The sequence below is a fragment of the Cricetulus griseus genome, assembly GCF_003668045.3.
Source record: "Cricetulus griseus strain 17A/GY chromosome 1 unlocalized genomic scaffold, alternate assembly CriGri-PICRH-1.0 chr1_0, whole genome shotgun sequence".
NCBI lineage: Eukaryota > Metazoa > Chordata > Mammalia > Rodentia > Cricetidae > Cricetulus > Cricetulus griseus.
The window spans coordinates 14,510,083-14,798,440 of NW_023276806.1; the positions used below are offsets into that span (position 1 = coordinate 14,510,083).

The 288,358-nt window shown below is 42.7% G+C and overlaps 2 protein-coding genes and 1 long non-coding RNA gene across 6 annotated transcripts; 2 read left to right on the plus strand and 1 right to left on the minus strand.

Annotated features, from left to right (window-relative positions):
* Window positions 1-11,544: 11,544 nt before the first annotated feature.
* On the minus strand, window positions 11,545-44,892 carry Selenof (selenoprotein F). Its single transcript, NM_001256866.1, is given in 5 exon segments — window positions 11,545-12,314; window positions 13,932-13,981; window positions 17,739-17,802; window positions 36,162-36,329; window positions 44,794-44,892. Coding segments are annotated over 5 exon segments (489 nt in total). The 5' UTR covers window positions 44,869-44,892; the 3' UTR covers window positions 11,545-12,182.
* An 859-nt stretch (window positions 44,893-45,751) lies between these two features.
* Window positions 45,752-187,843, plus strand: LOC100760748 (heparan sulfate 2-O-sulfotransferase 1). 4 transcript variants are annotated; one of them, XM_035450349.1, is made up of 8 exons: window positions 45,777-45,875; window positions 154,472-154,516; window positions 160,047-160,285; window positions 170,835-170,920; window positions 175,741-175,879; window positions 182,310-182,407; window positions 184,217-184,374; window positions 184,733-187,843. In XM_035450349.1, exons 3-8 carry the CDS (start codon window positions 160,097-160,099, stop codon window positions 184,960-184,962), a joined length of 900 nt encoding a protein of 299 aa, XP_035306240.1. In that variant the 5' UTR covers window positions 45,777-45,875; window positions 154,472-154,516; window positions 160,047-160,096; the 3' UTR covers window positions 184,963-187,843. The 4 variants fall into 4 exon arrangements, with proteins under 4 accessions (XP_027251688.1, XP_027251689.1, XP_035306240.1 ...); XM_027395887.2 differs by lacking the exon at window positions 154,472-154,516 and having other exon boundaries at window positions 45,752-45,875; XM_027395888.1 differs by lacking the exon at window positions 154,472-154,516 and having other exon boundaries at window positions 45,752-45,875; window positions 184,736-184,962.
* Window positions 187,844-217,480: 29,637 nt separating this feature from the next.
* Window positions 217,481-223,683, plus strand: LOC118237992. Its single transcript, XR_004772145.1, has 2 exons — window positions 217,481-217,838; window positions 218,720-223,683. It is a non-coding gene; the product is annotated as an uncharacterized LOC118237992 (long non-coding RNA).
* Window positions 223,684-288,358: the final 64,675 nt, after the last annotated feature.

Sequence of the window (288,358 nt, forward strand, 5' to 3'; positions counted from 1 at the left end):
GTTGGGATCACACTTGGGACTTTCTTGGGTATGTGAAGGGAGGGACTGTCACCTGCCTTTCTGTGCTCCTCCCTGGGTGTCTTCATATCCCTTCTTTCTCACTGGTCCCTTCTGTGCTTTTCCTCTCAGACACTGACTGTGTTTTGGATACAGAGCTGTACTACTCCTCCCAGCATGGCACACCCTTTCAGGGTGACCTCATCTCTCTTTATGGTTTTCATACACTGAGATCACACAGACGGAGCCTCTCCAATCTGTGTGTTAGCTGAGCAGTAATGTAAGAACAGACCAAAGTAATAACTATATAATGGAAATCAGTCGACATGTAAGACAAAGCACTGTGCATAGTTTATCTTGGAAAATGCCCCGGAAAAGCACCTGGAATTAGACACGGTCAAAGAAGATGCTCATTAGTGATGTGGGGACTGACACAAAATGATGAGGGACATTTCCGTCTCACCCTCTTTGGGTGGAGGAATAAGTCTACGTAACACTGGCACCCTCTCTATTGTGCCAAATGCGCTTGACTGGGTTTAGACAATTAAATGTATGGTATTTATCCAGGGGGTTCTGATGTTGCAGGACTTCTAACCCTTTACTTTTCAGCTTCAAACATATGCAGCCCATTCCATCTGGACATCTCTCCCATTTTGGTTAAGATTCATTTATTTAATGTGTGTGTGTGAGTGCCTGCACGTACGTGTGAATGTGCACCACCTATGTGCCTGGTGCCAGTGGAGGCCAGGTATCAGATTCCCTGGAACTGGAGGTACCAAAGGTTGTGAGTCTCCAGTGTGAGTGTTGGAAACCAAAGCAGGTCCTCTGCAAAAGCAGCCAGTGCTCTTAATCTTAGCCACAGCTGTTTCTTTAGGTGCCCCCTCCCGGAAACTCAAAATCAAGTGTTTCTGATTTCCCTTTAACTGGCTAGTTGTCCTGCATTGTTTCAGCATCTATGACTTGGTCAAATATTCCTCGCACCTCATCCCTTTGCCTCCTCATCCAAAGATTTGGGGGCCGGGCATAGTGCTGCACACCTTTAACACCAGCATTGGGGGACAGAGGCATACGGCAGAGGGCAGAGGCAGGCAGATCTCTGTGGGTTCCAGGCCAGCTTGGTCTACACAGTAAGTTCCAGAACAGCCAGAGCTACATAAGGGACAGATGGGAGAGACTTTAGGGCAAACTGATTGATCTGTGGGCCTAATATTACATTTGGCCTCCACTGGGTTTAGAGAAGAGAAATAAATTTGTGGACACTGTTTGGAAAAATAAGGAAGTTTCACATTTAAAATTCCAGTGTCTGCCGAGTGGTGGTGGGGCACACCTTTAATCCCAGTACACAGGAGGCAGACACAGGTGGATCTCTGTGAGTTCCAGACCATCGTGGTCTACAAGAGCTAGTTCCAGAATAGCCTCCAAAACTGCAGAGAAACCCTGTCTCGAAAAACCAGTAAATAAATAAATAAATATATATAATTCCAATATCTCATTCTTTTGAGAACTAGCTATTTGGTAACATGGTATCTATGCCCAAGCTCAGGCATGAGCTGCAAGAGAGGCTGGCCTGCACCCGGCACACACGGCAGGCAGGCACTACTAGAGGCGGCTGTGTTATTACACCAGCTTCAGTAGCCATTGTAATTGTGAACTTCCAATAATCTTTATACATATATACAAATCACAACTATTACATTAATATTATTTATTAATACCTTCCTCTAAAGCCGTTACCACTTTTGGGGGCCATTACAATAGTCTCCAAAGTAGTATTTCTTCTTGCTCATCAGGAGTAGCACCTACCAAAGCACTCGTGCTTTGCTAAGTGAGCAAGCTGGGGACCCTGACAGCAGGAGTGACTTAAAATATGTGTACAACAATGAGAAAATGCCACACCTTTGCTCAAGACCCTGCATAGCTCTGGTCCTGCAGTTGTGGTTCCTTCGTATCCCTGTTGCCCGTGATTGGTAACACTGCAGTTACTGGGGCTGGAGGCAGCTCAGCTGTTTAGAGCACTGGCTGCTTTCCAGAGGACCCAGGTTTGATTTCCAGTACACACATGGTAGCTCCAAAATCCCAAGGAGGGCTGGTGTCCTCTTCTGGTCTCCACAGTCACAGCGGACAAATGGTACAGAGATACACACATGTACATGCAGACAAAACACCCAAACATATGATAGAAAAAAAAAGCAATTCCTGTCCTTACCCAGACTGACTGCACCATAAGCATGCCCTTCGCCCCTCTGTGTGTGTGTGTGTGTGTGTGTGTGTGTGTGTGTGTGTGTGTGTGTGTGTCTGTCTGTGTGTGGGGTCATTCTTATGCTCTACACGTTGTAGCAACTCCCACCAGCAATTCTAATAAGTTCTAAATCTGTAAGAGGTAAAGCTCGAGACTGCTATGGATTTATTAGTTCTTCTTCTTTTTTTTTTTTTTTTCCTTTGGTTTTTCGAGACAGGGTTTCTCTGTGGCTTTGGATGCTGTCCTGGAACTAGTTCTTGTAGACCAGGCTGGTCTCGAACTCACAGAGATCCACCTGCCTCTGCCTCCCAAGTGCTGGGATTAAAGGCGTGTACCACCAATGCCCGGCGATTTATTAGTTCTTAAGAAGTTGCTTGTTCAACTGAACTTTTTTGTAAATTCTGCTATAATTTAAATATGCCTTGGCTTGTACAGATGGGATGTCCTTCCATAAAGAGTTTTAAGAATGTAGTTGATTTCTAGCTTCTTTGTTTCGAAAGTGTGGGTGATGTTAATGTGCCAGTGACTAACACCAACAGAGTAGCATTCATGGGAAAGAACTGAATAGCTCCAAAGACATCTTTCAGCTCCAACTTAGGGACCTTCCAGTGTTTCCTCTGAGGGCACAGGGAGACAAAGGCCCAATGTTCTCTCGAAAACCAGCATGTGTAAGTTAGTAGACATGAAGGCAGAGGCAGGCCCTGTGTGGAAGTGTGGCAACACGTGTGAGCCCCAAGAGCAAATTTCTAGTCTGTTCCAGAACTGGCCGGGAGAGGAAGCAACACATTCAAGCAGAGGCTTGCTTGTGGGAGTGCCTGCCTTTAATCCTAGCACTTGGGAGGAAGCAGCAGGATCTCTCTGAGTTACAGACCAGCTAGCACTACACAGTGAGATCCTCTCAAATAAAAAATAGGAAGAAAACAGTGGCAGCAGCAGAAACACCAATGGTTTCTCTCAAGACGAGTAAGACAATTCATATTTGTTGACATCCTCATCTCTCCTCCAGGCTGACTCTTCTAACAACAGCCACGCATAAGGGAAGCCTGGAGGTGCCACTCACTTGGTTTATGTTGATAATGATCTAGTGAAAGTTATTCAGAACAAATTTTTCAGCATTCTCAAATGTGTCTACTGAAGAACAGAGGTGTTAGATAAAATTTTTTTCCAGTTTACCAACAATTCTGCAACGTCAGGCAGAATAAAATACCTAGCTAGACTGAAGACATTACATTTATTATTTCCTCCTGTTCTAACACAATGACTGTTGAAAAAAAAATCACATTAATTTGAAAAGACGTATTTCGTTCAGGGCTTGTTTAATCTCCAGTAACTTTCCCATTCTGTTTGCAAATCAATCACAAAACACATTTTATACATTATTGTTCTGGTTATAGAAACTTCTGAGCCAACTGACATTGTTTTCACACAAAAGATGACTTTAAAAAATCTGTTGTCTTTTCTTGCAAATGGTGTTAAGTGATTGTTTAATCAGCTGTCAGTATATCCTGTGTACAGCCCAACATAAACACAACCCCATGTGTTATTCCTAATGAGGAAAACACAACCATGGTGAAGGAGCCAAAGTCATAGGTGGCCAGGCTCAGAACATAGATTGTTCATGGAACCTGTAACAGTCTACATGTACAAGGTCCTTTTGTTTGTTAATCCTTGTAAGCACAGACTATCAACCACTAGTGCACACAATGCTGCAAGGAATGAGTCAGTATCCTCTGGAGAAGCAAACAATGGAACACATTATGTAAATTCTATGAACTCCTTTTTTCTATTTTAAGAAATTGACTGACAAAGTTGGAAGGGTTAGGAAGTCTGAAGTCTACCACAGGGCAGCCTAACAACAATATTGCTGTCTTAAGTCATGTATTCATAGAGAAGGCCAGCAGTAACAGAATTCTGTGTAAGAAAATCTTATCTTTGAGGTTACCAACTTTTTTTTTTTGGTTTTTCTAAACAGGGTTTCCCTGTGTACTTTGGAGCCAACCCTGGCACTTGCTCTGTAGACCAGGCTGGCCTCAAACTCAGAGATCCACCTGCCTCTGCCTCCCGAGTGCTGGGATTAAAGGTGTGTACCACCATGCCTGGCTATTCTTAAAATCACTGCCTTCATTACAGAGGTCATTTTATACACGCTAATCACAGCCAGAAAGTGTCTTTATAGCCACTTCTGATGTCTGAAGAGACTAGGTACTGTGGCCTAACCAAGTTGATACATCAGAAGACATGTTAAATTATTAAACATAGATAGTATCCCAGAATACAAGGTCCATTTATCCAAATTACAGATAAGGTGACCAGATATCCACAGTTATTTATTGACTTGTGCAGAGAAACTGGGTGAATGTAAGGCTGAAGGCCTTGCACTGAGCTTGGAGATATTCATGTCACACTGCAAGGTTCCTTAGCAGTTCAAAGGTGATTAAGTTGCTTTGCTTACATTAGATATCGCAACAGTGAGTCACCAGATGACAGATGGACTGATCTGGAGTTGCAGGTTAGGAGATTCAGGTTTCTCAAAGTCCCACATGGAAGAAAAATCCTGAGAGCAAATGAAAAAACAATACCCCCACCCCTAACCCCGCCCCCAATGTAGTACTGGCTGGAGATGGGTAGTTCGCACGTGTTAAAATGCGCCTGCAGGGGCCAGGGATAGACAGCTTGTCAGTGGCATGCTTGCTGCTCTTGCAGAGGACCTGCGTTCAGTTCCTAGCACCTATATGGGGCAGTTCCGGGCCACCTGTAACCCCACTGTGAGAATCGGACATTCTCATTTGGCCTCCCTGAGCTGTACATACTGCCAAGCAGACTTATACCTGCATACATACAGAAAACTAAACCTTGCAGGTGGAGGGATGGTTCAGCCGTTGAGAGGGCTCACTTGTCTTGCAGAGGACCGGAGTTAGGTTCTTTGTGCCCACACAACCAGCTCATAATTACCTGTAACCCCAGTTCCAGGGGATCCAGTGTCCTCTTCTGCCCACATATATACACAATTAAAAGCGTATTTAAAACAGACCTGAGAAACTCAACACCTGCAGGACAGTCTGGATCTTGAGTACCTTCAAAAGTCCAAGTGTTGAAGGCTAGTTCTTAGCCCGTGGTGCTCTCGGGAGGTGGTGGAGCCTCTAAGTGTGGCCAGGTAGTGCTATTAGGTTGTTGGCAGCACGCCTGGAAGGGAATGTTGGAATTCCAGGCTTCTTTTTTCCTTCATCTCCCAGCCTCCATGAGATGAGCAGCATCCTTCGTCAGGTGTTTCCTGCCGTGAAGTACTTCTGTCATGGCTCCAAAGCAACAGGCCAAGCATTGTGGATCACAGTATGTGAAACCATGAGTCAAAATACCCTTCCTCCTAGAAGCTGGTATCTCAGGTGTTTCGTTACAGTGACAGATGCTAATAATCTCATTCCTTCAACGAGTGCCTATTTCCCTCAAGCTTGTGTAGATGTAGCAATTCTGGACCATGTATTGAAGAAAGGCAGTGACCTCTAAGGATGCTTATTTTTGGAGCCTGCTTACCATCCTGGGAGGAAATCCAGGCTACCTAAGGGAAAGAGTGTCATGAGCCAGCTGGGTTAAGGAAGAGGAGCCTCACAAACAGATGATCTGCTCCCATGGAGCCCTACTTACAGATCTGTGAGGAAGACAATCATTTTGATTAGGTTTCGGGGTGTCACTGCTTTGAAAGAAACTCAGCTATAGGGAGTTTGGTGAGGGTGTTCAAGCCACTGTTAATAGGATCATGCTAGGCAGGATAAGGTCAAAAGTGTATCAGAGTCTGGCATCTAGGTCCTTATCCTGATGCACAAGCTAGGAAGAGCGGAACCAGAATGCAGTTAAGCAGAGTAGTGCTGTAGACCTGGAGTGATTTAGATCAGATAAGCCCTGGCATCTTGGCTGTATGGGGGATGTGATGGCTCACACATGCTTGGAATCCCAGCACCCAGGAGGCTGGGGCAGCAAGATTCCAAGCTTCCAGTCAGCCTGGCTACATAGCCAGACACCTCAGTACATTTCTTTCCGGTTCTATAAAGAGCTAGATTTGATTCATGTTGGTCTGGAGTGATGCAGGAGGCTGCAGCAGGACGATCACTTCACCCAGGAATTCAAGACCAGCCTGGACAACAAAGGGAGACCTATCAACAGAGACAAGACAGGAGGAGGGCCCTCAGAGAATGGGAAAATACAAAATTCCCTTTGTTTCACAAAGCTAGTGAATACTCTAAGGGTGGACTAATGCAAATGAAGACTGGAAACTCAATTTAACATTTATGCTTAGGTTTGTATTTTCCCTCAAAGGAAGTTGAGTAGTTTTAAAAAGCAAATTGGAAAAAAGAGCATATTGTGCATTTGAGACTCCTAAAGAGATTACCTTCAGTGAAAGCATGAGACAGGCATAAGTATTTGCTCTTTGTCCATGACCGTCACCGTTGAACTTAGTCATTCATTTACTTAAGGCTTTTTCTCGTTCTGAGAATTTGGAATACAGCTAAATTCTTAAGATGGCACGCACTGTGTTGCCTTTGCCTCCTTCCCAAGGTCATTCCCTATTACTTTTCACCCAACTCCCTGGGCTCTGTCAGACGTGTTGAGCATCTTTTTGGTGTGTGAAATGCTAGACTTGGGGCTGGGGAGATTGCTTAGTCCGTAAGGTAATTGCGAGAACAAAGACCTGAATTTGATCCCCAGTAACCTTGCTTCTATTGTTTTTTTTTTTTTTTTTTTAAAGGGCGTTGGTGGCAATGTTGTAAGCCAAGGCTGGGGAGGCAGAGCCGGGAGGATCCCTGGGGCTCACAGGCAGTCTAGGGGCTGGGGGGAGAGGCGACCTCTGGGCTCTACCTGCTTACCTCACATTCTCCAAGATGCCTAGCATGTCTGTCTTGTACGTGATTTTTTCCTAGTAATGTTCTTTCTTCATTATTTTAACTGTAATTGTGTGCTTTGTTGTGAGAGGTTTAAAGGTTGCCTCGGACACAGAGAGAGACCACACTCCTATGTGAAGAGTTCTGGTCTCTGGATGGAAGCTGGAAGAGGAAAACGAGTAAAGCAACAGAAGGCAGAACAGATCAGCTTAAAAGAGAATCCCCAAAGATCATTTAGTGGACAATGACGTTCTTAATGCACCTAAATTATGTGACTTTTATACCCACGTTCTGTAGCGTCAGTGAATACGGAACCCGCGTTCTGCGGCGTCAGTGAATACGGAACCCCTGTTCTGTAACGTCAGTGAATACGGAAGCTGCGTTCTGTAACGTCAGTGAATACGGAAGCTGTGTTCTGTAGCGTCAGTGAATACGGAAGCTGTGTTCTGTAACGTCAGTGAATACGGAAGCTGTGTTCTGTAACGTCAGTGAATACGGAACCTGCGTTCTGTAGCGTCAGTGAATACGGAAGCTGTGTTCTGTAGCGTCAGTGAATACGGAAGCTGTGTTCTGTAACGTCAGTGAATACGGAACCTGCGTTCTGTAGCGTCAGTGAATACGGAAGCTGTGTTCTGTAGCGTCAGTGAATACGGAATCCGCGTTCTGCGGTGTCAGTGAATACGGAACCCGCGGTCTGTAGCGTCAGTGAATGCGGAAGCCGCGTTCTGCGGCGTCAGTGAATACGGAAGCTGTGTTCTGTAGCATCAGTGAATACGGAAGCTGTGTAGCGTCAGTGAATACGGAACCCGCGTTCTGCGGCGTCAGTGAATACGGAAGCTGTGTTCTGTAACGTCAGTGAATACGGAAGCTGTGTTCTGCGGCGTCAGTGAATACGGAAGCCGTGTTCTGTAGCGTCAGTGAATACGGAAGCTGTGTTCTGTGGCGTCAGTGAATACGGAAGCTGTGTAGCGTCAGTGAATACGGAACCCGCGTTCTGTGGCGTCAGTGAATACGGAATCCGCGTTCTGCGGCGTCAGTGAATACGGAAGCTGTGTTCTGTAACGTCAGTGAATACGGAAGCTGTGTTCTGTGGCGTCAGTGAATACGGAAGCTGTGTTCTGCGGCGTCAGTGAATACGGAAGCTGTGTTCTGTAGCGTCAGTGAATACGGAAGCTGTGTTCTGTGGCGTCAGTGAATACGGAAGCTGTGTAGCGTCAGTGAATACGGAAGCTGTGTTCTGTAACGTCAGTGAATACGGAAGCTGTGTTCTGTGGCGTCAGTGAATACGGAAGCTGTGTTCTGTAGCGTCAGTGAATACGGAAGCTGTGTTCTGCGGCGTCAGTGAATACGGAAGCTGTGTTCTGTAACGTCAGTGAATACGGAAGCTGTGTTCTGCGGCGTCAGTGAATACGGAAGCTGTGTTCTGTAACGTCAGTGAATACGGAAGCTGTGTTCTGTGGCGTCAGTGAATACGGAAGCTGTGTTCTGCGGCGTCAGTGAATACGGAAGCTGTGTTCTGTAGCGTCAGTGAATACGGAAGCTGTGTTCTGTGGCGTCAGTGAATACGGAAGCTGTGTAGCGTCAGTGAATACGGAAGCTGTGTTCTGTAACGTCAGTGAATACGGAAGCTGTGTTCTGTGGCGTCAGTGAATACGGAAGCTGTGTTCTGTAGCGTCAGTGAATACGGAAGCTGTGTTCTGCGGCGTCAGTGAATACGGAAGCTGTGTTCTGTAACGTCAGTGAATACGGAAGCTGTGTTCTGTGGCGTCAGTGAATACGGAAGCTGTGTTCTGTAGCGTCAGTGAATACGGAAGCTGTGTTCTGCGGCGTCAGTGAATACGGAAGCTGTGTTCTGTAACGTCAGTGAATACGGAAGCTGTGTTCTGCGGCGTCAGTGAATACGGAAGCTGTGTTCTGTAACGTCAGTGAATACGGAACCTGCGTTCTGTAGCGTCAGTGAATACGGAAGCTGTGTTCTGTAGCGTCAGTGAATACGGAAGCTGTGTTCTGTAACGTCAGTGAATACGGAAGCTGTGTTCTGTGGCGTCAGTGAATACGGAAGCTGTGTTCTGCGGCGTCAGTGAATACGGAAGCTGTGTTCTGTAGCGTCAGTGAATACGGAAGCTGTGTTCTGTGGCGTCAGTGAATACGGAAGCTGTGTAGCGTCAGTGAATACGGAAGCTGTGTTCTGTAACGTCAGTGAATACGGAAGCTGTGTTCTGTGGCGTCAGTGAATACGGAAGCTGTGTTCTGTAGCGTCAGTGAATACGGAAGCTGTGTTCTGCGGCGTCAGTGAATACGGAAGCTGTGTTCTGTAACGTCAGTGAATACGGAAGCTGTGTTCTGCGGCGTCAGTGAATACGGAAGCTGTGTTCTGTAACGTCAGTGAATACGGAAGCTGTGTTCTGTGGCGTCAGTGAATACGGAAGCTGTGTTCTGCGGCGTCAGTGAATACGGAAGCTGTGTTCTGTAGCGTCAGTGAATACGGAAGCTGTGTTCTGTGGCGTCAGTGAATACGGAAGCTGTGTAGCGTCAGTGAATACGGAAGCTGTGTTCTGTAACGTCAGTGAATACGGAAGCTGTGTTCTGTGGCGTCAGTGAATACGGAAGCTGTGTTCTGTAGCGTCAGTGAATACGGAAGCTGTGTTCTGCGGCGTCAGTGAATACGGAAGCTGTGTTCTGTAACGTCAGTGAATACGGAAGCTGTGTTCTGCGGCGTCAGTGAATACGGAAGCTGTGTTCTGTAACGTCAGTGAATACGGAAGCTGTGTTCTGCGGCGTCAGTGAATACGGAAGCCGTGTTCTGTAACGTCAGTGAATACGGAAGCTGTGTTCTGTAGCGTCAGTGAATACGGAAGCTGTGTTCTGCGGCGTCAGTGAATACGGAAGCTGTGTTCTGTAACGTCAGTGAATACGGAAGCTGTGTAGCGTCAGTGAATACGGAAGCTGTGTTCTGTAACGTCAGTGAATACGGAAGCTCTGTGGCGTCAGTGAATACGGAAGCTGTGTTCTGTAACGTCAGTGAATATGGAAGCTGTGTAGCGTCAGTGAATACGGAAGCTGTGTTCTGTGGCGTCAGTGAATACGGAAGCTGTGTTCTGTAACGTCAGTGAATACGGAAGCTGTGTTCTGTAACGTAGTGAATATGGAAGCTGTGTAGCGTCAGTGAATACGGAAGCTGTGTTCTGTGGCGTCAGTGAATACGGAAGCTGTGTTCTGTAACGTCAGTGAATACGGAAGCTGTGTAGCGTCAGTGAATACGGAAGCTGTGTTCTGCGGCGTCAGTGAATACGGAAGCTGTGTAGCGTCAGTGAATACGGAACCCGCGTTCTGCGGCGTCAGTGAATACTGAAGCTGTGTTCCAGGAGCCTCGAGCAAGATCTCTGTCAGCCTATGCACATACATGTCACATGCTCCTGTTTACAGTACTCTACTTTGGATTTTAGAATCATGTTTAAGCTTCAATCATGTTAACAGGAGAAGGCAGTTCTTGCTCACAGGCCCTTATTTAAAAACCTCTGCAAAATTTAGAGGGAACTTAAAACAGTTGAAATTATTAGTAACACAATTCTGAAAGTGGAGAAAAGTCACAACGGTTTATGAATTTGAACGAGCTCAATCAAGCACCAGGAACTGGGTACAAAGACGGTGCTTTTTAAATCACAATGTACACCCCTTTCTGGGTAATCAGTAGTTTTGTTTCTTTAAAAAGCTGTTCTTGGATTTCAAACGGCAAGACCACTTTGAATTGGCTGATGGACTAGAAACTCTCAATTAAGATGTAGGCTGCAGCAGACACTCTGTCAGGCTCTGCTCTGGATGCTGCGGCTTCGGCTTCTCTGATCTCTCCTCACTAGAAGACAATAGACTTTTCAGGCCTCCTTTTAAACATCTCACTCCCCTCCCCAAGCAGATACTCATTTAACTGGCTCTTCCTGCCCGGAAGCCAGCCCAATTTATTTTCTATGTCAATGCCAGAAGTTCTTTTTTGAAGTTTCATCCTTCAATACCTCTATTCTTCTGTCTGTGGTGGCAACTTCTCTGTCCACAACCGGCTTAATCTCCCTCTTGTTCTAAAATAGCAATAACCACCGAGGATCACTGGCACATTCACCAAGACCTGGGCTGTCAAATCGCAGGCCCCTGCATCACTGCAGATGATCACAAGCAGAGCACCCTTTGCCAGGGTCTCTTACATTACTTGGTGAGCCAAGTCATACAGGTTCGTATTCATTGTCTTACTGACTCTAAAAAGACTTAATTTTAGAAGTTACATGACAAAAGAGGGCGGATAGATTAATAATCACTTCACATTGTTTGCAATTAAAAGCTATTAAGTTCCAAATAATAGTCATTTTTTGTATTTTTGGCTTCAAAAGGAGCTTATATGAAAAAGGAATGCATTGAGAAACAGGACAGGACAAACCAGAATAATTTTAAATTCCATTTTTGAAAGTTTTTATTTGTATTTTGGTCCTACAAGTGAACATTCTTAAATGGAACTTTTCTGTAAGAATATTTAAAAACATAAAAATCTGCCAATTATCAGATCTACACAAATCCTTAACAAAGGTTTTCTGTGTAATCCTCATTAATGCAAACCTTTATGAGTTTACATTCTTACTGTATATTTTCAATCTGTCCCATAATAATAAGGCTACAAAAATTTCATGTGGCACAAATACTTCTACTAAAAAGAAAGCTGGGCAATACAAAAGATGTGAGGGTCTCCAAGGAGCAGGCTCGTTGCTGAGGTCCAATCATCTTACTGTTTTGTGGTTTTCTGTTGCTTTCAAAGGAGCACACAGCAAAGGAGGTGTCTCCTTTATTAACTTCTCTTATTGAAGATTCTGTTGTTTATAAAACTGGGCCAATTATCAGAAGCTATTATTTGCATAATTAGCCAGAAGCCGATTACAAAGCAATGTCATTAGTGGTATCAACAAGTGCAGAACAGAAATTTCTAAGAAATGGGTGTGCTCAGAACATTAGTGACATACATGAAATGACTGACCATTCTCTATCTCTGTGATAGCCCGTCTGACAGTAAGAGAAGAACAAGGAGGCAAGCTTTATATGCGTTGCAGCTTCTCGCTGAGAAACTCTTCCACGCTGTCTGTGTTCCACTTGAGGATGCTCAGCTCTTCTGCAATGTTCCCGTTGTCGTCCAAAAGCTTTAGGACAGGGTCTGAACCTCGAACATACTACAAAGACAGAGATATCATCATTTCCTGTTTACAAGGAGGCTTTTTACTCTCAACTAACACCAAAATGGCTCAACTGTACTAACAATTTTAACAGCTTTTAATAATACATTACAATCATCAGGAAGTGTTTTCCAGAAAAGACTTGAATGTGATTTCAAAAACTCTTAAGAATTAAGAAAACTACATGTTACTTCCCAGGAGAGAATTATCTGCTGGATAATTTAATTGGGATTTTAAAGCCTATTACTGAATACGGCAAGTTTTATTATAGATAAGGCTCTCCCAAATCCAGTGAACTTAACACTTAATGGTAGTGACAGACAAATGCAGAACAATTTATGACAATTATCTTTTTCCAAATTATGTGGAACTACAACTAAAATGTAGCGGTGGTAAGCAAGGTACTTATTTCCTGCTACTATGCTTGTGTTTATAGGGATTTACTCCTTCATTTTTGTGTGGCTGTGTATGCAGTGTTTTCAGAGGCCAGAAGAGGACACTGAATTGTGGAGGTGAGTGGCCACGCTCGTGTTGTGAACTGAACTTGGGTCCTCTGTGAGAGCAGCTAGTGTCCCTAACTGCTGAGCCACTACTCTCCTACCTATAAGCTTCAGTGTTTAAAGGGTTAACTCTAGCCATGGGGGGAGGGGTTCCCACTCGCCATCTTTTTATTTTCTGTGGTGCTAGAGCCTGCACATTAAGCACTTAGCTTACTCCCAAGTACCAGTGGGCATTTAGACTAAAGTCAATGCTAATGACACTGAGAACAATACCTACACACTTCTGACGAGGCTACTACATAAACTGTTTCTAAGATTTTTAAATGTTTATTTCAAGTTATTCATTGTCCAACAAAAATCCAGATAGGTTAGACAGACTAATTCAGTTATGAAATTTCTCAACAAAATCATTAGTGACTCACACCAATAATGTGTACGAGAGGCTAGGACTGCAGAATGCTTAGCATTTGCAAGGCTGGTATAACATCTGAAAATTAATTAATACAACCTCTTACTATAAACAGATAGTAAAACCATAGCAACAGATACACAAAAAGTATTTGACAAAAACAACCAAAACACCAAAAACAAAACAAAACAGCCCACCAAGCAAACCATAAATCCCACCCCAAACTCCCAAACAAATGGCAGAGACATTAACCACAAAATGGCTTCTGGGGCCAGGGACGAACGAGCACTGACTGCTGGTGCAAGCGCAGGTGCCTGCTCGGCTTCCTCAGAACACAGCCATACAATTGTAACTACAGACTCCAAGCCCAGTTCCAAGTGAGGGCAAACAGTTTACTGAGGCTCACGTTTGTATTTATTGTCTTACTGGCTTTAAAAACAGATTTAATTGTAAATATTACATGACAATAACTGTGGGTAAGATTAATGGCCAATCTCTATTGCCAACAGTAAGAATAAGACAGTCAAGCCATATTTTATATGAACTATGAAAACCTGCACCACAAAACAGCATTTTTTAGAAGAACCCAAACCAGGGAGAACAGGGTCAAAGTCTATTAAACATCTGACTCAGCATTTTTGGTAAATCACAAACTAGTCTCTAAAAATTTCTAGTAAGTTAATCCGTCCCACCATGTCCCCTTACCTTGATCTGTAGACCCCTGAACAGTTTGGGCTTATCGCTTCTGACAAAAGCTTAAAGGAAAAAAAAAAGAAGAAGATTCAAATGGGTCACCAAGCTAGCTATCAAGATTAAATACAATATGTTGAATGAAACCAAGTACGTTCTAGGTGAGAACTAAGGAAATTTAAGGAGATGATGAACAAATGTAGAGCTATCCCTATCTAAATGCTTAAGACATTGTTTCAAATTGAACAGTAGCCCAGACTCCAACAGTAGTTTTGTGGGCTTGACAGAATGATAGCACAGTTCAGCTGTCACCAGCTGTGGCAGTACAAAAGAAATACGAGGAGAAATCAGTTTACCTACACGTGATCCCCAATCCCAGAACAGAAACACCTGTAAGAATCTTCCAGCGACGGAGTTACAAAGAGAATCAGGATGGTGGTAGTGGTGGGGATATGCACACTTGAGGGTTGTGCTTATGTGGATTAGTTGATGGGACAGTGTCAAATACTAAGAAAAAAACCAGGAACCTACATCACCTTATATTACAGATGGAGTAAGAATTTAAATTTGCAAAGATATTTACTGGATTTACTATGTTCCAGGCAGCAAAGGTATATAAAATATATATAATCCTTACCCTTAGTAAATTTATAATCTGGTAAAGAAGACATTAAACAAATAACCCCCCTAAACTGTGATTAAGTAACTATAAAGGAGGGGCTTGGAACATTATCAAATGTATAATATAAAGAACTTAATGAATATGAAATATAAAACTCTTCTCTTATGCATGGCCCTAAAGGAAACGTTTTTACAGATGTGTTTACATAAACACAGGAATTTCAGGGCAGCAGGACATTGCCATTAACAAAACTCGAGTAAAAATGAAAAAAAAATAGGTAAAAACTGTTAACACACAAAAAGAGATCTTATTAATAAAGAAATAAAAACCCATATAGATGGAAAATAAAAATGAATGAAGCCAATAAACACCATATTGTAGATTACCTGATTGGCTCATCCTATATGCATGCCTGGCAAAACACCACCTTACACTTAACACACTTCCAGCTATTCAGGCCACTTTTTCAGCTATGTAAGAAACTACTATGGGAAAAAGACTATTTAAAATCTTTCCTACACACCAAGCAGAGCTGTCAGCACACTTAATAATTTCCATTCATTCAAATGCCTTTTAATGGGCTGGACTGAGTGAACAGACTTAAAAGGAATGCCATGGTGAATCACTAATGATCAATCCCAGTAGGGTTTCTGCTAAACATAGACCCAGAAGCATAATTCTGAAAGAGGCGAATATTGTAGCAGCAAGCCACGCTGTACAGGCAGTAAATGATGCTTTTAACAGTTATTTGAGATATATATACACATTGTATTGCACAGACTACACAACATCATGGGTTCTTTAATGCCATGAAGGCTACAATTTTCTTAGACCACCAAGAAATAAAGATAAAGGAAAGGGACCCATAAAAAGTGTCACATTAAGTGAACTGAGTCAGCCTCAGGACAAACAACATCGTTGGCTTTCTCTTTCATTTTGTAGGAAATATACAACTGAGTCTGGGAGTGGGGAGACATATGGGGATGGAGACATGCTCAAAGTATGTCATATACATGTATGAAAATGTTACCCAGCCCAGTGCTGCGTGCAATGAAAATGGAAACAAAACAAAACCGTGTAGCTGGGTTGAGATTCAATTGCCAGCACCAAGGCAATTGTTCAATGCAAAGGATCAAAGCCAGCAAGACCTCAGGCTAGTGCTCTACCTCAGGGTAGCCACTCTACCACTAAGATATACCTCAGCCCAAATGCTATTATTACATTAACAATAGGTAATAAGCACTTTGAGTTGAAAGATTTCATTATGTTGGAGTGACAAAGATATGGCAATAAAAATGAAAGAAAGAACTGAAAATTTAAAAATCAACTTGAAGATAAAACGGTGCCTTTCTTTAACATAAATAAAGATGCCAAAAGGACTTTTTCCTATTCTCATGTAAAACAATTTATTACTAAATCTGACATTTTGTAACAGATAAAACAGTCCCACATGCTTTGATGGAGAAAGTAAACTGGAAAAGTACATTAAAATGCGTGCTCAGAGGCCTAGGGACACAGCTCAGCAGTAGAATGTTGGCGTAGTAGCGTGTGGAAGGTCCTGGGCCCCATTGTTAGCACAGACCCCCGATGGGGAATGCGCTTCTGTGTAGATGATTGTCTTACTGGTTGATAAATAAAGTACTGTTGGCCAATAGGAAAACAAGATAGGGGGGACTAGGAGTCAAGGAGGATTCTGGGAAAAGTAGGAGAAAGCACAGAGTCACCATGTGAGCCCGGGAAGACAAGACGCTTACCGCTGGCGTCCGGTAAGTCTAATAAAATACACAGATTTATGATAATTAAGACTGAGCTAACAGATGAGAATTCTAGTCATTGGCCAAGCAGCATTTGTACTTAATATAAGTCTCTGTCTGTTACTTGGGACCTTAACGCGGCAGTGGGCGGAACTTGGACGGCCTGGTGGAAAGCGCCCACATGGCAAAAGGGCTCGGGCAGCTTGGTGGAAAGACTTATTGTTATAGACCCCCCCCCCAAAGACAGCTAAAAAACTTAACTTTTAAAATATAAGGGATATACTAGTTGCCTCATTTCTGATTCCTACCTGGGGTCAGCAAGCCCAGTTTGTAATTTATAATAAAATTTACAAAGTAATGGAGGGCAACTGAAAAACTCTATAGGAATTTAAATATGGGTGTGTGCAGCTATAAGCGTGATGCTGGGAGGGGGTGCAAGAGAACCTTGAGTTCAACTCGGGGTGTGCATAGCTGTAAGCACAGTATTTAGGAGGCTGAGTCTGTGCCAAAAATCCAAACAGATTTTAGGGACACAAAAAGAACCGTCTGTACTTCAACTTACAAGAAAGCTAGCCGTGGTGGCACACGCTTGTGACTCTAGCTCCACAGGCTCACACAGGCTCCCTCACTTGAGCATGCAGCCTGCTGATACTGTGAGACCTGAGCCAAAGCACCAACCAAAACCAAGAAGGAACTGCTTTGATAAGGAGTCCGTTTCAGAAAGCTCATTTTCTTTTTTCTCTTTCCTTTCTGGTGACTTTGAGACAGGGTCCCACTGTGTACCCCTGGCTGTCCTGAAACTCATTTTGTAGATCAGGCTGGCTCTATTTCCCAAGTGGTGGGATTAAAATCGTGTGTCACCGTGCCCTGACTGCTCATAAAGCTGATTTTCAAGGTAAACATGCAAGGCTTCCGGAGATGCGAGGCTCATCAGTTTGATGTTAATGGCAAGAACAGACTTGGACAATTATTTCTTAACATATTTGTCACTAAAATGCCCTGTGATGACACACACAGAATGATTCTCTAATGCATCCCTAAGTCCTGTGGTCATTAATTCTCCTCTTGCTGGTTTGTGACACTGTACAGGCCTACTTAATGCAATGTTCTGTAACTTCCTCTAAAAAACATACTAGAATGTGTTACTGAAAAGAATTCTATTTCTATCTGCTGAAAGAAAATCTACCCTAAATTTACACCTGACAAGAGTATCTTTCTAAAGAAAGACTCACTTCAGGCTCTGTTTTAAATCTAACTTTCATGTTGTGTTTGTTTATAGTAAATAACCTGGTCGGCATAGTTTTCTATTAAAACTCCCCCTCTGGAAAAAAGAATGCAGAACATTCCTATACTGCTACAGGGTGTACTCCTGAACATCCACAGTCCTGGGAATGTTGAGTGAAATGAATTGTTCTTGCAAATGAATTTTCAATGGTTGCTACATACCTTGGACTTGAGGGAACCGCCCCAATTTTCATCCACAGACTTCAAGGATAGCGCCTGCATACAGCTGTGAAATGAAAACCAGGAAACTTACAAATTGGAACAGATTTATGGAACCGGGGTGATCCTCAGGGGAGAGAGCACTGCCAAGCTCGTGTGTGACTCTGGGTTTTGACTCAGGCAGGATTGTGAAGTAGCACCATAGTGCAAGCTTTAGAGTAAAGCAGGCATACAGAACTCCTACAAAACACGCCAGCGCACGGGAAAAACGGTACAGTTCCAGGCCAAGGAGGGGCCAAGCTAGAGCTGAGGGGCCCGATAACCAACGGTTTCAGTTACCCATGCCAACTGCAAATTCCAGAAATAAATGCTTGAAATTGAAATGTTTGGGCGGCATGCTGAAATACTACTCTGTCCTACACAGAACATGAAATGGCTTTTTTGGTGTATCCATGCTATATATGCTACCTGTCCACAAGCCTGGTTAAAAAATATTACTGAGCTAGGTGGTGGTACATGCCTTTAATGCCAGCATTTGGGAGGCAGAGATAGGTAAATCTCTGAGTTCGAGGCCAGCCTGGTCTACAGAGAAACTCTGTCTCAAAAAAACAAAACAAAACCCCAAAACCAAAAAAAAAAAACAACCCAAAACCAAACAACAACAACAACAACAACAACAACAACAACAACAACAACAACAACAGCAAAACCAAAGACTACTATTACTGGTAGTTCAGACTTGCCTGTGCATTTCTACATTAGTGACTCTCAGACTGTGTCCCTCATAGGAAGACCAGGTGCCAATACCGTATTCAGAACGGCAGAGGAGCTTCAGCTGTGCTGGCAACGGACAGAGGCATTGAGGGAGCGTGATGATGAAATTCAACAAGCTGCTTCGGGGAGGTCTTTAGATTGTTTTCAATATCACGTAACCAATAGTGGCTTAATATTAAGCAAAATTCAGCATTCAAGTTTTCAGACATGTTTATTTATGTGTATCTGTCTGAGTGTCTGTCACATATATGTAGGGGGCCGTGGAGACCAGAAAAGAACATCAGAGCCCCAGGATGTGGGAGCTGGGAATCAAACTCAGATCCTCTGACGAGCAGCCAGTGCTCTTACCTCTCCAGCCTTCCACCATCTCTGAAAAGTAATTATTATAAGAAGTACTGTGTAAAATCAGAAAAACTAGTAAAAATCTCCTTACAAAAGACTTACACAAATAATTTTCTTGATGAAACTCAACTGAAACACTCAGCAGTCAACTGTTTTTATAGCTACAGAAGTTGCCCCTTCTCTTTGGAGTAAAAACTCATATGCAAATCAGTGCTGTGAATTCAGATGAGACACAGCCAATGGCAAAGATCACTTTTTTTGTAGCAGCCAAAGCCTAACCATTCTTTTCAAAGATTTATTTTGTGTACATAAGTGTTCTGTCTAGTTTTGTGTCAACTTGACACAAGCTAGATTCATTCCGGAAGAACCCTATTTGCGGAAATGTCCCCATCAGACTGTCCTGTGGGCAAGCCTGTGGTGCATTTACTTGATGACAGATGTAGGAAGGCCAGTGCACTAAGGGCAATGCCACTCTTGGACTGGTGATTTTGGTACTCTAGGAAGGCAGGCAGAGCAAGCCACCAGGAGCAAGTCAGTCAGCAGCACCATCCCATGACCTCTGCATCAGTTCTTGCTTGCAGGTTCCGACCTTAACTTTCTTCAGTGATGGACTTCGGTATGGAAGTATAAGCAAAATAAATCCATTCCTCCACAAGTTGCTTTTAATTATGGTGTTTTACCACAACAACAGAAAGTCTAAAACAGTTGGCAGGGATGTATGTATGCTATGTATGTCCCTAGTGTTCTCAGAGATCAGATTCCCAGAACTGAAGTCATGGATGGTTATGAGCCACCATGTAGGTGCTGGGGATCGAACCTGGGACCTCTGCAAGAGCAGTAAGCGCTCTTAACCACTGAGCCATCTCTCCACCCCCCTGACTATTCTCTTCATAGGCAAGGATACTCTTAGGAATATGAAGGCCCTAAAAAACAGACAGCAAATTTAAGAATATAATACATCTATTTTATTTCTTCTTAGCTTGTAGATTTATTTTTATGGCTGACTAAGAATCAAACATGGATTTTACTTTTAAGGTTCTAAACCAGTATTTCTTATTTTTTAAAAAAGAAATTAGGTACAAAGTAGAAATATGGCAACCACCTTTGTTTGATACAACAAAAGATAACTAACCTTTTGGTGATGCTGGGCAATATTAAAAGTTTTTATGGGGGCTGGAGAGATGGCTCAGTGATTAAGAGCACTGGCTACTCATTCAGAGTTCCTGAGTTCAATTCCCAGCAATTTCACAGTGGCAAACAACCATCTATAATAGGATCTGATGCCCCCTTATGGCATACAGGTATACATGCAAAGCACCCATACATAAAATATAAATAAATAAAAATTTATAAAAGGTTCTTGTGTTTTGGGTTATTTCAGGCTCTTGAGACTCTGAGGGCCTCTGTATAAGCTATTTGAGGATTCTGAAAGCACTGATGCATTTTGGGTGGAGAATTCTGATGATCTCTGGTTCTTTCAAGCAATAAAAACATTAGAGATTAATGTTTTTATTAACACTGATTAACTTTATAAAATGTATTAAAAAACCCACAAAGATTTGCCTAATGCTGGTTAGAAATCTAGGCCATATTACCAGCAAGACAGTCAGGAAAGGAGCATCAAAGCCCTGGGGAGACAGCACTCTACACTGTCAGCATATCTGTTGTCAAGGGGTGGTTAAGATGGAGGAGCAGCTAAAGCAACTGCACCTGTATAGCTGCTATGGGAAACACAACATGATCACCATGACTTGAGACTTTACTTCTGAGCGTTTAATCAAAGGTGAATGGTTATTTGTACATTGATTATAGCAGCTCTACTTACAAGAACCAAATGAGGGAGGTGGCTCAAGTATCTGTGGACGGATAGGACATGAGGGAAATGTGAGTACATACAGTAGACTATTACTCAGCTTTCAAAAGAAACTCTAATATAGTTGACAACAAGAATAAGCCTTGAAAACATTTTTTTTGAAGGCAGGCACAAAAGAAAAATACCACACGAATTATGAAAAACAGTGAAATTCAGAGATGCAAGGCTGACCAGCATCCCGGCTACAGGTGGGGATGTCACCGTTTGACAGGTATTGTTTGTGGGGGGTCCTGAGTCTCGGGGGATGAGAACAGGAGACGATCTTCACCAGCGTCACATCTGACAGAGGGCTGATCTCCAAAATGTACAAAGAACTCAAGAAACTAAACCTCAAACTACCAAACAATCCAATTAAAAAATGGGGTACAGATCTAAACAGAATTATCAGCAGAACAATCTCAAATGTCAGAAAGACACATAAGGAAATGTTCAACATCCTTAGTCATCAGGGAAATGCAAATCAAAACCACTCTGAGATTCCATCTTACACTGATCAGAATGGCTAATTCAAAAACACCAATGACAGCTTATGCTGGAGAGGATGTGGAGAAAGGCAACACTCTTCCATTGTTGGTGGGAGTGCAAACTTGAACAGCTGCTGTGGAAATCAGCATAGCTTTAAAGCATTGTAAATGTATTATTGTCTGAACTGCACACTTAAAAACGGCGACCTTACATATACTTTACTCCAATTAAAAAAAAAAAGATTGTATTAAAATTCAACCACTACAACAGTTTTTTTCTTTTTTTGTGACCCTTCAGCAGTTTTTGGTGGAGATTACATTAGCTTATTTAAGACATTTCTCCACACTGATGCTTCCCAGTATATGCCATATCATGGTATGAGTGGAAGCTGTCAGTGTATGGAATGCATGAGGAAAGTACTTATAAAAGACAAGTGTGTGTGTGTGTGTGTGTGTGTGTGGGGGGGGGGTTAGCTCATTCCCAGCCCACTGTGCTGTCACAAGGGCAGAAGGACTCAGTACCCAGCACACCAGGAATTGATTCACAGAAAGCATTCTAGGACACAAAACATTGGCCCTCTCACAATTTTAGAAAATTATTTAATGAACACAGGATGTGATGTTTTCAAGGAAAACCTCCAGTGTTTCCTAGACATGTGTCCACAGAGATCCACTCTTAACAAAATGTACTACAAACACCCCACTACCTCGAGTGGGTTGAAAATGCCCCATGTTGACTTCCTCCAGAACCACACATATACTTGTGTGGTAAAGGTAGTAAAAGGTCATTGAACATAGTTAAATACTTATTTCACCATCTAACTAAAATACTTCCAGGGAAACAAAAGAAAATGCAACTCAAAATTGTACCCACTAAGATCAAATTCTTGAGCTGAGAGGTGGTGGCTCATGACTTTAATCACAGCACACAGGAGGCAGAGGCAGGTGGATCTCTGAGTTCCAGGTCAGTCAAGAATAGCTAAGGATACACAGAGAAACACCTTGTCTCAAAACAACCAAAGAAACTGACCAGGTGGTGGCAGCACACGCCTTTAATCCCAGCACTTGGGAGGCAGAGGCAGGCGGATCTCTTTGAGTTTGAGACCAGCCTGGTCTACAAGAGCTAGTTCCAGGACAGCCTCCTAAGCCACAGAGAAACCCTGTCTTGAATCCCCCCCCCCCAAAAAAAAATTCTAAAGGCATCAGTTTCTATCACTAGTTGGCATTTTATTTATGAATCTATAATGTTTATGGAAAGATTTTTATTCAATGGCAAATAATTTACTATAGTTTATAGTAAATGTTAAATGTTGTATAAGCATCTTTAGCATCATACAAATTCACACACAATGAAATATAAGCTGCATGACGATGATAGGCATTCTTGCAGAAAGACAACTAAGAAAAAAAATGCAATTATCCTTCCTATGCTCACTTGACCCATCTCACGTTACAATTTTTTTGACATGTTTCATAGTATAAAATATTAGGAAAAGCCTCACATATAGTAAAAGGCCGTAATCTTTATTTTGTATTGAAGTAAGGGAGGAGTGATAATATGAACAAAGGAGTCAAGACCATGCTGCGGAATCCCATGGAATTAGCTGACACGAGCTAGTGAGAGATCACTGACTTAGGTCTGACAAATGGGGAAACTGCTTAAGACTGAACTAGACTCCCTTAATATAGGTGAAAATAGTGTGACTGGGACAATATATGTCTGGGGCCACTTGCAGTGGATCTATCTCTAATGCACAAACTGACTCAGTGGAGCCCATTGACTATATGGAGAGATACCATGCTCAGCCTAGACACAGGGTGTGGGGTGGAGAGGTGCCTTGGTCCTGCCTCAAGGAGATGATGGGACAGACTTAGTAGACTTCCTACCCTCTCTGGGGAGCACATGGGAGGTGGGGGGGTGGAGGAGTGGGAGAGAGAAGGGAGAACTGGGATTGGAATGTAAAAATAAATTAATGAAAAATTTTTAAAAAAATATGTAAACTATATCTGTTGATACACACCAAGGGAGAGAAGCTGGGTTATCATCTTAGTAAACTAAGTAGGCAAAGAGACTTCCTTCCACACCTTTAAATAACTATGTACATCTGAATTATCTGCAGGTCCTTCCTCTTTAAGGAAGCTCGTGGGTTTAAAGCACTCCATACCAAGCAGACCCTGTCTTTCCCTTTCCATGTCTTCAGCCATGCAAGGAGATTGAGAAGCTAACATTTACCTTAAGTCAGCTCCAAAGGAGGGGTTGTCAAAAATGAGAAAATCAATATTCCACTAAAATGCTCAATAAAAATAACACAAAATGTTTCCTCATCATTGCATTTTAACTGTGAAAGCGATGGAGGAAGGGGCTAGTTTCCTTCAATACTGTGATGAGTAGGACTTGTGGAAACAAAGAACAGAAACTGCCTGTAAATGTACAAGAGTATGTAATGGGCTAATTTTGATTATATGAACTCAACAGAAGCCAGAGCCACCACTGCCTCAGGCATGTCTTTGGGAGGAATGGATTTGGTTAACTGAGGGGGGAAAAGACAGCTTACAATGTGGGTGAGATTGGTTCATAGCTGGGGTCTTGCGCTGCATGAAAAGACTAGCTGAGCACTGTCATTGCGTCTATCTGCTTCCTAATGTAGGTGCTGAGCAGCTGCCTCTTCAGTTCTGTGAGCATGACTTCACCATGAAGACTACGTTCAAACTACAAGCCCTTCGTCCTAACTGGCCTTTGTAGGTATTTGGTCACAGCATATGACAAGATCACTGTCACAACGAGGCGTTCAGGTGGAACTTGGTTTAACAGACATTCCTCCTATACAACTGAGCAAGTACAAGTGCTCTAATATTGTGACCTACAACAGTGTGCTCAATTCTCCTGACATTAGGAAATATCACCCCAGGAACAGAAGTACCTTGAGAAAATGAGAATATGGTCACCCCATTTACTGATCTCAAAACTCCAGAAACATTAGTGTATATGACTTGGATCTTGAAAAATTTAAGTAGTTTTTCAGTGACAACAATTAGCTCTTGGCAATAAGTTAAAATATTTTAGAAAATGGTAAATCGTTCTTCATATTACTCGTAATATAAAGAAAAATGACTTTTGCCTCTTAAATTTTTAAAAATACAATCCATTTCCCATTAGCTTGAAGAATTGAAAAATCAGCGAAGAGAACCTGAAGTAAGGAAGCTGCAGTCTATGGCAGCAGAGGGGCCTGAAAAAAGCCCACTTGCGTGTTGTGCTGTCACCTTCTCCATAGTTAACACTGCTGCATCCAAAGTGACAATCGATCACAAAGATTACCTGCACCTAAAACAACGCAAATATCCAGGAGATGTGTTGTGCTTACAGCACCCATCTCACCAAGTTTATTTATTTATTTTTTTTAAGAAACCAATGCACCTGGAATAATATTCTAAAAAAAAAAAAGTCCAAAAAAAAAAAATAAGAAACCAAAATCTGACTGCATCACATTCTCCACAAGACACATTTAAACAGTTTGCTGTTGGTTCTCCCACTGGCTACTTCCACATGGCTGCATCCAAATACAGGAAAAAATATTTAACACAATTTCACTATATGATCCAACCATTGGGCTTAAAGCTGGTACTTGAGGCTCTTCAGTAGTTGGTATTCCTTGTCATGCGCTTCTATGGTAGGTTAATCCAACACTGAGAGACCTATCAAGTTCCTTCTTCTAGTTTTTCTTTTTAGTTTTTTTTTTTTTTTCTATTTAGTTGTTACCTCCCTAACTCCAGAAACTATGTTTTCGCCCAGTTATGCAAGTCCATTTTCCACTATTTCTTATTCTTCGAGGGGTTTATTTTGGCACCCAGAGCCCTCTCCAAGAAGAAACATTTAGCATGTAAATGCAAAGGTAATTAGGTAAGAGTCTAAGGTAGCTGTGCTTGGGAAAGGCAGATTCAATTACTTCAAGGCAGCAAGTGGCTCTCAATCTATGTGTGGCCTGACCTCTTTGCGGGTTGACCAACCCTTTCAAAAGAGTGACATATCCCATACCCTACATATCAGATGTTTATATTACGATTCATAACTAGTAAAATTACAGTTATGAAGTAGCAACTCAAACAATTTTACGGTTGGGGGTCACCACAACATTAAAGGGTCACAACATGAGGTTGAGAACACTGCTCTAAGGGTTTCCTTTTCTTAACCGGTACAAGCTCAACTATGATACTTTGAATAGTATGCTTAGAGAACTAACCTTAATTTATTAAGCTCTTAAAAGACTGCATCTACTTCCCATATTAAAGACATGTGTAAAAACAAATATTTCAGTTCAAATAAACAGCTATAAAATAAACGTCAAAACTTTGTTGAACATATATATGTAAATGAACCTGTTCACTCGTTAGTTCTGTGATCTTAGGACAGGATGATATTATAGAAACCAAGTTACTTAAAGTAGTTCGAGATGAGGTCTCAGTACACAGCCCTGGCTGGGTTTGAACTCAAAGTCCATGTCTCTCTGCAGGTACTGCCTACATCTTAAAGTTCCTGGAAGAGTGCTTTCATATAGTAACAAGTTAACAAATACAAGTGGCCATTATTGTAAGTATCTATTTGCACCACTAGTTAGTCCTGTGCTAGACAAGTAGAGGTTTTAGGAATGGTTACACTGGATCTGAACTGTTGCCAAGAACTGCTTGTATTTAAAAACTCCTTTGACAAGAACACTTTTGTGTTACACTTAGAATCATCTGCTGAAGATATTTACATTCTGTTTCCTTTGAAGACATCAGTTTTGTAGAGGCTCTGGATGCCAGAAAAGTGAGAAGGCTATTTTAAGCAGCATGAAATGTCTTTAGTGATTGCAATGTCATGCACAGTTAGCTTGGCTTCCTCTTCAGCATTCTGTGTTACACAGTAGCAGCATTGTGTCTCTGACAGCTTAGTGCTTAAGCTTGTCACCTAGACAATGCCGTTCAAATGGACTTCTGAATCATGCTGAAATTGGCTACAGTTGATATTTCCTTATAAATTTAAAAGAAGTATTGGGGGGAACGGCTAGAGGAGAAACTGGTTGGGAGGTAATATATAAGAGAAGAATAAAAACTATTATTTTCATGCCCCCTTTTCCAATTCCAATTAATAAAAATTATGTCTTTTATTTAAAACCTTTTGTTTGGACTTTAGCTAAAAGTTAAAAACAGGTAATATATTTTTCAAAACCACTGAATTAATGGGAGTCATAGTCTGTGGTAAACGGAAAGATAAATGTTTGATAATTTTAAATAAAAACTAGTAATGGAATTCTATTAGCTGGTCTTGTTAACTGAAGGACCAAGGAGACCTTAAGAAGCTCATTCTGGCCTTTCATGTTTAAGTCATTTGATGTTTTACAGAGACTGTGCATCAGGAATTACTGTTGACAGTTTCAAGATGACATCAAACTATTGTGGTTTAGAACTTTGGGTTCAGTAGTCAAACTGAGATGGATCAGAGCCTGGCACCAGAAAACCCCAGAACTTTGGGCAGGTGAGCTCTAATTGCTTTGTTTGTTAAAACAAAAGTACATTACAGGCTTCTTCTGAGGGTTAAACCAACAGTGCAGAGAAATACACAAGACACAACTAGTATAAACACTCAAGTGGGATTACAACAAGACTGAAGAACCTAGCCCAGTCAGTCAGCCAGGAAAGAGAAAGGGGCTGGGGGAGGGGAGACAAAACTTCAGTTCTCCCAAAAGACTATCATAAATGCAGAAGGGGATTTATATTTTATATTGACTGTGGCCTGTTTGAGATGCATGTAAATCTCAAGGTAGACTATGTACATAACTGGTGAATTGGTATTAGTCCAATCACAAAAGCATAGCAAAGCAGAAAGAACAGGGCATTCTACTACATTTGTAAACATTTACTGTACAAAATATTAAAGTACAATGCAATAAAAATAGCAGAAGAGAAACATTTTAATTGCTGTTCTATCATTTGCAGAGTTATCAAAGTGAAAATAAAGCCCTTTATCAAACCTGAGTTGCTGAGCTATACTCCAGATAAAGTAATGGGTAGGCTTCAGGGCTCTGGACATGAGGGGTCACTGGAGCTGTGAACCACAGCAAGAGATTCTGAATTCACACAAAAGGAATCTCATGGCAACCTGTACAGCTTTCTTTCACATAAATGAACAAACAGCAAGTAACGCAGGTTTAAACTACTCTATGGTATTGTTGAGGCTGGGAAAGTAACACAGGTTTTAATTCTGCTCTATCACCTTGTAGAGGTTGGGGAAGTGACACAGGTTTAAACTACACTCTACCATCTTGTTGAGGTGGGGATTTAGATCAGAAGAACTTAACGTTTAGACAAAGATTCGGGTCTGGTCCCCTGCACAGGGAAGGGAAAGGAGACAGAAGGAAAAGGAGAAGGAAAAAAAGGAAAGAAAAAGAACCAGAAAAGGACAAAAGACAAAACAAAAGCAACACCACCCCCCTAAAAAACCTCAAAAGAGGTATCCAAATTATTACTATTATTATTTTACTGTGTATCCCTGGCTGTCTTGGAATTTACTATGTAGACCAGGCTGGACTTGAACTCAGATATCTATCTATCTATCTATCTATCTATCTATCTATCTATCTATCTATCTATCTCTGCCTCCTAAGTGCTGGGACTAAAGGCATACACTAGCATCTTTTTTTTTTTCTATATTATTCTTTTTTTTTAAGATTTTATTTATTTATTATGCATACAACATTCTGCTTCCATATATATCTGCACACCAGAAGAGGGCACCAGATCTCATAACGGATGGTTGTGAGCCACCATGTGGTTGCTGGGAATTGAACTCAAGACCTCTGGAAGAGCAGTTGGTGCTCTTAACCTGTGAGCCATCTCTCCAGTCCGCCAAATTATTCTTAAACCACTAACATCTGTTACCAAGTAGATTAAAATAAGTAGCAAGGAAAATTAGATGCTGTGGTTAGTTTGGTTGTTTTTTTTTTTTTTAATTTTGGTAAACCAATTATTTTTGCATTGTGATCATATACTTTAAGTTTATTTTGCTAAAATGTCATTGTGGTTTAAAAAAAATGGTTTTCACCTGATTTGTCATTTGAAAGAGCTTGAAAACAGTATTTACTTTAAACTGACTTCTATTTCAATTTTCAAAATATGTGAGCTTTGTGTTGAGGATGTAGCTCATTGGTGAACCACACTTGCCTAGTGAGCCTGGCCACTCATCTGAGTCCCAGTCTTTTTGTTTTTGCTTGTTTTTGTTTTTCTTTCTTTTTCTTTAAATCAGAATGGGTGGTGGTGGGCACACACTTTTAATCCCAGCACTCAAGAGGCAGAGACAGGGGAATCTCTGTGAGTTCAAGGCCAGCCTGGCCTACAGAGTGAGTTCCAGGACAGCCAGGCCTACACAGAGAAACCCTGGAAAAACCAAAACCAAACAAAAATCAGAAAAGCCTAGGGCTAGATAGGAAGGTTGATGGTTAAGAACCAGAGGAGCCATGCTGGTGCTGCGCGGCTGCCAACCTCCTGTAGCTCTAGCTTCAGGGGACCCGACAACCTCTTCTCACCTCCTTGGACACTTGTATACATTTGTATATCCCCAGGGAGACACATACACAAAGAAAGATAACCCTTCACAACAGAAAAATAAAAAAGCAATAGTGTCTCCCATTCCCAAACTCCCATAGTCTTTCATACTGGATCTTAAGTGATCAAAATGAGCAAAGCTCAAACTTACACTATATGCCTCACTAAAATCCAATCATTGGCAGCAATGAAAACACCGAATTCCAGCATCTGGTCTGGTGTCACTCACACACATCCTGTTCCACACTGTAAGAGGTACTGAGGTCGTTGTACTCACAGATAAGCACCAAGGGAACCCAGACAGTTAGACATAAAAGGCTGTTCCTTCAAAGAAATAATCTGCTATCCACCCAGAAGCCTAGGGGTGGACATAGTTAAAAGCCTGCTGATCCTGGTGTGCTTATCTGTGTGGTGGAGACCACACAGATCCCCCCTTGACCCTTATCTCAAATTTATCAGCTAATCTCTAGAACCTATCTTTATGAATGTGTCACATGTATCAATCTACAGAACCCATCTTTATGGAAGGTGTTATACGTACTTTACACAAAGTTGTAATGTAATCATGTGTGATCCTTATTTAGCTTACTTTGTTCCTCACAGAGATTTACGTGTGCTTTATTGTATACACAAGAATGACTTAATTATCATCAAGAAAGTTTTCACTGAATTGTGTTGTGTTTAAATATGCCTAAAATAAACTACTCAGAGCCAGATTCCCAAAGTTTGAACTAACATGGGGTACTTGACCTCCTGCGGATTGTGACTCTGGTGGCTGTGGTGGTCACAGAAACCCCTTGACACCATACCAAGTAGCTGCAAATGCTAAGTTTTCATATCACTGTTTTGCTATCACAATATATTCCTTCCTGCACCAACTGAGAACACTTTGTTACAAATTCTTATCACTGGAAAATCTAACGATTCAGTACAGCTATTTCCTATACTCTGCCAACAGCAATCAGTACTGTGATATTTCCAGGGTCCTTTAAATTTCTACTTTTCCCTTGTTTGCTTAAACACCAAACACATACCTTCCAGAATGACTGCCAGGAGCAACGCTTTCTGGCAAGCACCTGCAGGTCAAGCACAGCTCTCAGCACTGTGTGAATGAACATTCATCCGTTTTCTCCTCACAGCAATCACAGGACAGGAAGGAGTCCATGGAGAGAAGGGGGCAGGCAACAAGATCAGATCCTCCAAGATGCCAGCAAAACAGCAGAGGGCTGAACCCAGCAATCCAGTGCCAGAACCAGGGTCTTGACCACTTGCCTAAACTCTGTCTAGAGTCAATCAAGACAGAATAGCCTGTAGATGACGTGTGCTGTTTTATGAGTAATTTAGCTAAGCATATTCTAGCTACTAGAAGGCTCTCTGACTTGCTGACAAGTGTGGTTTTGAGAATAACAAGATGGAATGTAGGTGTGAACTGAAAGCAGTGAAGGTGCTAACACTGGGGAACCAAAGAAGAAAAGCAACCAAGCAAACAAACCATGTTTTAAAAACCCAGGAAACCTCTGTTCTAAAGATATGGGCAGGCCACGAAGGAGAAGCACCATTCCACAACAGCAGCACAGGCAAGAAGCTGGAGCAGCTGTTAAAGCACCGAATCGGGAATGAAGATGACAGGTCACAAGAGTAGAAAGACTGGATACTGATAAAAATGGCTTAAATTTATAAATCTTAGAAAATAGGAATTGAGATTAAAAAGGAACACTTGATTTGTGTTTATCCTCAGGAAAAATCCAAAAACATTAAAAATAACTTTAACTAAGTCATTTAATTAAAAATAAAATTAAGATAAAATATAATTATTTTTAATCTGATGCTCATGTTCACTTTCAAAACAATCTCGGCTGGCGTGGCAGTGCCTGTCTGAATCCTGGTGCTCAGGAGGCTGAGGTGATGGGGCCTGAGCTTAAGGATAGCCGGGGTCAGAGTGATACCCTCTCAACAAATAGACACTATTAATTAAGGTTGATGGCCAGCACACTAAATAATCAACACATCTATTTTTGAAACATCTGTAAAATGTAGAAATGAAAGATTTGTAATTGTAGCTAATAGCAACTACCAAAAGTTGGCTAGTGGGCAGCTGCCAACCTGGAAATAAGTTTGTTTCTTTTGAAGCTTTTACTATTTTTCAGGATATGTAAATGAAACATATAAAGTAGTTGGAAGGTAAGGCTCTATTGTATTTTTAACAAGTATTCTTAAAGGCAGGGAACGACTATGCAGTTTAGGTTGGTCTCAAACTCAGCCCTCCTGTCTGACTCTTAAAATAACAGGAAATAAACCCAAAACCCACCGAGTCCAATTAATTGTCAGTGAAAGTGGCCTCATCCCAGTATAAAGACTTGTGACTCAGAGTTCTAAAGGTCAGGGGCTTAGAAATCATGATAAAATTAAGCCTGTACAAAGCTCAACTTATTGGCAGAATAATGGTCAAGTATTTGCCAAGCCCTCTGGGAACAGGGCGGAGCAGCTAATCTGACTTGGGGATGGCGATGAGAGTGGACACGGAAGGAGATGAGCTAAATCCTTGTGAAGGACAGCTCTGGAAAGCGGTTTACTGTAAAAAACAGGACAAAAACTCACCACTGGGACTTCTTAATTAGTATCTTATTCTACTCTCTTCAGTCTCTGAAAAAGGCTGTACTTGTATCCCTGGTTGGCCTCAACTCAAAGCAGTCCTCCTGCCTCAGCCCCCAAACTCAAAGCAATCCTCCTGCCTCAGCCCGAGCACTACAATTACAGCCCGAGCACACCATCACATCCAGCTACCTCTGTTCTTTACCAGACACAGCTCTATCTTTTGGTTTCAACCACTGTCCCTGTCAGCCATGGTGGCAGCTAGCAGCTTCTTTTTGTTATTTCACAACTCTAGCTAATACCTTAGAGTGTGTGGCGCTGGAGAGACGGCTCAATGGATAAGAGCACTTCCAGGGAGGCCAAGGTTTGATTTCCAGCATCCACATGATGAGGAACGACTGACCCTAAGGAACTTCAGTTCCAGACCATCTGATACCTGTTTTGGTCTTCTCAGGTCATACACGTGGTACACAGACACACATGAACTTAGTAAGTCTTCATCTTAAATAGCCCAGTGCTATGAACACAGAAGAATTGTTTCTAGTGGAAGGAGTTGTAGGTACCAAACTCAGGAGCAGACAGTTACTGTCAAGGAAAAGTTACTCGTGAAAATAAAACCAACAGAGCTAACATGTAAAGGTGAAATCAAAAGAGAGCAACTCCATATGATTTCTAGCTGACATCCCCCAACCCAAGCTACTCCTCAACTGTAGAGTTCATGACTAAAAAACCTCACTCCACTCTTAGCAAGCAGGTTCCAATAAAACATAATGGGAAGTCAGTTGCAAAGCTGTATTTTCAATACCTTCCCTTTCATCTTAAGATTCTCTATGTAAAGCTGAAGTCATTTGTGCTGCTTAGTAAATGCTAATTTTGTGTACTAATTGCACAAAACTCCATGGAAATGCAACTTACTTTTCTTTAGTAGTTTACACTTTCTCTTTAAGCTACAAATTAGTATGCTTTCCCCAGTTAAGTTAAATCTCTTGACTAGTGTTTAAAAGCCATAATTGTAAGTCTTTAAAGCTACTTAAAACAGTAATACAACAGCTTAACAAAATACTCATTCTAAGTAATATCTGAAAAAATTAGTAGGTCCTTTATGACCAAAATACATTGGGCAGACCAGAGAGAAAAAAATGCAGTCATTACTAACAAAATAAATTTCAAGGGATTTCAAGATATTTTATGTTTTCATGTTTTAAACAAAATATTTGACCATTACTAAAAACAATTGGCCTCATCTTTGGATAGATCTACAACACATGGGACTAAAAGAGCCAAAAAGAATGTTTTAGTAGCATTTTAAACTATATTATAGAAGAAAGACTAAATAGCTAGACATGGTGCACATCACCCTAGCAATTGGGAGGAACAAAAGGAGGATTGCTAAGGGTTAAAGGCCAGCCAGATCTATATAGGGAGGGTGATGGTCAACGCTGCCCGTCAGCTTAGCGGGATCTAGAACCACTAGGAGAGAGGCTTTGGGCATGCCTGTGGGAGACAGAGACAGTCTTGACGAGGGAGGTTACGTGAGGTGAGAAGATACGTTCTGTGAGCAGGCAGCATCATTCCATGGATTGAGTGCAGCATGGACTGAAGAAAAGGAAGTAAGCTGAGCACGTGATCCATTGTTCTCTTCCTCCTGTTGCCTTAACTCCCTTACCATGACTGAGTGTGATCAGAATGTGAGCCAGCACCAACCCTTTCTTCCTGAAGGTATTTTGCCACGACCAGAGGAAAACAGTACAGGTATTTTCATGCCAGCCAGCACTATACAAGCCAGAGTCTGCCTCAAAGCAAACAAGAACTAAAAAAATTTTACTAATAGACAAGCTTCTAATGGAGCTAATTTTATATGGAAATTTAACTTTTATTAGATGCATATCAAATTTAACAGTAACTACTTGCAGGCTGGAGCTGAATGAGATGGAGGAGCACACATTACAGTGAGTCACTGGCTTGTGGCTGCACTCTCTGGTTGCTGGATTGCGGGGTGAGTCTAGCGGCGTTACTCCACACACTACTTTCATGTCTCCAGTCATATTCTAAGTACTTTCTTCTGGTTTGCTTCCATTACACCTATAAAAACTATTCCTTCGTTTAGTATGAAAGTGCTAGAAAATGCCTAATGGGAAATTAGCTTAGAGATTAGGGCTGGCAGCAAAGAAAGCAAGCACCAGACTCAGTACAAAAGGTTCTGAGGATGCAGACTCACTTGTACTTAGCTATATTAAACATTTTAGCCACGATTAGCTAGTATTAACAGGCAGACTACTTGTCTGCTATTGTTAAGCTGTAGAAGCTGAAACTGTCTGGATACAACATACAGTTCAACTAGTAACAAAAACTGTATTAAAAAGTGGGTATTTTCCAGACCCAGAAAGACAAATATAGTATGTACTCATTCATAAGTGGATATTAGACATAAAGCAAGGGACCACGACTCCAGAGAGCCTAGGTAACAAAGAGGACCCTAAGAAAAGGGGGAAAAAGACAAGATCTCCTGAGTAAATTGGGAGCATTGGGGGCAAGGGAGAGGATGGAAGGAGAGAGGGGAGGTGGGAAGGGGAGTAGGGAAAAGATGTATAGCTCAATAAAAAAAAAAATGGCAAAAAATAAAACAAAATACAAAAACAAAAACAAGACAAAAATGGGTATTTTGAAGCAGCACTGACAAAAAGCAACAGGCAGAAATAGATCTTCTATGCACTGTTTATATTTTAGGCATATTTGTATCAATGAAAGGGCAGAATCTCTCTTATGCCTTAATGACAAAGGGCTCGTGAGATAGTCTTATCTTACCCACATTTTAAAGTTTGGGGTATTAGTAAATGATCTTGTTTTCTGGTTGGTAATGGCACAGCCATGGAACAATGAAGAGATGACTCACACTGAGTCCTTCAGCAGTCTGTCCAGGTGACTATCTCCCTATAAAGGCAGAGGGCAGTCACAGCCGACAAGCTATCTGGTCTTAAACGTCCTTAAATCAAATCAAGCTTTTAAAACTTGATGCTTAGCTTTTTACATATATAAGGGCTACCTTACATGTATGAAATCGAAACACAAAACACATGTGGGTTTAATACAGCCAAGAAAGCAAAGAGCATGTTGGACTCTGTAAGCTCACCCAGAACACTGGAACCTCAAGTCATCAATTGAGGGAATCAAGTGTTAAATCTGGCTACCACAAACCTTAGTATTTTAATAATATGCTGTTTTGTTTTTCCTCCAAAACTATAAATATATACTTGTTAGAAATAAACTTTATCTAGTCACAAGAAAGCATTACTATTTAAAAGCTTTACAAGTAGAAACACCTTAAACATGGGCAAGTGAAAGACTAACAAAAGGGAACTCAACAAGGAAATGGGAAACTGTGCTTTGAAATCCCACTAAGTCACTTTTATACAATCTGCTTTGTGTTGACAGTGAGCACTGAAGACAGAACCTTGTAAATACAGGTGAGTGCTCTGTTACCGAGCCACACTTCAGCCCCCAGGCACTTTTGTTTGGATATACAAACACTCTTCTCAGTTACTTCACAGTGTGGAAGACTAACAGTTTTACTGAACACAAAGACTGAGTGATGAACCAGGCATAGTGATGAACACCTGTAATCTCAGTACCAAGGAGGCCGAGGCAACAGGGCAGTGAGTTCAAGTCCATCTTGGGCTACCAGGCATCACGGCAAGTTCTAGAATGAGACTGTCTTCCAACAGCCAACACAGCCACACATCCAAACAGAACACCCTGAGCACTTGAAACTTCAACAGTGGGTTCAAAATGACACATTTTCTGGGGGCAGTGCTATTTCTCCTTGACTGACTTCTCAGAGAGGAAAGATAAGGTTACTAGTATCGCAATTTCTAGTAACAGGTATGAAAGTCAACAGTTCGGTTAACCACATTTGTGCCCAAAATTATGCACCATGCTACTATGTCAGTATACAACTGGCTCATTTTCACAAATAAACTGAAATACCTCCAGAAGCTCAGGCCTCCAGGATCTCAACCCAGGACCGAGGTCACCCCAATCACCAGGCAGAGTCGAAAGCTTGATGCAAACTGTACGAGGCTTTATTATAGTTAAAAAGCTAACCCCATGTTAGCTCAGGTCTTTCATCCACCCGCCATGGCGGATGGCTAGGAAAAGACAGCTCAAAGCGTCTGCATAGAGATCTTATAGGGCAGCATAAGGGGAGTGTCTAGGGGCACGCACAGGCTCAGGACTGGTGTGCCTCCAGGTTTGGAGGGTTTGTCCTGTGTTGATTGGTCAACTGGTTGTTATGGCCCACAGGCCCTTCCAGGGTGGTTGCTATGCTCTGCATGTCACTGCTGTGCACTTGTCCTTAAAGCACACCCAGAGCCATAAAGCATAGCACCACCAGCTAACTTCTGATTGGTTCCTTGCCATGAGGCAGGCATCTGACCTCTTAGTGACCAAGGCAAGGTCATGGCAAGCACGTGTTCGGCTGTTATGGCTGCTGAAATGGGGAGCTGGTCCCTTCAAAACCAAAGTGTAATCAATTGCTCCTTGCCCCCATTTGCCTAGAGATGAGGAAGACTAGCTCATGGTGGGACACAGGCGTGCTATGGTGATTCTGTGGTGTATGTCCTGCCCTCCCTTGCCCTTGCTGGACAACCACAGTGACATGGATCCTGGTATGTAAACATACTTTTCCTGAGTGATCTAGTAGACCAGGCAAGCTACTGACTGAATTTTACCTGTAAAGCAAAAGACAACTGCTTAAATTGATTAAGCAATCTGTATTTTATCTAAAGAGATGACAGAAAACAGTACCTTTCTGGTTTCAAACTGTGCTTCTTCCTGACAGCACCCTCTGCAAACGGGGTCCAGCTGAAGCAGGTTAAACTGTCCGAGGAGATCACAAGAGCTGCAGAGCAAGTTGCTGGAGAAGCCCAACTCTCTGCATGCCTCTGATGAGAACTCAGCCCCAAGAGCAGACACCTGAAAATGAAAACAAGGACTAAAACCCAGGCCCAGGTTTACATGAAACTTCCTAAAAAGAGAACCAGGGTTGTCAACACTGAGCACAAGGGAGACAAGGTGTTGTTATGTTTCTCTGGAGACAAATTATGGAGTATGTATGAACTCCACAGCTGTGTATGTTTGGTTTGTTGTTGTTTGTTTCTAGAGTCTCATATAGTTCAGGCTGGCCTTGAACTAGATATATGCTGACGATGACCTTCTCCTTGACCCTCCTGTCCATTTAAGGGCTGGGCTTACAGGCATGCACCACAAGCCTGGACCTGACATCCACTTCAGTGAAAATGTGGATTTACACAAAATACAAAATATATGCATATCACACATCTCTTATTAACATCCAGTAGCTCATTAAAAAAGGAATTTTCTTATGAGGAAAAATTCTGACTTCCTTTTCAGGACTTAGTACCTATTTATATGGATTGATGGAAAAAGCATTAACTTACCTGCAAACACATCCCCATGGTGTTGGTGGGTAGTGGGAGGAAAGGGACCAGGGAAGCAGAGAAGGACCACCATTTCCCAGATGTGTGACCTTGGGGAAGCTATCCTTAAGCTTTAATGCCTGCACTATATTCTAGACAAAAGACTGCTTTAGAAATTCTAGGTCCAAGTTCAATCCTGAGCATCACAAAAATATTATATTCAACTAAATTGTTTTAGGACTCGTTTTTCTGTGTATGCATTTGTGTCTTCGTGTGTATATGTAGCTACAAAATGTAGCTATGTATATGTGACTACAAAACTGCTGAGCTGTCAGATATGGGTGCTGAGAACCGTACTTTGGTCACCTGGGTCCTCTGGAAGAGTAGCATGTGGTCTTGACCATTGGTGTGGTTGGAATGAGAAATGTCCCCTATAAGGCTTGGGTATTTGAAATTTACCTAGTTGGTGGTACTGTTTAGGGGACTTACTGGAGGAAGTATGGGGCAGGCTCCAAGAGACCATAGCCTCGCCCTACTTCCAAGTTTGCTCTCTCAGCTTTTGCTCTATCTTCCTGCTGTCATTACGGATCCCTGGAACCAAAATTCAAACTACCCCTCTTCTGTAAGCTGCTTTTGTTATAGTATTTTGGCACAGGAACAGAAAGTAATGAAGCCAACCGCTGAGTCACCTCTCTAGTCCCCTCTTTACTTTTTGAGACAGGTCCTCATTAAGTTGTCCATACTGGTCTTGAACTCAGTCTGTAGCCCAGACATGCTTTAAGCTTGCCATCCCACAGAGTGGTTGGTTTTACAGGCCTGGCCTATGTACTTAGATATTGTTCCCTGCTTTTTGGGAGGTTGCAATTTTATGCAGGATTTCAAATACCATTCTATTGGATGCTCCCTTTTCTTGAGTTCAGGCTTCCAAAGCCTCATTTGATTTTCATTAGATGCTGCAAATGCAAAATTTCCTATGATGAAATCTATCTTTGCTTCTGTAAGTCTAGCCCTCCAAATGTACTAGGCATCTTAGGAAAATGGCAGTGCTTCCCTGGTCAAAAATTTGCCAGGCCAAAGCCCTCTAGGTTCTTCAACCATTTCACAGCTAATAATAGTTTCACAGTTCTGTTTCCCGAGGAGCTCGAAAATCTTTTACAATTTTTAAGACATTTTAATTTTACAATTTTAAAAACACTTTAATTCTTCTTTTATGTATTCCGTGAGTGGGTATGTGCACACCAATTCAGATGCCTGTGGAGGTCAGAGGCTTCAGACTCCCCCAGAGCTGGAGTTCCTGATGGTTGTTCCCACTCAGACACTGGGTGTTGGGAACTGCACTGCTGTCCTCTGTGAGAGCAGCGCATGCTCTAACTGCTAAGCTATCCCTCGAGCCCTCTGGCTTTTAAGGCTTTTCCTGCCTCTGCAGCTTACATTATTAGTCAGTCCCATCTCTCTTCACTCTCTGGCTCTTTCCCACTTTCCAGCTATGAATCCCTGTGGTACTGAAGTGTAAAACTGATCTTCACAATGCTGTTCCTACTTTTCCCTAGTCTAAAATGACTTTTTGCCATTTTTTTTTTTACCCTGTAAATTCTGCCTATTTCCAAGAACCTAATCAGTGCTGGTTTTGTAGGTGCTCTCTCTGTAAAATCTATCACTTACTTACCTTTAGCAACTATAGTTTCCTTCACTGAGAAATGTATGACCAGTTCTAAAACAAAACTACTCAACAACACTGTGCTATGTAAACCTAGGTTTTCTATTCACTATCAACATGTGAGTGATTCTTAGACAGGCATTAAGTTGTTTCTATTCCTAGCACCCATGCTTGCTCTTGTTGTTAAACAAATGATCCAGTAAAAGCCACAGTTTCCTATAGGGGAAATGTCAGGCTGACTGTATCTGGTCATTCTTCTACAACAAGAAAGGGTCTGAAAGCTTCTAAGGGCCAGAGGGCAATTTTGCTTTGGTAGCAAAATGGTTTCTCTCATAGATACTCAAGTCAGCCATTGCCACACAAAAGCAAGCACAGACAATACAGACATGAGTGTTCCAATAAATGACAGGGTTGGCTGAATTCAGCACACCAGCTGTAGTCTGTCAGCTTTCCTTTAAACCAATCGGCAAGGCTGAAATCCACTGGCATTGTTCAGTGAAAATACTGCTAGTACATTCCCACAAAATGCTATCTCATCCATCTGTTATCAGCCAATATTCTAGTCGGACATCTCATCTGTATTTTACCCCACCTCTATAAATAGAGAATGTACATAATCTTCACAACTAATCAACTACCCCAACTAAGTAGGAGCTTACTAGTCAGTTTTCTGTGGTCGATTCTCTAGTTTAGATACAGACACTTGCAACTTCCCACCAGTAAAGTCATCTCTAAGACCTACTGTACAGGGGAACTTGAAAATCAGGGACAGCAAAATGGCAGACTGGAGACAGCTTCATTAATATGCACATATAACTCACATGTTCTTATAATGTGACTGGTAGTCCTTCAACATAGAATGTGTGTGTGCGCACAGGCACACACCTGAGCACCCGAGTTGAGTTGTCTGCCTGCCTGCACCCACCCCCAAGCATCAACTTTGGAACTTAAGTCACGAAGCTGCAAAAAAGCCTCAACTAGAGACCCAGCATGGACAGAAACATGCAGAGATCAACCAAGACTTCCAGCTGACATTGTTATCAACTACTAAACATTCAAGTGAAGAGCCTTCAGATTTCAGACTCCAGCCTTTCCACTGAGTTCTGAGGGACCATGGAGCAGACGAGCCCTTGCTGTGCCAGTCTGAAAACTGATAACCCACCGAATCGGAAAGCAAAATAAACTGTTTTACACCACTGGATTCTCGAAAATTTGTTTTGCAGTCAGTCAGTAATTGAAACATGTAATAAAAGCAAATTCACTTTGAAAACTGCAAATTGCTTAAGAACTTGCAGAAACTAGGGCTGGGGAGACAAATGGCTTAATGGGTAAAGTGCTTTCAAACAAGCGTGAGACTTAAGTTTGGATGGTCAGCATCCACCTAAAAAGCTAGGAGCTGCAATGTCCATCTATAACTCAGCACTGGATGGAGAGTGCAAAGCCAGCTGGTCCCCAGAACCTCACGGGGGTCTAGGGTAAAGAGGAGGAGCTCTAGATTCATCGAGAAAACCATTTTCAAAACACACGGTGAAGAAATGATAGAAGACCTTCAACAGACATCAACTTTGGCTTCACATGTATACAAGTGCATGGAGGAGTGTATGCCATCTCACTAATCACTCACACACACACACACACTCGCACGCACACGCACGCACGCACGCTGTCCTTTCATCAACCTTTATTCTCATATAATTCTGAACAGATTTCAAATTTGAAGAATTTGAAACAAATGGATGGGGTCAGAGAGTGAACAGTAACATAATGAATGCCAGAAGCATGGCCATTACTGGAAGTTCTGACAAACCACCAGATATTGTACCAATAAATACATTATCATTCCATTTACTATTAACTACACTTAGGAAAGAAACAGACACAGGATAGTAAGAAAATTTGTTTAAGACTACAAAGGGAAAAAGATTTTAATCCTGGGAATGGACAGATGGCTTGGTTGGTAAAGGCACTGAGGGATGGATGGTCCCTGGAGCTTGCTGGTGATCTCATCTAGCCACATACCTGGCTCTTGGCTCAGTAAAAGACCCTGTCTCAAAAAGGGGGCAAGTACCAGATAACACCTGATTATTCATCTCTGGTCTCTACCAAGCACATGTAGCTGCGCGCGCGCGCACACACACACACACACACACACACACACACACACACACACACACACACACACAGTCTAATCCTAGCCTGCTTCTAAAACTTCTGTGATGGTATGCACGTCCTCACCAAAACCCATGTGGTCTACACCTAATTTCTCAGTACAGTGTAGGGAGGTGGGGCCTAGTTACAAGTATGGAGGTTCTTTGGAGTTGATTCATGCAGTTTTTGCATGGGCAGACTGCTACCTGCAGTTTTCTCTTTCTCCACTAGGAGCACAGTCAGGGCACTCATCAGATGTGGCTGTCCACTCTTGTTCTGTGCAGCCTCAAGAATTGTGCACCAAAATACAGTTCTTCATAAATTAGTTGGCCTCAGACATTGTTAACAGATTAACAGACTAGGACAACCCCTGGCCTAGCTTACTGAATGGAACTCATTAGGCATCATTGCTAGACAGATCAGTAACAAGTAACACTGATAACTGTTAATTGGCCATCCACGGTTCACAAGATTCAAGAAGAGATGCGGAACTGTGGCCAGATGGGTGGTGAGTGTTTTGGACTCAAGGATGCACATCTCATTCTATTCTGTTTTTGACTAAAGATGACTGTGAATATGGAGATGGTTATGATCTGAACAAAGGACTACATACCAGTTCCGAGTAGCTTTATTAAAAGTGCTCCCTTAGGCCACACTAAAATGCACTGTTCGAAATGCACTTTATACATGCTCAAAATATATTCACAGGTTAAGTCATCTGCTGTGAGCCCAGCTGCGCTAAGTATGCACTGACACTAACTTGTTTGCAGACACTAAACAATTCTCAAACTTGTCTACATAAGGCTCATCTGTAAGTTGAAATATGAGCTAAGTCTCTACTTCAAGGTGTCAAGAAGTTCAAGTTTTACAGCTTCTGCCTTTGATTTTCACCATGGCAAGTGCCCACTTTGCTTAGTCTTTTCCCCTTTTGCAAAATCCAAGAATTTGTCTAACTTCTTTCTATATTCCCATAATCCTACACACCCTTTTCATTGCCAAGGTTTTTGTTTCTTATAAACACTAGTCATTATGAAAAGCAAGTATCACTACAGGGAGTCATGACGTCTGAGTTTTGCAAGGGTTGACCTGTCTATGTCTTAACCAGGATTCTGGGCAGGCATTTCTTTTCTTTGGGGACTGATTATGGTTCTTCACCACCCTGTAGAAGCTGTGGTTACATTAATATCAATGGGAAGAAGCAGGGAGGAACTGACGACCATTTGCACTTCTGAGGCTGGAAGTCAATAAACATGAGATACAGTGAAAACTAAAAGGAAAATGATCCCTGTGTACCTTCTGGCGAATACTCTGGCAGGAGAAATGGAGGGAGAAACACACATGGCTATGATCTGTTAGAGCCACAGGATAAGGACAACATGGTGTATAAGCTACTATGAGAGGGAGAAATTATTTATGATTCTGTAACTTTGCCTTTTGGTTCTTCTTTTGAGACAGTCTTGCTTTGTAGCCTAGGCTGGCCTGAACTTGCTATATGTAGCCCAGGCTAGTTTCAAATGTCCGATCCTCTCATTTCAGCCTCCTGAATGCTGTGATTACAAGTAGGAGCTCAGACTTGTAGATCCCCCAGTTCACTCATGAAATGTTACTTAGATCTCAAGGTATAGCATCCCTCTCTATGTATGTCAGTAGAGATAATAGACAATCAGGAACTGGCCCTTCTTTAAGGCGGGATCCAGCCAGCTCAGTGGGAAAGTGACAAATGTTAAGAAACTATGATAGATTAAAAAAGGTACCTAAGACATTAAGTAGAAATCGCCACTGACACACGGAATGGCTCCCAGCCTAGTTTGGGTGCAGAGAGATTGATTTCCTAGAGGAAGTGATTTCTTGGCTGAAAATGGCTCAGTGGGTACAGTTGCTTGTTGCCAAGCCCAAGCCCAAGGACCTGAATTTGATTCCTAAATCAAACTTTTGACCCACACCATAGAAGGAGGGTTAGATAGTAAGTAGAAGACAGTCATGTTTTTATGGGCACAGGGGAGAGAGCTTCTGAGGAAGAACCAACTACATGAAATTTGCTGGAGCACGTATCCTCAACTCTTCACATCCTTTTCTTCGCCAAGTGGAAGAAGCAAATGCTGGGAAATAAGCCTGGTAGCTATCTGACCGACTTGCTAAGGGGCACTTAAAGACAAACTATCTTAAAAGCAAGTGGGAGTTTTAAGTACAACAGGTTTAATTTTGGAAATGTTACTCTAGATCAGTGGTTCTCAACCCTTTTGAGGCCGAATGACCCCTGTGAAAGATATTTATATTACAGTTCATAACAGCAACAAAAATAATTTTATGGCTAGGGGTCACCACTGTATTAAAGGGTTGCATCATTAAGAAGATTAAGAACTGCCGCTGTAGATGTACTGGGTAGAATTAGAAAGAAATTAGATGTGGAAACCAGTTAATGAAGCTCTTATGGTAATTACAGGTATATGGATATACTGTCCTGGTTCACCTGAGGCAACAAAATTAAGTGACTGGCTTGGAAATTTTTATGGTCTTAATGACTAATTCAAATCAAAGAGTGAAAATACAGAGAATTTAAAGGGACACATTTTTGGCTTGGGCAATTAGGGAACTGGTAAAGGTGATTTTTATTTAAATTCTCAATATAGAAATAGGCTATTCAAACAAAAATTAGGAGGCTATTATTTCTTAGGAGGTCTCAGGGTAACTGAAAAATTAACAACTGGTTTTCAGGCATATTTAGGAAGTACAAGGCTTGGTAATTAATTACCAGTATGTGAGGTGCATAAAGTAAGGAAGGAGTCAGAATTGCCATCTGAGTTTTGAGTTAGATTTGGAAGGTGGCCACTGTGGCACACACATAGACGTAAACTCTTCCTATTCTGGTTCTGGTATGAACACTTCTTTGCCACGCAATTCTGTCACTGCCCTCCTATGGCTGTGGCTATTTACCCGAGGCTTTCTCTTGAGACTTTCTTTGACAAGTATAATGTGATGGAGTTTGGATCTGTTTAGACAGTGGGAAGATCTTGCTTTCTACTTTTAGCCTTTGTCTCCCAGGAGGGAGATGTGATTTCCATGGCAAGGTCTTATGAGGCACTGTAAGCTTTTGCTCTTCTGGGGTGTTGTCCTGAGACTGTTGTGAAAAATAAGTCTAGGCTAGTGGGAGATGAGAGGTTAGGAGCAGAATAACTAAGTGGCCCCAGCTAATGACACTGATTATGAATTATGGTAGCTTTAGATTTTCAATTAAATTAACCAAATAGCTCAAATCAGTGCTTCACCAACCTAAAGGATGGTTACATTGTTTAAAACATTGACTTGGGTTTTCTTTCTTTTTTGGGGGGGTGTATACCTACAAAGCCATCATTTATTGAAATTTAGACGGGAGTATGAAACATTATTTCTTTGTAACTTGTGGTAGTTCTAAGAAATTAAAATGACCTAAGATGGGAGGGGAAACAAACAAACCATTAATCTCTACAAAGTGTAGTAGGATGTTTCCCGAAGACCTGGGTCTTAAGTAATTTCTTAAGTACCAGGTGCTTGAGTAACAACATTGTATTGCAATGTGAGAAGTCGAGAGTCCACCCTTTGGACAAAGTAACGAAAGCAGAGACAATGTTTGCAAACTACCTTTTTTTTTTTCTTGGTATGAAAAAAAATCTAAGTATTTACAGACCTATGGTATAATCTTAACTTTTCAAATCATGAACAAAACACTTAAATACCCTAAGTAGAAGACGCGTAAATACGGATTGCAGACCTCCATAAAGGAGTTTAACAACAGAGTTGTTTCATAAGTAGCTAAGTAAGTCAAAATCAGGTTTTCTACCTTAAGAGATTCAGAATCAAGGCACTTTTGTTAAAGGAGGAAAACGCCCGTCTGGGCCCAAACCACGAACATGTCTGTCCCTTTAAGGTTTGGGCGTGCTGCGGGAAGCAATGGAAGTGTCATTCAGTGCTGTCCCACTGAAGAGAGAGACTCCCCTCCTGGCCAAGCATTACGGACTTTGTGGACCCCCTGCGTCTGGAAAGCTCGACTTGGGCTGCGGCCCCGGAGCCCGGCGGGAGCCCGGCTGGAATCCGCTGCCTGCCACGTTTCATTCCGGATGGAGCGGTCCCCAGGGCGGCCCCTGCGTGGCCGCGCGCCGGCCCTCCTCCTCCGAGCCCTCCGCCCGGCCCGAGGCAGCCACCAGGCGGTCGCACTCACCGCTTGAAACGCAGTCGCCAGCAGCAAGCGCAGCCCGAGAGCGGGCCGCAGCCAGCCTCCCTGCCCGGCCGCCATCCCTGCCGTCCCCGTCAATCTTCCGGCGCCCGAGGACCCCTGCCGCGGGGGCGCCCACCGCAGTGCCTGACGCGAGACCTGCCGCCAGAGGCCACCGCCTCCAGACTACCGTCCCACAGAGGCGACGGTCGCTCAGGCGACCATAGGAGCGTCAGAGCGGTCGGGTATTAAAAAGCCGTCGGGTTCTTTCGGAGATTCAAATCAGGCATTTCCTTAACCCCCCCACACCGGGGCCTCTCATTCACGACACTCTGTCTGCGGATACCTACGGAGCCCCGGCGCCTCCGCTACCAGCCCCGCCTCCGTCTCCGAATCGACCCAATCAGATACCGCCTTGCTTGAGTCCCGCGTCAAGGAACCCAACCGTCAATCGAACCAAAAGGGCGCTCAGCGGCCGCCCTCCGGACCAATGAACGCCGCTGTAGGGGACGGTGGGGGGCGGAGCCTCTGGTTGCCCGGCAGCGTGCGTCAAGGCGTGCGCGTGGTGGCCGAGGGGGCGGGGCGGGGCGGGGCGAGGGCGGCGCAGCCGCAGCCGCAGCGCTGCTAGAGGGGCGCGCGGCCGCGGACGGGCGGGCGGGCGAGCGGCCGAGGGAGGGACGGGAGGCAGCGAGGGACGAGGGCGTGCGTGCGGCCGCGGGGTCCCGAAGCCGGGCGGCAGGGCGCCAGGGCCGTCGGGCGGGCCGAGGAGAGAAGCGTGCACCGGGCGGCCGGCGCTGGCTCCCCGCGCGGGCGGGCGGGAGAGCGGAGCGGAGGAGGGGTCGCTGCGGCGCGGCGGTCCGCGCAGCTCGCGGGTCGGGGTCTCCTCCCGGCCGGCGCCTCGGTCGCCCGCGGGGCCCGGCTCCCCGCCCCCCGCGGTATGTCTTGATCTCCAGCCGCGGGTTTCATGGGGCTCCTCAGGATCATGATGCCGCCCAAGTTGCAGCTGCTGGCGGTGGTGGCCTTCGCCGTGGCGATGCTCTTCTTGGAGAACCAGATCCAGAAGCTGGAGGAGTCCCGGGCGAAGCTAGGTGAGCCGCCGGCCGGCCGGGCGGTGCGCCGGGGCCGGGCTGGCGGGTGGGCAGCGCCGGCCACACCGCAGGTGGGCGTCCCGGGGGCCGGGACCCAGGCACGGCGACCTCCCGCCGCCAGCGAGGGGAGCTGGGGGTGACGACGGGCTGCTCGCGCGCGCGCCGTCTCCGGCCACGGGGCTGCCCCGCCGGCCCTCCGCGGGGACCGGGGCCGCCGCGGGAGGACGCGGACGCTCTTCCTCTCGTCTCTCCGGCTGCGGGCGGCGATGGGATCCGGGCACGGGCCGGGTCTCGTGGGGAGGTTCGTCGAGGGAGGCGGGCAGAAGTGGACGGCGGGCCCGGTGACGCCGGGGAGCGAGCGCAAGCCGCCCCGTGCAAGAGGGAGCGAGTGGCGTGCCTGAGCTGAGGGCAGCGAGCGGCCTCAGAACTGGCCGCGAGCACCGGCAGGCTGGCCGAGCGGGACACGAGCCCGTGGAAAGCGCCGACGGTCCCGACGCGTCACCCGAGTCCCCCCCCGGGTGACGCGGGCTTCAGAGTGGGGTCGAGAGTGTGGGCTGCTGGCAGGGGCAGGAGGAGCGCGATGAAGGTTCGCGGTCACCGGGCTTCCCTGTGGCAGGATAGAGTGCGGAATGGAGCTGACTGACCCTGGGGGTGCCCTGAGTGAGGGACGCGTTCCTGTCGGCGCCGGCCTGGGTAAAGGTGCCTGAAACTCTCCTCTGGAGTGTGAAGTTGGGCGGCAGCCCACGCGAGCGCGGACGGTCGGCGCTTCCGACAGTGGAGAACTTGGGTGTTTGGCCGTGCTCTGGAAGCCGGGAGACTTAATCACTGACGCGTTTTGATTTAAAAATGTTCGTGCCACTTAGAAATCAGCTCAGGGAATGTGGGTTTTGCCTACATGTTCACCTAGCCAGCTTCTTAAATACGAATTAAAGTTACCTCGAGGAACAGCTGTGTGTAATTGGGGGTGTGTGTGTGAATTAACTTTTAAGAAAAGCACCCCAAAAAATTTAAATTTTATACATAGTCGCTATTTCCAAATTTTGGTAGATTTTACAAAAGCCTTGAACACATTTTAAAGCATAGTGTTATCAAGAACGTTAAATACATTTGATACACAGCTGAGTTTGAAAGAGGAGTCAAAGCTTCTGGAGTGAATTGTGAAGAACTATTGAATTTATTTACAGTAATTTAAAAAGGTTTTATATGCTAAAAAATCATTCACTTTAAATATTGAAGGCTAAACTATATACCTTTGCTTTTCATATGGCTCTGTTCCCACAACATTTACAGTCATAGTCTGGCCTCATTCATGATTCAATTTTACAGGAAGAAAGTGACTCATCTTGCAATAAGTTAAAAAAGTTAGTTAAAATCACAATTTGTATTTATTCTTTTGTGTTGTTCTTTGAAATTCTCTAGATGTAATTTCTAAGAAACACTGCAGATTTTCCTCCTTGCCTAACATTTTTTTTTCTGCAGTGCTTGGAAGTTGTTTGTATACACCACCTGAATGATTTTAAAAGCAAACTTACCTGACAATGTAGAATGCCACAGGTAGAATAATGCACTTCTTCATGATTTTATTTGAGAAAAAAATCCTCTGCCAGGAATAATAAGTGTGCATCAAAATAAATAGCCCTACGGGAAACAGCAAATATGTACCAGAATAAGTAATTCTGAGAAATAATCCAGGGTTGACCATGGGGTCAGGCCTGTAATTCCAGCACTCTAAAACCTGATGCCAGAGGATGGTAGGTTCAAGACCAGGGTGTGCTGCTACATAGCACTACTCTATCTTTAAAAAAAGGGGGTGGGGGCTGGAGAGATGGCTCAGCGGTTAAGAGCACTGACTGCTCTTCCAGAGGACCTGGGTTCAATTCCCAGCACCCACATGGCAGCTCACAACTTCTGTAACTCCAAGATCTGACCCCTCACACAGACATTCATGCAGGGAGAACACCAATGTACATAAAATAAGAATAAATACTTTAAAAATAAAAAAGGATAGCTCTCAAATGTAAAAACACCTGAGTATCTGGAGATGCAGACATGACAGAGAAAATGTGTACCTTTATGTCAGCTCATTAATGTTCTGATTAGATGTTTTTCTAAATATTTTTATTTTTAAAAGACACAGGTGTCTGTGGGTTGCCCAGGTTGGACCTGAACTCCTGACCTTAAGTGTTCTTCCTTCCTCAGCCTTGAAGAGTTACTGTAGATGCACTCCACCTTGTCTCCTTCCCACTCCCTTCCACCCTTTAAAAAACAAGTCTTACTTAAAAGGCAGTACTCAAAGAGACTGTGCCCATTATTCTGACTCCTTAGGAAAGAAAGACTAAAGGACCTGGCTGTCACTAGATACCTTTCCTCTGTGATATTCTTGGTCTTCCAAGAACACCAGAGAGATCAATTTTTCAGATATACAATAATCCTAAAATTAAATAATTTGCCTAAGACTGTATCTCTAGTAAGTGGGAGAGTCAGAATTGGAACTCAGGTATGTTTGATTCCTAATTGAGGACTCCTGTAATTACACCAAGCAATTTTCAGACTCATTGGACATTATACTACAATTGAGCTGTTAGAATAGCATTTATAAATTGTATTATCAATGCATGTATTGCTGAGAATGAATATCATTCTGACACAAAGGAATTGGTTTAATGTCCTGCCCCATGTTTATATCCATGTAATGAACGTAATTGTATTACTCAATGAAATGGACTGAAATAGCTTGTTTCTGCTATTGGAGAAGAAAATCTTTGGTTGTTTGCTGTAATTGTAAAACTGCAACATTAAAAAGCATTTTTACGTTGGCACAAGAAAGCTAATGAACATTTTGCCCTTAAAAGTAGCTTTTATTGTTTATTTTTGTTGTTGTTGTAGGAGATTCCAAAGGATTCTAATGTCTGTTAATGACTGTAATGTGACTTGGTTAAAGTCAACAATATCCTGTTGGTGCCATCTCTAATAAATCGAAAGGTGTATTCAAAAATATGGTATAGTCACTGGCCTCTTGGGAAATTATCTAAATAGAAATCCCTAAAGTTCTCAATATTACAGTTTTCTACTTTTAGGTTATTTTTTTCCTTAAAGCAGATATTCCTACACCTTATTGTTATATATTATCCTACAGCTGTTTTTTATTTAATATTTTAAACTCTTTCCATGTCAGCACATCTAAATCTGACGCATTCTAATGGCTATATAATACTCCAAATTATGCATATATCCTAAATCACTGTGTCAGTAGTAGACAGTCATTGTGTCTCCACAACCTCCCCCACTTTTAAGGCTTCTTGTTATTATAAACAGTGTTGGAAGCATCTTTATGTGCCTCTCTTTACCCTTTAATGCCATTTTTATACTAAGGGGGATGTCTGGGTCAAAGGACATGTGTTACTTGTCAACTTTTACTCCCAGAGGTCACAGTAATCTATAGTGCCAGAAACACAAGCATTAGAAGTGCTCGAGGCTGTGAAATGATATGTTGCTAACTCATATTTAATTTCTGTTAAAAATTTTTACATTCTTTATTGCTTTTTACTTGTTAGTTCTCCTTTATTGGGATAATTTGCTACTTTTTCATTATTTGTCTTTTTAAATAATTAAAGTAAATAATTTGTTGTTATATTGGCTTTTCTCTAAGTCTGCATTTGTCTCAGCTATGGTGTATTTTGCTTATATACATAGGTTAATTTTACACAAATTAGGTCAATTTAGGCAAGTAGTTTTCATTTTCACTTTACTGAATCAAGATGGTATACATTCTATTCTTAAGTGAATAGTTTATAGTTTTTATTTTTCATTTCCCCCTAAGCCATTTATTTGTGTGCATAGATTTATTATGTCTTTGTTGAAAAACTGTATGGCAAATACAGTAAAATAATTTGTTTTCCCATGTAAATCCTGTTATTCATATGCTACAGTTTTGTGTTCTCTTAGCTCAGTTGGTTTTATACTCCAGTATTTTTTTCACTAACTTGAAATACTTTAGACTTCAAGAACATACATACACACACACACACACACACACACACACACACACACACCAAGATGTCTGAATTTAGTAAACTGTCTGTGTAGCTTTATCAGATTTACAAAAGATGATACGGTTCCCTGAACTGGTTAAAAAATAAAGTCACAAATATTTGATACAGTTTGAGCAACCCTAGTCAGAATTTCTGAAAACCATGTGCTTCCAGGTCAAACTATTGAGAGCTTATATGCTGCTGCCAATAAACATTTACACAGTGTGTGTGGGTTACTGTTTCTTTACTGGAAACACCAAGTAACCACCCCTGAACTAAGGGATCTGTTGTTTAGACAAGACATTCAATGACCATACTTTAGGCCGAACATCCTCCAATAGCCACACCTTATGCCAGACATCCTGTCGTTTAACCTTGAAAGAGCAAGAATAGGTTTAAACTCTCTGACCTTAAGGTGAGATGGAATGGAGTCAATTCTGTGGGTTTCCACAGGTTGCTTTCCAAATGCAGGCATACTGGACAGTTAAGATCAGCTTCAGGCTGTGAGGCACATAGGAAACAGAAAAGAATTTTCTGTTGAGACTTGGGTTCCATCTCTAAGACACCTCTGCAAACATTCCCAAGACTGACAATAGCCCGACATTTAAAACAAGCAATCACTTCTTTCATCGTAGGCTTTGTTTATTGGGACCCAGGTTACAGCACTGTTAGTTGTGTGTTATCCTGCTACTTTACCAGTCATTTCTGTTTCTGGTTCTAGATGCCCCTTTTCTTCCTAACCACGGAGTTTTGTGAGCTTTTGTATTTTCTCTCACATGGCGATTTATATATTGACAACTTGTAACTACAGTATTTCTAGTTCAGACCCGTTTTCTAAACATTAGACTTAGATAATTCAGCTGTATTGACAATTTGGTGGAAGGTGGATTAGCAGACTTTTCAATTATTATCTCCAAAACAGATCATCTGATTTCTGTTCCTGTCTCACCCAAACCCAGCTTCTGTCCTCCTCATTTTAGATGACAACAGCCCCATCCTTTAAAATTCTATGGCTTCTTTTACTCTCAGTTTAATATATCAGGAATGTCTGATTAGCTTCACTTTAGGGATATTTGTAGCCTGTGCCTGTTACTCAGCACTTCTCTGTCCCAACCTGTTAAAGGTATTTTCATCTCTTCGTCAAATTGCTGCTCTGTTTTCACTACTGATTCTACATTTGGCTTTCCTGTCTCAGTATAGCAGAAACAAATGAGTCAGTTCTTTATTCTTTTGAGGCAGGGTCTCCTGATGCCCAGGCAGGCCAGCGTCAAACTCCTTATGTGTCCTAGTATAGCAATAGCCTTGGACCTCTGATCCTCTTCCTTCCACCAGGGATTTTGGAAAGTGGCTCTGAGCCCAGACTCTCATAGGAATCAAATAAACTTAGGGCTTCCTGTGATAAGGCAGGCTACCAACCTAGCACATCCCCAGCCAGAAATTTGAGTCAGATCTTGTCATATGGAGTAGGAGAAGATATCTGCAAAACATACCTCTGGTAAGAGGTTAATGTCTTAAGATGTTTAAGGAGCTCAACTCACTAGTAAGAAATAATCTGACTTAAGTGATCTGAAAAGACATTTCTCAAAAAGAAAATTGCCTATTCTTGTATATGCAAGAATGCTCAATATTACTTATTGCCAGGGAAATACAGAATGAGATGTTATATCCTATATAACTTAGAATGTCTGTTCGTGGAAAGTTGGAAAACAACAAGTGTTGGAAAAATGTCGAGAAAGGGAAACCCTTTACACTGGTAATAGGAATGTAGATTAATATAGTCAGCATAGAAAATGGGATAGAGGTTCATCAAAAACTAAAAATGAGAATTGCCCCATAATCCAGCAGTTCCGTTCCGGGTTCTAGGTTCCTAGAAAATGAAATCAGTATCTCAGAAAGATTTCTGCGACACCTGTTTGTTGTAGAATTATTTACAACAGCCAAAATATGCAGTCAGTCTTGGGGCCGTGTATGGAGGAATAAAGAAAATTTGTTACACATGCACAATTGAATGCTAATTAGCCATGAGAAGTACCTAGAAGAAATTATGTTAAGTGGGATAAGCCAAGCACAGGAAGCAAGCACTACGTGATATCACTTATGTGTGGAATCTAAGAAACTTGGACTTCAGAAAAGCAGAGGATGGATTGGTGGTTACCAGGGACTGGAATTTGAGGGGATATATTTAAAGAACATAAACTTTTACATCAACTGGAGGAAGTTTAGTTTCTATTTACAGTGTGGTAACTAGATCAGTTACTTTTTCTGTTGCTGTGAGAAAAGCAATTTAAGGGAGAATTTTTGTGTTGGCTCACAGTCTGAGGTGCAGTCAGTCACGGCGGGGAAGCTATGGCTGCAGGAGCTGGAGAGGCAGCTGGCCACATGGCATCCACAGCCAGGAAACAGTCATGGGTGCTGGTGCTCAGCTTGCTGTCTCCTTTTTATTCTGTCCAAGATTCCTCAAGGAATAGTAGTATTCACAGTTACAAACCTGATCTAGATAATCCCTTACAGGCAGCTCAGAAACTAACAATCTAGATAAAACCCAATCTCCCTCACCTGCATGCCTGGAGGCTTGTCTGCAAAGTGGTCCTCAATCCTGTCAAGCTGACAGTATTAACCATTCCAACAACTGTAGTGACTGGCAGTATATTCTTATAAACCATGTATGTCATAATAGAAAATAAGTTTGGAAAGTATGGTGTGTGGTTTGTTAGCTTGATTTAGCCATTAAACAGCACATACATATTTCTAGAACAACATGCTTTACACAATACATAGTTGCATTTGTTAATGAAAAAGATACTTAAACCCTAGTATGTTAGTACATATCTGTAGTCCCATTTACTCTGGATGCTACACTGGAGACTGCTTAACATGAGTTTAAGGCCAGCATGCACAACACAGTGAACCTCTGTCACAAAATACAGAAACGAGAGTCTGTTTTCAAAGAAAATGAATGATAAACTGTCTTGGTGTTCCAAGTGAGTGTGCAAAAATTGATTCTGTTGTTGTATGGTGATATGTGCTGTGCATATCTGGTTGGATGCTATTTCAGGCCTCTGTGTCTTGTGTGTTTCTTTCTGCTTAATTTGTCCTGTCACATTTTGAATTCTGGGGATTACTGTTTTTCCTTTCAGCATTTTTTTGCTTTATCTCTTCTGAGGTACTATGGTGAATTATGCAAATGTCTAAGGATCATGATGTCTTGGTAGTCAGCTTTGGGGATGAGATAGCTTACTTCATCCTTGTTAATATCCTTTGCTCTGAGACAAGTGTATGTATTGGACACTCAGTTCCCAGAGCAACGTCATTGGGAGGTGGTCTCCTCCTGCCACTTCCCTCACCATAGTGGCTCCTGGATTTTGAACTTTCTAGGCATCACAACTTTGTGGAAGTAAATTTCCCTTTATTTACTGTGGACGGAAGTTTCCGTCCCTCCCGGACCGGCTGCCATTCAGTCCTAAAATAAACACACAGAGGCTTATATTATAAACAGTTTGGCCTATGGCTCAGGCTTCTTATTGGCTAGCTCTCTCTTAATTATTAGCCCATTTCTATTAATCTGTGTATTTCCACATGGTATTGGCTTACCGGAGAATGCCAGAGCCTCTTGATTTCTCTGCAGCTAGGTGGCATCTCTCTCCCCACTCACTTTCTGTGTTGCTCTTCCCAGCCTTCTCCTAGTCTGGTAGCCCCACCTTTATTTCCTGCCTGGCTACATCCTGCCTGTCTATTGGCCAAAACAGCATTATCATCAATCAATAAGTGAAACATATTCACAGCATACAGAAAGACATCCCCATCAGTTTACTCTCAGGTGTTTTGTTATAGGAGCATAAAATGGTCTAAGCCAGATGCCTCCTTTGTGGGATTTAATGTAGATGCTTTTCTTTTGACATGTGTCTGCAGGTTTGGTTCCCTGTCTTGTTAATGGATGCCAGAGGGTGATGGTGGGATGTCTTTGTCATTTGCTTCTCAACAGTTTTTATTCTTTTCATATGTCTGATCATGTGGTGTGTGTGTTCATATTTGGATATGTGTGGGTGTACTTGTAGGTTCTGGGCATGTTCATGTGGGTGTCCATGGTTAATGTCAAGAATTTCCGATTGCCCTTCTACTGTCTATTGCTTCTTTGGAGGCAGGTTCTCTTCATTCTGGAGCTCACATATCCTGCTAGTTTCACCAGCCTACACTAAGACTACCCCATCTTTTCACCTATGAAGGCTGGAATTATAGGTGAGCCACTTTGTCTACCCAGGATTTCAGTGGGTTCTGGTGATGTGAACTCTAGTCTTGCTTGAACCATCTCCCTGTGCCTTCACCTTAGTTTTAGAGACAGGGTCTGTAGCAGTCAGGGTTCTCTAGAGGAACAGAACTGACAGAGTATGTGTGTGCATTTGTATATGTTTTATATGTAATAATACATATGTATGTATAACACATGTATATGTATGTTTTAAAGCCATTAGAGTGGCTTTCAGGCTGTGGTCTGCCTTGTCCAACAATGTCTGTCTCCTGATGGAAAAGACACGAATCCAAAAGTTGTTCAGTTCATGAGGCTGGATGTCTCAGCTGCTCTTCAGAATATGTTGGAATCCTAAACAAAAGTAGATTCTAATCCCATCGAAGGAATGCCTCAGCAGCAGGATAAATGAACTTGCCTGTAGAGTGAAGGTAAGCAGCCATGAAAAAGTAGAAGCTTTCTTCTTCATGTCCTTTCATGTGGGCTGCCACTAAAAGGTGTGGCCCAGATTTACGGTTGGTCTTTGGACCACAAATGAGCCAATCAAGAAAAACTCCTCAGTTGTCCTCAGCTGCTTAGGTTTTAGCTGAATCCAGATGCGGTCATGTTGAAAACCAGTGTCACACATCACGGGTTTAGTTTTGTGTTTCTGCTAGACTATCTAATCAGTGAGCCCTGGCCATCTGTGTCCCTTCCCAGCCAGTGCTGGGCAATTCAGATGTCTGTGGCTACACCCAGCTTTTATGTGGGTACTGGGATTCAGACTCAGGTATTCATGTCTTCTCAGTAAGCACTTTGCCCATTGAGACAATTCAGCTACTAAAGATTGCTTGTAGTCAGCATGGAGTTGAATCTTGCATCTAATTTTACAATCTCTGTAAATGGAATGTCTAAAGTGTTTACTTTTTGTGTAATTCTCAATGTCATTGGCTTTAAATCTCCGAGTTGCCTTTGGTTTCTTTGTTCCATCTGTTCTTTTACTTTTTCTGTTTTTTAGACTGAAAGCAGGTCTCTTTTTTTTTTCTTTGCCCTTTTTTTTTTCTCATTGGATGAGCCACCAGCAGCGCTTTGCACATGTGAATATGGTTTCTTTATGAATTATGGTATAATATGTACCATAAATTTTGTTATAATTGTTATACATCTGCAGTACATTATTATTTTTGCGTTAAGTAGCCAATTATCTTTTAAGGACATGCAAAACATTCTTTAAGCCTTTTATGTTTTACTTGTGTATTTTATTTACCATTTCAGTGTTCCTGATTCCTTTGTGTTCATGCAGATTTTCATTTTTCTTTCATCCTGTAAGATTTTTATATCATTACTTACACTAAAAAAATCTGGTGTGAATTCTTTTCATTTTTGAATGTCTGTAAAAGCATTTATTTGCCTTGATGTTTGAAATTTTTTTTTGCTGAATATAGAAGTCAACATTAATATTTTTTGTCAGAGCTTTGAAGATTTTGGCTCCACAGTCTCTGCTATGATTTGTGTCTTTGTTCCACTATATGTGATACATCTCTTTCTCTTGTTGGCTTTTATGGTTTTTCCATAGATCATAAGTGATTTGATTATAATGGCCCTTGCTGTTGCTTCTTGTGGGTCAGGTATGAAATGTTCTCCCAGAGCCCACGTGTTGAGCTTGGGCTGTGCTTAAAGGTACAGCTTCTGGGGAGTGATTAGCTCATGAGTTCATTGGATAGTCCATTGATGGTTTCAGATTTGATGGAGGTATTGGGAGGTGGTGAGAACTAGGACCTCAAGCTCATTGGAGTGAGGGTGGGGTTAGTGTGTGCCTCGAAGTGTTGACTGAGTTTCAAGGTAGTCCTTAACCAAGATAATCCTTTCTTTGAGTTTGTTTCTCTGATATATTTTCACAATGATGCAAAGTTGACTAAAACCCTTGGGGTTTGTTGGACTTTCTTGGACCTGTGTACTTATAGTTATTATTATGTATGAATATTGGACTATTTTTCTTCAAATTGTTTTCCTGTGTTATTTCCCCTCCTTCAGAAGCTCATTTGTATATTAGGCTGAATGGACTTGTCAGCGCTCAGTAATGTCTGTTCATTTCCCCAGACTTGTTCTTTTAAATACTTTTAACATTGTCTTCCATTCAGTAATTCCTATTTCTCTACTGTATATTGTCTTTAACCCCAGGTAGTGCGCGCTTGAGTGTGCTGGTGCGCATGCATGCACACACACACACACACACATACGTACACACACACACACACACACACACACACACACACACACACACACCCCTCTCTTCCAATTCTAAAAGTTCAGTTTGGATATTTAATAAGTTATTTGCTTTTAAGATGTGCTTGCTTTCCTGTAGTTTCTTGAACAAATGGAACTTTGTTGTATTTCTTTTGATACCCTTGTTTATTAAATCCTGTGATCCCTATCATTTCTGAGTTACTTTTTATTGATTTGCATTCCTATTTATTATGGCCAAGACTTTACTACCTCTGTACAAATTAGCCAGATGATTTTTTTCTTTGTTTTTTTATTATACATTTTTTTTTTTTTTTAGTTCAGATTAGGAACAAGCTTGCTTCACATGCCAATCCCTTCCCCCTTCCCTCCCTCCCAAGCCTCCTCCCCAGCCTCCCACCTCATCCACCCTCCACTCCCCAGGCAGGGTAGGTTCCTTGATGGGGCTCCCCAGAGTCCAGCCCATCATCGTGGGTCAGGCTAGGCCTTCCCCCATGTGTCCAGGCCAAGAGTGCAGGGGTGCATCCCTTCTCCCTTCACTCTTGGAAAGTGGGATGGGCCCTCAAAGTCCCCCCCCCCCATTTTGTTTGTTTGTTTGTTTTTTGAGACAGGGTTTCTCTGTGGCTTTGGAGCCTATCCTGGAACTAGCTCTTGTAGACCAGGCTGGTCTCGAACTCACAGAGATCCACCTGCCTCTGCCTCCTGAGTACTGGGATTAAAGTTATGCGCCACCAACGCCAGGCGTGGATTCAAAGTCCCTTCTTACCAGGGAAAAATACTAATCCACTACCAGGAGCCCCCTAGTGTGCGGAGGCCTCCTCATTGACATCCATGTTCAGGGGTCTGGATCAGTCCTGTCCTGGCCTCTTCGGTTCAGTGTATATCTGTGGGTGTCTGCATCTGCTTCCATCAGCCACTGGATGAGGGCTCTAGGATGGCATATAAAGTAGTCATCAGTCTCATTATAGGGGAAGGGCATTTAGGTTATCCTCTCCACCATTGCCTAGATTGTCAGTTCGTGTCATCCTTGTAGAACTCTGGAAATCTCCCTAGTGCCAGATCTGTCCTCAGACCTATAATTAGCCAGATGATTTTTAATTGGAAGCCAGATATTGTGAGTTGTGTTCTGTTACATATTGTATATTTCCATATTTTTATAAATATTCTTAAGCTGCATTTGGGACATGTTGAAGTTATCTAGAAACAGTTTGATCCTTTTGAGGTTGCTTTTGGTGTCCTGTGTGTTACAAGTTCTGAGTAAGGAACTGAAGCTAAGGTTCAGGAACTGAAGCTAAGGTTACACCTGTGTCTTGAATGCTCGTCTCATTCTCCATAGCCACACCATTGGCCTTCTGCTCCTCCTGCAGCTGTGTCTTCCCTACTCTTATTTCACACTAACTGCCATGGTTTCCTCCAATTCCCAACTCTGACTTTCCCCTCATCCCCCCCCTTTTTTTGACTAAATAATCTTTTATTTAGCATTCACAAATATTTATTTATGCAAAGTTCAAGTTCCATATGATACAGCCTTTTTTACACACTAGTTTAAACAGACTTGGAGTCTGAGAAACCCATCTGGGGCCAGTCTTCTCCAGATACAGACTAGAGGGATAGAGACCTGGTGAGGACAGCAGAAGACACAGGAAGTGGGAGCATTGTGACATTAGGGAAGGCAGCTGCTCTCATCCTGGAGCTGGGCCTCAGCCTCTGCTTGCTTCCAATGCTAACAAATGAGGGACTAGGTAAGCAGGCAGGAGGGTAGCTGTGACAGCTGCAGCAGCCACAGAAGGCCACCTGCACACCCAGGGACACCCAAAACACCTTAGAGATGTAGTTCTTCACAGGATGGTGACAGGTGAGGTCTCCCCCAGAAAAGGAGTAGCCTGGGAATAAGTGACACTTTGCAAAAAGGCCCTTTGGTCTGAGTCAAGTATTAGGATGATTGGCTTTCAGCAGTTGCCAGCCCTGGGAGAAAACTTTCAGCCTGAGTTTTGAAGGAAGGGGCAATGCTTGAGTAGCCTCAAAACAACTTCAGGTCAAACTATGTGAACAGGAGCAACTACATTGATATCAGAACAGAACTTTGCCACAGATGAGTCTCAGAGACCCTTGAACCTGAGTAGGCTTTGGTCCACAGGGGAGAGAGCCCTGGCCTGGGGATGCTAGGCCACTTCCCTTGGGCTATCAGTGGTGGTCTGGGGAGGAATGGTGGCAAAGTCTAAAGAGTCTGCACTTCGTGTTCTGGGCCATTGCAGCAGCTGCTAAGATGGCACAACCAGGGAGCTGCCGCCTTAGCTAGCATTGGCCCAGTGACAGTTGGCACCCAAAGGGTATCAGACCTGAAGAATCAGTGGACCTTGCAAAAGAAGAGCCCCTCCTCCCTTCTTTACTGGCTTTCCTCCCTTTATTCACTTTAATAGGAGTGATTGGCCTGAAAGCTTTTCATGCTTTTACCTAGATGGCAGAACAAAGAAGCTTTCCCTGTGTGTGCGCACAAGAAATGAGTGAAGCCATTGGGCTCCGGGAAGGTGGGACACTGGGGCAGGAGGTCACCTTTGGTACAGAGGTCAGACCCTGCTTGTGACCCCCGCACAGTAGGCAAGACGCTGTAGGTGTGATAAGTGGAGCCTTTGAACATGGTGTTTGGAAAGAGGGGGCACTCACAGAGCTTCTTTCTAGCAGACTCAAGAAAGGAGAGCTTCAGGATGGAACGATCAAAGGAAGGCACACCCTCCTCTCTTTCTATGTCATTAGGTGTCTTCTAAAGCGCTGCAGCCCCTCCCTGCCTGGTGGTGCAGCCCAGTGGCGAGTTGCACCGGACTCCTGTTGGCCTCCTTAATTAAACTGCCCGAGTTTAATTCTCCCTCCTGTGCTATGGCGTGGGAATTCTTTTCAGGCTTCTCATAGGATCTGCCTCATTTCCTTTTTCTGAGATTCCACCATCCTGCACTGATTTTCTGTCTAATATCTAGTGTCTGAAAACTGTCATTGTGTGTGTTACCTACTCTGCTTTACCTTGTTACTCTGTCTCAGTGAGATGTGAGAGCTGGGCACATCTTGATGCATTTCCAGGTTGCCTTAGGATAAAATAGTAAAGTAGGATAGTAAAGTGTCACAATTTACAACCAAAGCTAATACTTTAAATCCAAGGAAAGAACCATGCTTCAGACCTTTCTGTTTCTTCATGATCTAAGCCTGGTGTTGAGGTCAGTCAAGCCCCTTGTAAGTTGCTAACTCAAAAGCAGAGGCAAGACTTAACTCATAGCCCGACTTCACTTCCCAAGAGACTATCAACTGAACACACGCTAATTCATATAAATGCTATCAGTTTTAGTCTGTCTCAAGAACCAGCTTACTTGGATTCCTTAGGCACAGATGAGTCCAAGGTGTAGGCTTTCAGAGTAGCCGTGAAGCACTGGGGTCAGGAAGAGGTCTCTGCTTCTCCTGTGATAGTGGGCTAATTTGTATGGTGGTGGATGACTAGTTTTTGTCAGAGATTTCTGTGTTTCTTTGGTAAATAGTAGGGTAGGAAACCATAGGGGATGGTGGTGCTAACTATAGCCAATGTATATACTATATAATGGTAATTATGGCAAATATAGTGCATATATTTAAAATGCACATAGGTCACCTTAAGGAAAATACCATGATAGTGCTCATATGCCCAACTTTGTGACATGATTGTAGCCAAAGGTAGTTAGATTGTATCAAACATGTGATTCTCAATGTTAAGGACAGGGCTTTTTAACTGGTATGGTTGGATCCCTCTGTTAGAAGGTGGGGTTTGAAGCTGTATGTCAACCAACATTTATTTATTTATTTAATTTATGTATCAGTTTTAAGATTGAATTTCTGGGAAAGCTAAGAGTACTTTCCTAAATCCAAATATAGTATAGAATGTATCTCTTAGCATTATCCTGTTTTCCCCTAAATTTGTGACACAGCTAGAAATAATCACTCAGATGACTTTAGAGACTTATCAGATGTCTGTTAGAAAAGGGCACTTCTGATGGAAAACACTTTAGGGCTTGTTCCTTATGCCTGTGGATTTGTGATTGAGTTCATATGCAGTTTCAAACTAACTACCTTGGCACATATATTTCTAAGTATAAATTTAGAAATGTTATACTCTGGTATGCATTTTCAGTGCTTCAAAGGAAAACACTGTAAGAAATGATCAATCAAGTATTTTTGTGTTAAATAGATTAATAGGTTTTGGCATCAGAATCTCCATGGCTGGTTTTTACACTGTGAGCTCTGTGATAAGTACTCTTTTGCTGTTGTGCTTTCAAAACAGTACATGGTACAGCGTGCCTTTTAGTTAATAGTAACCTTAAGTTTTTTTAAAAAAACTGTTTAGTATAAACATAAGTAAAAATCTTACTGCATTAATGAGCTTTATTCAATATTCACTAAAGCCTAAATCACCCTGTTTTCATCCTAAGATCCATTAAGTCTCTCTGTTTTCCTTCCGGTTCTAAGGTATGATGCAAAAACATTTATGTCTTAAATACTCAGTGATGAGAAATATTGGCACGAGTTTTGGAACTTGGAGTAAAATTGAATTATTGGCTTAAAATATAAATCATAAAGCCTAGGTGACAGAAGGACTGTAATTAGTCCACATACTAGGAAGGTGAGCCAAGAGGACAGTAAGTTCAGATCCGAGTTACCTAGCAACACCCTGCCTTGGAAAAGTAAAAGAGAATGGGGGAAAGCCTTCCATGTTACTTATTGTTTTATCTGTGTGGACGGTAGTTCCGCACTAAGATTGTGGATCACATGATCTACCTTGTGGATATTCTGTGTTCAGATGCTAAGAAGCAACCTCCAGTTGCCAGCATTTTAAGTTGCAGCACAGTTTTAATGCTTTTTAATGAAACATACTCAGGTCTTTCATAAAATGTTGGATGTTCTTGGTGTACTCTATATTCTTGGCAGAGCACCAAGTTAGGCTAATCGTTTCTTCCATAGAAGAGCTAATTAGGAAGACTGACTTGACATGATCTTAGGTGTATTTTAATAGCTTCTTCATTTTATTAAATTGGCCCGAATAAAAACCGCTCACCATTGCACTCAAGGACATAAATTCTTATGCTCATGTTTTGAAGGTTGAAACAAATAGAAAAAGCAAATAGACTTGTGTGGTGATATTTTAGTGGCCTGGAATAGGTTTCATAGCATGGAAAATTAGAGGTGTGTGTGACCTTTGCTGCTGATGCTGGCACTTGGTACTGAGGATGTCTGTCAGGTTTAATGATCAGCCTGTCCGGGATGACTGTCCAGGATGACTGATAGGCTGGATGTACTGTATGCTGTTTTTCTTTTGTCCCCACTTGGAGCTTTGTGATTAGTCCTGTGACTGTTTATTATCTGGTCTTCCTCATGACTGCTCTGACTTTCTTTCCGTCTCTTTTTCCTTGTCATGACTCTTCGTTCTTTGGCACCACCTGACTCATTTTTCTCAAATGGTTTTCAGCTTTCCCCCTACTGTGACCTTTGAAGTTTATATGTAACACAATAATAGACAGTTAGTTGGTCACTATCATGTACCAGACGTGTACTGTATTTGTCATTTAATATACATAAGCATTACTCTTTGGGGTTGCCTTGAAGATAAATGATCTTCAGATTAGATAGTGAATGTGAAAGCATTTGAAAATATAAGACAATATAGTTGTAAGTCATTATTTATGTATTAGTGAGCTGGCACAGTGAGGGCACCTACTGTCAAGTCTAAGGACTCGAGGACCTAAGTGCAATCCTGGAGCCCACATGGTGGAAGGAGAGAACTCCCTCTGCTGTTTTCTAATCTCGAGATACTTGAAGGGGCACATGCTCTCTTCCCTCCCAAACAAACAAACAAACAAACAAACGGATAAATGTAGACATAATAACACATCAGCACTTTCTCTTTGCTGCTGTTGTCTCCTTGGGTCATTGTACTATATAGTTCTCGTTTCTTGCTAGTGTAGATTCTCCCTCTGCCCCACCCATAGAGGTCATGCAATTATCCAAGTGTTCAGATAAAAGAGATGATGCTGCATGGGTGCCTGATTTGACATTCATTAGCTTCTTCCTTTCTAAGGTAGAAATAATAGTCACTGGTAATTCATGTCCTTATTTGTTCCTAGTGATAGTAATGTTTTCACACATAATAGAAAAACCTTTTAAAAATATTGCTGGATTCTCACTACTATTTCCTGCTAACCCTTGCCAGCTTGACAGTTTCAGGGTAGATTTTTATAAATTAGAAATTAAGTTGTGGCAAGGGAATTGTTAGGTGTATGTGCGTGTATAATATACGATTCCTTGAATGATAGCTAGAGTTATTAAAGAAGAAAGAAACCCAAGCTGGCTTCTCCTTTGGAATGGTCCTGTGAGTTAGTCCTTCAGTTTGCTGTCGGTTCCCCTGTGACTCACTGTCACCATCTCATGGAAAGTCTGATTTTGATGTGTTTGGTGCCTTAGGTTGGAAGTTCAGCTTCTCACAAAAACATAGAATGTCATAGGTTATACCATTACGTTCATTGCCAAAATTATGAACGTACTTATAGAACAAACAAAATTCTTAAATCTAACAGTTTTAAAAGTTAACAACTCAGGGGAAGTGACTTACAAGCCTCCCATCCCTAGCTGAGGACATAGTATGACCTCATCTCTCTACAAAGGAAGAGGGAGAAAGAGATTGGGACAGTTAGAATGTTAGAGATTGTGAGAGGTAGACTGTGATCGCCTCTAATTTTGTTGCTGCCTTTTCAGTCTCTATAGTGTGATTCCAGGACAGGTCACCCTTAATGAAGATGCAGTATATGGCAGCAGGGCATAGTTCCAAGTAGGATCTTGTTTGATTTGATACATTTTATGTTTGTTACCCTGTAAGATTTTCCTAGTTAATAGTGGAAACTCTTTGAAAGAGATAGTTGATTTGTTCCATGTACTTGAATTTTAGCTGCATTTTAAGACTTTTTGGTGGTACTGGAGATTAAATCCCCTGAGGTGTATGTACATGCCAGCCCTAAAAGAAGAAACAAAAAATCATTTCTTAGTGACTCTACCAATCTATAATTAAGGATGACAGGATTTAAAAACAACACGAACCTTTACATTCCAGCTATCCTTCCTCTGCTTGTCTTCTTTTTTCTAGACTTAACTTATTTGTGTGTATTTGAGTTTTGTCTGCATGTATGAATATGCATCACAGGCATGCCTGGTGCCTATAGAGGTCAGAAGAGGGTATAGGATCCCATGGTAGAACTGGAGTTATGGATGGTTGTAAAGTAGATGGTGCTTGGAGCCCAACCCTGGTCCTCTGCACAGGCGCTTTTAACCACTGAGCTACATTTCCAGTTCCTCCTCCCCTGTGCCTATGAAATCTAGTACCTTTTTGTAACGAAGTCCTAATTAGTCTTATTAAATAAAAATCTGGAGTCAGATATTAGGGGGAGAAAGATGAAAGATCAGAGAAACAGAGCAGCCAGCAATTGGAGGTCTTACCTCTCCAAATGCTCAGACACAATATGATGGGGAATGTACTACTTTGTATGTTTATCTTATTGATTATTGAATGAAATACTGTTTGGCCAAAGAGACAGCAAGTTAGACAGGACTAGGAGTCAAAGAGGATTCTGGGAAATGTAGTAGAGAAGTGCTGATCCAGGCAGGAAGTGACATAGCAAGGAGACTCATATTTAAGCAAAGGAAACAGGAAGTGTCGTCCTCCCCCCTCGTGTCCCCCCCCCATTCTTCCTCTAGCGGCACAATGTTATCCACCGGCAAGGAGGAACGCCAATAAGGCATCCGATAAGGTAAGTCTTATAAAATATATAGATTTTTGATAATTGAGACTGAGATAGCAGATGAGAATCCTAGTCATTGGCCAAGCAGCATTTGAATCTAATACAAGTTTGTGTATTAATTTGGGCCCTAACTTGGGCGGGCGGCTGGTGTAAATCGCACATGTGGCGGTGGGGCTTGGCGGCTTTTGGTGGAAAGATTTATCGTAACACCAATAGGCAAGATCCTGTCTCTCCAAATCCTCAGAATGCCCTGAGCTCCTGTTCCCTCCCCCGTATATTCCTCTCTCTGCCTGGCCATATCACTCATGTCTCCACCTCCCTAGTGTATGGGATTTAAGGCTGGGATCTGTTTGTGTGAGGTCTGTTTCTCTTTTAGACAGATTCAAACTGGTGTAGCCCAGAGTGGCCTTGAACTCACAGAGATCCATCTGCCTCTGTCTCTCCTGAGTGCTGGGATTAAAGTTTTGTGTCACCACTGCCGGACCTCTTTGGATAACTAGTGGCTTAGCTCTACACTCTGATCTTCAGGAAAGCTTTATTAGAGCATAAACAATGTATCACCACACCTTCTGGTAGAAATTGGATCTTAATTTTCATTTCTGTTCTGAAAACTTAAGCATCTGTTAGTCTGGGCTTGGGCAGCAGTCTTCTCTAGAACAAAGAGGTCCTATCCTTTTCCAAGGAGATTTTCTTAAGTCTATGCATGTTGAAGGGCTAGAGGCTTACTTTGCCTGTTTTATTTAAAATGCCATAGGAAACCATTCTTCCCTGTTCCCGTATATTGAATCATCACTGTAATTTGAAAACTTTCCATCTTCCTACCTAACCAAGTGAGTCTGATTTTGTGTTCTTACATGAATTAGCAGTCTTTCAGAGGCCAAAAAAAAAAAGAGTATTTGTTCCATGTTCTATTCAGCTAGGTGATTGTGGTAGTACTGTGATTGGTAGACATGCAAAAGGCATAGCTGAAGAAGGCTTCCACTTTCTAGGTGAGATCAGAGTGTGACAGTATATTGAATAATACTTTGAAAAAGTCACTGGTTAGTGGGGAAAATAGTATTTCTGTCTCCATAAAGAACATTCTCTGAAATGAGAGGGAACCAAGAGACACTAAGTAAGAAGAATGGGTGAGTTTCTCATAAATGAAGCTGTATGTAGTATGAGGCACAGTTTTTATTTTTTGGTTGTTGTTGTTTTTGTTTTTGGGATAGGGTTTCTCTGTGTAACAGCCCTAGCTATCCTGGAACTTACTCTGTAGACCAGGCTGACCTCAAACTCACAGAGATCTCCCTACATAGCAAGTGTTAAGATTCTTTAACTTACCAGTGGTTTGCAACCTTCCAAATGCTGCGAACCTTTGATAGAGTTCCTCATGTAGTGGTGACTCCCAACCATAAAAGTATTTCACTGATACTTCATAATTGGAATCTTGCCACTGTTATGAACTGTAATGTAAATATCTGATATACGACCCTATGAAAGGGTCTCCAAAGGGCTTGTGACCCACAGGTTAAGAATCACTGACTTAGATGGTGTTGAGTGTAGTTTGGAAATATCAGCCACCTAATCATCAGGAGTAAGTGAGAATATTGTAGCAGCAATGACTTGTGATGTTGCTGCTCTTGCTGTCATGCTAAATGAAGACAGTGAGTCATTGTTAGTGTGGAATCCACCCATATAGAGTAATCTGTGTAATGATTATTGAGTACCTTTTGACAACAGGGTTAAGAGTGTGTTATTACTTAGAGAAATAACGATATATAAGTAATCTTATAGAGTACATTTAGCTTCTAAGATTAAAACAACAGTGCATTGCTTCTTAATTTATTTTTAATTTTAGGAACATCTTTAAATAGTTCATGACTTATTTATGTAGCCATGATTGCTAAGAAAACTATGGATTAAATTGGCTTTTCTAAGATACAGTTTTAAAATATTTAAAACACACGTTGCTGGATTAATACTAAAGATTAAAAATGGAATTGCTGAAGGATAAGTAAAAGACAGAAGTTTTTTAAAGGCTGTTGGTTTTTAACTGTTCCTCAGGTCATCCATAGTATACTCAACACAATTTTCATGTGTTTAATTATTTGAGACAGCGTCTCACTATGTAGCCCTGGCTAGCCTGGGATTCTCTGTAACTCAGGGATCCTCCTGAAGATGTGTGCTAGTGTGTCCAGCAGCAATTGCCATTGGCTCTACAGTGCGCACACTCGTGCTAGCAGCTGAATCTTTGCCTGATGTGGTGTGTCCCTTATGCACAGCATGGCCTAGGACGGTGGACAAGGAAGGTTCACTTTAGGTCATGGCCTCAGATGAAACTCCTTAGTCTGTGGCTATTGATTCTGGACCTGGCCCATGGCTGATGATGGAGAGCATGTAGATTAGGAGCTCTTCACTTCAGTCGAGTGGGAAGCAGAGACGAAGGAATAGGGCACAGATACAACTTTCAGGGGGTGGTTCTGGCGACCCACTTCTTCCTGCGAGGCTCAGCTTCTAGGCCAGCTTGTGAGCCTGGAGAGGATGGTTCTGTTTAGACCATAGCACCTGCTTGGGAAACGTTTCTAAGTAAAGCGGGTGTGTGTGTGTGTGTGTGTGTGTGTGTGTGTGTGTGTGTGTGTGTGTGTGTGTGTGTGTGTGTGTGTCTTTCTTTAAGGTAGGATCTCTTACTCATTTGAAACTTGCCTATTAGGCTACACTGGCTGGCCTGAGATCTTCCTGTCTCATTTCCCCAGTATTCCTATCACAAGAATGGACGGCTGCACCTGCGGTCCTCTCTTCCCAGTCCCATGGGTTTGGGGGGTTAAAGTCAGGTCTCATGCCAACCTAGCTGCTCCTCCAGCCTGCACCCACATTTTCATCCATTTTGTATTTATCCCTGCTTCATTCTAACTTGCGTGACAATAGAAAGGAGCAACTGAAGAGTAGTTCGCATAGATTGGTGTCTCAGGCATGCGTCTGTTCCATGGAAACTAGAGTTAAGTCAGGCTAAATACTGTGTGCGGACTAAAACTCCAGTATTCTAAGATGTGCCAAAATACATGCTTAACTGTGAGAGGTTGTAATGCTAGGCCTGCTCTCTCTGCCTTCTGGTCCTTTCTTCCTGCTCTTCCTCCTTCCTTTGACTCCTTCCTTTCTTTACTTGTTGAACTTTGAATCCTTCTGCCTCAGCTTCCTGGGTGGCTGTAGGACAAGGCTTTAACACCAGACCCTGCTTAAGTGTCTTTGTTTTTGTTTTTTGAGACAGTGTTTCTCTGTGTAGCCTCAGCTGTCTTGGAAATCACTCTGTAGACCAGGCTGGCCTCAAATACAAGATCCTCCTGCCTCTGCTTCCCAAGTACTGTTGTTAAAGGTGTGTGCCACCACTACTAGGCCTCTGTAACAGATAAAAACCACCACCCAGCCTCTTTAACAGATCCAAAAAAACCTAAAACCCACACATACTTGTGTTTCTGGAGCTTAACCTCAAAATAATCCCTATTAAATGTATTATATTTTTGTCACTAACAAAACTTGTTGTCATCAGTCGTATATGTACTCAGACAGTAGTCATTTCCTAGCACCTGACAGCCCTTGCTCACCTGTTGAGCTTGCAGACCTCACGCAGATCTTTGCAGTCCTCTGCATAAGGATGAGAACTCACGGTATTTCTTCTAACAGGGGAGACTCACTGGAGAACAGCATCTGTAAGCTGTTGGACTTCCGCGTCATGCTTGGAGATAGAGTGTATGTAGAAATACCTGTCATCTCAGTTGTGCTCTCAGCCATTGACACGTTGAGTGACTGAGCTTTTTTTCTTACAGAAGTCACCTGCTTGAAGCTTTGAAAGAGGCGTGCGGAAGCTTTTCTGTGAGGACTAAGGAACTTTGTAGACTCCCTTAGAGCCTCGTTGTCTCTTTTTGTGGTGGACTTCGTTCCATTATTTAAAATGCAATCACTTTCAATTAAATTGAGTTGCTGTGAATAATTCTTCATGTCTTCCCCCTCCCTTTATTCTCTTCCCAGTTAATTATTTATCCCTTCTCTCTTTTGGCAGCTTTGGTACTTTGCTTTCTTTCGGGAGGCAGAACTCCCTGCATGGCTTTTGTGATTCCCCTGTTATACAAAACAATGGGATAAATGTTCACATGCTATAGCTTTTATTTTTGGGGGGCTGTGATGGGAGGATTAGTGAAAAAAAAAATAAACCTGTGAACGTTGGCGAGTGTCCAGATATTTATTCTTTTGTGCACATGCAGTAACTTTTTACAAGTAAATTTTTCACACGGTCTCTTTGAAAACTAAAGGATTGGAGATAAAGTGTGAATAATTGATTAGCCTTCGCCCTACAGAGGTGTTGGATGCATTAATTAGTTGTTAGAAAGCTCAGGAAACATCACACTGTGAATGCAGACAACTGTCTGATAACTAGCTCTGAAAACTCACTATAAGAGAATGATTTTAAAGGAAATGGGGGAATCTGAATTTTTGCAAAGGCTTTTTATTCTGAATCTGGGTTCGTGCTTGAACATATGTAAAACTCAAGTGTTGTTTTTTAAAAATACAGTTGTGAAGTATTTATGCAAATAGATTCAATTTGAATTTCTTGACATATAAAATGTGTAGGAGGGTTCGTTGAAGGCTTGCTTGCCTTAACTTGTTGATAGGTTGAACCATTTTCATCATTACCATTTGGACTGTTTAAAATATCGATGAGTGTAAAATTTATTAAGATAAATGCACTTGTCTATCCAATTTGAAACAAGAAATCACGCTTATTTGTCTTTTCAAGTATTGGAGGCATTCATAATTTTCTCTCAAGGCCTTTTGGTTTTGGAGATAGTATTTTGCCGCGTTGCCCAGACTACCCTTGAATTCACAGTCCCCTTTCCTCAGCCTCCTGAGTGTTAAGGTGGGCCACCACGCCCAGACCCTTACATTTTCTAAAAGTTAGCTTTGAAAATTCCCCATAGAGGCCTGGTGGTGGTTCTCCCGCCTCTGCCTAGTTTACAGTTGTCCCACAAAGAATTTCCAGGACAGCTAGACCTACACAGAGAAAACCTGTCTGCAAAAACAAAAATAAACTAACGAACAAAACAAGAAAATTCCCCACAGAAATGATGTTCATAGTTTTTGTTGTTGTTTTTCCCTGTGTTGTTTCCTTGTGTTGGAGTTGTGTAAAAGCCTCATTTACTTCTGGGTAAATTTAAACCAGTTGCAGTTGGGTACAATAGTGAGTTTGGGAAAGGTGTTCAATTATTCCCTAATTCTTGAGGTTTACTGCTCTTTTCTGATCAGTTTACTCTGAGGTTCTTTCTGTGGAGGGAAGGTTGATTTGTTTTAGCTAAATTGTATAAGGATCACTCAGAAAAGTTAGTTTGTTGTCCCACAGAGAATTTGGGGTTAGTTAGTGTTTCTTTTTATACTCCCTATCATGGATTTATTTATATATTCTTTTTAGAATACTGAGTCAAGTTTACACTGTTAGTGTCTTAGAGCATTGTTTCTCAGCCTGGGATACACATTGGGTCACATCAGAACACACAGAAATGGCTGTTGCTTCCTGAATTCCCACTCTATAACAGTTAATCAGTTAGAGCATGGCCTCATTCTCACTTCCTTAGGTGTTCCAGTGTAAGGTTTGTCGATCAGTTCAGGAGACTTATTCTACTCTCTTCTCATACACTGTAATTTCTTCTTAGTAGTTCTTAAAAGTGTGTGTGGGGTGTGTGTTTGTGTGTGTGTGTGTGTGTGTGTGTGTGTGGTGTGTGTGTGTGTGTGTGTGTGTGTGTGTAGAGAGAGAGAGAGAGAGAGAGAGAGAGAGAGAGAGAGAGAGGGAGAGGGAGAGAGGGAGAGCAGGAGGGAGGGAGGGAGAGGGAGAGAAGCCCTTATAAAAACTACTTAAGGGGGAAAGGGCTTGTTTCCCAGTTCCAGGGTACAGTTCACTATGGAGAAGTCAGGGCATCAGGAGCTCAGCAGTCAAGAGCAATGAATGAATGCCTGCTTGGTTCCTTGTCTCTACTCATACAACCAGGGCTCCCCTGCAGGGAATGCTGCTGCCCACAGTTGGTGAGTGAAGACATGCCCACAGCTCATAGTCAAATCCTCCATTAAGATTCCCTTCTCAGGTGCTTCTGAATTTTTTCCAGTTGAAAATTAAAACTAACCATCATAAAGTCCTTGATATATGAGACCACTGTGCCTTGCATGCTTTGTATTCAGGTTATAGTCAAGGGTATGCATGTGTGTTCCCCACATGCACTAGTACGGTCTTTGCCTCCCATGTTGCTCTGCTGTTACCGGAGTTACAGATGTTCTAGTACAATTGGCATTATAGGTTTTGGGGTGTCTGGGGATTTGATCTGAGTGTGGCAAGCACTTCACTCTCTGCTGTCTTCCCAGCCTCTTCAGGTGATAGAGTCTTGTGAGCTTTGGGAGTAAGCAAGATAGTTCAGTGGGTAAAGCCTGGTGACTTGAGTTCTGGCCCTGAACCACACATAAAGGTGGAAGAAGAAAATCTACCTTGTGAAGTTGACCTCTGACTTCTACATACACAATATATTAGAAAGGCTTGTTTTAGTTTGTATCTATTTACTATTGTGTTGACCACCTACAACACTTTAATAAATAGATACAAATGAAAATGAAGCCTTTTAATGCTGTATTTATTTTGAAAATTTTTATCACGTTTGACCAAGGACGAAATGATAAAAGTTCAATGATTAACCTATATTTAATATTGAGCTGTCCTTTTCTTCCAAACATAAGGGGAAATAACAAGGTAGATAAAGAAATACCATTTTCTTGGCTCAGGAGATATTTTTAGAAGATGAATAAAATTCCAGTTAACTTGTTTCCTGCTAGCAGCATTTTTCATCTCTACCATATTCTTTGCAATACTTTTTCTCACATTCTCAAAACAGAAATGAAATTTTGAAGTTGCACGTGCATTTGTTACTAAAATAGATTCATTATTCTAATGATTACTATTTAGGTGACTTCATGTTACTTTTAAATTCATTGGGCTATAGTTGAAAATTCTGTTAGATTTAGCATGATATTTAATATTCTACCCAGAATAATTGATGCCAGTTGGGGAGAGTCTGATGGCTATCCTATCTAATCATGTTTAGATGTATAAAAATAAAGCCCAAATTCCCACATAGTTTGGGGAAAATCATGACTTTAAAACACCATGAAGTAGTAAAGCTATTTCCAAACAACCCAAGTAAAGGCATGTGGCCCTAATACCTGTAATATGTTGTAGACTGTAAAGGCATCAAGAACAGTTTTAGAGTAGTCATTTTTATAATTTCTGATCAAGAGAGCGATCACTGGTCATTTTATGTTTGCCTGACTTCAGGAGACCCACCTATTCTTTTCCTACTGTGGTGATTTTATACACCTTGCATAAAATTACCCAGATTTGCCTTTCTCTGAAATAATGAATATGCTCAAATTATTTCCTCCCCCTTGACTACATTCTTTTGTTAGCCATTGAGTTTCCATTTGGCAGAGAGGAGTTTGGAGTTGAGGGGTGGACAAGTGACATACAATTTTCTCCTCAATTTTATGGATACTATAAGCTCGTGTGCCTGCTCCATGGCTTTATTAAATATTAAAGTGTTTCTCCACATAGGAAATGTCCTGATAGTCAACACTGACCCTCTTCCTTCTCTTCCTCTCACAGGTAACCACTGTGTTTATCTCTCAGAAGAAATATTGTCCCCCAAATCAGTCTCTTTAGTAGTGAGTCAAAGTTAGTGAGAAGGATTTTGAGAGGGAAATTTTAGGGGCAGAAACTTAAGTCCCCACTCAAGGGTCTCAATAGTTGCTAAATAGTTTTGCATCTGAGTATTTTTTTTTTCTTCTGCATTTGTGTGTTGAGTACTGATTGAAGACTTTCCTGTTAAAACTGATAAATGTTTGCAAACCTAGACTATAGGGGTGAATTCTTGCTTTTTAAAATTTCGCTAATGTGTGTTGTGATGTGACTGGGGCTTGTTGATGAGGAACCCTTGGGTGGACAGATTTCAATGTTACAGAACGAGGTTGGCAGGCATAGTTAGCACTGCCAGCATCGCTTGTCCCAGCCAGCTCTTTTATCTGTGGCGAACTCTGTCAAACCAAACATCAGTCCCTTTAAGTTTTAGGTAATGGATGGAATTCATTTAGACTGTAATTTACAATGCACAATTTAAATATAGTCATTGATTAGATTATCTTGTTGCTTTATCCTGTTCTGTTTGTTTCAGATACGGAAGGGCTGAAGTAATACTGAAGGGTGTAAGAGATGTATAAACAGTTTTAGAAATTATTTTAGAAATAATGATTTTTATTAATTTTAAGAAAAGTCAACTTTGAGCGATATATGTGTTTTTCTTGAATACCGTTCAACTGTTTGTGGCAATTGAAAATGAATCCATATGCTGGGGTGGAGACGATTTTCCTAGTGCTGGTGGAGGTAGTGTCTAAAAACTTTTATCCCTCATCACCCTATGTGGTGATATATTATTTATGATTTAATAAAGCTTGCCTGAGGATTCAGAAAGCCTAAGTCAGCCTCAGACTTTAGAGATCAGGCGGTGGTACACACCTTTAATCCCAGGAGTCAGGATTAAGAAAGAGGTAGTTCAAGGCCACCATGGCCTACACAAAAGTGAAGAGTAACAGAGCTCATGCCTTTGATCCCAGCACCTGGGATCACAAGTCTTTAATCCCAGCATTAGGGATGTGTAGAAGACAGGAGCAAGGTCTCAGAGCTGCCATTCAGTCTCAAAATTTTCCAGCCACATTGAGGAGAGCAAGAGCATAGCAGTCTGGGATTGTAGTCTGAGGTTTGGTGGAGCCAGGATCGAATTTCAGTGTGAGGTAGAGGTAAAAGCTAGTGGCCAGCTGCTTTGCTGTTTTGATCTTCAGTTTGAAGCATGAACATCAGTATCTGTGTCTGGGTCGTTTATTTTTCGTGTTACAACTCTAAGAATAAATAAGCTTTTCTGTATAAGGTAAGTTAGTGTCATAGTTTATTTAAAAACAAGAAGACTGTAACTCTACTCCTTCTGCCCCCAAATGAGCATTCTGAGTTCTCCTTTACTCAGTGACTTCCTGATGTTTACATAAGTGTGTGTGTGTGTGTGTGTGTGTGTGTGTGTGTGTGTGTGTGTGTGAGAGAGAGAGAGAGAGAGAGAGAGAGAGAGAGAGAGAGAGAGAGAGAGAGAGAGAGAGAGATATGCAGGGCCCCAGGGTTTGGCTCCAGCACTGCCTCCCCACCCCCCAAAGGCAAATATTCTCAGCTGTCAGGCTTGAAAACTGAGGTCATCTCTGACTTGTTCTATTTGCTTATTTGGTACTGAACCTCTTTGTCTCTTCAAGATTGGCTTTAAAGTTTGTGTCTTAACCTGTAGGTGATTATATAACAAAAACGGCATTTGGGAAGTCTCCTTCCTTTTAAAAATAATGCTGACCTCTAAGCTCTAAAATTAAGTGTTAAGATGTACAATTAAAGACTTACTAAAGGACTGCTAATAATAAAATTGAAAATAAAATGCTAATTTTAGAATAGATTCCACTAATGAAAAGATGGTGAGGATTCAGAGAAAGATATAACTTGGTGCTTAGTGAGGAACTGTGTTATTTATTTACTTATAACAAATTACTAGATACTTATATTTTGAATGTCTCATTCTGAGCTCTGCATCTATTTATTTTAAAGAAGATTTTGATATTATATTCCAGATGACCTAGAATTCATCACTATGTATCCCGAGCTGGCTTCAAAATAATTATGCGCCAAGAATGATCTTGGACTTCCAATCTTTCTGCGTCCGTCTCTAGAGAGCATTGGGATTATAGACATGTGTTACCTCACCCTGCTTTAGAATAGGAAACCTTTCAGTATATGACATTTGAGGGTAGGATGGCTCGTACAATTTGAGTAGATTAATCAGAAAATGATAAGTGCTAGAATAAATTTGTTTTACTTAGTAATTAAAATGAAACACTAGCTGGGTGGTGGTGGTTTAGACCTTTAATCCCAGCACTCGGGAGGAAGAGGCAGGCAGATCTCTGTGAGTTCGAAAACAGCCTGGTTTACAGAGTGAGTTCCAGAACAGGCTCCAAAGCTAGAGCAAAAAAAAAGAAAAGCAAAAGAAAAGAAAACAAACAAAAAAGAAAAACTAATAAAAATTAACAATTTGCTCTAAATGCTATTTTGATACCCAAGAAACATTTGTTTGTCCTTATTTTTCGTCAGCAGTTTAACTGTAACCATTTTAATGATTTCATGCTCACATTTCAATACAGGCAAATGTCACCTGTTGGTCATGGATACCCTCCCCTTTCTTGCCTCTCCACCAGCCAGTTTGTAGTCCCTGACAGTCCCTTTTCTACTTTCAGGCTGTGGTTTTTCTTTTCTTCTTCTCCTTACTTTGTCCAATATGATGTCTTCTAATTCTATATATTTTCATTCTATACATTACAATATTATATGCAGGTGATAAGATTGCATTCTTATAGCCAAGTATATATATAATACATTCTTTGTCCACTTGTCCATTGATGGCATATAGGCTGGCTTGTATTGTGATGAATAGTATGACAGTAAGTATTTCATACAGCATTTCTGCTGATGTTATAGTTCCTTCTGTATAGAATTCCCACGAGTAGACATTACTTTCCAATGTGGCTATATTTATAACTTATGTTACACTAACAGTGTGTGAGTTACTTGTATTCACTTATTCTTGCTGGCATTGTTATTTTCTGGTAGATAGTTTGTTTTCTGTTTTTAATCCCTTTTGCGGGGGGTGTCTTTTTGGTTTTGGTTTTTGAGACAGGGTTTCTCTGTGTAGCCCTGGCTGTCTTACAGCTTGCTCTGTAGACTAGGCTGATCTCAAACTCAGAGATACACATGCCTTCTCCCAGTGCCAGGATTAAAGGCATGCACCACCACCGCCTGACTAGATAGTTTGTTTTCTTAATACTCATTCTGGGGCAAGTGAAGTGGCTCAGTGGGTCAAAGCACCTGCCACGAAGCCTGCTGACCTGAGTTCAGTCCCCAGGACCTGCATGCTGAAAGAGATAACCAACTGTTAGGGATTGTTCTGTAGCCTACACATGCATCTTGTAGTGCAAGTACACACACATGCACACATGTACACACACACACACACACACACACACACACACACACACAATACTTAGCCACACACACACATGTACACACACACACACACTACTTAGACACACACACCCACATACATGTACACACACACACATATACATAGACACCCCCCACACACACACATGTACACACACACACATACTACTTAGACACCCACACACACACATGTACACACACACACTTAGACACACACACACACACACACACACACTACTTAGACACCCACACCCACATGTACACACACAAACACACACACACACACACATGCTTAGACACCCACACCCACACACAAGTTAGCGCATTAAAAATTTAAAATAAAAAATTCACTGGGAGAAAATAACACCTCATTACAGTTTTCATTTGCACTTCACTGACGTTTGAAGTTGTTTGGCATTTATTTCATGCATTTGTCAACTATATTTTTAAGGTCATTTGATCGTGTATCTGATTGGATTTCTTGGCAGTTTTGTTGTCAGACTTTTTGAGTTCTATATATATATATTCTGTATATTAATAATCTCTTCATAGTAAAGACTGTCTCATGTTGCTGATGACATACTTACTTTTGAGGTAAGGTCTCACTATATAACTGGTGGGCTTGGAACTCTGTGTAGACTAGGCTATCCTGCAGTTAATGAGCCTTCTACCTGAGCCTCCCATGTACCAGGATTACAGATACGAGGCACTACACCCAGCTAAAAGATACTCTTTTGGTGATACTGGGGAGCCAGCATATATGCCAAGCCAGTCTCTACCACTGAACCACATCCCCAACTAACTTTTTTTAATGGTAGCAGAGATACCTGCCCGAAGGCTGTGCAGACTGTGGTGAGCCTTCAAAGCAACAACAACAAATGATCCCAGTTCCTGAATCTGTATACAACCATAAATCATGAAAGATAATACTTTTAACATCTCACATCTTTGTCTTTATTTTCATTAACTCGGATGTTTACTGGACATTGTTGTCTTTGCCCTGCTTTCATTACAAGTTTAGCTTCCAGCCAAAGGTTATTTCTTTGATGCATTTCTGGTATTCAAGCTGCTTCATTCTATTTTCTACAGAGCCAGTGCTTATTATCTTTTATAGCTCCTCAAAATATCCTTGTGAGGTTGTGTAGTGTGCTTCCCTTTGGAGTACCATCAGCAAGCAGCAGGCCTCTGAGAAGAGGGGCATTTGAAGTGCTCTTGAAGGAACGTGGAATTCGAGTAAGGATTTTAAGAATAGGTAGGAATTTGACAAGGAAAAGTAATAAGCTAGACAGGATGGTATGACCAAAGGAATGCAGATGGAGGCACACAGGGTGTTCCGTGTGAGAGTGATGGGATGCAGTAGAAGTAGGCTGTTGGCATGCTGTCCTGGTGGGTACTCTTGCAAAGATAGAGGAAGGAAGTAAGGGTCATGAACTTTATTCAGGTTACTTAGTAATGTGCTCTGTCATGTAGTTGAGGCAGCCATGCCCAACCTCATGAAGCCCTTCTTGACAAAGTCTCATTTAATTTTCACAGGTACAGTCTGTGTATCAAATGTTCCGAGCTGTGTGTATGGAGCCCCACACAGTTTTACACATTGATAAGAATGTGCTTTAAGAAGAACTTTAGATTTGACTTTTAGTAATTGTCTAGTGAAGTCTAGTACAAATCAGCCTAAGGCCAGGGATGACCAAGTGCAGCACTAAACTAGATGGAAGAGACTGCAGCTGTTTAGTTAATCTGTCAGAACTAGGCTAGAACTCTTTGTCATCAAACTATTGCTTCTGGCATTTTAACTACATTAATAGCACACAAGTCTTACAGGTTATAAGGCTGGCTTGCCTAAAGCTCTGGTCGTAGTTGGCTAGGATAGAGCAAATCACTTGGGACTCTTTTGCAAAATACACATGCCAACCCCTCATTGAAAGCCACTTAGTTGGAGAGGCCATCACATCAAGAGCATCTTTAATCAGTAAGCAGAGGCTCTGTGGTTGGAACAACATGTAAAATATTCCTCCATTTTAGAAACAGGTATCTGGAAAGCGTTGCCTGGCAACCTAGTGATAGTATCACCCATGTCTCTTCCAGTGTTTACCAGCAAAAAACATTTGATTTGAGTACCATATACATTCTTACCTATTACTAAAAGTTAAGCTTATGAAACCACATTCTTAATTCTTATTTTATAGATATAATTCCCCCTTTCAAAAACTGTGAAGGGTCTGAAATATTTTTGCAAACTGTTATTATTACCTCACTCTTCTTTTTATAAATAGTGGTAAAGAGATACAAATCAGCATTTTTGTACCAATTTTCTGAGCTCCAGCGATAGGGTGACAGAAAGTGGACTGGGCGGCATTGTACATATGTAACATGCATTGCTCAGGAAGCACTCTGAGTTTAGGGAGCCTGCCTTTTGGCTCTGCAGAGACACTGTAGTTTCCAATGTTGTTGCTGTCTGGCCAACTTGACAAGGCAGTCTGGAACAAAGAGCATTCAGTCACTGGCTTAGAGGGCATGTAGAAATAAGAGACTCGTACATGTTTGCTTCCCAGGAAGCATCTTACTATGGCAAATAAGCTAAATTATTTTTTTCTCTTTCTCTACATGAAATAATATAAAGAAATTCTTTTTCTTTTTTAAAAGCAGGGCCTTCTTTCTTAATCAGGTCGACTCAGAACTCATTATTTAGCCCAATAGCTTCCCGTGCACTGCTGCCTTCCTTCCTCATCCCCCAAGTGGTATATTTTAAAAAAGCTCTAAATAAGATGGCAAAGAGCTGAGCCTGGTGGTACAGGCCGATATCTGAGCTGTGTGGGGAAGGCCTAGGCAGGTGAATTGCAAGTTCCAGGCCAGCCTGTGCAACTGTGTGCGACATTGCCCCAAATTAAATTAGCAAAAAGAAGGCTGCGGATATAGCTTGATGGTAGAGCCTTTGCCCTGGGGTTCAGCTTCTAGTAAGCCCCTCCCCCAAGTGACCTCTGTGAACTTTTTTTTTAAGATTAATTTTATTTTCTGTGTATGATGTTTTGCTAGCATGTATGTCTGCGCTGTGTACAAGACTCGGGCTGGCAGAGGTCAGAAGAGGGCACCAGATGCCCTAGAACTAGAGTTGCTCATGGTTGGGAGCTGCCATGTGCTTGCTGGGAATTGAACCAGGGTCCTTTGGGAAGAGCAGCCACTACTCTTCACCATTTATTCATCTCTTCAGCCCTGCTGATGTGCTTTCTCGTTCATTCCAGAAAATTCTGTTTGTACGTTACCTATGTAGATAACATGAAAGCTAATTTTTTTCTATCCCGTGGAACTTACTGTAGACTAGACGAGTCTCAAACTTGTGGAGATTCTTTGCCTTCTTAGCGCTCGAATAATAGATTTGTGCTCCATGCCTGACTAACTTGTTTAGTTTTGGTTGACTAAATTAAATTCTGGTGACTGAATTTTCTTTTTGTAGATCCAGGACCTTGTTCTTAGTCAGAACACTTACCCTTGTATTGTTTTAATTTCAGCAAATACTTAGTATTGAGTTCCAGGTACTGAAGATACCATGTACTGTTTACATGGGTAGACAGAAAAGTTGCGTGTTCCAGAGACCATGTAATGTTTACGTGGGTAGATAGGAAAGTTTTGTGTTCCAGAGACTATGTACTGTTTACATGGGTAGACAGGAAAGTTGCATGTCCCTTTACTCTGGGTTATTATGTGCTAGGTAGTCTAACTTTTTAAGATGATTTCTTTAGTGTTGGAACAGGTGGGACTTCTAACATAAAATATGAGACAGATTACGGACAGAAAATGTTTTCTGTAGAAGTATTTGAGATATTATAAAGCAAACAAAAAGAAAGTATCAGTTAATTTGAATTATGTGTTTTTAGAGCCAGGTCTCGTGAAGAGCGTTACATAACAAAAGAGCATATACTCTCGTCACAGTGTAAGCACTTCGGTGATTAGATAAGAAAAACCCATCCTTTAAAGGGTGCTTATTGATGTGAATGCAATGTCAAGACTGAAAAGTAACTTCCAGATAGTTCAAACAAAAAGAATTACAGGTGCTAATGAGAGCCAGAAAATGTGACAGAGTGTCAACAGTTGGGGGGACATATTGTTCCTGTTGAGACTGTGTGATGGTGATGATTTACATGAAGGCTCTATTTTATTTTTTCTTCCCCCCAACTTTTGTTTTAGGTTTGAAATTTTTCAAAATAAAAAGTTGTGGGGAAGCGTGGCCTCTTGTTCTGTCCGGCGTTGTTGGATGTGCCCCCTTTCTCTGCTGTGTGTTTGCAATGGAAGCATCTGTGTGAATGTCTGTAGCTTTCAATAGACAAGGAGGGACTAAGTTGAGTGTCTGATGCTGTGAGTTGGTTCTAGTGTCTAGTGGGAAGACAGGCATAGACTGGGAAATGTCAGTTTAAGACTGTTACATATTATAAAGTGCAGTGTGTTTTCTGGACATGAGGTTTTGCTCTTTTAGAAACTAAAGGTTTGATTACAGAAAACAAAGTTAATGTTTTCTCTCATTATTTTCAGTATATGAGTATCAAATTAGTACATTATTACATTGAACTGTGTTTTGAATGCTACAGTTTTTTGGGGTGGTGATGGTGGTTCAAGACAGGGTTTCTCTGTGGCTTTGGAGGCTGTCGTGCAATTTGTTCTTGTAGACTAGGTTGGTCTTGAACTCAGAGATCTTCCTGCCTCTGCCTCCTGAGTACTAGGATTAAAGGCCCCTGCCACCCCCCTCCTTGCAAATGTTACAGTGTTTAATTGCTGTTTGTGTTGTTGACCTGCTTTTCATAAAACCGTTAAATACATTTTGGTTTAGGATTAGGACAGATTTTTCTGCAGTTTCTGAAATAGTCCTAAATTTATTTATGTCATTTTGTACTACATATTTATGTGAAGTGGTATTCTCAGCATTGAGACTTATAAATTCAAAATATTGATCAACTTGAAAAAACCTTGAAGGTCCTTCATATCTTGCAGCATCAAGTACTACCTAAGTTTTAATTCCTATTGCATAAATAAACATACCCATCTCATTAGAATGCAAGCTTACTTCCGTCTATGATAAATTGAAAAATGTATACTATCAAAATTGTTTTTAATTTTTAATCATTTATTATCTGTAGATGTTTGATTTTGTTTTATACTTTCAGATTGTGTAAAAGTTTTCCAAGCAAAATAGAGTTTAACAATTCCTAACAATGCAAATACCTTTAATCCTAGCACTGGGAAGCAGAGGCAGGGTGATCTCTGAGTTCAAGGCTAGCCTGGTCTACAGAGCAAGTAAACTCTGTCTCAAAAAGCAAAACAAACAAAAAGAAGCCTTATCAAGGACTTCCTTTGTTTAGGAACTTGATGATAATAACTAATTTTCCAGGACTCACTAAAGCAAAATTTCTAGGCTATAACTCAGGACCATTTCTGTTTTGTTTTGTTTTTTTTCAGTAACTCAGTGGATAAAAGTATCAGGTTAAAATCTATGTTATGTGATAAAGCAATAGAGTTAAGATTAGGAAGACTAACTCATTTACAAGTTGAATATTTTTATTTTTAAGTTGAATTATAATTTGTCTTAAGAAAAATGTACATATTTTAAGTGTACAGCTTGATTTTGGTTCTGAATTTCCATCTGTGTGAAGCTAAAAATAAACCTCACCAGTTTCTTGGAGGGATCCAGGGTTTTCTCAGTGCTAACTTCTTGAGTGGGACCATTAGTTATCACAAAGCTGTTTGCTTACACCATCTGAAGTGAAAGTTGAGGTCCTGTTGTAAGGTGCCATTTTTGTGATAGTGAAAGGTTATGGGGAGCTCAGTAATATGTATCCAGCAAGAAAACTTAGAGTTTGTGTCTTAGAGCTTCTGTTGCTGTGAAGAGACCCCATGATCGTAGCAAGTCCTAAGGAAAAACATTTAATTTGGGTGGCTCACTTAAAAGTTGAGAACGTTAGTCCATTATCATCATAGTGCAACGTGGTGGTGTGCAGGCAGAAGGTGCTGGAGAAATAGCTGAGAGTCCTGCATCTTAACTTGAAAGAATAGGAAGTGGTCTGAGACACTGGGCATAAGAGACCTCAAAGCCTACCTCTGTAGTGATACACTTCCTCCAACAAGACCACACCTGCTGCACAAGGCCGTACCTCCTAATAGTCTTACCCCCTTTGGGGGCCATTTTCTTCCAAACCACTGTAGAATGTCAATAAATTACCAGTGTGCACCTTCTGTGGTTAAAAAAAAAGTTCTCTTTCTATACGTATGCTTATGTGTCCATACTATTTTATCTAACAGTATATGGACACATGTAGTTTCTTTTAATGTAGTTGTTGTTTAAAATATTTGTCTGGACTCTTGAGTAGTATGTGCATGTAGTGGTCAGAAGACAGTTTGAGGGTGTGGTTCTTTTATACCTTGTGGGTCACAGATCCAACTCAGGTTAGGGGTTGAACTTAGTCTTTGCAGCCAGTGGCTTTATCCACTCCATCTCTTTGGCTCCTGAATGTATTCTTGATAAGAATTGATCAAGTAAAGGCCTCAAAGTAACAATTTTTTGGAGTTATTTACTAGAGTGGATCATTGCTTAAGAATCAAGCATTGACTCCTTGTTAGAAATTTTAAGACTTAAAAAGATTTCTGGTTTTTTTTTTGTTTTGTTTTGTTTTGTTTTTTGTGCCTTGAACCCTTCCTTCCAATTCCAGCCCTTGTAATAACCTAAGGCTGTACCCCTCCCTAGCCTAAGGCTGTATAATACTAGCCTCAGGCTGTACCTCTCCCTAGCCTAAGGCTGTATGCTAGCCTAGGGCTGTATAGTGCCTGCCTAAGACTATACCCCTCCATAGCCTAAGGCTGTATAATGCTAGCCTAAGGCTGTATAGTGCCCACCCACCTAAGACTATAACCCTCCATAGCCCAAGGCTGTATAATGCTAGCCTAAGGCTGTACCCCTCCATAGCCTAAGGCTATATGCTAGCCTAGGGCTGTATAGTGCCTGCCTAAGACTATACCCCTCCATAGCCTAAGGCTGTATAATGCTAGCCTAAGGCTGTACCTCTGCATAACCTAAGGCTATATGCTAGCCTAGGGCTGTATAGTGCCTGCCTAAGATTATACCCCTCCATAGCCTAAGGTTGTATGATGCTAACCTAAGGCTATACTCCTCCCTAGCCTAAGGCTGTGTATACCCCTGCCTGGCCTACAGACTCTCTTTCTGTCCTCAGGCATGCTAACTGCACTCTCAATTGAGCTACCTCTCTGTCTCTTTCCTTCTTCCCTGCCTTCTTCCACCTTCCTTCTTTTCTACTTTTATTTTGGGTGATGGGTAGACAGGGTCTTACTTTATAGTTGGAACCTAAACTGACCTGAAACTCTCAGCAATCCTCCTGCCCCAGCCTCAGAGCTGGGATGGCAGGAGTGAGTACACCTACACTTGGCAAGATTGTTCCACATCCAGAGGACAGTGGGCTAGCTGAGAACCTAGTTAATCCAGTTTTCTTTAGGAACAACTTGTCTGAATCAGTGCCTGGAAAGGAATCAGTCGGTTCCTTAAAATTCTTCACAACATACTGAGGCCTCTGTACTTTAAGCTGCAAAGTTTAAAACAAATGTTCTCATGTGGCTACTATGGCTGTAGAAAACTATGTGTAATGAGAATCTGGTTTGAGCATTGTGAACCTGCACAGAAATGAGCCTGATGGAAGAGGAGCTTTCCCCTTCAGATTACTTTGTGTTTTTCTGCTACTTAGATCTGGTGTTCCTTAGAAAACGCGGTGTAACTGCTGCTCATCTTTTGATTCAGTTATATCCTGAAAAACTCTTTGTAAGTAAGATGTCTATGTAATTCGCCTAGTCTAGGTACCACAGCAAGAGCACACTGTTGAGTATGGGTCATTTACCCCTGAGGATCAGCTGTTGGGAGCTGCCTGTTGTCTTTACCATGTATTGGTATTCAAAACTTGAGATATGTTCTTTACTGAATGCACCATTGTAATACTTAGAAATAGTAATCAGCCTTTGTAAGTTGGAGAGCAGCCTTATTTGATGAAAAAGAATTGTTTTTGTTTGTTTTGTTTTGTCTCATGCTGCTCCCAGAAGCACTGTCACACCAGAAAAACAGAAAAAAGAAAAACAAACCCCTTATATTCTGGTGCTTACTGGATTTTATCATAATATATTCTGTCCTTGGAGAGGTTTTTGTTTTTTGTTTTGTTTTGTTTTGCTTTGCTTTTTTTTCCTCACTTGTGACTCTGGGCAACATTTTCTTGTTAGTTACCTACAGATCCTTGTAATTAAAGAATTTGGAGATGTATTCATATTCTATGAAATAGAATGAACCTCTTACCTATCTTTGAATCTCTGTGCCTAAGAATACCTTGAATTTGGCATTAAATATTGAAATCATTCCCAGTTTTGCCATTTGAAATTCCACATGGGGAGATATACTGAATGCTTGTCGGGCTTGCACAGACAGGGCTGGGCAAGCCAGGCCCAGTGCCCAGCAGAGCACCCACAGCCAACAATGGCAGTACACTAAAAACAGCAGGGTCACATGGAGGCCTGGTTAGCAGCTAGGCTGCCATGGACGAGGTGGCCAGCTAGATACCCGAGCAACTGACTGCTAGAGTTGGAATGTCTTCTGGTCCTCAGCTCTGGAGAAAAGGGGTGCTAGAGAAAGAGTTTATTGCCTTTTTTATTATTTCAACAACTAAAATTTGAGAAATCTGGAATATTTTCCAATTTTTTCCCTACCTCTGTCTTCCTTTTTTTTTTTTTTGTTTGTTTGTTTGTTTTTATTTGCCAGAAAGGGTAGCCTGGTGTTATGGCATGTGGCTGGTTCCTGCTAGTGCCAGAATGGCTGAGGTTCAGAGATGGGAAATTTAGTCTACCTTGTAAGACCCTGTCTCCAAAAGGGTTGGGAGAGGAGTAAAAAAAATATATACATAAAAGCTTAAGGCTAAATGCATTTCAGAATATCTATATTCCATCATTGTTTTCTCCCTCCCTCTCTCTCTCTCTCTCTCTCTCTCTCTCTCTCTCTCTCTCTCTCTCCACACACACACACACACACACACACACACACACACACACAATGAACAAGTTTAAATGGGTGTACTAGTCTCAATGTAAAGCTACAACTGGACAGTTCAGCTTTGTTTTGTTTTGGGGGGTGTTGGGGGGGTGGTTTGGGGGGAGTGGTGGTTTGGGGGGGTGGCTAGGAACAGTAATGGCGAGAGTAGAAATACTGTGTAAATTATGGGAAGAATGACAGTGTTGTTAATGTAGAGCTGGTTTGTGGATCCTTGTACTAATGGACTCCATTGAACATCACATCTCCGTAGCATTGTGGCTCATGCTTGCGAAGTACTAAATGATCCAATAGCAAGGATTAGAAAACTCTGCCTCATATTTTAAAGGTTTATTTTTGTTTTTAATTGTGTGTGTGTGTGTGTGTGTGTGTGTGTGTGTGTGTGTGTGTGTCTGTCTGTCTGTCTGTCTGTCTGTCTGTCTATGTACACATGAGTACAGTTGCCCTTGGAGACCATCATTGGATCCCCATGGAGCTGAAATTATAGACAACAGATAAGGTACCTGAAAATAATTCTGGGAAGTGATCTTGGATTCTCTTAACCCCTGAACCATCTTTTCAACCCATATTTTAATTGATTCGCTGAATCTCAGCCTTATTTCAAAGAGAATTGTATCTATCTTTTAATAACAGAGTAAGGTGTGTAACTAAGGAAGTCATGAATTACTGAAAAGAAGTGCAGGGGAAATAAGCAGGTTTACAAGTAGTATTAAGGGACACAGTGTGCCGTGACATTCACTCTTTAAAGAGTGAAGCTCTTTGACCATGCCATGTTACACATCATAGGTAAGTGCCTGTATTACAGCAGTCACCACACACCCAGTATTCTCTCGAGCACTGGTTCTCAACCTTCCTAATGCTGCGCCCCTTTAATATAGCTCCTTGTGCTGTGGTGATCCCCCAGCTCAAAATTATTTTTTTTGTTACTTCATAACTGTGAGTTTGCCACTGTTATTAGTTGTAATTTAAATATTTTTGGAGATAGGGTTTGCCAAACAGGTTATGACCCACACACAGGTTGAGAACTGCTGCTCTAGAATATTAAGGTTTGTTTCCATTGTTAACGTCATAGCGTTCCATGGTTTTATTTCAAAATGAGGACCTATTTTTTTTATTTAAAAACAGTCATTTTGCCTATCGCTCTCCCTGTTCACTCTGATATCAAACGTTGGTTGTTTGCTAATGCTGTTTCACTCTTTGAGGTCTGCAGACTCTTGCCTTTCATGTTCCAGCTGGGATTGTTATTGATGGGTGGATTTCAGGAATTGTTCTTTCTACCTGGCCTCTTTTGTAGTCACCTTCTGCCAGATAGTGGCTCTAATCTTGGACTCTCCAGAATCCACTGAGTAGCTGTCCTGCCAGACACTTCCCTGACATTTCCTGACCCTCTGGTTCCTGCAGCTAACTCAACTTGCTAGCACCACCCTGCCTGGTTTCCAACAGGTCCTTGATTACTTCTCACTCACTGGAAGCAAGGTGTTTCTCTGAGACTCCTACCTTTTGTTTATTTATGTATTTGCATATTTAGCTTTCTAGAATAGCTACTTGCTGCCCTCTTCTGGCTTCATATTAGGCTGCCCTTAAGCAAATTTTATTTATTAATCTCTAGCATTCCATCAGTGTCTTGGAGAGACCATTGGTTCCCAAGCCTGACTTGCTTGTGAGAATCATTTAGGTGAATTTTTCTTTTCAACTCCCAGTACATGGTTTTCCACTTTTAGAGATTGTTATTAATTAAATGCAGGAGAAGAAGAACAGTTATTGGTATATTTAAAAAACAAAAACAAACCACTTGGGCGATTAAAAATCTCCAGCCTGTGATTAAAATCTAAGCACAAGATAGGTAATCCTTAGACGTCTGGAGGACTTGTGCTGCTTAGCTATAGTCCTCACTCTTTAAAATACCATGGTGGGGGGGAGAAAGGATGAGGAGTGTGGGACTTTGCCTTCTTCAGGAAAAATCAATTTAGGCAGAAAGAAAGACCCGCAAGGTGTCTGCCAACTTGAACCATGGCATATACTCCTGCCTGTGCTGGTTTGGTAATTCTACTCCAGTGACATCCACTGGAACTCTCAATGGTTTTTATAGCAGTCAGGACTAAGGGAAGTTGACTCTATGTTTTCTGTTTTGAAATGCATAAAACACTCATGCTAACATCTTCCTTATTGGCTTGTAAAGGAGTTTGGGAGCAATGGTCCAGCAGCTCAGCCACTCTCCCAGTACCCCAGCCGAAAAGCAGAGAATCGAGATTCAACAAGTTGGGAAGATGAACAAGTAAAGTCCAGTGCCCATAATTGAGTCTTTGGGTACTGACATGACCTTGAGGTTTCAGTAGAAAAGGAATTTGGGGGCACATATGCATAATCTAGCAGTTGTCGTCTGAGCGTGGTCTGGTTGAGTATTAGTTCTGCAAGAGGGCCTGAAGAATTCTTTCATTGCCCTAACATGAAGGGATCAGTCTGGTTCCTACAAGGGGCTTGCCTCTGCTCCCTTGTCCTTGGGGATACTTGCCTCCGTGTGGGAGGGTCTGTCCTGTGAGTATATGGTCATCTTGGAATCCGGGCTGATTGTCTTGTGTTCCTTGTGTTGAGATGAGGATGGGATGAGATAGATTGGTAGACACTTCTTGTGTTTCTCTTGCCTGTCAAGCAGGAAGCTGACCTAGAGCCAAGGACACAGACTTGAGCAAGACTGACATGCCAGGCTGCACCTGGCCTTTTTAAAGTCACCTTGTGAACTCAAGTGAGAAGTCAACATTTTTTAACAAGAAACTTGATTAAAAAATACACAAACTTTAAAAAAAAAGTGTGTGGTGTGTGTGTGTGTGTGTGGTTTTAGAAGCTCTGGTTAAGACAATGGTGTTTATATGGTTTGGGATTATTTATTTCTTTGGATTACTTATTTTAGTTCTCCAATCTTTGAAGCAGATATGGTTCTTCTAATCTCATCTATGCCTGTTGACTGTTGAAATACCTGCTGTATGTCTCAAAATGAGTAAATTCACATACTGAATTGTGAACTTAAGATGTTGGCAATCATTTGGTTAGGGCTGATGAGGCAGCTTGATATAGAACGCTGCTGAACAGGCATGGCGCTCTGGGTTTCACTTCAGCACCACAAACACCAAGCGTCATATATTTGGGAATTTAATTTCAACCTTATTGGACTCATTTCATTCTCTTTATTTGCATAAAGGATATGAAGCAATTATCCAGTTGAATAATTTATAAACTAATGTTTTTAAACTGAAGGAATGTAATAAAAATATTTTCTTAAACTCTTTGCACTAATTGCATTTAAGGTTGTTCCAAATGTGTGATGTTTCGATGTATGCTTTCCTTAGGTTTCGATGTATGCTTTCCTTAGGTTTCAATGTATGCTTTCCTTAGGGCTCCTGCTTCTCTCTCGTCTAAGCCATTTTCTCCCTACTCTCTTCTTCCTCCTTCCCAGATGATGTCATTAATTCTATCAATACAAACATCTCTTTCTGTTACTTAGCCTGTCTTACTCCAAAGGCAGAGCAAATATCTGATTAGCTGTTTCTGGTGCAAATAAGGTTTGTGAGATAGTGTTTGAAATGTGAGCAAGTGGGGGTATTGGCATTTTCCTTTTCTTTTTGTGCCCTGTAGTGTTGGGCACAAAACCCAAGTCTTGGACATGCTATTCAGATGTTCTTCCCCTGAGCCAGTCCTCAGCCGCATGGAAGACACTGCATCTCTTTTACACTCCCTCCAGTATTCTTTGATTGCTGAGTTCCTCTTAGATGTGTAGTAGGACCTCATTGTTTATGTCTTAAGTATGATTTCAGTTCTCCCTTCCCCTTCCCTCTACTTCTTTTCTTGTAGTTTTTCTTCAGTAGATCTCTGCAGATATGTATTAATTCGACATCCAGGAGATCCAATTAAATTTTATTTTTCAAGACAAGGTCTCAACTATGACGCTCTGGCTGTCCTGGAACTCACTGTGTACATCAGGATGGCCTCAAACGCACAGATATGCATCTGCCTCTGCCTCTGCCTCCCAAGTGTTGGAATTAAAGGTGTATACCACTCCTCCTAGACCAATTCAACCTATTTTTAGTCATTTTATGTTTTCCTATTGTATGTCTGATTGTTCTTTCGCATCTACTATTTTCTTTTATTTCTGACACTATACTTCTCTTCAAATGTTTTCAATCTTTAAAAAACTTTGTTCATAAAAGCAGTATCTGGAGCCCTGGCAGACTGCTCTCGTACCTTCTCTGCACTGTGGTTCTGCTTAGGGAGTCTTGTCTCCTGTCCACTTGTCTTTGAATGTGACTGGGTGTTTCACTTATGAATTTACTTGCGACCGACTTCCCCCAAGGAATCTGTCTTGTGCCGGATATATAGTAGTCACATCACAGTTTTCCCATTCTCTTAGGCTTAGGGTGAGATATCTGACCATTTAATTTCTAAAGTGGAGCAAATAAAATTACTTTCCTCACAAAGTGGTGACTTAAACTTGTCTTACAACACTTAGTGCTTGCAACTTAGCAAGTGTTCAAAAGTCACTGGCTGATTTTGCGCATATGATGCTAGTGGTGTAAGCATAACGCTGTGATAAAGACTCACTTACATAAGTGCTTATGTGTCTCTATTACTAGGCATGGTACTAGTTATTCAGATGCGTTTGAAAGTTAGAATTGTCTGTTCTTGGGTTGTCTTATTAGGTTGGTGGTGTTCTCCAGGCATCAGGACTATTTGAGAAATGCCAAGGCAGTGTCTATGGACTGGGATAAAGAAAATAAGTCGATTTCCTTATCTACCAGTTAACAACTCTTAGTCTCTCAAATATAGCTACTAACCCCCCTGTGTGTCTTGATTCCAATATTTACAACCTAACAGGTTTCTACAGGTAGAACACAAATGCAGTGAACTTTAGTAGTGTTTCCTTACCTTGTCTGGCTAACCAAGGTGAGCCACCACCTCTGATGGGATTTGCTTTCTGAATTCCTGAGTACACAGTGGTTCTTTGGAACGTCCTGAGTTATGTATGTGCTGGTGCACTTACACAGGTGTCCCATGGCTTACCTCCTCAAAGTTCCTTCTTAAAAACCCGTTTTTAAATTTACACTGATGCTTATAAAATTGCCTTCCATATTTAAGTATGTTTTCTTAGTTCTATAAGCCATTGGCAATGTGTTCGGAATCTCAGTTAGTTAGGAAGTCTTTTAAGGAACTTTCTTGGCAAAGAAAAACATTCTGTGCATTTTTTTCTCCATTCTCTGAGATACATTCCTATGAAGTGTGGTGGGCTGTGGAGCAGCTTGGCCTTTCTCAGGGAGGGTCAGGGAATTCTTACCGTAGTGGTTTCTAAGGGCTAGACTTTTGTGGTAATATATGTTGTTAGCTATTATAAACATGTTTGCATAAGCATTTCTGAAATTTAGAATTATTATTTGAAGCGGAGTAGTTAACTTAAAAATTTATAAAGATAGCTGGATAAATTATTCTCTTCTAAATTGGCTTTTTTAATTTAACAGGTAATAATAAGATTAAACTTATTTTCTGACAATTCTTTTCATTAAAAGTGTTTTAAATTACAGGTAAAAAGACAGTTTTAACATTTCCTAACAGAATGATTAAATCTTGTTGAGGATTTTTTTTTTTTTTTTGCCAGTGCACATTTATAATTAATGTCTTAGTGTAAATAAGTATGATTGAAAGTTTCCCGTGTCAGCAGTTTCACGACACTGAGAAAAGCTGGAAAGAAAGCAGGTTGGTTGTAAACCAAAATGTTAAATAAACTCATCTGCACAATACACAAACAATTTTAAGGCTGATTTTTTTCATCTATGGGGATGGCATAAGCAAATGCCCACATTTTAAGGTTTTCAGTTCAAACTTGGCATTAGCCTGTTATTTATGGATAAAAAAGAAAATTGCACAAGTAAATTAAGCCATGTCACAACCACAAAGATTTAGAAGCCTTTGTAATGTTCATAAAACTCCTTTTTTGCACTAGAATAATTCTTCGATTAAATATTTTAATATTTACATACAAAATAGATGCCAGTTAACACTATTAACATTTTTTTTCAGAAAAACTTCCCCAAATATTGCCTGATGCTAGGTCAACTGATTAATCCTAGGTGTGAATATTTGAAATAAGCAGGACCAATGAGATCTTCCAGTCTGTACTTTATTAACTAATTTTAACAAGTCCATTTGGTCAGAAGTATGTATTAATGGTCAGTTGTACAGTGGATATCATTCTAGTTACTGTAGGGACACAGCGACTAGAAACAGGGTTAAATACCTACTCTCTCAAGCCAGCTATTTAGTAGTGAGATGTACAAATAATGACAACCCAAGGCATGAGGCCCATAGATGGATTTGGGCTGGTAAGTTCTTTAGAATGCAATTCACATATTTAAAATTAAAGTCTTTAGGCATGAAACAAATTTAAGAAGTTAAAAATTAACTGTTGGTGAGATGTGGCCAACTTTTCTGGACAAACTGGAAGGATATGAGAAGAGTTGATAGCAATGAAGAAAAACATCTGAACTGCAAAGCTGTGTGATTTGAGCCAGGAGTGGAGTTTTACCATGGGCTAGCTTATCTGAGTCTACTCCCACACCTAATTAAATGGCTGTAAAGATGCAGGGTTGGAGTACATGGGTTTCCTTTATAAGTCCAATCTTAGAGGAATGAGCATTCCATAGCAGAACATTTTTCTCTGACTTGACAAAATAGCAAAAATGAATCATGTAGAGTTTTGTGTTGAGATTATTGCAAGTTATAAATTATGTTTGAGAGTCAGAAAAATATTCAGACCACCATCCTCCTTTCTGAAGAAGAACCAGTATTATTTCTTAATCTTATTCCAAAATATAGATGAGGAGGAGATTCTTCCAATTTCATTCTACTAGGTCAGATATACTCATTACCAGTGAGGACACATACACACATAAAAAGGCCAGACTGTTAGAAAATCTCGGTAATTTCGTATCTGCTAAAGGCTTTTATCAACAGAATGGAAAGATCCATTAAGAATCAATGAGTGGCAGCACAGCAGCACATGCCTCTTATTCCAGCACTCAGAAGGAAGTCTGAGGTGGGAATACTGAGTTCAAATACAGTTGAATCGCAGAGTGAGACCTGATCTCCAAAAACCAACAAATAACCCTCAATGATAGACAACAGACAATCCCACATAAAATGGGCAAGCAATCCGAATAAGCAGCTCTCTAAAGAGGCCATACAGATGACAGGTACATACATGGTAAGATGACCAACGCATGTCATTAGAGAATGTCACATTAAAACCAGAGAGTTCACTCTGCACAGGTACGTGAAGTAGTAGGTATTCTTCATTGTTTTGTGATCTGAAGTCAGTATGTGGGGAGACAACCTGCACTTGTGTGTCTATTGCAGCACTAAGGAATGGGAACAGCCTGTGACCATCACTGATGAAATTGTGGTACATTCATGGTAAAGTACTGTCTAGCAGTGAAAATAAGATTCTGTCGTTTGCAGAAACGTGGACAGAACTGGAGATTGTTATACTTAGTGAAGTAAGCCAAACTCAGAAAGACAGTACTGTGTTTACGTGAAGAATCTGAAAGGTTGATTCTTATAAAAGTTGACAGTTGAATGGTAATCTAAAGCTGGGGAATATATATTAATGTTCTTGTTACTGTGGCAAAATGCTTGACTAGAAGCAGCTTAGAGAAAGGAGCTGTTTCCCTGAATTCATTTTGTCACGCCAATGTAAAATGAGTTAGACTCAGATTCTGCATCTGAATGAGAACCCACAGCACTTACTTTTCTGTGCTGGGCTGCTTTGATATAACCGAACAACAGCATCCAGAAAGGCCTGATTGTAAATCCTAAACTCAACCCCTCACCACTTTCAGCACTCAGAATAGGCCCTGTGCCTTGCCTGGGCAGCACAGTTGAGTTGACCCTATAGACTGGGATGTGGGTGAGCCAGTCCTGAGGACATGAGAGGGTCATACCTGGTACTGCTGCCTCCCTGGTCTGCAGTGTGGTTGTTGGGGGGGGGTGCCCTCTTCCCTTTCCCTACTGCCTCCAACAGCACTCCCCCCCCCCCCCCCCGCACCCATCACTGCCTGAGGTGTATGGGAGAACTGTCCCCATTACTCATCTGTCATGTGGTGGCATGGGCAGGGGGGGAGAAATATCTCCCAAGTCCCACCTCAGGAGGGAGAGTGGCCCCATAGGCCTCAACTGGGCTACACAGTAGAGCTGGCCCTGAAGGTATAGGAGAGGGAGAACTGACCCCACTGCTTGCTCATAACACTAAGGGGTGAACTAGCTAGGGCAGTGCTGGAGAACTCACCCTGGTGGTGAAGACAGGGGCGAGAGAGCTGGTGGGCTGACCAACCCTGCAACTACCCTGGCCCAGAACCAGGGTTAACTGTTGGCCAATTCCAATATCCACCTCATCTGTGGTCTGCTATAGCACAGGGGGAAGAGGCAGGGTTGGTTTTGCAGACCCAAAGCTACAGGATCTCCACAACACAGGGCACAGTGACATAGGGCAGCAACAGGATGTCCAGGAAAAGTCCCAGTGAGGGCCTAGTGTCTATATTGTAGCAGAGACCAGGGGTCTAGAACCAAACAAGAGGTGCTGTGTGATGAACACCACATGTAAAGATGTATAGCTAAAGGGGTTTACTGTGTGACTCACTGTGTCACACTGCAGCTTCCATAATGAGATTTTTCCCCCTCTTCCCTTTTTTTCCTTTATTTTTTTCCTTTTTTAATCTTAAATTTTTTTGGGGGGGGTTGCAGGGGCAGAGGTAGGATTTGAAGGGATGGGAGATGGGTGGGATCAGGATACACGATGTGAAAGACACAAAGAATAAACAAGAAATTTAAGAAAGAAATCCTAAACCTGGATCCTGCAGCTCCCTAGGTGTGTGTGTACATTGTTTAACTTCATTGAGCCCCAAATTACTATGAAGTTATAAATAAAGTCAACCTTCATGAAATTCAATAAAAGAAAAATCTAACCTGTAATGGCAGTGCATTGTTGGTTGTCTCCTATTGAGCAGGACCTTAAGGAACCTTTTTGAGACTAAGAAAATGCTGTATTTTAAGGCTGGAGAAAGGGCTCGATGAGTAATGCATTACCAGGCAGTAGAAGACCAGAGTTGAAATCCCCAGAACCCATGTAAAATCCAGGTGAACGTGGCAGCCTGCCTGAATCCTAGCAGATTGGGACCCATTCCCTAGAGCAAGAGTAGCCAGACTAATGAACAAGCCCAAATGAAGATGGGCTCCTGGTTCAAGGAGAGACCATGCCTCCATGTATAAGATAGAGTGATCTAGCCACATGCCTGCACACATACTTGCATGTGCGTACACACTGGAAAGAGACACATGTACCTCACATACATACACAGAAAAAACCCCCACATTTTAAATATTCTGTCAAACTCATCATACTATATACTTTTTCATGTATACATTATACCTCAACTTGGGTTAATTTTAAAACCAGCAAGCTTCTCCTTGAACCTTGTTTTCCATTTAATTTCCCAAAATGTAATATTTGGAACTGAGTGACTGGGGATTAGAGTTAAGATCTACCATGTTGGCTTACTCTTGAATTTATGTAAGTCCTCTGCTTAATTCATTTTCTTCTGAGTTTGTAAGGACGTTGGGGGCGACTCTCACTTGTGTATTCTAAGATCATCTTAATTTCCATGTGATTTGACAGTCACATTATGCTGCATGGAGATCGTGCTTTCAAATTTCAGCATTTCATATCTCGATGGTAGACAAAGAAGTATGGTTATAATTTGTAGTCTTCAAAATACTAACTGACCACATAAAAAGGCAACTTATTTTTTCCTACGATATAAAATTGACTGCTATCTGTTGCCCTAGAAAGATGAGAGGCTGAAGGGAGAAAGTAAAACAATGGCATATTGTTGCTTAAATCATAGAAATTCTGAACCTGACTGGTCTATGATGACACATGCTAATCAGGTTGAGGCAGGAGAAACACAGTTCAGGGGCATCCTGGTCTACACAGCAGGACCTCTCAAAGAGAATACATAATAATAATAATAATAATAATAATAATAATAATAATAATAATAATAATAATAAAAATCTGAGTCGTGGATATGGGTGTAAGTTAGATTCTTTAAAGCCAAGGACAGAGCTTTTGATGCACAGTAGTTCCTGTTTAATAAAACTTCGTTGATGATCTCAAGATGCTCTTCAACTGTACTGGATACATTGTGAATAGGTGCTTAACTTGAATCTGGGGGAATTTCTAGTTATGGGATTGTTTATTCTATAAGTACTCCAAATAATATGATATTCTTGTTTTAGATTTATGTGTTTCACCTGTATGCATGAACATGCACGTCTCATGCCCACAAAGGTCTGAATAGGGCATTGGATTTCCTGGAACTGGACATAGAGCTAGTTATGAACCACTTTGTGGATGGTGGGAACTGAACCCAGGTTTTCTGCAAGAGCAAAAATTGCTTTTAACTGGGATCCACTGTTCCAACCCTTTATGTTACTCTTGTAAATGTCTTAGAGGCAGGTGAATCGCAAGTTCCATGCCAGCCTGGGCTATGCAGCAGGTTAAAGATACCTGGGTTAAATAAATAGTGAGGCATAAGTAAGGAAGGGAAGGTAGGAGGAAGGGGTTACGGATAGAAAACCTTTATAAACTGTATTCTGAGGTTGTATTACTGTGAGGATCCTTTAGGGTGGAGTACAGGACTGTTGACTAAAGGTCACCGTCCTTGACTCTTCAGCCTCTAGACTGGAGATTTTAAAAGGTCTAATGACTACCAGTTCTACAGACTAAGACTAAAACTGTTATGATGAATGTGTCTTGAGGGTTGTTTGGGTCCTAATTCCCTTGACTAAACCAATATACATAATCCGTGGTGAGGTGCCTGGGTCTTTGTAGCTGAGACCATTGCATGTTGTATGTCTGAGGCTTCTGGAGCACATGTTGTTACACAGTTACACCCAGAGACCTTTCCTGGAGATAGATTCAATTGGGAACTCAACTGCCAGCCATTGCAGCAGCTGCTGTAGACCACATTTATATTTAAGAAGAACATGATCTGTTTAGAACTTTTAAAGTTGTTGCCATGGTGAAATAACTTGCTATCTCTTCTTTTTGTCATTGAAGTAATGTGTCTAGCTACTTACTCCCAGGAGGGAGGGTGGACCGCTCTGCTGGGAAGCTTTCCTTAGTTCGATGCTGAGTGCTTCCTAGTGGGCGGCAAGCTGGACCAGTTTTCTGAGCCCTCTGGCTTCAGCTAGGTGTGGTTAGAATCGGTTTCTCTCCAGTAAGAGCAGATGTGACAAGCTGGGAGACCTGTAAAGAAGAAAAGGGTGAGCCCAGTTGAGCAGCACTTTTAACGAACCAAATGAGACACATATCCAAATTACTCACTGTGAAAAGGACCTTATTTGAGTTAGTCCGTTACTTCTACAGGGTGAGGCTACCTGAGAATTGATCCTATTTTTATAAAATTGTATATTCGTGTTTTTTAAATAAAGTAACATGCTTAAGTGCTCCTTTACTGTTCGTTTTTTCATCACTTATTCTCTTGAAAACCATGTGGTAATACTGGTTGATATTCCTCCCTTGTTTTTCTAATTTAGGTTCCGATTGTGTAGCTCAGGATGGTCTCAAAATTTGCAGTCCCTCTGTCTTGGCCTTCACTGCTGGGATTGTGGGCATTTACCACTTTGCTAGAGATACAGGATTATTAAAAATCAGTTAATTCATATTTACTTTAAACTTTTATGTGTGTATTTATTGATTTTACTTTTATTTGTGTGTATGTATGTACCTATGGAGGCCAGACAGAGGGTTGGATCACCTTGGGTTGGGTTTATAGGTTATTGTATGCCACCTGATTTAGATGCTGGGAACTAAACTTGGGTCTTCAGCAAGAACATCAAGTGCTCTTAACAACTGAATTTTTTTTGAGACAAGCTGTCTTTGGATTTACTGTGTATCCGGGGTTGACCTTGAAGCCCTCATGCCCCTGCCTCTACCTCTCAAGTGCTGGAATTGTAAACATATCCAACACAGCCACTTTCATGGTTGCTTTAAAAAATCTGCATTAAATTTCTTTATAGCAAGAATTATTATTCTTGTGGTGTGGTGGCACACACCTTTAATCCTAGCACTTGGGAGTCAGAGAGAGGTTGATCTCTATGAGTCTGAGGTCAGCCTGGTCTACAAAGTGAGTTCTAGATCAGCCAGGACTGTTAGGAGAAACTGTGTCTTGGAAAACCAAATGAATAAATAAGTAATAAATAAATAAACAAACATAATTCATCACTTACCGAACTCTGGATACTAGCCCCAAACTAAAGGCTACTCTTTCCTCACTTGATTTTCCCATTAGACAATGTACAAATACTACTGTGAATAGCAGTCAGTATACTTTTGCTTTGGAGGCCTTTGTTGGAAAATAACGTTGACTGTTTGCCACACACCCTCGATTTGGATTTGCCACATACCCTCGATTTGAGTATCTTTAGCTATCAACGTATACCCTGAGCTGTGTGCACTGTATGGGTGTTTTGTAAGGCTTGACATGTCCTGTATTACTTTGAGATATTTTCATATCATATTGACTTGGCAGAGTTCAGGCATAGTACAGATTGACAGTGTCATAGCCTGGAATGATGCAGACGACATGGTGACATTTGCTGAGACAGAATTCCAAATCTGTGAGTATGTGAGCATGTAAAAAGCAGTATCAATGAAGTTTTGTTCTAGAAGATTCTGACTTGAGACTTCAACAGCCTTGCAATTAAGAAGGATCTTTTTAACCCCAGTCCCTTTCCAAGACAGCATCATAACACTTATTAAGCAGCATCCTGCTAGTTCACCAATTATTTTGTAATGTTTTTATGGTTGATTACCTTATAATTAAATGCTGTTTCACTTTGTCACCCTAGCACCTGTTATGTGACTTGAGGGGGTACAGAAGTCCAGAGAGGTGGCGAACATAAGAAATTGAAACAGAACTCACAGGAAGTGCAAGACTTTGATTTTTGCATCTCTAACACACATAGAAAAGCCAACAAGAAAATCTTACAGAACCAAAAATATGAGCATTTTAGAAAAATTTAAGAGTTTATCAATTCTTATGTTCTGTGGCTTTTGGCTCACTTAAATATCAGACAGTGCTATAAGGTAGAACATATTACGGTGTGTTTATCCTAACTACCATGTGATCCAGCAGCTCTACCCCTGAGTATTCATCCAAAGGAAATGGAATTGTGACAATAGCCAAAGTGTCCATCAACTGATGACTAGATTTTAAAAACATGTCATCTAACACAGCAAAATAATATTCAACTGTAAAAATGAAATTCTACAATTATGCTTACGTGAATGGAACTGCAAGACTTTATATTAAATTAAATAAGTCATACAGCAAATAACAAATACCATTTATTACTAGTCATTTGTATAGATGGAGAGCAGAGATCATTCTAGAATAGGACATATTGGGAGAGTGGACAGAGGAGGGAAGGGCTTAGAGAAGTAGCTCAAGCAGATATTGGGACTGCTTCTGGGTGGACAGTCCCCAGCTGTTCTGGTTACAGTTCAAACACAGAAAGAAGAGTACAGACCTTCTGAGTACATGGGAGTAGTAGAGTAGTCTGTTAACTACCCTCATTTGATCATCGTTATGTGTTGATCCTCTAGTTATATTTCATAAACATATAAAATTGTGTCAGTTAAAAATCAGGATAAAGAATGTAAATGATTTTTACTGAAGAAGTTTACTGCAGAAGGTGAGGGGCACTCCTGCCTTCTAGCTCTAAACTCCAGCTTTGACGTCAACTAGAACTGTTCTTTTCCAATCAACCATATAGCATCTGTGGCCATGAGTCAGATTGGCTGCATAAATAGAATTGCATCTAAATTATCAAATATGTTGTAGGCAGATTAAATGTTGAATAAATCCATGCCTATGTAATTTTGCATGTTGCAGGATATATACATGTTTAGAATGACTTACTGTAGTTACATGGAAACTACATAATTACAAATGCATATTAATACAGAATTGTTGTAACTGATATTGATAGTGATTAATAGCTATGAAATGTAGGAGTTTATTGTAGGATTAAGGTCTCTTTATTCCAGAAGACACCAAGGTAAAACACAGGCCAGAGCTAGGTTATAGAACCCAGCCAGCGTGGCGAGAACAAAAGGGGCCAGCGTCCCCACGTGCAGCCCCTTAAGAAGCTCCCTTACGTCACCCCGGCTTTCCTTCACCACGCCCCTCTGGGCGAGTCCCCGGGTCCACCTGGTACCTGCCCCAGGACTATTGGGCGGGGCTAGGGTGACTCCCTACAATTCCCCTTTTAGTCTGAGAGGATTAAAACTTAATAGTGTAAAATATCCAAAACTAACAATCATAAGGGTGAAATACAAGAAGATACAATAATCTGCTATGGTACATCCTATGTCTATTCTAGCTAAGTCTTAAAGTCATGTGGAAAAAGTGTCTAACTTGAACACCTTCTTATCACCTTTTAGTGCCATTTTTAAATGCTTTAAGTCATGTCCTTCCACACCAATAATCGTCTGTAATTGAGAAATTTCTCCCAGTAGCTTCTGGAGAGTGTTAAGAGTTTGATAACGGTCCCTTCTAATTTGTACCTTTTGAGGTCTGATTCTTTGTAAGTCTATCTTATATCCTAAATAGTTAATAGAATCTCCTCTTTGTATCTTTTCTGGGGCAATTTGTAAACCCCATCTAGGCAGAACCTCCTTCACCATTTTAAACATACATTCTAAAGTTTCCTCACTAGAATCTGCTAAAAGAATATCATCCATATAATGATAAACAAGAGATTGTGGAAATTTTTTTACGAATTATTTCCAAAGGTTGTTGTACAAATTGTTGACACAAGGTAGGGCTATTTAGCATCCCCTGAGGTAAAACCTTCCATTGGTATCTCCGAACTGGTTGTGAGTTATTAAGAGTTGGCACCGTAAATGCAAACTTTTCTCTATCACTTTCTTGTAATGGTATAGTGAAAAAGCAGTCTTTAAGGTCAATTACTATGATCGGCCATCCTTTAGGTATTAAGGAAGGCAATGGCATTCCAGGCTGCAGAGCGTCCATAGGCTGAATTACCTTATTTATGGCTCTCAGGTCTGTCAGCATTCTCCAGTTACCTGACTTCTTCTTGATGACATATACAGGAGAATTCCAAGGGCTGGTAGATTGCTCTATGTGACCAGCCTCTAGCTGTTCCTGTACTAACTTTTCTAGAGCCTCAAGCTTTTCAGAGGTCAAAGGCCATTACCCTATCCAGACTGGTTCGTCTGTAAGCCATTTTAATGGCAGGGCCTTTGGTTCCTCTGAAGGCCTGTCATTTGTATTTAGTGTCTGTACAGCCCGGATAGTTGGTAACCATTTTCCATGGCATCTTACCTGATCTTTTCTACTATCCCGCAATTGTTTAGAATTCGTACCTGACACTGGAGGGATGTTAATTTGAGTATTCCACTGCTGTAATAAATCACGACCCCATAAATTTATAGCAATACCTGCTACGTAAGGTTTCAATATTCCTTTTTGTACTTCCGGTCCAATACAAACCATCGAGTTAACACTCCGTCGAACTCTAGATAGAGTTCCAATTCCTAAAAATTGTACATTGGCCTCTTTAAGTGGCCAATTCTTAGGCCAACATTTCTGAGTGATAATAGTCACATCAGCTCCAGTGTCCACTAAACCAGAAATAACTTTATTGTGAATTTTAATTTTTAACTGAGGCCTTTTATCATTAATAGAAGCTTGCCAAAATACGCGTTTGTCATTTTCACCAGTCACATGTGATTCTTCATCACTATTTAAACTACCCTCTAGAGCAGTATCATTTTCCACCATAGGCAAGGAATTATCTATTCGTCCTGTGAGTGATTGTCTTCCATTGTTACTGGGAATGATCGAACTGTTCTCGGGGCAGGGGCCTGCACGAGACCCCTTTCCGAGTTTCCTGGCGCCAATAATTTTCCCTGAACATCCCTAGTTGATCTGCATTCATTAGTCCTGTGTTTGCCCTTACCACATCTCCTACATAATCCAGAGGGCAACGACCTGTTGCGTGAATTTCTCTGTCTACAATTTTTCCTTATATGTCCCATTTTACCACAGCTGAAACATCTATTCTCCTGACGCCTCCATGGACTTCTGGAGCGTGCTCTTCCTATGCGAGGCTCTGAGTCAAGTTGGCGATGAGCACTGGCCTCACGGTACCTGTGTGAGCCCCTTTAAGGTGCTCTTCCTTCCCAAGTCCTTCTGTTACTATCTCTTCTAATCTCCTTTTGTTTGTTGAAACCTCTTGGGACAGCTTCTTCTGCCCAGATTCCAGTATCTTGTATGTTACAGTCAATATGGGCAGTATGCAAAACCCATTCTTCTAGTGGAGCTGATCTGATCTTTAGAGGCAAAAGTATTCTTTTGCACATTGGGTTTGCACTGTGATAAGCTAAACTATACACAATTGGATGTCTTATTGTTGGATCTGTTACCTGTTTGTCTACTGCTCTGGTCAATCTGTCTAAGAAGTCTTTAAATGGTTCTGTTTGTCCCTGTTCTATTTTTGTAAAAGCTTCTAGCTGTTCTCCTGATTCACGAACCTTGTCCCATGCATTTAGTGCTGCTGTTCTGCATAGGGACAGCGTATGGTCGTCATATTCAGCCTGAATCTGTGGGTCAGAATAAATACCTTCTCCTAGGATTTTTTGGAGGGGTGCATCAACCCCGTCCCTGGCGGCTTGCCGTTCTAGGATCCCCCCTTCCTCCCTGAACAATGCTCTCCATTCAATTAAGCAGGAATTATCGAGGACAGCTGAGGCCAACCCTATCCAATCTGCGGGCGTCACCCTGTTAAAGGTGGCCCATGAATGCAATAGCTGTTTTACATATGGGCTATGAAGACCATACAAGACAACCGATTCCTTAATATGCCTGAGATCCTTTAATTGGGTTGGCTGCCATGTATATGCTGTCTGCCCCTGGGAGTGTTTTTTAGATGGTTGCCTGTCCACCACCATGGCCGGGTATACTAAAGGTGTGTGTGTAACTGCTTTAGGGTGATTGAAATACCTTCTCGAATTGTGCATCTCGGATCGGAGTGAGTCAGTGTCTTCTTGTTCAAGATATGTCAGTCGGGTCAGAATTTCCTCACGAGAGGCTTTAATCTCATCCACCATAAAGGATTCAAGGCATGATGCGGAATCCCCGATTTGCTTCGACAATTCTCCTGTAAGATTTTCTAGACGAGTAATACGTTCATCCCTAGCTAGCATTTGGGTGGCCTGGAAATAGCCATCCAGAGATTGAAATTTAGAATCAAGGTTGCGATTAATCACTGCCATGAACTCGGTAGACATTTCCAGTTTGACAACCCTGGTCTGTAACTCCTCCTGTAATCTTTGAAGCTCAGTTCTAAGTTCATTATAGTCCCTCTCACATTTCCCAGCTATTGACTTAGTGGCATTATCTGATTGTTGAAGCCTATTCTGGGTCTCTTGTACCTTAGTGACAAAGGAATAGGAGAGAGAGCCTAGCTGAGTTTCTAAGCGGCTGCATGCCATCTCTAACGATTCACAGTCTGCTGCCTGCTTAGCCATTAAGGCATCATGGTCTGTAGCCTGTTTGATCTGTAAGGTCTGAATAAGTTCCTGAATCTCATCACAGTCCTTTGCTCGATCAGCTTGTAAAGACTCTAAGATGGAGCATCTGTCTATTTTTATGTTGTTATAAATGTGCTGCACTTCAGCTTGAGTATTAGACAGATCTGCCTGTATCGTATAGAACATTGAACGAAGCCTATCATCCAGTTTTTGTTCTACCAGCTCAAGAAGCAATGAATAGGTAAGTTTTGATTCATTTTGAGCCTGGCTACGTAAGGCTTGTATATCCTGCAAGTGGGTAGAGAGATCAAACTTCCTTCTGTTCTTGAGGAACAACGACACGTGAATCAAGAAAGTCACAGCTAACAAAACATACAAGCCAATATTTTGCAAGTCAGCCTGCTCCTCCAGCAGTGAATGCACATAAGCATAAGATATGTTATACATGTCTAACTGCAAAGGAAATGCAGCCATATTTATTGGTAATTTCATTTCTGGTTGTAGTAACCACGTGTCGGCCAGCAGGTGGCGCAGCGTCTATCTAGGGTAAGATCTGACTCACAGAAATCTGCTTTTGCCACTAAGGAAATCTTTAGAACTCACCTGACTCAGGCAGGTGGCTGTGCCCACGGCTAGAGTTGAAAGGCTTACCCTGCCAGGGTCTGGTCGCAGACAGAGGCAGCAGGTGTAGACAGGCAAGCGGGAACCGAGGGGTGCTTTCCCTGTGAATGAAAGCTGAAAACCCTGCCTGTGTGCGCAGGGGCTCCGCGTTCAGGCCCTAAGCGCACACAGGTAGCTATCTAAAGAGAGTGCCCGGGAGAATTCTCCCAGGTACCCGGAGGGCCAGACAAAGCCAGGCCGGGTCTCCTGCAGGCGGGCAGCTCTCACGCGGCGCGTCAGAAGTCCCAGTGGCGCGATTAGGCAAGAGCCCTACTGTTCGCCGCTGAGCCGCGGCGTGCACTGGTGCTCCGCGGGAAGCGGAGGAATCTGCGGACCCCGCGGCGGGAGTCAGAGCTGCACCGGGGCCCTGGGAGGAGAGGGCGGGGGAGGGGATACGCCCCGCACGCGCCGGTGAAACTCACTGGATTATCTGGGTGCCCGTTGGCTCTTCAGGGTCGTGAGATTCCGTTGAGTGCCAGGTGTAGGATTAAGGTCTCGTTATTCCAGAAGACACCAAGGTAAAACACAGGCCAGAGCTAGGTTATAGAACCCAGCCAGCGCGGCCAGAACAAAAGGGGGCCAGCGTCCCCACGTGCAGCCCCTTAAGAAGCTCCCTTATGTCACCCCGGCTTTCCTTCACCACGCCCCTCTGGGCGAGTCCCTGGGTCCACCTGGTACCTGCCCCAGGACTATTGGGCGGGGCTAGGGTGACTCCCTACAGTTTATCTCCTTTTTCTTTTGTCTAAGACACAAAATGTTTTCTTTGAAAAATACTAATTCTTAGAATTTCTTGCTTTAAAATTTTAGCCATATTTATCTTTTAAAAATTGTGCTAGAAGATGCATAACAAAATTTACTTTTTTTCAACCAATTTTTAAGGTAATGGTTATTAGTTTCAGTAAAGAAAAGAAAATGTGTCTTTTAGTTCTTGGTTCCTGTTCCCTTCATAGTACATGTATTTGGGGAATAATTCATACTCTTGGGGTCTCTTAATAGAGAGTGAAGCATTTCCCATCCATTCTTAAAGAATTTCCTGTCTACAGCTCTGTTCTCACACTTTTCTCTCTGATGTTGTTTACATGGTAACACAGTAATAATTTTTAGTGTTTATGAATTGCTTTCCATCTAGGTCACAAAGTCATTCAAGTATTTCGTCCTAAAGATAGTGTTTTTATTGATATATATTCATTGTATATGGTACTGTATTACATAAGACATTTTCATGTAAGTATGTAATGTATTCCTCTTCATACCATTCTCTCCTTCCCTTCCTCTCCCCTCACCCTCCATTTAGTCCCCTTTATCCTCCTAGTTTGGCTTCTACTTTTATGTCATATATACATACATTATTTTATGTATCTTTCTAAAGTCCTTTGGGTAAATGTCCAAAGTGATACAGCTGAGTCATATGGTACATCTAATTTTGGTTTTTTGAGGAAATTTATACTGATTTCCATATGGCTGGATTAATTTATATTTCCGCTGGCAATATAATAAGGGTTTCCTTTGCTCCGCATCCTCTCCAGCATTTGTTATTTGTTTTTATGATGGAATCTCAACATAGTTTTAATTTGCGTTTCTCTGATAGCATCTTTTTTATTATCAAAAGAGATGAAGAAGGTCATTTCATATTCATCACAGGAAAAATCCATCAAGATGAAGTCTCAATTCTGAACATCTATGCCCCAATACAAAGGCATCCACATTCGTAAAAGAAGCGTTACTAAAACTCAAATCACACATAAAACCTCACATACTTGTAGTGGGAGACTTCAACACCCCACTCTCACCACTAGACAGGACCACCAGACAGAAACTTAACAAAGGAACTAACAGAAGTTATGACCCAGTTGGGTTTAACGGACATCTATAGAACATTCCATCCAAACACAAAAGAATATACCTTCTTCTCAGTGCCACATGGAACCTTCTCTAAAATCAACCACATACTCGGCAACATAGCAAACCTCGACAGGTACAAAAAAGTTGGAATAACCCCCTGTATCTTTTCAGACCACCATGCTTTAAAATTAGGATTCAATAACAACACAAATTGCAGAAACCCTACAAACTCATGGAAATTGAACAGTGTGCAATTGCACCATTCCTGGGACAAAGGGAGAAATTAAAAAAAAAAAAAAGAATTCAATGAGAATGGAAGACACAACATACGCAGACTTATGGGACACTTTGAAAGCAGTGCTAAGAGGAAAGTTCGTAGCACTAAATGCTCACATGAAGAAACTGGAGAATAGTCCCACTAGAGAATTAACAACACACCTGAAAGCTCTAGAACAAAAAGAAACAAACTCACCCAGGAGGAGTAGATGCCAGGAAATAATCAAATTGAGGGCTGGTTGGTGGCACATGCCTTTAATCCCAGCACTCGGGAGGCAGAGGCAGGTGGATCTCTGTGAGTTCGAGACCAGCCTGGTCTACAAGAGCTAGTTCCAGGACAGCCTCCAAAGCCACAGAGAAACCCTGTCTCGAAAAACAAACAAACAAACAAACAAATAAATAAATAGAAAACAATACAAAAAATCAATGTAACAAAGAGCTGGTTCTTCCAGAAAATCAACAAGATGGGCAAACCTTTATCCAAAGTAACCAAAAGGCAGAAAGGGAACATGCAAATTAATAAAATCAGAAATGAAGGGGGAAATAACAATGGACACTGAGGAAATCAGATCATACTTTGAACACCTGTACTCCAAAATTTGAAAATTTAAAGGAAATGGACAGTTTTCTGGATAGATATCACTTGCCAAAATTAAATCAAGAACAGAAAGCAATTTAAATAGACCTGTTACCCCTAATGAAATAGAAGCAATCATCAATAGTCTCCCAACCAAAAAAAGCCCAGGGCCAGATCGTTTCAGTGCAGAATTCTACCAGAAATTCAAAGAACAGCTAATACCAATACTCCTCAAAGTGTTCCACACAATAGAAGCAAAGAGTCATTGCCAAACTCTCTTTACTTTTTTTACGGGGCTACAGTTACCTTGGTACCCAAGCCACACAAAGACACAATTAAGAAAGAGAACTACAGACCAATATCCCTCATGAATGTTGATGCAAATATACTCAACAAAATATTGGCAAATCGAATTCAAGAACACATCAGAAAAATCATCCACCATGATCAAGTAGGCTTCATCCCAGGGATGCAGGTATGGTTCAACAAACAAAAATCTATCATGTGATCTACCATATAAACAAATTGAAAAAGAAAAACCACGTGATATCTCAACTAGATGCTGAAGAAGACTTTGGCAAGGTCCAATATCCCTTCATGATAAAGGTCTTGAGATCAGGGATGACAGGAACATACCTAAACATAATAAAACATCACACAGAATATTTTTCATCTTTATTGGTCATTTGTTCTTCATCTTTTGAGAACTGTGTTCAATTCATTATTTTGCTTCTCTGACATCAGGTACTTTGACGTAGCAACCATCATCACTTTGTATCCTCAGGAGTTTTTGTTGTGCTTTATAAGAACTCTACTCACTGAGCAATAACTCCCTAGTTTTCTTCCACTGCTCCTGGTAAATACTATTGTTCTGTCTCTTTGGATATGAGGTTTCCAGGTACCTCTGTGGGGTGGAATAGTGCAGCATATGTTCTTTTCACTTGGCATGCTGTTTTTAAGGTCCATATTTATTTTAGCGTGTATCACAATTTCATTGTTTTGAAGCTTGGGAATTTTGAGACAGCATGTCGCTCAGTAGCCCAGCTTGTCATGGAACTCATGAAATCTTCCAGCCTCAGCTGGCATTACAGCCACCATGCCTAGTGGGATTTTGTCTCTATTTAAAGTGAACACTGTTGGATTGGGTGTTCATATTACATTTTGTTTACCATTGATCCAGCAGCATTCATTTCTAATTTTGTAAAGTGGATACTGATACAGACAAGAAACAGCTCCAGAAGTCACTTTATAGTTCCAATCACCTCATGTACATGAGGTTAGATGATTATTACAAAAGGAGCGTGATTGCTAGGAAGGCCTGGGGACAGATGTTTATATAGAATTTTAATTTCTGCTTTATAATTAATAGCTATAATTGACCTAATTGCCTTTTTTACAGTTTGCTGGTCCTTGAATTCATCTTGTCACTCACCATACTCAAGGAAGAAACTTCCCCCAGCCAGCATTCCCTGGTGCAGAGAAAAGAGGGTGAAGGGGAGATTTTATGGGTTTAGTTGTGTAAGCATTCAATAAAAGGAAGGGAAGTGGGGTGGAAGACATATTCAACCTAATTCTATTTTCTTAGGGGATTTAAGAAGCTTCCCATGAACTAAATGTTTTGAAGAAATAAGTTATATCCTGCCATTTCTTACACGAGTGGCCTATCTAATTGAATAAAACTATATGTAAGTATCTTATATATTTTACAGGAGATTAAAAGATGCGGGAATCCTCCCTAGTGCTGTAAATACTGACATCCTTTCATCGTTTTTTTACTCTTTAATATTAGGACTCATGAATTACAAGTTGAATGCAGTGTAGCTATGAGGGGTGTACTTAGGTGCTCATTGAAGCAGTCTTTGAAGGGAAGGGATGGAGCTAACGTGTCAAGAAACTTCCTGGCTTTAGCCTTTGGTATCTTCTCCCTACACATAAAACCCCTTCTGCTGCTTGCTTCTCCTTACTTCTGTCTCCAGTACTTCACAGCAGGTACAGTTGGGGTCTGTGACGACCATAGGGAGGAAACCAGCCACATGGAACTGACACCTGCTTCTGTTTGATTGTTTGTTCATCTGTTTGTTTTAGAGAAAGTCGCACGAGTTATTGCTTTCTGAACAACAAACCTAATTCCTCAGAATAAAAGATCCTTTTCTCTGGTATGTTTGGTAAGTTTTGTTTAGCTTTAGAAAATCATTCCTAAAGTGGTTTTGCTCTGGATGGCCATGCTTCTTCAGCCCCCTGCGTGCTGATGAAGCAGGCAGGCATCACTGTGGCTGCTTGAGAGAACAGTATAATAAATAGACTTTAATTTGCAGGACAAATGGCTTCTCCTGGACCCCATGTGCTGTACTCAGCTTGGTTTGTTAATTTCAGGCTGCTCACTTCTAGCGGTTGGTCTTATTGACACCTTGTTGTGTCCCCTGCTACCCAGGCAGTGTCTTGACCCTTATCCATACAATCATGGTCCCCCAAAGATGTCCAGGCTGTGATCCCTGGATTTGCAGATACCTTTTGTCACCTGACAAAAGGAATTAATAGCAGGTGAGATTAAAATTCTTAATCATGGTTTTGGTGATATCAAGTCTGTTTTCACGGGGCTGAGAGAAACTTTACAGATTTTATAGAAAAGAGAAACAGGCAAGGCTTGTGGTTTGCACAGGGTGATGGGCAGGTGCCCTGGGTCAGGCCATGGGCCTGATTGGTTATGTCTTCTCAGCTCTGGTTCTTCAAGGGCTTCTGGAGAGGCGGTTGGTGTTGTGCCACCTCTCTGGAGTGCTCAGTTGGGCGGACTCACATCGCACGGTGATGGCCTCATCTGGGAGGTGAGCTGTTCTTCCAGGCTTGCTCTTGCTTGGGAGTAGTTTTGGTTCCTTGTCATAAAGATCTTTACAGATCAGTCTTGTCTTCCCATATCCAATCTCTTCTCGAAGCAGCAAAAACATTTTAAAAAATGCAAAGGAGACTTTTGTATAGGAGGACTGTCTTTCAACTGATTCTAGACAGAGTCGGCATGCTCTTGCAACTGGCACTTGACTTGTTCAAGTATTTCTGGAACCTTTTCTCTGATGACTTGGAGGGTGTACTTCTTGCCGTCTATGCTTCAGTCACATGACACTCTTGACTGTCTTGTTTTATATTGCAGTACTAGCCATCAGAATACATTTAATTCTCTCAGCTTTATCATGCTTTCTACTGTTCTTCTCTGAATATAGTAAGCAGTTGGCTCACTTGGGATATTATTAACTCTCATTCTACTAGAGTGGTTATTTTTATTCCTTCACACAGTTTCAGATGCTTAGCACAATGTCAGGACCTTCTGTGCGTTCTGTGAAAATCTCGGGAAGGAATGAGCTCATATTCTTGAAGTGCTTTGGTTTTTAAGAATTGGAAATGCTAGGGTGACGCACCGTTTTTACACATCTAGAAAGACTCTTGATTGTAAACAAAACTTGCATCGAGTGTCACATTAATACGATCTTTACTTTCTTCATAAATGATTATTAATCTAAATGTAAATAGCTCACCAGGATGTTATTTGTGTGTGCATACTAAAGGTCCTTCTTTGAATTTTACTCCACAGCTACATTTCACATACTCTCTGCAGTGAAATCTTTCTGCTGAACAGAATGGGGTCACTTCTCAGTCTCCCCACATAGTGATGCACTATGTAAATTTTCTCTTCATTAGTGGAAAATAGTAATGTTTCTTATTTACTACAAATTGTCCAAAAATAAGATAGAGCAGTTGATATATTTCAACAGTTTTTTAAAGTACATTATTAGATGCAGATATCCTTTAAAATTTGTTTGCTTACTCTGAAGTAAAATTAAACAAATCAACTCATTCCATAGACAAATTAAGAAGAGTGTTGTTCATTTGAAGACTGCCTTCCGAATTGGAGTCTTTTAAAAATAGAAACTCTTACTTGTGTTATCTGCCGAATGCATACTGGTTCAGAGTTTCAGAACGGATGATATAGGAAGACAGTGTCAGCCTTACAACTTGTTAGCAGTTTTGATGGAATGTTTCAGTGCTGCAGTAGACAGACGGCATTGGTCAGAGGGTTTCTTTGATGTCATTTTAGAATTCTGTTGTACCTTACCCTGGACAGTTGAGCTGGTTGCAGGAAACATTTGTCTCTCTTTCTACCTCAGTTTCCTTTTGCCCATTTTATATTCTATAGTTGAAGGAACACTTTGCCTTATCTTGTTTATTTTCTTAAAATATGCTTGCCCTGTAAGCAGTGCTATCTGTATGAGCCAGAGTATTAATGATTGGAACCAGGTTTCATTCCAAATCTCCCCGAAGTACCACACGTACCAAATAACTAAGCATCTGATGCCGACAGGTATTTATGTCACATGCTACTCAAAGGAGGAGCACCAACCGTTCTTTCTTCCTCACCATTTTCAATGTTAGGTACTATTAGCCTCGGTATTAGTTTCCTCGGAAAAGTGCTTGATGCTGAATGCATTGTTAAGAAAGTCTGGCCACATTTTGCCTTCACCAAGTCAGCTATTAAGACTCCTATAAGGAGTCACAGTGAGTCTCATGCAGTACGAATTTCAAAATTAATAGTCCCGCTTTATATTCTTGAAGTCCATAAAAAAATCTTTTAATCTTTCTAGACACGTTTTCAAGAAGAACTGCAGTGTGTTCCACAGAACGGATGTTGCTCACACTTCAGCCAAGCGTGCCTGTTTGTGTTGTTGGTCTCTCCTTTGTCCTGCTCTTCTGAGCCCTGGCTTGTCTTTCTCCCTGGGAGGTACCCATGTTGCCCCTGGTGCTTCTCTGCTGAGACTTGACAGGTTGGTTGTTCTCAGGGATCCATCCCTGGAGCTGTCAGAGCAGGAGATGCATTGACTCAGCTTCTGACTATGTGATCACCCAGATGAGCATTGACAGCCACTCCCTTCCTACCCTTGCCACTTCCACGTTGGCCTTTCTAATCCTGTGGGGCCAAGGCTTCCTCTCCGTCATCCAGATTGCTAGGAAGACAGTCACTTCCCATATTACCAATTTCTGTCACCCCCAGCTCCATGTGCTGTGGAGGTCAGAAGATTGAATACTTTCTTTCTACATTATTTCATTCTCTCTCTCCCCTTCCCTCCTTCCCTCCCCCCCTCCGCCTCCCTCCCTTCTTCTCTCTGTGTATGTGCATACATGCATGGATGCATGCCATAGCACACACATGGACATTACAGAATAGTTTACCATGTGGGTCCTGGGGGATCAAACTTAAGTTGTCAGGCTTGAAAGCAAGTGGCTTTACCTGCTGAGCCATCTTAACAGCCCAGAAGATGGAATACTTTCCATTTAAGGTCACATCGAATAGAACTGAAGGTGTATAAAAGGCTTTCTAAATCTTTTGATGACTGTGACTTGGTAACTGTGTACTAATTACCTTTCTGTTAACTGCGATAAAACACCATGGCCAAAGCAATTATAGAAGAATTTATCTAGGCTTACAGTTATAGAGGGTTTGAGTCCATAATGGTGGCGACAGCATGGCAGCAGTGATGGTGGCAGAAGGAAGGAGCCCAGAGCTCACATCTTGAATCTCAAGCCCAAATCAAAGAGAGGAAAATAGAGGTGGCATGATGCCTTTACTCTCAAAGCCAACCACCAGTGACATACTTCCTTTAGCAAGATTATACTACCTAACGTTCCCCAAGCACACTCTGGGGACCGAGTGTTCAAATACCCAAGCCTCTTGGATATCTTATTTTTACCCCCACATGTGAGAAAAAATTAGAATAATAAAAAAGGTCTTCTTGGTCTTTTGATGGGTGAGATTCAAAACAAATGGATTAAGGGTGATGCCAAGTTGGTAACAGACATCCTTGTAATTGTTGGGAAGACTTCCTGCTTTACCTACTGTCAGAAGAGAAAACTGCAGAGCAGTTACAAGCAGCATCTCAGTAGTAGGCCAGAAAACCAGTGCTAGTAGGTATTGGTGAGTTACAGCCTCTGCTGCATGTAATCGTTTTGCCTGAAACGTGGGAGTCCTGATTTTCTCACCTAACAAATTCCTCTTACTGTTTTCCTGGCACTCAAGGAAAGAGCCTTCCAAAGAACAACTTAGTTTCTTTTGCCACTCCTCACTTCTGTCCCTACCTTCTCAGACCTTCCATGGCTGAATTATGGCTGCTTTGTTTTGTACTGTATTTCAGATAAGGGACTGATTACAGCTCTCTGGGATGCAGGTTGTTGAAGACAGCTGTAGTTTACATTTTCATATTACAAGCACTTTTTTAAATTATTTACTGTATGTCTTTGTATGTATGTATGTATGCATGTATGTGTACCATGTGCATGCTTAGTACTTGTGGAGGTATGAAGAAGACATTGGATCCTCTGGAACTGGCGCTAAAGATGGATTATGAGAGAGCTCAGAAATGAACCTGGGTCTTCTGAAAAAGCAGCAAGTGCTCTTGACTGCTAAGCCATCTTTCCTGCCCCTCTTAAGCACATTTAGCTCATGTTTGCATTGAGAAATATTAGAAATTACTGGCTGAATATACTGGTATAAAAACAGACACTGATCTGATCAATGGAATTTAACTGAAGACCCAGATGTAAATCCACACACCAATGGACACCAGGTCTTTTATATAGAGTCCAGAAATGCACATTGGACAAACAGACAACATCTTCAACAAATGGTTCTGGCCAAACTTGATGGCTACATGTAGAAGAATGCAATTAGACCCATACTTATCACCCTGAACAAAACTCCAAATGGATCAAAGACCCCAATGTAAGACCATATACACTGAACCTCATAGAAGAGAAAGTGGGGAATAATCTCAAACTCATTAGCACAGGAAAAAACTGAACAGAACAGTAAGAGCACAGACACTAAGAACAAAAATGAATGGATATCATGAAACTGATTTAAAAAGAAATATTGGAAGACAGTTTATCATGTATCTTTCTTCTAAACATTTTGACTCAGCATACAGTGGGTCTTCACTTTTGAATCTCTTTGTAAATGTGTGTCAGACAGAGGCCTTTAATGGGGGAGGGGGGACAATTTATTTGTCAAGTAAAGAACTTGTATGAATTTATAGTTAACCAAACTAGGTTTAAGCTTTAAGTGTGCTACTTCCTTTGTCAAGAACCATGAATTTTCAAGATTTTTCTCTTTTGCAAATGAGACAACACCTATCTAATCGAGTTGTTTTATGGTATGAATGAGAATCTATATTGAAATACTTAGTAGTTTAGTTCTTTAATAGTCATGTTAAACTGTCAATAGAAGAGGAAAAGTAAATCCAAAGTATTCTAAGACAGACTGTAAATCTTAGTAATCAAAATGATTAAGCATAGTTTGTAACTTAAAGATAGAGTTTTAACTATCTGAGAAAGTCTCCTGTCTTGAGTGACGCTTACCCAGAAAGTACAGGCTACTCAGTTTGTGATACTATCATTTTCTGTTACACACACACACACACACACACACACACACACACACACACACACACACACGAGAGAGAGAGAGAGAGAGAGAGAGAGAGAGAGAGAGAGAGAGAGAGAGAGAGAGAGAGAGAGAGAGAAGCATAGTTTTATGTGACATAGGAACTTCTTTTCAATTTCTTCTAAGAAGTAGCTGAAACTCAGTGTTTTTATGTTAGGGTTGACTAGGTAGATGATTATGGAAGAATGTCCTAGTGTAATTAGTGTCACAAACAAGCATTTGCATAGTCTCTTTAGATTATATTCCTCTTGACAATCATGTCTGTGGAGATAAGGCTAGTCTGTCCTTCCATGTGTAGGCGTCCCCCTTCAGCTGAGAAGGGTCCTTTACTGTGTGGGTAGAAAGCACGAATAGGTAAAGTGTACTTTCCAAGGAATGGCTAGCAGCTCAGCCTCAAACACTCATGGTAGCTCCTTGGCAGCAGGTGGTTGGTAACTTTTTAGAGGTCTCCCAGCAGCCAGAGCCTTTGACCAGCTACAGCTCCCTGCTTGATTGTGTTTGGGGCCTGCAGCCCCATTATTCTCTGATCCTCCTGCAGCCAGCTCAGCTCACTCTGCCTGATGTGGTTTAACTGAGGACCTGATGGGAGTGAGAGGAGGGCTCCTTCTCTGGACAGCCATGCCTAAGCTTTTTACTGCTCACTCCTATTCTCTTAGCTGTATTAGCATGTTGAAGGAATATTGGACTTGCTTGTCCACTGTCATAGCCTGGGGGACTCCTCCCCAACAGAGTAGTAACATATACAGTGAGGATGGATGAATCCAGGGTCACTGGGGGCTGGGTCCCCTGGAACATCTGTGGCTGGTTTTCAGAGTGGGGCCTCTAGAATAGAGATGGATGTTTTTGGTAGTTACGACAGCTGCAGTGGTTCCTGCGGGTGGAGTGAATGGTCTTCCCCAGGGCATCTTCAGCTACAGCCAAGTGTCTGTGAGCACCTGTGGGGCACTTAAAGGCCCCTCTTGGGATCACCAAAGGGACTGATTGATGGGCAGCACCCGTGGCTTGTGTAGAAGGAGCAGGACTGAAGTTGTAGTTAGCACCACCTCCAGTGGCACTAAAACAGTGTGGGCTGTGTTATACACCTTGCAGCCAAATCCAAGTCTGATGGTGCATACACACTGCTCCCCTGCATCTGACCTTGAACAGTGTTGTCTGGAAGAAGTCCCCAGCAGCTCTCAGTCGGGCAGCATGCTCACTTTCACCAAGTTTTGACAACCGTAATCATTCAAAGGGAAGACGTAAGCATCAAAAAGTGCTTATAACCAAGATTTAATATAAAACTTACATATTTGTCAGAAACATCAGGACTTAACCCCTAGCTAAATGCCCTTACAGAAAGGCAAACAGGAAGGCTATTTCTTCTGTGTGACAGGAGAATAGCTGTCAGATGAGTCTGATGAACTCTGTCAAAAGGAGGGTCAGGAAGTCTTTATGCACTGTTCTCAAATTCCTGTAGGTAAAGTACTCTTTGTGTCAGTTGTCATGGTTTCTCCTGGATTTCATCTCACACGCCTTTAACCTCTTTACTACGCTGTCCTGGTATCCTATGCAGGCTGTGCTGGTTGGTTGCTTTGTATTTGGTGGGGCTGAGGTGGGGGTGCAGATTGGTTGGTTTGACTTTCTGAGACAGTCTTCACTATGTGGGCCAGGGTGGCCCAGAACTCAGAGATCTCGCTTTCTTTGTCTCCTGATTACTGAGACTAAAGGCGTGCTCTACCATGTTTGGCTCTGGGTAGTTTTTTTTTGTCAACTTGGCACAAGCCACAGTCCTCTGGAAAGAGAAAAGAAACTTCTGCTGAGAAAATGCTTTCGTGAGATGGGTCAAGTCTGTGGCACATCTTGTAAAGTGATTGGTGTAGGACACTCCAGTCCACAGTGGGTGGAGCCACCTCTGAGTAAGTGCTAGGCTGTGTTAGAGAGCAGGTTGAGCAGGTCATGAGAGCGAGCCAGTAAGCAGTGTTCCTCCATGGTCTCTGCTTTAGTTCCTGCCTCCAGGTTCCTGTCTCCTGCTCCTGCCCTGACTTCCCTCACTGATGGACTGCAACTGTTAGCTGAAATAAACCATTTTCTCCTCCAGGTGGGTGATTTTGGTTGTGATGTTTTATCCCAGCAGTAGAAAGACTAGAATATAGGCATACTTAGAAATCTAAAACCCAAGTAGAATGCTCCTCCCTGGGCATTCTTGTCTAGTGCTAAATCAAAATTATTTCCCTTTGCAAAACTATAGCAATGATTTTTAAGGGACTCCATATCCCATGTCTACCAGAACATATAGTATAAGGTTTTTAATTATCTTTATTATCTTTAGGTAATTATAATTTTTATTAGAGTCTAACCACTTGGAGGATATAGATAGTTTTATCACTAAAATGAATGCTTATTCTGTGTAACCCATTTAGATTCTGTGTAGAAAATGCCACTATATCTTTTAAAAGAATTTTAAGTTTTTTTTTTAAAGATTGTACTATTTTATGAGTATGGGTGTTCTTCTTGTCTATATGTACATGTGGGTGCCTGGTACCTACAGAGTTCAAAAGAGGGCATTGGGTTCCCTGGAACTAGAGTTAAGAATGTCTGTGAGTGACCATGTGGGTGCTGGTAACAACAAAAACGAAAATAAACAAAACCCAAATCCACTGTGAGAGAAACAACTGCTGAGCTATGTCTTCGGTCTAAGAGCCAGGTAGATCATGGGGAGGCAATTGTCATTGAGTCTTAACAGTACTAAGGAAAATATGATATTGATACTTAGCAATGAATAAATGTGGTGTTCTAAGAAGTATGTTTTAAAAGTTCCTTCCATTTCTGTATTTGTATCTGTGAAGCATCATTACACATTTACATAAATTCACATTTGCCAAATTATACCAAGAGGGAAAACTTAATTGAATCATTTTACAATCATATAATCTATTCAGTATGACTGCATTTGCTCATGATGCAATTTGGTAAACTGGTGATTGTTGAGGTGAATGATAATGTTGCACAGATAATGCAGTTTTATATATTTTGGATTTTAATGTTCTTTAGTCAGCATATGTATGTGGTGTGTGTGGTTTCTCCTCTAGTGAATTACTATGGAGGACTGTATGTCTGCAGTTTTCTGGGGTATGCAAGAGCTACGTCCTCCAAGATGGTACTTGGAGTACCCACAGGAAGGGGCTCAGTCAATCAGACACTGTGTGGAGGGAAGGGCTTTATAGTACTTGACAAAATGAGTCACAAATGAGACAAGTTTTGTGGAAGGCCACCCCCAGGTGTAACTAGCAAGAGTTAAGTATAGCCCTTCTAGAGAATACCCAGAGTCCTGCTCTGTAGTAGTCAGTGGAAGAGGAGCTCAGGATCGGGTATATGATACTGTCTACGTTACTGTTCTACTGCAGTGAAGAGACCATGACCAAGGCAACTCTCACAAAAGAATGCATTTAATTGGGGCTTGCTTACAGTTTCAGAGGGTTAGTCTATTGTCATCATGGTGGGAAGCAGACATGCTGCTGGAGCAGTAGCTGAGAGCTTTACATCCTGATCCATAGACAGCTGGCAGAGCACCAGCCTTGGGGTAGACTTTTGAACCCTCAACGCCCATCCCCAGTCTCCAACAAAGCCATACCCTCTAATCCGCCCTAAACATCGGTCCTCATTCAAAACCAGGGCAGACATGAAGAATTGAAGCTTGGTACTTACACATCCAGTGCACTGTGGGACAGCCCCTCACCCCCTTTCTAGGCCTCTTATAATTGAAATCAGTGCAGACAGGTTTATTCTGTTGTTGTTTCTGTTTGTTTATTGTGGTGCTAAAGATCAACCCTGGGACTTGAATGTGCTGGACAAGCCCCAGAGCAGTTTGAATAGTGCTGCATATGTGACAGAGAATCACATTCTTGAGTCTGGTAGATCTCTTCCTAGGGTTCATCCGTTTCCCCGAGCCACTGTTCAGAAAGTTATAATAGCCAGCAGTTGTCATTTGTGTGGGGATGCAAAGGCTCCAGCTCATAGTGAGCCATGTCAACACCAGCTTTGGAAGCAGCTTCCTATAATCTAATGCCAGAACTGGACCTGGAAGGAGCTGGGCATTTGGTCATCATGGGGGTCTTGAAGCCCTTTGATCTACGCCTGCTGGGAAAGAGGTTGCTTTCTGAGAAAAAAGGGAAAAGCTATTTTTCCTCCCATTGACCATTAGTCGGGTATGGGCACTACAATAAAGGAAAAAAATATGAGCAAGAGAGAGAGACCTTAGGGACCCAGAGACGCCATTTGGCAGCAAATTGCAGACTCCATATTCCTCTCAATGCTGCCATTACTTGATCTTAAACTGCTGTTACTTAGTTCCCAAAGATGCTGACTGGAAACTAGCTACCCCTGAAATTCCCAGGTAGACATGGCATAATGTCCGCCTAGAATCCAAGGTCCAAGTTCTGCACTTAGTGGCAGATGTTATCCAGGATTGGCTGTGGCAGTTGTTGTTCAACTAAAGGGATTCATAGTCTAATGATCTAGGAGCTTTAAGTAGGGACACCAGAGCAGTATGCAGTCACCCCGCTCAGATAAACTAGCCCTGCACTGATGACCAAGGCCCTTGGACTGAAAACTGGCAAGAGAAACTACCTTTTTCTTTCATTTCCCAACCCAATGTAGTGTCTGGTATGTCACTCAGTAGATTCTAAGCATTTTTGGTGAATGAATGGCACCGGCTCATTGGTTTGAGATTTCACCCCAGCTTGTCCTGGACCCTTAGGAGGCCTGCAAGGGAAAGTACCGAGACAGCTGACCCAAACAGGGAATGGTTTAGCTAGCCCTCACTGAGCTGATGTTGAATCACAGTGGCCTGAAGATCCCTCCTATCAGGTGTTCAGCTGGGATTCCCAGCCTCCTGGGTAGAGAGAGGTGGCCCTGGAGGCTGGAAACACAGGGGGCAAGGGAAGCATTCAGGGTGGACAATAAATGCCGTCATTGAGAGGATGACCAAAAAGATGAGGAAAGCTGCACAGGCCTCTTGGGAGTGTGTGGCCTCCCTTGGCATTCCAGTCTTGCAGCTGATGCCAGCTCCAGAGCAAGTGTGGCATCAGACTCAGCTGAATGCTTGAGAGAATGGGGTGTGTGTTTTGTGGTACTGGGATGATGGAGACCCTGAAAGTCCAGTTCAGGTGGAGGTAGTGGTGTTGTGAGACCCCCTGCAAAGCAACAGCAACAACAAAAACAACAACAAAAGTAGTTGTAATCCATGAACCCTTTGATGACAGCTCCAGTTTCTACTTCTGGTAAAACGTGAGCCTGTTCCTTTGTTACCCAGTTCCCTCTGTGGGATAAGTGACCCTATTGCTACGTTTGTGTCACAAGAGGAGCTCCCAGACCCCTGGTACAGGACCCTCGTGGGGAATTTCTCATGGCTTCAGCAAATAAACAGTTAAAGGGAACATCCATTTGCCATATTATAGTCTGACCTGTGAGAGCCATTAGGAGCTAAAAGGAGAAGGTTGTAGGACATATAGAAGGCTGAAAGAGCAGAGAATCAGAAGTGCAGCTTGTTAAACCAAAAGGTTTGGGCTGAGTCTGTAGATACTGCCCAGTGGTGCGCAGCAGTCTCAGAGGACTCATGAGAGAATGCATTGGTGAGCTGGGATGCCTCCTGCGTGGTCCTCACTCCCCAGCAGTAGGGAGACTGATGCTATGAAATGGTTGACGTAGGGGACTCACCTCCAGCCCTGCCACTGCGTTCCTGGATGCCATACAGAAAGATTGACATTTTAATTTTCCTATTATATAGACGGCATGATGATGAAAAGACAGGGATTACATTTACTCACTTGGGAATAAGCTGCTATAGGGTTTGTCTAAGGAGAGAAAATTAGGTTAAAGGCTTTGGGGAAATTGTCAGATTTATAGTACTACAGATCTAGTATATTTTTAAGTATCTATTGAAATAATTAAATATGTCAGTAACAATGCTGGGTAGCTCCTCTGGGAAAATAACAGATATGAATACAGACATGCTTCTCGCTTCATTGGAGCTTAGCGGTGTGTTCAGGAGTAGTAATCAGAACCGAGGTCGAGCTCGTGGAGAAGTGGTGCTGAGAGGGAGTCACAGAGGTGATGCAGCCTGGCTGGGAGCTGCTTCAGATTCTACGCACAGGGATGGTCTGAAAAGGTGGCCATCAAGATGATGAGAAGGCATTGTGGTGTCATTTTCTTGAAATGCTAAGCTGAATTACATTAGCTTTTTCTCAGAAACTAATTAAACACACTGAATAAAATATTTTTAGTGTTTTAAAAACAAACTGAGAAGATAGCCGATGTTTGCACAAGAGAAACCTGAAAGATACTAAAAAGAGGAGACTCCCCTCCCCCCAGTTTTTCAGTGGTTTTCTACATGTGTGCAGCTCTCCATCATTTCCAACCCCTCTCCTCTTGTGCCGTCTCCTCTTTAGTTGTTACTGTTGCATGTCTACGTGTGTGCACAGGCCTGTGTGTAAAACCTACAGAGTGCATTTAGTGTTAATTGTATGTATATGTGTATAATGCTGACTGCTTGGGATTATATAAATTATGGGGGCCCATCCCTGAATAAGATTTATCATCTCTTCTTCCTCTCTCTCCCTCTCCCCTCTCTCTTTTCCTGTCTGTCTGTCGTCTGTCTGTCTGTCTGTCTGTCTGTCTGTCTGTCTCTGTCTCAATTTCCTGCTCTCTCACTCTTCGCTCTCTTCTAGAGGTGGGACCTTATGGGATTTTCCCCCTTGGCATGCCAACCAGTATTGTCATTATGCAGGATCTTATTGAAAGCAACCATAGTTTTGAGGTTTCGTGGGTGTAGCTTCCCTGTCAAAACTGGACACAGTACCTCACAGCAGACATTCTGGCTCTCTGGCTCTTAGAGTTATTTCTGCCCCATCTTCTTCGGTGCTCTCTGAGCCCTACGTGTACAGGTTGTATTGTAGATGTACCAACTGGAGTTGGGCACCCCGTGGTCACTTGTTCTCAGCATTTTGACCAGTTACAGATTTCTGTAATAGTCTCCATCTTCTGCAGAGACAAACCACTGTGATGAGGACAGGAAATGCACTCATCTGACTAGAATGCAGTTAGGAATTATGCCCATTTAGGAAAGTGTAGTAGCAGATTCTCTAGTGTCCATGACTCTCCTGGCCTTGGGTAGTTGGCTTGGTTTACGTTACTAGACATGAGTTCCCTCCCATTGAGCTTGCCCTAAGTCCAGTTAATTAGCTGTAGGTCACTCCCAGAGAAAAGTGCCTTTGTTGCAGCTTTGAGGGAGGGCTGCTCCTTGTTGTGGTCCGTAGGCTTTACAGCTGGATGGGAACGGATGCTTGTCCCTGGGCAGCTGGCATGGTACCTTCTGATGCTGTGAGAGCAGCACAGGAGGGTTAACTGGAAGTGGAATTTTAGACAAAGTAACAGAAGTGTGGCCACAGACTGCCTTTCACACACAGTTGCTTATAGGTGTGTCTGGCTCACCTTGGCCAGAGGGGATCCGGTCTGTAATATCCCCTAAAGCAAATGTAAGCCTCCACAGATGAGGCAGTGCCCTAACCACAGTGCACCTGTAAGAGCACATTTTAAACCAAGTCGTCAAAGGATAACAAGGCATGAGGACATAGACAAGTGATCAAGTACTGCAGAAACAGGTAACAGAGTCCATTCCAGGGACTTCAGGTGCTGTGTATTTGGTAGCCACACTGAGGAATTGTGACACACACAAAATATCAGCATAGATCATCAGCAAAGCTACAGGGTTAGTAACAGTTTTTAGAAATGAAAACCGTAATAAAACTGAATGAGCCTTCTGGTTCTGCCTGTGTTGGGTGTATACCAAATGAATATTCCTGCTTAGACACCATAACAACTAGCTGGCCCGTATTTGCAAAATAGTTCTGTAGAAGGCTTGGAAATCCACTGAGATAAGCTGGACTTGAGAAGCTTGGCTTCCTGAGAAAGAGAAGCTTCTAAAATGATTTCCGTATTCATTCATTTTGGCTTTCTCCTTGAGAGATTTTATAATTCCCAGTTTGGGGTGGAGCCTCAGCAAAACATACTTTTATGTAGTTCAGTCCAGAAGGCTAGGAACCAAAGCTCTGTGCCGGGAAGGGGATGGGGGAACTGTAGGATCTGAATATGTTACACATAATGTCTGCATATAAAGTCTTCCCCAACAAAGGTAGAACCTCAGGTCTAGAGCAAATTCCAGCAGCCTTGGGGGCTACACATTGGAGCTTGTGATGATTGGGTATTCAAAATGTTCTGTTATCTCTTTATTTTGTTGGAGGAAGGGCTGGAAAGCATGTGCTTGAAAGTCGGAGGACAATTTACAGAAATTTTCTCCTTCTGTGTGCTTCCCAATCTCCAGGCTTGGTGCAGAGGCCTTCACCCCCTGCTCCATTTGCCAGCCCCTGACCATCAGTGCAGTGAGGTAAATCATTAATCCAGTGGTCAAGTTCACAACTCATGAATGGGGCGGAGAGATGGTCCAATGGCTCACTTTCCAGCACCCACATGGCAGCTCACAAACTACCCAGAACTTCAGTTCCAAGGGATCTCATGCCCTCTTCTGGCCTCTGAGGGCATTAGACACATATATAGTACACATACAGATAGCCGACAACACACTTAGGCATATAAAATAGAAGTAAATAAATCTTAAAAACAAACAAAAAACAACCTACAAGCCCTTATCTAAATAGCACATATCTCAAAAAACAAAGCATACAACTTCATGATATGCTTATTTATACATGGTGACTAAGTTCCCAAGGGCTAAAGATAAAAGAGAATCTCTTCAAAGAAATACAGTAATAGGCCAGGGAATGGGCTCTTTTATAAATACATGGAAGAGTTTGGGTGTTACCTAAACACAAATAATGTCTAAGTATTAGAGATTATGTAAGTGAATATATCCTGCATCTAGTATCTGAACCAAGCAGTACCTAGTTCTTGCTGCTTTTCAGTAATTGTGCTGTTTTGTGCAGGGGGCTAGCATCTCTTGGAGGTGGGAAATATCCTTGTGCTGGCCTGCACATCTAAGTCATAGCTTTGTTTTTATCTTGCTAAAGGTTTCCAGTGTCTATGCTTTCATATGCATCTGACCTTTAAGTGGTCAGGGAAATCTGATGTAAGTACTGTAGTGTCTCCAGGATCGACCAGTGCACTTAGTGCATGGCCAGATGCATTTAGCATCCACAGGAACAGACAGAAGCCTGCAATATGCTTTACCCAGGTCACGGAATTTTCTTCAGAGCTGAGAATCACTTGTAACACACTTTCTCAATATGCCTGTCTACATCAGTAAGTACACTGCACTAGAGAACAACGAAGCAATCAAGGCAGAACTGAATGAATTGCTGTCTGTTTCTCTTGCTGTGCTTGGGAGTTTTACCAAGAAAGCACAAGTCATCTTTCTTTGTGAGAATGATTAATTCTAGATTTTTTTTTATGAGATGGGTGTTATTTAGTTTATTCTTACATTGCTGTTACCATTCACACATTCAGTGTGGCTTTTTGAAAACTATTGCCCTTTGGGGCCAGCAAGATGGCTCAGTGGATAAAAATGTTTGTTGCACAAACACAACAATCTGAGTTCTGCCTGGAACCTTATGGTGGGAGGAGAGATCAAGACTTGAAACCTACCTTCTAACCTGCATGTGTGCTGTGGCACATGTTGCCACACACACACATACACATACACACACACATACACACACACACACACACACACACACACACACACACACACACACACACACACATATACACACACACAAATTTATATATATAAAAGACTAATGCCCTTTAAACCAGAATTTATGCTTTTTTAGTGTTTAGAACATATCTGTTGAATTATTCATTGAAATTCACAAAAACTGGTATGTTGTTACTTCTTTACCTGGACTTGGCTGTCATCTGGAGAAGTATTAGAGATACAGACCTATTCATTCCTGCATTTCAATAAGCGCATGTGAGTCATTTATATATTAAAGTTTGAGAAGCATTGATCTGTACTCTGGTAGCCTGTTCCCTAGTGCTTGTACTCCTTTAGCCCTTAAAGGTTAAGGACCCACTGCTTTAGAAGTATGCAGCAAGTATGAAGCAGATGGAACTTGTTTACACTTCCAAGGAATCTCAAGGGCTCATGTGACCACGCTTCTTAGAAGATAGTATTACTAATTTTCCTCCTGGTGGCTCTACCACATCAGCATTTATGTTCTCATCTTTGTCTTACCTAATGTAGATTTACACCTTCTTCTGCAAACCTTAATAAATACCTCATGTGTAGCCTTAATGTCTCTCCTTGGGCTTTTACATTGATTGCACTCATCATGCCCAAACTGTGTTTCCTCCCATACCTCTTGGTAATCATACCATATCTATTAGGCCTACGATAGTCTCATTCTCCAAGAGTCTTCTAAAAACTCTTCCAGTATATAGTCATTTCATCTTTCTTTCATTTCTAATCTTATTTTAATCTTCTGTATGAGATGGCAGTGGGATTCATGTCTCCACTGTAACTCTGTTTCCACTATTTCTAGTAATGGTTTCTGAGAGTAAAATGGGTGGTTGGAATGCAACTTTAAAAGTAAAGTTTTGCCAGGTGGTGGTGGTGGTGGTGGTGGTGGTGGTGGTGGTGGTGGTGGTGGTGCACGCCTTTAATTCCAGCACTCGGGAGGCAGAGTTTGAGGACAGCCTGGTCTACAGAGGGAGTTCCAGGACAGTCAAGGATACATAGAGAGAAACCCTGTCTCAAAAAAGCCAAAATTAAAAAGAAAAAACAAATTAAAATGTTATTCTAAATCACTAAGTTGAAAATAGTTATGCCAATAAGCATACCATCTAATAGTTTGATTAAAACATCAGCTTTTATGTTAGTTTGTTTTACAGTTAATTTAACTATCATAATAATTAGCCTTTAACAAGTTTTAGTCCATTAAGAAACAAAAGCTAAATGAAAACTCCAACAATAGAAAAGTTGTTGTAAAGCAGCCAATATCTCTAATTTTAAGTGCATAAAATAGAATTGATGGAATTATGTTTAATGGCAAATATATAGTGGAGAGAGAGAGAGAGAGAGAGAGAGAGAGAGAGAGAGAGAGAGAGAAGAATTTGTAAGTATACAAGTTATGTTGGTGTCTAACTTAGAATGAGAGGTGAGCACTAGGATTAAGTTGCATTTGACATCCGAGCAGGTTGAGTAGCTTTTACAGAATTCAGATTTTTAAAAAATACCCAAAAAGTACAGTGTACTTGGTAGTTTGCTTTACTAGGTTGGTGGGGGCCTGTAGAATTGTGTACTTAAAAGCTGAGTGCATGCCAAGTGACTTGATGCAGCTCTGTAGCACAGTGGGGATGTACTCAGGTTTTTCACCTGGAGGAAAGTACTGCCCTGTTTGCTGTGGTAACTACACAACCATTTAAATAGATTTAACTAGAGTTTCTGTTGAAAGGAGCCATAGTCTTGTCTTTTTAAAGGTATTCCAAATACCAGTCACGCAGGATCTGAATTACTGAATTACCATTACAGTCTCCAACATTAGTTTCCAGGACTTTCTTCTTTGTTCAGCAGGTACCAGGAACCTCATCTTAGGCCCCAGTGTTGTAATTCAAAAAACACCTCAAAGAGAAGTCACATCATACAACAGGACGTACATAGGATGTTTATTGGAAGAGGAGAAAGAAGGGGCAGAGCAGAGACTGGTCTCTGGGGGCAAGAGTGGTGGAAGAGAAAGAAAGAAAGAGAGGGCGAGAGGCAGAGAAAGAGAGAAAGCTAGGGGGTGGGCAGGGCCCTTTTAAAAGGGAAGGTAGTGAATGTGCACAGGTGGTGCTCTTAGTGGCTGCAATTGAGGGCATATCCTGTCAGAATCACAAGGACAGGCCAGTACAGACTCCTGAATTCTAATATCTACCAAAAACTTACATTTATTCAGGTGCTTGATAATCTTACTGCACTACTGTGGAAAGTTTTAATTATTGGTGAAAAGTGAAAGCAAAAATACTTCAAAATGTCTTTATACCTTCCTGCTAACATAGTGAGGCAGTGAAAAGTGCCATGTGCAAACACTTGGGGCTTTACCACGTGCCCACATTTCTTGGAGTTCCTGACTCCAAATGCCCGTTCATCTCTGGACTAAACTTTTAGTATCATAAAAAGCATCCCTTTGAGAAGAAGTCAGTTTGAGAGGTGGTGCTTGGGACCAGTCTACTCTTGTGAACACAGGAGTGTGTGTGGCCAACCATTGGGTCCGTTTGTATTCCAGCCCAACCTGCAATGCTTTAGAAAGTGATGGGTCGGGCTGGAGAGATGGCTCAGTGGTTAAGAGCACTGACTGTTCTTCCAGAGGTCCTGAGTTCAATTCCTAGCAACCACATGGTGGCTCACAACCACCTTGAATGAGATCTGGTGCCCTCTGCTGTCATCCAGGCACAAGACTGTATACATATTAAATAAATAAAATCTTAAAAAAAAAAAAAAAAGAAAGTGATGGGTCAGGTGAAGGAAGAACCCTTGGATGGGGAAGGCATGGTGTTGTCTCAGTTGTTCTAAGGAGCCGTTGATTGACTAGACTTGATTTTCTAGAAATACCATCTTTAAGTCAAAAGCTGTTTGAGATGTATTGTGTAAGTTTTGTATTAGTCGGGGTAAGATTTAGGATAAAATTAATTTTATGTTCTCTTGATGATGGATAAAAACTTACATTAGCATTCACACAAGATGAGAATTTATATGCAGATAACAAATGTTAAGAAAATTTGAGAGGCTGTGGTGTGGATTGGTTTTAGAGTATTTGCATATCTTGCCCAAGGCCCTGGGTTCATCCCTAGCAAAACAATCAATAATAATGATGAAATTTTGATCTCGCAAAGTTCATAAACAAAAGCCATTGGGATTTCTTCTCTGTGTAATGGCAACTTTTGTTTTGAGATGTTTACTTGTAATTATATATTTGTACATACATGATAACATGTGTATGGCTATCCAGAAAGACAAGAGGAGGGCATAGGATTCCACCCAGAACTAGAGTTACAGGAGCTTGTGAGCTGCCTGATGTGTGTTGTGAGCTGCCTGATGTGTGTTGGGAAGCAAACTCCAGTCCTGGAGTCCAGTTGAGAGCAGCAAGTACAGCTCTCCAGCCTTGACATAGATTCCTAAAGGCAAGGTCCAAATGATCAGTGATGCATTTTTATCTAATGCATGTAGGAAGCATTCTGAGTTGCCCGTACAACAGAGATTCAGTTTGACAGCTTGTTTTTTTGTTTGTTTTTGTTTTGTTTTTTTGTTTTTTGAGACAGGGTTTCTCTGTGTAGCTTTGGAGCCTATCCTGGCACTCGCTCTGGAGACCAGGCTGGCCTCAAACTCAAAGAGATCCACCTGCCTCTGCCTCCCAAGTGCTGGGATTAAAGGCGTGTGCCACCGGCGCCCGGCTTGACAGCTTATATTTAAGTGATGGTGTTTTGAATTTTGTTTGCTGTTGTTACCTTTATAAGCATTGTTCAATTATGATTGTTTTTTAGTCAGTAACTAATCTTTTGTGGGTCTTAGCAGTGAACTTCTCTCAGTGTGTGGTTAAAGAGAGTGTTTATGTCACTAAGCATAAATCCTGTATTTTTGTTTTTCACTTACGAATTCAAAATATTCATTGAATACTCAACATACATTGTCACATTTAACATAAAGTACATGAAGTATGTCATGGTCTGCTGAGGAGATGGTTGGGGTGGAGGCTGAAGTCCTCCATAAATATTACTTATTACATCTGTGTTTGTTTTGGTGGGGGCATACTGTAGCACAGCTGTGGAGGTCCCCAGGAATCAGGGGTCCCGGGCTTTACCTTCTGCCATCTCACTGGCCCTAATATAGCTTGTAAGCTTCTACCAAATGAGTATTTACTTAATGTTGGTGTCACTTTCACCCCAAGAATGAAAAAATAAAATTAGGTGCCAGTGTGTACTCCCTGAACTAACTCAGTAGTGGGTCGGTAAGCTAACACAGCATCTAGCAACATCACCAGTGTGTTCGTAGTAAGCAGGGAAGCTACCTTCAAGCCTCAAGTGTTTCCAAGAATATTCAGAATCACATGTCTTCCTTTCAACTGTACAGGTGTCCATTTTATACTGGTTTAACAAACTTAACAGTAGTCCTCTAAGAGTTTAGAAGTGGGAATGTCAGTAAAGAACAGGCTGTTTCACTTTAAGTAACTCCTGAGAATAATCAGTTGAGCAACTGTGGCACTTTCTTCCCTAGTTTTGGGCCTGATTTTGAACTGTGGCCTAAATTTTCAGCCTAATCTAATCTGGCTTCCCGCAGGATGGCAGTTGCCATGTTTCAAGGGATCGCATCTCTCCAGTAAGCTTTGTGTTAACAGCTCTAAGTCAGTATCTTTGCTGTAAATCTCAAATTTAGAAGGATTTTTTAATTGTATGAATTCTTTTTGCCTGCTGAGAGTCAAAATCATTTTCTGTGTATATTGGTTTCTTTCGCTGTGATAAACACCATGGCCAAAAGCAATTTGGGGAAGAAAGGGTTCATTTCAGCTATATCTGTTAGGTCACACACTCCATCACTGAGGGAAGTCAGGATGGGAAGTGAAACAGAGACCACGGAAGGGTGCTGCTTTCGGGCTTGACCCTCATGGCTTGCACCGCTGCCTTCTATAGCACTCAGGACCACCCCAGGGGTGACACTACCCACAGTGAGCTGGGCCCTCTCATGGTAGTCATCAAATAAGAAAATGCCCTGCAGGCTGGCCCACAGGCCCTTGTGGTCATGACATTTTTCTCCATGGAGGTATCCTCTTCCCAAATGACTCTAGTTTGACTCGACATGAAACTAGCTAGCACAATTGGTTTTGTCATTTTACTTGAGCTTTTCTTGTTTGGTGTCTTGATAGCTCAAGAAATCCTAGAAGACCTAGTCCTGTGGATAACCTGATCCTGTAATTGTTTTTGAATGTTGAAACAGGTTAATCCTGGTGCCTTTTCAAAATTATAATCATTTATATTTGTTACATATGTACAGATTAATGTGTGGTAATGATATTTGCATACATATCTATACTATGCTATAAATGCACTCCATATCCCTGAGTTCCCTCCTTCTTCCATGTCTAGTTCAGGTTCTGTCTCTCAGCAAAATAGACAATTCTTAACCTTTCTGTGCCTATCAAGTTTTGTTTAACATGATCTCAGTTCCATATACATAAGATTACATTATTTTATTTTTTGTGATTAAGTAAAATTGTGTTGTATATACATAACACACATTTTTTAATCCAGTCATGACAAGCCTCTAGGCTGATTCCTTGTCATTGTGAATAGTATCAAAATAAATAAAGCTGCACAGGGCTCTAGCCATTGGAGAAAGTATCTACAGTAAAAGACCAAAGTTGAGTGATAGCAAATCTGAAGATTAAGTAGATGTCAGATGCACCTTTGACAAAACACTGACATTATAAAACGATAACTGTATTGCTGTGGTAGGTGCAGTAGAGATGAATTAAATTTTTTTTAAGCGTTTGTTAATAAACTGGAGGAAACTAGGGGCCAGGAGGAGTTCAGGGTGATGCATAGAAAATGAGGGAGGAATCTTAAAAACTGAGGAACAGTTGTACAGAAGCCTTAAGTTCCCTGCCTCTGGTGTTTTCCTGTCCTTTTCCTCAGACTGTGGGAGTCTAAGATATATGTCTCTAGCAGTGTTCATCCTTTATGAACAGCTGCCTTCTCCATGCTGCTGGGGCACCTTTGGGAGCAGTGTAACCCTTCCATGCTGGTTCTGACCTCCATCCACCCTACTGCAGGTTAGTGTGTTTAGATGGAGGCTTGAAGTAGCTCTGTACGGGGATGCCTTGGGGTGAGTGTAATTACAAGAAAGAGGGCATTTCTGCTAGCAGTTTGGAGGGCAGTGGTGATTGCCTTACCTTGTTTGTGTCTGTCTACTTTTTCAATAGAAAAAACATTCTAGTGTATACTTAATTAAATAAAGAGAAAATATATATTTTAGAACCTTAATACTTTTGTGTAAAAAAAAAAAAAGTAGAGCCTAATACTATTTAAATGTTAGCTGCAAGGTGTTACTCCTGTTAAATTCTGTTAGGAAGACACAGTTGTGTATGAACATTTTAATGAATTTCTTCAAACACAACTGGCAAGTGGTTCTGTAATAGGCTATTTAGTATCCCAGTGAGATTCAGGGAAATGTATTGGTTTGAGGGTTTTGTGTTTTTTTTTTTAAATAATGTTTTCCATTATGTTGAAGTGCATTACTGATGCCTCAAAAGAATAATGATTTTAAATAACAAAAACAAAAAAAATTTTAGCATTAGCCTGACCTACTCAGCTTTTTAATTTTTTTCCTTTTTGTCTGGCAAGAAACTCAGAAGCAGACATTGGGTGATCCTCCTGGCCATACCAGTTGCTGAGCTGGCTCACTGTCCACAGCACAAGCCAAATATGTGCAGGAAAAGCATCAATGTAAATAGTGCACAGGGCATTTAGCAGTCTAGGGGACCTGGTTTGCACATAGAGGCTGTGCTCACCTCCATTGACTGATGGGTCTGTTGTCATGAGCTGTTAAGGACAGGTGACTAAGGAAATGGTTAGACATTTTAGCAGCCTGTCACTGTGCCACTCGGTCACCTCATCCTTAGCTAAGTGAAAATTCTTAAGGAAATGAGTCAGATTTCATATTGATTATTAGATATGAAACTATTAAAGCTTAAGATTACTACTTAAATTATGCTGTGATTATTCCACCTAGAGATTAAATCATTTTAGATAACACTCAGTATTAGAATATTGTGATTGATAAAATTATCTTTGGGTTCACTAATGTAAGCTATTTTGCTTAATCCTTCTGTAGCAGTAACTTGTTCATTTCCGAGTTAAAGACAAGTTGTCTTTAACATTCCTATTTATAGCTCTTCTCATCTTTTAACTGTAATTGCCAGTACTTTTTTGTCTATAGTATAGGTATAGTATAAAAGAGAAGGCATTTTAACTAGTTGTAAAAATGTATTACTATTTTTTACGGGTATGAGTGTTTTGCCTGGGTGCATGTTTGTGTACCTCCTGTGTGCTTTGTAGAGGCTGAGCCAGAAGAAGGTGTTTCTAGTGCACTGTCATCACTGGCTCCTCACCCAGCCTCCTCTGGGATATCCTGTGGCTGTCTTCAGTCTCAGATCTTGAGGGTATTGTTCCACAGGATCAGTCCCTTCACTAGCTTCAGCAGATCCTAAATGGGTTAAATGCTAGGGTGGGTCAACCTGTGGGCCTGAAGGTGAGCAGAATTGGAGTCCATGGTGTGAAATTCCCTAAGAGTCAATAAAGACATTCAATTTTAAAAGAGTTATATTCTAGAATACCCTTTTGTGTGCATGCTATCTAACACACAGCCAAATAAGATGCTAAAAACAACATGTCTTTATGTATGTCGATATTTTCTAACTACCTTGAGTGTTTTTCCCAAGACAGTGCCTCACTTTGTGCCTTGGTTAGCTTGCAGCTCTCTATCCTTGCTGTCTTGTGCCTTCCCTACCTATATGCTGCATACTGGCATGTGCCATTGTGTCTGGTTTCTACCTTTACATTCTTTGGGCCTTGGCTTCTTTACACATACATAAAAATAGCTACCAGATACTCAGTTTGTGGGCCCTGCCACCATCCCGCTATGGTTGGGTTTGGCCTCTGGGTATCCTAGCAAATGCACAAAGGCACATAAAGTCAAGTGCTGCAATGCAGCTGTGCTGATACTCACGTCCTGCCAGTGTAACGGGGTTCAAATGTGATGGAAGTAACCGCACCCCCCCAACTTCATAACTCTTAGGTCCTATTCAGGTTTTCTTTTTCTCCACCGTAGCCTTACAGTTCATTTTCCTTACTAAGCTTCTTCATTAGTCATGGCTTTATAGTATTTAAACCACATGTTTTTGTGTGACATGGTTTATCACTTATTCACAATGCTAATGCGTTGCTCTCTCAGTGCTCATATCTCTTTCAGTTGAACATGCATTGAATTCTGTTCATTGTTTTTTCTATGTGGTCCTTTATATCCATTTTAAATCTATCAATATTCACAACTTTATCTTTGCTTTCAAAGGAATACAGTGGTATATACACCATTGTCTCTTCTAACCTTATTTACTAAATTTAAAAATTTGCAACTTTAAATTGTAATGTAACAGCTAAAGTGTATTAAGATTTCTGAATTATGGAGAAGAGAAACCAAATAGTAATAGAACATTACTTACATCAGGCATTTCAGATATTGCTTTAGCTATAGTCTTCCTGACAGATGACTTAAGTAGAATGTTTTCTGTCTTAGATATCAGAGAAAACAAGTTCAAGTTGCCTGAATATTCCCTAAATATATGTGTTGAAAGTCTTTTTAAAAGACAATTCTAGCAACTCTTATGCAGAATTCTGCCTTATTAATTTTCTTTTCACAAGTCATGATCTCAGAACAAAATAATATATGACATGTTAAAAGACATATCCTATTAGTTAATAGCTCATATTGGGAATTTCATAATTACATTTTGGCTAGCACTTCAAGAGAAATGAAGGGTGATTGTTGGTGCTATGTTTTGACAAAACATTTATATGTGGTGATATTCTGAAATATAATTGCTAGGCAAAGTGACATATAAAAGCTTTGTTTAGTTCATCTACTCCATTATCACTTCTAGAGGCTTCAGCCAGCTCTCAGCTGAACATGTCAGCAGCAGGTAACCTTTAGTGCAGTTTATAGTAATGTCTAACAAGCCCTTAAAGGGTGAGGAGGGCCAGAGCTCAGTGGTAGAGCACAAGGTCCTGGCTCCATCCCATGTGTCATATAGTAGTAACAGTTGTGTGGCAGGTAGGTAAGCTTATTGGGAAACAATGTTGATAGAATTTTATCTTTGAATGAGCATAATGACTGTATATTCTACCAGCTGTGTAGCTTAAGAAGGCTTGACAAGTCCTATGTAGGAAATGCCCTTTTCAGCTAACATGTAAAAACAAAACAAAACAAAAACCTTGTAAACTTGGGTAAGGATTCTCTAGATCCCTAAACACCACTACTGTCCTCGATGTGCATCTTGGGTACTCGTCCTCATCCCTGTCAAGCATACAGTGCAGCAGGTGTGGTCCTCAGGAAACAAAGATAAGTGGACTCAAATTAGCTGCAGTCTCAGACATGGGACATCTAAGAAAAGGGAATTAAGTGGCCCCAGTATTCTACTAGATTGCCATAAATTGCTCGGCACACGGGAACACAGAAAGGCACTTTATTTTCAGCAGTTGCCATGGATATATACGCACAGAGAGCTTTTGTGATGTCTGTTTTATTTGTAATACCAGTCTTTTCTCTTACTGTCCATAGTAATAGCAGAGAACTCAAATTTCAGTGCTTATTTATTTTCATATATTGTGTATAGTTCTCTGTGGAGTTGCTGTGGTCTCTTTATGCCCGCTACAGCATGTGAGAACAGGCCCAGAGAAAAATTATGGTAGCAGATAGTGAGAGTTCTTAAAGTTTCTGCTTGGAGCTAACACGAAGCAGTTGTGTATATGAAGGGTAGACGCAGGGGAGTGAAAGTAAGACATGCAGTCTTTCCAGAGGAATAGACCCAGTAAGGGAGGAGCAAAGGTTAGGATGCTAATACAGGCTGTCACATGGGCATAAACATCCCCATCTTCCCAAAGCACTGTCCACTGCACCTGCCTTTCCTGTCTGTGGCGGAGAAACAGTTCATTTTTGTTATTGTTTTTGTTTTTTTTTTATTCTATATGAATCTCAGTTTTCTTGTTATTACTATTTATTTAGGTCAGGAAGTAAGAGGAAAGATTCAAATTAATGATAGCCATTCATAGCCATACTGGTATCCTGTTGTAATTACTACAAAAATAGATTGACAAAAATATAGAAAACATATTTCTCTTTTTTTATAGAATGACTTTATGATGATTGAGGAACCAAAAGGGAAATTTTGAGTATCACATTTTTTATATCTCATGATCAGTATGTCACAAGAAGACTAAAATTAGGCCCTCTGTGTATTGGGGTCTCTATTGCTGTAATAAAACACCATGACCAAAAACAGTGTGGGAGGGAAGGGTTTCTTTCAGCTTAGTAGTTTCAATAATGTCCATCACTGGGGGAAGTCAGGGCAGGAACTTAAGCCAGAGTGTTCCCTTCCACAGTGACTCTGGCTTCTGTCAAGTTGGCATACAACTAGTTAGCATACTCTGTGTTCATCTGGCTGTGAATTTTAAGTACCTTGAAGCATTACTGTACCTCTCCTGCCCTAGACACGATCTCACTGTGTAAACTAGCCTTGAAGTAGCCTGGCCTTGAACTTGCACCAATTCTCTGGCCTTTGCTTCTCAAGTGTTGAGATTACAGGCATGGACCACCACACTGGCTTCAACACTTTTCAAGTAAGATGTGTTATGTATTTAGTAGTAGAAACAGAGAAATAAACCAGACCTAAGTGTTTTTGTTTTTTGATAAATATACAGTATGCATCTTATTTTTTTCCTGTTTTTGTTGTGCTTTTCAAAAGCTGATCTGCATTCTGTAGTCAGTGCATAATGTTGTAGAAATATTGAGCTGTGAACTATGTGCATATAGTAAGTAGCTTTATACTCACCCTCTTCCTGACGAGTATGGGAGTGTTGATGTAATGTTAATCAAACATTTGTTCTTACATTTGTAAAAAGATGATACCCTAAAGCCAGTGGGTACACAGGTCTGTCACCCAGATTTAGTGACTAGATGCTTAGAGTCCAAACCACTATTCCTTGGACATTATTAAGGATAACTGTAGAGACATTTTTCAAAGAGTGCACTTACACTGCATTTCAGCGTATTTAAGGATCTGCTCTCCTTATGGATTGTGGGTTTTAGCTCCAGCACTGGAATAGTTCTCTGCATTCTTTTCTTTTTTCTTTTTGGCTCATGTTTCCTTATCTAGTTTGTATATCCTGGGTTTATTTTTATTTGAAGAATTGTTGGGTTTTTTATTTTGTTTTGTTTTTAAATTTTGTGTGGTCTTCAATTTGGCTTAAAAGGAATTGATCTTTTTTTTTTTTTTTGAAGGTAGAATCTTCCAAAAGTTCTTTATATAAAACTGTTCATTCTGTGATGATAGACTCCGCTGTTTGTGATGTTTTGGTTCATAGATTGTTCCTACCTGTGAAGAATTGTGTCTCCTGAGAGTGTCAGATACTAAATACACATTCTAAGGGTTACAAAGGAGGTCTGTAGTGGTTTTATGTATTATTAATCCAGGTTCCATTTCACTTATAAACGTTTTGAATTTGATGACATTATTTATAGCCTCACACCTCTACATGAGCTGCTCAGAAGTGCCTCGTGAAGAGCCTGGCAGCTTGGGTCAGAGACAGTAATGCCACATACAAGTTTCCAGTACATTTGTCTCCCCACAGTAACAGGGAGGCGTACTTCTCTTGTCTGCACAGATGAGTGTGACTGTTGTGCTCCAGTGTCCAGGAGTCACTGCAGCAAGAGAGAGACAAGGGACTTGACATGGGCCAGGGTTCCTCACTCGCTGCTCCTATCTTTCAGTGAGACAAAATCCTGCCCATCCTTCTTGTCTTTCTGGTAATTTCCTCAGCTTAGAGGGGGGCAAAAAGATCTCAAAATAATTGGAGTGTGTGGAAGACAAAGTTGGGAGCATCAGAGATAAACCTAATAAACCACATTTTAAAGTATATAATTGTTGGAAATTTTTGTTGTCATTTCAGTTAAAATGATGCAAACGTATTCCAAATGTTACAATAAACTAATAAATTCCAGGTTACGTTCTAGGGTCATTGCCACAGGGTTGGTTTGTCTGATGCCATCCGTCAGTCTTCTCCCTACTCTGCAGCCCTCCGTTCCCGCCTGTTCTGCATCCGTACAGAACAGCATCCAATTACTACAAAATATTGGTGAAAATTAATTTATTCAGTTTATTGCAGGTGGATTTTTCTGTCTCTCTTGACAGCTTCCAAATCATGACAGAGAGACTTATTATTAATTATGAAAGCTCAGCCCATAGCTTTGGCTTGTTTCTAACAAGCTCGTAAAACTTAAATTAACCCAATACTTTTATGTGCTTTTCCATGGCTTGGTTACCTTTACTTTGTAATACCCATGCTGCTTCCTATATGTCTGAATGACAACTGTCCTCTTCTCCGTCCTTCTTCCAAACGTCCTCTCTGCCTCCAAAATCCTATGTAGCTATTGGCTGTTCAGCTTCTTATTAAACAGATTGCCATGGTGTATAAAAAGATTAGTCCACAACAATTTATTATAGTAAATGTTACTTTAGTATACAAAGAACAACTTGTAGGGGAAAGGAAGTCTAGATCACAAATATATACTACAGTAAGACAAAGGCGAAGAAGGGAAGAAATGAAGTATATGTACTACATAAAACAGTCATTGTAGATATCTTTCAGACAACAAAAAGGATGTCTAGAATTACTTAAGTAGCTTTTGTATTATTAAGTATTGAAACTTTATTTTTAACTATATCATTCATAAATATCTGTGATTAATAATTTTAGAGATTTTAGGTTCTAGTATCTGAAATTACAGAATGATTTGAGATGGTCTAAAGAATGACAGGATGATAATCATTGCTTGTTTGATCCTCTTCTGTATCCAGTATCCTTTTAACTATCCAGTATCCTTTTTTTTGTGGGAAGTTTGGTATTGAATATGTATCCATATCCTATGTGAAAAAATTAAATTTTAGATAAATTTTCATCATACTAGACTGGTAAGCTTCACGTTACTGTCCATGAAACAGAAAACTGTATGAAAAGTTGATGTGTGATACCAGGATGGTTGGGATTATCAGGGTCAAAATAATAGAGCTTAACATATTAGAAATTAGTGGAATATCAATATTATCAAAGTCTATCATAGAATTATAATCCTTTGTGAAAGCTTACTATCATGTGTGTGTGAGTATGCACACGTGTATATATGTGGTGTTCAGAGGACAACTCCTCACCACTCAGTGCTCTCCTTCCTCTTCAGGTCGTGGGATCAAACTCAGGTCACCAGGCTTGTGAGCACGTGCCCTTTCCTGTTGCACCAGCTAGCCAGCCCTAATTGTACTTCTTGATAAGTAACTGTGGCCTTATAGTTTATGTCGCACACTTGTATGTACCATCTCATCTAAGAAAATAAGTCCTAGTGCCCAGCACCACCCATACTGACAGATCTCTCACAGACTCTGCCTTTTCTAAGCATAAGCCATAGGAATTTCCCCAATGCATGATCAACACTAATTTTGTGTGTTTGTTGCTCTTTAAGCATGAGGTCTGCCGCTATACCAATTTTTTAGTGTGTTGGAACTCTATGCTGTGGAGAGCTAGAAATTTCTCACCTTGCATGACTGAATCACTGTCCTCATTGACTATAACAACTCCCCATTTCCTCTTTCCACCTGCTTCTGGAACCCACAATTCTATACCCTGCTTCTAAGAGCTGAGATGGCTATCTTAGATTGTCCATATAATGGGCATTATGCTGCATGTGTCTTTCTCTGTATATTTTATTTAATGTAATGTCCTCCAAATGCATCTGTGTTGTCTCAAATGATAAATTGTATTACACTGTATGGGTATAGCACATTGTTCTTTATTCATTTGCTGGTTGGTGGACATTTTAAAGGTTTCCATGTTTTGGCTACTGTCAGTAATGCTGTAGTGAACCTGAAAATACAGATACCTTTTTGAGATTGTGATTTCCTTTACTTTGAATGCCCAAATATCATATTGGAAGGCCATATGGGAATTGTATGTGCCAGTTTTTCAAAGGATATCCATAATGTTTTCTGTAGATTGCGGTTGCTGCGTGCGCTCAAAGATGATCCGTAAGGCTAAGATTTCTTTATTCAGATAAACACCAGCCCAAACGCAAGCCAGAGCGAGCCCACAGGTATCAAGCTAGCGTGGCCAGAGAGAGCTTTCCATGTGAGCCACGCTCTTTTTAAACCTCCTTCTACGTTATCTCAGACTTCCCCTCACCCTGCCCTCACGGGCGTGTCCCAGCACACCTGTCCGGGTTACCTGGGGCGGGGCTAGGGTGTCTCCCTACAGTTTTCTATAGTGGTATAGAGTGAAGTTGTTTTATTTTATCACAACAATCCTTGGCTTTATGCTCACCTGGGATACCATAGCATCTTATTTTGACTTGGGAATTCTAAAAAAGTTATTTTGTTACATATATTGATGTTCAAATTTGTGTTATGGGCAAGGACCACTCTCAGGCATTCCTGAACGGTAAACATTAACACACTACCTTCTATGTGCTAGACTCCATACTAGAAACTTGGGTTTTACAGATAACTAAACACATGCTATCCAGAGCGCCAACTATAGGGTATAAATAAGTCAATATGTGTAAGATAATCTTCTTTTACCATCTAAATGGGATACCATTGTTATTTAAATTCCTAGAGAAAGGGTGCCTTCAAAGAGGTGGGTTTGAAGTTTAGAGTCTGTTCAGAAAGAGGGATCATCACTTGTAGATGAGGAACTCTTGTAGTGTGTTTAACAAGAAATGGGAGAAATCTACCAAGGGTAAGAAAACAGGGACAGATAACTGAGAAGTATTCATGTAGGATTACCAAAACATTCACTTGGAGACAGAGGCACACTCATCTCTGGGTTTGAGCCAGCATGGTTGACAGAGCAAGTTCTGGGATAGCCAGGGCTGCACAGAGAAACCTGTCTCAAATAACAGAGATTTATGTGCTAAGCTAAGGAGTTTAGGGTTTGTCCTGTGGTGTTGGTGGGGGTGTAGTGGGGGATATAGTTTGATTTATTTTTAAATAGGATAGAGAAAAAAACACAGCTGTTTCTCTCCATATGTGTTTTAAAGGAATAATCTTAGCCCTCTTATAGAGAATGACTAACATTCACTGCTTCTTAGTGGACCGATTGCAAAATTCAAATCAAGGATGAAAAAAAAAGTGTCACTGTGGCAGCAACCTTCTATATGAAAAAATAGAATAGGGAATAAGCCAAGAACTGCTAACAAAAGTAGGGAATGGGAGAAGTTTGTAAGGTACCTTACAGACACTGCAGGGTAGAAACATGAGGGATTCAGACAGGCATCAAACGGGTGCGATGGAAACAGCAGTGACAAGCAGAGATCTTAAGACATCCAAGGTAGCAGCTTTACAAAAATACCACATTTCAACTGTTGGCTCTAATTTTCATTTTGTAAACCTTCAAAATGGAGGAAAGCAGAGAACAAATGAACTGAATTAGTGTTTGAACCAAGATTAATTGAATTATATGTTGCTAGCTCCAAAACTACTATGTATGTCACTATATGCTGCCATGCTTGGCTCTGCTCAGATCCCTACAAAACACCTAGTGCTTAATTCCCACATTAGCACATCCTAGATTGCTGATAAGACCACATGGGGAAAAGAGTCTCAGCAAAAAAATGTTTTGAAATGTCTGCTAGTCATTTATAACTTAAAATCTGTTTTACTTAAGTTACATTTAACTAAATCTATTACTTTTCCTAGAAAACTGCCATTGAAAACCGTGATACGGGATAATGGCAAAGAACAAGAAATGCTTATTTCTCTGCTCTGTTGCTACCAGGTGTGCCGTATTGAACAAAGTCCTAAACATGTCCATGGTACACTTCCTTAAGGGTGAAAATAGTGCCTGCCTTTTAAAGATGTTCAGGGTGTTTGTTTGTTTGTTTTTTAAGTTTAGGGTAGTCCTAGCGATAGCCAAGTGAAACTGATAAATCAATTGCCATGTCCAAAGCCATGTTTAGGATGTAGCAATAGTGGCTTTCTTCTGTTACTTACTTTTTAGCTTATTATTCTAGAGGAATAACGTCCACCATGGTGGGAAAGGCAAGGTAAGACATGACATGGTGGCATGAAGCTAGCTGATTACATTTTCACCACACACAAGAATCCACAGGAAGCAGGGAGAGCAAACAGGAAGTCAGGCCCTTCTTCAGTGACTACCCCTCCAGCTTTACCTCTTAAAGATTCCTTAACCTCCCCAGACAGCACCGCCAGCTGGTGGGATTGCTCATTCAAACCACCACACTTTGAAAACTTGTTCAGGGTTCCTCAGTTTCGTTGCCGAAAAATAGTCTTGTTAATAAATGTAATATCATTCTGAACACACAGTAGAGAGATCCTGATTGTCCTTCAGATTTCATTATCTTTTTGTTCAGTCATCATTTACTTTTTGTCAAAAATTTGGCCCCAGTATTCTTAATACTACTTGAAAGGCTTGGTTGTATAAACATATTACCTCTCCTTTTCATCCTTCAATATGCTCACCAATAATAAAATTAAGACATTGCATATTGCTCCCTCCTGAGACAACCATCTGTCTTATCTAACAGGATCAGCATAGTTTAAATCTTAATAGCATACTGAGCACCCTCTCAAGGTAGACCAGAATTCTCTTTGTTAGTAGGACTGCCATCCAAAACCAAGGTAGTTTGTCAAGATGACAGATTCAGGTCTAAGATATGTGCTTGGAGAAATTGATGCCCCAAGTTTCTTCTTTGTGTGTGATTTCAAAGAGGAAAGCATACCTAGAAGGAATTTGTCTTCGTGGTTGAGGAGGGTTAAACCTGACTCAGTCACTTTCAAATCTGCAGAGTAGCGTGATTGCAGTCATTGTGTGTGCAGTCATTCAGTCAGAACTAATTGATTCCTCCCACCCCAGTATTACCTTGTAATGCTCTGAGGTTAGAAGCTGCCAATAATGCTTCTCAGTGTGACACCCCCCCCAATTTTAGCTTATTTCCCCATCAGTATTTCACTTTTTAGTTTTCACTTGAATCTGAGGGCAGACTTTTCTGTCACTGTCAGTGTTCATTTTGTGAAATGACTGTTCAGAACATCTATATAATATGCCTTTATTCAACAGTGCATTTCTATGCTGTGTATCTCGTGGGGTGTTTTCTAGAAGGACATTAGAAGGAAATGAGTGATGCATCTTATCTGGAGTTACAGTAATTGGAAGCACTTTATTTACTGTAAACCTGTTGAAGACATTGCTTGTAATTGTACAGATGAGAAAGTTCTGAGCTTTCACTGGGAAAACCTTTATTGACATTAAGGGTGTATTTTCTCAATTTTGGTTATAAAGATACCTGGGTGTCTATGAAAATTGATTTTTTTCTTTTGCCTTAGGCACTTGCAAGCCTCATGTTTGATAGCAATATGTTGGCTTTTAAGATAGATAGTTACCTTCTTTTTTCCAGCTTACTTTTTTTTTCCTTTTTATTACTCCTATTGCAGGTGTTTTAGAAATAAGCTCTTTGGAGAGAGAGGGCATGTGGAAAAACTCTATGTGTCTGAAAGGAAAGGAGCTAGAAGCAGAGACTCATTAGTAGACTCTAGTGGTATAGGTGTGGATAGATGATAAGGCTTTCTCCTCGAGGGACAAAGGCATACTGGAGCACTGTGATCAGGAGGACATGAGAATGAATAACGTGTGCGCTCGCGTGTGTGTGTGGGGTGTGTGTGTGTGTGTGTGTGTGTGTGTGTGTGTGTGTGTGTCCGTGTGCGCTCGCTTGCTTGCGCATGTGTGTGTATCCTCTCAAGCTTGGATGAGGAACAAAACTGAAAATGACATTGCTAAATTTGGTTTCATACAGACTATAGTTTTGGTATTCATTGAACTGTTGTTTGTTTGGGGTTTTGTTTTCTCTTAACCTGCTAATGTAGTAAATTATACCAGAGGCTTTCCAATCAATAAATCATCCCTAGAGTAAACTCTCCAATGAGTAAATCATCCCTAGGGTATACATCATTCCTACATGGTAAGCTTTTTTTATTTTGGCATAATATGACATTGGGTTTAATTTACTAATATTTTACTAAGTATTTGTATACCTATATTCGTTGAGATATATCTGCATTTATAAGTCTTTCAATGTACTGTAGGAGTCCAGTTATTGATGTTGGAATATGGTTTTATTCCTCATGAAATACCTTTTCTCAAATGGTTGTTTTCTCACAGCCTTCTCCTTCTTTGAGGGGAATCGATTTATAGAACATTTCCCTAGGAATTTGGTCATTTTGTGTATTTATTATAGTTAAGATGTCTTCAGAGTCGGGGATTTAAGAGAGGTTAGCATTGAGATGAAGAATTGGTCATCAGCATGGGGAGAAGTTTGATCTCTAGGCCAAAGCTATAAAGTTGAGCACAAGACGAAGAACCAAATTTTTATGAAGTGTGGAAGCCCTCTCCCTCTGTTTACATTCATGTGCTGTTATATTTATCCAGAAGAACTGATGTGAATATTGGCTCAGTGTGCTTGGCAGGCATGGGAACAGAGAGAAGGTGCTCAGTAGCTCCTGTGTTTCAAGAAGCGCAGACATGTTGAAGGTGTTGGTTAAGAATACGTATAGTTACTTTTCTCATTGTTGTGAACAGATACCTCACAGAAGCAACTCAAGAGAAGGGGATTCAAGGGTGGCATAGCAGGGAAGTCGTGACAGCAGAGTGGCTTGCAGACATGATGGTTGATGCTCAAAGTGGGTGGGTCAGGAAGCAGGAAGAAGAGTGTTGAGCTGAGCTCCCTTCCCACTTTCTCCATCCCAGGACTAAGCCCAGAGGGTGGCCCTCCTCATGTGCAGGACAGGTCTTAACTATATCATCCTCTGGCAGTGGCCTACAGATGCCAAAGATGTACCCCACATTGACAGCTGGGGAACCACCACAACCACAAGGAGAGTGGCTTCTCACTTTTGTGACCACTGTGTTCTTGCACCTGGCTTAAAATTAGCATCAGAGAGGAAAACAGACTGCAGTCAGAAATCATTAATTTGGGGATTATTTATGGTCAGCAAAGGTGCCTTAAATATGATTTCTTTCATTATAAAGTTAGGCAAACAAAGGCCCAGGGAATAATTTTGACTAAGGTTTTCCCTGTGGTGATATCTTGCTTGTACAAATAAAGCTTGTCTGAAGATCAGAGAATGGAGCTGGCCAATAACTAACCATAGAGGTCTGGAGGTCTGTACAGGCATACAGGAAGTGAGATGGCTGGGCAGAGAGCAGATATAAGCAGGAAGAAACAGGAATTCGCTTTCTTTTCTGCTGGGAAGCTAATGAGGAAAAGGTGGCTTTGGCTTGCTCCTTCTTTTCTCTGATCTCTCGGCATTTTCCTCTGTTTCTGACTCTGGGCTTTTATTGTGTAGGCCAATTAAGAACTCCATTTATATTTTCCCATACTTGACTAAAGTCTTTATTTTCAATTTCTTGAGATAAAATGGTATTTTCACAATCTTAGTTGAGTTTGCCACTCATCTGTTCATTGTCACCTCCTCACTCATTTTTCCTTGTCGGCTTTACAATGGACCCCCTTAAATGTTGTTTCTCTACTGTCGGGAAAACTTCTTATCCATTAAGGATGCTAGAATAGTGTCACTGAAGGAGGGAGGAAGAGACCCTTCTTCTTGCTTCTAGGGCTTCTTCCTTTCCTGGCTTCCTGTGGTGCCCAGTGGTCACTAGCACTCAGCAGCCTACAATGGCCTCCTCTGCACCCAATGTTGTCCTGTCCAAACAGCAGGGTGTGTTGTAGCCGGCTGCCTCTACTACCTGTAGCATTTTTAACAGAGGTGTCTGCTTCCTATCGTTCATCAGGCTCACCAGCAGCTAACTGTTTCTAGATGGTTTACAGTGGGGTGGAGTGGTTCCTTGAACAGCTATATACCATAGGGCATAGATTTCTAGGAAATTTTGCCAGCACAGGGCCTCTGCCACTCTCGTGTCATACAGAAGGTCATATGTTACATAATACAATTCCTGGGGAGGTATGAATACATATTTGTCTACCCTAGGTAGGGGAGCAATGACAAATTAAAGGATCCCACCAAAGTCCAGCTTGATGAGTCTTATTGGTGTTACTTAGAAAAAAAGACCATGGTAAGGGGTTGTGTTCAAGAGCGTAAATTACATAGACAATTACATCATCAAAACCCACTCCAGCATGGGTGACAGCTCATGAAAGCTAGAAACCTGGAGCAGGCTGTAGTAGCCCTTGCAGGCTGCTGAACAGGGTAGTGAGGCAGCCCAGGTAGTCTGAGCCTCTCCCAGATAGACAGCTGATCTCTCCTTCTAGACAGCCTGCTGTGCTGAGCCACACTAGGCAGCTAGGCTTGCTTGAAACACTGTCTAGGCAGCTAGGCTTATCTAAGAGTAACTTGACTGTCAGCAGTCCTTACTGCTTTTATATGCTTGGGGAGGGGCAGGCCTAGTCAGTCAGGTTGGTTTCTGAGACCGGGTGAAGCCTTGAAGTTGTTTACCTCCTGAAACTCTTTCAAGAGTTTCCTGCAGGATGGGATGTTCCATCTTCCTTGGAACATTCAGTCCTTAAGGAGGGACTCAGAGCAAACTGCTTTACAACATTGAATGCAGCGGTGACCTTTCCAGCAGAATCTGGACCTGAGCCTGATAGGACCTCTTTCCCGCTAACTCTTGGTGCTCGAGTGGTTGTCTGCTTGTTCTCCACTGTTTCTTTATTGTTTTTCATCCTTCTCCTGTTTAGTAGCTAGTCTTTTTGTTACTTCAGTGATCTGTTCATCTTACAATCCTTTATCTTTACCTGTTTAAATTAACATATTGTGGCTTCAAAAATATATGAAGTTAAGCATGTAAATAACCAATTGGGTTTTTCTCTTAACAGGTTTGAGGTGGTGCAGTTTGTGCTTAACATATGTGAGGCCCTGTTGCTGGAAGTTCTGTCCTGCAAACAAGCTCCCAAGTAACCACTTGGCTTAATATTAGTTACAAATACTCAGGCTTGTTACTAGCTAACTCTTACATTTTTCAATTAACCCATATTTTTATCTATGCTTTGCCACAGGCTTGGTACATTTTCTCAGTACAACATGTCTGTTGTAGTTTAAAAAGCACTGAAGAGAAGGCAGACCATACAACAGGACTCACATAGGAGGTTTATTGGAAGAGGAGAGAGAAGGGGCAGAAAAAGAGGCGGGGGTGGAGAGACAGAGACTGGTCACTGGGATAAGAGTGGGGGGGAGGAGGAGGGGGGAATGGGAGGTGGGCAGGACCCTTTTAAAGGGGAACATAGTGAATGTGCACAGGTGGTGCTCCTAGTGGCTGCAGCTGAGAGTGTGTCCTGTCAGAACCCCAAAGACAGGCCAGCACAGATGCCTGAATACTAACAATGTCCATCTTGTTTCTCTCTGCATCTGCTGGTTACTTCTCTGACTCTGCCCTTCTTCCCAGCATTCTCTGTTAGGCTCGCCCTCCTGGTCGTATCCTGTCCAGCTATTGGCCAGTGGGCTTCTTTAGTAAACCAGTCACGGTGACATATATTCACAGACTGTAAAAGGATATTCCACAGGGCCCTGGTGCTGGTACCAGAACCAGAACTACACATGTATTGGTATTCTTGCACATGAGCCAGGGCACATCACGGGATAATGTTAGTTTGCTGAGTATTGCTTTTCCAAAGTGTAGGACCTTTGCTGTTATTTTATGGAACATGTTGCAAGTGTCCGTGCATTATCTGATTGCCTGACATGCATGAGGCCCTGGCTGCAGTCTGTGCAGTGACAGCCTGTGCCTGTTGTGGATGCCTTGCACATCACCCGTTTCCTCAGCCCTGCTCTGTCACGTCATGACCAGCCTTGTGAAGCTGCATCCTAATATTTCCTTTTCCTGCTGAAAGTCGTAGTGCATTAGAATGAAGGCATTTATATTCTGTGTCACATTGCCATCTCTTTGGCTCACTAGATAGTATTGTGTTTCTAGTTGGTTGCAAACGTTAATTTTTTTCCCTCTTCTTCAGTTTGCAAAACTGAGTGACAGAAAATCTGTAGCTAAATACCACTTTATGATTTCCATCTGTTGGAGTACAATGGTGTTTATGGCATAGTCCAGATTGCAGTGTCATAGAAATACCCTATTATAGCAGATAGAATTTAAAATGATCATTGTAGGTTCTAATGAGAAAACATTTTTAAACAAGTGCTTCACTTAATTTCAAAGTAGGATAACTGAACACTCAACTTGATGGCAGCATCTGTTCTTCAGAGTGTTTGTGCTGTCAACAGTAAAAACTTGCCTGACTTTAATAGAAATCCATCAGTTTGGTGCTTGAGTGGGAACCAACAGTGGACGTGGGTTAGGCAGAGCGAGTGTTGTACAGTCAATGTGAACAACCTTAACTTTTTATTAGCATAGATTACTTTCCATTCTTTCTGTAGGGGTAGGACTGGAGATGTTATTTTGACATATGACAGTGTAATTTTTGACAAATTTTGTTGTGGAAGAAGGTTCCCATCATCACAAAGAACTCTGATCATATCTAATTTTATTGGCTTGAAACTGAAGGGGTGGGGGAGAAGTCAGAAATCATGCTTCACAGTGCTGTATTGGAGATCACAGCAGCTGGCTTCAGGTATGCTTTCCTCTGTGACCAGTACAAGCATCTCATGCTTGTGTCTGCAGAGATGCTCTTGCCTTTGTGGGGAGGTGGGGTGGGGGAAGGCACCTGCCACCAGCACCAAGCCTGATAACTCAGGTTCCTCCAGACCTACATGGAGGAGACAAGCAGTTCTTGAAAGTTGTCCCCTATGTATATGTCTCTCAGAATGTGCATACAAAATAAGTAAATATGTAATTTAAAATAGAAGAAAGGGATGTCCTGCTTATCATGTTGTGTCCAAGATCCCGTGGTAATTAGAAAGTCATGCTGTGAGACAATTTATCAGAATGGTGGGATGAGCTAGTGGACACAGGCTCAGCACCATTCCTTTGAGAGACTACGAAAGGGAACAGTAGATTATTGTTGTACATTTGTTTGTGCTGGTGATTGAATTCAGATTCTCTGTCATATATTTGGTTGATTTGAACAAGTGGGAAATATAGATGCTTATATTTTTAGTTTTTAAATTTACATTTATTTCTGTGTATGAGTGCTTTGTCTGTGTGTATGTCTGTGTGCTACATGCCTGCGTACCTCATACCTGTGGCAGAAGAGGGTGTCTGGTCCCCTGGACCGGGAGTTACAGACAGTTGTGAGCTGCCGTGTGGGTGCTAGGAATTGAACCTGGGTCCTCAGGAAGAGCAGCCATTGCTTTTAACCAATGAGCCATGTCTCTAGCCAACTTGTGTTTTTTAAGATAAATTTTCCTTACATTAAAAACTTAAAATTGGAGCTGGAGAGATGGCTCAGTGGTTAAGAGCTCTGACAGCTCTTCCAGAGGTCCTGAGTTCAATTCCCAGCAACCACAATGGTGGCTCACAACCATCCATAATGAGATCTGGTGTCCTCTTCTGGCCTGCAGGGGTATACACAGGCAGAACACTGTATACATAATGAATAAATAAATCTTTAAAAATAAATAAATAAAAACTTACAATTAAAATGTATGTTGATCTTTTATCTCTTATACAGTGATTTTTAAAATTACCAACACAGTTTCTGTGGGTAGAGAAAACAGACATTCTCATTGTTTTGAAAGAGTGTAGTTTTTTGGAAGTAAGACTTTCAAATGTAACAATTCAAACTTGAAATATGACTTCATTTTTGCTGTTGTAAGTTTATCATTTGAGCAAAATTGTAAGTGTGGGTCTTAGTCTATTGAAGCTACAGCAGAGTGGATTTAAGTCTGTGGTTTAGAAGGCATGATTCTCCTTACTGCTCACCTACTTTAAACTTCTACTTTTAGTAATTTGTATTGTTTCCCTCCTCTTCTCATTGCATTGTACAGTATTCTTGCTGTGACTGTGTAGTCTAGGCTGACCTCAGACTGGCTGGATAGCCCATACTCACCTCAGACCTGAAATTCTTGTGCATCTGTGTCCCAGTGACAGGGTTGCATGATGCTCTCTTTTAACTGCTTTTGACAGATCTGTTGCTGGTATAGTGATGGTGGGCCCAGTAACACAAGAGAAGCAAAAACCTGAAATGTCCATGTGAAAAGCACATATAACTAAAAGTCAGTGCCCATAGATATTCTGGATGAACAGCTGGTTCCGTTTGACCATCTGTGATTACTGTCCTTTGTTAAAAAACAAAACAAAACAAAAAAATAGTTTCTTCCTTTCATCTGACTCATTCCCAGTCTTACTTTCTAATCTATTTTGTTTGTTATAACCTGTTTTATAATCATGATGGACCTCTAGAATGAAAAGTAATAATGGTAAATGCCATTTTTAATGTTGTAATAAATACTAGGATCTGAGTTTATCACATACTTAAGAATCATTACAGATACATTCAGGACATAAGTAGAATTATGAAATGGATCTCTGTGTATTTCTCACAAGCTGTGCCAATCAACAACTCATGCTTGGTCGTCCTTCACCTATACCTTTACTCATTTGCGGCATGCCTCACTCAGGCTTCATGCCATTTTGTTTGTAACTGTTTTTCAAGGGAATTAAGATAGCAGATGAAGTGCAAGAATCCTGTTGAATGCTCCCAAGCACAAAGTGATGGGGGGGCTTTGTAGTCAGGGACTATTCTTGTGGAGTGCAAAGACTGTCACATAGTAGCTTTTTATTCAAGATTCTGTGTAGCTTCTTCCCTGAGGACAAGCTTTGATGGTTCTAGAAAGCACCATGCAAGCTTCCCAGGGAAGGAAGCAATCAATAGTCCTAACCAGGTATGGTGCCTATTGTCCTAGTTGGTGTTCTATAGCTGTGAAGAGACAGCATGACCATGGCAACTCTTACAAAAGAAAGCATTTAGTTGGGGACCTTGCTTACTAACTCATAGGTTAGTTTATCATCATCATGGTGGGATATAGGCAGGTCTGGTGCTGGAGAAGTAGCTGAGAGCTACATCCTGATCTGCAGGCAGCAGGCAGAGAGCCACTGGGCCTGGTATGGTCTTTTGGAACTTAAAAGCCCATCCCCAGAAAGACATTTCCTCCAATAAGGCCATACTTCCTAATCCCTCTCAGAAAGCATGACCCAGCATGGCAAATATCTAAGCCTATGGGGACCATTTTCATTCAACCACCACACCTATGAGTGGTAACAATGACCAGCATGACACAGTATCTTAAGGGTACAATAGGGGCACAAATACCTTGGAGGCAACCAACAGGACCTAAGGACCTAAGGACCAATTGGACCTAAAGCCCACTCAACAACCAACAACAGGGAAATCATGCCTGGTATTGGAAACTTAGTTGATTACCCCTGCAGGGCTCCTGAGTCATGTCTTAGGTCTTGGAGGAGAACCTACAGCTACCAGCATAATTCCTAATTGCATTCTAAATATTTATACTTGTACCCACAGATAGCTCTCACCCCTCATCAAAGAAACTTTTCTTGCAACAGGTAGAAACCATTCCAGAAAACCACAACTGATCACAATGCAGAGAAGAAGTGGCCATGTGGTAGGTATCCAGCCCCAACTGATATCTACAACATGCATCCTGCATCTAAGTCCTTGGGAAGGTTATGGAAGAGGGGAGCGTCCTTGGGAAGGTTATGGAAGAGGGGAGAGTCCCTGGGAAGGTTATGGAAGAGGGGAGCAGAAAATAAAGATTTAAAGACCCATAGGAAGTTCGCTGCGAGGCTACATCTAGAAATACCAGAGAATCTACACACACACGTCTCACCAATGTGACTCCTAAACATGACTTGAACAAGGAGGACACCAGTGCACATGCTAAGATGGAAGGGAAATCTCACGATGCTTTAGTCCTGGACAAAGAACTGTAGGAATGCTGAGAGCCTGAGAAACAACCCTCCCTGGTGAAAAGACCTCCTCATTGGTTATCATCCGGTACCAAATGGCTTGCTCTGGAAATGTATATATAAGTAACATTGTACAGACCGAGCTGGTTATATATTTAGGATCCTATATATGTAGCAATAAATAAATAAATAAATCATGAATTTGAGGTATAAGAATGGTACTTGCTGGGAGGTCGTGGCATGTGCCTTTAATCCCAGCACTTGGGAGGCAGAGGCAGGTAGATCTCTGTGAGTTCGAGACCAGCCTGGTCTACAAGAGCTAGTTTCAGGACAGCCTCCAAAGCCATAGGGAAACCCTGTCTCGAAAGAACAAAAACAACAACAAAAAGAATGGTACATAAGGAGGGTTAGAGTGAGAAAAGGGAAGAGGAAATGATGTAACTATATTTTATTTTGATAAAAATAAAGATTCTTTGTAGTATAGGTGAAATCTCATGAACTTCTATTGAGACGTAGTTTCACTTGCAGCTTCAGCTGGCCTGGAACCTGTAGTCATCCTCTTGTCTTTGACTCTGTGACTCTGAGGGTGGGGGGATAGCAAAAACATAAGAATAGGTGAGAAGTTAGTTCCACTGGCCTGCTATTTGAGACACATAGTCACTGAGATTGTATTTCTGACATAGTAAGTAATATGCTTCAAATAGGCAAAAGTACTGTCTCTCCACAGCTGTTGTTCCTTTCTCATTAACATTCAGAAAATTCAAAATTAACAAAGCACTATGCAGTCTATTTCTGAGGTTCTCTATCATCCCTTTCTGTGTATTTAGCATATCCTGTCGAGTTCAGTTTGATCTTTCTATAACTGCCTGCCCAGTAGGATTGTGTGGTATACTTTTTGTAATATGCTTTATATTATAATAAACAAAAAACTGTTTTATTTTCTTAGAGACATATGCTGGAGCATTGTCTGTCTTTGTCTGTGTAGGTATACCCATGATGGCCATAACTTCTAGCAAATGTGTAATTACTAAGTCAGCCTTTTCTGAACTCAAAGCAGTTGCCCATTGAAAACCTGAAGAGGTATCAATGGTGTGTTGTATATATTTTAATTTTCCAAATTCTACAAAATGGAACATATCCATATGCCAGATTTCATTCCTTTGAGTACACTTTGGGTTACTTCCTGTAGGTAGTGGAGTTTGGTTGTATAAAGAACAAGTAGGATATTTCCTTATAATATCCTTGGCTTGTTGCCAAGTGATAGAACAGTATTTTTTTTCAAACCCATGCTATTGACATAGTGTTTTTTTTTTTATGAAATTCTGAGGCCTTTATCACGTTTCCTATCAATAGTTGATCAGTTTCATTATTACTTTGTGTTAGAGGGTCCTGCAGACCCATATGGGATTGGATGCGTATTTTATATATGGCATGACTCCTATTCCAGATTATGTCTCGTATCTGAATAAATAAATAAAGTCAATTCTGTATCATCTGGTATAAATCCAGCAATTTCAATATGTAAAACAACTCTTTCTGCATGTTGAGAATCAGTAACTATGTTGAGAAATTCTGTAAAAATCTATGAACACCATGAGAATAGCATATAATTCTGACTTAAATTTTGTGATTTCCCTTTTACGACAAATTTTTAACATTTAAATATTTCAAATTGACAACAATTCTTGAGTTCTAAATATGCTAACTCATGTGACTAAAGAACTACACTTTCTAAATTATCACTGTAGTGTCAGCCTGGTACAGTGACTCATATTTTCAAATAATGTCAAAGTTTAAGATTTTCATTTCTATCTGTTGGGAAACTGATGTAGTACTAGTGTGTGCATTAGGCTCTTTCCTTTAAAATAGTTAATAAAGGATCAAATAGTCAAAGGATCATAACTTTATAAAGGAGTTAATACGTCATCCGGAGCTAAGTAATTCGTTATCTTAACATTTATGCTAGAAAGACCTAAGTTACTTCCTTTTGCCTACGTATACATGAAATGATCTCTGAATGGGTAACTAATAGTGGTGGTTCTATATTGTAGAGCATGTTCACTGGAAAGATGGGACAAGACAAGGAAGAAATTTCATTGCATACTCTTGCAAAAAATAAAAATACTTCAACATCTCAGCACTAGGGACACTGGGGGCATTCTGAGCCATAGAGGAAACCACTGTCTCAAAAAATTATCGAAGATATGATGATGAAATCTCTTATATTTGTGAATTGCCCTCCCATGTATTTAATTCAGGTTTTTTTTCCTTTAAGGTGATTTTCTTGTAGCATTATATAAATGAATCTTTTATTATCCTATCTTGCAGCCTCTTCATTAGCATGTATGGATCTTTTACTTAAAAATTCTGTGTGTCAGTATGCATCATATAGAGGTCAGAAGACAACTTCCAGAAGCTCTTTCTGGTTCTCTCAGCTTTTACCTCTTCATGGGTTCCAGCGACCCAGCTCAGGTTCTCAGGCAGAAGTGCCCAGCACCTTTTCTCACAGGTCCTCTCAGCAGCCTGTACCTTTTACTTATAATTCGTAAATGTTGTTTAAGAATTAGAAATAAGATTTTTAAAAGGTTGAGTAATTTTTACCAAATAACCCTATCTCTAAAATTTAATTTTCATTAAGATTGCTTTGTTATATTTAGACTTATTCTAGGTTATCTTAGACCACCCACCCAAAATTAAGAAACTAAGACTACATTAAAAATAAAATGGGAACCAGAGAGATGGCTCAGCTCTTCCAGATAACCTGAGTTCATTCCCAAGGACCCACATCAGGCAGCCTAAGCACCCCTGTAACTCCAGTTCTAGATCTGATAACCTGGGGCCTCTTCAGCCACCTGCACACATGTGCATGTAAATTTATTCAGACATATAAACATAAAATAAATAAAAAACAGAATAGCTTCAAAATTTAGAGCTTTGTACTAAAAGATGGTGTCATGACCTCTCAACTAGCTGGGCAGCCTTTTCTAGATTGGCTTAAATGACCAAAATGTAGCACAGACAGACTCTGTTCCTGGGGATACCTGCTAGTTAGAGGAAAAAGAGAAAATGAGAGCCCATTGAGCCGTCCTACGGCTGACAAACACTCCCTAGAAACACTGATTCTTGGGTACTTATAGACTGTCATGCCTTCATCACCTGGCAACTTGATAGACCATTTCCTAGGTCCTGAAAGTGTAACTAGTGAAGGTGGCAAGGCAGGAGTGACCGCCACAGTCATTTTGGTTGACCCTGATTCAGGCTCACTTGGAGACCCTCTGCCCTGGAATATGGTGCGTTTCAAACTCTAGTGAAATATCAAGCTTTCAGCATGCTAGCTCTAATTTTGGAACAGCTGCGGCATTAAGTTTTGGATAATGAGCCCAAGCCCAGCTGGAACGGAGTCATAGTTACCCCTTATTCTTGTTATTTACTGGGGAATAGAGTGCCAGGTGCAGCGGCTACACTGTGGAAATAATGCAGCTCTGTAGACAGTCCTGGCATTTCTTTCTGGATTTTGAAAAGGCTTTCATCTTCCAGTGGTACTTATCTCAACAATCAAAGCACATATACTTAATGACAATTTGTACTTATGCTAAAAATTGACAAAAAAAAATCTGAATTTTTTGCCACTTTAATACCAAAATTAGTATTTTGGCTGGATTACAAAGCTTACATTTAATTGAATCCCCGGTGTTGCGTCTTTCCACCAGTGTTTGCATGGTAACAACTTTCTTTAAGTGTCATCCCAGTTTAGTGTATTTTATTCCTCTCAGAGCCTCTGCTTTTCCACGTCTTTATTTTCACTTGCGAGTGGAGTGGTCTACTACCCAAGTTTCACATTAGTTATAGGCAGTGTGTTGTAGTGACAGTTCCTGTGACCCCCAAGCAGTATCCTGAGACCTAAAACAGGCTCTGTGTTCTTCAGATGCTTATATGCCACCCTATGCCAAATATGGGTAATTCATGGTGGACCACGTAGTAAAAACTACTTACAATAATCATTAGCAATCTTGTGGTTGTTCCTGGGGACTTGTGTTTTGTTGTATTCCAGATATGGGGCAGTAGTGGTGAGTGAGGTAGGGGCCTTCATCTCAAAATCCTATGGTGTCAGAACCCTCCTTTGAGGCGTTCTGTTTGATCCCACCGTGATGAACTAATTCAGTCTTTGACATCAGCAGTGTTGTGACTTCTGCTTTTCTGCCTTTTGATCAGATGTATCCTGCGATGTGTATTTTCAGAAGCCGTACATTACCACCCAGACATTCCACTGCTATTCAAAAATGGCTCCATCTAAAACCCTGAGTTCTATTTCCCACTCACCCTGAGAGTGTATGCGGGGTGGAATTCACATTAAGACACTGTTTACATGAGGTCTTGAGTGCAGTTGTTTGCACTTCAGTGAGAAAGGCCTTCTCCAGTAAGGTGCCTTTCTAGTGGAATCTTCCAGAGATGTCTCAGGTGTGCTTTCAACAGTGAAGAGCCGAATTCCCTCTGCTCCTAGGCATCTGTTAAGTCACCTGTTGGCCACAAGCATCCATCTCTAGTCAGGCATGATCCCCCTGGCTGAGGCTCCAAGAGGAAAGGCAGTCAGTGCCACAGCTGTGCGTTGCCCGCACTGGTACTGTGCTTTCTGAAGAAACAGTCCTCTTCCTGGACCCCTTTCCGGAAGCGGCATGCTGTCACTTTGTACCTGCCTTGTGTGCCTCTGTGAAGATTCTGTGACTATATACTAAGTGTACATTACCTCTCATAGTGTGTGCTTATTATCAGAGGGGTTGTTGTAAGTTCAGGGTCAGCCTGAGCTACATAATGAGTTCCAAGCCAGCCTAGGCTACAGGTGTGAACTGTTTAAAAAAGAAAGAAAAACAAACTGAGAAAACAAAGCATATTCCCAGTATGGCTCTCACAACATTGTTCTGAACACTACCCAGCCATTAACCTCCTGCTCCGATTTGCTCTCACCACTTCCCCTGTGTCTCATCTTCCTGAGAGCCATTTCCAGAGCTTTGTGCATTTGTGCATGCTCTTTCTTTCCTTCCTTCCTTCCTTCTTTCTTTCTTTCTTTTTGGTTCAAATGCTGCTTGGCCAATGACTAGGATTCTCATCTGCTAGCTCAGTCTTAATTATCATAAATATATATATTTTATAAGACTTATTTTATAGAGGATGCCTTCTGCTGGCACCCTCTCTTGCTGGTGGATCACATTGCACCGCTGGAGGAAAAGCGGAAGGGAAAAGGGACACTTCCTGTTTCTCCTTGCTTAAATATAAGTCTCCTTGCTATGTCACTTCCGGCCTGGATCACCACTTCTCTACTACATTTCCCAGAATCCTCTTTGACTCCTAGTCCTGTTTAACTTGCTGTCTCATTGGCGAAACAGAACTTTATTTAACAATCAATAAGATAAACATACACAGAAGTACTTTCCCCATCATTTTGGTCTTGGTTTTTCCATACTTAAAAACATGATTCTGTCTTTCTCTCTCTCTCTCTCTCTCTCTCTCTCTCTCTCTCTCTCTCTCTCATCTTTTATCTCTCTCCTTCCTTCCCTCTCCTTTTCCCCCTCCATGCTTCCTTCCCTGTCTCCATTCTTTTGCTATGAAATCCATTTTAAGAAGCATTACTCATATATTTGGACAGATGCACTGTGTGGCCATACTTCTTCTAATACACTAGGCATTACATACTCTTGAATAGGGCTCAAATGGGTTAAAATTTGATCTCACCCTTTGAAATTTTTCCTTTTAAAGCTTGAGGAAATTAAAGCAGGGGGAGATTTTGAGAGTAAAGTGGGATTCTGAGTGAGCCAAGAAGATTCATAGTGAAGATTCATTTATTCTTGGAAACTCAAAAGTTGACTACACGAGAGATAGGCTATTTAGCTGTGGCATCTTTGTCTTACAGGAACACTATGATTTTTATACTGAGTCATTCTCCATTGTGGTTTAGGTAAGTGATCCTCCTGTGTTAAAGACTTGGTCTTTGGTGTGCTGCTACCAGAAGGTGGCCTTTAAGAGGTGGGGTCTGATGGGAAATCTTAGTTCACTGAGGTTTTACCAGTAAAGATTATTGGACACCCATCTTTTCTTCTTTACCATGGTTTCTGGCTGCCATAACCTGTTTTGTTACATGCTTCTATTGTGATATGCTGCTTCATCATAGGCCCTGCCAACAGCCAGGTACCATGAACCAAAACCTCTCAATCTATGAGTCAAAATAGATCTTTCCTCTTTCAAAGTTAATTGAGTGCATGTATTTGCCACAGAAATAGCAAACTGACCAACACATTTAGTTAGTTGGAGAATTGGTTGCCATGGTTTCTGGCTTGGAAAGGCCTCCTAGCAAAGTTTTGCCCAGGTACCCATAGAAGAACAAATATTTGCTTAACCCCAAATCCTCACATTTGTATTGATATGTGTACTTCGTATACTGTCCCTTTTAGCCCACCATTTCCTCTCTCTAGATACGATATAAAATTTGCAGCTGCAGTAAGTCTTCATTAGAAGGCCAGCTATGCTATGTACTCACTCATATGTGGACCTGCTTTATGATACATAGTAGTGACCATGCTTTATCAGAGCTGTTTTTAATGATGTTGCTCAGAATGGTTTCCTCCCAGATGATGACTGAGAAACTAATTTTTAAAAAAAATGGTGTCAAGTACCGAAAGAGTAACAGAACTGTGCTGTCTTCTGGGATTTTGTTTTTTTTTTTTTACTTTCTTTCTTTCTTTATAATGATTCATGTGCATTGGTGTTTTGCCTTCATGTATATCTATGTGAGGATGTCAGATCCCCTGGAACTAGAGTCACAGACAGCTACGAGCTGCCATGTGGGTGCTGGGAATTGAACCCAGGTCCTCTGGAAGAACAACCAGTGCTCTTAACCACTAAGCCATCTCTCCAGCCCTGCCCATGCTGTTTCTTGTGCCCACAGTGTTGGTCCAAACCTCCTCTGACCCAATCCACTCCTTTGTTTGTCCTCCACAGAAGGGATTTTCTTTCTTTTCTCAGCCTTCTCCTAGTAACCTTTTTGTAGCCTTCCTGGTTTTGCAGCTTCTGACACATGCTGTATAGACTTTTTCATAGATGGTACCTTGATATGTCTCCCAGGCTGACCTCAAACTCCCTGAGCCCTCCCTAGCACTGGGACTACGATTGTGTGCTGGCTCATTCAAATTTTAATTCTAACACTTCATCAGACTTGTCAAGCATAGATATTTCTCCAAAATCTGAAACAGTACTTCAGCGATAATAATTATTTAATAAATCTGGTGTGACAATGACTTGTATATGAACGGCCTCAGCATTCTTACTACTTAAAGCTGCACGGAAATATCGTGACTGCTCAGTTCATGGAATCAATTTGTTTCTTTGAATACAGCTAGATCTGAAGTGGCAAATTTGAAGTTTAAAATAATGACTTCTCATAGAAGTCAGCATGGGTGCTGGGGAAAAGAGAGAGGACATGGAACGCAGCTTCTCAAGCTGCATTTTCCCAACATGAGCTTGTCATCATATCACTGAATAAAATGTGGTTGTGTTAGGCGATTATGCACCCACTCCCTTCCTGCTTTGCTGTTTCCAGCCAACTTTTACTTCTGGTTTTGTTTCTCGTTGCTTGCTCAGTTTAGAAGAATATCCTAACTTGGTGGCATTTAGTGTTTATTTACCCCAGAGGGTCCCTAGTTTCAGCTCTGTTCTAGAGTCCTTTCTGTTTCATCATTTGGTCCTCACCCAGTGTCTGTTTGAACAAGGACCAACAGCTTTAAACCACCACAACATGGAAAGCATGCCTTTACTAATTAATTACCTTAAAAGCCTTCTTCTGCTGAGCCAGTCTATCCAGGGTACTAAACAGAGATGGGGCTTCTCTTTTCACGAGAACATTGCATTTGTCCTACTGTAGAGTTTCTAAGCAGGGCTCTGTGTGTGCAACTTGATAATCTAGTTCATGCACATTCTGATGTACTCTAGTCTTTAGTATGTGCCTGAAATGTCACATACTGTCTCTGTGCCATTGAATACAAATGTTTTAAGAACTGTCCCTTCTTGGGAGTTAAGAAAATAATTACTACATTTTAATAGGAATGTAGACACCAATGTCCGGTAAGGATCTGAATTCTGACAACTTTATAATTACTCTTGAGTCCAGCCTTATACATGTGCAGATTCTTTTAAAAAGTTAGATGAATTTGTATTCACTTAAAAATGTGGAATTGTTCCTGGCCAATAGAGAAGCCCCAATATAATGCAGTATTTTTTTTTCAGCTGCTTCCCATTACTGTTGTTATATAATTCCACAATCATTATAATAATGTGTATTATTTATTAACTGCTACTCATGGTTTATGCCTTCCCCCATTTGTTGTCACCAATTTGAAAGCAGTGCCATCCTTTCAAGGCTTCACTTACTCAGCGTGTTTTCTAGACTATTCCTCCCCCACTCCTAGATTTGGAAGCATTTTGTTTTCATAGCATCTGTTACGGTGACATTCATTCAATTCTATTCAAGATGGTAACTGAAATAGGGGCACTTAAGATATTTCTAAAATCTGAAAAATAATTTAATATGTAATACATTGTTAAGACTTATGAAAAAGAAGTAGAATAAGAGGGCTGGACTGCACTGTGCTTCCAAGTGTTCTAGTCATTGCAATGAGGAGGTACTGAAGTCAGCACTTAATTTCTTTGCGACATTTTTACCTTTCTAAAATATGTGTGTAGAATAATTACTGACTTGAAAAGAGACAAGGAAGGGTATGGAAGGCCATTTTCCCCATAAACCCTATCAGTCTTTACTGTCCTTGTAGTAGTGATCCACTGCCGATAAGAGAAAATAGTGACCTGTTTCATAAACACTCACAAATGGTACTTAGAGTATTGTACAGTTAGTGGATTGCTAAGTAGCAGGAATTTAAGAATTATGTTGCTTTGGCTTTGATTTTTTTTAACATTAAAAATTTTGAAATAATGATACACTAGCAAGAAATTCCAAAGATAATACAACATGTTTTGCTTTTTAGTTCCTAGAAAACAGTTGAGTACTGTCCATCTGTTTCACTAAAATAACCAAAAAAAAAAAAAAACCAAAAAAACAAAAAAATAGCTTTGAAGGTTCCAAAATAAAAAAACCAACATTTTCTGTAAGTAACTTAACAATTTTAAAGAGTTTTCCTCTGTACTATGTACTACAGGATTTGAGTATAAAGTTGTGTCCCTTCTAACTACAGTGAGAAAAATACTAAATTTGAGCCAATAATTTTTAGTGTAAAGCACAGACTCTGGCGTCAGATTGACCTGGAATTGTGTTCTTACATCAGTAATCGGCAAGTGGTGACTTCCTTGACATCAGTTTCATGATTAAGTGGAGATAATAATGGGCTTCTTGGAGTTCTCTCAATAATAACATATGAGGCAGTGTTGCAGAATATTTGTTTAGCTATGCAGAGATGTGTTGCATTTGGTTATGTTGCTGAATATTGTTTAACTATGTAAAGAAGTGTTTCTTTTGTTTAATTACGTGTGTTGCTGTTTACCTTGCATGCCTAAGAAACATGCCAATAGCGAGGGAGGAGACATAGGTCGAACTTCCAGGCAGGGAGAGTAAGTAGGAGGAGAATCCCGAGACTTCAGGGTCTTCTTTTCCTCCTCGATACTGAGCCTTGGTGTCTACAGTGTGGCTGGAGAATGAATGCCTCCTACTGAACACTGAAGGCCCTGCTTCCATCTTTAATACCCCTCTAGTGCTGGGATTAAAGGTGTGTGATCTGTTACTCTTTTAGAGTGATTCAATCTAGTGTATCCCTAGGTGGCCTTTAACTCAGAGAGATCCAGCCAACTCTTAATCCTGAGTCCTAGGATTAAAGGTTTGTGCCTGGCTTCTATAGCTTGTGGCTGACTTTGCTTTCTGAACTCAGACAAGCTTTAGTAAATCATAAGTAATATATTACCACAAAAATGTTTCCCATTGCAAATACACTTAGAGGCTTGCCAGCAAGAGCTTCCGCATGACCACTGTTTAATAGTAGCTGTCCCAGTGGGTCTTAGGTGGCACTTTATTGTACTTTTGATCTGTATTCCCCATAACTGCTTCAAGCATCTCTTTAGGTGTATCTCCGTTTGTATCATCTTTATTGATTAATGTTACTCTCATGTATGTGAATGTGCTATAGATTTCTCCTGTACTTTTGTTCTATGTATAGCATTTCTTTTGTATTCACTTTGAATGCAGTTGTAAAAGTTCTTTTGACATTTCGTTTTCTGTTCTGGGCTTTGTTTTCTGGAATCTTGTCCAGAAAAGTTGTGTATTTCTGTTTTCTGCATTCTTACGATTTTTTTATAGTTACCTTTTATTGTATTGTTGTATAGCTTCTTTCAAAGTTATGTCTTTCATTATGTAAATGCCATATTTCCCTTTATTGATGCCATTTTACAAATTCACAGAAGTATAGAAACCACTGTTCCATTTAGGCCTTCTTATTCTCTGTTTATATGCATGAATTTTGAACCAAATTTCATGCTTCAATTTTTGCTTTCATTGCTTAAATAAACTCTGAAAAACTCAAAAGGAGAAGGAAAGTTCATTATATCATCCATTTTGACAAGGTATTGTCCATATTTTTACTCTTCACTTTTTTGCTTTTTTTGAGGTGAGGTTTCTCTTTGTAATGCTCCTGGCTGTCCTGGAATTCACTTTGTAGACCAGGCTGGCCTCGAACTCAGGAAGCAGAGAGGAGACAGGAAGTGGGACCTGGTTGTAGAAATTCTGGAGACCCACACTCATCTACTTCAGCCAGGTTCCACATCCTAAACCTTCTATAATCTTCCTGAACAGTGCCACTGCCTGTTCAAACACATGAGCCTACGGGCAACATTTCACAGTCCAACCATAACACATGCTCTCAGTTGTGTGTGTGAGGATTACTTGAGGCAGTGGACATTCCGTTAGGACACATGGTGACATTGGAACTGTGGGCACTATTCTGTGCTGCATTTTAACTGTTTATTCTTTTGTTCTTGTTTTGCCTCTTCTTATCCTGCAGAAGTAGTTCTGAAGGTTTGGTCTTTTCACAACCATTCTTACTCAGTTCTGAGGAAGGAAAAGTGTGTGATGAGCTCAGGCTGTTGTAGAATCAACTAGATTATCCTCTCGAAAACTTGGCCTGCTTGTATTCCTTTCCCATATTCCTTGGTTCTTTTTGTCCTTCTTCACTGTTTTCTTTTATGTTTTTTCTCTCACCTTACAGCAGTCAAAAGCTAGATGTTTGTATTTGTGTAATGCTATTGAGAACTTAGTTTATTTAAAATGGTTATGAAATGTAAATAGACATTCATTTGGGATTTATATATAGACTTTGTGATTAATTTTGGTATGCATTTATTTTAACTTGTAAGTTTTTCATAGTGACATTTGTTTAAAAAAAAAAAGGAAAAGGAAAAGGTAAAGAACTTAGTTTGACTCTCCTTTTTCCTTACAGAAAGGGCAATCGCAAGACATGAAGTCCGGGAAATTGAACAGCGGCATACAATGGATGGCCCTCGGCAAGATGCGGCTGTAGATGAAGAAGAAGATATAGTCATCATTTATAACAGAGTTCCCAAAACTGCAAGCACCTCGTTTACCAATATCGCCTATGACTTGTGTGCAAAGAATAGATACCATGTTCTTCACATCAACACTACCAAAAACAACCCAGTGATGTCATTGCAAGATCAGGTACCTTCCACGTAGGGGTGTGAAAATGCTTTCTGTGTCTCTCCTAGTTTGCTATTGCAGATGATGAGGTGTTCTAAAGCGATGTGTGCACTCTTGTCAGTTTGGGGACAAGGAGGGGTGAACCAACTTTTTTTTTTCCAAATTTATAATCGTCCTAATACTTGACATATTTTCTTGCATATAATCTATATTGAAAAATTTGTGAAATAAGCAAACTGATAAATAGCTAGAAGTTTAGGACACAGTTTTGATGTTCTTCCATATGGAATCTCTTGGTTATTGTTTGGATTTTTTGAGATAAGCTTTCTCTGTATAGTCCTTGTTGTCTTGGAGCTCACTCTGTAGATTAGGCTGGTCTTGAACTCACAGAGATCCACATGCCTCTGCCTCCTAAGTGCTGGGAAAAAAGGCGTGCACTACCACCACCCAGCATGGAATCTTTTTTTTTTTTTTTAACTTGATAAGATGCCTGCAGCAAAAGTCATTTTATTGTCTCAGCTTACAATGAGGAAGTACTGACTCGATACCTATACCCACTTCTTTATAGCCTCCTGAATTTCACTTCAGTAACTCATGTACATATTAATCATGAATGAACCTCCTGGGGAAAGATTGTGGCTGATGTCTGTATCAAAATCTTACCTTTTCAATGTCAGCAATTTTAGATGATCAAATGGACAGGTAACTTCATAAAACAGCATTTTAAAATAGAAGAGATTATTAAATGAAATCTAGTTTATTCATCTTTTCCAAAAGTAGCTTACATTTTCCACATACCTGCAGTGATGACTATAGTTATAAAGTTCTCATTATAAATATTGAAGGTGATGGGAATTTGACCATCATAAAGAGAAACTGAAATCCTAGGTAATCCCAAATGCCATTGGAGTAGCTTCATTAGAAGGTATCCATTACGATCTTACTGCAGCTAGGACTTGAGCTGTTTGGAAGCAGTGGAACATATTTTGTTATGGAATTGAGCATTTTCCCACCTATCTATGACCCTTATACTATTCAGAGAATAAAACTGATAAGGATTTTGGCTCAGGAGTTGTTTTTGAAGGCTAGTGGTAGATGGCATATCATCTCCCCATCCTTTTTTTTTTTTTTTTCTGTCTGTAGGATAATTTATTTTTCATAGAACCAAAAATATATATCTCTTAGCCAGATAATTTTCTATAAATGAAAGGAAGCACAAGCTTTTTTTTACACTGTTGGTTACTTTTTTTTTTAATTCACAACACAATATTGTATATCTCAAGGGACAGCATACTAAATGTTGTTTTTGCATTCTGTGTAGTAGGTTTGCATTGTTGCATTGCACAGCATACCTTGATTTAAAAGGTATACCATCAAATTTCCTCAGCAGTATTTTTTTTAACTTGTTTGTTCGATTTTTACTTATTTTGTGTCCAACCTTCCAAAGCTCTGCAGCTACAAAGCATCTGACAGTGACATCCATGCTTCCTTTTTTTTTTTTTTCCATGAAATGTAAGTGTGGAGATGCTCACTACACATGACATTTATCGGCACCATAGCTACATTTCCAGTTGCATTTGGATAGGATGCATCGTCTGCTTTCCTTGCAGCAGCTTGGTGTTTATGTAGAAGGAGAAAGCAGCTCTGGCCTAGAGCAGTCGGCTTATATAACAAGCAGCACCGAGAGCTGGTTTTTGTAGAGCACTTTCGGGAAGTAGTCTTAAGCATTAAATGACATACTCCAGATGTCAGCCAGTAATTCAAAGCCTGGTCCTCATTAGGAGTGGCTTATACAGATGTGTCCTCTGATACTGTGTGTGTAAAGTTTTCTGATCTCCTGTGTAGAAGCCATTCTCTAAAACCAAACCACGTTGCGGCTCCCTTTCCTTAGCATGACATGTTTAGAGGGCTTTCACTTGTAACCCAAGAAGGTTCATCTGAATGGAAACTTAAAGCTATAATTTTGAAGTCAGTTTTCAAATAACCCATCCTCTATACTATCGTTCTGTTTTGATGTCATTTTGTTGTGCTAGTTTATAATATTTAGCAAATTAAGTAGGAATTAAGGATGGCTTTACTATTTTCTAAGCAAATAGCCTCAAATCGATGTCTGACTGTAGTGAATGTGCTGTTGTACAGACCTCCATTTAAAGCCCAGTTGGCTTATCAGAAAGCTGGGGTTGTATGTAATAGGAGACCCTGGTGTTCTTGGATCCTCATGCATCCAAATGGAGCTCTTCCAATCCAGTCCAGTCCTCATCCCGCCCAGCCCAGCTCTCCAGACCATGAATGTGCTACACTAGGCACCGTGTAAACTACGTGCTTAACTGCTCTCCTCAAAGTTTAGAAGCAGAGCACGAAACATGTTTAGTCTGATACAGAGCTGTTCAGAGAGATGACAACAATGGCCTCCTTAGCCATCCTGAAAAGCTGCCAGCTTTACTCTCAAGTGTCTCATTGACCTTACCGAGCATGTGATACATGCAAAGATGGCGCCACTTAATTGGGAGAAACACCAATGAAATCAAAATGTCTTTCAAAGAGGATAATTAAAACATCAGTGTACGACAATCTCACCAAGATGCTGTGTGTGGACGTAACTGAAGAAAGCAGACATTCATGTTACATAACAGCCTGTGAAACAACTCTCCTCCTTGTCTTTTCTAAAGCTTCAGTGTTGTGACAACTGAAAAAGGACAAGGATCTAGGGTGGAGGCTCAGACTGCAGGAGACTGAGAGGTGTGATCTCTAATTGATCTCGTTCATAAGTAATACACAATGTGGTATTTAAGAATGAAGTGTGCACAAGTGCTGCTCTCAGGTATTTGAGAACAGTCTGTCTGACTGAATACATAGAGACAGCACACTGCAAGTTGCAATATATTAACAGTTAAGGATGTAAGTAAGTAGTTTGTGGATGTTGTGGTACCATACCATTTTGACTTCCATAGTGTAGAGCTTGTTTGTTTTGGATGGGCACAAATATGCATGAATGTTCTACCTTAGTCTCCCGTCTGAAAAGAAGCAGTTGGGACTGTGGAAGAAGGAAGTTTTTAAAGAGGAGATTAATAGAATATAAAGCACAAGAAACTAAGTGATTAAAATGAAGTGACCCTTGTTAGAGTTTGTTTTTTGAGGTGGCCTTTAATTCAGATGTTTAAAAAGAATTAGCAAGGGCTGGAGAAGTGAGTCAATGGTTAAGAGTGTTGATTGCTTTTCCAGAGGGCCCAAGTTTGATTCCCAGCACACACATGGTACCTTGCAACCATAGGCAACTCCAGTTCCAAGGGACCCAAGTCCCTCTTCTTGGCCTCTGTGGGCACAAGGCATGCATGTGGTACACAGACACACATGCAGACAAAACACTCTATACACATAAAAAATAAAATACATTAAAAAGAGAAAGAATTGCTGAGAGAAACAACTCTTCTATTAAGAGCAGTAGGTGTGATTGGCAGCATCCTGTGTGGTCTTTCTTAAGCCCATTCTGTTCATATGCTTAAGTTGATTGTCTGTGGTCCCTCTTGACTTAAGCACTGCAAGTATCTAGCCCTGTAGGACAACATTGTAAAGTATTTCTGTTGTGTATGCATGTGTGCTTCCTTAACTCACTCTCAAGCTGCCTTGTGCTCATTTTCATTATAGCTTACAGTTTGCTATGTGCTGCAGATACTTCCCAGAGCAACATGCTAGCTAAGCATTTGCAACCTATTACGTGTAAGCTAATCATTGGTTAAAATGTGGTTCTTGCTCTAAAGAACCAAATGGAGCCTGGTGTTCTGAGTTTTTAAGAAGCTTCCACTTGATGCTACAATTTGAGAATTCGTGATTTAGAGCGGTCCAGTGGTATACACAGACACGCTGAGATCTTTCCAGAAAGTTTTATTTATCTTTAAATTCATGTTCCTAGTTTCCTGACAGCATTCAGGTGTCTCATCCAGTAGATACACTAGCTTTTTGGATCATTGACTAAACCAGGCCTTTCTTAATTCAAGATCTCTGCTCTTATCTATTTGTGGAATAAATTCCTCGTTCAGTTGTCTTCTTGTTATCCTTTTAGTGTTTCAAATTAAATAACAGGCCCTTGGACCTTGTTATATTAAATGTTCCTTTCAAAGTATTGAAACCACGTCACTCCTAGTACTACTCAACTTGTAAAGTTGTGTTACATATTGGTTTCATTTCTTTTTGTTTTCCTGGATTGTAGCGGAAGCCCCTTGAAGGCAGACTTCTTGCTTGTCCACTGTATGCCTCATGCCTTGTTTCTCAAATGGGTGACCAAGACATGGAAGATACTTGATGCACTTTTTGTGAAATGATGAATGTATAAGCAAATGAGCCAGTCTCGATTTTGATGGTAATCCTTAGCTGACTACCCTCTGATTGATGGAAGTTTGAGACTTAGGACTCTTGAGCGGCTCAGGTCTGAACCTCCACTGCAGATGAACTTACCTTTGTATCTATCCACTCACTAGCTTTCTCCTGAGTATAGAAAGCCTTCTCTCTGGTCTAGACTAAAAACATATGCCTGTGGCTATATGAGAAATGTTTATTTGAAGTAAATTTATCAGGAGTTGGTGAATAGTAATTACTCAAGTTAATAGTAGTCTTCGTCTCAATAGATAGCAATTACAAAATTGGAATTAGGCTAGGGCATTCAGGGATACTCCCCCTCCTTCAGGCAGTGGAAAGGGGTTCTTTTGTGATCATAGATGATCAGGATGTGAAGTCAAACCTGTCTCCAATATAAGCCTAGATACCATTAGTGCGAAGGTGCTTTCTTAGCTTTTTCTTTAGAATTGGTTCAGGTCTGATTCAACAAGCAAATAAATCATGTACCTCCACCTGCACTGTTGTGTTTTCCCTAAAGGTGTATTGTGATTACTTGCTAGCCTGACTCTGCTTGAGTTATAAAACCGACAGAAGTCATAGTTTAGAACCTGCTCCAGGCTAGCCATAAAAACATTATTTTCATGTACTGTATCTAACTACTCCTTCTGAGCCATCCTTCTTGATAGCATGCTTCAATCAGAGTGTGGGAGCTCTGTTTGAACTCTCCCTTCTCCCCTGCCAGTGTCCAGTGTTTTCAGCCTCCTAAATGTCATTTGATGCTGTTGCGTTTTATTGCCCTTCACCTGATAGGAAAGGAAGAATCTGTTGGCTCACCCGGGCCCTGTAGGCAACATGCCCTAGTGTAGAACACTAGAAGAAGACAAATGGGGAGAACAGGCATGCAGTGCAGGAGTGAGAGGGGGAATAGGTGGGACCTGGGACCAGGTTAGTGGAGACAGAAACAGGGAAACATTTGAGAACTAGAGGATATGTACTAAATATGGATAAAGGAAAAGTGGCTTAATGGGTACCTTTAAAAGGAAGCCTTTCAGAATTGTCCTTTCTTTTCTAACGGAATACTTATAGTATCTCCATGGAGAACAGCTTTGAAGAAGGGTGTGTGAAATGGTATGTGTGTAAATGGCACTCCTCGTGCCCGAGCTGCTTTCCACAGAAGTGTGAGGTAACACTTAGCCCTTGTAGTTAGGGTTTCTATTCCTGTGAAGAGACTCTGTGACCACAGCAACTCTTCTAAAGGAAAACATTTAACGCGGGAGGGGTGGCTTACAGTTTCAGAGGTTTAGCACCATTATCATCATGATAGGGAGCACGGTGGGAGTATGCGGTGAGCAGGCAAACATGGTACTGGAGAATTCCACATCTTAGTCCAAAAGCAACAGGAAGTGAACTGTCCTATTGGGCATGGTTTGCACATAGATGAGACCTCAACACTCTCCTCCATAGTGACACACTTCCTCCCACAAGACCACACCTACTCCAACAAGGCCACACCTCCCATTAGTGTACTCCCTCTGGGGGCATTTTCTTTTAAACTACTGCCTGGCCCCCAAAGGCTTGTAGCCATATCATAATGCAAAAATGCATTCAGTCCAACTTCTAAAGTTCTTATAGTCTATAACAGTCTTAAAGTTATTTAACAGTCTGTAAGTTCCTGTAAAATCCAAACGCATGTCACATACTTCCAGTATATAATGGCACAGGATATATATATATACATTACCACTCTATAATGTAGGGAAAGGAGCATAGTGAGGACCAAAGCAAGACTGAAAACCAGCTGGGCAAATTCCAAACTCTGCATGTCCATGTCTGATGTCAAAGCACTCTTCAGATCTCTAACTCTTTTCACCTCTGTTGACTGCAACACACTTCTTTCCTTGGGCTGGTTCTACTCCCTGTTAGCAGCTTTCCTCTTGTCTTCGGCATTTTTAACATCTTGGGTTCTGCAAGGCAATCCAGGCTTCAGCTTCACGCAATGGCTTCTCTGGGCCTCCATTCAGTGAAACCGCTGACAACATGCCTGGCCTCAGTGGTTTTCCTAAGTCACAGAGGCACATTCCATAGTCCCTTTGTCCTGTCCTTATCTTCAGAACCACGCGGTCAAGGCTACCAAGTTGTGCTGATTGCTGAGGCTGGAACATGGTCCCTTATTCAAGTACATATTCACCAACTTTCTGTTTTTGATGGTTTCCTTCACTGCCTAAACTTTGGCTGTTCTGAAACTTGACCTGTAGACCAAGCTAGCCTTGAACTCAGAGATTTTCAATTACATATTCAACTTTCTGTTTTTGAGTGTTGCCTTCACTGCCTAACTTGGCTATTGTGGACCGAGCTTCAAACTCTGAGATCTGCCAGCCTCTGCTTTCCCAGTGCAGAAGGCTTTTGTTTGTTCTGGGACTAAAGGTGTGTACCACCACGCCAGGCTCCAAGCTTTTCTTTAACTTCTTTTCTCGAGTTGGAAATTTAGCTGGGTAGGATCTTGCCCTGAGGTCACCATTCCTTTATTACATTTCCTTAATCTGTTTATCTCTTTGAACAGAGAATTTAGCTCTGTTCTACTTCCTGGTGCTCTTTTTCTCCACAGATTTTACGTTTTGTATTTTACCTTTCTCAGCTTGCTCCTTTTCATTATAAATCTTCATTAGAGTTACCACTAATAGCCAACATGGCAGGCTGTTTTGAGATTTCCTCTGCCAACAGAATTCATCCAAATCTCTTCTCTTTAGCCTCAGGCAGACTGTCTTTCTGACAAGGGCAAAATGCAGCCACTTTCTTCACCACGATATCACAGCAACAATCTCTAGGCAGCGTGCTAAAGTCCTTCTGATCTGAATCCACTTGAGCCAGCACCCCTCCCTCAACAGTTGAAGTCAATCTAAGCAAATGTGGTGTTTGGTGTCCTTTTGAAAGACTACAGGATTTCTTTGTTCTCCCCCACCTTTAAAATTCTGACTCTACTAATAAGTTCAAGATTGGTTATAGCATAATATTCATGCTTTTCTTCTGTCCCCTGCCTCTAACAAATCTTTCTCAGACCACCTGGAAGTACTTTAATCTTTGAGCTGTTGTTCGGAATGCTTGCTTCTAGTGTGCATCAGGCCTCGCTGAAGAGGTGGGAGTTAGAGAGAGTGAGGAAAAGTGGGCAGGGCTCACTGCTTCTGCCCTCCTCTGGTTTATGTACTGTAGCTGTAGTAGCAGATATGATTACCAGAAAACCTGCTGGACTTCAGGATTTTCCTGTAACAGGACAAGGATAACCTTGCCCAAGCGGTTTTTTTTTTTTTTTTTTTTTTTTTTTTTTTATTATAGCCCTCCAGCCTTCTTTGCTAACGCCACAAAACAAGCCTCACATTAATAAAGTTAAGAGCCAGCTCCTAAGCTCACACCTTCTGAAATGTTCTTTACTGTGGTCCAGGGATGACCAACACCAGTTCCTGAAGGTTTTTACAAATGCAGAATTCCAGGCGCTATTGCAGACCTGCTGCATCCAGATCTATCTCAACAGGAGTTCTGGGTGGTTTGTTTTGTTTCCATTTTCAAATTTGAGAAGCCCGGCAGCAGTCTAACCCAACCTCCTGGGATTCTCCATGTTAAAGGACACAGGTTGGATGAGCCATTCGTCCTCAGGATGCCTCAGGTTAATATTGACCATCCTTAGGGTTGCTCAAGGAGAGGATGCTTACAGTGTGTCTGACTCCTGTTTCTGAGAGTCTCTTACCACATTCTGCTCCATGTTTGTATGCTGTGGTCCTCTGGCATTTACCTTCTGCTGCAATTTCCTTAGAATTTAACCTAACACCTTTTTCATTCCCCTCCTAAACCACCACGTCCACATTAAATCTCAGCTTTTGGAAAACCTCTGAGTTTTTTAGCATGGCTTACACTGTGAAAACCAACTCTTTGCTGCCACCGCCACCTTCTCCTCCTTCACCTCCCCTACCCCTCCCACTTTTCCTTCTCTTCCTCCTCCTTCCCTCTTCCTTCTTCAGTCTTCTTCTAAATGAGTGTGTGGGTGTTTTGCCTTTGTGTATGTTTGTGCACTTGTGCCTGCCTGGTGACTGCAGATCAGATCTCCTGGAACTGGAAGTACAGGTGGTTGTGAGCTGCCATGTAGAGCTGGGAATCCAAGCAGGTTTCTCTTCCGCTGGAAGAGCAACAAGTATTCTTAACCACTGAGCCATCTCTCCAGCCCCTCTTTATTTTTGGTGGAAATACTGTAGTTGATTTTCATAGGACCCAACATAATTAACTATTACAAACACATCTCCTGTCATGCAGTTTTTATGGATTCAGATTTTATATAATCTAATACTTTATTTTTCATTTGCTGTTTTATTTATTTTTTATTCTGCTTGGTGCTTAATTTAAAGAATGAATAGGAAAGAGTGCAGAAACCTCATACACATACCTGAATATATGTGGCTCTTGATGTGACTATCATTTGCATCAGTGTATCAGTTAATAACGTGTCAACTGTCCCAGAACCTTGTTTTATCCAGTGGACATTTTCTGGCTGGTGACTACACCTGTCCTGTCCCTAACTTACCCACAGGCCTTCTGTAGACAGTAGTCACCGTCAGTCCCTGCTATAATGACAGAAGCCCAACGTCAAATGCTGCAGAATAGATAGGTCTGTGTAACTAAGAATCCCAAGGTCAAATGCTGCAGAATACATCCATGTAACTGAGTCCCAAGGTCAAATGCTGCAGAATACATCTGTGTAACTGAGAAGCCCAAGGTCAAATGCTGCAGAATAGGTCCATGTAGCTCAGGTCCAAAACATAGAGGAAAGACTGACACATTGTCGTAACATGGGCTCTATTCTTCTGGGACTGATGCTACAGTCTGCCTTCACTGCAGGGTACAGCAGTGGGCCTTGCTGTGTCTCTCTCTCCAGATCGGATCCTGACCAGTTCCTATTTCTCGTATAGAATAATTTCCTTTGAGAAATTGTGTAGCTGCTGGCACTCAGATTCTTTAAATTAACTAGTTGTTTTCATTTCCCTTTTTTTGTAAATTTTCTCTCAATTCTTTAAAAATAATGTGCACTTACAGAATTTTTCATGTTTTTTTTTATATACTTTTTCTATACTTCTAATTTCTGTAAATTAAGAAGTATTTAGGGGCTGGGGAGTTGCCTCAGCAGTTAAGAGTGCATATTGCTCTTGCATAGGCCCTGAGTTCAGTTCCCACTACCCACCTCAGGAAGCTCACAACAGTCAGTAACACCAGCTCCAACCCTTTCATGGATTCTGTGGACACCTGCTGTCACGCTTACATTGCACAAATTCTCACAGTGATACATGCACATACATACATAATTTTTTCATATTTGGATATGTTAAATGTTTTGATTTGAAGAAGCTTATATATCCAGTCTTTAAAATCTGTTTATAATTATCATTAATCATTTTGATAGTCTTATTTTAATTTGTTGAAGCATAAATGGAAATGTCTTTTATGATTACTTTTTGAATATGTATCAGAGAACAAAACTTTTAATATATGCAATGAGCAGGGTGTGGTGGATACAACAGTAACCCCTTGGGAGGTGGTGGCAGGAGGGTCAAGAATTCAAAGTCATCCTTGGATAGGTGATGAGCTTCAGGTTCAGCAGGGTTTCATGAGACCCTGTTTTTAATTTACTCATGGATGAACACACACACAACACACAATATGAATTCCTTACGTAGGAATGGAGCAACTCCTCTTCAGTCCAAGTTCGATGCCTATAGAATCTGGGTTCTGAAGTCTGCAAAAGAATGCAGCAGCTACAATAGCATCGGTACAGGCAGTTACCGTTGTGGAAGCGGGTCAGGCAGCTACAGGGTGAATGAACTTACAGGTGAGGTGCAGAGGCAGAGAGAGGCAAATAAGCCTTCTCCCCATGCTCCTCTCACTGCTGACAGTCTGATCAGGAAACCCCTTACAGCTGCGACTAGTGGCTTACCTCTTAGTTGATTCCAATTTAGTCAGTTGGCAACCATGATTTACCCTCAGGGAGGGGAAATACCCCCAGCCCTCCTACCACCTATGTTAATGCACTCCACTGTACAGGGTTGATGCAAATTAGTACGTGCAGATTACACTAACTGCCCTTTCTTCAAACGTGTTTTTGAAATGCTGGGACTGGATCCTCATCCTTGGTGGGGGTTGTTTGGTCAGTATCGTTTTCTTTAAATTGCAGTGAGGTAATGAGTATGTCCTCCTTTTTTAGGTACGCTTTGTAAAGAATATAACCACTTGGAACGAGATGAAACCAGGGTTTTATCATGGACACATTTCTTATCTGGATTTTGCAAAGTAAGTAGCATCCAAAATGGTGTACTAAGGAATATTTTGTATGTCATCAGCATAAAACAAAATCACTTCATTAAAGTGTTAGGATTTTGGATATATATATATATATATATATATTAGACCTGTAATTTAAATATTCCTTCCAGTGCTTTACTGCCCTCTAGTGTTCATAAATTGACACTTCTCAAGCTAATTACAGGAATTCATGTTCTGTTAAGTCAGGGACTATGGAACAGGTTTTCATACACAACTGGAAGCCCACTAACTACTCTTGGAGCATCCAGGTTTTAACCCAGTCAGTCACTGTGACTCACCAAATCACTGACTTAGAAAACAAAGAAACACTCAGTTTTTGGTACTACAATGTGCTTTTCCTTGAATTGCTGTGTTTCTGCTTTGAAATTATGAGTTATTAGGTGGAGACTTTTTAAAAACTAAAAATTTCCTTTTATGTTTGAACGCAGTTGTGTAAGTCAGGGTAATTTTGTCGTAGTTCTCCTAAAGAAAATTTCAAAAGACTGTGGACTACGAACAGTGTTGAAGCATTCTGTGATCCTCAATGGCCCTTACATCATGAAGGGCTAATCAGAAAATTGGCTAAAAGAAATAGTCCAAGTATAGCATCTGTTTGAATGTTCTCAATGGGACCCCTGGCGCTATTACTGTAGAAGCTCACATCCAAACGCTCGGCTGATACTTAACTGTATTAACGTCAGAAACAGCAGAGAATGTACCACTGACTCCAGGCATCTTCAAGTCAGTTTTTAAATTAGCAGTGTGTCTTACAAGAACACGTATATCAACTGTCAAACTAAAATGCATCCTGTGTGAATTTTGAAATGAAAGGGTGTCTCACTTCCATTTAACTTTTTAGGTTTGAAAAGGAAAAAGCAGAAAGGTGTGTCACTGGGTTAGACAGTGGCAACTCTTCACCTCTCTGGGAATCATATAATGAAAGAATTGTCCAAATATTACATGCTTAAAGTGATGTATCCCTGATTCCCCTCATAATTCCTAGGATCTTCCAACAAAATTGCAACTTTCAAGTTAAATGTACACTTTTCTATAAATAATTCATGTTGCAATATTGAAAGCATTTTATTGGCAGCTTTAAAATAAACTAAAATTTCTCTCTGTAGAGGCACTAAACCAGTTTCATAAACTTTATTCATATGCATATTTTCCCTGAGGGCTGCATTATCTTTCAATGAATGTTTGTTACCCTTTCACCTAAATTATTTGATTTTTTTTTTCCTCTACATGGCCTGGTTTCTAATACTTTAAGTTTTCATTATTAAAATTATATATTGAGTCTTTTTGCTTTGGACACAGTCTTGTCCGTAGAACAAAGCTGTGGTGTTTGCTGAGGTACTTGGACTTGAAATGTATAAGGCTTTTTTTAAAGAGTAGTCTTATTAAATATTGACAACAAAACTGGGTTTGAATATTTCCATATTGGCTCATGTTGTTGGAAATAAGTAATATATTGTGAAAATTTTAATCAACTAACAAAAATTTAAACAAATAGCTAAACAGAATCAATTAGAGGAAACTGATGTATTTTAATGTATATAGTCAAGAAATACTATAGCTTGATAGTCATAGACTCTGTGACTAAAAAGGAGGGGAGAAAGAAACATCATTTACCTATTTTAAAGTTCTTTATTCTTCAAAACACTGAGCTGAGAATGGTGGCTTACACCTGTAGTTTTAGTTGCCTAGGAGGCTGATACAGGAGGATTACATATTTGAAGACAACCCAGACAATTTCTCGAGATCCCATCTCACATTTTAAAATGAGGGTCTAGGAAGATGGCCCTGTAGGTAAAGTAACTGCATTACAATGGTGAGGACCCAAGTTTGAATCCCTAGAACTAAGAAACCAGGCTTGAAGCCCGAGTGTCTGTAACCCCCGTGCTCATACAGTTCCTGGGAGCTCGACAGCCACCTAGCCTGCTGGCAGCAGCAGGGAAGCCCTGGTGCACCAGAAATGGAAAGGGAGGATTGACACCCAAGGTTGTCCTCTGACTTCACCATACATTGTGACACAAGCACCCTGTGCTCACACACCACACATTTTACAGAACAAACAAACAATAATTTTTAATGTTAAAAAGGATATTTCTTGACATGTGGTTCTGTAGTAGAATGGCATCTAGTTATGGTGGAAGCCCTGGGTTTATTCAGTCCCTATTAACTACACACACACACACACACACACACACACACACACACACACACACACACACACACACACACACACAGGCACGCACGCACGCACGCACGCACACACACACACGGGTGGAATGGTGGTTTAAGTCAGTGGCTCTCAACCTTACTAAAGCTGCAACCTTTAATACAGTGTCTCATGTTGTTGTGCTGACCCCTAACAATAAAATTATTTTCATAATTGCAATCTTTCTGCTGATATTTATATTATGAGAGAACATAATATAAATATCTTTGTTTTCCTATGGCTTAAGCAACCCCTGTGATAGGCTCATTCAACTACTCCCCTCTTCCCCGTGGGGGGGGCGGTTGTTGAGTCCTACAGGTTGAAAACAGCTGGTTTAAGCTGTTAAGAGCATTGGCTGCTCTCTTCAGAGGACCTGGGTGTGACTCCCAGCATCCACATGGTGACTTAGAATCATCTGTAACTCCAGGTCCAAGGGATCTGATGCACAGGCGTGGTACACAGTCAGTCATACAGGCAACCACCGTACACATAAAATAAGTCTCAACACGGGACAGAGAAGCAATGGCCCTTTGGTTGGTAGAATTCCTTAAGTTACTTGCCGTTAGAGGAATAATGGTAAATTCATGGAGGAATCAGTGTTTAATTTTTCAGTTTTTTTTTTTTAACAGATAATAAAAGATTGAAACATAATTGAGTTTCCTAGAAACCAGGGGGGAGAAAGTCCTGGCTTTGTAGTTTTTCTACAGTTTTAGAACAGAAAAAAAGAAATGTCTTTTTATCTAGCAGTTTTGATTTCTTGTTCTATTTTGCACCCTTTGTTTTAACCCCTTTTGATTTTTTTAAAATCATTTTCCTACTTCTACTTTTCCTATAAGTGCTCCAGTTACCGTTTGTTTTCTTAATGATGAACAGTTTTCAAATAGTTTGGATATAACAAATTAATGCCATTTTGACTTTAATATTTCCTATTTTAAATTTATATAGGGTAGACATTTTCAAGATGCCAGGGTGAATATCAAATTGAATAAGTTGCAGTTCTTGATTAAGGAGTTCATTGAAACCCCCTTTCTTTCTAGAGTTAAGAGTTCATGCTTCCTGGAAATTGAAAATATTCATAACCATCCTACTTAAATTTACATTGTTCATTTTTCAGTAGCATTATTTAATAGGAGTCATCCTAACAGATGAATGATCTTGACACCACAGTGTCATCGGTGAGACCAGGTTTCACTTTTTTGAAACCAAGCAAAGGCAATCTGCTACTGGTATGAACCATTTATGGCTAAGAGTCCCACACAGATTTGTACAGTATGAGATTTGGTCATCCCTAGCCATAGTTAAAAAGACTTAATGGCTTTAGTTGGCATTTTCTTTGGCCACCAACCAGCTCCCAAATAAGACACAAAGACTTAATACTAGTTACGAATGCTCAGCCTTAACTTAGGCTTGTCCCACTAGTTCTTTTAACTTAATTTAACCTGTTTCTTTTCATCTGTGTTTAGCCTCAGGGCTTTTTACCTTATTTCATCCTGTATGCCCTACTTTCCTGCTTCCTCCGTGTCTGTCTGTCTGGCCCCTCTCATCTCCTTTCCTTTCTCCTTGAGCCTAAATTCTTCCTTCTACTTACTCTCGATGCCTACAAATTCTGCCTACATCTCCTCCCTCACCATTGGCCATTCAGCTCTTTATTAGACCAATCAGTTGCCAACAGGAGGCAAAGTTAAACAGCAACACATCTTTACATAATTAAACATATACAACACATCTTTACATAGTTAAACAAATGCAACACATCTTTGAATAGTTAAGCAAATATTCTGCAGCAGACTGGCAAGATTGCTCAGCAGGTAAAGGCACATGTCATCAAGCCTGATGACCTGAGTTTGACCCCTGGGACCCACCCATATGATAAAGGAGAGAAGCTTCTACCCACTATTCTCTAACCTCAACACATGGGCATAGGGACACACACACTCACACACACACACACACACACACTGCCAACAACCACAATAATGTGGTTTTAAATTGGTGCTTACATAGAGATGGGAAATACAGTACATTGCTGAAGTCTCAGAGTATAGTTTTTCCCAAAGGCTGTCTGCCCTTGTCACTCATGAGTTCTAAAGGCTGCATAGGGTTGGAGTTGTCTAGGTATGCCCAGTGATGGGCTGGAGCATGTGTGTGAGTGCCACACAGTGTCTAGATGAGATAGCTACTGAGGGTTACAGAAGGCAATTCATGCCTAGGATCTGGTGTCAGGGCCTCACTGCAGCTTTCTAAATACAGGCTGTGTGGCTGTTTAAACTCCTCAGTAAGCAGAGTGGGTAGACAGGGCCTGCCAGACACACACCTCCAGGGCCTCTGCTGGGTCTAGCCCCTCAGGACAGACTGCTTCCTCTTACTCCTTGAGGGCAGAGGTAGGTATTTGCCAGCATTCCTTGTTAGTTTTATTGCATCCTAAGTATGAAATATTCCCTAGTCTTCACACATACTCAATTTCATTTTAATTAATTCTTTTTATTGCTTCCCTATACCACCAATACTTCAGACTTCTGTATATAATTCCAGAGTATGCCTGAACTAGTGAAACTTTGACCTCATCACTGAAATTCTGCTGTTTCAGATTCGGTGTGAAGAAGAAGCCCATTTACATTAATGTCATCAGGGACCCTATCGAGAGGCTTGTTTCCTACTATTACTTTCTGAGGTTTGGGGATGATTACAGACCAGGATTAAGGAGACGGAAACAAGGAGACAAAAAGGTATTATGCTTACTGTTGATCATAAATGTACTCCTCCTTCAGTGTGGACATTTTGCAAGGAGCTCAGGACTGTAGAGAAGCAATGGTGAAGTGTAACACAACTGCTGTCCTCTAAGATAATTCTGTGGCTGGACTGTTGCAAGTGTACATATTGTATTATTACAACCCTGCTGTATTAGTTACTGTTCTTGCTGCTGCTATGTCAAAATACGTGGCTTATTTCAGTTCAGGGTTTGAAGCTATGCATCAGGGTGGGTAGGCATGGTGGCAGGAGGAAGAGGTGGCTGTATTCAGCAAGCGCACACACATACATGTTCCGGTATACTTCTCTGGAAATGCCTTCCACAAACAAAGCCAAACTTTGTCTCCATGGTGATTTGAAGTTGACAGTCTGTGTTAACCATTATGCCATTACACCAACAATTTTCTAGGGGATCATTATTGATGAATCTGGTTTTGTACATATTTTGGTTCTTAGTCTTAATGATGGTGTCTTAGTTGATTTTCTGCTGCTGTGAAGAGACACCATGACCACAGCAACTCATATAAAGAAAACATTTAATCGGGTGACAGCTTACAGTTCAGAGGTTCGGTCCATTATCATCATGACGGGGAGCATGGCTGTGTGTAGGCAGACATGGTGCTGAAACTGAGAATGCTGCGTCCTGCAGGCAATAGGAAGTTGACTGAGACACTGGGTGGTATCCTGAGCATAGGAAACCTCAAAGCCCACCTCCATGGTGACACACTTCCTCCAACAAGGCAACACCCACTCCAAAAAAACACACCTCCCAATAGTGCCACTCCCTGTGAGATTATGGGGTCCAGTTACATTCAGATGACCACAGATGGCAATCTACATTTACTTTAATCATTTTATGAAAACTGTTTTGCTACTGGCTTTAAGCAAGGAGAGAGCTATGACCGAAGGGCGTGTGTTGTAGCACTTCCTCTGGGGTATCATCAGAGTCAAGTTCTCAGAATCACACTGGATTTGTTCCTTCCAGTGTTAATACCTTCATAGGTTTCATGCTCAAACATTCCCCAAGGTAGGGCCAAGGAGATGACTTAGCCAGTGAAGGGATGGTGTTTGCTGCCATCCCTCACAACCTGAGTTCTGTTTCTGGTACCACAGAACTGTCCTCTCATTGTGGCACGCGCACACACAGACAACACCTCTCCTACCCCACAAGCAATAAATAAACGTAGTTATTTAACTAAGCCTTAAGAGATACAATCTAACATGATCTTATACCTACCTCTCCGTAGCTTAATTACCCCATGCACCCAGCCCAGTGTTTCAGCCACACGAATTACAAATGCCCTTAGAACTCATTATTGCTTTATACTTTTTTTGTGTACATGTTGTCCCTCATATTTAGAGTTTGCTTACATTTAATGTCAAACTTTATCATTCCCTCTGCCATGGGTTTGTCTCTGATGCTCCCAGACTGAGATAGTCGCGTTCCTTTAACGGTTCCCATGGCTCAGTGGTTAGGAACACTTCTGGGAGGGGTTCCCATGCTCAGTGGTTAGGAACACTTCTGGGAGGGGTTCCCATGCTCAGTGGTTAGGAACACTTATGGGAGGAGTTCCCATGGCTCAGTTGTTAGGAACACTTATGGGAGGTCCCAGTTGGGCTCTCAGAACATATGTTGTGTAACTCACAGCTGTGTGTAACTTCAACTCCAGGGGGCCTGATGCCTTCTTATGGACTCAGCAAACATGTGCATGTGTGTGCAATGGGCATGTGTGGGTTGTTGCACACACATGAATGCATAATTGCATGTATACATATACACAAATCTTAAAGAAAATTAAGGACCCCAGAGAACATTATGTAGCCATTTGTTAATAGTTACCAATGTAAGTACATTTCATAGTTTACACAGAAAATTATAGCTCGTTTTATTTTCCCAGTTTATTTGGGGGAGGGAGTGCCCCAGAGCACATGCCAGATGCCAGTGTGGACATTGATTCTCTCCTTTCACTTTGTGGGTTTCAGGGATTAAACCTTGGTCGTCAGTCTAAGGGTAAGCTCCTTTACCTGCTGAGCCATCTCACCAGCCAGGGAACTGTCTCATGTTAGCAAATAAAGTTTTGCTGTAAATAATCATCTTTCCTAAAAAAACAAAGAGTGGCATCATTTTACATTTCAGAAAATCTTTCAATATCTGATTTAATAAAGATAGCCTGATTTTCATATTTTTAATTCAGTCAGTCCAATCAGTTGTACTTTTTTTTTAAGTCTATAAAGAAAATCCAGCTTCATGCAAATATGTAATTGAAAAAGAGAGTTTTAATAGCCTTTCCCCAAATTTGAGGCTATTTTTAATATGACATTGAATTTGACAAGTGGAAAGTCCAAGATTCGAATGTGAAGCCACAGTAAGCTGTTTACAGATTAACACCAATTGATACCTTTGATGTTTTATGTGGAAGTTTTAGTCAGGAAGTTTTCAGACATCTGAATTGTTTCATACAGGGTTCTATTGGACTCCCAAGAGTTAATGCATTTTGATTGTACTGTATCAAAACTTCATATTCATTAACCTAACTACAGATGTTATCAACAAAAGCTTATAAGTGCTGGAAAACTGTAGGCTTATGATGTCAAATACACATTTCCAAAATGTTATTTCTCACTTGGAAGCTTAACTTTTACCACCGGCTACTGTAGGTTCCTCTACAGCAGTGCTGTGACTGTCTGGAGATGGTCATTTAGCCTGTGCACTCCTGTAGGTTCCTCTACAGCAGTACTGTGGCTGTCTGGAGATGGCCATTTAGCCTGTGCACCACTGTAGATTTGAGGCTGTTTAAAACGATTGTGGCCTCTACCTAGTAGCATCTTCCACACCTCAGATAAAGAGCTCAACCTGTCTCCAAGCATGGCTGATGCCTCCCTAGACCAGTTTGTGGCAGGCAAGAGCCACAAACTGACTGTCACTCAGTTATTTCCTTTCAAGTGACACAGTTGACTTGTTATAAGAAAATATCACCAAGTGTGGTAGTGCAACCTTTGCAGACAAAAGGGAAGGGAGAACAAGCCCTTTCCTTCTAAGCAAGTGACCCAGAAGTTGCCCACATTTGTTTTGCCTTTGGTCTACTAACAAGCCTGTGGCTGTATGGCCACACTGTCCCCTGAAAGAAAGGCTAACAGACCTTTAGGAGATAATGTTAGTCTATCTGAGTCAGGTAGCAGAATTAAAACTACTGCCTTAAAAAAGATCTTCTAAATTTTCTTTCCTGAAAGACTAAAATACATGAAGAACACAGGAACCAGGAGTTTGCTAATTAAAGAATTGAGTTAAAATAGCCATCCGGTATGATTATTCAGTTTTAATTCAAATAGTATGCATGAAATCCTCAGAGTTGCCTGCATATAGTCCACATTGCATACATAGTAAATTTATGGAAACTTTTAATAATGCAGTCTCCTAAGATGCTGCTTTGTTATATGTAAGCCAACCCTTTCAGTGTCTTTAAATTCACACACACACACACACACACACACACACACACACACACACACACACAATCATGTGCACTCATTGAATAGTAGTGGAGATGTTGAGTATGTTTAGTGACTTACTTGTCTTCTGGTTTGCACTCCAGATTGGCAGAGGCATGAAGAAGCAGAGTCCTTCTGTTGAACTATTGGGAGCATGCCATGAGCTAGGGCCTGTTAGAAATGGTCACGGAGTCAGAAGCTTTCTGGCCTGTTGTACATAGTTCCTTGAGCCATAGTCTTCATGAAAATTGGGGTATAACAGATAAGTGGAGACATAACATGTATTTGCTAGCTTCCCTGCCTCCCACCCCCAATAAAGCCACTTTTTAAAAGTAGGCTTCAGGCAGGAAATCTAAATCAGACTGTCTTAGTTTCTTGTCCTATTGCTGTGACGAAATACCCCGATGAAAGCGACTTAAGGAAGAAAGGATTTACTTGACTCACAGCTCCAGACCAGAGCCCCTCACTTCAGGGGAGTCAAGGTAGCAGAGACTGAAAGTATCACTCCAGTGTGTCTTTAGTCAACTGCAGAGAATAATTAACTAATGCATGCATACTTGCTTTCAGCTCACTTTCTCTATTTTCAGTAAATAGTATTTTCCCCTTCCCTTTCTTCTCTCGAGACCCTCCATGTACCTGTCCCCTCCTTTTCAGCATAGTCAACAGGCTTTCTTATGTCACTCATGCAACAGAGGGAATCTCCCCTAAGAATAGCCGCAGGCCAACCTGATTTAAACACACCTTTAATCACAGCACTTGGGAGGCAGAAGCAGGAAGATCTCTATGAATTCAAGGCAGCCTGATCTACATAGTGAGATCCTGTTTGTTTCTATTGCTGTAAAAAGATATCATGACCATGGAAACTCTTACAAAGAAAAACATTTAATTGGGGAAAAGGCAAAAAGCAGCCACATTCTTCACCAAAATATCATAATCTCTAGGCCACACATTAATATTCTTCTCTGAAACCTCTTGAGTCTGCCCCCAACCGTTCAAATCACTCTCAGCACCACTTGTCCTCTGCAGCTCTTACTAGAGTGGCCCATTAGGCAGCACTTAAAGCGTTCAACTGCTTTATCCAAAGTCCACATTCCTCCAAACAAAAGCATGGTCAGGCCTATCACAGCAATATCCCAGTACCTGATACCAGTTTCTGTCTTAGCATTTCTACTGCTGTGAAGAGACACCATGACCAAAGCAACTCTTACAAAGGAAAACATTTAGTTGAGGCTGGCTTACCTCTAAATTTCAGAGGTTTAGTCCATTATCATCCACACCCTTACACAGTCCGTCTAGCGAAATGCCTAAGTAATGGAATGGTCAAGGCCAAAGTTTTCCACTTATACAAATTAAACACACATAAGGAAATTTCTGGGAAATGCTGAAGTGCTATCTCACCTGTGTCATGAAATAAGTGACCTTGTCTCTATGTTCACCAGTGCTGTGTCTTTAGTACTTCTGTCAGCCCCAATCACAATCTTCAAAACAACACTACACACACACTAACTCTGCTAACAGTTTGTGTAGCACCATAGCGTGTTCTGAAATGCATTTGCACGTGGCATGACCTTTTCTAGCCCCCACCATAGTTGAGCAGGAATGGAATATAAAAACTACATGAAGCTTGTTATGGAACTGAACATGACACTTGCAGATGAGTGTGTCCCCTTCCTGAGAGCTGGTTATTAACAAGGCAGTGTATAGAACTCTGTTTCAGAAAGTTTCCAACCTGCCATGCTGGTCCCACAACCGCTTCAGCCCCAAATAAACATACAGACACTATATTAATTAAACTGTTGGCCGATGGCTAGGGCTTCTTATTGGCTAGCTCTGTCTTAATTATTAACCCATTTTTATTAATCTATGTATTTCCATGTGGTCTTATCTTACCTGAGAAGGGTCTGGACCTCTAACTCCTTTGGCAGCTCACATGGCAAGTGACTCTGCCTACCCTTCCCAGAATTCTCATCTCCTAGTCCCACCTATCTCCCTGCCTCTATTGGCCACAGTGTTTTATTCATCAACCAATAAGAGAAACATATACACAGAAGGACATTCTCCCATCAGAACTCAAAAGACAGGAAATGACTTTCAGCCCGAGGAGTAACTGGAAGGCTGGACCTCATGAAACCTTCACTGGTAGAATCAGTCTACCGAGGAAGAACATTCCAGTAAAGTTACAGAGATTTGGGGTACTGGGATATACTTAAGAGCCCATAGAACTGATGTGGCATGGGTGGATGCTCCTGGTCAAAAGCAAGCAGGACTAGTGTGTTGAGAGCCTACCAGGAAGCACTCCTGGAAGGTGGGACAGCGAGTGGGGCCATGTTGGTGTTTCTCACCAGACGTCATAAACAACAGCTGCAGAGGATGTATGGATGGTCGTCAGCTGCCATGTGGGTGATGGGAACTGAACAGGTCCTCTGCAAGAACAAGTGCTCTTAACCACTGATCCATCTGCCCCACCCCCATATATCCACAGGTCTCATCCCACCCACTTGTACTCATTTACTTGGTAACTTGTTACATTAAAAGTTTTGCCCTGGAGAGGTGAGTCAGTGGGTAAAGCTCTTGCCATGCCATGCAAGGACCTGAGTCCAGTTTCCTAGACCCCGTGTGAAGGTGGGCACAGTAGTGCACATCTGTGCTTGCAGTGTCCTGTGGCGAGATGGGAACTGAAGACAGAACATTACCGAAATCTCGTGACAGGTAGCCTAACACTCTCAGAGATGAGCAAAAGACCCTGTCTCCAACAAGACGTAAGGCAAGGACTGACAGCCAGGGTTGTTCTGACCTTCATACAGACACCATGGCATGTGCGCACCTACACTCACAAACAGGCATACAGAGATTAAAAATCTGTCTCTTACCCTGAGGCGTGGTTTATGGCTAATGGTGCTCTTTTTATCTTTGCTGCAGACCTTTGATGAATGTGTGGCTGAGGGCGGCTCAGACTGTGCTCCGGAGAAGCTCTGGCTCCAGATCCCATTTTTCTGTGGCCACAGCTCAGAATGCTGGTAGGAATACAAACTTCACTATGGTGGTAGTCTTCCATCTCTCTGCAATCCATATCTCACGGGCAGGAATGTGGTAGTCAGGACTAGGATTTTACTTCTAATAAAAAATTTCCCCAAGAACATTCTGTGTTCAAGTTTTTAAAATAATTTTACATTATTTATTTATTGTGGTCAGACATTTGCTTTAAGGCATTAAGGGACTCTGCACATGCTTGGCAAGGGCTGGGTCACTGGACTGCCTACCCAACTCTTCAGCCAGCCTGAACTTGAGATTCTCCTGCCTTGGGTTCTCTGGTACAGGTATGCACTGCCATATCTGGCTATTCATTCATTTTGATAGGAAATGCAGAAGCAGAAAATCCATTCAAAATTAGTATTTTTCTCAAAGTGAAATCCAAAGTCGTTCTTGATCATTTGAGCCATATAGGTTGACATAAAGTCGAGGACCTGCTTGTAGACTGCTGCAAAGCATCATGTAGAAAAACAATTGAGGAGAGAAGGAATGGGGGTGAAGGGACGGAGAGGGAGAGGGACTTACATGTGAAACAAGCCTGTTCCCTAACTTGAATTAATAATAATAATAATAATAATAATAATAATAATTTAAAAAGAATATCAAAAAAAGAAAAACAATTGAAAGCATTGGAAGATGTCTTTTCAGGTTTTAGCCATTTCCTCTGAAAAGGAACCCAGTCCTATGGCCCAAATTATGTTTGAGCACGTGTTCTTTGTAAATAAAGCTTGATTAGAACACAGCCACTATTGTGGGTGCATTTACTGTCTGCTGAGATAGCAGAGGGGAATTATTGTTATTTAAACCGTCTAGTCTACAAGGCCTATAATATTTACTCTTTGCCTCTTACAGAAGAAGTTTGCCAGGCCCTGCTTTTGAATAGTAAAAAATATTGCTTAGTTGAGTTTTAATTAGAGAGGGTAATCCATGTATTTCACACACAATGAAATATTTTGGGGAGACCTTAGAAACCAACCAATCCCCATCCTCCTCCCCTCCAAGGTTTTTTAGAGATAGAATTTCTTGTAGCGCAGGCTGACCTTGAACTCTTGACCCTCCTGTCTCCACCTCCAAGTGCCAAGACACTAGTTATGTACTGTCACACCCAGTTTCTTGGTCTGTGATTTTGCCTTTCCTTTAATAGTTGAGAAGACAAGAAGAAGTGAAGCCAACACAGGGTCACACTGGCACTTAAAATGCAGAGCTAGAGCAAAGCAGAAAGAATGTCAGTGCTAATTAGATCCCAGAGGTATAGTCTATTTAAGATCAGACCTGTTAATGCCTTAGCTGACACTGTAAACAGAAAGATTTCTAGTACAGCTATTTCTTACCTATTTTTTGTTTCTCCGCATGTCACGAAACACTAAAGCTTATGGAAAGAAAAGAAACAGAGCTTACAAATTAAGATAAACACTAAACAAAAATTGCTATGACTTTCCCATAGGGGCTCTCAGAATGAACAAAGTTTTGGAGTAGTTTTAAAACATGGATGCACACAGAAGTCAAAAAAGAGACTATATGATACAGATGTGTATATTTAAAGCTGTCCTTGAAGTCTGTTCTCATTGAGAACCTGTGGTAGCGTCTGAGTGGCTACATGTAGGGAGCAGAAGCTGGGGACGTGGAAGTAAGGAAGTTGGAAATGTTACGCCTTCGTAAGACGCCGCTGCAGGGGGGGTTGAAGCTGCGCTGAGCGCGTTCACCTCCCTGCTTCCTCCATAACACAGAGGGTCAGAAGCATGAGCACACTTAGCCTGTTTCACAGCCCGTGTTCAATTCCTTTTGTGTGGTTTCAGGAATGTGGGAAGCAGATGGGCTATGGATCAAGCTAAGTATAACCTAATTAACGAGTACTTTCTGGTGGGAGTTACTGAGGAGCTGGAAGACTTCATCATGCTACTCGAGGCAGCTTTGCCCCGGTTTTTCCGGGGTGCTACAGACCTCTATCGTACAGGTATGGACAGGATAGGTTTCTTTCTAAAGCGTTTGTTTGTTTGTTTGTTTGTTTGTTTACAAGTTGACTGAGTAATAAACTAGACTATACTTCTAGACTGGTTCGATGGGAGTGCTAAACACAGGAACAGCCGTCGTGTGCTAAGTCTGCTGTAGTTTATCTGAAAGTGTCCTTCCAGACCTTTGTGAGTCAGTCCAACCCTGATGGTGTTTCATTTGTTTAAAAGCATGCCATCACTCGACTCTCCCTGAAGTTTACATCTGCCCCAAGTCCTCCATGACTGCAGCACATACAGGAAAGAGGCAGTGTCTGTGTGCTCTGCAACAATTATTTACTTTTCTTATTTTCCCATTGTAAGTAGGAAAGAAATCCCACCTGAGGAAAACCACAGAGAAGAAACTTCCCACCAAGCAAACCATCGCGAAGCTGCAGCAGTCTGACATTTGGAAAATGGAAAATGAGTTCTACGAGTTTGCACTAGAGCAGTTCCAGTTCATCAGAGCCCACGCTGTCCGTGAGAAAGATGGAGACCTCTACATCCTGGCCCAGAACTTTTTCTATGAAAAGATTTACCCGAAGTCGAACTGAGTGAAAGTGTGACCAGAGCAGTCTTGAACCTGGACTTGGCTGTGTTGTCACCGTTGTTCTCAGCTTCTGCACCTGTTCTGCTAATCGAGTCCAAGCCGAGCCAGTTCTTGTTGGGCCGAGTTGGGGAACAGACAGGAGTGTCAAGAAATTAGATGCTGAATGGGATGTCAGTGTTCTAAGGAGTTCTTAAGTGTGATGAATTGTTATTTCTTTTGTTACTTTGTTTTCATTTTCATGATAGCTATAATCTCCCAGTGAGGAGAAATCTCATGTCACTTAAATTACACACATGGAGGTTTAATCAGAAGGCTGAATACCATTTCAGAAGAGGTTCTGTGATTCTCTTGCTTTTGATGAAGCATTTTTTTCACCTCTCTTTGGATGCAGATGAGTCTGTATGGCACTTGGAGTTTTGTGTTGCACACCCCTACTGGATAGTGCTAATAACTATTTGCCAGTAGCTGATTTGTTTATGTGGATCATGTCTCACAGAGTTTATTGGAATGTTTGATCATGTTTTCTCAGAACTGTTTTTGCTGTAGTTGAGTTTGCCCATATTTATGTAGGCTTTATTTTATTTTTTGGATGATCATTAGTGTTAAAGAAATCAACTGAAAACCATGAATAATACTGTAAAAAGACAAAACAGTTAAAAGCAGTATTCCTGATTTCTGTCTCCCCAGTATCTAATATTGGGGTGGTATTTCTAAGAATGTTGACAACATTATCTGAGGCTTTCTTAAGGATTTCCACACATTCATATAAAAAAAATGAGTTTAGTATTTGTTTCTCCATGGCTTCTCTATAACCCAGTACACTGAAGTATCGGTGACTGCATATGGCAACTCCATCAGTGAGCTGTGATGGTAGGATTTTCCTACCTCTGTACTTTTACCTGTAGACTATTTTTACTACGGTGCTTTATAATGTGTTTTAAAGCATTGCATTTACAAAAGAAAAATGCTGTAAATATTGCATATTTTATGTATTTGGACCAAAAAGTTACAAGTCAGTAGATAAAAAGTGGTTTTGCACCAATTTTATTATGTCGAGTAAATTCATCAGACTATTCTTGTATTTCTCATTTAACTTTGCTGTTATGATGTCTCTGACATGAACTAACCTAGCCTTTCAATTTTGAGAGAGAGCATTACTCAGCCTGAGGCAATAGTGATAATGGAAAGGGTACTAGACAGTCTAAACATTTGATCTCTGGTTTCAGCTCTCTACCTTCCAGTGGTGTGGCGTCAGGCAAGTCACTTAACCTCTCTTTGCCTCGGTTTCCTCATCTTGAGTTGAGGATACTAATGCCTACTGTGCCTACCTCACAGAGCTGTTGTGAGGACTACGGTGGCATGGTGAGAGCACTTTGGAATTGTCAAGTGGTGTTTAAATGGAAGTATCACTAACATAAGTTTCATACTGTCCATTCTTTTAACAACAAAAAGGGAAAATTCACTTTTAAGCTTTATGAGAAGAAAAAAACTTTATCTTGGCATAAATTTGTGTTTGATAAATATCCTCTTCATGTTTATCTTCTGTGTTTCAGCAACTATTGAAATGTGAAACACCTGTGAACTCTAGTGACTCGGGACCTTCTTTAGCTGTTGAGGAACAGAAAAACCTTTTGCAAACTTGAAAGATGTTCCTGTTTTCATATGATCTTGTCATTCAAAAATGGTGGCTATTTTACACCTATGGATTTTAAAAGTCCGTTTTGTAGAGTTTAATTTGCCTCTTAATTCTTCACCTTCTCCCTCTTCAGATTCAGAAATCAGATTTCTTTTAGACTTTTTTAAAGGAGTAATTATTTATATGTTTAGTTTAAATACTTCTGAACAGGACCTCATCAAACAAAGCATTTTTGACAGATGGCTACAAAGTCACTTATTGTGTAATGAGAGGAGCAAAGAACGCTGTGTATCAGAAAGCACTTAGAAAGACTAAAGGAATGACAGTGTCACCTGCTCCACCACTGTGAATGAAAATAGTAAGAGGACATAGCAGCATTTCCCCTTATCTCCCACCCCCCCTTTGCAATCAAGAGTTCTAAGTATCTGCTTAAAACAAGTAGGATTTTTTTGTTTGGTTGGTGTTTTTGGTTTGGGGGTTTTTTGTTTGTTTGTTTTTGGGGTTTTTTTTTGTTTTGTTTTTGCCCAAAACTAAAGAGCCACTTCCAGACAGGCAGGCATCTGGCTGTTGAGTAAATCTAAGGTTATTCTTGGGAGTTGGAGCAAAAATCTTTTAGGTAATTAGGGTAGCACTTAGTACACTAGCTGAGGCATTCCATAAACTGTTCTCATAAAAGACTGGAGTAAATATGTCAGATTCCTGTCCCAGCCACTCAGCTCGCATTGTTGTAGAGAGAAGCTTCACAGACAATGTAGAGACAGATGACCATGATTATAGCCCAGTTAAACCTTAATTTACAAGACAGACTACATGCTAGGTATGGACCATGAGCTGCAAGCCCCTGCACTATGAGGAGTCATCACAGAGAAGCCATGTCTGTGTCTGAACCAAGTTCCCCAATGCCTTTCTCTCCGACCCAGGGCTCCCAGATTACAACCCAAGAACTGCTTTCTGACTCCGTCTCTCCCGTGGAGCCTTCCGTTTTATGTACGTCACTTCCAGGAGACCATGTCCTAATTTAACAGTTCAAAATTGGGATATTTCTTATTTCTCTTTGGAATGAATGGGTTCAAAGTGTCCTTTCTAAGAACTGAGAAAAGGGTAGATTTGTTTCTGTTTGATTGAGTATAGTCCCAGGAGTCTGAATCCTTAGAATATAACTTTATAATCAAATAAACAGAACCACTGAGACAATGTGTATTTTTTAAACGTGGCAAATGTGCTTTTCTTTTCTTTCTTTTTTTTTTTTCTTAGCCTTTGTGCTTTTCCAGTAATTTGACCATAGGGAGGTTGTTTTTATATGATAGTAAAACAAATGAACAACTTTGAATTTTGAAGATAATGTATATGTGTACATGTATCTATATATCTATGTTTATTTCCTACAAGACAAGAGGTAGCTTTGTGTTCAGCTTGTACCAGTTTCCTTACTGCTGTCAAATGGCAATCGTTGTGTTTTAAAATGTAGTGGGGAGGATATATTTTGATTTTCACCCAGCTCTAATCTGTTAAATGCCACTTAAATATATCTGATAGCAACACTTGAAGTACTGCATGGGAGCTGCTTCTGTGTCCCCAGTACAGTCGTACAGTCTCCAACATCCTGCTGCTTCTAGACTTCTGGTGATTGGATTCAAATCACCAAAACCCACAAAACTGAAAGTTTCAGACTTTTTAAACAATTAGCTTTACTTTCTGTTCTGGAAAATGCAGCTAATGCCTGTAATCTGAACTCTGTTTGGTCTTCCTTGTTATAGGTCCTGTTGGAAAGCCCTAAAATTGTTAGTTCTGTCAGGGAATTTACCAAGAGTATTTTGATGTTGTATTTGCATAGTTAGATACAAAATAGTTTGTAGATGACAATTCTCTCTTTTTTAATAAAATAAAATTTTCTAAAAATCTAAAAGCACCAGAGATCGTAACTAAAGCCCAGTTCCCTAAGATGTAGCTGCTGTTCTAGTTGATGTTGTGCTCACAGACCATCTGTAGAATTTATCTTGACGGCTTTCCCAGCTGCCATTTTCAAACACTACTGTGGGCCCAGGAGCCTTTGTTGGTCTGAATGTCTGGTACCTAAGCCTTCTGTGAAACTTGTCTTTATGAGGTTCAAATGCTGTTGTATTAGTGCATTTGCAGTTAAGTCTCTGTATCCTTGTGATCCAGGCAGAGTTGCTGTGTGTGGTGAGGCAAACTGTTCTGCGGGCAGTGCCCTGAGTGAGCCTCCAGTTTCCAAATGAACTTCCACGTTGGTCCTCAGGAATAGTGCAGCTTTCTTTCTGATTTCCTGAAGCAGAAATTTGAGGAATTGGGTGATCATTTGATCAGATTCATCCTATACTTTAAGGTTATATAGCTTGGCAACCTTTGCAGTGCTGTTTATGAAGTAGACCCTGATGGTTACTATCCGTTAGAAATGAATTGTAGTACTCGTGTGACATGCTGCCGTAGCCTGTTGAGTGAAGTGTGTGAGCATCTCTCAATCAGTGTCCACTGTATTTTAATGAAAAAGACAAGGTCGATTTTGACTTTAGCTAACCAGTGCCTGCCCACCCCCAACTTTTGGAGAAATGTTCCTGTTCTCTCCCTCACTCTCCTCTGTCTCCCTCTTCCTGCCCTCTCTACCCACCAGTATCATTTTTGCTAGACTTTCCAACGTGAAACCCATTGTGTCTCATCTCATGGAGATTTAATCACCCCTTTCCTTGGCATCCTTGCAGCTTTCTGCTGTTGAAGTGTTTCAGTCCTACCCAGAGTAAGAGCTATGAAATGGACACTGCAGGAACGGAGAATGTGGCTTCTTGGTGTCCTGGCTTAGTATTTTTTTTTCTGCTGCATCGATGCTGAGAGACAGTTTCCAAGGTGACTTGGTGTTCAGTGTCACCTGAGATCACTGAAATTGTCACCAGAAAGTCCTGCATCATCACCAGTCTGCAATGCTTTCCTAGCCTAACCTTTGACAGATTTTTATGTGTATTTCTTCCATTGCCTTTGCATTAACTAGTCATTGGTGTTGACCTTTCAAATAGGAAATTTATAAGGTATACTGAGGTATGCAGTTAACAAGAGGAAAAAGTAAAATGGGACAGGGCTGTTCAGGTAAGAGGAGATGGGAGTGTGTGGATCTGGTCAGTACTTAGAACGCCGTCTTCAGGGCATGACATGGCCATCCCATCTTGAAAACGGCAGCAGTGCCACCACAAGAGACTCTGACAAGTTTAGGCACTTTTGTTTTTTAAGATTACTAGTTTTAGCAAGGCATGGTGGCACATACTGTTAATCTCAGCACTTGGGAGGTAGACACAGATGAATCCCTGAGTTCAAAGCCATCTTGGTCTGCAAAGTAAGTTCCAAGACAACTGGGACTGTACAGTGAGATCCTGTCTGGAAAAAATCAAAACCAAAAACGAAAATAAAGGTTTATTAATTTTGTCTGGTATGGTGGTGCCTGACTTTAATTCCCTTTAATTCCAGCACTTGGGAAATAGAGGCAGGTGGAGCTCTGTAAATTCAAGGTCACCCTGATCTACATGCTGTGAGTGCTATGACCAAGGAAGTCAGAAGAGAGCATCAGATTTCCTGGGACTGACGTTTATAGAGAGTTCTAAGCTGCCTTATGGGTGCAGGGAATTGAATTTGAGTCCTGTGCAAGAGCAGCAAGTCCTGTTAACCCTTCATCCATCTCTCCAGTCCCCAGATCACACTTTGAACATAATTCCTTAGAGGGAATAAGGAGAGGGTAACTAAGCCTCACCTGGGAGTCTAGTCACTCTCTTTCCTATCTCCCCACCCCAGCTGTATATGGTCTTGGGAGGTAGTAGGACACATAGGAGGTATAGTGTTATCTGCAGTCCCCTTCTCTCCCCACCCCCCACTATACAGCCTAGGAAAGGTCATCTATATTGGGATTGAACTTTTAGCTAGTACCACCTTTTGTTGGTCTCCCAGGTTCCTGTGAGTAAACTCGGTGAACTCATTGGTTCACCAAGCCCTCTCTTGGATTTGGAGTTTCAACTCCAACGTGATATAAGCAATAAAAACACAGATGAAGCAATACACCCAGACCTAATCTCACTGGTGAGCAGGGTTCTCACCTTGTTACCAAGTCAACTTAGAATATACATCTAATCAATGTTAAAATCTGGTTGTTAGAATCTGTGTAGAGCCAATGTGCAAGTGAGTCCAGTACCTAACAGTTCAAATGTTGATTTCACAAACATGAGTTGACCTGACGGGTTATTTCATGTAGCACCCCTAAGATTTAAAGTGTTTGTGGCAATGACAGTCAATTTGTATAGATTGTGTTGGATCTGAAGGTCCTCTTGATAATGTTGCCAGACTGGGCCATACAAAATGTAGAGTGCTTTCTGAGTTTTAGGTATTCTGTACTGTTGCGTGTTTTTAAGCTTCCCTTAAAGCTGACTAGCTGAAAAAAAAAAAATTTTTTTTCTGGGTAAGCAACCTCACCAGTAATTTCACTTGAAGTAGGCCAAACCTTCAGAAAATGGCTGAGGGGACAAATGGCATAGTGTTCAAATAAGAGTAACCAGGCAGTTATTTTTTTTCCCTTTTAAAGTAATTTGCAATTCTCCAGGGGATTGGTAAATTAGGTCTCTCGGCATAGCGTGGTAATCTGATCAGAATATGAAGACTATAAAAAGTGGAACTCAGGCTGTTGATCCATTCTGGGCCTGTTTAGAGGATGCTATGGATATTAAATTCACTCGTACTCACTCTGTTTCTGTCATCATTCGTCTTGGGGCCCTTTAAAGAATACCTCAGACAGGAACAGTTTAAAAGCCCGCCCGTTATATTTTGCTCATGTACCCCGATGGCTCCATGCATGGTCATTGAAAGGCAGATGCAAACCCAGATGGAATTAGACGGCCTCTCTGCTGCAATCCTGCAGTCAGACAGTCTGTATGGATCTTCTGAGTGGACAAGATGAGATTAGATTGGACTCTCTGGGAGCCAGCACTATTCATTTTGTAAGAAGGTTCTGTTGGAGGCCCGAGGACTGCCAGGAGCAAAGTGGAAACAGTCTCGCTCTCTCCTCTTATCAAGATCCACAGCTGGTTCCGCATGGAGCAGTGGAACAGACCATGGTAAAAGGATTTGAATAATGAATTGGGTCGGAAGCCAAGAAGGAGGTCCCTGCCACCCACAATTTCGATATGAACTTCTCTTATAACTTTATTTCCAGTTTTTGTTGTAATGTATGACAAAGGCTGTCATCCTCCAACATGGAGTGAACGGGTGGCTATCTTTAGTTACCGGTGGGGATTTGTGGAGTTTTTTTGTTTTGTTTTGTTTTAATGACCCTACTATGTGCTGGGCACTGCAGTAGAGACTCTGCACCGTGCCCCTTAATGTTTAAAATAATCCTCATATTTACTCCAGTATGATTGTCTGGAACTTTATAAGCTCACAGGGCACTTTCACATCCTTGCAATCCATTCTCATGGAAAGGGAAGTTTACAACTGCTATCAAGCAGGGGATTCTGCACTGCTTGTTAGGTCCAGCCCTTTGATAGTGCACACATCCCGGCCACATTAGCATCTCCTGAGAATTTATGCCCAGACATAAGAAGTCCCTGCCGGTCAGGTAGTTCTGACCTGGGCTGAAGTTCAAGAACTACTGGATCAGAACAGCAATTCCAGAATGAAAACTTGAAGTTTAGCAAGTTTAACCAACTGGTTAAATACCCAAGGCCAGTCACTCATAACAGACATAATGAGCTAAGGTGTGGACCCAGATCTGTCTGAGCCTAGTATCATCTGTTTCCAACTTGGGGCTGCTATACAAGCTACAGTCAGTCTTAATATTGTATTCTTGGCACTGACTTTCTAAAACACTAGTTAGGAAAGAAGAAGGCAAATAATTAGAATAAAAATGTCTCCATGTTCTTCCAGAGTGATTTGTAAGTTCCACCCCTTCTTATGAGTTGGGATAGACCCCAAAGTTTCCAGAACATCTATGGAAGACCAGGTTGGTAACAGGACACCGCGACCACCTGTTGTAAGCACATCATACCCATGCCTTCACCGTGGCAGGCGAGGCTCTGGTGCCCCTTGGCTGTACCTACGATTTGATTGTGATGGATTTTGTGGTCTGGCCTTGGTGATATCCGTGTTCTGTGTTGACAACATGGGATCTACAGCTGCTTGGAAATGCTGCTGTTCTAGCTGGTAGTAATTCTCAGCCGTGGTCACAGGAGAGACTTACAGCTGCATGGCTTACACAGAAGTACTCCCCCGGTTCTCACACAGATTTCATCTGCTTTTGTTTTGTTGTTGTTGTTTTGTAGTTGTTTGTTGCTGGCTGGTTGGTTTTTGTTTTGTTTTGTTTTTTGTTTCTTATATGAAAGCCTACAATCCGAGGCTGAGTCCATAGTTCAAGGAGCTGCCAGCCCCACTCCACCAGCAGGCTCCTTTCCTCTTGTTCTCAGGGGACATCACAGAGAGGCAAGCTGCCTCAAGAGCAGTGTATCATCTATGCACATTCCTGAAAGAGGAAAGTTGTTCGACCATGTGTGACCCTTCTCATGTGCTGGCACTGTACTAAGCTTTGCCTTAACATCTCTACGTTCATCTTCTGAGGCGAGTGCAGCACCTACCACAGTTGACAGGTAAAGAAAACTGGGATTGCACCAGGCCAGACACTTTATCAGTCACATTGCTAGGAAGTGGTGGAGGCAGGCTTCAAGCCCAGGATCCTACCACAGATCTGTAATTCTTCACCATTGTGCCATACAAGCTCTGGCAGCTGTGAGCGGCCGTGGGGACACTTTGTTTTGAAAGTCTTCCCATGTGTCTTTATTTGCCTCAACCCCACAGGGCTTGGCAACAGAAGGACTCTGCTGTGGTACTTAGCTGTATGGGTTCCAGCTGGGACTGTAGCTCAGCATTGTCCTCCACCTGGAAGGAATGGGGAGTCCGGAGGAGAACATGTAGGTCACTGTTTTCCTGTCATCTTCCTAGTCTGTTTCTCACTTCGCACATCTCCCCCAGGTGAGGTATGATAGCATTATGCTTGCTGCTGTCTGATGCGGAGATTCAGGGCAGGGAAATGGCTCTATGCCCTAATCTACTGGGGGCTGGGGCTGGGGGTCAAGTCCAAGCTCCTAATTCCCAGGGTCAGTTAAGAATTCTCTCTGAGTGCTCCACTTTATCCGGATCTCTACATTCAGAACTTACGTTTGCACCACAGTCATCATGGCATCTGCCTGTCATAAGAGCTGGGAGGTGCTGAGGACCTAGGCACTGTGTGAAGTACACTGGGCCCAGCTTCAGCGTGAGCATCCAGGAGAAAGTTGGTGGACCAGAGGCCTTCCTCAGTGCCTACTGTCTCCTGACTCCTTTGTAGCCCAGTCTCATCCCATGCCCAGGGGTCTTTAAAAAGAGAAGTCCTGAGAGGCCCCTGATACCTAACCTCCAGGTGTCAGGCATCTGCCTTTGTAGAATCCAAGAATCCTAGAGGAGAGAAGGGTGGCACAGTGGCCAGTAAGTAGGAGGGACTCCTGTCCCAGAAACCTTTATGGGTTTAATGGCAATTTCCCAGCTTCTCTCTGGCTACCAGATCTGATCCGTCTGAGTCACACAGAGCCTCCCATTTAGTCACTTAGGCCTCTGGAGTCTGGGTGGCCCAGGCTTCCTGCCAAACCCACTTCTGCTAATAGCAGTACTATTATAGTGGCTTTTGTACTTAAATTTCTTCTCTTCCAGCAGCCCTAAGGTCTTTAACGAATGCAAGAATGATGCTGCAGGCCCCAAATTAGAAACTGAAGGAAAATAGACACCTTGCTCCGAGTCCACTCTTTCAGAGGCTTGGCCTACTTGCTTTCAAGACTGGATCTTCAAAGATTTATAAACCTGGGTGGCGAGTGGGGTGGATAAAAGGAGACGAGAGGCTTTCTTGTTGCTTCATGCCCCTGCTTCAGCTTCTAGCATCCCTTTGTGTGATTCTGCAGCTGAACATCTCTGGTGTTGTATCTTGGTGAGCTAGTAACTGGATCTGAGAAGTCACATTCATCATGTGTGGTGAGGATGTACACACAGAAAAAAAGAGGAGGATGCCTACATCCTGCCCTGTTGTTCTCTGCCTTGTTCTCTCAAGACAGAGTCTCTCACAGAACCTGGAGGTAGGTTGGTGACCAGCAAGTCCCAGCAACACTTCTGTTTCTACCTTCTCACAGAGCAGGGTTTACAAGCATATATGGTGCCACACACAGATTTTTGTTTCGTTTTGTTTTTTAACACAGGTTCTGGGGATTTGATCCCAGGTCCTTGTGGCCTGCACAGTAAACCCCTTCTAAGCCATCTCCCCAACATGTATTAATTTTATAGAATTTGGTTTCTTTATGACTTTTCAAGCATTTTTGGTCATGTCCACCTCTTATTACCCTCTCTTGTCTCCCTTGGACTGAGAGTCTATACCTCTTCCCAAATAGCCCCTGCTTCTCCTTTCATTCCCACTTTGTGCCCTGTGCAGGGCCGTGCATTCGACAGTCATTTCTAGGCACGCTGGCAGGTTATGGGTCTCTGAAGTAATAGTCTCCCATTGTGAAAAGGAAGCATTTCTGAGTAAAGCTGGCAGTAGCACAGACCTTGGGTAGACACACAGATGTTTAGAAGGCAGTTTGATGAGCACATCACCAGCCTGCTCATGTGGAGGTCTACCAGATGCTCCTAAGCCCAGCTTGTCACATGGATCAAGACAGACAAGAATGGCAGATGCCTTAAAGGACAGTGTCAGTCCAAAAGGCAAGAGTGATGTTTGGGCTCCATGTTCTATTCTACATCTGTGAAGACCTCAGAGAGTGATACAGACCATTTCCCTTCCTGTGCCCAGTGGTGCGGGTTCAGAGGGAGAGAAGTGCAGGAGGTTCTTCAAGAAGGCTTGGCCAGGCAGGGCCTTCCAAGTTGTTCGGTGCTGGGGAAAAGATGTTTATGTCAGAGCCATAGTGCTTCCAGCTCTGTTTTCAGCAGTGCCCACAAGGCTTTGCTTTCTTTCTGTTGGGGGAAAGAGTGCCATTTACACCTTGAGCATCCCAATTGGAAAACCTGAACCTGAGCATACTTCATAGTTGAAATGTAAGCGCACATGCCATGGTACACACTATAAATTCTAAAGGAGTGCCTTACATGTCAGGGTTATTAAAAGAGACAGACTTGGATCAGTGTCCACATTCTCTCGCTCACCTGCGTGTCACGTTTGGAAAAGCACTAGTTTGTTTACTTGTCCTACAGAAAGTCATGACCAAACCTTACTTGACCTTAGAACAGACTGAATGTTGTCACACCTGGAAGATTCTCTAGAGAACGGTGAGAAAGCTGAAGGGCTTACAGGATTGGTGTCTCCTAATGCTGCCCCACCAAGGATATCCTTCCAGCCTTTTGATGCTGTGATGTGATGTCATCACCTACAGAGTCTGAGCTCAAGAACCACGAAATCAGCCTGGCATGGTGGCGCACGCCTTTAACCCCAGCACTTGAGAGGCAGAGGCAGGTCTTCTCTGTTCTGGGCCAGCCTGGGCTGCAGAGTGAGACCCTGGCTCAAAACAAGCAAACAAACAGAACCACACAATCCAATCACAAAACAAAAGTAACAACAACAACAACAACAAAAAGTACAATTATTTTTAGTTTTGTTTGTTTACTTTTGTTTTTTATTTATTATGTTTTTGTTTTGTTTGTTTGTTTTTTCTTTTTTGAGATAGGATCTCTCTGTAGCCGTCCTGGAACTTGCAAACTCAGATATCAGATATCAACCTACCTTAGCCTTCCAAGTGCCAGGACTAAAGACATGTGCCACCATGCCATGGCAAAAAAAACAAAAAACAAAAAACAAAAAAAAATCTTACTGTTTTAGGTAACTTTATAAATTCTGTACTCAGTCTCATTCATAGTGACCTGTGGCTGCAGGCCACACACTCCTGCTAGATCATGTCTGCCTGTCTTTCTCACTAATGACCAGCTCGGCAATGGATCATTTCCGGTCATGTTGACTAGCTCCTCAATCTATTATCAATATCATCTCTGTGTATAGGCAGCCACTCCCCAAACACATAAAGCATTGGAAGCACTAAATTTCTCAGTTCCTCAGTTTCTCTGTTTGGACAGTAATTTCAAAAGCAAGCAAAAAAGAACATTCTGGGCTCTCTCTGGAGAGAGCTCCTGGGACCGAACCTATTGCTAATTGGAAAATAAATAGCTCTCCCTGAGCTAAGGCCTCCTTTCAAGGACCCCCTGTGAGGTGGGCTGAGAGACAGTTGCACCTCCTTTGAGGATACTAGTGACTGCCCCTGGTGCTCTGAGGGAGATGAATGAGGCAATACCCCTGACAGCTTTGAAGCTCGCAGGAGAAAGATACCCTTGAAATCCAGGATCCAGGTGTGCCTCGCTTTGACTTGTGAATTGGGGGGACCTTATGAAAATGTGAACCTACCAAACAGGCAAATTAAGGGGTGAAAATTAGCATCACAAACAGCCTCTTGGCTTGACAAAAGGATTCACAGCAGGCTCCCTTTAAATAGCCAGCTCCCCTGGTGCATTTAAAATATGACTCCATTGACAAAGATTTTGATTTACATCTACCCAGCCAGGAGCAGTCTATTACAGAAGGAGAAGCACATATGTTTTCTATAATAAAGATCGATAACTGGGGGATTTTAGAAATACAAAACAATTATTCTCATCATCTCAGTCGTGCAGTTAACACTTTCCGGTGCTAGGAAGCATCCCTGAAAACTGCAGCTGTTGCTGAGGAGGCGGCAGGGCCTCCAGAGCTTAGCTTGGTGGTGTGGTGAGAGAAACTGGGCTGTCAGCTGTTGCCTGGCTGAAGCAAATACCTGGCTCAAGGCTGATTCTTAACACTATATGCTGCTCCTAATTAGACTAAGGTATTTCCAGGTTAGTGGAAGATGAAAAATCAGTACAATGGGATCTCTGATGTCTGTAGAAAAGCCTTATATAGAGAAGAGACAAATCCAGTGTCTACAGAAGGCATGAGAAATTAGTTGCTCACTGTCCCACTTCTGTGCCTAGGAGCATTGAGGGTGTGTAAGTGTGATATCAGTAGAGCCACACACGAGAAGCAAACAGTGTGAGCTTGACTGGATCAAGGGAAATGTGCTGATCAGAACAACTGCATTTCCCCAAAATATACGCTTAATACTTAATCTCTAGAATCTGCAAATATGCTATTGGTGAGGGCAATGAGGACTGTGGAGAAGATTAAATGTACTTAGCAGCTGACCCTAAAATATGGCCATTGCATTATCCAGCTGGGCCTGGATCACACAGTATAACCATGAGAGTCTTTAGAAGGTGAGAACTGGGGTAACGTCTCATTCAGCAAATAGAAGAACCTGGGATTGATCCCCCAATAAGCAAAAATGAATCCCTGTGAAGCGGAGACAGGAGGATTCCTGGGCTTCGTTGGCCAGCCAGTGTGTACTTTTGGTGAGCTCCAAGCCAGTGTGCAATCCTGTTTTAGAGGAGGTGGATTGCATTTCTCAAGGTAACACCCAAGGCTGTCCTCAGGTATCCACATGCGTGTGCATGCACATATATGTTTAAAACAAAACAAAAGAAACAAAGAAGCAGACGTAAAGAGTGGTCCAGGTGATGTCATGTGGACTGGGAGTTGACTGTGTAATGTTTTGGATATAAATTTCCCAAGGGTTGATTTGCTCCCAAGCCATTGCACAGTGTTAATTTAAGAACTTGGACCTAAAGTGTGGTGGCACACACCTTTAATCCCAGCAATCAAGAGGCAGGCAGATTTCTGTAGGTTCAAAGTCAGCCTGATCTACATAGGGAGTTTCAGGACATCCAGGGCTACATCAAGAGACCCTATCTCAAAAGGAGGAGGAAGAAGAGAAGGAGGGGAGGAGGAAAAGAAGAGGAAGAAGTAGTGGTGGGAACTAGCTGGAGGAACTGGAGGAAGTAAGTCACCGGGCAGAGACTTCTGGCCCCCTTCTCTTTGCTTTCTGGCCTTCTAAGAAGTGAGCAAGCAGTTACCATGCTTTCCCTAGCAAGAGCTGTCATGCAGGACTGTAGTCCCTCAACTGCCTTCATTCTTTAAGTGGCTTTTTTTTTTTTGGTTTTGGTTTTGATTTTTCAAGACAAGGTTTCTCTGTGGCTTTGGAGACTGTCCTGGAACTCACTCTGTAGACCAGGCTGGTCTCGAACTCACAGAGATCTTAAGTGGCTTCTTGTCAGGTATGTACTCATAGAGAGAGAAATGATAGAAGGGAAACCTGAGCCAAGGAATGTCCTAGAGGAATGTCCAAGGAGCAGTCCTAGAAGCTAGAAAAGATAGACAACAAAACTACCTCTCCTAGGCTTCCAGGAAGAAACACAGCTCTGGTGAGATTTGGTTTTAGCCTGTGGAAACCTTCTTCAATCTTCTGACTTTAGAGGCTGTAATATGATACATAGGCGTGATGGGGAATGTACTGTGTGTGTTTATCTTATCGATTGTTAAATAAAATACTGTTTGGCCAATGAGACAGCAGTTAGACGGAACTAGGCGTCAAAGAGGATTCTGGGAAATGTAGTAGAGAAGGGCTGATCCAGGCAGGAAGTGACATGGCAAGGAGACTCATATCTAAGCGAGGAAACAGGAAGTATGCTCTCTTTTTCCCTCCGCTCCTGCTCTAGCGGCACAAAGTGATCCACCGGCAAGAGAGATGCCAATAAGGCATCCGATAAAATAAGTCTTATAAAATATATAGGTTTATGATAGTTAAGGCTGAGCTAGCAGATGAGAATCCTAGTCATTGGCCAAGCAGCATTGAACCTAATACAAGTTTCTGTGTATTCATTTGGGCCTAACTTGGGCAGGCGGCTGGCGTAAAGCTCACATGTGGCAGTGGGGCTCAGCGGCTTTTGGCGGAAAGATTTATAACATAGGTGTGTATAGTTACATCATTAAATTTATAGTAGTTTTATGGGAGGCGTAGAAAATGGATAATGGAAAAGTGGCGTTATCGTAGTTTCCTTCACATACATCTTGGTGAGACCTAGAAAGAAGTTCTCTGGAGCCAGGCATGCCTTTCATCCCAGCACTGCGGAGGCAGAGGCCGAGGCAGGCAGATATCTGGCTTTAGGGCCAGCCTTGTCTACCTAGTGAGTTCCAGACCAGCCAAAGATACATAGTGAGTCCCTGTCTCAAAATGTGTGTCTGAACCTGGACACAACTTCACAAATGCTTCAGGCCCTACTTTCAACCCCAAAGCAAGAAGTGTTGTGGGCTGCCCTTTGAGCCTTCTTCTGAACCATGTAACCTAGGATTCTCATAACAATCACCATGCTCTTCCAGGCGACTTTCCACTTTTAGGAAAGACCCCTTCGGAGTCAATGGCACCCACCTGAAAGTCTGGATGCTTCTTAAGCTTCAACAGCTCCCTTTCCACTCTGGTTCTCACTGGTCAACCATTTCAGAACTCCAGTCTCTTGGCCTGCCTCTCTGTCCTTACCACAGGTAGATGCTGTAAGTTGACTGACCTGGAGCAGAATTTCAGTGATAGGCAACAGAACACTCTCCTGATCTGAGATATGCCTGCCGGATGCACCCTGGCCCCTTGCTTCCCTCCTGTATGCTACCCTGCTCAGTCAGTGCATTTGAGCTGTGTCTATCCTGTCAGTGGGTAGAGGTGTGGCAGGGTCCAGTCAACTCAGAGGGCAAAGGGCAGGAGCCATGGATTTGTCTACTTCATTTTCCAACCTAGCTTTGAAGAATACTTGTTGTTTTGGCCCTGGACTGGGTTTAAACCTACACTGTGGGATGATGTAACCAATTCTGTCCCTATAGTTATCATGAATGGCCACTCCAAACTTCAGTTGCATCTTTAGAATATAGATAAAACAGTATTACCTGGTGGGGGTTGTCCTAAGGACCAATTATTTTTTGCTATAGTAAGTTCCTTACATATTTGCTACATCAACAAAAGGGAGAGCAGCTCCCATTGTTTCTATGTTTGTTGTTTTAAAACACCAGTAAGATGGGCCCATGACTACACAGTTAGGATGTCATAGGAGGTCCTGAGGCAAAACATGCAACATTAGTCAAGAAGGCAGCTTCAGAGAAAGAGGGCGAGGCAGGCTGGAGAGTTGGCTCCCTGGGTTCAGAACAGGGCCTGGCAGGGTGTGGTAGTACCTTCCCTTAATCCCAGCCCTAGGAAGCCAGAATCAGGTGGGTCTCTGTGAGTTTGGGAACAGCCTGGTCTTTGGCATAACTCGCCTTTCTATGCAGTGTAAGCAAGGGTGCAGGGAGGCATTGAACGGCTGATCTCCATGTGGAAAGAAAGTTTTTATTATACATGTGAGAGACAGAATAGCTCAAGGCCTTTGGGGAAGTCCAAAGCAGCCATGGCTGCCTTTCCGGGCAAAGAGGTGGGAGAGGCAGATTGGCGAAGGCCAGGGCTGTGTCTCTTGGAAGCAGAGGGAAGAGTGAAGCAAGGGAGAAACCTTTGGGTTATAGAGAAACCAGAAACAAAGCCAGAAAACAGTAGCTGCAGGGTGCTGGAGCATCGTGGTAAGGAACTGAGCAGCTTGGAGGTTAGCGTTGGCTTTGACATACACCATAGGTATATCTCAATAGAAACCTCATCCTTCACAGGAGGGCAGATAGGGAAGTGGCTCTTCTGGCAGAGAGAAGTTCCACAGCTTCCTAAGGAGTGCTGAAAGCACTTACCAGCAATCCTTGTGTTTTTCCTGCCGGCTCCAGCCTGAGCTCAGCCAAGGTTGCCATCTTGGACACAGCCAGTGAACTTATCCTTTTAGGGTACTTGGGGCTTTCCTTCAGACCCAGCCTGTAGGGCAGTAGATGCCCTTATAGGACTGGGTGGGTGGCCCAGAATGAACCCGTGTGTCTGGGAACCTGTGGTGGTGGCTGTGTGACATCATCGAGTGAGGGGGAAGGAGGGGTGTGGGCAGCTGGGCTGAGGAGGAAGAGGGTCCCCACCAGAAGTTGCTCCAGGAAATGTTATGGTTCTGTAGGTGTGACTACTGTCTATGTCCCTTGGATTTATTGTTGTATGTTTTGTTCTGATATATTTATAAAGCATACTTTAACTTTCAAAACTGTCTGGGTTTAGACAATCTGCTTCTGTGGTGGCCAAGAGGCAGCTGTGTTGCCTGGCTGAATGTGCTGGCCTGGAGCTCATTTCCCACCCCAACCCCCTTTCTGCCTTCTCCCGCCCACATTCACTCCAGCTTTGGTGAGTGAGGGGAGGGGAGGACTAGAAAGGTGGGCCTAGTGTAGGAACCAGGAAAGCTCTGCAACCCCCCCCCCCGCCCGTCCCCATCTTTTGCCACTGAAGTTCCTCTCTGAGCACACCTTATGCAGGAGGAGCGGGAAGCAACTGGGCGTGTTGGTTAGCTTGATACGCACTCGAGTCGTAAGAAGCAAGTCAGTGGAGAGAAATGTAAGACTAGACTCAGTTTGACTCAAGCAGCAAGAAGAGGCAGATTTTATTACTGTAAGAGGTGGCAACTCCCCCCCCCCCCCCCCACACACACAAACCCTGTGGCAAGACATCTAAGGGTACAGAGGTCTGAGGATCAGTTCTGTATCAGAAACTAAAGAAGGGTAAGGGCCTGGCTAAGCAAGGCCCAGGAATTGCCTTTTGGGTAAACTGTTTTCTTGAACTGTGGGTGGGCATTAAGTCAGGTGCCTGTTTTTATGTGTTTGCTGCTTTCTGTAATTCGTAGGCAATAGATTTCTTAAAGCTTGGGCCTATTTTCTGGTGATGATTTGGGGAGGGGATGCCCTTTAAAAGTTATCTGGGGAAAGGGAACCTGAGAGAAGAACTGTGATGGCGAATGTACTGTGTATGTTTATCTTGTTGATTGTTAAATAAAATACTGTTTGGCCAATGAAATGGCAAGTTAGGCAGGACCAGGAGTCAAAGAGGATTCTGGGAAATGTAGTAGAGAAGTGATGATCCAGACAGGAAATGACATAGCAAGGAGACTCATATTTAAGTGAAGGAGAAACAGGAAGGGTCCCTTTTTCCCCTCTGCTCCTGCAGCACAATGTGATCCACCAGCAAGGAGGGATGCCAATAAGGCATCCGATAAGATAAGTCTTATAAAATATATAGATTTATGATAATTAAGACTGAGCTAACAGATGAGAATCCTAGTCATTGGCCAAGCAGCATTGTGCCTAATACAAGTTTCTGTGTATTCATTTGGGCCTAACTTGGGCAGGCGGCTGGCTTAAAGCACATATGTGGCAGCCGGGCTCAGTGGCTTTTGGCGGAAAGATTTATTGTAACAGAACTGCCTCCATCAGATTGGCCTGCATGTAAGTCTGCAGGGCATTTTCTTGACTGATGTGCAAGAGCCCCGCCTATGTGTGCTGCCAGTCCTGGGCTGCTGGTTCTGGGCTATGTAAGAAAGCAGGCTGAGCAGCCATGGGAGCAAGGCAGTGAGTGGCCTCCTTGACTTCCTGCCTCCAGGGACTTCCCTCAGCGGTGGATCACAGTACAGAACTACACACCAAATAAACTCTTTCCCTCCTCCAAGTTGATTTTGGTCAGTGGTTTTTCATTGCAACAGAAACCAAACTGGGACAGTTGGATTTTCTTCTTCTTCTTCTTCTTCTTCTTCTTCTTCTTCTTCTTCTTCTTCTTCTTCTTCTTCTTCTTCTTCTTCTTCTTCTCCTTCTCCTTCTCCTTCTCCTTCTCCTTCTCCTTCTCCTTCTTCTTCTTTCTAGACCGGGTTTCTCTATGTAGCCCTAGCTGTCCTGGGACTAGCTCTTGTAGACCAGGCTGGCCTGGAACTCACTGAGATCCACCTGCCTCTGCCGCCCAAGTGCTGGGATTAAAGGCTTGCACCACCACTGCCTGGCTTCTTTTTCTTTTTTAGAATTATTATTGTTACTTGATGTGCTAGCTCTTGGACTGTGTTTAGAAATGAAATGATCAAAAGTGAGCAAAATTTTCATTATCTGTCTGAAAGCCTGAGCTGATGGGACATGCTAGGCGACAGAATCAGTTTGAATGGCCAGTGAGAGCAGAACAAATAAAATCAGTCCATTTATTCTACTTCCTTCCTTCTTTCCTCCTTCCTTCCTTCCTTCCTTCCTTCCTTCCTTCCTTCCTTCCTTTCTTCCTTCCTTCCTTCCTCCCTCTCTTCTGTTTTTCTCCCTTCCTCCCTCCCTTCCGTTCCCACCCCTCTTTCCTTTCAGATAGTCTCATCATTGTGCTGCTTGGGCTGGCCTTGAGCTCCTGTGTTCAAGTGATTCTCCTGCCGCAGCCTGAGTAGCAAGGACTACAGTCACATACAGTCAGTCATTTATGATTACACCCTTCTTGTTTGCTAGTTAAAGACAGGGTTAATGCTGTTGCAGCATCTTCCTCAGTATTTTTAGCTATGTTCGAAGCAAGGAAATAAATGGACATGATTTCTCACAAGAATTTTGACCTCAAATTGTTGTTTCATCTTCTATTCCTCTGAGTTGCCATGGGCCTCATGAAAATATCTGAGAATTATTTGAACTGAGTGTAAGGTGTAGACTGAAGGCTAAAGATGCTGATATCCTCTTCAAAGATTAAGAATAGAGAGAGCCAAGTGGTGAGTGGTGGTGCACATCTTTAATACCAGCACTCGGAATGCAGAGGCAGCGAGTTTGAGGCCAACCTGGACTACAGAGTGAGTTCCAGGACAGCCAGAGCTACACAAAGAAATATTTCTCAAAACAAATAGGAAGAAAGAAAAGAAATAGAAACAAAATGAAACCAAACCAAAACAACAACAAAAAGAAGGCATGACACACATCTTTAATCAAAGTACTCGGGAGGCAGAGACAGGCAGATCTCTTTGAGTTCAGGGCGACATAGTGAGTTCTACAACAGCCAGGGCTATGTTGCCTCATAAAACCAAAAGAAAAAAGAGGAGGAGGACGAAGAAGATTAAGGAGGAGGGGGAGGAAGAAGAAAAGGAAGGAAGGAAAGAAAAAGAAAGAAAGAAAGAGAAAAGGGAAGGAAGGAAGAAAGAAAGGAAGGAAGAACATACTAGCTTAGCAGAGTTAAGTCTGGGCTGGTCATGACTCAAGGATCAGCCTTTGGGAGGTGTGAGTTCTTAGGAAGAAATCAGGATTAGTCAAAGGCATCTTAGAACACAGAGCAATTCTCTTTGAGGGATTCAGGGTACAAAGTACTTTTATAGCCAGAGAAAGGGCCAGGACAGGAGGAAGGCAGTACAGTCAGCAGTGTCTGCATCATTACACTGTGTCTCCAAACACCCAGGAAAAGGCAACCTGGGGGAGGAAGAATTTATTTTGGATCGTGATTTTATAGATTTCAGTCCGCCATCCTTGGCTCCTTTGGTTCTGGGCCATGATCAGGCAGAACATCACAGCCGTGGGACAATGTGGGGAGGAAGCAGTCCAAAGAGGATTTGGGGACCAGGAACATTATCTAAAGACAGACAGTCTACTGCTTTCCTTCCACCAGGCCCTACCTCCTAAAGTTCCTAGGACTTTCCAAAACGTCACCATTGTTCGGGCACCAAGCATTCAGCACATCTTGTACTTGAACCATGACATCTTACCAAGGACAACTCCAAAGGAGCACCCTGAGAAGATGAAAGGGAGAACAGTCAAGGATCAAAAGCTTCCTTTCCACATTCTTCCCCTGTCTTAATAAATGGAATGAGAGCGATTACCCAAATACTAATTATTCACATCCTCATAGTTCCAAGGCCCAGTAACAAAAGTCATAACTATGCAAAAAGACGTTGTGTGAGCCCCCACCCTTATCCATCACTCCCCTCTCACCTACCACACGAAGCCCCTTTTGGACCAGTCTCCTGTCTAATGAGTGTGGGGATATGGTAAACATCTGGCAGAGTGATGCAAACTATTTCAAAGTCTACTTTCAGATCTTCCAAAAATCTAATGGCAGGGCACTGAGGACAACTGGAGCTGGAGAATTGCTCATTCTGCTGAACGTAGTGGAAGCATGCCAGGTCACCATGGGAAAAACAAGAAATTAAAGTAGATAGTGACCCCAGGGAAGGGGAAACAATGAATGAACCAAACAAGAGACATTGTCAGGGAAATTTATAGAGCTCCTGAATACTTTGAGATGCTCCTTCAGGGCTGGAGAGAGGGTTTAGTCAGTAGAGAGCTTGCCATGTCAACATGAGGACCTGAGCTTAGCTGGGCAGGTGTAAAACGTGGGCAGGTGACATGTGTCTGTACCCCCAGCTCTAAGAAGGCAGAGACCGGTGAATTCCTGTCGTCCCAGGTTTAATGAGATAACCTGTTTCAAAAAATCAGATGGAAGCGTTGGAGAGATGCCTGAGAGGTTAAGAGTACTTGGTTTTGCAGAGGACACCTCATGGTGGCTCAAACCATCTATAAATCTGCTTCTAGAGGGTAAGATGCCCTCTTGTGACCTCCGTGGGCTCCTGGCATGCACAAGGTCCATACACCTATAGGCAAAATACTTACACACATTGAAAACATTTGAGAAAAATAAAATGAGAGTGACTGAAGCAGACACTTGAAGAGGACTTTTGGTTTCCATCTGCACATACATGTACACACACACACACATGCTCATCTGTATACACACCAACATACTATACATACAAAGTTAATTAGTTGAAAGAAAACAAAATGCCCTGTTTGCACTGTTGACTGGAAAAGTGAAGACTGTAATGCTGTTACACAGTCATTTGATTAAAAAATTTCCAAAGCAAATGATGTATTTCTTTGCTCAAACTAAGAATGAATGCATGTTTATAATTATAATTTTTAGATGACATTAAATATAAAACTTGAAGAGCTCAGTCTTATGATTTTTGCCTCATAGTTTTCAAGTTCAAACCTTTACCCCCTCCTATTTAGTATAAAATGGAGTCTTTCAAATATTTGTCTGTTAAGGGGCCTGTCCGAGGAATTAAATAATGAAGACTCTGCTGGAAACTTCAGGGTCTGGACTACGCTCTTTGCATATGGACACCTAGCCAGCTTCCCAAGGTCAGGACCAGGGTAGGACATTTAACATGCACCTGCATGACAGGAGAGTCACTGAAGGAAATCTCTAGAACAAAGAAAACCTCTTCTTCAGAGACAAGTGTACGTCCCTTGCATTTTTCATTGCCATTATTTGCATCTCTCTGCTTGGAAAGCAAACAGTACCCTGTCAGAGCGAAGTACTTGTCACTCCTGCTGCAGGCGGTTGCCTGCCCCCTCACGCTCTGTGCTATACAAAAGGGCCTCTTAGGCTTATGACAACAGATGCCGATGTCAAAAGGAGTAGAGGATGGGGAGTGGAGCCTGGAGGTGGGCGTGGGAGGGATGAGGGCGTACTGTGATACTGAGAAGGCTGTGTCCCACCTTGCCTGTGCACATGCCTCACTGTGAGCTTTCTCTGGAGCCGTCCTGCCTTCTCTAGGACAGGATGAAAAGCATTTGGTTGCCCCCATGTGTCTCCAGGCCGCTGTCATCAGTCATTCACAGGTGTAAGCTGTCCTACTCTCCCAATTCCAATGACCATCTTTTTGTTCTTCCCTCTTGAATTTGTACCAGTCCCCACCCCTTCTCTCTTGAATATAAGCCCACTCCTGATGACCCCAATTTAGGTCCCCTTTCCCCTTGGGATAGAATGAGATGGGGAAAGCTCTTTGCTTTGAAGCATGTCTAAAAGACTACCCACGTCTAACCAATGTTGAGACCCCCAGTCCCTGAAGAGAAGGCAAGGATTGCAGAGAGTGGCTGCTCATGCAAAGGACTTTGCACATTGTCTTAAGAGATGGGTGTGCTTTCTAGTCCTCTTTTACCTTGGCACCTGATAATCTTGCTACTAGATGGTATACTTATCTGGATGGCTTATTGTCATAGGTGAGGAAGGAGAGAAAGAAAGAAAGAAAGAAAGAAAGAAAGAAAGAAAGAAAGAAAGAAGGAAAGAAAGAAAGGAGGGGGCAGCAGCCTATGGGTCAGGTTGTTCTACACTAGCCTCCTGTTTTTACCAGGGGCATTCAGCCTGTTGGCATTGCAACCATGCATCTTGGGATGTATGTGGCCTATGGACACAGGTTGGAAATGTCTTACTGGCAAGTCCCATCATTGTTTACTGTTCCTAATGTCAAACACAGCTGATACTTTGTTCATTACTTCTGGGCCTCTTTGAAGACCTGGAGACCTCCTGCACTTCTTCAGTGTTGTGGGGACTTGGGGACTCTTTCAGGCTCCAGATCTGGAGCTACTGGGTGTCTCCTTGTCCCTGCCTGTGTAACACCTGAGGTAGGACAGAAGGGCCCTTGAATCTCTTTGGAGGCTTTCTCATTTCCCACTGTTTTCAAGGGGCACTAGCCACGGACTCAGGAAGGGCTAGCCTGATCTGCCGCCTCTTTCCCTATGGCTTCAGTCTGAGTATCTGATGACATCTCAGGGTGAAGTCATAGAAGCTTTTGCATCTTTAATTAGCAACCATTCCCCTCCCCCTTTTGAAACAAGGTCTCACTTGGCCTCCGTTTCCGTCACCACACCTGACTGACAGAATTTCACACCCAATGCTGTGTGTGTGTGTGTGTGTGTGTGTGTGTGTGTGTGCGTGCGTGCGCGCATGAGGTCAATGTTGAGTATCTTTCTCATTTGCTCTCCATCTTTTCTCCTCTTCCTACCCTCACCCCCCTTCTTGAGACAGGGTCTCATGCAGGCCAGGCTTGCCTCAAATTTGCTTGGTAATTATGGATGACCTTGAACTCCCTCCTGTATCGACCCCCTTGATGCTAGGAGCATAGGTGTGTCCCCTACCCAGTTTATGGTATAGTAGAGATCGAACCCAGGACTTCATGCATTCCCAGCAAGCAATCTACCATGGGGCTACATCCCCAGCCCTCCACCTTGATTTTTGAGACCGTTTCACTGGAGTTCACTTGAACTTGATCCAGCTAGAGTGGCTGGTCCAGGGACCCTCTTGTTTCTTCTTCCCTAGTGCTGGGGCTGCAGGTGTGCGCCACCAGGTCCACTTTCTATTGACTGAGCCATCTCCCCAGCCCAGGACTTCACTTTTGAATCTTAAAACATAGATACACAAATGCATCTTGGGTGCTTCAGTTCCTTCTGCACATCCTTCCTTGGGGATGGAAATAATCTATCTAGGCCAGTCACGAGTTAAATGGAGAGTCAGAATGCCAGATACCATTGACTGTGTCAGTGAATACATTGTCCCCACACAACAAGTGAATGCAAGATGCTACCTCCCACTAGTTCAAAGAGAGAGCCATGCTGGGAAGGCAAAGTCTGCCCTCCATGAACCCACACTGCAGGCATGGAACCTCAGTGTGCCCCATTCTGATCAAGTTTAAGCCTGTCTGCTCAGTCTGCTCAGCATGACTCAGGTAGACATCCTTGCCTTTTGTAAATACCAGTACTTGGTGGTTTCACCTTTCTGTGCACATTTATCTGGAAAGGCTTTGCCGTTTGTTGTGAGTAGTTAAGTTTATCCAACGTACAAATCTCTTAAACCCATGAGCTTAAATGTTTGTGGTCGTGTGGGCTGTGACCAGTGTCAGGGGTGGCACTGGGTCAGTCTGCTTTCTTTAAATCTTCTCCAAACACTTTAGGTTTGGCAAAATGAGGATTGTGCCTTGCCAAGGCCCTGTGCCTGCAATTTGTAAACCTCTGTGTATTTTCAGGGAAATGTAGTCCATATGTTTCTGATTGATTTACACTTAACTCATCTAAACGTTGCTTTGCTAGTGTTATTTGATGTCCAAAGGGCCTCAGAGCCTGTTTACATCTGTCTAAGCTGCTTTCTCCCCCTTTAAGACTCAGGAAGATATGTTTTGCCAAGAATAAACTAAGTTGAACCACCCTATTGCCCCTCCCCCCTATACCCCCCAAGTTTGGAACAGACTCAGGTTGCATCTGAAATAAAGACCTGAAGAAGCTGTGTTTGAAGTTGCCTGAACACTACTGCATACTTCATTAAGAGGAATTGGAGCCCAAGGCATCCCTGCTGGGAGAGGTACCATTGCTGACACCATCCCCCAGGGCAGCCAGCTTTCTGGGCCAGCCCTTTCCCTCTCAGTCCTGTTCTCAGCAGTGACTGGCCAGTGACCTACCTCTATTGTCTCTTCCCACAAGACCCTGTCACTCAGAAGAATGGAATAGATTTTCCACAATGAACAAAGAATCCAATTCTTGGATTCTCTCGCCAGATTGGTGATAACGGTCTTGTCAAGCAAGACTGTGGTTTTCAAACAAAACAAAAGCAATCTTCAGTGAGTGCTCTACACCACGGAGCCCTAATTTTAGGTAGTTTGCATTTGCCTTGCAAATGAGCCCCCAAATTACTAAGCCACAACCATTTAAAGCCTTCCTGCCCAGTGCCAGAAGGATTGAGTACACATGGGGAGTGAGCACACTGCTCCGCCATTGTGCAAGTGGATGGGCAGAGTGTTTGAATTCATACAGTGCCTGTAGTTCTGTAAACAGAAGGGAGAGGGGACAGGCTCACTGCAACTCTGTGGAGCACCATGGAGGGAAACAGGAGGGTTCATTTGGAGGAAGTACTTGGTTGAGGATTGAAGCATGTGCAAGCCAACCTTGTTTAGAATAGACATATTTGAGACAAAGAACTAAATGATGAACCATTGACTTCTCGATGCTCAGTTTCGTCTCTGACATTAATATCACTTGTGGGGGCGCAGTCTGAAATATGTCTATTGCTTTTTAGATGCCAGAAGGTATTGGGAAGCAAGTCCTGGGTGGGAGGGAATGCTGAAGCATTTAATGGGGGAGGGGGAAGGTGGTCCCTAATATATCACAGCAAATGGGGACAAGGACAAGAGACAGCCACGGTTCCTCATCACAGGCCTAAGGATTTTTGTTTCTGTATCTAATTCTTTCCTGTTCTCATTAAGTATAAAAAGGCTTTTCATTTATTTATTTATAATACATATATATATATATATATATAATTTTGTGTGTGTGTGTGTGTGTGTGTGTGTGTGAGTGTGTGTGTGTGTGTGTGTGTGTGTGTGTTGAACAGGTGCTCCATGGCATGCCTAAGGAGGTCAGAGGTCAAATTCCAAGAGGTGGCTCTCTTTTTCCCCCATGTTGGTCCTGGGGTTGAACATAAGTCATCAGGCTTTGTGTCAAGTACCATTACTCAATGAGTCCTCTTGCCAGCCACAGAAAAATCTTAGTCAGTGTTAATTAACACTTTGGTCTTGATTATTTTCTGGCAGACCAAGGGAGGGAGCTGTGTTTATTCTGTGGATCCCTCCAGCCATCTGGAGGAGTCAGAGACTTGAAGTGGAGTGGACGCTGGACCATTCAGGGCAATGGGACAAGTGGCTAACAAGCTCAATCCCTGCCATGTGGGTGAGCTCCTCAGGAGCCCTCAGAGGTATGTGGAAGCAGAGTTCACAGACTGGCTTCTCTCTCTGAGCATTAGGGGAGAGAGAGCCAGGCCTTGAAGCCTGGGTGGGGGCATGGGACTACTGGAATCATGTCTTTTTTTAGCTCTTGCATGGGACCTGAGTATACCGAGTTGAACCAAACTAAGGAATAGGTAGGCTGTTTCTAAACCCCATGAGAAGATGGCCCTGTCAGCAGCCACAAGTGAGCAGGGTGGTACCCAGCCTGTGTCACATCCCTTGCCCCAACAGTAGCACTCTGTGCACATGTTAGTGTGATCCGATCAGCTATGCTGAAGCCAAGGAGTGTGTGACCAGCAGTGAGAGCTGAGCTGTCATTCACCAGGTCAAACCTCCTTGGGGCTTAGAGGAGAAACTTTTCATCTTACAGTCACATGTCACCCAGTGGCTCCTGGGGTCCTATTTTGTTTTTTGTCTTTTTCACCTTTAAGTTATAGATTTTTGGGTGTTTTTTTTGGGGGGGGGAGTTGAGACAGGGTTTCCCTGTGCTTTGGAGCCTTGTCCTAGAAGTCGCTCTGTAGACCAGACTGGCCGTAAACTCACAGAGATCCATCTGCCTCTGCCTCCTGAGCACTGGGATTAAAGGTGTGCAGCACCACCTCCAGGCTGTAATTTTAAAAAAAGTTGTGGTAAAGTGTATATTTTGTCCAAGGTACTGTGTTAGACCCCTTTATATGTGGGGTTCAGTTGCATTAAATACAATGTGATTGTTGCTGCCACCCAACCTGTCTCCATCAGTTGCATTGAATACAATGCTATTATTGTTGACTGTCACCCACCTATCTCCAGCATGGTTCTCATCCCAAACGGGACATAGGTATCTGAAGCTTGTACCTATCAAGCAACACCTCCTTCCACCCCTTCACCCCGCCCCCGGCCCTGGCCTCCACAGCTGTCATTCTACTTTCTGTCCCTGAATTTGACTAGCTGCTTCATGTAGGTCGAATCACACAGTATTTGCCAGTTGGCTTATTTTGTGGCCCTGCCATGTTTTTATCAATGTCTGACGAATCAGACATTGCCCTCCCTGACATTTTCATTTGGAAACTGCAACTAGAAAACCAAACCAGATCGGTGACCTATCCAAAACAAACATGGGTGGCAGTTATTGTTGCAGCCTTGTTCTTTATTCTGTAGTCTGTTTAAAGCCTAGCATTTTCTTTTTAGCCTCTTACTACCAGCCACTCCTCATACAGGCCTTCACACTGCAGGCCTTTCTGTAAGGCAGCTCCCTTGGTAACACAGGAGGGTTTAACATTCTTAGGGATTGGACCTAGTGTTTGTGAATGTGAGTTTTCAGAGCCAGTGTCATGCTCACCTCTGTTTGGCTCATCCCAACCACTGGACCTCATTGTTGCTGGCTCAGGAAGCAGACACCTTCACTGCTAGTCTCTTCTTCTAGATGCTTCTCTCCCCTAGGAAGTAGCTGTCTTAGTTAGGGCTACTATTGCCATGAAGAGACACCATGACCAAGGTACCTTATATAAGAAAGCATTTAATTGAGGGCTTACAGTTTCAGAGGGTGAATCCATGGTCACCATGGCAGGGAGCATGGTTGCAGGTAAACATGGTGCTGTAGCTGTAGCTAAGAGCTTATATGCTGATCTACAAGTTGAAAGGAGAAAGATGTAGGGGTGTGTGTGTTGGCCTAGCATGGGCTTTTGGAGCCTCAAAGCCCACCTCTGGTGACACACCTCCTCCAACAAGGCCATACTCCTAATCCTCCACAAAATAGCTCACCAACTAGGTAGGGACCAAACATTCAAATTCATGAGCCTACGGGGCCATTCTCATTTCAAGCACAACAGTCTCTCTGCTCAGATCTTGGTGTGAAAACCCCTAGACTTTCCTTATCTAATGTGTACTGATCTAAACTCCTGAGTCTCTAAAACCATTCAGGCACATCTAGGTCCTTCAGGGATACCGCCAAAGCAACACCTGCTTGCACAATGGCTATTCATCTAGGCATGGGACACACAGAATTTGTGGGAACCTGCTGGGGTTGAGGAGAGGGTTATAGGTAGGAGGCATGGCTGGAGTGAGAAAATGCCCAAACATTTTAAAATCTAAAGCTAATGCCAGCCAGTCAGAATCTAAGTTATTTTTCTTGGGTCCATTCTTCCACGTGGGGAGTTTGACAGTGGTTTTAGGTCCTGAGGAGTCCATGCCTTTTGACCTATGCTGGCTGATTCATCTTCAGAACCCTGAACTGGTGGTGACTGGACCTACAGCAGAACTTTCTGGGGCTTCTCTTTCTTTCTTTCTTTCTTTCTTTCTTTCTTTCTTTCTTTCTTTCTTTCTTTCTTTCTCTCTCTCTCTCTCTCTCTCTCTCTCTTTCTTTCTTTCTTTCTCTTTCTTTTTTCTGAGACAGGGTTTCTCTGTGTAGCTTTGGAGCCTATCCTGGCACTCGCTCTGGAGACCAGGCTGTCCTCGAACTCACAGAGATCCGCCTGCCTCTGCATCCCGAGTGCTGGGATTAAAGGTGTGTGCCACCAACACTCGGCTGGGGCTTCTCCTCTTTCTAATCTCCAGTCTACCTGTCTAAGTCCTTGGTGAGGAAGGACAGGTCCATGGTAACTGTAAGAGTTTCTTTTGGCATTTGCAGTCAGGAGACCTGAAAACTGGTCCTGGGTGTCACCAGCAGCGTGCAGGCTGCCTCACCCTTCTCCTCACACTGCTAATAGCCTTCTCTCAGAGTTGGCAAGTCAAGTGGGATGGGGGTAACCACATACTTAATGACACGGTCTTATAGTGATTAAGACAGAGATTAACTGATTATTTTATCTTATCCCCCAAGAATGTGGATGGTGCCCAGTTCTACATCAACTCTGCGTTTCTCTCTTCACCTAATTTTTTTTTTTTTTAAGCCCAAAGAATTAGTTAGTGCTGAAGGATTCTAAAATGTGCTCAGGACCAGTGGCTGAAGGTTGGCTGCACTGAGTGTCATGTGAAGGACTTTGAATGGTGTTTATTTTTAATTGCTTTTGTGTTTTTGAGACAGGGTCATTCTATGTAACTCAGGCTGGCCTTGAATTCATCATCCTCCTACTTCAGTTTCCTGAGGGCTAGGATGGCAGGCATGAGCCACACCAGGCCTGGCATGAGAGACGTTTCCAGTGGGTGCTGAAGAGTCTGTTTTGGGTAGCTTTCCTAGTGGTTTGGCATTGCGCATGGTGGGTGTTTGGGTGAGCTCTGGTCTAGACATCGCTCTGCCATAGGCAAGAAGGTCTTTCTGGTGTTCCAAGGAGGTGTCAGCCATCTGTGTTTACAGACTTCAGCCAGGACTCCACCCAACTCTGAAGCCCTCCCCCGATGGAGTGTTATCTCCATTTACTGGTGTGTACTTCCCTCTGCAAAGATTATAAGTGGTTTGCCACCGTCTTCCCGCAACTTCTGGGTCTCCTACCTCCCTGGTTCCCATTGCCTACCTGTTCTTCTCATGGTGGGCTTGTCATCTGTTTCTTCTTGCTATTCTTTGAAGCTCATGTTTTCTGCAACTCCGACTCCAGCTCTTCATTCCTTCCCTACACTTTCTCCCGTCTGGAGTCTGGGTTTATTTTTCTTCCTGCCTAACTACTTCTAATATACTAAGTCAATAAACAGATTCTCTGTGGTTACATATGGCAAACAGCTGAGATTTACAGTCGAGAGTAAAATTTCCTCATTTGGGAAAAACCCATCATTTCACAGATTTTAAAAGTGGTCATTCTGGTCTCCAGGGCAAATAACAGTGTTTTATAACCTTTCACAAAAGCTTATGCCTTGATTAAATTTTTATTATGAATTATTAATTAAACCAAGGAAATGCAGAGGCCCAAAACTTTGCTTAAATTTGCTCCAGATTGAGACACAAACTAAAGGCGGCAAGAAACCCTGAAGGGGAGGTTTAATGATGAGCAACACACATAAAGCTATTCCAGCACTTTCATCTGCCAAAGGCTCCAAACCAGCCATGGAAATGAACCCACGTGCCCAGCCAGAACCCAGTTAGAAACAGGCCTGAAAGAAACAGGACCTTCGCAGCCTCAGCTGCCTTCCCTGGCCTGAGTGTCCTTGGTCTATGGAGCACTGGGCCTTTAGAAACTCAGATTGGGCTCTGTGTTCGGGTTCCATGAAGTGTTGGGCCTGTAGAGACGCTGAAGCTCTTCATTTTGAGAGTGGCTGTGACTCGGCAGAGGATACCTAGTAAGCAGCAGAAAAGAAAATCAGCCTGCCGCCTTGGAAGCTGGCCCACAAGCCAGGTGAAGTCGGGTACCACTCTCAGATCAAGTGATTGACTCAACCAGGCCCATCCAATGTGACTGCACAGGTTGCTGGTTGCCAAGTGCATTAACAGATGCAGACATCTAGCTCCTACATCCGTTACCATACCCTCCTTGAGCAAAGAAGTCTTGCCTGGGGGTCAATAGGACATACAGGGATGAGTAGGAGGGTGGGTCTGTATTCTCCCAATAAGGGCATCTTCTTTCTTGGAACAAAGAATAAAGGTTGGCCATCTAGACTTCAATCAAGAGATGCTGGCCATTAAAAAGCTCTCAAAGGCTGATGAGATGGCTTGATGGGTAAAGGTACTTGTGCAAACCTCTTGAACTGAGTCCAAACCCTGTATCCCATGCTGGAAGAAGAGAACCGACTCCTAAAAGTTACCCTCTGATTACCCATCACCACACAAACACACGCGTGTGCGCAGACACACACACACACACACACACACACACACACACGGGGGGGGGGTGTTTTGTGAGTTGTGGAACAGCCCCTGATTCAGGGCTACTTTTTCCCCCTCCCACGTCCTCTGGTCTCTTTGGCTCCAATAGGAACACAGGAATTAAAGATGCATACTGCACATCTTTCACGACATTAAAAAAAAAAAAAGGACTCCAAAACTGGGCATATTGGCCCATGCCTTATTCCTAGTGCTTGGGAAGCAAAGGCAGAAACATCAGAAGTTCAAAGTCAACCTTGTTTATATAGTGAGTCTGAGGCCAGCCTGGGGTAACACAACTCTATTATTGTATCATTATTACTATTACTATTACTATTATTATTATTTTAGAAAATGAGAGACAGCCATCCAACCCTTTGGCTGTGGACAGCCTCGCAGGACTTGATGTCTGCACTTCCGAGCTGCCTTCTCATTGGGCTGTGCCCATCAGGAAGCTTACTTCTCTGACCTCAGAGGACAAGAGGGTAAAGAACTTTCCATCTGCCCCAGGAAGGGAACACTACCCCACACCTCCCATTATCTTTAGGCGTTCCCTAGTTATGCCCAAGAGATACCTCACAGAGACTGGCATTTGTTTGGAGTTTTCCTAGACTGAAGCGAGTGCTTGAGGCAGATTGGCAACACCACTTCTGTGCGTGACATCACATAAATGAGTTGGAAGAACCCTGTAAAGATAAGAGCAATGGTAGAAAGAAAGAAGGGTGCCGTTTCCTTTCTAATATCTGCTATGAATCACAGCCCCAAAGGAAGACAGAAAACAGACAGTGGCGTAGGGCTGAGGAGCAGGGCTGCCATGGGGGAGGGGACCAGATCCCTGAATGGTGTCACCAGAGGCTGTGTAGAGTGGGAGGTAGAAGGCAGTCGGGCTGCCCTAAAGGGTGGGGTCGGGGGCTAGCCTTGACTGACATCTAGTTTTGTAACTGTAATTGCGTACACTGTATAAATCCATCAGCACTGGTACCCGCTCAGTGTGCCAGCACCTAATTAATACTTAATGTGAATCCAGAACAGCCAGGAGCCTGGGGGAGTGATGATAACCCTTCCACCCCCAATTTGGGGATTACTTCAACCCTGGAGGACTCCTTCCAGGAAAATCCTTCCCTTCCCTCTCCTCATCTACCCAAAGTGAACGTAAGGGCTGAGGTTCCTAGCTGGAGCTTCCTGGGGTAGGAAGGTCTCTTTGCAGAACCTGCTTGGAAAGGCCTGACTCTCCATGGGTGCAGCCGAGCTATGGGCCTCCATGGTTCTCCTGGGGGGCTTTTAAAGGGTGAGAACGTGGCAGCCAGGATTTGGAGTAATCACACTGTAACTCTAGTTTGCTATCATGTTGAATGGCTTTGCTAATGGGGACCATGGCTCCTAGGCTGGAGGATGAGAAAGTATGGAGCTGAGGCAGGGGATTGTTCAGTATTTCACACTCAGTGTTCTTGTTTGATGAAAGCCCCTACCATCCTCCATGAGGGCGTCTGAGCTGGAGAGTTTCTGGTGGAAGCTAGGAGCTGGGAGGGAGGGGGCCAGACATGGTGTGGTCACTTGTGCTCATTCTTCTAACAATGGTGGTGGCGGCTGGAACCCAGGATCCTGCATGCTACAATGAGCTACACCCCAAGCCTGGCCTCCCCTCTTTGTGACAGGTGAAAGATAGGTGTTCCATGAACCCAGGGGAACTCAGTGGTCCCTTCAGTAGGTAAGGGTCACATGTGTTCCTTAGCCAACCTGACAGCGGGAATGGGTGTGAGGATGGGGAGAAGTAGCTGGAGAATGAGAGGGCTGTTTGAGGAGGGACCAAGCAGACCTGAGCAAGAGGGACAAAGGAACTGGCTATTGGAGAACCCTCTGGCCTCTCGTGAGACTTGTAAGGGCTCATCTGGCTCAACTGAGTGCTTTGCAGGTTGTCCAGAAGGTCTTAGACACCGTTCAGCACAATCCACCATGCTGCTGAGGCCACATGTGGGTCCAGAAAGTTTTGACTTGCATTTCATCACCTGGTGAGTCTGTGGGCCCGCAGCGCCTGCTGAGCCATCGTGCAGCTCCTGGTTTTGCTGGTGAAGGTTTAACATCCCCTTTTCGTCAATGCAACGGAGCTGAGGAAGGAAGGATTCATGAGGTAAAATGACCTGTACTAGGTGACCTTGGCGTTGGGGTCCAGTTTCGCATTCCCTCGCTTTATTTATGGAACTGATCGATGCCTTGGGCAGACTACCTGTCCGGGTAAGCAGTGAGAGAAAGTTCTAGACTGGCAAGGCCCACCACCGTGCACCCTTTGCTTGCTGCCCCCACTTCCTTCTTTCAGAGGTGGCAGTTGCTGGGCAGCATGACCTCTGAAGGAGGAGATCAACGGCCTCAGATAGGAAAACTTTATCGCTGAGGTTATTGCGAGTGTGCCTTCCTCTACTTCTGTCCAGATCTGAACCGGTAGCCAGATAAACTGCTGTGTTTATCAAGTCTAAACAATTGTCAGAACGCAATTAGCCCTGGGAGCCCAGCGGCTCCAGAGAAGCAATGACTACAGCTGGCTTTTGCCGAGGATCCGTGCTTCTGGGCACACCCTCATCACTACTCCCTAACATGCTCAGAACCTCCTTTCCCCCCTGCCCTAAATTTTAAAGGGATTTGATGTCCTAACACATTTGTTTTGGTGTTCTTTGCCCATAGTGGGAAATAAAACCCGATGGCTTTTATAGGTGGATAAATCCTTTTAAAAGGCCCCTTTGTTATCACCGTGGCGTTTTGTGCACTAAAACCGAGTTTTAAGGGACCAGTGAAACCCTAGAATCACAGTTTGCTATTTCTGGAAGGGCCCTGAGTGCTTGGTCCTCAGCCCCTTCCTGGTGTAGACAGGGAATCACAATGCAGAGGACCTGGGACTTGTCAAAGCAGCATGTTTGTGAACTCTGGGCAGATGTGGGTTGGAAGCTTGGTGTGGCCGCTGACCTGGGCCTGACCTTGGATAAACCCCTGGAGCCACTGTTTCCTCATCTGTTGCAGGGAAATCCACAATCTGGACCTCACAGCATTGTTGGGAGAGAGGAACACTGTTTCCCTTGGTCAAGGTCACACAGATAACCAAGCAGGGCCAAAGCCAGAACTGTGGAATCGCATCCTGGATCCCAGGTTTTCATTCTTTCCACTTCGGGGTCTCGCCTCGTCTTCTATTTACCATCAAATAAAAGCGGATTTGCCTTTGTCCCTCCCGAAGTTCACCATGTTGCACCTCCAGATGGTCTGAGGCGCAGTTCTGCTCGGGGACTCGTGTTTGTACGATGACAGCATCTATATTTTTTCTGGATGAATTAATAATCGACTTGCCATTGTATTGAGGAAAAACCAGACATCACCTCATGGTCTCAGAAAGGGAGCGTCATTTTCCCCGTTCCTTCTGGCAAATGTGCTACTTAGATTTAGTGGTAGCAGGAGAGGTCTACGTGAGTATTTGCCCAGCTGAAGGGTGTCACTGGGCTACAGCCAGGAAATAGCCCACTCCTACCCCATCCTGTCTCGTGGCTTTAGAGATTGGGGTTCTGACTCATGACTAATCTCAGTTTGAGCCCTTTTTCCGGGAGTCGTCTGGGCCTTGGACACTAGGTGGCGCCACAGGAACGTCCTGGCTGTTTGAGGCTCGGCGGCCGCTGGCTAGGACGCCTGGCCCTGGGAAATCCTTCAGGCTTTCCACAAGCTCCCTCAACCAGATCCCTGCCATCCATGCCATGGCTCCAGCCTTAGGACATCCCCGGTGCTGCACGGCAGGCAGGGTGAGCGGGATCACGCCCTGTTGCTGTGGCCCAGCATTTGAAGTACCGAAGGGCTGAGCTCTTTTATCTGGGGTCTCTCCCTGCCCCGTTATTAATTACTCATTTGTCTTGAGTGGCAGCAGCAGGAGGTCTGGAGTGTTGAGCAGGAGGCTGTGGAGTCCTGCAGACCCCCACCCCCAGCCCCCTGCCTGGGACTGTGCAGTGGTGAGGGGTAACAGCGGCCCAGTTGTCACCAGCTTCGGGCACTGTGTCCCACCCCTCCTGAGGCCCAGTGCGCCCCTCGAGCTTCTCAACTTTGTGCTCACATCGGCCCTTTTCCCTGGGAATCCCAGATTCCCTGTTACATCTCAAATCACACGGTGGTTTTCCCAGTGGCTGTCCCCTATCCTTCCTGTCTGTGTCGCCACATCCTTTGCCCCATTTAGGCAGCTCTTTGGCCTCTTGGGATCTCGGACTCGAGTCCCTGCCCTCTACTGCAGCCCACCGTCATTCTTCTACCCTCCACCACTGGAAACCCGGCCTCTGCCACCCTGAGCCTATAGCCACCCTCGTTTCTTTGCCAGGAACCCTCTGTGCAGAGTGCTAATGTAAGACACTGGAGTGGGGATGTCCCCAACCCACAGCACGCTGCCTTGCCTTTGCACTCCGGAGAACCTGACTTAAATTCTGGGGTGCCTGGTCCCTTTCCTGCCTCCCAAAAGCACACAGAGGTATTACGACATCTGTGCCTAGGGCAGGAATGGGACCAACATGCGCTTTGACCAGGAGAGCAAAAGCATATGGGAAGACCATGAAGGGTTGGGTTGGCAGGAAAGAAAGAAAAGGCAAGGTTCCAAAACCGGGGCTTCCGTGTGTCTGCCTTCTGGCCTCTGTGCCTTACCCTCTGCCACAGCAGAGTCAAAAGATGGCGAGTACGGTGTTCTGTGTGCTCAGTTTCCTACGGCTGCCTATCTCATGGGAAGTAGATCCTTGCTAAAGTACCCTAGGGGTTAATGATAAGAACTCAGTAAACAGTCCCAGTCACTGCCAAGCCGAAGCCCCCACCCTGCCTTTTACCACATTGACCTTGCAGAAATCAAATGTCACGTTTTATGTACCTTTCCTCTCCTGGCCGGAAGGGAGGACATACCAGGGCTCTCATATGTGGCCATGCACAGGAGATATAACATGCAACACTGAGCACATTCGTTTCCTTATTCCTGCAATGGAGCTTTAACCAGATCCTTGCCTTCTGGAATGTTCTGGAATGTTAGATGCTATTGTTAGATACTATTGGGATGACTGCCTGTGGCAGTAAGTCTCCATCATCATCTTCTATGGAAATCACTATAACTGGGAGACCTGGTAAACCATCCTTGGCTAAACCCCAGATATTCCTTTACCTATGAATGTCTATACTGCTGAAACAGAAGTAAGGGTCTTCCCAAACCTGAGCTTTCTTCTGCAGTATGATCCACACACCTGCTATTAGGGGGTGCCTGTTCTTGGTTTAAGAATTTGGATATTAGAACTGGAATGTAGCTCAGTGGTACCCGCTGGGCCTAGCAGGTTCAGGGTCTGGGCTTGATCCTCAGCACTGCCAAAAGGGTTGTCACCTTCAAATGCTTCAGGGAGCTCAGGAGGTCTCACTAGCTAGTCCGTGGATGAAGCCAAAGGACTTGATTGGATTTCTGCTGGGATCTTTTCCAAGACAGGCAAACCCTCCTTCAACTTGGGTCTGTGAGCACCACTGTGTCTGTGAGAGCTGTCTGCCTTAGGTAGCCGTCTCACAGCTCTTCCCTCTGTCCCCACCCTCTGGTCCCTGGGCCATTTATTAATGCTATGAATGAGACTGAGGTGGCAAGCCACCACGAAGTGTGAAAGCCGCAGATTACTGATGCTTTGCTTCAAGATGACTCCTTTGCTTGTTAGCCAACTTTAAACAGCAATATTAAAACTGCCTTGATTATTTTGAGAAGGTGGCCTGATTAGAAGCTATATACTGCTTCGACATATATGTTTATACGTAGCACTTTAGATAAAATACATATTTATAAGTATGCACGTGTGTGTGTGTGTGTGTGTGTGTGTGTGTGTGTGTGTGTGTGTGTAGCAATTTAATTACCTGGGCTAAATTCTTAGAAGAAATACACAGGAGTGAGCCCCTTCTCTGTTGCTACATTCAGAGCAGAGCCCACCACAGAAGGGGGTGGTATTGGTAGCCTTTGGAGGACTCCACAATGGAAGTCCCGATTGCACAGAGCCCTGCGCCAGTGTCAAGAGACAGTGTCTTTGGCACAAGCTGATTCTGACCTCTGCTGTGCTCTGAGGAAGTTCCTTTTCTATTGAGCTGGGCGGGCTGGGGAACAAGGGGGCAAGTCCTTACCACAGCTCTGAGAGACATTGACTTCATGCTTTTGTTTCTGGGGCTGGCTGTCTAGCCTTCCTAATGAGCAAATATGTTCTCTTTAAGGAAACAAACAAACAAAGCAGAAACACCAATTCATCTGGATTTTCTTCATTTGTTTTAAATACAAACAAACAAAAGGAGGGTGGTGATTTCTTCACCAACTATCTCCAATGCAAGTTGCCTCGTCGCTCGGGGTGCTTGGATGGTGCTTGTCACCATAGGACCCACAGGGCCAGTTCCAACTGTTACTCAGTAAGGCTTCTTTCTTTCCAAAATTCCCAGTGTTCCTTTAAGGCCCATTTAGCTGTGGGTTTTGTTTATTCTCCCGGCAATCAGCATTTAAAATAAGACAAACAAGCGTTTTTTCCTGGGCTGTGAATCCCTGACGGCCAGCCTCCACCTGCACACCTGAAGCCTTCGTGTCCAATTGAATTTCCCAGTAACCTAGAGCCCCTTCAGAGACCTGGCCCCTCTGCCTATCAGGCTGGGAATAGAGAACTTGAGCAGCGTAAATGCAATTTTAAGAATTGCTAATGACGCTAGAAATCTGCAATGCAATTAGCGTCATTGGATTTGGCTCTCTTCCGAAGGCACAAACCTCCTTGTCATACTGCAGTGGCAGAAGAGGCAAGTGGGCTTCGTGTGCCCAGCCCAACCCTGGGTGTGTTGGCAGCCCTTTCGCACCAAGATTGAAGCAGTTGCTTTGGCTTCCTCTCCATCTCTTGTGTGGCTGCTGACTTCTTTGTCTCTTTTCTGGGTCGTGCGGGGGGGGGGGGCAGTTAGATGCAGGGTTGGATTGTAACCTTCCATATCCAATCTTCCAGTAGAGTCACTCTGTTATCTAGGAAATTGGGCCCCACTCTGTGAGCTCATTTTGCCTCCTAGTATTTCAGTTCAACCTTGATTTCTCCTGTTCTGGACCAGTAATTTTGGCAGGGTTCATTGTCATCTCTGCAGTGGTGGGGACCTCCCACCACCATTACCCACCATAGGAGCTTTCTCTCTCTCTCTCTCCTCTTTCTATCTTGCTCTCTCTTGCTCTCTGACTGTCTCTGCTTCTCATCCCCACCTTGTTTCCTTGTCTTCTTCATGTTCCACAGGTGAGGAGAATAGAAAATGGTGTGTGGAGAGGCAGAAGTACAGGCGTTGGGGCGGAGTATGAATGTGAACTATTGGACTAAAAACAAACCCTTACTTTTTCATAGGAAAATTATTTTTGCTTCCTGGAAAAATAACACAGGCTAAGCATGCAAATCCTGTTAGCTGCCTAATAGGCTGCCAAATGCCACAGATGATCTTAGTGGGTCTGTTCAGTTCAACAAAGGTTTCTACTCTGGGGATCTTCTTTCAAATACAGAGGCCCAAATCAGAAGCTCACAGAGGGGAGCTGTCCCTCCAAGATTCCAGATGTGTCTACGAGACAACACGTTATGGGGCAAATTGATTTCACCCTTGGGAAACTGGAGATTTTTCAAAGTTATGTCTGTGAAGCTGGCTAATGCAATTCCCCATTAGTACATTAAAGTGTGCCCTTATTAATTCAAACATAAAGGCAACAAAATAAGCTGTTAAATTTAAAATATAATACATATATAATGAGGAGAATGTGTGAAAGCCTTATTCAAATGAAAATACAGGAGTGTTTGAACTACTGAGGTATCTTTTGTATTGAATTATGAGCATATGTAATAGATTTAATTATTAATTTCCCCATTGTTCTATGCATACAGACAGGGTTCAAGGCACAGTCATTCTCGGGCTTTCATAGATCTAATTTGTATAATTATTGCCTGAATAAAGAATTGCTCCAATTCCTAGCTCTCTTTCTTTCTTTCCCCCTTCTAAATACTGTTTCAATGCCGCATTCCAAAAGGCGAGCACCTGCCACTTCTTCAAAGTCAGCTGATCATTTGGATGATGGACGGCGGCCGCCGATGACGTCCCCTTTCAAGTCTCTTTGTCTAAGTGAATTATCGTGCGTCCTTTTAATTTTATTGAACAAATTACATTTGTCAAGGTCTATCTTTGTAAATAAATGATAACTAGAGACACATGGATGCGTATTTCTGCTGTTCAAGGGCTCTTGTTCCATTTCTGGAAGCCAGATGAACATGGAACAAAGGAGAAACTTTCCTCTAAAAGCAATTATCTTTCTGCATTCCCATCAGTATAATTATATTGCAGGGAATTTTAAGGAGCTGTAGAAGTAGAATTGAATGCTTAAAAGTGTGTTTGCTGAATTGCTATGCAAAAGTTGAACAGGCTGTATGGCATCAGGCAAAATAGTAGCTCTCTCCTGGCCGCATTTCCCTAAGTTCAGAGTGTGCCTCAAGGATAGAGGCGGAGTGGGGTGACCTCGGCCATGTTGAGGGGATCCTGTGTTTCTTGAACAGAATCTGTAATGACATTTCTGGATCCCGAGGGCTGTTGGCAAGGTGACTGGGAATGTAGACAATAAAACCACCCACTTCCAGTCTATCTGGAAGGCTTCTGATTTGCTGATTGCTCTCTGCCTAGAAGAGAAACCTACTAGCTTGTTAAGTAATCCACGGATTGGGGATAGAATCCAGAGAGGACTGTTCATCAGTGGTGGTGGCAGCACTTACTTTACCCCCTCAGGCAAAGCAGCGGCTGGCTTGGAGAGGTATTGAATGTGGTTTGTGTGGCTGCTCTGTCAATAAGGCATGTCAGCCAGGGTCATTTCTTCATCATTGGCTTCCCCACAATTTAGTGAGCTGTAGCTAAGAAGTAAATTGTACTATTTTATCACTGATGGCTCAGAAGCAGTGTAGTGTGTGTGTGTGTGTGTGTGTGTGTGTGTGTGTGTGTGTGTGTATGTGTATGCAAGTATCTTTCCTTAGGACATGCTTACTTTTTTTGAGACAGGGTCTCTCCCTGGCCTGGAAGTTGCCAAGTAGGCTAGGCCAAGTGAGCCGCAATGATCTGTCTGTCGCTGCCTTCCCACCATGAGGGTTGGCAATCACTTTTGCCAGTTTAAGAACCACAAACGGACAGTTTAGAGTGGAGATGGGCATTAGTGAGAGGAAGCAACAGAAAACAGAAGAACCATGGCAGATCTATGGAATGACACTGTAAGCTAGCGATTCTGAGAAAAAGAAATCTAGGAAGATACGAGAAATCCTTGCATCTTCAAAGAGAAATGGGCAAACTGGTGTATCAAAAGCCTGGAAATGAGATTCCAAGTTCCAGCAGGTGGTATGGGGCAGGGGGCAGAGCACAGGCCAAGGGTAGGGTCTCAGCTGCAAGATGAAGAGTCTGGGCTGGGTGATCAAATGGCTTATATTTAGATACTGTGACCAAGGTCGTAAGTTCCTGTCTGAGATATTGACCTCCAACAGGAATGGTAGAGGGGAAAACCCCGTACTGGGATTGTATGACTAGAGCTTCATGAACATGTTGAAGGGAAAGACAAGTTTATTCTCCTAAGGAAACTAGTCTGGAGGCTTTGCTGTTTTGCTCTGTGTTTTACTGTCCTTTTCCTGGGATATCAGCAGTATTAGTAATAAGCAACCCAATGAGTCAAAACCAGTGAGTCATCGTGGATCAGGAAGCAAGTGATTGACACAGTAGGTTTAAAATATTGACTTGGGCATCCCAGTTGTAAATCCTGCTCTGCCAGGAGAACTTGAGCATGGCATGAGTTGTGCAGGGATGGGCATGGATAGAGAGCCACTGCACTCAGCTGAGAATGGAATCTGTTCTCGTAGAAAGTACTGGATGCTCTCTCTGCCTTGCACTAGGAATAGGGGTTCCTTGGCCAAGACTACAGAGGTGAGTCTGATGGTGAGGCCAGGTAAGCACATCCAAAGTCACTGTCTGATGGTGAGTCTGGGCAAGCACATTTGAGACTATAGGACACAATGACAAGGCCATGGGAGAGTGAAGCTTGCACTGATGTCTAACAAAGTGGGGTATGCAAAGGACAGTGGAAGAAAGAACATGGAGGACAAGGGGCATAGAGAGGCAGGTATGCTGAGGAGCTGCTGATGCTTCAAGAGAGGGCCACAGGGGAAGGATGAGCAGGAGGGGAAGGGAGGGTGGAGGGAACCGTCCTGTGTCAGATGAGAAGGGCTGAGGACCCACCTAGAAATACTCAGCACACAGTGAGTTTGAGGCCAGACTGGCACACACAATTATAGGAAAATGCCAAGGAGTCACATAGTGCCATGGCTTGACCTCAATCACCCTGGCAGCCACAGCTGATTACTGGGGTCCAGAGCCCAGTGAAAACAAAAGTCCATATTCAAAAGCTATGCCGAGGTTCTTTTAGAGATACAAGAATGAGGTAGGCATGGGGGAACACAGCTGCAGACTGTGCAACACTTCCCTCATGAATGATGTCTGTCATTTAACCCACAGCATGCACGTTATTGGTACTGTACTTTAAGGTGGAGAAATAGCTCAGAAACCAGCTCTCCCCATCCCCAATTCCTCTAGGCAGAGGAAGACTTGGAGCCCAACCCAAGGTACTTGATTTTACTCTGCCATGAGAGTTGGCCCCTCTCATTTATCCCAGGCACCTGTGTAGGTGCTGAAGCCATACTGGTGGAGGAGTCAGAGCTAGCCTGCTCTCTCATAGAGCACAGACCTTAGCAGGGCCTTGGGGTCACGCCTAATCAGAAGTTCTTTTAGGGTCAAGGACAGACTCTTTTTCTCTGTCTTTATCTGTGTGAATAGCACAGTTTAATCCACTTAACCTAACAACCTTCATCACCTTTTGTTTTGTTTTATTTTTGAGACAGTCTTACTATGTAACCCCAGTTGGCTTAGAACTCATTATATAGACCTGAAATCTACTTGCCCTTGTCTCCAAGTGCTGGGAATAAAGGCATATGTCACCATGCTTGGCATCATCTTGTTTTCTGAGATCAGTGCAACCTTATTGAGACCTGGAGCTCATTTATTAGGCTGAGTTGGCTGGTCAATAAGACCTAAGTATCTTCCTGTCTCTGTCTTTCTGGTATAGAGATCACTAGTGCCTGCCTGGTAATGGGTTTTCACAGGGGTCCAGGAATCAGATCAGATCACCATGTTTTTGTACCAAGCACTGAAACATCTCCCTAGTTCCTCTCATGCCCTTTTAATGAATTACAGTTTTATTAGCAAGGCACTTCTATAGTGACTATAGGGAGAGAAATAAACTGTGATACTGGGTTATTATCAATTTGATATAATCTAGAATTGCCATGGAAAGAGGCCTTTGGGCATGCTTGACTGCTTTAATTGAGATGGGAAGACCTGCCCACTGTGGGTGGTATCATTTCCTAGGCCGGGGATCTTAGACTGTACAAAATGGAGAAAGTGAGCTGAGAGCTAGCATTGTAACTCTCTGCTTCTTGTGTGTGAGTGTAATGAGAACAATTCCCTACATCCCTTGCTGCTGTGGCTTCCTTGCCAACAAAGAACTATAACATGAACCAAAACAAGCCCATCCTCCCTTTGCATTTGTCAGGGTATTGTTAGCACAGCAACAGAAAAAGAAACTATGCCAGTATCTTACATGGATGTGTGTAGTTAAGTCAACATCAAATCCTAGACCGTTCATCTCCACATGAATGGACAGAGGTCTGGTTAGTTCTTTCATTAAGAAAGAACATGTGATCTGTTTTAAGAAACATAAGTCTTGGCAGGAGACTCAATGCTTCTGATGAAGAATGGATTTCAAAGTATTAAATGGTTGCTGAGCAGTAGTTCAGACAACCAAACAATATGGGTCAAAGACACTTACCTGGCTAACATCTTGGCCCCTCCCAGTGTCAAATGGTGTTAGCATGAACTAGTCTGTGCCTTGGTGTACTGCCCCAAGACGGACTGACAGATGGCTTTGGGTGATAGAATATGAACATTCAGGGTGTGGCAGGACTGATGGGAGTCAGGAGACTGGGCTCCTTCACCACTGGAGGCTACCCACTTAAGACAAGGGAAAGCCAAGTCATCTCTTTTTACAGGATGCAGCCTGGTCCTGATGCTATCTCTATAGCCTGCCATGAGCCAGAAAGCCTGGCAGCATGTGCTGTGAAGACCAACAATCCAGCAGAGGCACACAAGTCTGCACACTGTGGAAGGTCTGGACCTTGTCTCTGCATGTCTGACCTGATAGCTAGGACGGGGCTGAAAGTACAAGAGCTGGTGGGTTGACCTAGAGAACTCGTCTGTTATAGGTCTGAGGACCTCAGGGAGTCAGGAAGCCTGATGAAACCCACAAGGCATCTTGGAATGCAAAGACCATCTTGGGACTAACTGGAGGTCCTTGGTCCCTTCATTATCCTTCTAGGCTTGACAGGGTTGTCGTCACATACCCAGAGCTTCTTTGTTGTGTGTTTGCTCCATGTGGTGTGACTCTTCCTAATGGCCTTTCTTTTCTGGCCTGTGGCATCGTTGTGTTGTCAAAAAGTCCCTCTCCATAGTAACAGACGCTTCCACAGAGTTAACACCTCAACCCATTAAGCTTAAGTGCTTTTCAAAACATTTTATTATTGGTTGAGTGTTTGTGAGGCAGCTTACCTTGGACTCCGACCGCTTCAAGAGGTTTGTGCCTGTCTTGTGTTCCACAGGAGCTGTGCCACAAACCCAGCACATTCCAGCACCCTTCCCTTCCTCCTCTCCAGTGTGGGAAGGCCATGATGAATTTTGAATTCAGTTTTTATATTATTACTTAGCTCATTGAAAGAGGGATGCCTCTCTCAAAAGGCAATTTCTTAAATTGCATTTTGTGGGGCTAGAGAGATGACTCAGTAGTTAAGAGTGCTTGCTGCTCTTGCAAAGGACCATTGTTCAGTCCCCAGCACCACTCACACTGGGTAGTTCATAAATGCCTGTAACTCCAGCTCCAGGAGTTCTGACATTCTTTTCTGGCCTCTGTGAGCACTGATGAACATATGCTCACATATTTACATGAATTTCTAACGTCTTTAAAAAAAATTGTACTTTACAGCCAGGTGGTGGTTCACACCTTTAATCCCAGCATGTGGGAGGCAGAGACAGGCAGAACTCTGTGATTTTGAGGTCAGCCTGGTCTAGAGAGTGAGTTCCAGAATAGGCCCCAAAGCTACAGAGAAACTCTGTCTCAAAAAAATTAAACAAAACAAAATGGTACTTTACACGGATAGAATATGCCCACTTGGGTCAGACGATGCTCGCACAGGCAGTGAAGGATGTTGTTCTATCTAGGAACAACACATTGGACTGTCACCTTCTGCATCCTTTCTGGTCCCTCCCTGATGTCAGGGTCTCTAACTTTGTCGGGGGATAAGCATCTGCATATGTATTCACACCTCAGTCACTATGAGACAACTTGGCTGTCCCCAGGGAATAAGCTTCATTATATAATATCTTGCTAGAATTACTTAAATAGGCACACCAGTGTTTTACTCCAGAGCCCTGCATTGCAAGTAAATTTGATCTAGTTGTTAGGTATTTTCAGGGACCTGTCTTGGTTTATGTGCATGGATGGATGTTAAACAGCAAAGGATCTTGATGTACAGCAGACACAACGGAGGAGACATTGGCTGCAGTAGAGCCATGGCAGGCTTCTTGACTTTTTTCCCTCCTGAAAATAGTATGGAGTTTGCAATGTAAAAATGGATGCATTTAACTAACAGGATAGGTAGCTTAAGCAAATACTAGGATAAAGAACCATGATAGCAAACCACAGGACACACATATAGCAGGTGAGGTAAGTGCCAATCACAAGGAGATTTTGATTTCAGTCCCTTGAAAAGGAACTACAAGATAGTGACAGCATCTAATCTTCAGATGGGTAGATAGTGTGGCAAGGAGGCTAATGAATACTTTGTAAATTAACCGGTGGCTAACTGTAGTGGCTTCAGGTTACCTCACTGCTTTGGGTTGTGGCTAGAAAAGCCATTGTGAAACAGTCTAGAATAGGAGGTACAAAGCTCACCCCAGCCATCGTGAAATAGAGTCTAGAATAGGAGGTACAAAGCTCACCCCAGTCTTTGCTTCACTTCCATTGCTGAGACCAGCCTCCTTTTCCTGAAGGTTGAGAAAGAAGCCCAGATCTTCCCAGAGCTGCCTTCGTGACTCAATAGTATGGTTGTTTCCCCTGCTTCCCGCTGCGTCTACATGGGCTCAGTGGGTGGAAACTTGGGAGAAGTCTGGCGTGCTGCCCTCTTCGAGAGTCGAGGAACCTGGCTGCAGTCAGGTCCAGGGAAGAACAGTTGACATCAGGCTTCTCTTTGAAGACCTGACAGCAAGACAGAGAATGGTTGCCACAGGGAGAGAAGATGTTTGCCTTAGCTGTGGAGAGTCCTTGGCAGGTGTGTGATGAGCAGGAGCCTACCAGGAGGTGAGAGCAGTCCCCTGCTCCAGCATGACCCAAGAAGTCATGTGGGTGGGACTGCAGGCGCTGCTGATGAACTCAGGTGCAGGGTTTGTGGTGGGAGCTGGTGGCTATGAGCATGCGTATTGTGCAAATCAGGCCTTCTCTTGGGAATCCTCACTTGTCACCCATTGTCCTTAGTGTGACTTTGACTAAGCAAAACGAAAATAGTTCAACAATAGATTTACATGGACTGGCATCATACTTATTTTGAACACTGCCTTCCAGCCACCAATTGCTTCTCTGTATTAGTGACAAATGTTTTCCTATGACCACTGTGCCACACATGTGTTTTCAGTCGCGGGTTTCATGTCTTCTGTGTTCTTACACATGAGGGCAGTGCTCTGTGTCTCTCGGCCTCTGTCTCTCTGTCTCCCTCTGTGCGCACCTGCATGCATGGTGTGTGTGGAGGTCAGACGCTGATTTTCTTTCATCATGTGGGTTTTGGGGACTCATTTAAGGTCACTGGCCTTGGTGGCACTTCCACTCGCTGAGCTATCTGGATGGTTCGATCAGCAGCTGACTTTTAGCTATCACTAGGAACGTCTTCCTAAGACCCTTCCTAAGGCCCTATCATTATTCTACTTCACAGATGGAAACAGAGGCATCCGTGGGAAGCAGCACAGGTGGCACTGGCGTGTGTGGCAGGACAGCACTCAAAGCCATGCAGCTAGCTTGGGGTCTGTGCTGTAATCACTTTGTAAACAGGCTCCTCCTTTTGATACAGGGTTTCTCTGTGTAGCCCTGACTGTCCTGGAACTTGCTCTGTAGACCAGGCTGGCCTGGAACTTAGAGATCCACCTGCCTTCCAAGTGCTAGGATTTGATCTTTTTTATGTTTTTTTTTTCTTTTTTTTTTTATGATAGGGTCCCACTATGTAGCTATGGTTGTTCTGAAGCTCTCTATATAGACCAAGCTGACCTTGATCTCACAGAGATCTGCTTGCCTCTGCCATCCAAGTGCTGGGTTTAAAGGTGTGGACCAGCTCAACTGGCTTATGTGTCATTTGTTCTAACTGGATATGGGATTACAAGCCCAAGAGATGAGCAAAGGGACCCAAAGGTTGTGGACATTCTTTCCAGCCACAGAGCACGAGTGAGCAATCCCTGTCTCATCTCAACAGCTCGAGGCATCACACTACCTTTGTTTTTACTCCCATATAGATGTACCTGAACGTTTCTCTACCATCCGTCACCTCATGGACCATCATGCTGGAGATAAGACTGAGATAGACCTGGTTCTCAGTCTCACTGGGTTGCCAGTCATCCCGGAAAGTCAACAGGCCAAACAGAAATGTATAATGAAGGCCATACTGGATGCCTGTGAGGAATAGCAATCTCTGGTGTTTATTAGGCATTTTTCTATGAATGGTTATCTGTTCTCTCTACAGATTCTTTCATTTAATTCTGGTTAATTGGTTAGGGAACTTCCCTATGCAGTAGATGCTTTTTAATCTCCACCTCACAGATGAGGAAATGGAACCATAAAGTAGTGTTGTTACTGAGTGACACAGCTGTTGAACAGTGGACCCAGGACTATAAGAAAGGGCTTCTAGTGGGGCTAACCTTGTTGGGTATTTGGACATTCCATCTTAGTCCATTAGTGAGCTCATCTGATTGTGAAAACACTGTGTCTTAGTTACTGTTCTTTTGCTGTGAAGAGACCATGACCATAACAGCTTATAAAAGCAAACATTTAATTGGGGCCTTGCTTACAGAGAGTGAGCTCGTTTCCATCATGGGGAAGAGCATAGCAGCAGGCAGGCAGGCATGGTGCTGGAGCAGTGCCTTATATCTTATAACTCAGACCTTATCTGAAACATTGCAAAATAGAGGGAGAGAGAGAGCAAGACTGGTGATGGCCTGGGCTTTTGATACCTCAAAGCCCACCCAGTGACACACCTCTTTCATCAAGGCCACACCTTCTAATCTTTCCTAAACAACTCACTTCTGGGTACCAAACATGCAAATATATGGGCCCGTGGGGGCCATTATCATTCAAACCACCATATAAAAATTCAGAAGTTCATTCATTCATTCATTCATTCATTCACTCACTCAAAAGCAGTTATTAGTATCTTCATTGCTTAAAATATAGAGAAGGAAGGGTGGAGAGATGTTAGTACAGTGAGGGTCCTTAAGTACTCTCTAAATATTAAAGGGCATTGAGGTAGTTGCTGGAGAAATAGCTCAGTGGTTAAGAACGCTTCCTGCTCTGATATACCATCTGAGTTTGGTTCCCACATCCAGAGGGGGGCATAACAACTCTAGTTCAAGGGGATCTTTTATGGCCTCCTCAGGCACTGGACATGCATGTGGCACACATGCATACATGCAGTCAAGCTCTTTGTCTTCAAATTGCTCCACGTTTAGCGTAAGGAAAGCAATCCAAAAGGTCAGCTTGGCTTGTATACATGGAGCAGAGTATAGCCTTATAAAGGGACTGGGTTCTACTGCTGGATTTCTGTATGACCTTGGTCAACCCTGGAACTTCTAGAATATTAGAGCGAAGCTCCCGAACCTCATTTTACAGACAAGGAAGCTGAGGTTTACAATGTTGTCACTAGCTAGAGAAATATTTAAAAACCGCCAAATTCTGTGATTCCCTTCCAACCTCTAAGACTTGTCAATCTTTGCTTGTAAATGATTGTTGAGTTTCCCAATATTTAACCAGAGCATATGTTAGGGACTTTGGCAAGCTGCAGGTTTGAGAACAGAGCATCGTGAGGCTCTCCTAGAGCCAGCAAGGGAGCTTCAAAGGAAGGGCAATCAGCAACATGGGCTGAGTGCTCTCGGCATGAGGTGGGGTGAGCAGGAGGCTGGCTGCCATGCAGCAGGGTAGTAAGAAGGAGAGCAGGCATTTGGGAGGGTGGGAAGCAGAGGGACAGCGACAGGAGGCGTGGTTTCTTAGGTGTAACCCTTTTTCTCACTCCTCTATCACCCCATCATTTTACTGCATTGGACTTGTGTTCTGTGCTTGGCCACCTTGGATAAATAGCTGAAAAGTGTCTATTAGTAATTTCGGGAAGCTGTGATGGAAGATAAACCTCCTAACCCACCTACACAAAATCAGAATTCCTCTAAAACATTGCCACACGTTTGTCTTGCGCATGACTGTCTTGCCTGCATGCATGTAAGTGCAGCATGTGCTTGCCTGGAGGCCAGGACAAGGTTCAGATCTCATGCAACTACAGAAGTTTGGAAGATGCCATGTGAGTGCCAGGAACTGAACCTGGTTTCTTTTGCAAAAGCAACTCCTGCTCTTAACCACTGAGTCATGTCTCTACCCCAAGCAGAGTTATACTAACATCTTGACCCTTGGTTTTATTTTTGTTGTTATTATTATTATTTCATTCTGCAGATTGAACCCAGGGTCTTACACACGAAAAGCATGCTTTTCACTACTGAAACACAAGCCATCCTTCCCCCCCCCCAAACCAACTTTCAACATCACCGGAAGTCTTTATTTCTTCAACAAGAAGCCTCCTTATGGTCCTTCTCGTATGCCAGACTTGGGAGCCAAGAATTCTGAGTAAAGTCTCATACTTAACTGAGTTCCACTGGGGATGGATATTTGAAAGACAAAAGAAATAAGGAAGGAGGGGAGAGGAGGAGGAGAGGAGAGGAGAGGAGGGGAGGGGAGGGGAGGGGAAGGGAGAGGAGGGGCGGGGAGAGGAGGGGAGAGAGATCTGTCACCTATGTCTTTGGACTAGGTGCTCCCCTGGTTGAAGAGCCACCTTGGTGTCATTAAAGTCTTAACAGAATTTTTATTTTTCTTTATTTTGTTTGTTTCATTTTGTTTTGCTTGAAGCAGGGTGTTTCTGTGGAGTCCTGGATGTTCTGGAACTCACTCTAAAGACTATGCTGGTCTCAAACTCAGAGAGATCCACTTGCCTCTGTCTCCTGAGAGCAGGGGTTAATAAAGGGGTGTGCACCACACCCAGCTTGGATTTTGCCAAAAGAAAATCAAGCTCTAATTCCAAGCATGGTCATGAGCTGTCCAAAGGATTCTAGACACCCTTTTTAGGACGGTCAAGGTGGCTGCACCCACGAGGCAGGCCGAGGGCCCCTCCCAGACACTTGAGAGACAAGGATATTATTGGAAAGCAGGTAAGGTACATCCTCCACACACGTTCCTCACGAGTACGGTGGGCATTGCTTCAGCTGCCCCAGCATTGTAGAGCGATAACGGTCTAGTTTGCAAAAGGTAATTACTGTAACAAAAACACTTGGCTTGGGTGCTTTTACTCAGCTATGTGGGTCTCCTTCACAACCGGGTGACGAAGAGTGTTGTCTTGACAACACTCTGAAGCTGTGCACAGTTTAGTTTGTGATTGCTATCTGGCAAGGTCTAGCCGTTGCCCTTGCCTAGATTCCACAGGTGTAACCACAGTCTATGGCATAGTGGGTCGGTATACAGCTGATGGGTGATTAGGCGATGAGAATTCTCACCTAGCTTCCTGTTTTGAAGAGCTAAGATGTCCATGGACAGCTTCCCTGGGAGGGGAAGAGCAATTCCCTCTCCTGGGACATCCGCTATCTATTTGATCACCTAGACCCCCATCTCTATTTAATCACCCAGACACCCACCTTCTGCCGTGGATGTTGCTGAAGGTCTTCTCCCATGGGTGCTGTATAAGCATCACTCTTCTTCAGGCCCCTTGTGGACCTTGCTTTCCTAAGCCTGACCTCCAGTTGCCTGGATCCAGCAGCCGAAGGAGCTGCCTCCGTCTCCCCACGTGGCCAGGATGCTTCTCAGTCTCTCTTGCTTTCCAGAGTCTTTGTTCTTCCCACTTAGGGGACCCTGTTTTGGGTCAGGTTGTTTTCTGCTGAAAATGTCTTTGAAGACATTCCAGCCAGAGGCCTGTCTATGAGCCTTAAAACTTTCTAAGTGTACTTTTGATGTCCCACTCACTGTGGCTGCTGTTCTCCCCTGTTGTACTGGATGGTCGCTTTGAAGATCCCACAATTGCATATTACGTTATTCTGAGAATAGAGTTGCTTCTTTCCCTCTGGGAGAGACCTCTGAGTGTTGAAGACTCAGTTATCTCTGGATAGTTGGCTGTGTGCTATGCTAGATTGATTTTTCCCTCTCTGAGGAACCCAATAACATGCTAGTCTAGGTGTGTGTGTGTGTGTGTGTGTGTGAGAGAGAGAGAGAGAGAGAGAGAGAGAGAGAGAGAGAGAGAGAGAGAGAGAGAGAGAGAGAGAGAGAGAGAGAGAGAGAGAGAGAATCTTTTCCATGATTACTTGTACCCAAGGGCCAGTCTTAAGTTTCCAGGTCCTCTAGGGAAATTCTCTTTGGTCTTAGGCACAGCTGTCTAAACTTGATCATCGGGTCTTCCATCCTTGTTGCCCTTGGTTTTTGCTGCATGCTGGGGCTTATGAATCCTCATCTCAGGGCTTTAGTGATCCAGTTGCCACCTAGCTCTTGGGCTGATCTGCTTACTGCAGCACCCCCCCCCCTGTTGTTCTCAAGCTTGGAGCTATGAGCAAGAGCTTCCAGAGAGCCAGACACAGAGAGCCAGTCTCCTCAAGAACAGTGAACCTCTTTTCTCTGTGGCGGTTCGGAATAGCACCCTTCCCTTGCAGCTGTGTGAGAAGAAGCCAAAAGCCCATTCTTAATGTATGACGACTGAGGCTCGCTGCACACTGCTGTTATCTCAGCAGGAGAGCAATTTGCAACCATTTAAAACCCTTTCACTCCTCCCTTTCCCTCTGTGTGCGCTTACACACACACCAGTCCATATCTATTAGTGCAGATGGTGACAAACTAACTCCCCATTGAAAGGGCTCCGAGCAGAGGGAGAAATGGATTTTTGGCCTCGTTCTGGCCTTATAAACAAGAAAGCTTGAATGATTTTAGGTTCCTGATTCTTGCCTCAAAAGAGCACAGTTTGCTTCTTCCAAACACAAGAGGTTGTAAATTGGTAATTCATCTCAACCAAAGGCCACATGATGAGCAATTGTAGAAGTATTTCTTTTTCTTGTTGTGCAAAAGAGGAACCAGACATCTGAGTGTGGGTTCCAGCTGGAATTCGCCTTTCACCATTTGCAGCCCAAAGGCACTGTCTCTGCCAGCCCAGGGCTCTGTAGCACCTCCTGCCTTTCCACCTGCAGGGCCATCACAAGGGTAGGTGGCTTCTGCATTGCTATGAGGGTTTTTTTTTTTTTTCTGGAAAAAATATCTGCTCTAATCAAAACACTTTACTATATTCCTTATTGTCAGCTAATCCTGCCTGGACTCATTAAATAACAGTGTGTGGGTTATTTGCTGTCAGTGAAATTATCAAAGGCATTTTTTTTCTAGTCGGGGCACGTGCCACCTAAAACAATAATGAGGAAATGTCACAATCAGCCTTGACCAGGTGGCCCTGCCCATTTTAGACGACCTCTTAATTTCAGCACAAGGGTCATCCCTCGAATTCTTACAGTAAGTCACTGCTCACCACGCACATGAAAAAGATGTGACCTATTAGAAAACTCACTGTACTCATTGCAGTTAATGAGATGTGCAAAGCTCTGGAATGGGATTTGCTGGGCCATATGCTGTGAAGGGATACCTCTGGTTCCATTCCTCCATATTTAATTTGAGCAGTATGCAATACCTTCTTCATATGGCTACTTATATAATAAAAATTAACTCGGGATAGAAAAAAATACACCATTGTGGGGTTTATGACTTGGTGTGCTTCAGTTTCATGTCTTGCATGGAAACATCTGTAAGTAATGTGTGCGGGTCTAATTTTAAATCCCGCCAAATATTTTCCATTTAACATTTGGTTTAACTGACATACTTGCAGAGCTGTCGGTAACAGATCTGTACAGTGTTCCCTAGGCCATAGGCCTGTTTCTTTCTTTTTTTTTTTTCTTTCCTAAACGATAACTGTAATTCAAAACTTGCTTTTAAAAATATTTTACATATCATTGCATACAAAATACAGCTGATTGGACCTTTTGACAATCCCGGTGCAATGAATCTGCTGCCCCTAAAAGTAGTTATGTTAGTTTTAACTTTCGCCTTAGCGTCTGTGGTAGGAAAACATCTGACAACTGGAGATTTGGTTGTGGGTATGGAAGCCCTCAGGATAAGGTGGTAGGAGCCACTGCCGGTGGGAAAATGAGGGTGGACACACTGTAGGAATGGACACCGAGATGCCCTCTAGGGCATCCGGTAAGCTACATTGAATTTCCTTACTTTAAAAAAGCAAGTTCTCAGTAATTCTCAGAGGAGCCTCAGATCCATCCACTGATCTGAGCTATAGAACTGGTAAAAGCAAAGCCCTCCTTTTGTCTGCTAGTAGGGTTACCTAATAAAATAGAGAGGGCCCAAAATGTGGATTTCAGATAAACCACAAATACTTTTTTAGTATGAATTCATCCCAGGCAGTATTTGGGACATACTTACGTTAACCCTTGAGTGTGGTGGTATCTGGAACCCACACTCCACCCGGTGTCCTGTATTCAGTTGCTAGATGAACACAGGGCCAGCCCTACCACACCCGGGTCAGGAAGGTTTGCTGACTGCATCCTGTGGATGGCCTGAACTCGCAGGAGGGTGGGCAGAAGCCATGAATGGCTCCCTGGGGATGGGGTGGTCCCTGGGAGCTCCACTATGCAGTTAACACGGTTAATAAACACACTCCTCCAGGGGCTCCAAGGAATGCTGACTCAGCATCCGGGCAGAGGGGATGCAGGACCCCAGAAACATAATTAAACTGTTTCCACGACTGACTCGAAAATAAAAGTGTGGGGTGGAGGGTGGTGAGAGAAACTTGAGGGGAAGTTAAACAACAAATGGCGAGGTGTGCGTGAAACCTCAGGGAAACTGTCGGCTTTGCTTCAAGGGAATTGAATTGTGAAACTTCCAAGTTGCGAAATTTCACTCGGCTGATGCCTGTGAGAACTGGAGTTTGTTTTAATTGTCAATTAAAGCTGGGATCTAAGGAGCCTTAGGGCGGTGCTGGCCCGAAGGGAACGCGGTGTGGGCCGGAAGGATGACTCTGCCGGCCACTGGGGGTCAGGATAAGCTCGCAGAGTGGCCCTTGGACCGGCTGCGCGGTTGGGAGGGGAGCGCGGCGCAGCCCAGGGGAGGCACCGCCTGGGAGCCAGGGCCTCGCGCACCCGGTTAGTAAAGGATGCTTCCTCTAGTCTTCCAGGTTGCTGGAATGTCAGGTACTAAATGGCCTTCCCAGAGTGCAGTTGGCTTTGTGCGTATGACCATGTCCTGATAACAAAAGAAGTGTGGCTTTGCTGAAGATTTTATGTAACCGAAAACGATTCTTTTGCTTTCACAAGGGATCTTAAGACAGAAACAGCCAAGCCCTGGATTTTTGCCTTAGAACTTGTTTCTTAGAACTTGTTGAGAGGGAGGGAGGGAGGAGGGAGAGGAGGGAGGAGGAGAGAGGAGAGAGAGAGAGAGAGAGAGAGAGAGAGAGAGAGAGAGAGAGAGAGAGAGAGAGGGAGAGGAGACTGAAGTTTGGATGTTTGCAAGCTGCTGTTGACTTCTTATTAACCCGAGGATGCAGTCTCAGAGGAGATTCCTCCACCAAGGGATTAACCAGACAGAACAGTTAGGGAATGTGAGGTCTTGAGAGGCTTGAGATCAAGGAGTCTAAAATGTTTGTAAGAAAAAAAAAAATCCTCAGTGGCTTGGGAGCTTTATGAAGACACTTTTAAAAAAGAGTCAAAATTGCCCTTATTTAAGAGCTTTGGAGATCCAAATATAAGCCTCTTTTCTTCTGCCAAGAAGGCCACTTACTCATTTGATGTGTCTTTAATGCTTGAAGGAAATGCTGGGGTTCCAATTCGGTCCCCAAACAGAAGTCCTACAACCAACTTTATAATTTTTTGCAAAGTCTATTTTTTTTTTTCCTCTTAGTCTCTGTTTGGGGATGATGTACTGAAGAGAGACTGAGTGAGTGGTTTTCTGAGAAGCTGCATGAGAGGCAGGCTTGGTGTCTTTCAAGTGGCTCCAAGTGCTTGGGTGGCAGGGCTCCTTGGATTGAGGGTCACGTCAAAAGGTCCTTTGACGACAGTCACTTGGTTTAGAGATGATCCATCATGAGCATTTCAATCATGTATTCAGCCACCTTTACTGAGGACTCACTGTGTCCTTGCAGGGTTGGTTATGGGGGATTCAGTGTTTGAAAACTGTCAGAGTCTGTTGGGGAAGCTGAAGATGAGAAGGGGCACAGCGAGCTAGCTGTCAAGCGGCCTTGACACAGAATTCTTGAGAATGGGGAAAATCATTCTTTTCTTTCTGGAAGGAGGAGAAGCCACAAGTTTATTTAATCTTTCCTAGGCAACTTATTTTTATTGCATTTTTAATTTCCTCTCTTGCGTTACCGTGACCCTTTTCACTGGCTTCCCACGCTTGGTGCTTAATTACTTATCATTAGCAATGTACACGGGGGCCTTGCTGCATATTTATAAATGTGATCATTAGTACATGGAAAGACAAAGGCTTCTTTAAGACTGTCATTAGTTATTCTGTTTTCATGGAAATGTTCATTAGGAGAAACTACCCACCTGGTTAAATAATTATAATTAAGAATTGGTAATCTCCTTTGCATTTTTAACTTGATCTTCCGTCTGTTTGCATGAGGCTAAACAAGCCTTATTTGGCTAGTACTCTATCATCTTTCATTTTCTCAGGAGTTGTCAACACATACAGACTCCTTGTTTTAAACTGTCGGTGCTGACTGATTTGCAGCATGATGGATATAATTTTGGTAACCCAATGGTTCATCTCAGAGCCTGTAGACCAGTCATGGAATGGTGGGTGAGTCAGAGCCCAGAGCCCGGGAGCTTCAGCTGGTTCTATTCCCTGGGCTTTTGTTCAAGGCTGTCCTTAAACTCCTCAACCACAGGGATGCTGGGCTGGAAGGCCACTGGCCATTACCCCATTGCATACCAAGGAAGACAAGTAGTGGTTGGATGGTGTGAATGTTTGAACGTCAGTCTTTATGTGTGGTTGATTAGGGGTGTCCACAGCAGCATTAAGGCTGTGTCCTTGCCAACGACCAAATACATACAGTCTAGGCATGGCCTTCCGGTTGGTAGCAAATGGCCACGAGGCCTATCCACGGACTAGGTGACAGAAACACAATGAAGAAAGTATGGTCATATTGCCACCCACTCCCCTCTGCCCGGACTGATCCGGAGCAAACTGATACCCTGGGCCAATGAGAGTTTGCCAGCGATAAACCACAATTGTGGGAAAGGCTGGGGCAGGGCATGAGGATCATCTGTAAACAATTAGGCAGGCGCTGCTCATGCAGTGCCATTTTGAGAAGCTAAGGAAGTCTGCAATCAGTTATATCTCCAATTACCATAAAAATATATTAGCCATTCATTCATTTATTAATGATTCATCAGTTAACCACACATAATGAGCAAATAATTAGCAGTGCTGTACGGTTGCCAAAATTGAAAAAGTGTTGGCATTTTAAAGATGAAAGGTTGCATTTATGCAAAAGTCTGGTGATGATAAAGTTAATCCAGAAGATCATTATAAAAGTGGCTGTCCTACGTTGCAGGCTGAGGTACCACAAAACTTGCCTAATTGAAGTGAAATTAACATTCTCCCCAAGTCTGCTTGTTGCCACACACAAACTGCCGGGTCTCTCCCGAAGATCTCCCTTCAGTGAGGTGCACCACACAATACAAGTTAATAAAATGCCAGACAGCTAGACTGTGTTCTTTGTTTGCTCGGTTCAGGGCCTCATGGAAAACAATAAATTGCATTCATGTCAGCTGAGGCCCATCCCTTTGCTAATTACTGTTTGGTGCTGAAATGACTTCTGTGAAATTGGGAGCGCGAGGAGACGGAGAGCCATACAAGGGAGGCTTTTCAGAGTTTTGCAGTAAATGTGAGATAGGCCTCAGGCACACAGATGTTAAAGCACTGAATTCCCCCACAGATTACACTAATGGAAACCCTGTCAGGGTAAGTCAAATCCGGGTCTGTGGTCAAAATCTAATTAAGGTTTCTGTACTTAAAAAGAATATGAATGCCTGGGGGTGGCGATGAATGTATAAGAAACTCACTTGTTTGTAAAACTGTTAGCGTGAATAGTAAGTACCATGGCTGTTACCTGCCATGTAACACCTGCTTTCTCAGTCGTGTTCTGCTTTGCCGAACGCACTAGAAGGAAGGGTTGTTCTAGAGGTCAGTGAACTCTGCTCAGGCCACAGTGGCCTCTGCCTTTGGGGTCTGGGACAAAGCATGGTTTGAGGTCACGGTGAAAATGGATCCTTAGAAACTGCCCTGGAATCCCAGAGGGTGCCACATGAAAACCACCCCAGATGATCCTGCCCAACTGCCTGGCGCCACTGAGGAAATAGTTTTTGCGGAGGGTGTGGGGCTGGCCAATCTTTCCTATTGGGCAAACAAAGGGTCGCCTGCTTGCGGCTCACCCTCCAGCCCGTCAGGCCAGCCGCCCGGAACAGCTGCAGTGTGCAGGCGAGGCCCTGCTTCTAATAGAGGAAATGAATTTATAATGCTGCCGTCTCTTCATTTTCACCAAGCACAAATTTCCCCTTAAATACTTAAAAACAACACCCAGAGCTGGATATACCTTAAATTTCGAATAAATGAAATCTTAATCCAGTCTGTTGCTGAGGCTGAGTTGTTATTAAAGAAATAAATTTGAAACAGCAAGTGGTTTGAGAATTTTTGAATTTAATTATTTAAATCTACTTAGGGTAACTCTTGTGTGCTATTTCAGTTTCCCATGGAGAACATGAATTCCGGGAAAGGTGTCCCATGCAGGGCCTTGGAAATATTAACTTTCATGTACAACTGTGGCGGTAGCGGACCGGCTCTGCCACCCTCCTGCGAGAAAAGGAAAAGGAAAAAACTCTGAGATGTTTTTTCCCTTGTGACATTCAGTCAAGGAGTACGAGCTATATTTTTCAAAGAAAGAAAGCCAAGTCCTCTTTTCAACTTCCATCAGCTTCAGAGTTACCGTTTAAACGTCATCCGTCTGAAGCTCTTCAGAGAGCAGGAGAGCATTGAACCACGCTAGGGACCAAAAAGGAAAGAAATTATTACTGCTACAATTGAAATGGCCGGCAACTTATTTAGTGTGTTCTCTGGCTTGGCAAGTATCCCGAGCCTGATTTTTGACATTTGTGAAAATGGATTGTCTGTTGTAAGGAACAGGTTCAGACCTGAGTTTCCTGGGCTTTTTGGTGTCATTTCAATCCTGGGGCTTGCCTTAATTCTGGTACTTGGCCTTGTTCTGACAGCAGAGGAGGGCTTCCATGAGCAAGCAGCCTAGCTTTCTAATGGTGTCTTCATTGGGGTGTGTTTGGGGGATGGGGAGGAGATGGTACAATATCAGGGTGTAGACTTGGGGCAATCTTCCTCCTAGCTCCCCGATTCTCCAAAGACATTTTGCCCATGAGGTCTGATAGGTTTGGGGGTCCTAAGAAGGTTAATTGATCATCTACCTGCACTCTCTCTGGAGTGTAGTCACACCCACACAGTGAGATTCTGAGGCCTGAGTCAGAGAAATGATGAAGATCCAATTTGTTTCTCTTTCACGGCCGGCTATTTGATATTCTAGCAGTCAGGACCCTGGAACTGCCAAACAGAACCTTCCCACACCCAACCCAGACTAGCAGGAGGATATTGACTTGGAGTGATTTCTAGATTCTGAGTTCTATTATCATTATTATTATTTCCTGCTCAGTATAAAAATCTTCATGGAAGCCAAAAGTCTTTAAGGAAAAAGCAGATCTTAGTGTGGGGCCCAGGCTCAGCCCCAACCTTGTTTCAATAAATGCAAAGTGCTGCGGAAATTGCATAATTCACAGTGTTGGGAGGATGAGTGAATGCTTTATCTTTCAAAAGAGCAGACACAAAGTTAGATTAGGGGTTTCCCCAGGAAGTGAGGCCCTTAGCCAGTGATGGCTCACAGGGAACATCTGTAATAACAGCAGCATGGACTTATAGCTGATTTCATTCTTTTTAAAAGTCTACATACATTTATAAAGCAGCTCCTCTTGCTGATGCCCCAGGACTCTGGGGAGGAAAAGTTGTAGTTCTTACTCTTGGGGGACTTCTTGGGTTAGCTGAGAGAGTGGGCTCCCCAAAAGTATGAATCACACTTCATGAAGCCAGATTCTACATAGTTTCAGTGCCCAGCATGTAGGCACCAATAAATATTTGCTGAATGAGTGAGTCTGTTGGAAAGGGTTTGCCATTCTTCCTGTCTATTGGGGTGATGGGGAGACAGACATTAGCATTTCTAACACTGTGTGCCCTCTGTGCTACACAGCACAGATTATTAGATATCACAGGAAGCAACAAGGGTCCCAAGCAGCCGGTTACACTGCTTCCTTTTTTTTATGAAGTTAGTGACATTTAGATTCTTTTGTTGGGCAGATGGTAGAATATCACACCTGTTGGAAAAGTAGGCATTTTGGGAAGGGATATTAATTTGGGGCTATTTATAATAATAAAAAATCCCACACTGGCTTCTTAGTAAGTATACACATGTTGTTGCCCCAAGAAGTAACCCAGCTGAACACTAAAGTCTTAGAAGCAGCACTTCAGAAAATCACCACTCTGTAATGTCCTGCTTTCTCTGTTTCTGTGCTCTCTGGACTGGCTTTAATTTATATATTATAATATATATATATATATATATATATATATTATATTATTGTGTGTGTGCGTGTGTGTGCGCGCGCGCATGCGTGCGTGCGTGCGTGTGTGTGTGTGTGTGTGTGTGTGTGTGTGTGTGTGTGTGTGTGAGATAGCTCACATTGGCAGTGAGAGGACAATTTGCTGGATGTGGTCCTTTCCCTCTACCATGTTACCATGTGGGTTCTGGGGATTGAACTCAGGCTGCATGGCTTGGCTGCAAGCACCCTCACCCACTAAGCCATTTCACTGACCCTATCTTTTGTTTGCTTTTTTTGTTTTGAGACAAGGTCTCACCATGTTGCCCTGTCTAGCCTGAAACTTGATATTTAGACCAAAGTGGCTTAGAATTTTCAGTGGATCCCTTTGCTTCTGCCTCCCTGGTGTTGGGGCCATAGGCATAAGCCACAATGCCTGGCTTTCTGGATTGGCTTTTAATCTCCAGTTTGTTCTCAGATTTCCCTCTAGTCACATTTCTCTCTGCTCTGTCCTTTCCATCTCCTTCTTCTTCCATCCCTCACTACCCTCCTCTTTCCCTCAAATTACTGTTTCTCAGGAAGCTCTTCTAACTACGTCAGGGCTTAACTCAGCTGTGGTCTGCTGCAGTATCCCAAGGAACTCCTGTATGGATTTCCAAACTTCTAGTTCTGTATCAGATGCTCTGTGGCCTCCAGGCTGACAGCCCCATGACCCTGCCAATGCCATGTTGTTCCTGGGGCCTTTGCTCTTGTTAATCTCTCGTGTAGAAGACTTCTTCTGCACCCTTCCAAACTCCTTGTGTTTACTGATCATCCCCTCTTTGAAACCCTTCTTTGCTTCCTTGATTTTCACTGCATCTAAGCTCCTAATGCCCACAATTTAGGAACTCTTTCATTGTACTCTATAATTTAGTCTTAGCTTCCCATATAAGCCCTAAGCTTCTTACAGCTAAAAGAGGCTACAGTGCTTATTATGTACAATGCTCTGTATTAAGGTGCATTGCATTATTATTCCATTTAATCTCCATGACAACCCTATGAGGTGGGCCTTTTTTCCCCATTTCCATTTTACAGATAAGGAAGCCCAGGCCCCGAGAACATGTCTTATTCACCCAAGGCCATGCAGTAACCAAAAGTCGGTGCTGGCGTCTTCAGGATTCCCTGCTTGGTACCACCTTATTCCCACTTTGGGAATGAAGGGCTTGCTGCTCCAGCTGCTGTCTGTGCCACTGGCTGGCAGCCTCACCCCGCAAGTCCTCTCTGAAAATTATCTTCTACTGAATGAGGCCTCGTCACTTGATGCCACACCTCCTTTGGAGGGACAGCTTGTCTCCACAAACTGGTGTTGCAGGGTGTGAAGATCTGCCCCCCAACCCGGGCTTGGGGCAACCCCTAAGTTCAAACCAGGCTCAGAGCTCTTGGTGAGTTCAGCTGAGGCCTTTATCCTGACTTTGTCAGGGCTTAGCTTCTTCCTTGGCCCCACCTGGGTTCCTTCCTATAGAGAGCAATCCCTAAGAGACCGCACTAATAACTTTCTTGCACACAAATATCTGATTCAAAGTCTGCAGCTTCGCAGGGAAGCCAACCTAAAGAGTTGGTACAGGCATAGCCTGAGCAAGGTGTTATGAAGATGGAATCAGAAGGGAGCATACCTGCAGGCCATGAGCCATGAGGACCTGTACATCTCTGGATGTACAGAGACAGGTCAAGGCCAAGCTGGAATGGTATGCTGGTTGGTGAATGTATCTGACATCTAGGAAATAGGACAATAGTACTGGATGGCTAAATGCTTTAGAAAAAAGAGGTAATTAATTTAATGATTATTATGGAAACCAGAATGCCTTACTGATTAAATGTAAAGCAAGCTCAATCTTTTATAATTAGGAGGCATAAAAATTAGACATTAGGACTGTAGAGCCAGAGTCATTCTATGATAGACAGTGTTCCAGAGGAATCTGAATGCTCAACCTAGGTGAGTGTACTATTTTTTGCCAGGCCAGGATCTGAGGGAGAAGGAACAGGACCTTGAGACGTTTTAGGTGGAGGTATCTAAGTTTGTAGCTCCCCACACTCTTTGACCTTCACAAGTTGGCCAGTCCGCTCTGCTAACCACTAACATTATGCTGCTTTTGCTTGAAGACAATGCAGAGACCTTTGTCCCACAGCGCAAAGGCCTCTAAGACCTGTTCACATGTTTCCTCTCTAGGCAGCCAGACCAAAAACCAGTTCTTGTTTTATGAGACTTAGAAGTCTTGGATCACAAAGAGATGCAGCCGAAGCCCAACTGGACTCTAAGCTATGGCTACCGGCCAAGTGCTAAGGGATCATTATTTTAGCAGTGGTATTTGACCCTAACTAAGAAGAAGTAGGGCTGCTTTTACCCACTGAGGGCCGTCGGACCTGTGTTCACTGCCCGTGTAAACACTTGGGTATCTCTAGCTAGTCTGTTTACCCAAGTTTGACGGCACACGGACAAGCACAGAAACCTTGTCTGAGAAGAGGTTCGGGAGCTCAACCTCTCAAAGATGAGGGCATTGGGTGCGAATAGGTCCACCAGGCAAGCTACCCAGACTAGAAGAGATTCTGATTGAGGGTGAAATTGTCATCAGAAGATGAAATAGTGATCTCAATGGCAACTTTGAAGCTAGGAGCAAATATAGCTGGCTCTAGCTGCAGTTAGGGGCTGTGCTGACAGGGCTTGAGTCTGTCAGACAGAGGTTGCTGGTCTTAGTGGCTTGTCATTGTTTTCCAGGCTGTCTGGCTATTTGGCACTAAATTAGCATTCACACTTCTAGTCTACCAGATCAGACTGTTGGGTGGTGTTATTGTCTCCCCACATCCCTTCTACACTGTTTGAGGATATTATCCACTGCATATTGAGCAGCTACTGTGTGGTAGGTTTGGTCTTTGGTATGGGAAATATAAAAATGATTAAGAGCGTTAAGATGTTTTCCCCTGCTTTCAGGAGAGTCAGAATTTGGTGGTGAAAAAAGAAATTTAGTCAGACTATTGCTAAACACAATTGTAACCTGAGGCTTTTCTGTCTTTCCTGGCCCCGAAGTCCTTTCTAAGTAATCACTCAGAGACTTAATATTAATTGTAAATGTTTGATCAATGGCTCAGGCTTATTACTAGCTAGCTCTTACATTTAAATTAACCCATTTCCTTGAGTAGCTGCTGGTGTCTTGCAGACTCCACTTTTCTCCTGTATCTCTGCTTGGATTTCCTGCCTGGCTCTATCTTGCCTTGCCATAGGCCAAAGCAGCTTTATTTATCAACCAATGAGAACAACACATATTCACAGCATACAGAAAGACACTCCACTCACATAACGGCAGATATGGTGATAGAGAGGTGTGATATGTTTGGGGAGAAAGACAGGAGAGAACAGCTTGTGGGAGTCGATGGCTGAGCTTATCTTCTGGTGATTAAGAGGAGATCTGGATGGAGGGCTTTTCCAAACAGTGCAAAGATTTGGGTGATGAATCTCACAGGTGGATGTTGCTGTAGCAGAGCTCAAGGCCAGGACGGGGTCCCAAGTTTATTCTATGGATGACACAGTGCCAGCCATTAGTAGGGATGAAGGTGTCTTGTGTTCTCTACTTTCCTGCTTCCTTGCAGAGGCAATTCCTCTTTCTTATGAAGATTGAGTATCCCCTTATGTCAGATGACACGTGCAAAAAGCCATACCTGAAGGTTGGTGTGTCAAGAGGGTGATGCATTTATGCCAACCTAAAACCTTAGTTGTAGATATGAAGAAAAGCTGGTGGTTCTTCCACGTGGCCAAATGCCTAGTTGACTTTTTATATATAGTTGAAAATTGACCATTTTCCACAAAGTGTTGATAGTAACTCAGAAGGCTCTGCAAACTGATGACGTATGGAAAGGCATCATTAGCTGGGATCAGTTCACTGTATTCATTAAGCTCTTGAGTGATAATTCTGAAGGCAAATAACCACATAAGACAATCATATAATTAGAACACATAAATGAAGATTAAAGAAAGCACTGAATTCTAAGGTCATCATGCCTTGGGAGACAAGAAGAATGGTGAACTACTTTGCAACAAGCTGGCAGTCAAGTTTAAACTAAATTACATGTACAATTCAACATTGGATATAGATGAACTCAAATTAGAGATAGAGGCCACCTTTGCCTTCTTAACTTTTTTTTTCCCCATCAACAACCACAGGCAATGTACAACAGTGAGTTATTAAAGTTTACAATGGGTCTACAATGATGAAAACCATGTTTGTTTATAGAAATGTGCTATTACTGAACCTTTCAGATGGCAGCTGGATCATGGTTTAGCACTCGGTCTTCCTTTATGTCCCATCTGGCCCTCGTGGATATTGCTTTAACACAGTCCAAGATACCAACCTATACACAGCATACAGGGACTCTTGAGTGATGCTTTGCTCCTGAAAGCTGACTTTGAAACTATTCATCATAACCAAGAGATGCAGGCTATCCTTCAAAAGCAAGAGAATCTTTTTTCTTCTTTAGTAGCACCGGTCACATGAGACAGCCAGGAAAGGGGGTACTGCAAGCAAACATTTGGAACCATCCTTCTGTAAGTAGCCTTGGTGAGCAGAACACCTGGGGTGGGCTGAAAGTGGGAAAACCTTTAAAAGGTGTTTGCTTTAATCTGTTAAAACCACTGTGAAATTTAGTTCAGATGTTATATGGATCTGGGTGAAAATGGTCAGATTTCCACGTAGATGGACCAAATGAGAACAGATAATCCTCTGGAGATTGCCAGCTTTCTAACCATGCCACCTCCCCATCCATCCAGCCGATTCTTCCTCCCCTCTCCCCGAAGCCCCCTTTAATCTGCAATAAGGCGGAGTCTTTAAGTGCAGAGCACTTCCATTGAAGCTCAGTGCTTCTCCAAGGGTTGCCCTGCACAGGAGAGGCCACAGCACAGATGTCAACTGAGGAGGTCCATGAACTGGACGGAAAAGGGGTGAGTGTGACATCTGGGTCCCCAAGGACAGCGAGCACACCTTCTTAGTAGACTTGGTAAGTGCTAAATTGAAATGGCTTTGGACTCAGGTGGACTTCTTGGCTCCAAATCTGGTAACAGCAGTTTCAGCCACTGTTTGAGTTACAGGGTAGAAAAAGAGGTAGGAAATGTGAGTCTGTGGGCCCAGCTCTGTCACTCACTTTAGGATGTGGCTTTCCTTACTGGAAGCCTGGGGAACCAGGCAGTGATCTCGGAATTTCCCCTCAACTTCAGACTTTCATGGAGGAGACTCACATACGGCCACCTTGGATGGTTATATTGCTACTGTATGTTTTTTTTAAACCGAGTCTCAAATCCATTCAATATGAAACAGATTAGTAATGAGAACCAGAAACTTGGGAGAGGCCACCCTCAGACTCAGGGAATTTACTGCCTTTCCCTGGATGTTTGTGTTTACTTCTTCTGACTCCTAGGTGGGGGTCCCATCCTAGGGAAGTAACATTTATATGAATCCAAGTACAGGGAGAAGTTTTATCCTTCATCTCTCCTTCCCAAACAATCTAGCTTAGTTCATCATCTTGTGTTGACATTACTTATGAATGCTAATTAACTCATAAATGCTAATTAATAACTCCATGTGCTTCTATTTACTGGCAAATATAGGCATCCAGGTGCAGTGTAGACCTGGTCTCAAGCTCAGTGTTTCTCTGTCTCTGAGCTAAGAGTGTGGATGAGTGACTCTGCTGTACAAGCAAAGTCACATTAAAAAAAAAAAAATTGGCATGGCGGTTAAAACTAAATTCTCACAAAATAAACCAGGGCCAAATCCAGCCAGATTAGTCCCTCTTCTCCAGAGAAGCTAAATCCAATAGATGTAAGTGTAGTTATATAGAGAGATAGTGGCTCATGAGATTATGCAAATTCAGAAGCTGGGGTCTGGAAGCCCCCAGCTTCTGGATGTATTTCTGTTCCACATATCATGACCTGAAAACCAAGGGAGTTGGAGGAACTAGTTCCAGCCAGAGTGCACAGAAGGTGTGTGGTAACTGGGGGCAGGAGGAGGTAAATAAACGAGTTCAGCCATAAAAAGGGAACTCACTCTCCCTCCTCCCCTCTGTCTGCTCAGGTACTCGGGTGGATGTGCCCACCGGTTTGGCAAGGGTGATCTTAGGCTGTCAATTCAAATACTGATCCTTTTTTAGGAATAGCTTCACAGGAACATAGAGAACTAATGGCTTCCCATTATTATCCCTTAGTCAAGCTGAGGCATAAAGTTATCTTCACATGATAACTAGCAGCATCAGATTGAATTTCGAATCTATGGGACAAGGTTGAAATGCAGAGGTGGGCAGAGAACCTGCCTCAGCCTGACCTTGGTGTATACCGAGGTGTTTTGTCCTTGTCACAGAGTGGTTCAGGGACCTCAAAAGTGTAGAAAGGAGAGCTTGGTCAGGCTGGACCGAAAGAGAGCCAGTGAGGCCCTGAGGCACATAAGACACCAATGCCTTGACTGTCTTATGGGCAGAGCGGTGCTGACTGCCTGGTCCAGTAAATAAATGGTCAGCTGTATAAAGGCCGGACGGCATTCTAGCTGAAGCCAGACCTCCCCACCCCTGTGACGGTGTTGACTTAAGCTTGAACTTGTGGTCTTTCTTGGGAAGCCCTGTGTTTTCCTGTGGCTGTGTGATTATGGAGGTTCAGATGCTTTCAGCGAATGAGATGAATCTTGGCCTCCAGTCTAATGATCACATGACTTGGATTTGTCAAAGCAGGTTTCAGTGTGGAATTCTCCCACAGCAAGGGAATGTCTGTGTTGATGCATGGGAGTGCTCCCTTCGAGGCTTTTGCAAAGTGAGGAAGAAGAGTTCTGTAGCTTGGGCAAGCTCACAGAGCTGGGAGGCGGGATTGTGGTGGTGGGATTGGATACCCACCCTGACTACAGCTGGAGGCTGTAGGCTGTCCTGGCCAGGGTGGTCCCGCATGCGGCGTTGCTCTTGTTCCATTCCTGTCTTTCAGCGCTGTCTTTTTCAGCTTCGAGACCTGGGCCTTGGGCCTTGATTCCCCTGCCAGCTGCAGTTTGCTTCCGAGCCTCCCCCGCCCTCCCCATAAAGCCTTTTGGAAGTGGAAGTCCTGCTTCCCCTAACGGCGTTCTCCAGCCTCTCCCTTGTCTCCTCCCGGGACCTTTTCCATCCCTTCCAAGTGCTGTCCTTGGTTGTTTTTTAAAGGGACTTAAATAAACCCTGAGAAGAGTCCCTCAGGGAGAGAGCCATGAGGAGTATGCAGAACTAAAGGTGTATGCTCATAGCCTGTATAAGAGCCTGTCTGGGGAGAGTGCAGAATTAAAGGTATAAGCTCTTAGCCTGTGTAGCAGCCTGTCCAGGGCGTGGTTCAGGCCATTGCTTTGGATGAGCCTTCTAGCTGTGGGCAGCTTTTCTTTGTAAAGAACGAGAATCTTTAAAAACCTTGTTCTCTTTTCAAAGAGGCTTTATGGGTGGTGAGGATAAAGCTAGAGGAAGAAGAAAGGGTTGCTAACTGTATGTCAATCCACTTGCTTTTTAAGGTGGGCGTGGAGGGGGGAGCTCTCCTCTGTGCTTCTTCCCAGGGGTGCCAGGAACACATGGTTGCTTGACACCTCTGATACTGTTCCCTGGGACAGTCAACCCCCATTTTCCCTCCCTGGCTGGTGTCAGACACAGACAGGGCCCGTCGCTGTGTCTACCAGCCCCAAATGCCGGCAACAGTGTAGTCCTGGAATAATTGCTCGTATCTGTTTCTTCTCCCTTCCATGTCTTGGAAAGTGTGCCAGGAGTGGAGGCTGGGCAGTATGATGGACTGCAAATGCAGCCCTTCCGTTTTTGTTTCAAACTCCAAGTGGGCCGTGCCAGAGTTTCAACTGGAGTTACAGTGGACAGTGGGTCAGATGCAATTAGTAGCCCGGAGAGCGACACAGTGCAGTCTGATTTATTTATTTATTCACTTATTTATTTATTTATTTATTTATTTAGTTTGCCCATTAGACTCCAAGAATGCTAGTGCTTAAAAGCAACCAAACAATTGCTCTGTTGTTCTGAAATAAAGCCCATTTCATTCAAAAATCAATTGCACCACCAGGTGGAGCACACTCTGGCCCAGACAGATGGGGTTGACCCGCCTCCCACCCCCAATGAAATCTCATTAAATTAAAAACTTGATCCAGAAACAGGGAGCATGAATGGAATGGAGTTGGTTCCTCTCAGGCAAATTCTTTTCTTCTCCCACCCGTTCTCTTCTTTAGAAAAGAATTCCTGGTTTCAGCTTCATCAGTGTTACCGTCTCTGCGGACACACAGTCATCTACCCTGTGCAGCTCAGTGTGTTGCTTTAATGCGACTGGAAATTAAAGGGCAGCACTGGGCCGATGCGAATGGTTTTGAACAGCCTGTGCATCCATGCAATCCTTCCGTTTAACTAATAGTCTTGTAAACTATATGGTGCACTTTAAGTCAGTCGAGAAGCACAGCAACCCCATGTTAAATATCCACTTAATATTTAACAGGATGTGAGGCGCACACTAGAGCATACAGCCCCTTCTCCAGTTTCGCTGTCTGAAAATTTCAAAGCTGACCCAAGTCAACCTGAAAAATGTTTAACACCCTGGGCCCGAACACAAGGATCCCTGTGATGAGCAGACATTCAATTACATTTTTTTTTTAAAGTGAGAAACATTTTTGTAAAATAGAGGCCCTGGAAATGAATTGGCAGCAGGAGATGTAGTGAATGAGGACCAAATCTTGTGGGGAACCTTTTACCAGAGTAACGGAACCCAGAAGAAAATGTGAATGGTAGATACCTTCGTTTCCCAGTCAAATGAACTGACTGAGAAACAAAACATCTTTTTAAATGGAGGATTGATTATTTCTATGATAAAAATAAAAGTGGCATTACGTGAGTTCCATTCTTGAGTAGGAGTTGAATGGGGCAAGGAAGAGAGATCTCAATGGGTCCATGTCTTAAGTCACCAAGCAAAACTGAAGACTAAGCGTTCTAGTGATGGGGGCGGGGACTGCATTCAGGTTCTACATCAGGTTGGCTGGTTTGAGACTCAAAGTTCAGACTGGTCATGATACAAAAGCCTGGGAATGCAAGAAAACTGCACTGTATAGACTGGAATGTGTCAGTTGAGAAGCAGAAGAACACAGCTATTTTAATCCTCTTGGGAGGCAGAGGCAGGGGGATCTCTGTGAGTTTGAGGCCAGCCAAGACTACAAAGTGAGAAATTGGGGGGGGGTGGATAGCTGACGGGGAAGGGACAGGCCTTCTGCTTTTAAGAGACCCAGACAATCTGGAACAAGAAGTGAAGGAGCCAGGCTATTCTTGGTCTTACTAACAGACACATTTGGATACAGGGAAACAAGGCGATCTCAGCCGTTCCTTAGATTCAAAGGAACAGAAGTGTGCTAGTAACCTTTGAGATCTCAGCTCCAGCACTTCAATTCAAGCCTTTTGGCCCTGACCTCTTCACATCCCAATATCCAGAAGCCAGGCTCTCCCAAGCCTATGCTGCAAATTATCTTGGTGTTGTGGATAAACACCCCCTGGTTCAGTTTGGTCTAGAGACCACCCACATCACTCATGCTCCATAAACCTCCAAAACCAGGGGCTTCTGGGCCCCATATTTACTAACTTGGGTAGAGTGGAGCCAGGGTTTCTGTCAGGCTACTACTGGCGAGAATCACTGCTCCAGGCTCTACTTAGAGGCCACTGGACGAATTCCTTAACAGGTTCCCTTGGTGACAGTCATTTGCTCAAATGTGGAACTCTGAACACAAGCCCCTCATTGAACAAAAAGTCCTCAGCCATGCTATTCATTTCTCCGCCTAAATCGAGGGGAGGCTCTGTCCTTTAAAATAAGCCCAGTGGTACTTGAAATGTCATTTGGCAAGAGATGAGGGATGAAACAAAAGGGGGAGATTAATGGTGAACAGGATCTGAGTCCTTGCTAAAATAAGAATGGATTCACACCGTCTCCTGAAGCATACGACATGTGGCAGCTCACGTGGGGGTGTGCCTTGTGTAGAGCAAGGCCCTGCTGCAGAGATGCTTGACGCAGCGGACAGACTTCCCAGTCAGACCCAGACTCATGTGCTCTTGGGAGACGTGCCACTGCTCTTCTGTGTAGAGTCAGGTTTCCAGAGATGTTCGAGGAGACAATGCTGCCTGATGGGCACCATGTTTCTGAGTCCAGATGTTGGGTTTCCAGGCTTAGACCTTGGTTCTGTTCTTGTCTCTGAGCTTGGCCTGGCAGCCCAGAATTTTCTGTGACTGTTTTGGGGCTCACAGTTGATGGGGTGGAAGTCATAATTCTCACTCAGTTTTAAGAACCTAGAGGGAGACAGTGCTGGCCAGAAGATATTGTGGTTATGAGCTTCAGCTACAAGTTAGGAAGGTAGCATTCATCTGCGTCCTTTTTGAGTGTTTAAATTTTGATCAGGGAAATACTAAGTCATACCTGGGGCGTGGGGAAGACGGAATACAGGCAAACTATTGGCACTTTGTAGTCTGTTATACTCGAACTTTAAAGTAGCAGGTGCCCACTAGAGTTCAGAATTCGATTTCGAGGATCCATTCAAAGCTATAGGACTGGGAGATGGCTTCATGGATAAAATGCTTGCTGGGCAAGTAGTGAGACCCAAGTTCAAGGCCCCAGAATTCACATAAAAAAGCCAGGCTTTCTGGATAGCTGCCCCTGCCCCTCTCTGGATGCTGTGCTTCAGCAAGAGAGCTGGCCTGGACCCTCATGGAAAAGATGTGCCCCTCCACCCCCACCCATGCACAGCAAGGGCTGGGCTGGGGTGGCCCAGGTAACCTGGATTGACCAGGTCAACTACCACCCAGGCCCTGGGGTTGGTGCACCCTAACATCTACCCCGCTAGGACCTGCTGGAGTTTGTGATGGAAACGGTCCTGTGGAACAATACCTGCAGGGTCTCCATGACTTGTGTATCCGAGAGTAGTTTTGGCGAGGCTCCAGTGGTGATGGTGTGCCGGAAACCAGAGGCCTTGAACCAGACCGGTGACTCATTGCAATGAACATTTGCAAGTAAGGCTGATTGGACAAAGGGTACACCGTGTCGCACCGTGGCTCCCAGTGCCACCAGGATGAATAAAGAGGTGTTGGAGAGGTGGGAAAGATGGAGAAGCCAAGGCCATCTTTTTCATGTTGTTTTCTTTTTGTTCTCTTGTTTTCTGTTTCTTTTTGTTTGCTTGTTTTGATTTTTTTAAAAAAAATTTTCATTTCTGGGGTTGCTTCATGGGGGAGGAGAAGATACGGAAGGGCTGGGAGGGGAGCAGAATTGGGGTGCATGGTGTGAAATTCCCAAAGATTCAATAAAGAAATTATGTTAAATTTAAAAAAGCTGGGCTTTGTGACATACACCAGTAACCCCAGTGCTGGAGAAACAGAAGCAGATGGACCCCTGGGTTTGCCTGGCCACGGGAGGCTGCAGGCCAATGAGAAGCCCTGAAAAAGGTAAATGGTACCTGAACAAAACCAACTGAGGTTGTCCTCTAGTATCTGTGTGCATCCTTGTACCCACATGAACACATACATAGACATAGAGACACACACACAGACACACACACAGAGACACACACACAGACACACACACAGAGACACATACACACACATATATATAGACATATACACAGACACAGACACATACACACACAAAGGCACACACAGGCACATACACAGACATACACACACACACACACACACACACACACACACACACACACAGACCCACACACAGACAAAGACAAAAACAAAGACACACACAGATATACAGACACACACACACACACAGACACACACAGACACAACACAGACATATACACACACACACACAGACACACACACACACACACACACATAGACACACACAGACACAGCACAGACATACACACACACACACACACACAGACATATAGACACAGACACACAAACAGACACACACACACACACACACACACACACACACACACAAGACACTTATAAATGTGGCTTTCATTATGCTTACAGTAGCAGCCCTTGCCTATGGAAAATGCTGCTTAATAAGAACTTTCCCAAACTCATGTCCTCTTTGAGATAAAAATTTCCACACTAAATTTCATCACCCTACTAGAATTTCCTCTGGAATGTTTGTGCTAAATTCCTCTGTCCCTAATGGAACTATACAACATAAAACCCAGCCTGAAGACGTTCAAACAAACACATGGGAATGCAGACACACACAGACTTGGAAGGGGCATCGGGCTGAGGAAGGCAGCGAAGGCTAAGGGGAAAAACGAGTTAAGATCCCAATAATTAAGAACTAAATTCACTTGGCTCCTTTGGTATTTGGAAGGCTTGAACAGCAGGACAGTGTATGACTTCATTATACGCCACGGGCAATTCCAGCAACTCAGGTTTGCTGAAGGAAGTTGTTGGGTTTCTTCTTTTGGTATTTCCTGACTTCATGTGCACAGTTGTGAACTTAATTAGCACACGCGTGGTTCTGCACCCTCAGGGGAAAGGGGCAGATTTTGTAAAATGTAAATACAGAAAAAAGAGCTTCTTTGCTTACTGTTCACAGAAGTCTCTCTCTCTCTCTCTCTCTCTCTCTCTCTCTCTCTCTCTCTCTCTCTCTCTCTCTCTCTCTCTCTTTCACCCTCCCTCTTTCTCTCTCCCCCATCCCTCTTCCTCTCTTTAAGATTTATTTATTTTATGCATATGAGTCTTTTGTTCATATTATGTCTGAGTACCATGTGAATGCCTGGTGCCCAAAGCTGCCAGAAGAGGGCACTGGATCCCCTGGAACTGGAGTTAGGTCGTGAGTTGCCGTGTGGGTGCTGGGAACTGAACCTGGGTCCTCTGGAAGAGCAGCCAGTGCTTTTACCTGCTGAACCATCTCTCCATCTTCTCTAATCTCTTTGTTGTGTTATATATCAGGGAAAATGAAAGCTACAAGCAGTTTTACAGAACACAATCCTTAGACCCACTAAAGCACAATACTCAGGGATCCCTCCAAATCAGTTTTACCTTGTAGACCTTCTGACCTACTTGTATGTGAGCCAGGATGGCAGCAAAAACTAGCCCATTGACAGCACTGCATCTTAGGTGGGTTTTAAACTTTATATTGTTTTCATATGGAATTGTTTTCAAAAGGAATACTTCCTTTTGAAATTATCTCTATAAAATTGATCAATATCATTATTTTCATGAAGCAAGTTAAACCAATAAAGTTCCTTCTTTATTCTTTGTCTCTCCCACCCTCCTTAAAAAAAAAAAATAGAGACACAACTTTGGCGTATAGCTTGAGTGTGAATCTGTGATATGGAAAAGATGACATTTATAGATGGGTACATTTATATTTAATTTCTTGTGTGTGTGTGTTTTTCTACTTCTGTTTGTCAAAGATACAACATCATAATTAAGAACATTTTACTTTACCCAATGAAGAGTTTTTTCAGTTCTCTTTAGTTGGAAATTTAATTATAGAGCTAATTAGGAACATAGTGGGTGTTGGGATGACAATGACTGTCTTTAACTGGAAAGTCTTACTACTTACAAAGCACGGAAGTTTTTAAATTATGGAACACTTAAATAATGGATTAATAAGTCAGTAAGTACAAGTGTACGAAGGAAGCAGTCACATGGCCCTCGGTTGGCGAAACACTTAATGGGAGTTTGATATCTTCAACTAAGTAATTACCCCTCTGCCTTTCCAGTGTGCTGGCGTGTGTGGGGGTGGGTGTCCACGCTGAGCCCCAGGGGATTTATGTTCTGAACTCCAGGTCTGGAATTTCTGGACCGGAGCTGGGGCAGAAGGTAGAATAACTTAAAGCTGTTTGGGAGGAATACCGCCCAAAACTTGCCTTGGTGCATGGAGGAACTTTGCTACTCACCTCTGCTACCCCCAGTTGAGAAGCCAAGATAGAGCTGCCTCCTCAGCCTCTGCTGCTCTCCACTGCACCCTCTGCAAGGGATTCGGGACTCCAACAGAACAGGGCAGCTTTCGGAGGTGGCTCAAGGGGGAATTTTACAAGTAGCTCTTGCATATATTGGGTGGCCCTTTGGGTATTGAACCTACCAGTCAGTAGTGGGACTGGAGCAGAGTGAATGAGTCTGTCTGTCCAGGGACATGAGGACTCAGGTGGAGCAGGCTGTGGTGCAGGACCTAGTAGCCAAATGCAAATTGATCCCTGTATTTTGAGATGATTTCTGCTTGATCTATGTTGTGGAACAATCGTTTGTTCCATCATCAAGTATCTGTGTTCATAGGAGGGCCTACTGTATGCAAGGTGTTCACACCAAGACAGGAATACCAAACACAACACACCAACACTTTGAATATAAATTATAGGAGTTTGCTGGAGGATTGATCTTGGTAAATGCCTGAGGTCAGATTCTTCTCTCCCTGGTTCCTTTCTTGGAAAGAGCTACCAGGAAAATTAAGGTCCCAGTTTCTCAGTTTTTCATGATGACTTCAGGAGAAGGTCAGAGAGATAGCTGGGACTCTGAAATCCACAGGAGGCAGTTTCAAAACTCGAGTTCAGTCTCTTGCCTCTCTGAAACCCATTCTCCCCTTGACGGCAAACCTGAATGTTTAATTGAACGCTGTTGGTGTCCTGCTGCCCACAGCATTGCCAAGGAAGACATAAGACAGACTAGAAAGAGATGTAAGGGTGAAATGAGGGTTCCAGCAAGACCTAACACTGGCACCCCTCTTCCCACATCATGCAGAAAGCAGCCAGACTCCCTAAAATCAGAGTGATTTTTAAGACAGGGTCTCACTATGTAGCTCTAGTCTAGAACTTACTGTGTAGACCAGTCTGGCCTCAGAGTCAGAGACCTGTCTGCCTCTGTCTCCCAAGTGCTGGAATAAAAGGCATGCACCATCATGCTTGGAGGAATTTTAAATTACATTTGTGCATTTGTTTAGTGTGTGTGTGTTTAGTGTGTGTGTGTGTATGTGTGCGTGTATGGTGTGTGTGTATGTTTAGTGTGTGTGTGAGTGTGTGTGTGTATGTGTGTGTGTGAGTGTGTGTTTGTGTGTGTGTGTTTAGTGTGTGTGTATGGTGTGTGTGTGAGTGTGTGTGTATGTGTGTGTGTCTGTGTGCTGTGAGTGTGTGTGTTTGTGTGTGTGTTTAGTGTGTGTGTTGGTGTGTGTGTCTGTGTGTGTGTGAGTGTGTGTGTATGTGTGTGTGTCTGTGTGTGTGTGTGTTTCTGTGTGTGTGTGTGTGTTTAGTGTGTGTGTGTTGGTGTGTGGTGTGTGTGTGTTTCTGTGTGTGTGTGTGTTTAGTGTGTGTGTGTTGGTGTGTGTGTGTGTGTGTGTTTAGCTTGTGTGTGTGTGTGTGTGAGTGTGTGTGTGTGTTTAGTGTGTGTGTGAGTGTGTGTTTGTGTGTGTGTGTTGGTGTGAGTGTGTGTGTGTTTGTGTGTGTGTGTGTGTTTAGTGTGTGTGTGTGTTTAGTGTGTGTTGGTGTGTGTGTGTGTTTAGTGTGTGTTGGGGTGTGTGTGTGTGTGTTGGTGTGTGTGTGAAGTCAGAGGATAATGTGTAGAGTTTTCTTTCCTTCTACCATGTGAGTTCCCAGGATTGATCTCAGACTGTCAGACCTTGTGGCCAGTGCTGTCACCCTCTGAGCCATCTAGAAGGCTTTATCCAGAAGGTACTTTATAAAAAAAAAAACAAAAACTGGACCAACATAAGGAAATGAATCTAAGAAGTTTCACTCTTCAAAGTTACTTTCTCACCAAACAATCAAATCCAAGTTTCCTCCAAGCTTCTCCTTTTTTGTTTACAAAGCTCACAGATGGGCTGGAACCTTGGCTCAGAGGTCAGTGGTCTTTGGAGGTCAGGCATGGAGGTTAGGCTCAGAGGTCGACTCACAGGTCAGGTTCAGAGGTTAGGCATGGAGATGAGGTATGGAGGTCAGGCTCAGTGCTCAGGCTCAGCTGTGGAGAGAACTTACTGCTCTCACAGAGGACCCAGGCTTGGTTCCCAGCACCTACAACTGCCTATCACTGTAGTTCCAGGATGTCCAATGCCATCTCCTCACCTCTGCAGTACCTGCACACGTGGAGTATACATAGAGACAAGCAAGTGTGCATGCACACACAAAAACACATACATCACACACACAAAAATAAATAAAAAATTTAGAAGCCCCCACACACTGATGGAGGACTGATGGTAGATGGGCACAGGTGGCATGCTTTTAGCTTAGGCCTTGCCCTCTATGAGTTCTTAGCTCACGGGAGAGATGGCATGTACACTGATGGCTACAATGACTGAGGACAACATGTTCCATGTATGAGCCACTGATAACACAAGGCCTTTGCGGAGCCAGCAGAGAAAGCTTGTTTTCATCTGGGCTACTTGGGAAAGGGCTTGATGAAATGGGAAGACGGGCCCATGCTGGGGCCCAGGTAAGGGAAGGATGGCCAGGCAGAGTTGGGGAAAGGGTTTTGGAGACAGGGTGCTGCAATCACTCACCTCATGCCTCACTGAGGGGGTATGAGCCACTATTCTGAGCACTTTTTATGCATGGAATCTCTTGGATGTCATTGTAAGTCTCTGAAGAAGACACTGCCACCACTGTTATTCCCATCTTACAGAGAGACATAATAACCTGTCCATGTTTCCAGCCAGTGAGGGGCAGAGCTGGGATTTGGACTCAGCATTGACCCTCAGGAGCCCTTCATTTTTATTTATTTTGGTTTCCTGAGGCAGGGTTTCTTTGTGTAGCCTTGGCTGCCCTGGAACTCACTCTGTAGACCAAGCTGGCCCTGAACCCACAGAGATCTGCCTGCCTCTGCCTCCCGAGTGCTGGGATTCAAGGCTTGCACCACCATCTCCTGGCAATGAGCACTTCCTTTTTAAAATACAGTTTTATTTGACATGAAATTTCACATGTTCACAGGGCACAGTGACACATTGACACACATGTTCAGTGCATATCTTGACCAAATCCGGGCACTAGCATTTCCCTCCTGCTAAGCATGCCCCTCCCCTTTGTTCTGGGAGGCTTTGAGTTCTTGCCTGGTTCTTTTTAAAATTCATAATAAACTTGTAAATTGCAGTTGCCCTACTGCAATGAAGAACACTGAGATCTATTTATGTGTGTGCATGTGTTGTGTGTGTGTTTGTTGTGCACACAATCGCATATGAAGGCTGGAAGACAGTCTGCTGCTATTCCCTAGTTGCCTCCTATCATTCTTTCCTTTCTTTCTTATTTTTTTTTTCATGAGAGGGTTTCTCTGTGTAACCCATTATTAGCCACAGAAGGAGTGGTTCCTGCCACGCCTGCCTTCTCACACTGTACCCAAACAAAGCCTTTTTCTCCCATTTATTTGCCAGGTATTTTGGTTACAAAAACACAAACCAAAATGGATGCAGTCTTGTGAGGATGAAATTCAGGCAAATCACCTTGGGAAATCTGTTGTGTAGAAGGACTAGAAGTGGGTGTGCTGGCCAGGCTCTGGGCTTCTCCAGTGAGGAGCAGGGCTGTTGGTAGCAATTTTGAGAGGGTTCTAGGCAGTGAGCCTAAGAAAATGTGTCCAGTCCCAGGGATGAGAGACTGCCACGCCCTGGACACTCTCCTGTCCTGTCAGAATGATTTTCATGAGTCACTTTGTCTCAGAATCAACTGGACAGTGAGATATTCCAGTAGGAAATGTAAGAGGGGTGGGTGATGTCTTCAAATCTTGGGAGAGGAACCTACAGTTTCTGTAGCAGTTTTCCCATGTAGTCAGTCAGAGGATCCCACAGGTATGTCTGTGTACTGTCTGTGTGCAGTGACAAGGGAGGGCAGAGGAGGAATTTCCTGGAGCTGGCATCACAAGGTTGTGAGTCTCTATGTGGGTGTTGGGTATCAAACCCAGGTCCTTTGGAAGGCAGCTAGTGCTCTTAACCATTGACCCATCTCTCCAGCCTTGCATGTCCTTACTTTTGACCAGAAGGACCTGGGTAGTCAAGAGCTGGGAAAGGCAGGGCTCACGCTTGCTTGCTAACAGGCGAGTCTTCCCAGGAGCAGGACAGCCACTCCCCTGCATGTGAATCTGGGAAGAGCAGAACCAAAGGCATAATTGTGCTTCTTGCTGAGAAACAGGAGTTAGAAAGCCCTGCAAATAAATAAACTACCACGTGGCAATATTTTGTTTGTACTTTAACAAATACAGCTTGCCTGAAGATCAGAGTCTAGCCACTAGTTAGTCATAGAGGCCAGGCAATGGTGGCACACACCTTTAATCCTAGCACTTGGGAGGCAAAGGCAGATGGATCTCTGTGAGGTGAAGGCCAACCTGGGCTACATTAGATTGAGCCAGTCTAAAAGAGAAACAGAGCCCGGTAGTGATGGCTCACACCTTCAGTCCTAGTACTTGGGAGTCACAGGCCTTTAATTCCAGCACTAGGAGGGTGGAGGCAGGAGTGGTATGGCTGGGCAGAGAGAGGAATATAAGGTGGGAAGAGACAGGAGCTCATTGCATTCAGTCTGAGGTTTCATAGACAGGATCTCCCCTTTGGTCTGAGGATTCAGTAGAGATAAGAACCAGTGGCTGGCTGCTCTGTTTCTCTTTAAGCATTAGCCCCTATATCTGACTCAGGTTCTTCTTCTTATGACCAATTAGAATTCTCACTACACTACCATGCCTTGATTGGAATAATGGACCTATATAAGTGGAGAAAGGGAATGTCTCCTTTGGATGTCTTCACCACTCTCCTCCTCCTCTTTTTATCGAGACAGGATTTCTCTGTGTAGCCCTGGTTGTCCTGGAACTTAATCTGTAGACCAGGCTGGCCTGGAACTCAGAGATCCACCTGCGACTGCCTCACAAGAGCTGGGATTAAAGATGAGCACCACCACATCTGGTTCACTCTCTACTCTTGATTGTGGGTAAGATGTAACCCGCTGCCTGAAGTACTGCTGCCTCGACTCCCCCCCCCCCCACCGCCAATGGACTGTACTCTTGAACTGTGAGTGTAACAAGCCCCTTTCAAACTTACTTTAGTCAGAGAATTTTATCACAGCCACAGGACAAGAAACTAAGATTATATATTCTCTGTCCCCACCCCACCACTAGCCACCCCCTACCTCACTGCCCAAAGTGGGGAAGAAAATAAACCTTGATAGATTTATTCTGCTAACCTTAAAAGGTACCTACTGTGACCTTGGCACCAGATATTCTGTGATGAACTAGATCCCTCCCTTTTCAAGGGAACTCCTGGTGAGTGTGCCGTGGCAGAGACAAATTGGCAAGAGGTAACCTGTGGCAAGGGGTGGTAACTTAATGCTGCTGGTGGGGAGAGGAGGGTATCCATCTCACTCGAGTCAGCTGTGTTCTAGAACCTTCTGGATAGTTGCCTCTAAGTTGCCTCCAAGGATGCACAGGTGACCTGTAGTTGTTCAGAAATGAAGGATAAAGTGAGAAACCTTTTAGAGGTAGTCAGGGGAAGGTTTAACTACACAAAGTTCACACTTTTGAGATGGCCATGTCCTGAGTGGCCAAAGGGCTTTGACACTTTTGTTTATTTAATGGCTGCTGGGCCCACCCAAAGGTGGTCTTGGGAACAGAGGAAGGAACTAGTCTTGGGCTTTGGGCAAAGGCAAAGAAACACATGGCACAGTTCTAAGTAGCTAGGAGATGCCGAGCTAGCTCTGTAGGGGCTGAGAAGGCAGTTACCCGGATGGTGTGAGATGGGCTGTGGTAGTTTCTGCCTATTTCCTGTGAGAGAAACAGAAACAAAGGCACAAACATCATTTAGTTCATCCCCCTGCCTTTATTTAAAACCCCTTAAAGCATGGCTGAAAGAGGGCTGTTTGTCTAGGTACATGAAGAACAGAAAAGCATTCAGAGCTGTAGTGACCTGCATGGAGGAGGGGCCACCACTGGTGGTCTAGCCGATATGCCACGAGGAGGCTCTGCTGGGCTGTCTCTCATGTCCTCAGCCCCCACGTGAGGCCTTTGGCTGAGTGGGGGTGGGGAGAGAAACTGAGACCAGACGCCTCGTCACCTGAGCCAAGGGCACTCTGAGGATTAACTCCAAAGTAGTTTCCTACCCTTGGATAATTATTTTGTTGGAAATGAAACCTTTGGTGTTCCTTGGCCTCATTTTGACACCTGCCATCCTCCTTTCCCTTGTTGGAGTCCTGTAGTAATGTCATTAAAAGCCCTGGAAAATGTCAGCTGAAACCAAGGTTTTTGTCGGTTATAACCTATGAAAAATGTATTGGATTTAATATGTTTGGTTTGGGAAATCAGTTTTTGTCCACTATAACCAATTGTCTCTAATAACCATGTCTGTTGTAAGTGGTGTGCACTGTAATAACCCTCATATAAAGGGCAAAATGAAAGACAACCATTTCAGATAGTAGCCGCAGCCATATCAATATAGATCACTGCCTACGTACATCAAATGATTGATGGCTATTTTTAAGGCTTTTTCAATTCAATGCCAGTGCCATCTAACGGCAGTAAAGCACAGAGTATTTGCTGATACCCTTCCTGATAAACCGTCTGGTTGCAAGAAAGAACAGTGTAAGAATTGAAAAGACACCAGAAGCCATTTCTTGAATTGAAATGATCCATTCCGGGTGTCCAGGCAGGAGGACAGGCCTCAGGGCGGAAGGTGGGAACTTGCTGGAAGGGGCCCTGAAAGGATGCACCGTCCTGGCCAGGGAAAGGCTGTTTTCTCCTGGGGAGGAGGATCAGGAGATACAACTTGGAAAGGAGAGGACCCTCCTGCTCCCACCAGAAGCAGAGAGTGAATTTGACCTTTCTGTGGTAGCAGACCCTTGCACAGTTGTGAGACCTTGGAACTGCTGATACATTCAATCCTCAGATTAACCCTACTAGGTGAGTATTTGTATCAGTCTCCTGCCTTGTAGAGGAGCCGAGGAACTTAGCTATGACATGTAGGGTCAAGGCTGAGACTAAAACCACACACTCTGGCTCTGGACTGTCAGCTCTGTCTTATCCACTGTGAGGACACAAACGTACGTGGTCATTTAAGTGTGTGTTCTCCGAATAAATGTGGACAGTTTATGGAGCTCTTTGTGGTTGATGTCTGTAACGATTAAAGCCTCTTTATTCAAGAAGACACCAAGGCAAAACACAGGCCAGAGCTAGGTTATAGAACCCAGCAAGCGCGGCCAGAACAAAAGGGGCCCGGGTCCCCACGTGCAGCCCCTTAAGAAGCTCCCTTACGTCACCCCGGCCTTCCTTCACCACGCCCTTATGGGCGAGTCCTGGGTCCACCTGGTACCTGTCCCAGGACTATTGGGCGGGGCTAGGGTGTCTCCCTACAGATGTCTGCACCCACAAACACCTTCTGGAAACTTCTTCCGAGCCCTGATTCACTCCTGTGGCTCCAATTGCCAGCCCTTTCTCTCCCTAGGAATGTGTCCCCAAACATGTCCCGACCAGGCTGTGCTTTTCTCCCACTCCCCCCTCACACAGGAGCCCACTTCTCTTCCCAGCTTACCTGGTATTTGCTTTAAGCATTTATTCCCATAATTATAATTTTTTTGTATTAATCCCTCCGTGTTGACAATAAACTTCTGGAGGCAGAGAACATTTGTCATGTGCCGCCCCCTCCCCTGCAGTGGCAGCCTAGGAATGAGCCAAGTGTACAGTAGGCTTCAAGGGTTGTTGAAGGACAAGGAAAATGAAAAAAAAAAAGCTGGTATTTTCTATCTTTCTTGCCCTTTATTTACTTAAAATATCCATGTTCTGGTTAAGGAAACAAAATTCCACCAGAGCCAGGACCCCCAAAAAGAAGTCTGTGCCACTAGGAGAAGCCTTGCTTGCTGATGTGTGGGTACTCCCCCTCGCACCCCACTAAACCTGCCAAGTGTTCTCCTGTTCTCTGCTTCCTTTCGAGGAGAGAACATCAAAAGGTTTATCCCACTGTCTCTTCAGAATCCTCCTGATGTCTACTTGCCTTGGGAACACATGCAGATACTCACAGTGTAGCACATGGTCTCAGCTTTATAGCTTTTTTTTTTTTTTTTTTTTCCGAGACAGGGTTTCTCTGTGTAGCTTTGGAGCCTATCCTGGCAGTGGCTCTGGAGGCCAGGCTGGCCTCAAACTCATAGAGATCCACCTGCCTCTGCCTCCTGAGTGCTGGGATTAAAGGCGTGCGCCACCAACACCCTTTTCAGCTGTTTTTTAATCTTTGGTAAATTGAACCAAGCATGGAGAACTTGCAGGTGACAACCGGCTTTCCAGAAACTGTGGGGATGAAAACCATGTCCGCACAGTCCCTAGAAGTCCTCCAATGCGCTGTGAGCATAGAAAGAGAACCCTTGATCCTGGCTATCAAAGAGTGCAGAAGGATCAAGAAGAATTAAAGCTGATGGTGTGCCAGACGCCACCTGCAACAGAAGGTCATTATTTCCCCTCGTTAAAACGGCCTCAGTTCTGGGGGCCTGATCTGAGGCTTAATTGAAATGCTTCAAATAGTGGATTATAACGAAGATGAGACATCCCCTGCCCATTTCGTGACCTCTGCTCAGAAAGGCAGATTGGTAATAAGGTAAAAAGAAAGAAAGAAAAATCTGAGCGATTGCCTGAAGACAGTCAAGGCCTCGTAATGATAGAAGCTATGCAGCTCTCTGTAAGGGGGCCTCTCCAGGGAGCACACAGAGCAGGGATGAAGTGTGAAGGCTGAAGACCATGGCCTTGGAGTTCCGGCCACTCCCCTGGAATCCACCTCTCTGCCACTATTCCTGTGACCTCTCTCTTTCCAAGCAGGAACAGAGGGACACCAGGCAAGGCATTTCCCCTGGGATTGTAATTGTCCGTTGTTGTAAACGGCATTCTTGTGGTGCAGAGGGCTTATTGCTCTGGCATACTTCTTTCGCAATCTTTCTATCTAACTTGAGTAACCATGTGTGACCTGCTTGATAGAGGAGGCCGAGGAGGGCCCTCTGGGTCTGTAGAGGATAGAGACTGCACTAGGAGTGGAATCTGGCAGGAGATAGCTCAACTCTGATGCTATCAATTTTTCTATATCCTGGAAAAAAAATCACAATGCTTCTACCATTTATGCTTTTCAGACGATAATAAATCGCAAGTCATATTCCCCCAGAGGTTTGAATGCCTTCGGGCTCTCTTCCCCTTTTTGGTATGATTATCTGCTCTGGCAATGAAGCCCGTGTCTGAAGTCTTGTGATTATCTCAACCTCCAGCTGGTTTGTTGTGAAAAATCTCCATTTGGGGGATGCTGTTGTAGCAGGTGACAGGAAAGCTTGCCAGAACTTTCTGTATGGTACAGCAGGTTCTGGCTTTGGACTAACCAGTCCTAACCAGGTCTGAGTCTCTTAAATGATTGCTCACTGTTGAGAACTTGCTGTGTGAAGTATGACCCATAGCCTCAGAATCACAGGGGTACGTGGTCAAGATGCAAAGTCTTGGGCAGTAGTGAGATGGCTGAGTGGTTGAATCACTTGTGTGAGTACGAAGGATGAGTTCAGATTCCTAGAACCCATCTAAAAGCTGACTGGGTGGCAAGTGTAAACTGTGTAGTGGTGTTGGGGAGAGGTTGAGAGATCCCTGGTTTTCATTGGCTAGCCAGTCTAGCCAGATTGCTGTGCTCCAGGTTCAATGGGAGACCCTGTTGAAAGTAGCAGTGCTGTGGGATAATTCTTTTGTACACTGTGAAGATTTGTCAGTCCGACAGGATGCTCTGGTTTCCCAGGTGATCACGTTCTCCACCCTCACTCTGCATCTCTACTGCTCAATTATATCCTGTTGCTACAATTCCTCCCCAAGGGAAGAAACAAGCAATGCCTATCCCTTCTCCTAAGGTCCCAGTGGTAAAGTGAGGCACAATTCCCCGAAGTTCACTCTGGGGGAACCATTGAGTTTATTTGGTTTTCATACAGAGAGGGTTATTTCCAGCAGTGTGATGCTTCTTCCCCCAACAGGCTACACTTGGATAACCTTTATTAAGAAGGGATGAGGTCTTCTCCTCAGCTGCATTGTCTTCTGGGCCTATATACTCTAGCCCCTCTCCAAGGCCACCTGCAAATAAGGCTACAATAAACAACAAAGAGGTGGAAGAGAACAGTTGGATACTCAGGTGTGTGTGTGTGTGTGTGTGTGTGTGTGTGTGTGTGTGTGTGTGTGTGTGTGATGACCCTTCACACCCCTCCATGAGGGGGTAGAAACAGTCAAAAACCCAGCTGGGATGGTTGTTTTACAGGAAGGTGCAGCTAAACTCCCCAAGATGGTAGCTGCTTGGCTCAGAGGACAGTTACTCTTCCTGCAACCTTCACAGTATCTTTGCACGTGGTATGCACATCTGCCTTGTATACTTTCTCTCTCATATCAGCTAAACACGAGGCTTTTGATGTCAAATATGGTGACTAACTCAAATCAGTGTCTTCAGTGTCTGCCTTCCACAAACACTTGTGGGGTAACTGAATGCATGGCCTTCCACTGTAGGCTGTGTCGGATTTGTTCTTTGAAAGAGTGCTTTGGGTAGCACTCCTTGGTAGCAAGCAACAGAGACAAGCTTGGTTATGCAAAAGGGAGAGGATTAGTTGTAAGGGTTCCAGTGTGTCCCACAAGGGTAGGAATGCAGCCAGGATCTAGGACAAGAATACAACTTAAAACTGAAAAAAGATCAAGAGCCTTTGGGATCTGTTTCTGCTCCTATGCTTCTGTCTGCCTCTCTCTTTATTCTTAATGTTCTCCCCCCCCCCCACTTTCCCTCTCTCCCTGTCTCCATGGATTTCTTGCTTGTCCTCTCAGGTCACCTGAAGAAATCATATGTGTACAGATGCACTTAGAATCTGACACATTCGAGGACAGAATGTGGTTGGCCTGACTAGGGTCAAGTGTCAGCCAGCTCATGGAGTAATCTTAATCCAGAAAGAACACCAGAAATTCCCAGGTAATGAAGCTAGTATAGAACCACCCAAATATGGGCACCATGAGGACAAGATTGGCGAAAATTTAATGCCAAACAGTTGATGAATTTAAGTGATTAAACTCTACATAATAAACAGTGACTCTTCAACCACATGTAACAATGGATTTTATTAAAGGGCATTCCTTTAAAATTAATTTCCATAGGCTTGTGGGGGTCTTTATGACTTTAATGTTGTCCATTGTGTGTCCTTAAGCCCTTGATAATCACCTCTTAATATTTTTCTAGAAAAGCATGCAGAAAAAAAAGAAAAGAAAAGCATGCAGTAATATGTCACATAAGGCCTATATTGCTCAGTTATTTTATATGAAGTATAACAACTGGGTGTCTGGTTTTCCAGGATTTCCCCATTCTGCTTGCAGTTAACAACTCATAGTAAAGCCTTAGTCTAGTCAGATCACTGGAGAGACTGGCTGGGATAGAATAAAAAGCAATGTCCAGATTACTCCCTGGATTTCAATATATTTACAAAGGAAAATGTGCCACTATCAACAAATCATATTTTCATTTTTCCCAGATCTATTTCTCTGGGGACCACCACAAAGTATACTGTGTTTAAAAGGTGGCTATTTCACTCAGTTTCTGGTCTCTGAGGTTAAGGATTGAGGGCACAATAGCAGTGGCAGGTGGGGTTTCAGAAGAACGGGGCACAAATCTTCAAGTTCTTGGAGCTGTGTTGGACAATCTCCCAACTAGTGAAAATGTTGTTTTACAGGAAGAAGGGCCATGAATGAACTTAGCTGGAGCTATCTATTGAGATGTACCCCCTTGGAGGTCAGCTTCCCGATAGCTTGCCAGACAATAAATATGGATTATGTATCTTTAATGTCTGTTATTTTAGATTTTTCTCTGTGGATGTTGCTATATGCATTCAAATTCTATATGCATCTTATCACCGTCACTTTAGTTTAACACTTATTTCTAGAATTATCTAATTTATGTCTCCCTCTCCTACTGGACTGCAAACTCCATGAAGAAAGGACTAGGTGGATTTAGGTCACCATTGTGGTCTCAGTGTCTAGTTGGGAGTCTGGAAGTCAATGAGTATTTGGTGGATAAACAGAAGGATGGAAGACTGAGTCAGGAGCTTGTCAGTGATGTGCTGGGGACAGGAGGGATGGTGGGTGGGACCTGGGCACTGGGGACCAGAAATAATGGTTTTCTTGAGCCAGAAAGTCAGGCTTTGAGTCCTGCCTTTTCTACCAATTGAGAAGTAATTGCTGATCACTACCTATTTTTAGTTTGCTTTCCTAACTTTTAAAAGGGAAAGAATACCTATTCCAAAAATTAGTGAAGAATGAATTCGAGAAATAAACAACTGATTTATATAAAATGCTGACTACCATGCATGACACGGGAGGACTGTGAGCCCGAGGTCAGCCTGAGTCACTTAACAAGACTCCATCTCAATATCCTCCGGTCTTCCCTTTCCCTTCCTACCCGGCTCAGGGTGTGTGTGTGTGTGTGTGTGTGTGTGTGTGTGTGTGTGTGTGTGTGTGTGTGGTTGTTCCTGCCCATTGGACATATCCATAGCTGTCTTGAGTCAACCTACATGACACCCCATGAGCTGGGGCAAATGTATCATTGAAGGACTGAGAAGGGAGGCTCATTAGATCCCTCCTTTCTCTGAGCTCATATAAGAGGGAGACAATGGACGGGCACTTGGGACTCAGTGGCAGTGCAGCTGCCCAGGGACCTTTAGTGGTGAACGTCATCACGAGTCATGTGTGCTGTGCTTAACACACTGCCTTGGCCCAGTTGCCCCTAAGTTGCCCAGGGGACTTCCAGGTGATACAGCTGTTTTTGAGTCACCATGTTTCTGGAAGTAACCTCAAAGACCTCAATGGTTCACCACGCTGGACTGAGATGGGAACCTTTCTTTGGTCTGTGTATTCTCTGCCCAGAATAGCGCACTCAGGGAAAACCATATAACTAATGTATGCTATGTCTTATATACTTCTATGCATTATCTACACATACATAAATGTACATATAACGCATGTAATGTAGGACCAGTGTATCATGCTGTTTAATGTATATTAATACTATATATGTACTCCTTTTTTTTTTTTTTTTACAAATGTATCAGTTTTGTATCCAGAAATTAGTTTAGTGAGAGTCATCCAATGAGTCTTGTCTTATGAATGAGGAAAGTTAGATTTTTTTGGTCAGGAGTCATCCCTCTGTGTAGGAAAATTATGAATTATGATGTGATTTTGTTAATAATATTTTGAGTACTTAATATACAACCACTTCACTAATATATCCCATGTTTGTCTGATCTTTGTATGATTCATGAAGCAGGTTATGTAAAAATAGCACAATTTCAAAACTGAGGAAACCAGTCAAACAGAGAAGATGGTGGCCAGCTTTTCACCGGGAGATGAGCTCCTTCCTGGAGGGGCACAGGGGGACAAGGCACACAAGACTTGGAGTTTCAGCTTGACTCTGCCACCTGGAGCTGCACAGGATGGAGTTGAGAGGAACATGTTGTATTTTTGTGAAGACAAAGCTGTGATATTTTAATAAGGCCAATTTTTGGTGAAATTATTGTAGTTTCCAGAGAGAGAAACAAAACCCTTAAGGGTTTTATAACTGGCATTTCTAGTTCTTGTGTGGATTTTGCTCCCACTTACAGACAAGGAGTGTTTATTATTGTGTAGTTCCTAGCACAAGACATTTTAAAATGTGAAATTCATAATTTCATTGCCATATTTAGTGCAAAATACAAATAGGCCTGGATTGTAAGGTAAACGGTGTGTTGTTTTTAAGTGTCCGTTGTTACCACAGCCTGGTGAGTGCAGTCGCTAGGTTCCTTACCCACAGAAGGGCACATTCCTGCATTTCTGCTTTGTTCTCCCTTCTTTATTTTTCCTCTCATTTCTTTGCTTCCTGCATTATATTCACTAGATATGTGTAAAGCTGGTGCCAGGAGCAGCTAAGGGCATGCCTGCCCCTTAGGCTGTCTCTCAAGGGTGCAGTGTCTTCGTCATGGTAGGAGGTACTCAGCGATGAATTCCTGAACATTGCTCAGTTATCCAATGGCTGTACTAGAATCCACTTATTTTGACAGCTAGTGACAGGGTGTGCGGGGGGGGGGGCGGCGCGCTGGGGGTAGGGAGCAAAGGGCACGGAAGACAAGGGGGATGAGAACGGACAAAGGATGACATGAGAAAGATGCTCATTTTATTTGCGCTTATTTTATTTTTAGAATAGCTTATTAGCACACATTAGTTATACATAGCAGGGTTTTTCATGATATTTTCATACATGTGCACAATGTATTTTTAACATATGCACTTCCGGTTACCCTCTCTTGTCTCTCCCCTATTCCTGTTGATCCCTTTTCTTCCCAACCCATCCTTATGATGGTCTCCCTCACCCATCAACTGTTACAGTAACTCTGCATTGTGGATCCTGTTACTATTGCTTTGTGTCATGTGATCTTGTGAGGAACCAGCGTGAGGCACAGGGATTTAAGATTTCTCCAAGGCAGCCCAGGTTACAAGTGTTTGTAGAGAGAGAGTTGAGCCGGGAAACCTGACTTCAGCACCCTACTGTGTGCATGTATGGGGTACCATATCCCTGAACACAGAGAATATGCTGATCCCTTCTCAAAGAGAATCCAAGGAAGCAGGCAACACTGGGAAAGCAAACCACCTTGGGATACAGCTGCTAGCCTGGCCTGAGTCTCTGACTGAGTCTCTGGCTCATTCTTAGCCCTCCACTCCCACACTGGAGATGGTGTGTTGCAATTCACCTGTCCCTCCATCCTGGAAGCAGACAGGATCATTACCCCTGCATACAGCCTTTGATTTGGGAGAGTAATGTGCAGAGGTGGATTTGGGTGTCTTCTTCCTGCCTGGTTCTCTGGCTGTATTTGTAGTCATGTTTGTGCATTAATATTTTATACTTAGCTAAATTGTGCACATTGCATTTAAGTCCAGGTTTGCCTTGTTTAAAAAACATCCAAATTGGGATTAAGTATTCAAGCGGTAATCTCTTTCCAGGACGTCTGTCTATTAGATTTGTGAGACATAAAGAGGGTTATTGAAATACTGTAACTTTAATATTTTTATCCTTTAGATTGAAATGACTTTTAAATGAATTTAAAAATTGGAAAGGACATTGGACAGATACCAAACACCAGAGCAGCCTGCATTAGTTTTCGGGCCAGTTCTGGGGGAGCCTACATCTGTGTCAGCTTCTGCCTGATTCCCCTCTCACACAACACCATGGTTTGTGTTCTCCACAGGACAGTGAATTCCCTTGGCGTTTCTGATCCCCTTCCTCCTGTTAGTAGTAGTGTTCCATGCTGACACACTTGCCCTTTCTCTGTCCCTTTGGGCTGCCAGAGAATTCAATGCTGACAAATTTTGAGCATCCCCAGGAATGGAGCAGGGGTGGGGTAAGTGGGGCAAGGTTTAGGGTGTTTGATGGCCCCTACACATTTGCATTTAATTGAGGAGAGTACAGCTACAGTTAGTATTCTGCAAATATTGAATATGAATAATCAGATAAGACACATACCAGTATAAAGAAACCAATAACTTTTATTTTGTGAGGCATTAAAATAAAATTTAGATAAAAATTTAAAATCATAGCATATTCCAAATAACCATTTGATAGCTATATATGAATCTGTTTTAGAGTTATGCAAGCACAAATTATGAAATGCCAGGGCAAGTTGATTTAGGCTGCTTTTCCTCTAATATAAATAATGCAGAGTGCCGCAAATATTCAAGTACACTTAACTGAACATAATTAAAATATTGGAATATATTTTAAAAATAAATAATTAAGCAGTTAGAAGTATCTGCAGTACTAATTCAAAGCGATAGTTACATGGTGATTAGACTCCACAGTTCCCCCTGCACTTTTGCTTTAGAATGCAATGATAAAATTTGCATTTAATAAAAATTATTATTCTGTAATACTTGAGGATAGTGCCGAACACTATCCTTGTGTCTCTGATCCATCAGCAGATGGATGGAGAACAGACATTCGCAGATGAGCTGAGCAGCTGGCCTTCTGAGACACTCTTCTACCTATACCCATGCTTGTAAACACCATGTCCAGGTAGTTATCTTCTTTTCCCTTTCTGGATGGTGTGCTCCTTGAGGACAGAGACCCAGATGTCTTTGTATATTCAGGACTGAGGACAATGCTAGGGAGTAGTAGTTCAGCCAATGAACAAAAGGATGGGTGTCTACCCTGGCTTCCTGTCCTGAGCATCGTACCCTAGCTCCAGGCTTTGCTCACCAGCCTCCGACACTCCCCCACCCCCCACCCTAGCACGCTCTTAGACATGGACTGGGCTTGCCTGCTTACCTCCTTCAGTTTTTGTTCCAATGTCACCTCTTCTAGGATGCCTTGTTTGCTATTCTAGATAAAGTTATACCCATCTCAGGTCATATCCATTCCATCCCAAGCACCACAGGAAAGCCCGTGCAATTGTTCTTTAATAACTTACATTGTTTTTAACTTAAATCTTCTATCTTTCTCGATAGAAAAAAAAAAGAGATAAGAAATAAAAAAGGCAAGCTCCCTGAAAGTAAAGAATTTGTTTTTCTCACTCCCGTGTCCCCAGTCAGAACAGAGCTCAAACCATAGCAGAAGCTCAATGAAAATTTCATTCATGAGTGGATAAACGAACAAAGGAGTTGAAAAAATGGGGAAGAAGATTCCCAGGAGTGGAGGGAAAGGGATGTAACCGGAAGTAGGCTCAGTGTTTGGGGGTCCACAGGATAAAGTTAGCCACACATGTTATCTTCCCCCATCCCTTGCCCTCAGGGGCTCCAGAGTGGAGATGGAAACCGGACATTCTCATTTCCTTTAAATGCATGTGCAGTGTTCTACTGGCTCTGATCTCATTTGGAAATACGAGTCTTCTCAGAAGCTGTGACCAGATGAACAGCATTTAACTTATCTATGCAGTCTAATGGAGTTTTGCCCTCCTGGGGACTTATGTCCCTCACCTCTTCTCTCAGATGTCCTTTGTCTTTGTCCTTGCATGGGACCCTTCTCCACAACCATGACCCTCATCATGGCATCACTCCTGCTCCCATTTCACGGATCCAGGACCACCAAAACCTGTGGAAAGTTCCAGGTCTGTGACTCTGTGGGACCTTGAATAATAGAGTAGACTAAAGATTGTAGCAAATTCTGGTCAGTCTCTTTTTTGAGAGGTGTTGCCACATGTAGGCTGCTTTCATGACCAGCCTTGGTTAATAGAGTAAGCATGGAATCCCAGTCTGAGGTCTAATGTCTCAGAGAATGGAGGTGTCTGTGCCCACTCCCTTGAAGGCTTGAGCTACCATCTGAGATGTATGGCAGGCCTGCTAGTAAGGTCCTGAAAATCGAAAGGAAGAGGAAGTGGGAGAGAGGGGAGGGGAGGGGGTGAGGGAGAGAGGGGGAGAGAGAGGCAGACTTCTAGCAGTATCTAGCCTTGCAACTTTCCCCAGCAATGAGTGAGACTATTAGAAGAACTACAGAACTATGTAGCTGATCCCTGGTCAACTGCATTGTCATGAAAAATACTGGATTGTTTTTCCTTAGGCAAGGTCTCACATAGCCTAGACTGCCCTCCAACTCAACCCTCAGTCCTGCACCTTTCTCTCCTGAGTCATCAGACCATGGCCTTGCCCCTCCCTCACCACCTGTGGTTTATGTACCAGGAATGGTACCCTGGTCTTCAGTATGCTAGGCAGATACCAACTGATCTACATCCCAGTCCTGCACTATTGTTTTAAGCCGTTACGTTTGAGTGGTGACTTCTTTTTTTTCTCCCTTATCTAGTTTTTATTCATAGTCATAATCTTACCTTTACAACCCAGCCAGACTTGGAGGGGAATGAGGAAAATATGGAATCCAAAGAAGGTCAGTGAGAGCAGAGATTACTGGGCATTGCTGGCAGATGGGGTGGGGGCGCTCTCCTGAGCTACAGAAGAGATGGTTTGGTGTGTAAGATGCTCACAAGTCAAATAATTAAGGTTGTCCACAGCAATCATGATCTTCTTGCTAGTCTTGCTATTCCTGGACCCAAAATGCTTGATGGCTTCCGTGATGCTCGTGCCTTATTTCATTTTCCCAAGACCACATGTTGGCCACCCAGCCACTCGGTCTTGGGCAATGCAGATGAAAAACTTGGAATCATTTGTGTTTTGTCTAGGATTTTCCATAGACAAGATGGTGGGACCTGTATGCTTCAGGATGAAGGTCTCAAATTTCTCCTTGTAGATGGACCTGCTGCCAGTGCCATTATGTTGTGTGATTTCACCACCCTCACACACGAATCCTGTGAAAGGAGTCCATATCCAAATATAAGAAAGGATTCTTATATCCAAATCACTTCTCTCCAGTGCTCAGAGTGCCAATGTTTTCTGCTGTCTTTGGAACTTTTCTGCAAACACCTCGAAGGGCATGGAGCTACAGACTCACTATTGACCATGATATTGAAGAACATGGGATAGAGTTGACTGTGGCTGCAGTAAGCAGTGACAGGGGATAGCTGTGTCTGCAAAGCTAAGTGGTACCTTCTTATGCAACAGTAGACAAGAGAAATAGGCAAGTGACAGAACCTCTTTTTTGGACCTAGGACTTTGTGCACATTAGACAAATGCTGCATCATAGCCTCAGGTCTATAGCACATCTTTGAGCCTCTGTTTTCTCATAGGGAAGATGGAAGACTATCCTGTGTTCCATGCAGCTGCTCTGAAGCTTGCAAAGTAGCAGAGACAGTGCCTGGGAGACAGTTCTCATGAAGCATCTTTCCTTCCCCTGTGTTTTTCTGGGAAGGGCTATAAACTCCAGGAGTAACCTCCCAATTTCACCATTCATCAAAACCTTACTTCCCCCTGCCCAGCCCCTTTCCAGTGACAGTTGATTTGGGGGAAGACAAGTTGAAGAATTCGGTCCAGCAGGTATGGGCAACAGCTTCATTTGTCTGTGCTTCAAGGTGCTTTGCACTTAGTTGTGCTCTGAAAGCACAAATCTTTCTCCCAAGGATTGAAATTGAACTGCTGCTGCTTGTTCTATGTAGCAACAGGGAAGCCAGGAGGCTGGGATTAGGGCTATAGGAGGGACTTCCTTTGGAAGTGGGAGTGTTCCTTACCTAAGGAGAGTTTGGGGGAGGAAGTGCTCCTTTCCTGTGCTCTTCACACCCTTGGAAATCCCTTAGTCTTGGGAGGACAGAGTTCAACTCAGTTTTGCCCTTTTCAAGCAGATGGAGCTAGTCCCTGCTTTGCTTGCTTAGTGGCTCAGATCCATCAGACTTTGACCTGTGCACCAAGTCTTCCCTCAGGTTCACTTTTGTGAAGACAGGAGATGAAGATAAAACCCACAAGTCCTCAGGAGAAAAGAAGCTACAGATGAAACCTGAACTCAGAAATGACCCACTAGTCTGAGCTGATCATTCTGGTTTTCCCCAGACAGATAGTTTGTGACTCAGAACAGGGATTGAAGGGACTCTGGCCAGCTCCAGCACAGTGAACATGGCTCTGGCAGGCCTTGTGCTTCTCCTGGATTCCCTCTTCCTCGCTAAAAACCCTTACATTACATTCTTAAAGCTAGCCACCATGGTCTACTCCCTTGTTGGGTAACTTCCTCCTCCTGAGGCTAACTACCATGGTCCAGCTATCGAAGTATTGAAGTCCAGTAATCAAATGCCCCCTTTGGCTGCCCTAATTAACATGCCCAATTAAATTAAACACCTCATCCTAACACAGGGTTGCCCATTTTATCTTTATGAACCACCATTTTCCTATAGGCCATGTCTGTCTCCTCTCTATCCAGAGGCAATCATACCCCTGCTCCTTTCTCTTGTTCCCTTCCCTTTCTCCTTGGTCCTCTTATCTCCTGTATTTGTCTCTTATTCCCTGCTCTTTGTCCCTCTGGGGCCAATAAATCTGTGCTGAGAGCTTGGTCTTGTTGGGCCTGAAACAATACCTTTCCTTTTAGGGATGGTCTTTGGCACAAGAATATGGCCCTGTCTACTCATTAATGTGAACATTTTCCTTGTTAAAGGGCACTATTTCTGCTTCAGAGAATACAAATGATACTTTTTAAAAATTTGTTAGTTTTAATCACCTAGAATTGCCTGGAAGGAGAGTCTTGGTGAAGGATTATCTGTGTTGGGTTGGCCTGTGGGTACATCTGCTGGATATTGTGTTGTTAATCACTATGAGAGGACCCAGCCCAGTGTGGATGGCACTATTCCTCAGGAAGGGGTTCTTGACCCGAAGGTAGAGGAATCAGGCTGAGCAGAAGCAAGCCAATGTATACACATGCGCTCTCTTTGCTCTTGGATGGGATGGGATGGGACTGATGGCTTCAAGTTCCTGGCACCTTGACCCCTCTGAAATAATGGACTGTGATCTGGATTGTAAGTAAGCTAAAACAAGCATCACCATAATTGCTTTTGCTTAGAGTACTTTATCACACAACAAAAATGAAACTAAGACATACCTTCAGTCTTACTATGCAACTGACATGGCAACATGAAAGAAAACTGACATATCCCCAGTAGAATGAAACAACTCATAGATATAGACCAGGATTTCTTTCTCAACTAAGTCAAAGTCAATGCTACTTAAATGTGACATGACCACACAGAAACAGAATATTTCCAGCACCAATTCCTTTCTCTGTAGTTATGGGGAGAATATGAAATACCAAGAGGGGAAATCACCATAAAATATTACAACTTTAGTGAAAAATACCACAAGTTTTTTCCATTCAAAAAGCTTAATTTTTTTCAGGCTCAAACTCCTGATCTCTGCATGGCATATAAGTGTTGTACCATTGAAATGCATTTTCAGCCAAAACATTTAACAAGACAAATAATAATGGCAAGAATGGTGAGGGCACAGAAAAAACAAAAAAGAAAAGAAAAACCTTAAGCAATAGAGCTAATTGCAAAAGGCCTGAATAATTATAAATTGGATACTTTAAAGCATGTTTGACATGTGTGCTTAGCACAGCGCATCCGCCCCCCCCCCCAAAAAAAAAGAGCACTTCAGATTCTAGAAGAGCACTTTGACTTTGGAGTCATAGCTAAGATTTGAGCTGTCAGGCTCACAACAGGAGCTCCGTTGTTGGCTTCCAAATGTTGATGAATTGGCTTTGTAAGGCCTTGGTGATAGCAACCATGAAAGCCTATGGCTTTCTTGTCAACATTGTGTCATCAGGCTCCTACCTTTTCATTTCCTTGCCTGGAGGAAGGTGGAGAACCTTTTCTCCCACGTGAGAGGTAATAGGAGTGTGCTGGAATTTGGCTGTTGGGTTGACGTCCTAGGGCATGCTACTCAATTCCATGGAACCTCATCTGAGCATGTGTAATGTGCAGTAACTTGTCTGTATGACAGTGAGGTGACGCCTGCACTGTAACAAAAGGGACTCATTAGGGCAGGTCCCCCTGGGGAACCATCCTCTGGCTGATGATGGGGAACACTGGATAGAGGCTGGATGGGCAGAGTGACCTGGTCTTCTAAGAACTCTCCTGCCCAGTTCCAGCTGGCTGCCAGGTCAGAGAATAAAGGTCCATGTTAGTGTACAATTCCAATTCAGAAGAGTGATCAATATTTATAAAAAGCCCAGGTTTCCAAACACACAGCTCTTTTAGTCTCTGTGATTACAAGGGCAGAGAGGCTTTAAACAATTTACTTTAAATTAGAAAAGCAATACAAATATAAAAGAACAGTTTAAAAAAAGCATACTGAAAAGTGACAACTCAACACTAGGCAATCACTATGACATTTCTTTCTTCTGGTCTCATCATTCTTACCTTTACACTTTTGTAGCTATCCCTACTGACTTGCCAACTTTGGACTCCTTGCTATGAAGCATGATATATTTAGTACAAATGTAGTATTGTTCATTTCTGTCTTCCACTCCGCTCTCAGGTTTTTGTCTATTCTTTCACACACACACACACACACACACACACACACACACACACACACACACACACACACACTGTTCTTTGATGAGGGTCCCCATTATTCTTTTTTATCACCATCTACTTTCCACTGAATCCCTTCTTCCCAAGTCCCCACCTACTTTTATTTCCTCTCTCTTTTTTTTTTTTTTTTTGTGATCCACTGCATCTAATTATAGTTGCCTTCATGATCATGGATGATGGGTTATTTGCTTGAGTCAGGGCAATGTGCCAGTGGCTACAATCACCACAGAGGAGTGTGACTTCCTCTCCCACCACAGCCTTTGACTCTTTATAGCTCCTCTGGCAGGGCTGAAGTCTTTTGAGCACCCTTCAACCACCTGTGATAGAATGTTGATGGGCCTGGTACACCAGCTGATGGGCTGGGAGTTCCTGGTGTAGTAGCCATGTCACAAACAGAAGTGTTACAGCACTCTTTCCCACCCTCTCTAGCTTTTACATTCTTTCCATTCTATCTTCTGTGCTGTTCTCCAAACCTTAGAGTTTGAGGGATGACATTAATGTCCCATTTAGGGTTGAGCCCTCAACAGCACATTGACAAATTCTGTGTTTCTGTATTAATTATCACCCACCATAAACAGAAACATTCAACCAGAACTGAGAGAAACACTGATTTATGGGTAGAAACATAAATATTTAGAGGGCAGTTTGATACCATGTTTACTTAGCAAAACAAGAGTAGTAGGTTCTCCCCTTTGGCCTATGATCTCTCTAGATAAGAACTTTGAGTAGATTTGCAGTGCTCATAGTACGAGGTATGGGTTCCTTCTAAGGAGTAGACCTAAAATCCTATCAGAAAGCACCTGGTTACCCCTATAATGGCCGTGCCTCTGTTGCATCAGGGAATATTGCTTACGAGATAGGTTGGTATTATAGTTTTCTGGTTGTAGAGTCGGGTAAGACCATTGATAAGCTTTTTCTCCCAGCAGCCTGAATATATTACACTTGAACAATAGTCTTATCATCTAGTTCCAGAGGATGTCAGTCAAATAAAAATGGCAAGAACTTGTCTTGTTTTGGGAGCCTTGTTTTGGGGCCTCTCTGACTGTCTTAGTTAGGGTTTCTATTGCTGTGACCAGAGCAACTCTTGTATAGGAAAACATTTAATTGGGGTGGCTTGCTTGAAGCTCCGAGGTTCAGTCCATTATCTATATGGTGGGACATGGTGTCCTGCAGGCAGACATGGTGTTGGAGAAGTAGCTGAGAGTCCCACATCTAATAGGCAACCAGAAGTGGTCCGCCAACACTGGGAGGTATCTTGAGCATATATGAGACCTCAAAGCCCACCTCCACAGTGACACACTTCCTCCAACAAGATCACACCTACACCAACAAGGCCACACCTCCTAATAGTGCCACTCCCTTTGGGGGCCATTTTCTTTCAAACCACCACACTGATCAATTGCTGATACGGAGGTATCTTATAACTAATATTGGGAATTTTTGTTGTTGTTGTTGTTGTTGTTAGCAATATTGCGTCTAGAAACCTCATTATGCAGTCACACAGGAAATTTTCCTTCAAACTATTTTTTAAATTATTTTAAAAAGTATTTGTTTTTTACATTTATTGTGCATGAGTCCTAAGGTATGCACATGAACACAAAGGTCAGAGGACAATTTGTGAGATTAGTTGTCCTCTACCAATTCTGGTCATTGAAATCAGGTTGCCAGCCTTCATGGCAAACACCCTTACCTACTGAGCTATCTCACTGACCCGAGCATATTGTTTAGTTTTCTTACAAAGTAAGTTCCCATTTGTATATGCCTTTTGTGTTGATTAGCCCTCCTATCCCCCTTCTCACACTCCCCATATCCCCCCCAATCCACCCCAGTATTCTCTCCACTTCCATTATCACTCATATTGTACTATCCTTCCTTGCTTAAGGAACCTCTGCCTCCCAGGACCCTTTGTAGCTTCTTGGCCTCTGTAAGTATTCTAACTTAAAGACAAAATCTAGAAGCCTGAAGCTAGGATCTACACATGAGAGAGAACACACAGTATTTGTCTTTTTGGGCCTGAGTTACTCCACCCATTACAATATTTTCTAGTTCATCATTTACATGTAAATTTCATAATTTCATTTCTCTTTACAGCTGAATAAAATTCTGTTGTGCATGTATATCACCTCATTCTTAAGTTTTATGAGTCCTATATGGTTATTCCATGGAATATATATTATGGCGTGGCTCTTAGATGTCTCCCAAAGGCTCTTGTGTTGAAGTTTGATCTCCAGAAGATGGTGCTATTGAAAGGTGGCTGAACCTTTGGAAGCAAGTTAGGTGTGGGGATGTTCCCTGAAGAGGATAATGGAACTCTGGCTCCATTTTTTTTAACTTCCTGGTCAACGTGAAGTGAGTCATATTGTTCAACTACAAGTTCCCTACCACCATAAGATTCCTCCATATCTCCCAAACCTCTGTGGAATAAAGCATCTCAAACCATGAGCCCAAGCAGTCTTTTACTTAAATTTGTTAGTCTTAGGTATTTTCTCACACAAATAAGAAATAACACAATATATTTATAATTTTAAGCATATAGATTCAAATTTCTTAATGACTTACTGAAATTAGATTTGCATTTACTTTTTCTTATGAATAGTTAATTCACTCATAATTTTTTGTAGCTCTTCTTGTTTTCTTTCAAATTTGATTAATTACATAATTTTTATGCTGTGAAAGTTTATATTTACATTTTCTTTTGTAGTTTTATGTTCTGTGTACTTAGTTCTTTGATTGAAATTTAAAAGTAGTCCTATGCTTGTGCAAATAATAATTACCTTACCATTGTGCTGGCTAGTTTATGTAAACTTGACAAAAGCTAGAATCACTGAAGAGGAGGGAGGCTCAAATGTGAAAAAAACAAAAAACAAAAAACAAAAAACAAAAAAAACACCTCCATAAGATCAGGCACTAGGCAGCCCTGTAGGGCAGTTTCTTAGTGATTGATGGGGGAGGGCCCAGCCCATTGCGGATGGGGCCACTTCTGGGCAGGTGGTCCTAGGTTCTATAAGAGAGCAGACTGAGCAAGCCATGGAGAACAAGCTAAGCCAGTAAGCAGCACCCCTCAATGGCTTCTACTTCCAGGTTCCTGCCTTGTTTGAGTTCCTGCCCTGACTTCCTTCAGTGATTAACAGTGATATGGATATGTAAGCCAAATGAACTCTTTCCTCTCCAAGGGGCACATGGTGTGTCACCACAGCCATAGCAGCCCTAACTAAGACAGTTGGTACCAGGATAGTTGGGTATTTCTGAGACAGACCTGACCATGTTGCTTTGGGGGGGACTGTGGAAGGACTTTGGAACTTTGGGATAGAAGAGTTATCGTGTGTTGAGAGCTCAGTGAGCTGTTCTGTAGGAGCCTGGGAGATAGAAAGTTGAGAGCAGTGCGGAGGACGGAGGCCTGGCTTGTGAAGTTTCAGAGAGAAGCAAAGACTCTACCAGGCCATTGTGTGAAGAATCTGTGGTGTCTGATCAGCTGCGATTAACCAAAGACCAGAGCCACTAAGTAAAACCTTTGAGTTACTGGGACAGTGGATGCTGGTCAGCTGGGGCTGAAGAATCAGCTGTGAATTAGAAGGTATTGCCCCTTTTACCCTTCCAGTGAAATGCAGGTTTATAAGGAATTCTAAGTTTGTAGGCATTATTGACTGTGGTGGTACATGCTTATTATCCTAGCGGTTTGTAGGTAGAGTCAGGGGAGTGTCAGGATTGAGGTCAGCCTGGGCTGTGTTGGAAGAACTTGTCTCAAAAACAAAGGAGAAAGATAACAACAACAACAAGAAACACTTTAAGGAGTTGTTCTATTTACCTTTGAAATACCGAATGTGGATGAAAATTCTTTCAATCCACCATTATTATTTTATGGATAATCCCCCTCTCCCCATAGCTATTTTTCCTTTTGATCCTTGGGTCTTTGAAACTTCATCAGACCATGTCATGTAGTGGCTCTTTTTTTTCTTCTTTCCTTCACACTGTTTTGTCAGTTAGTAGGTCTTGTAAGTCTGAAGACCCATGCCCTTTTTTTCAGGTTAGAGGACGTTCATCATATCATGTCTCTGCTTATTCTTCCCCTAAGTCTCCAATGGCTCAAAAGTTTCCAGTGGCCAGCTTTTGACCCTCCATGAATTCGATTCTCACATTTTAGCTTGTCTTGAACCATATTCCACAGGCTTCTTTGCGAGTGAATGGATGTAGACACAAGTCCTAACTCTCATATTTTTATGTTCTCGAGCTATGATTTGATAGGTTTCCAAGTTTTTTTTTTAGATCTCTTTGTTTTGTTCATAATGCATTCAGTTATTCAGGTTTTTTCCATTGAGTTTTTAAATTTGAATATTATGCTTTTCTGTTTCCAAGAATTAGTTTTTTGTTCTCTGAGAACCATAAGAAAAACAGCATTTTGTTTTTGGTTATTGGATAATTGTCCTCATGAATCTTTACTGAAACTAATTGAAATTTAAGCAAAATTATCTTGTACTTTCTGACTAATCTCTTTTCTCTCTGAGGTAAATTACTCCCTCTCCTTTTTTTTGTAATTTCACAGAATATTTAATAATTCTTTGAATGTGTCCCCACATATGTATATTCTTAGGAGTTCTTGAGCCTTTAAGAGAAATTAAAAAGCTGGTTTTCAATTTAGTGACAATCTCTTGAAATATCACTTCCAGGTTCCAGAACATCTTGTGTAGCAAACAATGTCAGAATCCATGTTTGCTTCTGTATTTATTGTGCCATTTGGGCCTTGTGCTCACTAAATTACATCAGAAGCTAATGCAGGATGATAACTTCTACAAACAGCACCTGACCCGAGAAGAAAACACATGGATTGATTCTGCTTTACTCATCGGCCAGTGAATACATGATGTAATATTGACATTATAGTCATTTGAGAAATGAAAACCATTAACAAGTGTTTGGGGATTATATTATAAAATGGGACCCTGGGGGTGACCCAAATTGGCTGACCACTCTATTCAAGACTGAGCAGCTTTTATTTATTTTTAATTTTAATTATTTTTTAGTTTTGGGTGGGGGGAGAGAGGACCTCTTGTAACTTAGGCTTGGCTAGGCCGTCAAGGACGACCTTGAACTCCTGCTCCTTCTGCCTGCACCTCCTGAGTGGGGGGACCACACCTCCATGGCAAACTTGTGTTCCTGGGAATTGAGACCGGGACTTTGTATATGCTAGGCAAGAAGTCTACAGACGAAGGCTGATCCCCAGCTCTAAGAGAAGCTGCACTTTTATACTTTTCTCCATTGGCAGTTGTATTGTTACTGTCTCCTCTCTGCTTCAGTTTGAATGCCCACTTCGGCTGCAAGACCCCCTCTAGGCAAATCACTCCTCTCTCCAGGGAGAAATTCTCGAGCTTTAACCAGAAGGCAAACTGTTAGGTGATCTGCAGGCATGGGTGGGAGAGTGGGGGTGGGAGCATCATTGGTTCAGCTGCTCCAAACAGTTCTTTTAATTAATTGCTCTCCTGGTTTCTCACTCCCCTCCCTGCCACCACCTCCTACCCCTAGCTTTGCATTTGTTGACTCTGAGCTTGGAACTTGGCCAAGATTCTACTGCAGTCTCATTTCACTCTCACTTGGGTCTCCTGCGCTTTCTGTCTGCAGCAAGGCCTCCATTTCTTGTCCACTTAAGTTGTACTCTACTTTTCTTGAACAGTTTTCATTGCCTGACTTTACTTCACTTGTCTGTTTATTTGAGAGGTACCGGGAACTCACACGTGATAGCTGTGAACCCTTCTTCTGAGTTATACCCGCAGCCCTTGGCTCATATTTCAAAACTTACCTTTGCTATTGTTTATTCAGCTTCTTTGGAAGACAGTGAGGCAGGCGTATGCTTTCAGAACATCACTATAGACCAGAGATCCCTGCTCTATGACTTCAGATTTGTACCTGAAGATAGATGTGTCTGCTCCCCTCTGCCCAACCTTTAAAAAGTTCAGCTACACTGGGAAAGACCCCCTTAGGAGATTGCTACCCTTTCTGTTCTCTCCTGTCTTCCCTAAATAAACTTCCTACCCTTCATTCTAGGAAGGAACCCCTTCTCAGGAGAGAACTCAATGAAACCCTACTCAGCCTTTAGTTTACGGTGTTCTCAGCTCCCACCCAGATTGAATTCTAGGCTCTCAAGTCTTTGAAGAAGAAGAGTTTCTCCTAACACCTTTCTGAGGCCTTTGTTCTGCCTCTTAGCAAGCTAGCCTGGGCTGCACGGTGTACTCTGGCTTCTGGACTGGGTTTGTAGAGAAGAGGCCAAGAGGATGGTGGGACAAAGATAGCGAAGAGAGACAGGTTCAAGGTTTGTGCAGCTGGTGTCAAAGGTGAGTGCAGAGTATCCATGTTGTAATGGTGCAGGAGGGGAGGGCTTTGGGAAGTTCTAGAATTTCATGGAGGCGTTTGAATAGCAGCCTTGCACAATAACTTAGGAAGAATACACATCTCCCCAAGGGTGATTTGTAAGCATGTGCTTATGAATCCAAGTTGTAAAGGATGAAGAGAGAATAACCAGTGGACCCAACAGAATGCTGGTTAGTTAATGATGTCATTGGTATTTGCAGAGGAGTTACCATCTTTGGTTAAAATGTTAACAAAAGGCAGCAGGAAGTAAGGCAGATAACAATACAACCTCCCCCCCATTTCTTGCATAACAGATAATAAAGGTCACATGGAATAAAGGGGCTTGATAGATACAGAGAAAGAAAGGGAAGGAGAAACCTAGAGGAATGGGTTTGTGTCTAATCCTGCCATGACCATCACAGATACACAAGTCAGTCAGTTATGGATTTCCCATTACATGCAGTCCTGAGATCTTAACCAGTGTCACAACTGTTGAGTGGAATTAACCCCACAGATGGGAGAACCAGACCTCTTCTGGTCTTGTGAAGGGGTGGTGAGCTCTCTGGGGGCTGCTAATGGAAACTGGGCCCAGGAACTTTTCAGGCAGAGTGGAGCTAGAGGAAGGAAGAGCTGGAGGTGGCAGCGGTGGTGGTGTTGGGGAGATGTTAGGCATGGTATGTGGAAAGAACAAGAACGTCTTGTGAGAATACCTGGAGACAAGGGCCATGTGATACACGGGGGATCCCGCAACCAGCTGTGCCTCCTGTAGTGTGCATGGCTGTCTTCTAAGAGACAGTAGAGTAGAAGGGCCACTAAAATGCTACTTGCTCTGTGTTCTCATGGGACAAATATATAAGAGGATGTCATTGCCCTCAAAGAAACTAGCATTCCCCAGGGAGGGAGGCCAAATATAAATATCCATGAAATTAAATTATGAGACACAAATGTGACAGGGATACAAGTCACCAGCTGTCAGATGTGTAGGTAGCAGAGCAAAGAAGGCCAAGATCACTGGGAGTTCTTGCCAGACTAAGGATTAGACTTATTCCTTGTGTAAAGGACAGCGTGGGTACGGACTGGGGTCCAGGGCAGGGCACAGTTCTTTTGGGGACCACTGAGGTTGTTTCAGGAAGTTGGATTGGGATGGTAGGTTAGCGCCAGCTTGGAGGAAGGCTTGAATGTCTTGTGGCTATAGACTCAGAGGTAGCACAGAACTTGAAGATGAGGGGTGAGACACAACAAATTAAGGGCTGATTCAGTACAGGTGTCAAGTCAGAAGGCCAGGGCCTAAGACTGAGCTGGGGCAGTAGCAGGGGCAATGGCAAAATATATGGGCTTGAATTCCTCAACACAAGGAATAATAAAAACAAAAGAGAGACAAAGAAATTAAAAAAAAAAAGAAAAGAAGAGAAAACAAAACAAAAAAGCAAGAGTAGGTCTATCAGTCTGTCAGACAGAATGGACTGCTATCCCCGGGAGGACGGCTCTGCCACCACAGTCCTTGTGCACTCTCATTCTCTGGGGAAATATGCAGCCCCTGCTGCAGCAGCCTTGGTGGAGAAGGACAGGGATGGATGACAGAAGTGATTATGCAGTGATGCATAACAATTGAATCGCTGTAACTTACACCTCCTGTGTCAATATGCAGAACTGGTTTGACTGAATTCAGTGAAAAGAACACCTGAATCCAGGAAGACAACACTTTTTTTTTTTCTTGATTCGTCAGCATGACACCAGAGAGCTTGTTTAAATACTGTCTCTGTCTCTGTCTCTGTCTCTCTCTCTCTCTCTACACACACACACACACACACACACACACACACACACACACACACTGTTGTTACCTAGGAAAATCAAAATCATTACCTGGGCTTCAAGGCTAATGAAGACAGTGTACTGCAATTAGACCATGTTGGTCATTTAGCTCCCATAGACTTCCTTCAAAGATATTACTTGGTAGGTGTGTGTCGATTGCCTATAAATGTCCAAGTATGTGCTAGTGTTGGGAACGCCAATATGGTTATGATATAAACCCAGCCTCAAGATGCTGGGTGGTAGGGAAAGTATGACCTAGGGCTGGGGCACAGGAAGTCTTTCTTCCTTCTTTTCTTCCACTCTGCTCAGAGACAGGGTCTCATGTGGCCCAGGCTGGCCTCAAATTCACAAGGTAGTCTAAGTGAACTTTTGATTGTCTTGCTGCCTCCTCCAAGTGCTGGGAGTTTAAGTGTGCATGACCACAGATTCCAGCTCTGCCAGTGGCTAGCTGTAGTAC

Coding starts and splice junctions, on each gene's coding strand:
- LOC100760748 (XM_027395887.2), top strand. CDS start 45,752: ATGGGGCTCCTCAGGATCATGATGCCGCCCAAGTTGCAGCTGCTGGCG. Junction 175,880..182,309: donor GGAAACAAGGAGACAAAAAG/GTATTATGCTTA, acceptor TCTTTGCTGCAG/ACCTTTGATGAATGTGTGGC. Junction 184,375..184,732: donor TACAGACCTCTATCGTACAG/GTATGGACAGGA, acceptor TCCCATTGTAAG/TAGGAAAGAAATCCCACCTG.